Genomic DNA, 288,358 nt, shown 5'->3' with positions numbered 1-288,358 from the left:
CGTTGAATGGAACGTGGGATGCAATGGAATGGAAAGTGGAATGGCATGGAATGGAATGTGGAATGGAATGGTATGGAATGTGGAAAGGAATGGAATGGAATCATATTTGGAATGGAATTGAACGGAAAGTGGAATAGAATGGAATTGAATATGGAATGGAAAGGAATGGAATGTGGAATGGAATTAAATGGAATGGAATGTGGACTGGAAGCGAATGAAATGGAACGGAATGTGGATTGGAATGGAATGGAATGTGGAATAGAAACTGGAAAGGCATGGAATGGTATGTGGAATTTAATGGTAGGGAATGTGGAATAGAAAGTAATGCAATGTGGAATGGAACATGGAATGGAACATTGAATGGAATGGAAAAGAACGTGGAATGGAAAGTGGAATTATACGTGGAATGGTATGAGGAATGTGGAATGGAATGGAATGGAGTCTGGAATGGAATGAAATGGAACGTGGATTGGAATGGGATGGAATGTTTAATGGAACGGAACGGAAAGTGGAATAGAATTGAAAGGAATGTGGAATGGAAAGTAGAATGGAATGGAATGTGGAATGGAAAGTAGAATGGAATGGAATGTGGAATGGAACGGAATGGAATGTGGAATGCAATGGAATGGAACATGGAAAGGAACGTGTAATGGAATGGAAAGGAACGTGGAAAGGAACGTGGAATGGAATGGAACGGAACGTGGAATGGAACGTGGAAAGAAATGTGAAATCGAAAGTGGAATAGAATGTGGAATATGGAATGGAATGGAATGGAATGTGGAATGGAATGCAATGGAATGCCTTCTGGAATGGAATGGAATGTGGAATGGAAAGTGGAATGGATTGTGGAAAGGAATGGAATGCAATATGGAATGGAATGTGGAATGGAATGTTATTTGGAATGGAATGGAATGGAATATGGTATGGAATTAAATGGAATGGAATGGGCAATGGAATGTGGAATGGAGTGGAATGGAATGTGGAATGGAATGGAATGTGGAATTGAACGTGGAATGGAATGGAATTAAATGAGGAATGGAATGGAATGGAATTGAATGGATAGGAACGTGGAATACAATGGAATGGAAAGTGGAATGCAACGTGGAATGGAATGCAATGGAACGTGGAATGGAACGTGCAATGGAAAGTGCAATGGAACGTGGTATGGAATGTGGAATGGAACGTGGAATGTAACGGAGAATGTAATGGAATGGAACGTGGAATGCAAAGTGGATTGGATAGGGGAATGGAATGTGGAGTGGAATATGGAATGTGGACTGAAATGTAATGTGGAATGGAATGCAATGGAGTGTTAAATGGAACGTGGAATGGAATGGATTGCAATGTGGAATGGAATGGAATGGATTGGAATGTGGAATGGAATGTAATGGAATTTCCAGTGTTTTGGAATAGAAGTGAATGGAAAGTGGAATGGAATGGAAGGTAATGTGGAATGGTACAGAATGGAGTGGAATGGAATGGAATGTGGAATGGAATGGAATGGAATGGAATGCGTAAAGGAATGTGGAATGGAATGGAAAGTGGAATGGAATTGATTGGAATGTGGAATGGAATGTGGAATGGAATATGGAATGGAATGGAATGGAATGTGTAATGGAATGTGGAATGGAAAGTGGAATGTAATGTAATGTGGAATGGAAGGTAATGGAATGTTGAATGTGGAATTGAATGGAATGGAACGTGGAATGGAATATGGAATGGAATGTGGAATGGAATGGAATGGAATGTGGAATGGAATCTGTAATGTAATGTGGAATGTAATGTGCAATGGAATATAATGTGGAATGCAATGGAATGGAATGGAATGGAATATGGAATTGAATGTGGAATGGAATGCGGTATGGAATGAAATGGAGTGTGGAATCGAATGTGGAATGGAATGGAATGGAACCTGGAATAGAACCTGGAATGGAATGTGGAATGGAATGGAATGTGGAATGGAATGGAATGGAATGTGGAGTGGAATGGAATGGAATGTGGAGTGGAATGGAATGGAATGTGGAGTGGAATGGAATGGAATGTGGAGTGGAATGTAACGGAATGTGGAATGGAATGTTGAATGGGATGGAATGGAATGTGTAATAGAATGTGGAATGGAATGGAATGGAATGCGGAATGGAATGTGGAATGAAATGGAATGGAATATGAAACTGAATGTGGATTGGAATATAATGGAATGTGGAACAGTATGTGGAATGGAACGAGGAATGGAATGGAATAGAAAGTGGAATGGAATGGAATGGAATTTGGAATGGAATGCGGAACGGAATGGAGTGGAATATGGAATGGAATGGAGTGTGGAATGGAGTGGAATGGAGTGTGGAAAGGAACATGGAATGGAATGTAGAATGAAAAGTGGAATTGAACGCGGTATGGTATGTAATGGAAAGTAGAATGGAATGTGGAATGGAATGTGGAATGGAACGTAGAATGGAACGTTGAATGGAATGCAATGGAAAGTGGATTGGAACATTGAATGGAATGAGGAATGGGACGTGTAATGGAATGTGGAATCTAAAGTGGACTGGAAAGGAAAGTAATATGTAACGGAAAGGAATAAAATGAGGAATGGAATGCAATGGAATGTGGAATGGAATGTGTAATGGAATGGAGTGGAGTTTCGAATAGAATGTGGAATGGAAAGGAATGGAATGGAATGGAATGGTAAGGAATGTGGAATGGAATGTGGAATGGAAAGTGGAATGGAATGTGGAAAGCAATTGAAAAGAATCTGGAATGGAATGTGGAATGGAACGGAATGAAATGGAATGGAAAGTGTAATGGAATGTATAATTGAATTTGGTATGGAACGCGGAATGGAACGTGGATGGAATGGAATGTGGAATGGAATGTAAAATGGAATGGAATGGAATGGAATGAAGAATGGAATGTGGAATATAATGGAATGGAATTTTTAAAGGGAATGCAATAGAATCTGTAACAGAATGTTGACTGCATAGAATGCAATGTGGAAAGCAATGTGGAATGGAAAATAATGGAAAGTGGAATGGAAAGTTAATGGAATGTGGAATGAAATCTGTAGGGGAACGTGCAATGGAACGTAGAAAGGAATGGATTTGAACGTGGAATGGAACGTGGAATGGAAGACGGAATGGAATGCAATGGAACGTGAAATAGAAAGTGGAATGGCATGAAATGGAACGTGGAATGGAATGTGGAATGGAATGGAATGTTTTAGGCAATATGGAATGGAATGGAATGGAATGTGGAATGAAATGTGGCATGGAACGTGGAATTGAATAGAATGCAATGTTGAATGGAAGGTGGAATGGAATGGAATTGTACGTGGAACGGAATGTGGAATGGAATGCAATGGAACGTGGAATGGGAGGTGGAAAGGAATGGAATGGAATGTGGAATGGAAAGTGGAATGGAATGGAATGTGGAAAGAAATGGAATGGAAAGTGGAATGTAATGGAATGTGGAATGGAATGCAATGGAATGTGTAATGGAATGTGGAATAGAATGTGGAAAGCAATATGGAAAGTAATAGAAAGTGGAAGGGAAATTGGAATGGAATGGAAAGGAACGTAGAATGGAACATGCAAAGGAACATGGAATGGAATGGAATGGAAGGTGGAATGAAATGGAATGGAATGTGAAATGGAAAGTGGAATGCAATGGAATGGAACGGGGAATGGAATGTGGAATGGAATGGAACGGAAGTTGGAACGGAATGGAATGGAATGTGGAATGGAATGTGGAATGGAATGTGGAATGAAATTGAATGGAATGGAATGTGGAATGCAATGTGGAATGGAATGTGGAATGGAAGGTGGAATGGAATAGAACAAGGAAAGGAATGTGGAATACAATGTGGAATGGAATGGAATGGAATGTGCAATGGAATGTGGAATGGAATGGAACGGCACGTGGATTACAACGTGGAATGGAATGGAATGTCGAATGGAATGAAATGGAATGGAATGAAATGGAATGCAATGTGGAAAGGAATGGAATGGAATGCAATGTGGAATGGAATGGAATGTGGAATGCAATGGAATGCAATGGAATGGAATCTGGAATTGAATGTGGAATGGAATGTGGAATGGGACGGAATGGAATTGAAGGTGGAATGGAACAGAATTGAATGTGCAAAGGAATGTGGAATGGAATGGAATGGAATGGAATGTGGAATGAAATGTGGAATAGAGTGTAGCGTGGAATGGAAAGTGGAATGGAATGGAATGGAATTTGGAATGGAGTGTGGAATGGAATGGAATGGAATGTGGATTGGAATTTGATGAAATGTGGAATGGAATGTGGAATGGAATGTGGGATTGTATGGAATGGAAAGTGGAATGGAATGTGGAATCGAATGTAATGGAATGTGGAATGGAAAGGAATGTGGAATGGAATGGAATTTAATTGTATGGAATATAGAATGGAATGTAATGGAAAGTGGAATGGAATGGAATATGGAATGGAATTTAACGTGGAATGGATTGGAATGGAATATGGTTTTGAAGGGAATATAATGTGGAATGGAAAGGAATGGAATGGAATGGAATGCGAAACGGAATGTGGAATGTAACGTGAAATGGAATGTGGAATGCAATGTGGAATTGAATGTAATGGAACGTGGAATGGAATGGAGTGCAAAGGAGTGGAATGGAAAGTCAAATTGAACGTGGAAGGGAATGTGGAATGGAATGTGGAATGGAACATGGAATGGAAAATGAAATGAAATGGAATGGAATGTGGAATGGAATGGAATGGAGTGCAATGTGGAATGGAATGGAAAGGAATGGAATGAAATGGAATGGAAGGCAGAATAGAATGTAATGGAATGCGGAACGGAATGGAATGGAATGCAGAATGGAATGGAATGGAATGTTGAATGGAATGGAATGGAATATTGAATGGAAAAGAATGGAATGGAATGGAATGTGGAATGGAATGGAATGGGAAGTGGAATGGAATGGGAAGTGGAATGGAACGGAATATGGAATGGAATGGAATGGAATGTGGTTTGGAATGGAATATAATGTGGAATGGAAAGGAATGGAATCGAATGGAATGCGAAATGGAATGTGGAATGTAACGTGAAACGGAATGTGGAATGCAATGCAGAATGGAATGTAATGGAACGCGGAATGGAACAGAGTGGAAAGGAGTGGAATGGAACGTCAAATGGAACGTGGAAGGGACCGTGGAATGGAATGTGGAATGGAACATGGAAAGGAAAATGAAATGGAATGGAATGGAATGGTATGGAATGGAATGGAATGGAATGTGGAATGGAATGGAATGGAGTGCAATGTGGAATGGAATGGAAAGGAATGGAATGAAATTGAATGGAATGCGGAATAGAATGTAATGAAATGCGGAATGGAATGGAAGGGAATGCAGAATGGAATGTTTAATGGAATAGAATGGAATCTGGACTGGAAAGGAATGGAATGGAATGGAATGTGGAATTTAATGGAAATGAAAGAGGAATGGAAGGGAATGGAATGTATTGCGGAATGGATTGGAACGGAATTGAATGGAATGGAATGTGGAATGGAATGGAATGGCGTGCAATGTGGAAGGGATTCGAACGGAATGGAATGGTATCGAATGCGGAATGGAATGGAATGGAATGCGGAATGGAATGGAAAGGAATGCGGAATGGAATGGAATGCAATGTTGGATGGATTGGAATGGAATGTGGAATGGAATGGAATGGAATGGATTGTGGAATTGAATGGAATGGAATGGAAATAAATGGAATGTGGAATGGAATGGAATGGAATGATAAATGAAATGTGGAATGAAATGGAATGGAAAGTGGAATCGAATGTGGAATGGAATTGAATGGAATTTGGAATGGAAGGGAGTGGAATGAAACGTGAAATTGAAAGCGGAATGGAATGTGAAATGGAATGTAGATTGGAATGTGGAATTGAATGAAATAGAACGTGGGATGGAACGGAATGGGACATGGAAAGGAATGCAATGGGACGTGGAATGGAATGGGAATGGAACGTGGAATGGAATGTGCAATGGAATGCGAAATGGAACGTGGAATGGAATGGAATGGAACGTGTAATGGAATGTGGAATGGATCGTGGAATGGAAAGTGGAATAGAATGGAATGGAATGTGGAATAGAATGGAATGGAACGTGGAAAGGAATGGAATGAAATGTGGAATGGAAGAGAATGGAATGCGGAAAGTAATGTGGAATGAAATGTGGAAAGGAAAGAGGAATGGAATAGAATGTGCAATTGAATGAAATGGAACGTGGAAAGGAATGGAATGGAAAGTGGAATGGAAGGGAATGGAATGAGGAATGGAATGTGGAATGGAATATGGAATGGAATGTGGAATACAATGCAATGGAACGTGGAATTGAATGGAATGGTACATGGAATGCAATGGAATGGAATGTGGAATGGCATGGAATTGCATGTGGAATGGAATGGAATGGATTGTGGAAAGAAATGTGGAATGGAATGTGCAATGGAATGTGAAATCGAATGTGGAATGGAATGTGGAATTTAATGGAATGGAACGTGGAGAGGAATGGAATGTAATGGAAAGTGAAATAGAATGTGGAATGTAATGGAATGTGGTATTCAATGGAATGGAATGTGAATGGAATGGAATGGAATGTGGAATGGAATGCGAAATGGAATTTGATGTGAAATAGAATGTGGAATGGAAAGTTGATGGAATGAAATGGAACGTGTAATGGAACGGATTGGATCGTGGAATGGAACGGAAAGGTAAGTGGAATGGAATGTGAAAAGGAATGTGGAATGGAATGTGAAATGGAATGTGGAATGGAATGGAATGGAACGTGGAATGGAATGCAAAGTTACGTGGAATGGAACATGGAATGTAACGTGCAATGGAATTGAGTGGAAAATGGAATGGAATGGAATGGAATGGAATGTGGAATTGAATGGAATGGAATGTGGAATGGAATGGAACAGAATGTGGAATGGAAAGTAGAATGGAATGTGGAATTGAATATTGAATGGAATGCAATGGAATATAGAATGGAATATGCAATTGAATGGAAAGGAATCTGCAAAGGAATGTGGAATGCAATGTGGAATGCAACGTGGAATGGAATGGAATGGAAAGTGGAATGGAATGTGGATTGGAATGGAACGGAATGTGCAATGGAAAGGAATGGAATGTGGAATTGAAAGTGGTATTGAACGTCTAATGCAAAGGATAGAAATGTAGAATGGAACGTGGAACGGAATAGAATGGAATGGGGAATGTAACGTGGGATGTAATGGAATTTAACTTAGAATGGAATGTGGAATGGAACTTTGAATGGAACGTGGAATGGTTTGGAATGGAAAGTGGAATGGAATGTGGAATGCAAAGGGGAATGGAACGTGGAATATAATGCAATGGAACGTTGAATGGGATGTGGAAAGGAATCTGGAATGGAATGTGGAATGGAATGGAAAGGGGAATGGAATAGTATGGAACAGAATAGAATGGAATGGAATGTGGAATGGAATGGAACACAATGTGGAATAGAATGTGGAATGGAAAGGGAAGGAATGTGGAATGGAATCTGGAAGGGAATGAAATGGAATGGAATGTGGAATGGAATGGAATGGAGTGGAATGGAATTTTGAAAGAAATGGAATGTAATGTGGAATGTAATGCAATAGAATGTGGAATGGAATGGAATGTGGAATGGAATGGAATGTAGAATATAATGTTTAATAGAATTTGATGGAATGTGGAATGGAATGTGGAATGGAATAGAATGGAACGGAATGTGGAATGGAATGGAAAGTAATGGAATGTGGAACGCAGCAGAAAAGAATGTGGAACAGTATGGAATGGAATGTGGAACGGAATGTAAAAGTTAATGGAATGGAATGTGAAATGAAATGGAATGTGAAATGGAATGGAATGTGGAATGTGAAATGTAATGTGGAATGGAATGTAGAATGGAATGTGGAATGGATTGTGAAATGGAATGTGGAATTGAATGTGAAATGGAATGTGGAATGGAATGTGGAATGGAATGAAAAGGAAAGTGGAATGGAATGGAATGGAACGTGGAATTTAATGGAATGAAACGTGTAATGGAACGTGGAATGCAATGGAACGGAGTGTGGAATGGAAAGGAATGGAATGGTATGGAATATGGAATGGAATGGAATGGAATATGGGATGGAATGTGGAATGGAATGGAATGGAAAATGGACTGGAACGTGGAATGAAACGAGTAATTGAACGTGCAATTGAACGTGGAATGGATTGAATAATGGAATGGAATGGAGTGTGCAAAGGAAGGGAATGGAATGCAGAATGCAATGTGGAATAGAAAGTGTAAAGGAATGTGGAAAGGAATGTGGAATGGAATGGACTGGAAAGTGGTATGGAATCGAATGGAACATGGAATTGAATGGAATGGAATTGAATGTGGAATGGAATGGGAAGGAATGTGCAATTGAATGGAATAGAATGTTCAATGGAATGGAATGGAATTTGCAATTGAATGGATTTGAATGCGGAATGGAATGGAATGGAAAGTTGAATGGAATGGAATGGAATAGAATGTGGACAGGAATGGAATGCAATGGAATGGAATGTGGAATGGAATGGAGTGTGGAATGGAATGGGGAATGCAATGGAATGGATTGTGGAATGGAATGGAATGGAATGTGGAATGGAATGGAATGGAATAGAATGTGGATTGGAATGAAATGGAATGTAACAGAACGTGGATTGGAAAGTAATGGAATGTGGAATGGAATGTGGAATGGAATGGAATGGAATGTGAATGGAATGGAATGGAATGGGGAACGGAATGTGAAATGGAATTTATTCTGAAATGGAATTTGGAATGGAATGTTGAATGGAAAGAAATGGAAGGTGTAAAGGAATGGAATGGATCGTGGAATGGAACGGAAAGGTAAGTGGAAAGGAATGTGAACAGGAATGTGGAATGGACTGTGAAATGGAATGTGGAATGGAATGGAATGGAAATTTGAATGGAATGCAAAGGTACGTGGAATGGAACATGGAATGTAACGTGCAACAGAATTGAATGGAATGTGGAATGGAAAGGAATGGAATGTGAAACTGAATGGAATGGAAAGTGGAATGGAATGGAACGGAATGTGGAATGGAAAGTGGAATGGAATGTGGAATGGAATGTCGAATGGAATACAATGGAATGTAGAATGGAATATGCATTTGAATGGAATGGAATGTGCAAAGGAATGTGGAATGCAATGTGGAATGGAATGGAATGGAAAGTGGAATGGAATGTGGATTGGAATGGAATGGAATTTGGAATGGAAAGGAATGGAATGTGGAATTCAAAGTGGTATTGAACGTGGAATGCAAAGGATAGAAATGTAGAATGGAACGTGGAATGGAATAGAATGGAACAGGGAATGGAACGTGGAATGTAATGGAATTTAACGTTGAATGGAATGTGGAATGGAATGTGGAATGCATCTTTGAATGGAATGTGGAATGGTTTGGAATGGAAAGTCGAATAGAATGTGGAATGGAATGTGGAATGGAATGGAATGGACTGTGGAATGGAAGGGAAAGGAATGTGGAATGGAATGTGGAATGGAATTGAATGGAAAGGAATGTGGAATAAAATGTGGAATGGAAAGAGGAATGGAACGTGGAATGGAATAGAACGTGGAACGGAATGTGGAATAGAAAGTGGAATGGAATGGTATGGACTGTGCAATGGAATGTGGAATGGAATGGAACGGAACATGGAATGGAACGTGGAATGGAATGTAGAATGGAACCTGGAAAATAATGTGGAATGCAATGGAATGTAATGTGCAATGGAGTGTGGAATGGAATATATTGGAATGGAATGGAATGTGGAAAGGAACATTGAATGGATCGTGGAATGGAACGTAAAATGGAATGGAATGGAAAGTGGAATGGAATGGAACGGAATGTGGAATGGTATGGAATGGAATGGAATGAAATGGAATGCAATGTGGAAAGGAATGGAATGGAATGCAATGTGGAATGGAATGGAATGTGGAATGCAATAGTATTGAATGTAATGGAATCTGGAATTGAATGTGGAATGGAACGGAATGGAATTAAATGTGGACTGGAATACAAAAGAATGTGCAAAGGAATGTGGAATGGAATGGAATGGAATGTGGAATGAAATGTGGAATGGAGAGGATCGTGGAATGGAATGTGGAATGGAATGGAATGGAATTTGTAACGGAGTGTGGAATGGAATGGAATGGAATGTGGATTGGAATGGAATGAATTGTGGAATGCAATGTGGAATGGAATGTGGGATGGTAAGGAATGGAAAGTGGAATGGAATGTGGAATCGAATGTAATGGAAAGTGGAATGGAATGGAATGGGAAGTGGAATGGAATGGGAAGTGGAATGGAACGGAATATGGAATGGAATGGAATGGAATGTGGTTTGGAATGGAATATAATGTGGAATGGAAAGGAATGGAATCGAATGGAATGCGAAATGGAATGTGGAATGTAACGTGAAACGGAATGTGGAATGCAATGCAGAATGGAATGTAATGGAACGCGGAATGGAACGGAGTGGAAAGGAGTGGAATGGAACGTCAAATGGAACGTGGAAGGGAACGTGGAATGGAATGTGGAATGGAACATGGAATGGAATGGAATGGTATGGAATGGAATGGAATGGAATGTGGAATGGAATGGAATGGAGTGCAATGTGGAATGGAATGGAAAGGAATGGAATGAAATTGAATGGAATGAGAAATAGAATGTAATGGAATGCGGAATGAAATGGAAGGGAATGCAGAATGGAATGTTTAATGGAATAGAATGGAATATGGAATGGAAAGTAATGGAATTGAATGGAATGTGGAATTTAATGGAAATGAAAGTGGAATGGAAGGAAATGGAATGTATTGCGGAATGGATTGGAACGGAATTTAATGGAATGGAATGTGGAGTGGAATGGAATGGAATGGCGTGCAATGTGGAAGGGATTCGAACGGAATGGAATGGTATCGAATGCGGAATGGAATGGAATGCAATGTTGGATGGATTGGAATGGAATGTGGAATGGAATGGAATGGATTATGGAATGGAATGGAATATAATGGAAATAAATGGAATGTGGAATGGAACGGAATGCAATGATCAATGAAATGTGGAATGAAATGGAATGGAAAGTGGAATCGAATGTGGAATGGAATGGAATGGAATTTGGAATGGAATGGAATGGAATTAAATGTGAAATGGAAAGCGGAATGGAATGTGAAATGGAATGTAGATTGGAATGTGGAATTGAATGAAATGTATCGTGGGATGGAATGGAATGGAACATGGAAAGGAATGCAATGGGACGTGGAATGGAAGGAGGAATGGAAAGTGGAATGGAATGGAATGGAACGTGTAATGGAATGTGGAATGGATCGTGGAATGGAAAGTGGAATAGAATGGAATGGAATGTGGAACTGAATGTTGTATGGAATGGAATGGAATGTGGAAAGGAATGTGCAAAGGAATGGAATGGAATGTGGAATGGAATTTGAAATGCAACGTGGACTGGAATGGAGTGGAATTTGGAATGGAATATGGATTGGTATGGAATGGAAAGTGGAATGGAACGTGCAATGGAATGTGGAATTGAACGTGGAAGGGAAAGTGCAATGGATTGTGGAATGGGACGTGGATTGGAATGGAACGGAAGGTGGAATAGAAAGTGGAATGGTAGGAATGGAACGTGCAATGGAACATGGAATGGAATCTGGAATTGAATGTGGAATGGAACGTGGCATGTATCCTTGAATGGAATGGAATGGAAAGTGGAAAGCAATGTGGAATGGAATGTGCAATGGAATGCGGAATGGAACGTGGAATGGAATGGAATGGAACGTGGAATGGAATGTGGAATGGGTCGTGGAATGGAAAGTGGAATAGAATGGAATGGAATGTGGAATTGAATGTGGAAAGGAATGGAATAGAATATGGAAAGGAATGTGCAATGGAATGAAATGGAATTGGGAATGGAATTTGGAAGGCAATGTGGACTGGAATGGAGTGGAATTTGGAATGGAGTATGGATTGGTATGGAATGGAAAGTGGAATGGAACGTGCAATGGAATGTGGAATGGAACGTGGAAGAGAAACTGCAATGGATTGTGGAATGGGAAGTGGATTGGAATGGAATGGAAGGTGGAATGTAAAGTGGAATGGTAGGAATGGAACGTGCAATGGAACGTGGAATGGAATCTGGAATGGAATAGGTAATGGAACGTGGAAAAGATCCTTGAATGGAATGGAATGGAAAGTGGAATGGAATGTGGAATGGAACATAGAATGGAACGGGGAAAGGAATGGAATGGAATGTGGAATGGAATGTGCAATGAAATGGAATGTATTGTGGAATGGAATGTGGAATAGAATGAGGAATACAATGGATAGGAATGTGTAATGGAAAGTTGATTGGAATGCAAAAGAATGTGGAATGGAATGGGATGTAATGTGGAATGGAATGTGGAATGGAATGGAATATAATGTGGAATGGAATGGAAAGGAATGTGGAATGGAAGGAGGAATGGTATGTGGAATGGAATGGAATGTTGAATGGAATGTGGAATGGAATGTGGAATGGAATATAAAGAAATGTGGAATGGAAGATGGAATGGAATGTGGAATGGAAAGTGGAATGGAATGAAATGGAACGTGGAATTGAACGTGGAATGGAACGTTAAATTGAATTTAATGGAATGTGGAAGGGAAAGTAAAATGTAATGTGGAATGGAATGATGAATGGAATGGAAAGCAATGTGGAATGGAATGTGGAATGGAATGTGGAATGGAATGTGGAAGGGAACAGGGAATAGAACGGAAAGGAATGTGGAAGGGGATGTGGAATAGAATGTGGAATGTAATCTGGAATGGAATGAAATGGAATGTGGAATGGAATGTGGAACGGAATTGATTGGAATGTGGAAAGGAATGTGGAATGGAATGCAATGGAAAGTGGAATGGAACAGAATGGAATGTGTAATGGAAAATGGAAAGGAACAGTATGCAATTTGGATTGGAATGTGAAGTGGAGAGTGGAATCGAGTGTGGAATGGAATGGAATGGAAAGTGGAATGTACTTTGTAATGGAATTGTGGAATGGAAGGTGAAATGGAATGGAATGTAATTTGCAGCAGAACGTGCAATGGAATGGAATGGAACATGGAATGGAAAGTGGAATGAAACATGGAATGGAAACGAATGGAACGTGGAATGGAGAGTAGAATGGAATGTGGAAACGATTGAAATGTGGAATGGAATGGAACAGAACGTGGAGTGGAATGGAATGAAATATGTAATGGTATGGAATTGAACGTGGAATGGAATGGAAAGGAATGTGTAATGGAATGTCGAATGAAATGCGAAGTGGAAGGTGGAATGAAAAGTGGAATGGAACAGAATGAATGGAACATGGAATGGAATGGAATGGAACGTGGAATAGAACGTGGAATGGAACGTGGAATGGAATGTCGTATGGAATGGAATGGAATCTGGAATGGAATGGAATGGAATGTGGAATGAAACGAGGAATAGAAGGTGGAATGGAATGTGAAATGGATTGTACAATGGAGTGGAATGGAATGTGGAATGGAAAGTGGAATGGAATGCAGTGGAATGGGTAATGGAATGTGGAATAGAAAGTGGAATGGAATGTAATGGAATTGATTGTGGAATGGAATGGAATGGAATGTATAATGGAATGTGTAGTGGAATGTGGAACACAATGTTGAATGGAATGGAATGGAATGTGCAAAGGAATGTGTAATGGAATGTGGAAGGGAACATGAAATGGAATGGAATGGAATGGGGAATACAATGTGGAAGAGAATGTAGAATGGAATGTGGAATGGAAAGGAATGTGTAATGGAATGTGGAAGAGAATGTGGAATGAAATGTGGAATGGAATGTAATTGACTGTGGAATGGAATGGATATGAATGTGGAAAGGAATGTGGAAGGGAAGACAATGCAATGTGGAATGGAACGGAATGAAGTGTGGAATAGACTGTGGAATGGAATGTGGAGCGGAATGGAACTGAATGTGGAATGGAATGTGGAAAGCAGTGTGGAATTGAATGTGGAAAAGAACAGAATGGAATGTGGAATGGAACGTGGAATGGAATGTGGAGTGGAATGAGGAATGGAAAGTGGAATGGATAGGAATGGAACGTTAAATGGAAAGGAATGGAATGTGGGATGGAATGTGGAATGGAATGGAAGGGAACATGGAATGGAATGTGGAATGGAATAGAATGGAACGTGGAATGAAATGTGCAATGGAATGTCTAAAGGATTGGAAAGAGGAAAAGAATGGAATGGAATGTGGAATGGAAGGGAATGGAATGTGAAATGGAATGTGGATTGGAATGTGGAATGGAATGTAATTTAACGTTGAAAGGAATGGAATGGAACATGGAATGAAATGTGGAATGGAACGTGGAATGGAATTTCGGATGGAATGGAATGCAATGTTGAATGCAATGGAATGGAGTGTCTAATGGAATTTGGAATGGAAAGGAATGGAATGTGGAATGGAATGTGAAATGGAATGCGGAAAGGAATGTGGAATGGAATGGAATGGCATGCGGAATGGAATGTGGAATGGAATGGAATGGAATGTGGAATGGAATGTGAAATGGATTGTGGTATGGAATGCGGAATGGGATACGGAATGGTGAGGAATGGATTATGGAATTGATTGGAATGGAAGGTGGAATGGCATGTAGAATGGAAAGGAATTGAATGTCGAAAGGAATGGAATTGATTGTGGAATGGAATGGGAACTAATGTGGAATCGATTAGGGAATGAAATGTGGAATGGAACGTAGAACAGAAGGTAATGGAAGGTGGAATGGAATGGAATGGGGAATGGAATGGAGTGAAATGTGAAATGGAATGTGGAACGGAAGGTGAAATGAAATGTGGAACGGAAGGTGAAATGGAATGTGGAACGGAAGGTGAAATGGAATGTGGAATGGAATGTGGAATGGAATGTGGAATGGAACGGAATGGAATGTGGAATGGAATGGAATGCAATGGAATGTGGAACTGAATGTTGAACGGAATGTGGAATGGAATGTGGACTGGAATGTAGAAAGGAATCTGGAATTTAACGGAATGGAATGTGAAATGGAATGCAATGCAATGTTTAACGGTATGTGGTATGAAATGGAAAGGAATGCGGAATGGAATGTGGAAAGGTATGTGGAATGGAACGGAATGAAATGTGAAATGGGATGTGGAATGGATTGTGGAATGTAATGTGGAATGGAATGTAGAATGGAATGCGGAATGGAATGTGGAAAGAAATGCAGAATGGAATGGAATGGACTGTGGAATAGAACGGAAAGGGATTTGGAATGGACCGTGGAATGGATCGTGGATTGGAATGTGGAATGGAACGGAATGGAATGTGGAATGGAATGTGGAATGGAGTGTGGAATGGAATGTGGAATGGAACGGAATGGAACGTGGAATGCAATGTGGAATGGAATGTGGAATGGAGTGCGTAATGGAAAGTGGAATGCAACGGAAAGCAACGTGGAATGGATTCTGGAAAGGAATGTGGAATGGAGTGTGGAATGGAATGTGTAAAGGAATGGAATAGAATGTGAAATGGAGTTTGGAATGGAATTTGGAACGGAATGTGGAATGGAACGTGGTATGGAATGGAATGGAATATGGAATTGAATGTTGCAGGGAATGGAACAGAATGTGGAAAGGATTGTGGAATGGAAATTGGAATGGAATGTGGAATGGAACGTGGAGTGGAACGTCGAAGGAAACGTGGAATGGAATGGAATGGAACGTGGAATGGAATGGAATGGAATGTGGAATGGAATGTGGAATAGAATGTGGAATGAAATATAGAATGTAATGGAAGGAATGTGGAATGGAATGTGGAATGGAATGCAATGTAATGTGGAATTGATTGGAATGGAATGTGGAATGGAATGTGGAATGGAATGTGGAATGAAACGGAATGCAATGTGGAATGGAATGGGGAATGGAATGTTGAAAGGAAATAGAATGGAATGGAATGCAATGCGGAATGGAAAGTGAAATGATATTGAATGGAACATGCAAAAGAACATTGCATTGAAAGTGGAATGTAATGTGGAAAGGAATGGTATGGAATGTGGAATGGAATTTTGGGAATGTGGAAAGGAATGTGGAATCGAATGTGGAATGGAATGCGGAATGTAATGTGGAACGGAATATGGAATGGAACGCAATGGAATGTGGAAAGGAATGTGGAATAGAGTTTGGAATGGAATGTGTAATGGAACGGAATGGAATGTGAAATGGAATGTGGAATGGACTGTGGAATACTTTGTCAAAAGTAATAGAATAGAATGTGGAATTCAAAGCGGAATGGAAAGGAATGCAACGTGGAATGGAATGTGGGATGAAATGAAATGGAATGTGGAATGGATTGTGGAATGGAACGTGGAATGTAAAGTGGAATGGAATGTAGAGGAAAGTGGAAAGGAATGTGAAATATAATTTGGATTGGAATGTGGAATAGAACGTGGAATGGAACGTGGAATGGAACGTGGAATTGAATGGAATTGAACGTCTTATGTAATGTGGAGTGGAGTGGAATAGAATGTGGAATGGAATGGAATGGAATGTGGAACGGAATGTGGAAAGAAAAGTGGAATGGAAAGGAATGGAATGAGGAATGGAACGTGGAATTTAAATGAATAGACCTTGGAATGGAAGGTAGATTGGAACGTTGAATGGAATGTGGAATGAAATGGAATTGAATGTGGAATGGAATGGAATGGAATGTGGAATGGAACGGAATGGAATGTGGAATGGAATGGAATGGAATATGGAATGGTATGGAATGGAAAGTGGAAAGGAAATTTGAATGGAATGGAATGGAATGGGGAATTGAATGGAATCGAATGTGAAGTGGAATGTGGAATGGAATGCTAAATGGAATGTGGAGTGGAATGGAATGCATTGCGGAATGGAATGGAATGGAATGTGGAATGCAATTCGGAACAGAATGTGGAATTCAATGTGGAATGGAATGTGGAATAGAACCAAGAATAGAATGAATTGGAAACTGGAATGGAAAGTGGATTGGAATGGAAAAGAATGTGGAATGCAATGGGATGGAATGTGGAATGGAATGTGGAATGGAATAGAATATAAAGTGGAATGCAATGTGGAATGGAATGGAAAGGAATGTGGAATGCAAAGTGGATTGGAATGTGGAATGGTATGTGGAATGTAATGGAATGTGGAATGGAATGTGGAACGGAATATAATGTAATGCGGAATGGAAGATGGAATGGAATGTGGAATTGAAAGTGGAATGGAATGGAATGGAACAGTGAACGGAACGTGGAATGAAATGTGGAATGGAATGGAATGGAATGGAATGTGGAATGTAATGTGATATGTAGGGTGGAATGGTATGTTGAATGGAATGGAAAGGAATGTGGTATGGAATGTGGAATGCAATGTTGAATGGAATGTGGAAGGGAACATGGAATAGAATGGAATGGAATGTGGAATGGGTTGTGGAATAGAATGTGGAATGTAATGTGAAATGTAATGGAATGGAATGTGGAAAGGAATGTGGTATGGAAAGGAACGGAATGTGGAATAGAATGGCATGGATGTTTAAAGGAAAGTTTCATGGAATGCAATGGAATGTTGAGTGGAACGGAATGGAATGTGGAAAGAAATGTGGAATGGAATGTGGAATGGAAAGGAATGGAATTTGGAATGGAATGTGGAGTGGAGAGTGGAATCCAATCTGGAATGGAATGGAATGGAAAGTGGAATGGAATTTGTAATTGAATTGTGGAATAGAACGTGCAATGGAATGGAATGGAATTTGCAGCGGAACGCGGAATGGAATGGAATGGAACATGAAATGGAAAGTGGAATGTAACTTGGAAAGGAAAGGAATGGAAAGTGGAATGGAATGCGGAATGGAATGTGGAAAGGATTGTAATGTGGAATGGAATGGAATGGAAAGTGGAATGGAATGCAATGGAATGTGGAATTCAATGGAATTGAACGTGGAATGGAATGGAAAGTAATGTGTAATGCAATGTCGAATGGAATGCGAAATGAAAGACGGAATGAAATGTGGAATGGAACAGAATGAATGGAACATGGAATGCAATGGAATGGAACGTGGAATAGGTCGTGGAATGGAAAGTGGAATGGAATGGAATGGAATGTGGAAAAGAATGGAAAGGAATGAAATGGAATATGGAATGGAATGAAATGTGGAATGGAATGGAATGGAATGTTAAATGGAGTGTGGAATGGAAGGTGGAATGGAATGTGGAATGGAATGGAATCTAATGTGGAATGGAATGTAATGGAATGTGGATTGGAATGTGGAATGCAATGGAATGGAAAGGAATGGAATGTGGAATGGAATTGAATGGAATATGAAATGAAATGGAATGTGGAGTTGAATGGAATTGAATGTTTAATGGAATGGAATGGAATGTGGAATGGAATGGAATTGAATGTGGAATGGAATTTAGAGTTGAATGGAGAGGAATGGAATGGAATGTGGATTGGAATAGAATGCATAACGGAAAGGTAAGGAATGTGGAATGGAATGGAATGGAATGCGGAATGGAATGGAATGGAAAGCGGAATTGCATGTAATGAAATGTGCAATGGAATGTGCAATGGAATGGAAAGGAATGGAATGCAACGGGGAATGGAATGTGGAATGGAATGGAATGGAATGGAATGTGGAATGGAAAGAATGCTATGTGTAAAGGAATGGAATGGAATGTGGAATGGATTATGGAATGGAGTGGAAAGGAATGGAATGTGGAAAGGTTTGGAATGGAATGTGGAATGGAATGCGGAATGGAATGGAATGGAATGTGGAATGGAATGGATAGCAGATTGGAATGTGGAATGGAATGTGGAATGGAAAAGAATGGAATGGAATGGAATATGGAATGGAATGGAATGGAATGTGAAATAGAATGGAGTGGAATATGGAATGGAACATGGAATAGAATGGAATGTGGAGTGGAATGTGGAATGGAATGGATCGTGGAATGGAATGTGGAATACAATGGAATGGATTCTAGAATAGAATGTGGAATTTAATGTGGAATGGAATGTAATGGAACAACGAATGGAATGGCATGGAAGATGGAATAGACTGCAATGAAACAAGGAATGGAATGGAATGGAACGTGCAACGGAACATGCAATTGAACGTTGAACAAAACGTGGAGTAGAATTGGAATGGAATGGAATGGAATGCGGGATAGAAGAGAATGTGATGTGGAATGGAAAGTGGAATGGAATTTAATGGATTGTTCAATGGAATTCAATGGAATATGGAATGGAATGGAATCGAATGTGGAATGGAAGGTGGATTTGAATGGAAATTAATGTGGAATGGAATGGAATGTGGAATTGAATGTTTAACGGAATTGAATGGAAAGGAATGTGGAATGGAATGGAATGGAATGGAATGTTGAATGGAATTGAGTGGAATGAGGAATGGAATGCACTGGAATGTGGAATGGATTGGAATGCAATGTGGAAGGGAATGGAATGGAATGTGGAATGGAACGGAATTGACTGTGGATTTGAATGTGGAATGGAGTGAAATGCAATGGAATGAGAAATGAATTGGAATGGAATGTGGAAATGAATATGGAATGGAAAAGAAAGGTATGTGGAAAGGAATGGAACGCGGATTGGAATGTGGAATGGAATGTGGAATGGAATGGAATGGAATGGAATGTGGAATGGAATGGAATGTAATATGAAATGGAATTAAATTGAATGGAACGTAGAACAGAATGGAATAGAATATGGAATGGAAAGTGGAATGGAATATGGAATGGAATGGAATGGAATGTGGAATTGAATGGAATTGAATGCAAAGTGGAATGGAAAGAAATGGAATGGAAAGTGGAATGGAATGTGGAATGGAATGGAATGGAATGTGGAGTGGAATGTAGAATGGAATGTTGAAAGGAATGGAATGTGGAATGGAAGGTGGAATGAAATGGAATGCAATGCAATGTGGAATGGAAAGCAATGGAATATGGAAAGGAATGGAATGGAATGGACAGTGGAATGGAATGGAATGGAATGCAATGTGGAATGGAATTCAATGGAATGTGGAATGGAATGGAATGGAATGTGGATTGGAACTGAATGGAATGAAATGTGGAAAGGAAAGAAATGGAATGGAATGTGGAATGCAATGTGGAATGGAATTCAGTGGAATGTGGAATGGAATGTGTAATTGAATGCAGTGGAATGTGGAATGGAAAGTGGAATGGAATGCAATGGAATGTGGAATGGAAAGCGGAATGGAATGGAATGGAATGTGGAAAGTACAGGAATGGAATGTGGAATGCAATGCGTGATGGAATGGAATGGAATGTGTAATGACAAGTGGAATGCTTTGGAATGTGGATTGGAATGTGGAATGCAATGTGAAATAGAATGGATTGGAATGTGCAATGGAATGTGGAATGGAATGTAATGAAATGAGGAATGCAAAGGAATTTAACTGTGTGAAATGTGGAATGGAATGGAATTGAAAGAGGAATGGAATGTTGAATGGAATGGAATGGAACGTGAAATGGAACGTGGAATGGAACGTGGAATGGAACGCGGAATGGAACGGAAGGGAATGTGGATTGGAAAGGAATGAAGCTCGTAATGGAATTTGTAATGGAATGGAATGGAATTGAATGGAATGTGGAATGGAATGGAATGGAATGTGGAATGGAATGCTATGGAATGTGGAATGGAATGCTATGGAATGTGGAATGGAATGGAAATGAAGGGAATGTTGAATGGAATGGAGTGGCATGTGGAATGGAAATTAATGGAATGCAGAATGGAATTGAAAGGAGTGGAATATGGAATGGAATGGGATGGAATGGAATGGAATGAAGAATGGAATGCAATAGAAAGGAATGTGGAATGGAATGGAATGGAACTTGGAATGGAATGTGGAATGGAATGTGGAATGGAATGGAATGTGTATTGGAATGTAATGGAAGGTGGATAGGAATGGAACGGGGAATGGAAAGCAATTGATAGTGGATTGGAATGGAATGGAATGTGGAATGGAATCGAATGGAATGTGAAATGGAAAGCGGAATGGAAAGTGAAATGGAATGTAGAATGGAATCTGGAATTGAATGAAATGGGACGTGTGATGGAACGGAATTGAACATGGAATGGAATGCAGTGGGACGTGGAATGGAAGGAGGAATGGAACTTGGAATGGAATGTGCAATGGAATGCATAATGTAACGTGGAATGGAATGGAATGGAACGTGTAATGGAATGTGGAATGGATAGTGGAATGGAACGTGGAATAGAATGGAATGGAATGTGGAATTCAATGTGGAATGGAATGGAATGGAACGTGGAAAAGAATGTGCAATGGAATGGAATGGAATGTGGAATGGAATGTGGAATGGAATATGGAAGGGAACATGGAAAGGAATGGAGTGGAATGTGGAACGGAATATAGACTGTTATGCAATGGAAAGTGGAATGGAACGTGGAATGGTATGTGGAATGGAACGTGGAAAGGAAAGCACAATGGATTGTGGAATGGGACGTGGATTGGAATGGAATGGAAAGTGGAATGGAACGTGGAATGGTTGGAACGGATCGTGCAATGGAATGTAGAATGGAATCTGGAATGGAATGTGGAATGGAACGTGGAATGGATCCTTGAATGGAATGGAATGGATTGTGGAATGGAATGTGGAATGGAACATGGAATGGAACGTGGAATGGAATGGAATGGAATATGGAATGGAAGGTGCAATGGAATGGAACGGATTGTGGAATGGAATGTGGAATAGAATGAAGAATACAATGGATAGGAATGTGGAATGGAAAGTGGATTGGAATGGAAAAGAGTGTGGAATGAAATGGGATGGAATGTGGAATGGAATGTGGAATGGAATGGAATATAATGTTAAATGGAATGTGGAAAGGAACAGAAAGGAATGTGGAATGGAATGTGAAATGAAAAGTGGAATGGTACGTGGAATGGAATGGAATGCAGAATGGAATGTGGAATGGAATGTGGAATGGAATATAAAGAAATGTGAAATGGAAGATGGAATGGAATTTGGAATGCAAAGTGTATTGGAATGAAATGGAACGTGGAATTGAACATGGAGTGGAACATGGAATGGAATGGAATGGAATGTGGAAGGGAAAGTGAAATGTAACGTGGAATGAAATGACGAACGGAATGGAAAGGAATGTGGAATGGAATGTGGAATGAATTGTAGAAGGGAACACGGAATAGAAAGGAATGGAATGTGGAATGGGATGTGAAATAGAATGTGGAATGGAATGTGGAATGGAATGAAATGGAATGTGGAATGGAATGTGGAATGGAAGGGAATGGAATGTTGAACGGAATGGATTGGAATGTGGAATGGAATGTGGAATGTAATGTGGAACGGAATGGATCGGAATGTGGAAAGGAATGTGGAAGGGAATGCAAAGAAAAGTGGAATGGAACAGAACGGAATGTGTAATGGAATATGGAATGGAATGGAATTGAATTTGGAATGGAATGTGAAGTGGAGAGTGGAATTGAATGTGGAATGGAACGGAATGGAAAGCGGAATGTAATTTGTAATGGAATTGTGGAATGGAAGGTGAGATGGAATGGAATGTAATTTGGAGCAGAACGTGGAATGGAATGGAATGGAACATGGAATGTTAAGTGGAAAGGAACGTGGAATGGAATCGAATGGAACGTGTAATGGAATGTAGAATGGAATGTGGAAACGATTGAAATGTGGAATGGAATGGAACAGAATGTGGAATGGAATGGAATTAAATGTGTAATGGAATGGAATTGAATGTGGCATGGAATTGAACTTGGAATGGAATGGAAAGGAATGTGTAATGGAAAGTCTAATGAAATGTGAAATGGAAGGTGGAATGAAAAGTGGAATGGAACAGAATGAATGGAACATGGAATGGAATGGAATGGAACGTGGAATACAACATGGAATTGAACGCGGAATGGAATGTCGTATGGAATGGAATGGAATCTGGAATGGAATGGAATGGAATCTGTAATGAAACGTGGAATAGAAGGTGGAATGGAATTTGAAATGAATTGCACAATGGAGTGGAATGGAATGTGGAATGGAAACTGGAATGGAATGCACTGAAATGGGGAATGGAATGTGGAATGGAATGAGGAATGGAATGGAATGGAATGTGGAATGGAATGTGGCATGGAAAGTGGAATGCAATGGATTAGATTGTGGAACGGAATGTGAATGGAATGGAATGGGATGTGGAATGGAAACCTTAAGGCAACATGGAATGGAATGGAATGGAATTGATTGTGGAATGGAATGGAACGGAATGTGTAATGGACTGTGAAATGGAATGTGGAATGTAATGTTGAAAGGAATGGAAAGGGAGGTGCAATGGAATGTGGAAGGGAACATGGAATGGAATGGAATTAAATGTGGAATAGAATGTGGAATACAAGGTAGAATGGAATGTGGAATGGAAAGGAATATGTAATGGAATGTGGAAGGGAATGTGGAATGGAATGTGGAATGGAATGTAATTGATTGTGGAATGGAATGGATTTGAATGTGGAAAGGAATGTGGAAGGGAAAACAATGCAATGTGGAATGAAACGGAATGAAATGGGGAATGGACTGTGGAATGGAATGTGGAAAGGAAAGGAACAGAATGTGGAATGGAATGTGGAAAGCGGTGTGGAATTGAATGTGGAATAAAACGGAATGCAATGTGGAAAGCAATGTGGAATTGAATGTGGAATAGAACGGAATGGAATGTGGAATGGAACGTGGAATGGAATGTGGAGAGGAATGTGGAATGGAAACTGGAATGGATTGGAATCGAATGTTAAATGGAAAGGAATGGAATGACGGATTGAATGTGGAATGGAATGGAATGGAACATGGAATGGAACGTGGAATGGAACGTGGAATGGAATGGAATGGAACGTAGAATGGAATGTGGAATGGAATGGCGAAAGGATTGGAAAGTGGAATGGAAGAGAATGGAATGTGGAATGGAAGGGAATGGAATGTGGAATGGAATGTGGAATGCATTGGAATGGAATGGGAAATGGAATGGAGTGGAAAGTGAAATGGAATGTGGAACGGAAGGTGAAATAGAATGTGGAACTGAAGATGTAATGGAATGTGGAATGGAATGTGGAATGGAATGGAATATAATGTGGAATGCAATGTGGAATGGAATGGAAAGGAATGCGGAATGCAATGTGGAATGGAATGTGGAATGGTATGTGGAATGGAATGGAATGTGGAGTGGAATGTGGAATGGAATGTGGAATGGAATATAAAGTAATGTGGAATGGAAGATGGAATGGAATGTGGAATGGATAGTGGAATGGAAGGGAATGGAAAGTGGAATGGAACATGGAATGAAACATGGAATGAAACGTGGAATGGGATGGAATGGAATGTGGAATGTTATGTGAAATGTAGGGTGGAATGGAATGTTGAATGGAATGGAAAGGAATGTGGAATTGAATGTGGAATGCAATGTGGAATGGAATGTCAAAGGGAACATGGAATAGAATGGAATGGAATGTGGAATGGGATGTGGAATAGAATGTGGAATATAATGTGGAATGGAAGGGAATGGAATGTGGAATGGAATGTGGAATGGGATGTGGAATAGAATGTGTAATGTAATGTGGAATGGAATGGAATGGAATGTGGAATGGAATGTGGAATGGAAAGGAATGGAATGTGGATCGGAATGGATTGGAATTTTTAAAGGAATGTGGCATGGAATGCAATGGAATGTTGAATGGAACGGAATGGAATGTGGAATGAAATGTGGAATGGAATATGGAATGGAAAGGAATGGAAATTGGATTGGAATGTGGAGTGGAGAGTGGAATAGAATGTGGAATGGAACAGAATACAAAGTGGATTGGAATTTGAAATGGAATTGTGGAATGGAAACTGAAATGGAATGGAATGGAATTTGGAGCAGAACGTGGAATGGAATGGAATGGAACATGAAACGGAAAGTGGAATGGAAGGTGGAATGGAAAGGAATGGAACCTGGAAAGGAATCTGGAATGGAATTTGGAAAGGATTGTGATGTGGAATGGAATGGAATGGAATGTGGAATGGAAAGCAATGGAATGTGGAATGGAATGGAATTGAACGTGGAATAGAATGGAAATGAATGTGTAATGCAATGTCGAAAGGAATGCGAAATGAAAGGTGGAATGAAATGTGGAATGGAACAGAATGAATGGAATGTGGAATGGAATGGAATGGAACGTGGAATACATCGTGGAATGGAAAGGGGAATGGAATGTCGAATGGAATGGAATGGATTGTGGAATGGAATGTGGAATGGAAGGTGGAATGGAATGAGAAAATTAATGTGAAATGGAGTGGAATTTAAAGTGGAATTGAAAGAGGTATGGAATGCAGTGGAATGGGGAATGGAATGTGGAAAGGAAAGGAATGGAATGGATTGTGGAATGGAATGTGGCATGGAAAGTGGAATGCAATGGATTGGAATGTGGAACGGAATGTGGAATGGAATGGAATGCAATGTGGAATGGGAAGTTTAATGGAATCTGGAATGGAACGTGGAATGTAATGTGGAATGGAATGGAATGCGATTGAATGTGGAATGGAATGGAATGGAATGTGTAATGGAATGTGAAATGGAATGTGGAATGGAATGTTGAATGGAATGGAATGTGGAATGGAACGTGGAATGGAATGTGGAAGGGAACATGGGATGCAATGTAATGAATGTGGAATAGAATGTGGAATAGAATGTAGAATGGAATGTGGAATGGAATGGAATGTGGAATGTAATGTGCAATAGATTGTGGAATGGAATGTGAAATGGAACATAGAATGGAATGTGGAATGGAATAAAATGGAATATGGAATGGAACGTGGAATGGATTGTGGAATGGAATGTAATGGAATGTGGAATGGAATGGGGAATGGAATGGAATGGAATGGAATGTGGAATGGAATGTGCAAAGGAAGGTGGATTGGAATGGAATGGAATGTGGAAAGGGATGTGCAAAGGGAAGTGGAAAGGAATGTTGAAGGGAATGCAATGGTGTGTTAAATTGAATGTGGAATGGAATGTGAAATGGAAAGTGGAAACAAATGTCGAATGGAATGGAATGGAACGTGGAATAGAATGGAATGGAACGTGGAATGGAACGTGGAATGGAAAGTGGAAAGGAACGTGGAATGGAATGGAAAGGAATGCAGAATGGAATGTGGAATGGAATGGAATGGAATGGAATGGATTGTTGAATTGAATGTGGACTGGAAAGTGGAATGGAACGTGGAATGTAACGGAATGGAACGTGGAATGGAACGTGGAATTGTAGGTGGAATGGAATGAGGAATGGAATGAGGAATGGAATTGAAAGGAATGTGGAATGGAATGTGGAAAGGAATGTAAAACGCAATGTGGAAGGGAATGGAATGGAATGTGGAACGGAAGTTGGAATTGAATGTACTGGAAAGTGGAATGGAATGAAACGTGGTATGGAACATGGAATAGAACGTGGGATGGAATGTGGAATGGAATGGAATGGAATGTGGAATGGAATGTGGAAAGGAATGTGTAATGGAATGGAATGGAATGTGGAGTGGAATGTGGAAAGGAATGTGTAATGGAATGGAATGGAATGTGGAATGGACTGTAGTGGTTTGTGGAATGGAATGTGGAATGGAATGGAATGGAATGTTGAATGGATTGTAGAAAGGAATGTGGAATGGAACGGAATGGATTGTGCAATGGAATGTGGAATGGAAAGAAATGGAATCTGGAATGGAAAGTAGAATGGAGTTTGTAATGGAATGTGGAATGGACGGAAAGGAACATGGAATGGAATGTGGAATGGAATGTAGCATGGAAAGTGAAATGGAATGCAATTGACAGTGGAATTGTAAGTGGAATTAAATGGAATTGGAAGTGGAAGGGAACGTGGAATGGAACGTGGAATGGAAAGGAATGGAACGTTGAATGGAATGTGGAATGGAATGTGAAACGGAATGTGGAATGGAATGGCATGGAATGTGGAAAGGAATGAGGAATGGAATGTGGAATGGAATGGAATGGAATGTGAAATGGAATGGAAAGGGATGCGGAAAGGAATATGGAACGGAACGTGGAACAGAATGTGGAATGGAATTTGGAAAGGAATGTGGAATAGAATGGAATGGAATGTGAAATGGAATTGAATGGAATTTGGAATGAAATGTGGAATGGAAAGGAATGGAATGTGGAATGGAATGTGGATTGGGGTGTCGAATGAAATGTGGAATGGAATGTGGAAAGAAATGTGGAAAGCAATGTGGCATGTAATGGAATAGAATGTGGAATGGAATGTGGAATGGAGTGTGGAATGGAATGTGGAATGGAATGTGGAATGGATTGTGGAATGGAATGTGGAATGGAATTCAATGGAATGCGGAATGGAATGGTATGTTGAATGGAATGTGGAATGGAATGTGTAATGGAATGTGGAATGAATGTGGAATGGAACAGAAAGGAAAGTGAAATGAAATGTGGAATGGAATGTGGAATGGAATGTTGAAAGGAAACTGTACTGGAATGGAATGGAATGCGGAATGGAAAGTGGAATGATATTGAATGGAATTTAGAATAGAACATTGAATGGAACGTGGAATGGAATGTGGAATGGAATGGAAAGGAATGTGGAATGCAATGTGGAATGGAGTGTGGAATGTCATGTAATGTGGAATGGAAAGAAATGGAAAGTGGAATGGAATGTACAATGGAATGTAGAATGGAATGGAATGGAATGTGGAATGGAATCTCGAATGGAATGTGGAATGGAATGGAATGTGGAATGGAATGGAATGTGGAATACAAAGGAATGGAATGTGGAATGGAATGGAATGGAACGTGGAAAGGAGTGGAAAGGAACACGGAATGAAATGGAATGGAATGTGGAATGGAATGGATTTAAAACTAGAATGCAATGGAACGAAACGTGGAATGGAATGGAATGGCATGGAATGTGAATTGAATGTGAAATGCAATGGCATTGAATGTGGAATGGAATGGAATGGAATGTGGAGTGAAGTGGAATGTAGTGTGGAATGGAATGTGGAATGGAATGGAATGTGGAATGGAATGGAATGGAACCTGGAATGGAATTTGGAATGGAAAGGAATGGAATGTAGAATGGAATAGATTTGAATTTTTAGTGGAATTTGCAAAGGAATGGAATGGAATGGGGAACAGAAAGGAAAGGAATGAGGAATGGAATGGAATGGAACGGAATGGAACGTAGATTAGAACGTGGAATTGAACGTGGAATGGAACGTGAAATGGAACGTGCAATGGAATGTGGAATGGAATTGAATGGAATGTGGAATATAATGTAAAACCGAATGGAATTGAAAGGAATGGAATGAGGAACGGAATGTGGAATGGAATGGAATGGAATGTGGAATGGATTGTGGAATGGAATGCAATGGAATGTCGAATGGAAAATGAAATGGAATGGAATCAAACGTCGAATGGAACTTTGAATGGATTGTGGAATTGAACGTGGAATGGAAGCTGGAATGGAAAGTGGAAACGAAAGCAATGCAACGTGTAATGAAATGGAATTCAAAGTGGAAAAGAATGGAATGGAATGTGCAATGGAATTGAATGGAACGTGGAATGGAATGTGGAATTGAATGGAATGGAATTTGGAATGGAATGTGGCTTGGAATGGAATGGAATGTGGAATGGATTGGAATGCAATGTGGAATGGAATGGAATAGAAATTGGAATGGAATGTGGAATGGAATGGAATGGAATGTGCAATGTAACGTGGAAAAGAATGGAATGGAATGTGGAAGGGAATGGAATGGAATGAGGAATGAAATTGAATGGAATGGAATGAAAAGTGGAATGGAATGGAATGGAATGGAATGGAATTTGGAATGGAATGGAATGGAATGGAACGTGGAATAGAATGGAATGGAATGTGGAATGGAATGGAATGGAATGTGGATTGGAATGTGGAATGCCATGGAATGCAACGTGGAATGGAAAGCGGAATGGAGTGGAATGGAATGTGGAATGAAATGCAATGCAACATCGAAGGTAATGGAATGTAACGGAATGTGAAATGCAATGGAAAGGAATGGAATTCAAGGTGGAATACATTGGAATAGTATGTGGAATGGAATGGAATGTAATGTGGAGTGGAATTGAATGGAATGTAGAATGGAATGTGGAATGCAAACTGAAATGGAATGGAAAGGGATTGAATGGAATGTGGAATGGAATGGAATGGAATGTGGAAGGAAATGGAATTCAATGGAGGGTGAAATTGATTTGAAAGCAATTTGGAATGGAATGGAATAGAAAGTACAAAGGAGTGCAATGGAATGTGGAATGGAATGGAATGGAATACGGAATGCAAAGTGGAATGTTATGGAATGGAATGTGAAATGGAATGGATTTCCCAGTGCAATATGGAAAGGAATGGAATGGAAGGTGGAACGGAATGTGGAAGGGAATGGAATAGAATGTGCAATGTAATGGAAAGGAATGGAATGTGGAATGGAACTGAGTAGAATGGAAGGGAATGTGTAATGGAATGGAATGGAAGGGAATTTAGAATGGAATAAGGAATTGAATGGAATGGAATTTGGAATGGAATGAAATGGAATGTGGAAAACAATGGAATGGAATTTGGAAAGCAATGGATAGGAATTTGGGAAGCGATGTGGAATGGAATGGAATGGGATGTTAAATGGAATGTGGAATGGAATGGAATGTGGAACGGAATGGACTGGAATGGAATGGAATGCGGAATGGAATTGAATGGAAAGAAATGTGGAATGGAATGGAATGGAATGTGAAATGGAAGGAATGGAATGTGTAATGGAAAGTGGATTGGATTGGAATGGAATGTGAAATGGAATAGAAAGGAAAGTGAGATGGAATGTGGAAAGGAATGGAAAGCACTGGAGTGGAATGTGGAATGTAATGGAATATAATGGAACGTGAAATGCAAATAGAATTGAATGTTTTATAGAATGGAATGGAATGTGAAATGGAATGGAATGAAATGTGGAATGGAATGGAATGGAACGTGGAAAGGAATGTGGAATGGAATGGAAGAGAAAGTGGAATGGAAAGGAATGGAATGTGGAATGGAATGGAATGGAATGTGGAAAGGAATAGAATGAAATGGAATGTGGAATTCAATGGAATGGAATGGAATCTGGGATGGAATAGAATGGAATGTGGAATGGAATGGAATGGAATGTGGAATTGAATGGAATGGACTATGGAATGGAACTTGGAATGGAAAGGAATTGAATGGAATGTGGAATGGAATGCAATGGAGTGGAATGTGGAATAGAATGGAAGGTAATTGAATATGGAATGGACTGGAATGGAATGGAATGTGGAATGGCATGGAATGGAATGTGGAATGGGACGTGGAACGGAATGGAAAGGAACGTGGAATGGAAAGGAATGGAATGTGAAATGGAATGTGGAATGGAATGGAATGGAACGTGGAATGGAATGGAATTGAATGTGAGATGGAATGGAATTGAACGTGAAATGGAATGGAATGGAACTTGGAATGAAAAGGAATGGAATGTGGAATGGAATGGAATATGCAATGGAAGGGAATGGAATGTGGAATGGAATGGAATGGAATGTGGAATGGAATGAAATGGACTGTTGAATGGAATGGAATGGAATGTGGAAAGGAACGTGGAATTTAACCTAGATTGGAACGTGAAATGGAACATGCAATAGAATGTGGAATGTAAAGGAATGTAATGTGGAATGTAATTTGGAATGGAATGGAATGGAATGGAATGGAAAGGAATGGAGTTTGAAATGGAGTGGAATGGAAAGTCGAATGGAATGGAATGGAATGTGGAATGGAATGGAATGGAATGTGGAATGGATTGTGGACTGGAATTCAACGGTATGTAGAATGGAATATGAAATGGATTGGAATGGAATGTGGAATAGAACGTGTAATGGATCGTGAAATGGAACGTGGAATGAAAGGTGGAATGGAACGTGGAAAGGAATGCAATGCAACCTGGAATGAAATGGAATTCAAAGTGGAATGGAGTACAATGGAAAGTGCAATGGAATGGAATACAATGTGGAAAGGAATGTGGAATGGAATGGAATATACTTTGGAATGGAATGCGGAACGGAATTGAATGGAATGGAAATTGGAATGGAAAGTGGAATGCAACTGAATGGAATGTGCAATGCAATGTGGAAAGGAATGGCTTGGAATGCGGAATGGAATCTGGAAGGGAGTGGAATGAAATGTGGAATGCAATGGAATGGAATGTGAAAAGCAATAGATTGGAATGTGGGATGTAATGTAGAATGGAATAGAACGGAATGTGGAATGGATTGTCTAATGGAAAGGAATGGATCGGAATGTGGAAAGGAATGGAATGGAATCGAATATGAAATGGAAATAGAATGGAATGTTTAATTTAATGGAATGGAATGTGGAATGTAATGGAATGGAATGTCGAATGGAATGGAATGAAATGTGGAAGAGAATGAGGAATGCAATGGAATGTGAAATGGATTGGAAAGGAATGTGGATTAGAATCGAATGGAATGTGAAATGGAGTTGAAAGGAATGTGGAATGGAATGTGGAAATGAATGTAGAATTCAAAGGAATGGAATGTGGAATGGAATGGAATCTAATGGAATGTGGAATGGAATGGAATTGTATTTGAAATGGATTGGAATGGAAAGTGGAATGGAATGCAATCTAATGGAATGTGTAATGGAATGGAATACAATGGGGAATGGAATGGAATGTGGAATGGAAGGGAATAGAATATGTAATGGAATGGAATGGAGTGTGGAATGGAATGTGGAAAGGAAGGAAATGGAATATGGAATGAAATGGAATGAAATGTGGAATGGAATGTGGAATAAACGGAATGGAATGTGAAAAGGAAGGGAATGCAATGTGAAATGGAATGGAATCGAATGTGGAATGGAATGTCGAAGGGAAAGAGGAATGGAAAGTGGAAAGGAACGTGGAATGGAACGTGGAATGGAACGTGGAATGGAATGTGGAATGGAATGCAATGAAATGTGTAATGGAAGGGAATGCAATGGAATAGAATGGTATGAGAAATGGAAAGGAATGGAATGTGGAACGGTATGCAATTAAATGTGGAATGGAATGTGGAACAGAATGTGGAACGGAATGGAATGGAATGGAATGCGGAATGGAAAGGAATGGAAAGTGGAATTGAATGGAGTCGAATAGAATGTGGAATGGAATGAAATGGAATGGGGAATGGAATTGAATGTGGAATGGAATGTAATGTGGAATGGAATGGAATGGCATCTGCAAAGGAATGTAATGGAATGTGGAATTATATGGATTGGAATGTAATGTGTAATGGAATGGAATGGAATGTGAAAAGAAATGGAATGGAATGTGGAACTGAATGTGGAACGGAATGGAATGGAATGTGGAACGGAACATGGAATGGAAAGTGTATTTGAACGTGGAATGGAATGTGGAAGGGAAGGTGGAATGGAACGGAAGGGAAAGTGGAATGCAATGGAAGGTAATGTGGAATGGAATGGAATGGAATGGAACGGAATGTGGAATGGAATGGAATGGAATGAAATGCAATGGATTGGAATGTGGAATGTAATGTGGAAAGGAACGTGGAATGGAATGGAATGGAATGTAGAATGGAAAGGAATGGAATGGAATGGGATGGAATGTGAAATGGAATGTGGAATGGAACGTGGAAAGGAATGGAATGTGGAAAGGAATGGAAGGGAATGAGGAATGGAGTGTGCAATGGAATTTAGAATGGAATGGAACGTGGAATGGAATTCATTGGAATGTGGAATGGAATGTGGTATGGAATATGGAATGCAATGGAATTGATTGTGGAATGGAAATGAATAGATTGTGGAATGGAATGTGGAATGGAATTGAATGGAATCTGCAAAGGAATGTAATGGAATGTGGAATTTTATGGATTAGAATGTAATGTGTAATGGAATGGAATGGAATGTGAAATGAAATGGAATTTAATGTGGAACCGAATATGGAACGGAATGGAAAGGAATGTGGAATGGAACGTGGAATGGAAAGTGTATTTGAAAGTGGAATGGAATGTGGAACGGAATGTGGAATGGAAGGGAATGGAAAGTGGAATGGAATGGAAGGTAATGTGGAATGGAATGGAATGGAATGGAAAGGAATGTTGAATGGAATGGAATGGAATGCAATGGAATGGATTGGAATGTGGAATGTAATGTACAAAGGAACGTGGAATGGAATGGAATGGAATGTAGAATGGAATGGAATGGAATGGAAAGGGATAGAATGTGGAATGGAATGTAGACTGGAATGTGGAATGGAATGGAATGTGGAAAGGAATGGAAGGGAATGAGGAATGGGATGTGGAATGGAATGTGGAATGGAATGGAAAGTCGAATGGAATTCATTGGAATGAGGAATGGAATGTGGTATGGAATATGGAATGCAATGGAATGGAATGTTTAATGGAATTGATTGGATTGTGGAATGAAATGTGGAATTGAATGGAATGGAATTTGGAATGGAATGTGGAATAGAATGGAATGCAACGCATTGGAATTTTAAATCGAAATGGTATAGAATGTAATGGAATATGCAATGGAAATTGATGGAGGTGAATAAGGAACGTAATGGAATGGAATGTGGAATGGAAAGTGGAATGGAATCGAATAGAATGTGGAATGGAATGTGGAATGGAATAGAATGGGATGTGGAATGGAAAGGAATGGAAAGTGGAATGGAATGTGGAATGGAACATGGAACGGAATGGAATGGAACGTAGAATGGATTGGAAAGTAATGAGAAAGGGAATGCAACGGAATGTGGAATGGGATGGAATGGAAGGAAAGACAATTTGAAATGGAATGTAATGGAATGTGTAATTGAATGCAATGGAATGAGGAATGGAATGCACTGGAGTGTAATGTGGAATGCAATCTCTAATGGAATGTGGAATCGAATGTGGAATCGAATGTGGAATGGAATAAAGTGGAATGTGGAATGCAATATGGAATGTAATGGAGAGGAGTGTGGAATGGAATAGAGTGGAATGTGGAATGGAATATGGAATGCAATGGAGAGGAGTGTGGAATGAAATGGAATGGAATGGCATATGAAATGGAATGGAATGTGGAATGGAATGTGGAATGATGTGGTTGGAATGTGGAATGATATGGAATGGAATGTGGAATGGAATAGAATGGAATGTGGAATGGAATGGAATAGAATGGAATGGAATGAAAAGCGCAATGGAATTGAATGGAATGTGGAATATATTGTGGACTGGAATGGAATGGAATGTGGACTAGAATGGAATGAAATGGAATGTGAAATGGAATGTAATGGAATGTAGAATGGAATTGAATGGAATGTGGTATGGAATGGAATGGAATGTGGAATGTAATAGAATGGAATGTGGAATGTATTGGAATTGAATGTGGACTGGAATGGAGTGGAATGTGGAAATTAATGGAATGGAATGTTGAATGGAAAGTGGAATGGAATGGAATGGAATGTGGAATGGAATGTGGTATGGGATGGATTGGAATGTGGAACGGAATGGAATGAATTGTGGAATGGAATAGAATAAATGGATTGATAAGTGGAATAGAATGGTATCGAGTGGAATGTTGAATGCAATGGAATGGAATGGAATGGAATGGAAGGGAATGCGGATTGGAAATTGTAATGGAGTGGAATGGAATGTTGAATGTAATGGAATTCAACGAAATGTGGAATGGAATGGAATGGAATGTGGAAAGGAATGTGGAATGAAATTAAAAGGAATGTGAAAAGAATGCAATGGAACATGGAATGGAATGTAATGCAATGTGGAATGGAATGTGGAATGGAATGGAATGGAATATGAAAAAGAATGGAATGCAATGTGGAATGCAATGTGAAATGGAATGGAATGGAAAGGAATGTGGAATGGAATGGAAAGGAATGTGAAATGGAATGGAATGGAATGGACTGTGGAATGGAATGGAATGGGAATCGAAATGGAATGGAATGTGGATTGGAATGGAATTGGATGTGAAATGGAATGGAATGGAAGGTGGAATGGAATGGAATGGAGTGGAAAGTGGAATGCAGTGGATTGGAATTTGGAAAGGAATGAAGAATGGAATGTGGAAAGGAACGTGGAATGGAATGTGGAATGGAATGGAATGGAATGTGGAATGCAAAGGAATTGAATGTGGACTGGAATGGAATGGAACGTGAAATGAAATTGAATGGAATGTTGAATGGAATTCAATGGAATTAGAATGGAAAGGAATGGAAAGTGGAATGGAAAGTAATGAGGAATGGAATGGAAAGTAATGAGGAATTGAATGGAATGGATTGCAGAATGGGATTGAATCTATTGGAACGTGGAATCGAATGGAATGGAAACGAAAGGGAAGGAAAGTGGAATGGAATGCAATGGAAGGGTGAATGGAATAAAATGGAAAGTGAAATGGTATGGAATGGAATGGAATGTGGAATGGAATGGAATGTAAAGGAGTGGAATGTGCAATGGAATGGATGGGAATGTGGGATGGAATGTGGAATGGAATGGAATGGAAAGTGGAATGGATATGAATGGAATTTGGAATAAAATGGAATGGAATATGGAATGGAATGGAATGGAATGCTGAATGGAATGTAATGGAATGGAACGTGGAAAGGAATGTAATGGTATTGAATGGAATGGAATGGAATGTGGAATGAAATGGAACGCAATTTGGAATTGAATGTGGAATGGAGTGAAAGGGAAAGTGGAACGGAATGGAATGGAATGTGGAATGGAATATGGAATAAAATGGAATGGAATGGAATGTGGATTGCAACATGAAGTGCCATGGAACAGAATGGAATGGAATGTGGAATGGAATGGAATGGAATGTGGAATAGAAAGGAATGGAATATGCAATGAAAGGTAATGGAATGTGCAACGGAATGGAATGGAATTGAATATGGAATGAAATGGAATGGAATTGAATGAAATGGAATGGAAGGGAATGCGGAATGGAATGTGGAATGGAATGGAAATGAAAGTGTAATGGAATGGAATGTGGAATGGAATGTGCAATGGAATGGAATGAAAACGAATAGAATGGAATGCAGAATGGAATGCACTGCAATAAGGAATGGAATGGAATGGAAATTGTAATGGATGGGAATGGAATGGAATGTGAAACAGAATGCAATGGAAAGGAATGGAATGAGGAATGGAATGTGGAATGGAAAGGAATTGAATGTGGAATAGAAAGTGGAATGGAATGTGGAAAGGAATGGAATTTAATGTGGAATGCAAAGAATGGAACGTGGAAAGTAATGGAATGGAATGGAATCTGGAAAGGAATGTAATGTAATGTAATGGATTGGAATACAAAGTGGAATGGAAAGGAATGGAATGTGAAATGGAATTGAATGTAATGTGGAATGGAACATGGAATGGAAGATGTAATTGAAAGCAAAGGAACGTGGAGGGGAAAGAGGAATGTAATGTGGAATGGAACGTGGAATGTAATGGAATGCAATGTGGAATGGAATGGAATGGAGAGTGGAATGTAAAGGATTCGAATGTGGAATGGAATGGAATGGATAGTGAAATGGAATGTGGAATGGAACAGAATAGAATTTGGAATAGAGTGGAACGGAATGGAATGTGGAATGGAATGGAATGAAATTTGGAATGGTATGTGGAATGGAATGGAATGGAATGTGGAATGGAATGGAATGAAATTTGGAATGGTATGTGGAATTGAATGGAATGCAATGTGGAATGGAATGTTGAAGGGAATGTGGAATGGAATGTTGAATGGAATATGGAATGGAATGTCGAATGGAATGTGGAATGGAATGGAATGGAATGTGGAATGCAATGTGGAATGGAATGCAGAATGGAATTGAATGGAATGTGGAATGCAATGGAAAGTGGAATGGAGTGTGGAATGGAATGGAATGGAAGAGTGCAATGCGGAATGGCATAGAATGGAATGTGGAACGTAATGCTATGGATTGAGGAATGAAACGGAATGGAACCTGTAATGAAATGGAATGGAATGAAATGTGGAATGGAATGGAATGGAAAGGAATGGAATGTGGAATGGAATGTGGAATGCAAAGGAATGGAAATTGGAATGGAAGGTGGAATGGAATGTGGAAAGGAATGGAATCCAATGTGGAATGCACAGGAGTGGAACATGGAAAGGGACATGTAATGGAATGGAATGGAACGTGGAGGGGAAAGTGCAATCGAATGTGGAATGGAAGGTGGAATGGAAAGGAATTCAATGTGACATGGAATGGAATGCAAGGTTGAAAGTAATGGAATGGAATGGGAAATGGAAAGGAATTGAATGGAATGGAATGTGAAATGGAATGGAATGGAATGGAATGGAATGTGGAAAGTAATGAAATGGAATGTGGAATGGAATGGAATGGAATTTGGAATGGAATGTTGAATGAAATGGAATGGAAAGTGGAATGGAAAGTGGAATAGAATCTAATTGAATGTGGAATGGAATGGAATGTGCAATGGAATATGGTGTGGTATGGAATTTGGTATGGATTGGAATGGCATGTGGAATGGAGTGGAATGGAATGGAAAGGAATGGAAGGGAATTCAGAATGAAATGTGGAAAAGAATAGAAAGGAATGTGGAATGGAATGTAATGGAATGGAATGTGGAATGGAATGGAATGGAATGTGGAACACAATGCAATGCAATGTAATGTGGAATGTAAAGTGGAATGGAATGGAAGAGAATGTGAAAAGGAACGGAATGGAATGTGTAATTGAATGGAATGGAATGTGGAATAGAAAGAAATGGAATGTGACATGGAATGGAACTGAAAGAAGAATGGAACGAGGAATGAAACGGAGTGGAATGTGGAATGGAATTGAATTGAATGTGGAATGGAATGGAATGGAATGGAATGTGGAATGGAATGGAAAGGAATGTGGAATGGAATATGGAATGGAACAGAAAGGAATGTGAAATGGAATGGAATGGAATGGAATGTGGAATGGAATGGAATGGAATTTTAAAAGGAATGCAATCGTACATGGAATGGAATGGAATGTGGAATTGAACAGAATGGGATTTGGAATGGAATGGAATTGAATGTGGAATGGAATGGAATACAATAAGGAATGGAATGTGGAATGGAATGGAATGGAAAGTTCAATGGCATGTCGAATGGAATGGAATGGAACGTGGAATGGAACGTGGAATGGAAAGTGGAAAGTAACGTGGAATGGAATGTTTAATGTTCCACGGAATGGAATGTGGAATGGAATATAGAATGCAATGGAATAGAATGTGGAATGGAATGGAATGGAATGTGGAATGGAATTTAATGAAATGTGAAAAGGAATGGAATGGAATGTGGAATGGAATGGAAAGTAACATGGAATGGAATGGAATAGAATGAGGAATGGAAAGTGGAATGGAATGGAATGGAATGTGGAATGGCTTGTGGAATGGAATGGAATGCAACGTGGAATGGAAAGTGGAAAAGAAAGTGGAATGGAACGTGGATTTTACCATGGAATGGAATGTGAATTGGAATGGAATGGAATCGAATGGAATGTGGAATGGAATGGAATTGAATTTGGAATGGAATATGGAAAGGAATGGAATAGAAAGTGGACTGGAATAGAATGGAATGTGGAATTGAATGTGGAATGGAATGGAATGGAATGTGAAATGGAATGGAATGGAATCAGGAATGCAATTTCAAATGGAATGGAATGGAATGGAATGAAATTTGAAATGGAATGTAATCCAATGTGGAATGGAATGTGGAATGGAATGGAATGGGATGTGAAAAGGAATGGAATAGAAGGTGGAATGGAATGGAATGGAGGGGAAAGTAGAATGCAGTTGAATGGAATGTGGATTGGAATGTAGAATGGAATGTGGAATGGAATGTGGATTGGAATGTAGAATGGAATGTGGAATGGAATGTGGAATAAAATGTGGAATGGAATGGAATGGAATGTGGAATGGAAAGTGGAATGCAATGGAATTGAGACAGGAATGGAACGTGGAATGGAACGTGGAATGGAACGTGGAATGTAATGTGGAATGGAATGTTGAATGAAAGGGAATAGAATGTGGATTGGAATGTGGAATGGAATTGAATGGAATGTGGACTGGAATGGAATGAAGTGGAAGGTGGAGTGGATTGGAATGGAATGTGGAAGAGAATGTGGAATGGAATGGAATGAAATGTGAAATGGAATGGAATGGAATGTGGAATGGAAAGGAATGGAATGAAATGGAATGGAATGGAATGGAATGAAATGGAATGGAATGTTCAATGGAATGGAATAGATTGAGGAATGGAATGGAATGGAATGGAATGGAATGGAATGGAATGGAATGTGGAATGGAAAGGAATTGAATGTAATTTAACGGAATGGAATGGAATGTGGAATGGAATGGAATGTGGAATGGAATGCAATTGAATGTGGAAAGTAATAGAGTGGAATGTAGAATGGAATGGGATGCAATGTGAACTGGAATGGAATTGACTGGAGTGGAATTATGGGATTGAAAGGAATGGAATGGAATGGAATGTGGAAAGGAGTGGAATGGAATTTATAATGGAATGTAGAAAAGAATGTGGAATGGAATTGAATGCAATGTTTAATTGAATGGAAAGGAATTGAATGGAATGTGGAATGGGATGGAATGGAATGTGGAATGATATGTGGAATTGAATGTGCAATGGAATGAAATGGATAGGAGAATGCAATGCAATTCAATGTGGAATGGAATTGAATGGAATGGAATGGAAAGTGAAATGGAATCGAATGGAATTTGTAATGGAATGTGGAATGGAATGTGCAATGGAATGTGGAATATAACGGAATGGATTGTGGAATGTATTGTGGAATTGATTGAGCAATGAAATGCAATAGAATGTGGAATGGAATGGAAAGGAATGTGGAATGGAATGGAATGGAATATGGAATGGAATGGAATGCAATGTGGAATGATATGGGAGAGGATAAGGAATGGAACGTGGAATGAAATGGAATGGAATGTGGAATGGAATCTGGAATGGAATGGAATGGAACGTGGAATGGATCGTGGAATGGAACGTGAAATGGAAAGTGCACAGGAACGTGGAAAGGAACATAGAAAGGACCGTGGAATGGAATGTGCAATGGAATGGAATGTAATCGAACGGAATGTGGAATGGAATGGAACGTAATGTGGAATGGAATGGAACGGAATGTGGAATGGAATGTAGAACGGAATGGAATGGAATGTAGAATGAAATGTGGAATCGAATGGAATGTAATGTGGAATGCAATGTTAAATGGAATGGAATGGAATGCGGAATGGAATGGAATGGCATGTGGAATGGAATGCAATGGAATGTGGAATGTAACGAAGAATGGAATGGAATGGAATGTAAAATGGATTGGAATGGAAAGTTGACCTGAACGGAATGAATTGGAAGATCGAATGGTTTGGAATTGAATGTGGACTGGAATGTGGAATGGAATGTAGAATGGAATGCGGAATGGAACGTAGTGGAATGTGGAATGGAATGAAATGGGATTTGAAATGGAATGCTATGGAAGGTGAAATGGAATGGAATGGAGAGGAAAGTGGAATGGAATGGTACGGAAAGTGGAATGGAATTGTATGGAATGCAATTGAATTTGTAATGGGTAGGAAGCGAATTTGAAATGGAATGGAATGGAATGTGGAATGGAATGGAATGAACTGGAAGGTGGAATGGAATGGAATGTGGAATGGAATTAGAATTGGAATTTGGAATGCAATGTGGAATGGAAAGTGGAATGTAGTGCTGTGGAATGTGGAAAGGAATGGAATGGAATTGAATGTGGAATGGAATGTGGAATGGATTGGAATGGAATGTGGAATGGATTGTGGAATGGAGCGTGGAATGGAATGGAATGGAATGGAATGTGGAATGGAATGGAATGTGGAATTGAATAGAATGGCATGGAATATGGAATGGAATGGAATGCAATGTGGAATGGAATGTGGAATGGAATGTGGAATGGAATATGGAATGGAATGGAGTGGAATGTGGAAAGGACTGATATGGAATGTAGAATACAATGGAGTGGAATGTGGAATGCAAAGTGAGATGGAGTGGAGTGGAATGTGGAATGTAATGGAATGGAAAGTGGAATGGAATATGGAATGCAATGGACGGAATGTTGAATGGAATGCTTAATGGAATAGAATGGAAAGTGGAATGGAATGTGGTTAGGAATGGAATGGAATGTGAAATGTAACGTGGAATAGAATGTGGAATGGAATGTGGAATGGAGTGGAATGGTATGTGGAAGGGAATGTGGAATTAAATGGAATGGAACGTGGAAGGGAATGTGGAATGGAAAGTGGAATGGAACATGGACAACAACGTGGAATGGAACTCAATGGAAAGTGTAGTAGAAAGTGGAATGGAATGGAATGTGGAGTGGAATGTGGAAGAGAAAGTAATGTGGACTTGAATATGGAATGTAATGGAATGGAATGTGGAATGGAATGGAATGGAATGGAATGGAATGCAAACGAATGGAATGGAATGGAATGCGGAATGGAATGGAATGGAAAGAAATGGAATGTGGAATGGAAAGAAATGGAAAGTGGAAAGAAATGGAATGTAATGTGAAACGGAATGGAATTGAATGTTGAATGGAATGTGGAATATAAAGGAATGTGAAATGGAATGCGGAATGTAATGGAATGGATTGGAATGGAATGTGGAATGGAATGGAATGGAATAAGGAATGATATGGAATGGAAGGTGGAATGGAATGGAATGGAATGTGGAATTGAATGAAATTCAAAGTGGAATGGAATGAAATTCAATGTGAAATGTAATCTGAAATGGATTTGAATGGAATGTAGAATGGAATGTGGAATGGAATTCAATGCAATTTGGAATGGAAAGGAACAGAATGTGAAATGGAATGGAAAGGAAACTGAAATGGAAAGTGGAATGGAATGGAATGGAAAGTGGAATGGAGTGGAATGGATTGTGGAATGATATGGAATGGAAAGCAATGTGGAATGGAATGGAATGGAAATGAACAAAATGGAAAGTGGAATGGAATAGAATGGAATGTTGAGTGAAATGGAATGTTCTATGGAATTGAATGAAATGGAATGGAATGTGGAATGCAATGGAAAGGAAAGGAATGGAAGGTGGAGTGTAACGGAAGGGAATGTGTAATGGAATGTGGAATGGAATGGAATGGAATGGAATGTGGAATGGAATGGAATGTAACGTGGAATGAAAAGTGGAAAGGAACGTGGAATGCAATGTGGAATGGAATGGAATGGAATGTGGAATGGAATAGACTGGAATGGAATGTGGAATGGAATGGAATGGAATAAGGAATGGAATTGAATGGAATGGAATGAAATTTGAAATGGAATTGAATGGAATGTGTAATGGAATGGAATGAAGTGTAAGTTGGAATAGAATGGAATGGAATATGGAATGGAAGGTGGCATGGAATGTGGAACGGAATGTGGAATGGAATGGAGTGGAATGTGGAACGGAATGGAATGGAAGGGAATGTTATAGGTAATGTGGAATGGATTGGAATGGAATGTTTAATGGAAAGTGGAATGGAGCGTGGAATGGAATGCAATGGAATGTGGATTGGAACGTCGAATGGAACATGGAATGGAATGTGGAATGTAATATAATGGAATGGAATGTGGAATGGAATTGAATGGAATGCAAAATGCAATGCAATGTGGGATGGAATGAAATTTGAAATGGAATGGAATAGAATGAGGAATGGAATGGAATTGAATGCAGAATGGAACAGAATTGAGAGCAATGTGGAATGGAATGGAATGGAATGGAATGTGGAATGGAATATGGAATGGAATGTGGAAAGGAATGGAGTGAAATGTGTAATGGAATGTGGAATGAAATGGAGTGGAAAGTGTAATGGAATGGAATGGAATGTGGAATGGAGTGCGGATTGGAATATGAGATGGAACGAAGAGGAATGTGGAATGGAATGTGGAATGGAATGGATTGCAATGTGGAATGGAATGGAATGGAATGTGGAAAGAGTGTGGAATGCAAAGAATGGAATGTGGAATGCTATGGAATGGAACGTGAAATGGAATTGAATGGAATGTGGAATGGAATGGAATGGAATGTAGAATATAATTTGGAATGGAAAGAATGGAATGTGGTATGGAAAATGGTATGGAATGGAATGGAATGTGGAATGATTGGAATGGAATGGAATGTGGAATGGAATGGAATGGAATGTGGAATGGAATAGAATGTAATGGAATGGAATGTGGAATGTAACGGAAAGTGGAATGGAATGCAATGGAATAGAATGTCGAATGCAATAGAATGGAATGGAATGGAGTGGAATGGAATGAAAGGGAATGCAGAATGGAATGTGGAAAGGAATGGAAAGGAATGAGGAATGGATTGGAGTGGAATGGAATGTGCAAAGGAGGGGAATGGAAAGTTGAATGGAATGTGGAATGCAATTGAATGGAATGTGAAAAGGAATGGAATGGAATGTGGAATTTAATGGAAAGGAATGTGAAAAGGAATAGAATGCAATGTGGAATGGAGTGGAATGGATTGCGGAATAAAATGGATTGCAGTGGCATTGAATGGAATGTGCAATGGAGTGGAATATAGTGTGGAATGGAAAGTGGAATGGAATGGAATTGAATGTGAAATGGAATGGAATGAAATGTGGAATGGAAAAGAATGAAATGTGGAATGGAATGGAATGGAATGTGGAATGGAACGTGAAAAGGAATGGAATGTGGAATGGAATGTGGAATGGAATGGAATGGATCGCGGAACAGATCGTGGAATTGAACGTGGAATGGAAAGTTGAAAGGAACGTGGAATAGAACGTGGAAAGGACCGTAGAATGGAATGTGGAATGGAATGGAATGCAATGTGGAACAGAATGCGGAATGCAAAGGAATGGAATGCAGAATGGAATGGAAGGGAATGGGGAATGGAATGGAATGCAAAGTGGAATGGAACACAATTGAACGTGGAATGGAATGGAATGTGAAACGGAATGTGAAACGGATTTGAATGGAATGGAATGGAACATGGAATGGAAAGTGAAATGGAAAGTGGAATGGAATGTGGAATGGAGTGGAATGGAATGTGGAATGGAATGTGGAATGGAATGGAATTGAACATGGAACAGAATGTGGACTGCATCATGGAAAGGAACGTTGAATGGATCGTGGAATGGAATGTGGAATAGAATGTGGAATGGAATGTAAAGTGGAATAGAATGGAGTGGAATGGAATGCTGTGGAATGGACTGGAATGGAATGGAATGGAATGTGGGATGCAATGGAATTGAATGTGGAATGGAATGGAATGGAATGTGGAATGGAACATGGAATGAAATGGAATGGAATTTGGAATGGAGTGTTGAGTGCAATGGAAAGAAAAGTGCAATGTATCGTGGAATGGAACGTGGAATGGAAAGTGGAAAGGAAAGTGGAATGGAACATGGAATCGTCCATGGAATGGAAGGTGGAATGGAACATGGAATGGAAAGGAATGGAATGGAAGGGAATGTGGAATGGAATGGAAAGGAATGTGGCCTGGAAGGGAATGGAATGGAGTGGAATTTGACATGCAATTTGGAATGGAATCGAATGCAAATTTGAACGGAGTGGAATGCAATATGGAGTGGAATGTGGAATGGAATCTGGTATGGAATGGAATGCAAAGAAGAATGTATTGGAATGGAATGTGGATTGGAATGGAATATCATGGAAAGTGGATTGGAATGTGGAATGGAATGTGGCGTGGAATGGAATGGAATGTGGAATGGAATGGAATGCAATGGAATTGAATGGAATGAGTAATGGAGTAGAATAGATTGTGGAATGGAAAGAGGATTGGAATGCAATGGAATGTGAAATGGAATGGAAAGGAATGTGAAATGGAATGGAATGGAATGTGGAATGTAATCTGGAATCGAATGAGGAATGTAATGGAATGGAACGGAAGGGAATGAAGAGAATGTGGAATGGAATGAGGAATGGAATGGAAAGGAATGTTGAATGGAATGGAATTCAATGTATTGTGAAATGGAATGGAATGGAATGTGGAATGGAATGTGGAATGGAATGGAAGGGAATGTGAAAAGGAATGGAATGGAATGTGGTATGGAATGGAATGGAAGGTGAAAATGTACGGAATGGAATGTGAAATGGAATGCAAAGGAATGTGGAGTGGAATATGGAATGGAATGAGGAATGCAATGTGGAATGGCAAGGAATTGAATGGAATGGAATGGAAAGTGGAAAGGAATGGAATTGAATGTGGAATGGAATGGAATTGAATGAAAAGTGGAATGGATTGTAACGTAATTTGAATGGAATATGGAATGGAATGTGGAAAGGAATGGAATGGAATCGAAAGGAATGTGGAATAGAATGGAATGCAATGTAATGTGGAATGGAATGGAACCGAATGTGGAATGGAATGTGGAATGGAATGGAAAGGAATGTGGAATGGAATGGAACCGAATGTGGAATGGAATGTGGAATGCAATGGAATGGAATGTGGAATGGAATGCAATGTAATGTGCGATGGAATGGAAGGGAAAGTGGAAAGGAATGTGGAATGGAATGGAATGCAATGTGGAATGGAATGTGGAATGTAAGGTGGAATGGAATGGAATTTGGAATGGAATGTGGAATGGAATGGAATGGATCCTGGAATGGAACGAGGAATGGAAAGTGGGAAGGAACGTGGAATGGAACGTGGAATGGACCGTGGATTGGAATATGGAATGGAATTTTGAAATGGAATGGAATAGAAAGTGAAATGGAATGGAAAGGAATGAGGAATTGAATGCAATGGAATGTGGAATGGAATGGAATGGAAAGGATGTTGAAAGGAATGTAATGGAATGTGGAATGGAATGTGTAAAGGAATGGAATGGAATTTTGATTGGAATTGAATGGAATGTGGAATGGAATGTGGAATGGAATGTGGAATGGAATGGAGTGGAATGTGGAATGGAATGTGCAATGGAATGGATTGGGGTGCTCAATAGAATGGAATGGAATGTCGAATGGAAGAGAATGCAACGTGGAATGGAATTTGGAGTGATATGGAATGGAATGGGTAATGGAATGTGGAATGGAATGGGATGGAAATTGGAATGGAAGGTGGAATAGAACGTGGAATGGATGTGGGATGTGGAATGGGATGTGGAAGGGATGTGGAATGGGATGTGGAAGGAATGTGGAATGGAACGTGGAATGGAATGGTATGGAATGTTTAATGGAATGTGGAATGAAATGGAATGGAATGTGGAAAGGAGTGGAATGCCATTTGGAATGGAATGGAATGGAATGTGGAATGTAATGGAATGGAACTTGGAGTGGAACGGAGAATGGAAGATGGAATGGAAAGTGGAATGGAATGGAATGGACTGAAATGTTGAATGGAATGGGACAGAATGAACTCTGGAATGGAGTGTAATGGAATGTGGAATAGAAAGCAATGAGATAGAAGGTGAAATGGAATGGAATGGATTTGGAATGGAATTTGTAATGGAATATGGAATGCAATGTGGAATGGAATGTGGAATGGAAGGCAGTGGAATGTGGAAAGAAATGGAATGGAATGTGGAATGGAACGGAGGGAAATGTGGAATGGAAAGTGGAAAGGAATGGATTGGAATGTGGAATGGATTGTAAAGGAGTGGAATGGAACGTGGAAAGGAATGTGGAATGCAATGGAATGCAGTGTGGAATGCAATGTGGAATGGAATGGAATGGAACGTCGAATGCAAAGTGGAATGGAATGTGGAATGGAATGCGGAATGGAATGGAATGGAACATGGAATGAAACGTGTAATGGAAAGTAGAAAGGAACGTGTAATGGATCCTGGAATGGAACGTGTAATGGAATGTGGAATTGATTTTAAAGGAATGGAATGGAACCTGGAATGCAAAATGGAATGGAACTTGGAATGGAATGTGGAATGGAGTGGAATGGAATGTGGAATGGAATGTGGAATGCCATGGAATGAAACATGGAATAGAACATGCAATGCAACGTGGAAAGGAATGTGGAATGGATCGTGGAATGGCACGTGGAATGGAATGTGGAATGGAATGTAGAAAGGATTTGAATGGAATTTGGAATGGAATGTGGAATGGAATGAAAAGTGGAATAGAATGGAATCCAATGGAATGAAGTGGAATGAAATGGAATGTGGAATGGAATGCAATGGAATTTGGAATTGAAAGTGAAATGGAATGGAATGGAACGTGGAATGGATCGTGGAATGGAATGTGGAATGGACAACGCAAAGGAACGTGGAATGGAACGTGCACTCGACCATGGAATGTAATATGGAATGGAATGGAATGTGGAATGGAATGGAATGGAATGTAGAATGGACTGGAATGGAATGGAAGGGAATGTGGAATGGAATGGAATGTAAAGTGCCAATGAAGGGAATTCAATGGAATTTAATTTGGAATGGAATGTGAAATGGAATCAAATGCATGACGGAATTCATTGGAATGCAATATGGAATGGAATGTGGAATGTATTGTGGAATGGAATGGAATGGAAAGTGGAATGCAACGTGGTAAGGAAAGTGGAACGGAACGTGGAATGGAACGTGGAATGGAATGTGGAATGGAATGTGGAAAGTAATGCAATGTGGAATGGAAAGTAGAATGGAAATTGGAATGCAAAGTGGAATGGAAAGTGGAAAGGAGAGTGGAATGGAACGTGGAATGGAAGGCGGAAAGTAACGTGAAATGGAACGTGGAATGGAATGGAATGCAATGTGGAATGGAATGCAATGGAAGGTGGAGTGGAATGGATTGTGGAATGGAATGGAATGAATGGAAGGTAGAATGGAATGCAATGGAATGGAATGTGGAATTCAATGGAATCAAACGAAAGAGAAAGGAATGGAATGGAAGGGAAGGGAATGTGGAATGGAATGGAATGGAATGGAATGTGAAATGGAATTAAATAGAATGTGGAAGGAATGTGCAGTGTAATGAAATGGAAAGTGAAAACAAATGGAATGGAATGCAGAACGGAATGTGGAATGGAATGGAATGGAATGTGGAACAGAATGTGCTATGGAATGGAATGAAATGTGGTATGGAATGGAATGGAATGTGCTATGGAATGGAATTGAATTTGGAATGGAATGGAATTGAATGAAATGTGGAATGGAAAGTAAAATAATTTGAAATGGAATATGGAATGGAATGTAGAATGGAAGGGAATGGAATGTGAAATAGAATGTGGATTGGAATGTGGAACGGAATGTAATGGAAGGTGGAATGGAATGGAATGGAACGTGGAATGAAATGTGGAATGGAACGTGGAATGGAATTTTGGATGGAATGGAATGCAATGTTGAATGCAATGGAATGGAGTGTCTAATGGAATTTGGAATGGAAGGGAATGGAATGTGAAATGGAATGCGGAAAGGAATGTGGAATGGAATGGAATGGCATGCGGAATGGAATGTGGAATGGAATGGAATGGAATGAGGAATGGAATGCGAAATGGATTGTGGTATGGAATGCGGAATGGGATATGGAATGGTGAGGAATGGATTATGGAACTGATTGGAATGGAAGGTGGAATGGCATGTAGAATGGAATGGAATTGAATGTCGAATGGAATGGAATTGATTGTGGAATGGAATGGAAATTAATGTGGAATCGATTAGGGAATGAAATGTGGAATGGAATGTAGAACAGAAGGTAATGGAAGGTGGAATGGAATGGAATGGGGAATGGAATGGAGTGGAATGTGAAATGGAATGTGGAACGGAAGGTGAAATGGAATGTGGAACGGAAGGTGAATTGGAATGTGGAACGGAAGGTGAAATGGAATGTGGAATGGAATGTTGAATGGAATGTGGAATGGAATGTGGAATGGAACGCAATGCAATGGAATGTGGAACGGAATGTTGAACGGAATGTGGAATGGAATGTGGACTGGAATGTGGAAAGGAATCTGGAATTTAACGGAATGGAATGTGAAATGGAATGCAATGTAATGTTTAACGGTATGTGGAATGAAATGGAAAGGAATGTGGAATGGAATGTGGAAAGGAATGTGGAATGGACTGTGGAATGGATCGTGGATTGGAATGTAGAATGGAACGGAATGGAATGTGGAATGGAATGTGGAATGGAGTGTGGAATGGAATGTGGAATGGAACGGAATGGAACGTGGAATGCAATATGGAATGGAATTTGGAATGGAGTGCGGAATGGAAAGTGGAATTCAACGGAAAGCAACGTGGAATGGATTCTGGAAAGGAATTTGGAATGGAGTGTGGAATGGAATGTGTAAAGGAATGGAATAGAATGTGAAATGGAGTTTGAAATGGAATTTGGAACGGAATGTGGAATGGAACGTGTTATGGAATGGAATGGAATGTGGAATTGAATGTTGCAGGGAAAGGAACAGAATGTGGAAAGGATTATGGAATGGAATTTGGAATGGAATGTGGAATGGAACGTGGAGTGGAACGTCGAAGGAAACGTGGAATGGAATGGAATGGAACGTGGAATGGAATGGAATGGAATGTGGAATGAAATATGGAATGTAATGGAAAGGAATGTGGAATGGAATGTGGAATGGAAGGCAATGTAATGTGGAATTGATTGGAATGGAATGTGGAACGGAATGTGGAATGGAATGTGGAATGAAACGGAATGCAATGTGGAATGGAATGGGGAATGGAATGTTGAAAGGAAATAGAATGGAATGGAATGCGGAATGGAAAGTGAAATGATATTGAATGGAACATGCAATAGAACATTGCATTGAAAGTGGAATGTAATGTGGAAATGAATGGTATGGAATGTGGAATGGAATTTTGGGAATGTGGAAAGGAATGTGGAATCGAATGTGGAATGGAATGCGGAATGTAATGTGGAACGGAATATGGAATGGAACGGAATGAAATGTGGAAAGGAATGTGGAATAGAATGTGGAATGGAATGTGTAATGGAACGGAATGGAATGTGAAATGGAATGTGGAATGGATTGTGGAATACATTGTCAAAAGTAATAGAATAGAATGGGAAATTGAAAGCGGAATGGAATGGAATGCAACGTGGAATGGAATGTGGGATGAAATGAAATGGAATGTGGAATGGATTGTGGAATGGAACGTGGAATGTAAAGTGGAATGGAATGTAGTGGAATGTGGAAAGGAATGTGAAATGGAATTTGGATTGGAATGTGGAAAGGAACGTGGAATGGAACGTGGAATGGAATGTAGTGGAATGTGGAAAGGAATGTGAAATGGAATTTGGATTGGAATGTGGAATGGAACGTGGAATGGAACGTGGAATGGAAAGTGGAGTGTAATGGAATTGAATGTCTTATGGAATGTGGAGTGGAGTAGAATGGAATGTGGAATGGAATGAAATGGAATGTGGAATGGAATGTGGAAAGAAAGAGGTAAGGAATGGAATGTAATGAGAAATCGAACGTGGAATTTAATTGAATGGACCTTGGAATGGAAGGTAGATTGGAACGTTGAATGGATTGTGGAATGAAATGGAATTGAATGTGGAATGGAATGGAATGGAATGTGGAATGGAACGGAATGGAATGTGGAATGGAATGGAATGGAATATGGAATGGTATGGAATGGAAAGTGGAATGGAAATTGGAATGGAATGGAATGGAATGGGGAATTGAATGGAAGGGAATGTGAAATGGAATTTGGAATGGAATGCTAAATGAAATGTGGAGTGGAATGGACTGCATTGTGGAATGGAATGAAATGGAATGTGGAATGCAATGCGGAAAGGAATGTGGAATTGAATGTGGAATGCAATGTGGAATAGAACGAAGAATAGAATGGATTGTAAACTGGAATGGAAAGTGGAATGGAAAGGAAAAGAATGTGGAATGGAATGGGATGGAATGTGGAATGGAATGTGGAATGGAATGTAATATAATGTGGAATGGAATGTGGAATGGAATGGAAAGGAAGGTGGAATGGAATGTGGAATGGAAGGTGGAATGGAATGGAAAGGAATGTGGAATGCAATGTGGGTTGGAATGTGGAATGGTATGTGGAATATAACGAAATGTGGAATTGAATGTGGAATGGAAAATAAAGTAATGAGGAATGGAAGATGCAATGGAATGTGGAATGGAAAGTAGAATGGAATGCAATGGAACGTGGAACGGAACGTGGAATGAATCATGGAATGGAATGGAATGGAATGTGGAATGTAATGTGAAATGTAGGGTGGAATGGTATGTTGAATGGAAAGGAAAGGAATGTGGAAGGGAATGTGGAATGCAATGTGGCATGGAATGTGGAAGGGAACATGGAAAAGAATGGAATGGAATGTGGAATGGGATGTGGAATATAATGTGGAATGTAATGTGGAATGGAATGGAATGGAATGTGGAATGGAATGTGGTATGGAAAGGAATGGAATGTGGAACGGAATGGCTTGGAATGTTTAAAGGAATGTGGCATGGAATGCAATGGAATGTTGATTGGAATGGAATGGAATGTGGAATGAAATGTTGAATGGAATGTGGAATGGAAAGGAATGGAATTTGTAATGCAATGTGGAGTGGAGAGTGGAATAGAATGTGGAATGGAACAGAATGGAAAGTGGAATGGAATTTGTAATGGAATTGTGGAATGGAACGTGAAATGGAATGGAATGGAATTTGCAGCGGAACGCAGAATGGAATGGAATGGACTGGAAATGAAAATGGAATGTAACGTGAAATGGAAAGGAATGGAACGTGGAATGGAATGCGGAATGGAATGTGGAAAGGATTGTAATGTGGAATGGAATGGAATGGAATGTGGAATGGAATGCAATGGAATGTGGAATGGAATGGAATTGAACGTGGAATGGAATGGAAAGTAATGTGTAATGCAATGTCGAATGGAATGCGAAATGAAAGGTGGAATGAAATGTGGAATGGAACAGAATGAGTGGAACATGCAATGGAATGGAATGGAACGTGGACTAGGTCGCGCAATGGAAAGTGGAATGGAATGGAATGGAATGTGGAGTAGAATGGAATGGAAAGGAATGGAATATGGAATGGAATGAAATGTGGAATGGAATGAAATGGAATGTTAAATGGAATGTGGAATGGAATGTGGAATGGAATGTGGAATGGAATGGAATGGAATGTGGAATGGAATGGAATGGAATGTGGAATGGAATGTGGAATGAAATGGAATGTAAAGGAATGGAATGTGGAATAGAATTGAATGGAACATGAAATGAAATGGAATGTGGACTGGAATGGAATTGAATGTTTAATGGAATGGAATGGAATATGGAATGGAATGGAATTGAATATAGAATGGAATTTAGAGTTGAATGGAAAGGAATGGAATGGAATGGAATATGGAATGGAATAGAATTCATAACAGAAAGGTATGGAATGTGGAATGGAATGGAATGCATAACGTAAAGGTATGGAATGTGGAATGGAATGGAATTCAATGTGGAATGGATTGGAATCGAAAGTGGAATTGAATGTAATGTAATGTGCAATGGAATGTGCAATGCAATGGAAAGGAATGGAATGCAACGTGGAATGGAATGTGAAATGGAATGGAATGGAATGTGGAATGGAAAGAATGCTATGTGTAAAGGAATGGAATGGAATGTGGAAAGGAATATGGAATGGAGTGGAATGGAATGGAATGTAGAACGGTTTGGAATGGAATGTGGAATGGAATATGGAATGGAGTGGAATGGAATGGAATGTAGAACGGTTTGGAATGGAATGTGGAATGGAAAGTGAAATGGAATGGAATGGAATGTGGAATGGAATGTTTAATGGAATGGATCACAGATTGCAATGTGGAATGGAATGTGGAATGGAATGGAAAGAAATGGAATGTGAAATAGAATGGAGTGGAATATGGAGTGGATTATGGAATGGAACGTGGAGTGGAATGGAATGTGAAGTGGAATGTGGAATGGAATGGATCGTGGAATGGAATGTGGAATGCAATGGAATGGAATGTAGAATGGAATGTGGAATTTAATGTGGAATGGAATAGAATGGAATAACGAATGGAATGGCATGGAAGAAGGAATAGACTGCAATGAAACAAGGAATGGAACGGAATGGAATGTGCAACAGAACATGCAATTGAACGTTGAATGGAACGTGTTATAGAACGTGGAATGGAATGGAATGGAATGCGGGATAGAAGGGAATGTGATGTGGAATGGAAAGTGGAATGGAATTTAATGGAATGTTTAATGGAATACAATGGAATGTGGAATGGAATTGAATCGAATGTGGAATGGAAGGTGGATTTGAATGGAAAGGAATGTGGAATGGAATGTAGAATGGAATGTGGAAACGATTGAAATGTGGAATGGAATGGAACAGAATGTGGAATGGAAAGGAATGAAATGTGTAATGGAATGGAATTGAACGTGGAATGGGATGGAAAGGAATGTGTAATGGAATGTCTAATGAAATGTGAAATGGAAGGTGGAATGAAATGTGGAATGGAACAGAATGAATGGAACATGGAATGGAATGGAATTTAACGTGGAATAGAACGTGGAATGGAATTTGAAATGGATTGCACAATGGAGTGGAATGGAATGTGGAATGGAAAGTGGAATGGAATTCAGTGAAATGGGGAATGGAATGTGGAATGGAATGTGGAATGGAATGGAATGGAATGTGGAATGGAATGTGGCATGGAAAGTGGAATGCAATGGATTAGAATGTGGAATGGAATGTGAATGGAATGGAATGGGATGTGGAATGGAAAACTTAAGGCAACGTGCAATGGAACGTGGAATGGAATGTAATGGAACTGATTGTGGAACGAAATGGAATGGAATGCGTAATGGACTGCGAAATGGAATGTGGAATGTAATGTTGAATGGAATGGAATGGAATGTGCAATGGAATGTGGAATGGAATGTGGAAGGGAACATGGAATGGAATGGAATGGAATGTGGAATAGAGTGTGGAATAGAATGTACAATGGAATGTGGAAGGGAAAGCTATGTGTAATGGAATGTGGAAGAGAATGTGGAATGGAATGTGGAATGGAATGTAATTGATTGTTGAATGGAATTTATTTCAATGTGGAAAGGAATGTGGAAGGGAATACAATGCAATGTGGAATGAAACGGAATGAAATGTGGAATAGACTGTGGAAAGTAATGTGGAAAGGAATGGAGCAGAAAGTGGAATGGAATGTGGAAAGCAGTGTGGAATTGAATCTGGAATTGAACGGAATGGAATGTGGAAAACAATGTGGAATTGAATGTGGAATAGAATGGAATGGAATGTGGAATGGAATGTGGAGAGGAATGTGGAATGGAAAGTGGAATGGATTGGAATGGAATGTTAAATGGAAAGCAATGGAATGTCTGATGGAATGTGGAATGGAATGGAATGGAACATGGATTGGAATGTGGAATGGAACATGGAATGGAACGTGGAATGGTACGTGGAATGGAATGTGGAATGGAAAGTCGAAAGGATTGGAAAGTGGAAAGGAATAGAATGGAATGTGGAATGGAAGGGAATGGAATGTGGAATGGAATGTGGAATGGAATGGAATGGAACGGGGAATGGATTGGAGTGGAATGTGAAATGGAATGTGGAACGGAAGGTGAAATGGAATGTGGAATGGAAGATGAAATGGAATGTGGAATGGAATGTGGAATGGAATGTGGAATGGAATGGAATATAATGTGGAATGCATTGTGGAGTGGAATGGAAAGGAATGTGGAATGCAATGAGGAATGGAATGTGGAATGGTATGTGGAATGGAATGGAATGAGGAATGGAATGTGGAATGGAATTTGGAATGGAATATAAAGTAATGTGGAATGGAAGATGGAATGGAATGTGGAATGGACAGTGGAATGGAATGGAATGGAAACTGGAATGGAACATGGAATGAAACTTGGAAAGGAATGGAATGGAATGTGGAATGTTATGTGAAATGTAGGGTGGAATGGAATGTTGAATGGAATGGAAAGGAATGTGGAATGGAATGTGGAATGCAATGTGAAATGGAATGTCGAAGGGAACATGGAATATAATGGAATGGATTGTGGAATAGAATGTGTAACGTAATGTGGAGTTGAATGGAATGGAATGTGGAATGGAATGTGGAATGGAAAGGAATGGAATGTGGAACGGAATGGATTTGAATTTTTAAAGGAATGTGGCATGGAATGAAATGGAATGTTGAATGGAACGGAATGGAATGTGGAATGAATTGTGGAATGGAATGTGGAATGGAAACGAATGGAATTTGGAATGGAATGTGGAGTGGAGAGCGGAATCGAATGTGTAATGGAACGGAATGCAAAGTGGAATGGAATTTGTAATGGAATTGTGGAATGGAACGTGAAATGGAACGGAGTGGAATTTGGAGCGGAACGTGGAATGGAATGGAATGGAAAATGAAATGGAAATTGGAATGGAAGGTGGAATGGAAAGGAATGGAACGTGGAATGGAATGTGGAATGGAATTTGGAAAGGATTGTAATGTGGAATGGAATGGATTGGAATGTGGAATGGAGTGCAATGGAATGAGGAATTGAATGGAATTGAACGTGGAATAGAATTGAAATGAATGTGTAATGCAATGTCGAAAGGAATACGAAATGAAAGGTGGAAAGAAATGTGGAATGGAATGGAATGGAATGTGGAATGGAATGCAATGGAATGTGGAATGGAATGGAATTGAACGTGGAATAGAATGGAAATGAATGTGTAATGCAATGACGAAAGGAATGTGAAATGAAAGGTGAAAAGAAATGTGGAATGGAACAGAATGAATGGAATATGGAATGGAATGGAATGGAACGTGGAATAGACCATGGAATGGAAAGTGGAATAGAAGGTCGAATGGAATGGAATGGAATGTGGAATGGAATGTGGAATGGAAGGTGCAATGGAATGAGAAAAGGATTGTGAAATGGAGTGGAATGGAAAGGGGAATGGAAAGAGGTATGGAATGCAGTGGAAAGTGGAATGGAATGTGGAAAGGAAAGGAATGGAACGTGGAATGGAATGTGGCATGGAAAGTGCAATGCATTGGATTGGAATGTGGAACGGAATGTGGAATGGACTGGAACGTAACGTGGAATGGAAAGTTTAATGGAATCTGGAATGGAAAGTGGAATCTAACGTGGAATGGAATGGAATGGGATTGAATGTGGAATGGAATGGAATGGAATGTGTAATGGAATGTGAAATTGAACGTGGAAAGGAATGTAATGGAACGAGCAATGGCATGTGGAATGGAATGCAACGGAATGTGGAATGGAATGGAGTGGAATGTGGAATGGAATGTGGAATGGAATGTGCAATGCAATGTGGAGTGGAATGGAATGGAATGTGGAATGGAACGTAGAAAGGAAGGTGGAATAGAATGGAATGGCACGTAGAATGGAAACTACAATGGAACGTGGAATGTAATGGAATGTAACAGGGAACAGAAAGTGGAATGTAACGTGGAATTTAAAGGAATGGAACGTGGAATGGAACGCGGGATGGAATGGAATGGAACGTAGAATGGAACATGGAATGGAATGTGGAATGGAAAGTGGAATGGAATGGAATGGAATGTGGAATGGAACCTGCAACGGAATGTGAAATGGGACTTTGAATGGAATGCTAGAATGGAATGGAATGCCAAGCGAAATGGAATGGAAGTTGCAATGGAAAGGAATGGAATGCAGAATGGAATGGAATGGAATGTGGAATGGAACGGAATGGAGTGTGGAATGGAATTGAATGGAATGGAACGTGCAATGGAATAGAATTTGGAGTGGAATGGAATGGAATGAAATGTGCAGTGGAATGGAATGTGGAATGGACTGGATTGGAATATGGAATGGAATGGAATGCAGATTGGAATTAAATGGGATGGAATGTGGAAAGGAATATGGAATGGAATTGAATCGAAAGTAGAATGGAATGGAATGGAAGCGGAATGGAATGGATAGGAACGTGGAATGGAATGGTTTGTCATGAGGAATGGAATGGAATTGAATGTGGAATGGAACGAATTGGAATGGAATGTGCAATGGAATAAAATGTGGAATGGAATGGAATCTCGACTGGAATGGAATGTGGAATGGATTTGAGTGGAATGTGGATTGGATCGGAATGGAATGGTAAGTGAAACGGAAAGTGAAATCAAATGGAATGGAATGTGGTATGGAACATTGAATGGAATGGAATGGAATTTGGAATGGAACGAGGAATGGAACGCGAAATGGAAAGAGGGATGGAATGTGGAAATTGGAATGGAATGGAACGGAATTTGGAATGGAATGGAGTTGAATGTGGCTAGGAATGGAATGCAGTGTGGACTGGAATGGACTGGAATGTGGAATGGAATGGAATCGAATTAATTTTGAATGGAATGGAATGTAATATGAAACGGAATGTAATGGAATGTGGAATGGAATGGAATCGAACATCGAATGGAATGGAAAGGAATGTGGAATTGAACGGAATGGAATCTGGAATGGAACGTGGAATGGAATGGAATGGAATGGAATGGAAAGGAATGTGGAATGGAATGCGGAATGGAATGGAATGTGAAATGGAATGGAACGTGGAAGGGAACGTGGAATGGAATGCAATGGAGTGTGGAATTAAATGGATTGGAATGTGTAATGGAGTAGAAAATGGAGTGGAATAGAATGGAATGTTGAAGGCAACGTGGAATTGAATTGAATGGAATGTGGAATGGAATGTGGACTGGAGTTGAGTGGATTGTGGAATGGAATGGAATGGAATGTGGAATGGAAAGGAATGGAATGCAATGTGGAATGGAATGTGGAGTTGAAAATAGTGGAATGTGGAATGGAATGTGGATTGGAATGGATTGTGGAATGGAGTGGAATGCAATGGAATGGAATGTATAATGGAATGGAATGTGGAATGGAATGGAATGCAAAGTGGAATGGAATGGAACGTGGAAAGGAATGGAATGAAATGGAATATAGACTGGAATTGAATGGAATGGAATGTGGAATGCAATGTGGAATTGAACGGAAGAGAATGTAGAGAGGAATGTGGAATGGAAGGTGGAATGGAATGGAATGGAAGGGAATGTGGAATGGAATTGAATGTGGAATGGAATGGATTGGAATGTGGAATGGAATGGATTGGAATGCAGTGGAATGGAATGTGAAATAGAATGGAATGGAATGTTGTATCGAATGTGGAATGGAATGGAATGGAATGTGGAATGGAAAGTGGAATGCAGTGGAATGGAATGTGGAATTCAAAGTGGAATTGAATGGAATGCAATGAGGAATGGAAACTGAAAAGGAGTGGAATGGAATAGAATGGAATGTAGAATGAAATGAAATTGAATGTGGAATGGAAATTGCAATGGAACGTGGAATGGAATGTTGAATGGAATGTGCAATTGAACGTGGAATGGAATGGATTGTGGAATGGAAGGTAGAATGGATTGCAATGTGGAATGGACAGTCGAATGTAATCTGGAATGGAATGTGAAATGGAATGGAATGGAACGAGGAATGGAATGGAATGGAATACGGAATGTAATGGAATGGAATGTGGAATGGAATGGAATGGAATGTGGAATGGAAAGTGGAATGGAATGGAATGGAATGTGGAAAGGAACCTGCAACGGAATGTGAAATGGAACTTTCAATGGAATGCTAGAATGGAATGGAATGCCAAGCGAAATGGAATGGAAGTTGCAATGGAAAGGAATGGAATGCGGAATGGAAAGGAATGGAATGTAGGATGGAATTTGGAGAGGAATTGAATGCAACGTGGAATTGAATGTGGAATGGAATGGAATGTGGAATGAATGGAATGGAATGTGGAATAGAATGTAATGGAATGTAGAATGGAATGTGGAATGGAATGGAATATGAAATGGAATGGAATGGAACGTGGAATGGAACGTGGAATGGAATGCAATGGAATGTGGAATTGAATTGAATGGAATGAGTAATGAAATAGAAAATGGAGTGGAATGGAATGGAATGTTGAAGGCAACGTGGAATTGAATGGAATGGAATGTGGAAAGGATTGCAATGTGGAATGGACAGTGGAATGTAATCTGGAATGTAATGTGGAATGGAATGGAATGGAATGTGGAATGGAATGGAATGGAATGTGGAATGGAAAGTGGAATGCAATGGAATGGAATGTGGAATGGAACCTGGAAAGGAATGTGAAATGGGACTTTGAATGGAATGCTAGAATGGAATGGAATGCCAAGCGAAATGGAATGGAAATTGCAATGGAAAGGAATGGAATGCGGAATGGAATGGAATGGAATGTAGAATGGAATTTGGAGATGAACTGAATGCAACGTGGAATGGAATGTGGAATGGAATGGAATGTGGAATGAATGGAATGGAATGTGGAATAGAATGGAATGGAATGTAGAATGGAATGTGGCATGGAAAGGAATATGAAATGGAATGGAATGGAACGTGGAATGGAACGTGGAATGGAATGCAATGGAATGTTGAGTTGAATGGAATGGAATGTGTAATGGCGAAAAAAATGGAGGGGAATGGAATGGAATGTTGAAGGCAACGTGGAATTGAATGGAATGGAATGTGGAATGGAATGTGGACTGGAGTTGAATGGAATGTGGAATGGAATGGAATGGAATGTGGAATGGAATGTGGACTGGAGTTGAATGGAATGTGGAATGGAATGGAATGGAATGTGGAATGGAAAGGAAAGGAATGCAATGTAGAATGGAATGTGGAGTTGAAAGTAGTGGAATGTGGAATGGAATGTGGATTGGAATGGATTGTGGAATGGAGTGGAATGGAATGGAATGGAATGTATAATGGAATGGAATGTGGAATGGAATGGAATGCAAAGTGGAATGGAATGGAATCTGGAAAGGAATGGAATGAAATGGAATATGGACTGGAATTGAATGGAATGGAATGTGGAATGCAATGTGGAATGGAACGGAAGAGAATGTAGAGAGGAATGTGGAATGGAAGGTGGAATGGAATGGAATGGAATGGAATGTGGAATGGAATGGGTTGGAATGTGGAATGGAATGCAATGGAATGCAGTGGAATGGAATGTGAAATAGAATGGAATGGAATGTCGTATCGAATGTGGAATGGAATGGAATGGAATGTGGAATGGAAAGTGGAATGAAATGGAATGGAATGTGGAATTCAATGTGGAATTGAATGGAATGCAATGAGGAATGGGACCTGAAAAGGAGTGGAATGGAATAGAATGGAATGTGGAATGGAATGGAATGGAATGTGGAAAGGAACCTGCAACGGAATGTGAAATCAAAATTTGAATGGAATGCTAGAATGGAATGGAATGTAGAATGGAATTTGGAGTGGAATTGAATGTAACGTGGAATGGAATGTGGAATGGAATGGAATGTGGAATGAGTGGAATGGAATGTGGAATGGAATGGAATGGAATGTAGAATGGAATGTGGAATGGAATTGAATGTGGAATTGATTGTGGAATGGAATGGAATGGAACGTGCAGTGGAACGGAATGGAATTTTGAATGGAATGGGAGGAAATGCGGAATGGAATAGAATGGAATGGAATGGAATGGATTGTGGAATGGAATGGAATGGAATGTGGAATGGAATGGAATGGAATGTAGAATGGAATGGAATGGAATGGAATGTAGAATGGAATGGAATGGAATGTTCAATGGAATGGAATAGAATGCGAAAAGGAAGGCTGGAATGGAACGGAATGCTGAATGAAATGGAATGGAATGTGGAACAGAATGGAATGGAATGGAATGTAGAATGCAAAGGAATGGAATGCCTAATGGAATGGAATGGAATGTAGAATGGAATTTGGAAAGGAATGGAATGCAATGTGTAATGGAATGGAATGGAATGTGAAATGCAATGGAATGGAATGTAGAATGGAATGAGGAATGGATTGTAATGCAATGTGGAATGGAATGTGGAATTGAATGGAAATGGAATTGAATGGAATGGAACGTGGAATGGAATGGAATGGAATGGAATGTGGAATTTAATTTGGAAAGGAGTGGAATTGAATGCAGAATGAAATGGAATGGAATGTGGAGTGGAATGGAATGGAATGGAATGTGGATTGGAATGGAATGGAATGTGGAATGGAATGTGGAAAGGAATGCAATGGATTGTGGAATGGAGTGTGGAATGGGATGGAATGTGGAATGGAAAGGAAAGGAATGTGGAATACAATGTGGATTGGAATGGAATGGAATGTGAAATGGATTATGTAATGGAATGCAATGGAATGTGGAATGTAATGTGGAATGGAAGGGAATGGAATGTGGAATGGAATGCAATGGAATGTGGAATCGAAGGTGGAATGGAATGAAACACAATGTAGAAGGGAATGTGGAATTGAATGTAATGGAACGAGCAATGGAATGTGGAATGGAATGGAACATAATGTGGAATGGAATGGAGTGGAATGTGGAATGTAATGGATTGGAATGTGCAATGGAATGTGGAATAGAATGGAATGGAATGTGCAATGGAATGTGGAGTGGAATGGAATGGAATGGAATGTGGAACTTAATTTGGAAAGGAGTGGAATTGAATGCAGAATGAAATGGAATGGAATGTGGAGTGGAATGGAATGGAATGTGGATTGGAATGGAATGGAATGTGGAATGGAATGTGGAAAGGAATGCAATGGAATGTGGAATGGAATGTGGAATGGGATGGAATGTGGAATGGAAAGGAAAGGAATGTGGAATACAATGTGGAATGGAATGTAATGGAATGTGAAATGGATTATGTAATGGAATGCAATGGAATGTGGAATGTAATGTGGAATGGAAGGGAATGGAATGTGGAATGGAATGCTTGGAATGTGGAATCGAAGGTGGAATGGAATGAAACGCAATGTAGAAGGGAATCTGGAATGGAATGTAATGGAACGAGCAATGGAATGGAACATAATGTGGAATGGAATGGAGTGGAATGTGGAATGTAATGGATTGGAATGTACAATGGAATGTGGAATAGAATGGAATGGAATGTGCAATGGAATGTGGAGTGGAATGGAATGGAATGTGGAATGTAACGTGGAAAGGAAGGTGGAATAGAATGGAATGGAACATAGAATGGAAAGTACAATGGAACGTGGAATGCAATGGAATGTAACATGGAACAGAAAGTGGAATGTAACGTGGAATTTAATGGAATGGAAAGTGAAATGGAACGTGGAATGGAACGTGGAATGGAACGTGGAATGGAATGGAATGGATTGTGGAATGGAACGTGGAATTGAACATGGAACGGAAAGTGGAATGGAATGGAATGGAATGTGGAATGGAATGGAATGCAACGTGGAATGCAATTGAATGGAATGGAACGTGGAATAGAATAGAATATGGAGTGTAATGGAATGGAATGGAATGTGCAGTGGAATGGAATGTGGAATGGAATGGATTGGAATGTGGAATGGAATGGAATGCACCCTGGAATTAAATGGAATGGAATGTGGAATGAAGCGTGGAATGGAATTGAATGAAAGTAGAGTGGAATGGAATGGAAGGAGAAATGGAATGGAATGGAACGTGGAATGGAATGGAATGGAAGGTGGAATGGAATGGATAGGAACATGGAATGGAATGGTATGTCATGGGGAATGGAATGGAATGGAATGTGGAATGGAACGGATTGGAATGGAATGTGGAATGGAATAAAATGTGGAATGAAATGGAATGTCGACTGGAATGGAATGTGGGATGGATTTGAATGAAATGTGGATGGGATCGGAATGGAATGGTAAGTGAAACGGAACGTGAAATCAAATGTAATGGAATGTGGCATGGAACATGGAATGGAATGGAATGGAACTTGGAATGGAACGTGGAAAGGAACGTGAAATGGAAAGCGGGAAGGAATGTGAAAATTGGAATGGAATGGAATGGAGTGGAACGGAATGGAATGGAATGTATAATGGAATGGAATGTGGAATGGAATGGAATGCATAGTGGAATGGAATGGAATGTGGAATGGAATGGAATGCAATGGAATATGGACTGGAATTGAATGGAATGGAATGTGGAATGGAATGTGGAATGGAACGGAAAGGAATGTAGAGAGGAATGTGGAATGGAAGGTGGAATGGAATGGAATGGAATGTTGAATGGAATGGAATGTGGAATGGAAGGGATTGGAATGTGGAATGGAATGCAAAAGAATGCAGTGGAATGGAATGTGAAATAGAATGGAATGGAATGTCGTATCGAATGTGGAATGGAATGGAATGGAATGTTCAATGGAATGTGGAATGGAAAGTGGAATGCAATGGAATGGAATGTGGAATTCAAAGTGGAATTGAATGGAATGCAATGAGGAATGGAACCTGCAAAGGATTGGAAAGGAATGGATTCCAATATGGAATGGAATGAAATTGAATGTGGAGTGGAAATTGGAATGCAACGTGGAATGGAATGTTGAATGGAATGTTGAATGGAATGTGGAATGGAACGTGGAATGGAATGGAATGTGGAATGGAATGAGGAATGGAACGTGGAATGGAATGCAATGTGGAATGGACTGTGTAATTTAATCTGGAATGGTATGTGGAATGAATGAAATGGAATGTGGAATGGAATGGAATGGAAAGTAGAATGGAATCTGGAATGGAATGGAATGCAATGTGGAATGGAATGTGGAATCGAATGGAATGTGGAATCGAATGGATTGTGGAATGGAATGTGGAATCGAAAGTGTAATGAAACGGAATGTGGAACGGATTGTGAAATAGAATGGAATGGAATGGAATGTGCAGTGGAATGGAAAGGAATTTGGAATGGAATGGGATGAAATGACGAATGGAATGGAATGGAATGGAATGGAATGGAATGTGGAATGGAATGGAATGGAATTTGGAATGGAATGGAATGGAATGTTGAATGGAATGGAATGGAACGCGAAATGGAATGCTGGAATGGAATGGAATGCCGAATGAAATGGAATGAAAGGTGGAACGGAAAGGAATGGAATGGAATGTAGAATGGAATGGAATGGAATGCGGAATGGAATGAAATGGAATGTAGAATGGAATGTGGAAAGGAATGGAATGCAATGTGTAATGGAATGGAATGGAATGTGTAATAAAATGGAATGGAATGTAGAATGGAATGTGGAATGGAATGGAATGGAATGTAGAATGGAATGTTTAATGGATTGGAATGCAATGTGGAATGGAAAGTGGAATCGAATGGAAATGGAATGGAATGGAATGGAATGGAATGTGGAATGGTATGGAACGGAATGGAATGTGGAACGGAATGTGGAAAGGAGGGGAATTCAATGCAGAATGAAATGCAACGGTATGTGGAGTGGAATGGAAAGGAATGGAATGTGGAGTGGAATGGAATGGAATGTGGAAAGGAATGCAATGGAATGTGGAACAGAATGGAATGTGGAATGGAAGGAAAGGAATGTGGAATACAATGTTGAACGGAATGGAATGGAATGTGAAATGGATTATGTAAGAGATTGCAACGGAACGTGGAATGTAATGTGGAATGGAAGGGAATGGAATGTGGAATGAAATGGAATGTGGAATGAAAAGTGGAATAGAATGGAATAGAATGTAGAAGGGAATGTGGAATGGAATGTAATGGAACGAGCAATTGAATGTGGAATGCAATGGAACAGAAGGGGGAATGGAATGCAGTGGAATGTGGAATGGAATGGAGTGGAATGTGGAATGTAATGGATTGGAATGTGCAATGGAATGTGGAATGGAATGGATTGGAATGTGCAATGGAATGTGGAGTGGAATGGAATGGAATGTAGAATGGAACGTAGAAAGGAAGGTGGAGTTGAATGGAATGGAACGTAGAATGGAAAGTACAATGGAATGCGGAATGTAATGGAACGTAACATGGAACAGAAAGTGGGATGTAACGTGGAATTTAATGGAATGGAACGTGAAATGGAACGTGGAATGGAACGTAATGGATCGTGGAATGGAACGTGGAATTGAACGTGGAATGGAAAGTGGAATGGAATGGAAAGGAATGTGGAATGGAATGGAATGGAATGTGGATTGGAATTGAATGGAATGGAGCGTGGAAAGGAATAGAATATGGAGTGGAATGGAATGGAATGGTATGTGCAGTGGAATGGAAGGTAGAATGGAATGGATAGGAACTTGGAAAGGAATGGTATGTCATGGGGAATGGAATGGAATGGAATGTGGAATGGAACGGATTGGAATGGAATGTGGAATGGAATAAAATGTGGAATGGAATGTAATGTCGACTGGAATGGAATGTGAAATGGATTTGAATGGAATGTGGTTTCCATCGGAATGGAATGGTAAGTGAAACGGAACGTGAAATCAAATGGAATGGACTGTGGTATGGAAAATGGAATGGAATAGAATGGAACTTGGAATGGAACGTGGAATGTACTGGAATGGAACGCGAAATGGAAAGTGGGATGGAATGTGGAAATTGGAATGGAATGGAATGGAATGTGGAATGGAATGGAGTTGAATGTGGCAAGGAATGGAATGGAACGTGGACTGGAATGGTATGGAATGTGGAATGGAATGGAATCGAATTGATTTTAAATGGAATGGAATGTTACGTGGAATGGAATTTAATGAAATGTGGAATGGAATGGAATCGAACATGGAATGGAATTTAAAGGAATGTGGAAATGAATGGAATGGAATCTGGAATGGAACGTGGAATGGAATGGAATGGAATGGAATGTTATGTGGAACGGAATGGAAGGAATGTGGAATGGAATGTGGAATAGAATGGAATGTGAAATGGAATGGAATGGAAATGGAATGGAACGTGGAATGGAAGGCAATGGAATGTTGAATTGAATGGAATGTAATGTGTAATGGAATAGAACGAGGAGTGGAATGCAATGGAATGTTGAAGGCAACGTGGAATTGAATGGAATGGAAGGCGGAATGGAATGTGGAATGGAGTTGAATGGAATGTGGAATGGAATGGAATGGAATGTGGAATGGAAACGAATGGAATGGAATGTGGAATGGAATGCGGATTGGAAAGTAGTGGAATGGGGAATGGAATGTGGATTGGAATGGATTGTGGAATGGAGTGGAATGGAATGGAATGGAATGTATAATGGATTGGAATGTGGAAAGGAATGGAATGCAGAGTGGAATGGAATGGAATGTGGAATGGAATGGAATGAAATGGAATATGGACTGGAATTGAATGGAATGAAATGTGGAATGTAATCTGGAATGGAATGTGGGATAGAATGGAATGGAATATGGAATGGAACGTGGAATGGAATGGAATGGAATGTGCAATGGAACGGAATGGAATTTGGAATGGAACGTGGAATGGAATCGAATGGAATGTGGAATGGAACCTGGAAAGGAATGTGAAATGGAACTTTGAATAGAATGCTAGAATGGAATGGAATGCCGAGTGAAATGGAATGGAAGGTGTAATGGAAAGGAATGGAATGCGGAATGGAATGGAAGGGAATGTAGAATGGAATTTGGAGTGGAATTGAATGCAAAGTGGAATGGAATGTGGAATGGAATGGAATGTGAAATGAATGGAATGGAATGTGGAATGGAATGGAATGGAATGTAGAATGGAATGTGGAATGGAATGGAATGAAATCTGGAATTGAATGTGGAATCGAATGGAATGTGGAATTGAATGGATTGTGGAATGGAATGTGGAATCGAAAGTGGAATGGAATGGAATGGAATGTTCAGTGGAATGGAATGAAATTTGGAATGGAATGGGATCAAATGCCGAATGCAATGGAATGGGATGGAATGGAATGGAATGGGATGGAATGGAATGTGGAATGGAATGGAATGGAATGTGGAATGGAATGGAATGGAAAGCGAAATGGAATGCTGGAATGGAATGGAATGCTGAATGAAATGGAATGGAAGGAGGGATGGAAGGGAATGAATGGAATGTAGATTGGAATGGAATGGAATGCGGAATGGAACGGAATGGAATGTAGAATGGAATGTGGAAAGGAATGGAATGCAATATGTAATGGAATGGAATGGAATGTGGAATTGAATGGAATGGAATGTGGAATGGAATGGAATGAAATGGAATGTGGAATTGAATGGAATGGAATGTGGAATGGAATGGAATGGAATGTGGAATGGATTTTGGAACGAATTGGAATAGAATGGAATGGAATGTTGAATGGATTGTGGAATGGATTGGAATGAAACTTTTAATGGAATGTGAAATGGAATGGAATGGAATGTGTAATGGAATGGAATTGAATGTGGAATGGAATGGAATGGAATGCAATGTGGAATGGACTGGAATGGAATGGCGTTGAATGGAATGCGGAATCGAGTGGAATGGAATGCAAGGTGGAGTGGGTTTTAACAGAATGGAATGTAATGGAATGTGGAAAGGAATGGAAATTAATGTGTAATGGTATGAGTAATGGAATGTAATGGAAAGTGAAATGGAATGTGGAATGGAATGTCGAATGGAACGGAAGGGAATGTGGAATGGAATGTGGAATGGTATACGGAATGGAATGTGGAATAGAACTGAATGGAATGTGCAATGGAAAGTGGCATGGAATGTGGAATGGTAAGTGGAATGAAAGTGGAATGGAATGGAATGAAAAGTGGAATGCAATGTAGAATGGAATGGAATGGAATGTGGAATGGAATGTGGAATGAAAGGGAGTGGAACGAGGAATAGAAAATGGAATGGAAAGTGGAATAGAAAGTGGAATTAAACTTGGAATGGGATGTGGAATGGAATGTAGAATGGAATAGAATGGAATGTGAAGTGGAATGGAATGGAAAGTGGAATGGAAAGTCGAATGGAATGGAATGGAATGTGGAATCTAATGTGGAATGCAATGGAATGGAATGTAAAAAGGAATGCGGAATGGAATAGAAAAGAATTTGGAATGGAATGGAATTGAATGGAATATGGAATTGAATGGGGAATGGAATGGAATGGAATGGAACGTGAAATTGAATGGAATGAAATGTGGAATGGAATGGAATGTGGAAAGGAATGGAATGGAATGTGGAATGGAATGTGGAATGGAATGGAATGGAATTTCGAATACAATGGAATAGAACGGAATGGAATGTGGAATGAAATGTAATATGCAATGGAATGTTGAATGGAATGTGGAATGGTATGTGGAATTCAATGTAAAGAAATGTGGAATGGATTGAGACGTGGAATGTGGAATGGAATGTGGAATTTAAGGGACTGGAATGGGGAATGGAATGCGGAATGAAATGTTGAATGGAATGTGGAATGGAACGGAATATGGAATGGAATGGAATGGAATGGAATGAGGAATTGAAGTTAGAATTGACTGGAATGGAATGTGGAATAGAACGGAATGGAATGTGGAATGGATTGTGGAATGGAATTGAATGGAATGTGGAATGGAATAGAATGGAATGTGGAATGGAAGGGGAATGGAATGGAATGGAATGTGGAAAGGAATGTGGAATGGAAGGGACTGGAATTTGGAATGTAAGATGGAATGGAATGGAATGGAATGTGGAATGAAATGGAATGAAACATCAAATGGAACGTGGACTGAATCGTGGAATGGATCGTGGAATGGAACGTGGCCTAGGATGTGGAATGGAATGTGGAATGGAATGGAATGGAATGTGGAATGGAATGGAATGGAATGTGGAATGGAAAGAACTGGAATGTGTAATGGAAAGAATGCAATGTTCAATGCAGTGGAATTGTATGGAATGTGGAGTGGACAGGAATGGAATGGAATGGAATGGAATGTGCAATGGAATGGAATGGAATGTGCAATGGAATGGAATGGAAAGTGGAATGTAATAGAATGGAATGCAGAATGGAATGGAATGGAAAGTGGAATTGAATGGAATGGAATGGAAAGTGGAATGGAACATGAAATTAAAAGGAATGGAACGTGGAATGGAAAGTGGATTTGAATGGAATGGAACATGATACGGATTGTGGAATGTAATGCGGAATGGAATGTGAAATGGAATGTGGAGTGGAACGTGGAATGGAATGGAATGGAATGTGGAATTGAATGTGGAATGGAACGTGGAATGGAACCCAGAATGGAATGGAATGGAATGTGGAATGGAATGTGGAATGGAAAGCGGAATGGAACCTGTAGTGGAATGTAATGTAATGTGCAAAGGAATGTGCAATGGTAAGGAATGGATTGTGGAATGGAATGAGGAATTGAATGTGGAATAGAATGGTATGGAATGTGGAATGGAAAGTGGATTGGATTGGAATGGAATCCTGAATGGAATGCTACGGGTTGTGGAATGGAATGTGGACTGGACTGGAATGCAACCAGAAATGGAACGTGGAATGGAATGTGGAATGGAATGGAATGGATTGTAGAATGGAATGGAATGGAATGTGAAATGGAATGTGGAATGGAATGAGGAAAGGAAAGTGGAATGGAATGGAATGGAATGTGGAATGGAACATGGAATGGAATGGAAAGGAAAGTGGAATGGAACGTAGAATGGAATGTGGAATGGAATGGAAAGGAATGTGAAATGGAATGTGGAAAGAATAGAATGGAATGGAATGTGGAATAGAAAGTGGACTGGTATGTGGAATGGAGCTTGGAATGGAATGGAATGAAATGTGGAATGGAATGGATTTCACATTCCATTCCATTCCATTCCACATTCCATTCCATATTCCATTCCATTCGATTCCACATTCCATTCCATGTTCCATTCCACGTTCCATCTCATTCCATTCCACATTCCATTCCACGTTCCGTTACACATTCCATTTCACATTCCATTTCACATTCTATTCCATTCCATCCCATTTCACACTCCATTCTACATTCCACTCCACATTCCTTTCCATTCCATTCCACATTCCATTCCACATTCCATTCCATTCCATTCCACATTCCATTCCACATTACATTCCACGTTCCATTCCACGTTCCATTCCATTCCATTCCACGTTCCATTCCATTCCATTCCACGTTCAATTTCATGCCGTTCCTCGTTCCATTCCACATTCCTTTCCACATTCCATTGCGTTCCATTCCATATTCCATTCCACATTCCATTCCACAATGCATTCCACATTGCATCCCACATATCATTCCACTTTCCATTCCATTCCATTCCACGTTCAATTCCACATTCCGTTGCATTTCATTTGACATTCCATTACACATTCCGTTCCACACTCCATTTCACATTTCATTCCGTTCCATTACACATTCCATTCCACACTCCATTCCACATTCCAGTCCACATTCCATTCAGTTCCATTCCACATTCCATTTACCACTCCATTCCACATTCCATTCCGTTCCATTCCACATTCCATTCCACACCCCATTCCACATTCCATTCCACATTCAATTCATTTCCATTCCACATTCCTTTCCACCTTCCTTACTGCACTGCATTCCACATTCCATTCCACATTCTAATCCACACTCCATTACACCTTCCATTCCACATTCCATTCCTTACATTTCCACATTCCTTTCCACTTTCCATTTCACATTCCATTCCATTCCATTCCACATTCCAAAACACATTCCATTCCATTGAATTTCACATTCCATTCCGTTCCATTGCACATTCCTTTCCACATTCCATTCCACATTCCTTTTCACATTCCGTTCCACATTCCATTCCACATTCCATTCCACACTCTGTTCCACATTCCATTCCACATTCCATTCCATTCCTTTCAACATTCCGTTCCATTCCATTCCACATTCCATTTCACATTCCATTCCTTTCCATTCCACATTCCATTCCACATTCTAATCCACATTCCATTCCATTCCTTTCCACATTCCATTAGACATTCCATTTAACGTTCCATTCCTTTCCATTCCACTTTCCAATCCACGTTCCATTCCACGTCCCATTCCATTTCATTCCACGTTCAATTCCACAGTCAATTCCATTCCATTTCGCTTTCTGTGCTACATTCCATTCCACATTCAATTCCACGTTCCATTCCGTCCATTCCACATTCCATTCTACACTCCATTCCTCATTCCATTCCAAATTCCATTCCGTTCCATTCCACATTCCATTCCACATTCCTTTCCAAGTTCCATTCCACATTCCATTCCATTCCATTCCACATTCCTTTCCACATTCCTTTCCACATTCTGTTCAATGCCATTTCACATTCCATTCCTCATTCCATTCCCCATTCCGTTGCACATTCCATTCCATTCCATTCCACATTCCATTCTACGTTCCTTTCCATTCCATTCCACCTTCCATTCCACTTTCCATTCCACAAAATTCCACGTTCCGTTTCGCATTCCATTCCTTTGCATTCCACGTTGCATTTCACATTCAATTCCACATTCCATTCCACATCCCTATCCATTCCATTCCTCATTCCATTCCACGTTCCATTCCACGTACCATTCCATGTTTCATTCCACGTTCTATTCCATTCCATTCCACGATCCATTCCACGTTCCACTCCACATTCCATTCCAGATTCAATTCCATTCCGTTCCATTCCATTGCACATTCCTTCCACATTCCATGCCATATTCCATTCCATTCCATTACACGTTCCATTCCACGTTCCACTCCACGATCCATTCCACGTTCCATTCCATTCCATTCGACATTTCTTTCCACCTTCCATTTCGCAATACAATCCACATTCCTTTTGACATACCATTGCATTCCCTTCCACAATCCATTCCACATTCCTTTGCACATTCCATTCCATTCTATTACACATTCCATTCCACATTCCATTCCCTTCCATTCAACATTCCATTCCACATTCCATTCCACTACATTCCACATTCCAGTCCAGGTTCCGTTTCATGTTCCATTTCATTCCAGTCCACATTCCATTCCACGTTCCATTTCACATTCCATTCCACATTCCATTTCATATTCCTTTCCATTTCATTCCACATTTCATTCTACATACCATTCCACATTCTTTTAAATTCCATTACACATTCTATTCCACGTTCCATTCCATTCCATTCCACTTTCCATTCCACTTTCCATTCCACCTTCCATTCCACTATCAATTCCATTCGATTCCACTTTCCATTCCAAATTCCATTCCACATTCCATTCCACATTCCATTGCGTTCCATTCCACATTTCATTCCATATTCTTTGCACATTCCTTTCCATTCTTTCCACATTTCATTCCACATTCCATTCCACATTCCATTTCACATTCTATACCACTTGCCTTTCCACGTTCGATTCCATGTTCCATTCAATTCCGTTCCACGTTGCACTCCATTCCGTTCCACATTCCGCTTCATGCCATTCCACGTTCCATTCCACGTTCCATTTCACATTCCATTCCGTTCCATTCCATTCCATTCTGTTCAATTACATTCCATTCCACACTCTTCCATTCCATTCCATTCCATTCCATTTACAATTCCATTCAATTCCATTCCACATTACATTCCACATTCCGTTCCACATTCCATTCCGTTCCTTTCCACAATCCATTCCACACTCCATTCCAGATTTCATTCCACATTCCATTCCGTACCATTCCGCATTCCTTTCCATATTCCATTCCACATTCCTTCCCATTCCATTCCACATTCCATTCCGTTCCATTCCACATTCCATTCCGTTCCATTCCACATTCTATTCTGCATTCCATTAAATTCCATTCCACATTCCATTCCATTACATTCCAAATTCCATAACTTTCTGTTCCACATTCCATTCCACGTTCAATTCCACGTTGCATTCCACATTCCATTCCACGTTCCATTCCATGTTCCATTCCTTTCCGTTTCACGTTCCATTCCACGTTCCATTCCACATTGCATTCCACATTCCATTCCACGTTCCATTCCACATTCCACTTCACATTCCATTCCACGTCTTATTCCATTCCATTACACATTCCATTCCACATTCAATTCCATTCCTTTTCAACAATCCATTACACATTCCATTTCACATTTCATTCCACTTTCCATTCCACATTCCATTCCATTCCATTCCATTCCATTCCATTCAATCCCACATTCCATTCTATTCCATTCCACATTGTATTGCACTTTCCATTCCACTTTCCATTCCACTTTTCTCTCCACGTTCCATTCCACATTGCATTCCTTTCCACATTCCACTCCACATTATATTCCATTCCATTCCATATTCCATTCCACTTTCCATTCCACATTCTCTTCCACATTACATTCCATTTCAGTCCATATTCCTTGCCACATCCCATTGCTATTCCAGTCCACATTCGATTCCACATTCCACTCCATTCCTTTCCACATTCCATTCCATTCGAATCCACTTTCCATTCCACATTCCATTCCATTCTATTCCACATCCTATTCTCCATTCCATTCCACATACCATTCCTTTCCATTGCACATTCCATTCCACAATCCATTCCATTTCCTTCCTCGCTCTATTCCACATTCCATTCCACATTCCATTCCATTCCATTCCAATGTTCCATTCCACATTCCATTCCACGTTCCATTCCATTGCATTCCACGTTCCATTCCATTCCATTCCACGTTCCATTCCATTCCATTCCACCTTCAATTCCACATTCCACTCCACTCCTTTCCACATTCCTTTCCACATTCCTTTCCCTTCCACTTCAGCTTCAATTCCACATTATATTACATTCCATTCCATTCGACATTCCATAGCATTCCATTCAATTCCATCATTCCTTTCCACATTCCATTCCATTCCATTCCATTCCATTCCATTCCATTCCATTCCACATTCCATTCAATTCCATTCCAGTCCATTCCATATTCCAATCAATTACATTCCATATTCCATTCCATTCAATTCCAAATTTCATTCCATTCCATTCCACGTTCCATTCCATTCAATTCCACATTCCATTCCATTCCATTTCACATTCTATTCCACATTCCATTCCATTCAATTCCACCTTCCATTCCACGTTCAATTCCATTCCATTCCATTCCACATTCTATTCCATTCCATTCCACAATCCATTCCACATTGCATTCCTCATTCCATCCCACATTCCATTCCATTCCATTGCATCTTCAATTCCACGTGAAATTCCATTCCATTCCTTTCAACTTTCCATTCCACATTCCATTCCTTTCCATTCCACATTCTTTCAATTCCATTCTGCATTCCATTCCATTGCATTCCATTCCATTGTACATTCCATTTTATTCCATTCCACGTTCCATTTCACGTTCCATTTCACGTGTCATTCAAAGTTCCATTCGACATTACGTTTCATTCCACTTTAAATTCCATTCCATTCCACGTTCCATTCCATTCCACATTCAATTCCATTCCATTCCACATTCCATTCCATTCCATTCTAAAATCCATTCCATTTCATTCCACATTCCATTCCGTTCCATTTAATTCTATTCTACATTCCATCCCATTCCATTCCATTCCACATTCCATTCCTTTCCATTCCACATTCCATTCCTTTCCATTCCATTCCTCATTCCATTCCAATCCATTCCACATTGCATTCCACATTCCTTTAAACATTCCATTGCACTTTCCATTCCACGTTCCATTTCACGTTCCATTCCATTCCATTCCACATCCCGTACCATCCCAATCCGTTCCATTCCACTTTCCATTCCTTTCCATTCCATTCCAAATTCCACTCAATTACATTACACATTCCTTTCCTTTCCATTCCACTTTCCATTCCACATTTCATTTAACGTTCCGTTCCAAATTCCATACCGCATTCCATTCCACGTTCCATTCCATTCCATTCCACGCTCCATTCCATTTATTTCCACGTTCCATTCCAAATTCCATTCCGCATTGTATTCCCGTTTCCATTCCACGTTGCATTCCATTCCATTCCACGTTCCTTTCCATCTTCCATTCCATTCCATATTCCATTCCACATTCCATTCCATGTCCCATTCCACATTCCATTCCACGTTCCTTTCCACGTTCCATTCCAAGTTCCATTCCACGTTCCATTCCAAATTCCATTCCATTCCATTCCATATTTCATTCCACATTCTATTCCACATTCCATTCCATTTCATTCCACATTCCATTCCACATTCCATTCCATTTCATTCCACATTCCATTCCACATTCCATTCCGCATTCCATTCCATTCCACATTCCATTCCACATTCCATTCCATTTCATTCCACATTCCATTCCACATTCCATTCCATTCCACATTCCACTCCACATTCCATTATATTGCATTCCATTTTCCATTCCACGTTGCACTCCACATTCCATACCATTCCATTCTCTTGCAATTTCCATTCCACTTTCCATTCCACAATCCATTCCACATACCGTTCCATTCCATTCCACATTACATTCCACGTTCCACTCCATTCCATTCCACCTTTGATTTCACATTCCATTCCACATTCCATTCCATTCCACATTCCTTTCCAAGTTCCCTTGCATTCCTGTCCACATTCCATTCCACTTTCCATTCCATTCCATTCCACATTCCACTCTATTCCAATCCACAATCCATTCCACATTCCATTCTATCCCATTTCACTATCCATTGCACATTCCATTGCATTCCATTCCACATTAAATTCCGCATTCCATTCCATTCCATTCCACATTCCATTCCACAACTAATTCCACATTCCATTACATGTTCTATTCCATTCCATTCCGCATTCCATTCCACTTTCCTTTGCACATTCCATTCCACGTTCCATTCCAGGTTCCATTCCACGTCCAATTTCACCTTCTATTCCACGTTCCATTTCATTCCATTCCACGTTCCATTCCTTTCCATTCCACGTTCCATTTCATTTAATTCCGCATTCCATTCTACATTCCATTCCACATTCCATTACACATTCCATTCCATTCCATTCCATTTCACATTCCATCGCCTACCAATCCACACTCCGTTCCTTTCCATCCCAAATTCCATTGCGTTCCACATTCCTTTCCATTCCATTCCACATTCTATTCCTTTCCGTTCTGTGTTCCATTCCATTCCAGATTCTATTCCACTACCTTCCACATTCCTTTCCACTTTCCATTCCATGTTCCATTCTATTCCATTCCACATTCCACTCCATTCCATTCCACACTCCATTCCAGTCAATTTCACTTTCCCTTCCATTCCATTCCTTTCCGAATTCCATTCCTCATTCCATGTCACGTTCCATTCCATTTCATTCCACATTCCATTTCCTTCCATTCCACATTCCATTCCATTCAATTCCACATTCCATTCCATTCCTTTCCATTTCATTCCACATTCCATTCCTTTCCATTTCATTCCACATTCCATTCCGCATTCAATTCCATTCCACATTCCATTCCACATTCCATTGCATTGCATTCCAAATTCCATTCCACGTTACACTCCACATTCCATTCCATTCCATTCCCTTACAAATTCCATTCCACTTTCCATTCCACAATCCATTCCACATACCGTTCTATTCCATTCCACATTACATTCCACGTTCCATTCCATTCCATTACACTTTTGATTCCACATTTCTTTCCACATTTCATTCCATTCCACATTCCATTCCAAATTCCACTGCATTCCTATCCACATTCCATTCCACTTTCCATTCCATTCCATCCCACATTCCACTGCATTCCAATCCACATTCCATTCCAGATTCCATTCTATCCCATTTCACTTACCATTCCACATTCCATTCCATTCCTTTCCACATTCAATTCCGCATTCCATTCCATTCCATTCCACGTTGCATTCCACGATTAATTCCACATTCCATTACACGTTCCATTCCATTCCATTCCACGATCCATTCCACGTTGCATTCCATGACTAATTCCACATTCCTTTAAACGTTCCATTCCATTTCTTTCCACGATCCATTACACGTTCAATTCCATTCCATACCACGTTCCATTCCGCCTTACTTTGTACATTCCATTCCACCTTCCATTCCACGTCCCATTTCATTCCATTCCCCGTTCCATTCCAATCCATTCCAGGGTCCATTTCATTCAATTCCACATTCCATTCTACATTCCATTTCACATTCCAGTCCACCTTCCATTACACATTCCATTCCATTCCATTCCATTTCACATTCCATCGCATTCCAATCCACATTCCATTCCTTTCCATTCCACTTTCCATTCCGTTCCACATTCCATTCCATTCAATTCCACATTCTATTGCTTTCCGTTCTATGTTCCATTCCATTCCACGTTCCATTCCATTTCACTCCACATTCCTTTCCAATCCATTCCACTTTCCATTCCATTCAATTCCACATTCCATTCCATTCCATTGCATTCCATTCCACATTCCATTCCATTCCATTCCTCATTGCATTCCATTCCATTAATTCCGAATTCCATTCCATTCCATTCCAAATTCCATTCTATTCCATTCAATTCCATTCCATTCCAAATTCCATTCCATTACTCATTGCATTCCATTCCATTCCTTTGCATTCCATTCCATTCCATTCCATTCCTTTCAAAATTCTATTCTATTCCATTCAATTCCATTCCATTCCACATTCCATTCCATTCCATTCCACATTCCATTGCTTTCCATGCCACATTCCATTCCATTGGATTACCCATTCCATTCCCTTCCATTCCATTCCATTCCGCATTCCATTCCATTCCATTCCCCATTCCATTGCATTCCATTCCCATCCTTTCCAAATTCCATTCCATGCCATTCCATTCCACATTCTATTCCATTGCATTTCACAATCCATTCCATGTCATTCCACATTCCATTCCATTCCATTTCATTCTATTCTATATTCCTTACCATTCCATTCCTTTCCACCTTCCATTCCTTTCCATTCCATATTCCATTCCATTCCATTACACATTCCATTCAGTTCCATGGCACATTCAATTCCACAATCCATTCCGTTCCACTTTCCTTTCCACGACCTATTCCAAATTCCATTACACTTTCAATTCCATTCCATTCCACGTTCCATTTCGCATTCCATTGCACATTCCATTCCACATACCATCCCACCATCCATTACACATCCCATTTCATTCCATTCCACGTTTCATTCCATTACATTCCACGTTCCATTTCATTCAATTCCACATTCCATTCTAGATTCATTTCGCATTCTATTAAACATTCCATTTCACATTCCATTCCATTCCATTCCAAATTGCATTCCATTCCAGTCCACATTCCAATCCTTTCCGTTCCACTTTCCATTCTGTTCCACGTTCCATTCCATTCCATTTTGTATTCCATTCCATTCCACTTTACATTACGTTCCACATTCCATTCCATTCCTTTATATTCATATCAAATTCCATTCCACATTCCAATATATTCCACACCACATTCCATTAAATTCCATTCCACTTTCAATTCCATTCAATTCCACATTCCGCTCCATTCCGTTACTTACCATATTCCATTCCATTCCACTCCTCATTCCATTTCTCTCCATTCCACATTATATTCCATTCTATTCCACATTCTTTTCCATTCCATTGCATTCCATTCCAAATTCCATTCCATTTTCCATTCCATTCGATTCCACTTTCCATTCCGTTCCATTCCACGTTCCAATGCATTGCATTCCACATTCCATTCTATTCCATTCCACATTGCATTCCATTCCATTCCATTCCATTCCACATTTCATTCTATTCCATTCCATTCCACATTCCATTCCATTCCATGCAACTTTGTATTCTATTCCATTGCAGATTAAATTCCATTCGATTCCATTCCATTCCACATTCCATTCCAATCAATTCCAGACTGAAAACCATGCCATTCCACATTCCATTTAAATTCCATTCCATTCCATTCCATTCCACATTCTATTCCATTGTATTCCATTGCATACCACATTCCATTCCACATATCTTTCCATTCCATTCCACATTCCATTGCTTTCCATTCCACATTGCATTCCATTCCGTTCCACATGGCATAGCATTCCATTACATTCCACATTGCATTCCATTCCACTTCATTCCACATCCCATTCGATTCCATTCCACATTCCATTACATTCCGTTCCATATTCCATTCCATTCCATTCCATTACACATTCCATTCCACTCCATTCCACATTCCGTTCCACATTCATTTCCATTCCATTCTACATTCCATTCCACATTTCATTCCATTCCATTCCACATTCCAATCCACATTCCCTGACATTCCATTTCACATTCCATTGCACATTCCAATGTCTTCTATTACACATTTCATTCCATTCAATTCGATTCCATTCCACATTCAATTCCATTCCATTCCAAATTCCCTTCCATTCCGTTCCACATTCCATTCCATTCCATTCAATTCAATTCCACATTCTTTTCCACATTCCAGTCCATTCCACTCCACATTAAATTCCATTCCATTCCACATTCCAATCCATTGAATTCAACTTTGCATTACATTCCATTCCACATTGCAATCCATTCCATTCCACATTGAATTCCATTCCATCCACATTCCATTCCGCTCCATTCCACATTCCATTCCATTCCATTCCATTTCAAATTGCATTCCATCCCATTCGACATTACATTCGATTCCATAATCAGTTCCATTCCATTCCATTCCATTCCAAATTCCATTCCATTCCATTCCACTTTGCATTCCTTTTCATTCCACATTTCATTCCACATTCCATTCAATTCCACTTTCCATTTCATTCCATTCCATTTCATTTCACATTCCATTCCATTCCATTCCACATTCTATTCCATTGCATTCCGCATTCCATTCCATTCCATTGTCTTCCAATCCATTCAACCTTGCATTCCATTCCATTCCATTCTGCAATCCATTCCATTCCATTCCATTCCGTTCCAGTCTATTCCACATTGCATTCTATTCCATTCCATTCCACTTTCAATTCCATTCCATTCCACATTCCATTCCATTTCTCACTCCATTCACCTTTCCATTCCAAACCATTGCACAGTCCATTCCACATTACATTCCATTCCATTTCAATCCATTGCAACTCCATTCCACATTCCATTTTATTCCATTCCACATTGCCTTCCACATTCAATTCCAATCCATTCCACATTCTTTTCAACCTTCCATTGCATTCCTTTCCACTTTCCTTTCCATTCCATTCCGCATTCTATTCCATTCCATTGTACATTCCATTCCATTCCAATCCACATTCCATTCCATTCCACATTCCATTCACTTTCCATTCTTTCCATTCCGCATTCCATTCCAATCCATTCCAAATTCCTTTCCATTCCATTCCACATTGCATTCCATTCCATTCTCCATTCAATTTCAGTCCACATTCCTTTCCATTCCATTCCTTTCCATTCAATTCCAAATTCCATTCCACATTCCATTCCATTCCACTCAGCATTCCATTCCATTCCGCTCCACATTCCATTCAATTCCATTCCATTACTTTCCATTCCATTCCATTCCATTCTACTTTCCATTCTATGTTCCATTCCATGTTCCATTCCATAACATTCTAAGTTCCGTTCCATGTTCCATTCCATGTTGCATTCCACGGTCCGTTCCATTGAATTCCAGATTCCCTTTCATTCCGTCCCACATTCCATTCCTTTCCATTCCACTTTCGATTGCATTCCATTCCACCTTCTATTGCATTCCATTCGATTCCATTGCATATTCCATTCCACATTCCATTGAATTCCACACACATTCCATTCCATTCCACATTCCATTCAACATTCCATTCAATTCCATTCCACATTCCATTCCATTCCAATCCACTTTCCATTCCATTCCATTCCACATTGCATTGCATTCCATTCCGCGTTCCATTCCATTCCACATTTCTTTCCATTCCATTCCAGATTCCATTCCATTCTTTTCCATTAAATTCAATTACACATTCCATTCCTTTCCATTCCATATTCCATTCCACTTTCCGTACCAATCTATTCCACATTTCACTCCACTTTCCATTCCATTACATTCCACCTTCCATTCCATTCCATTCCGCATTCCATTACATTCCATTTCCCGTTCCATTCCATTGCAGATTGCATTCATTTCCCTTCCATTCCACATTCCATTCCTTTCCATTCCACAATCAATTCCGTTCCATTCCATTCTTTTCCATTTCAAATTCCATTCCATATTCCATTCCGAACCATTCCACAATCCATTCCACATTCCATTCAATTCCATTCCACATTCCATTCCATTAAACATTCCATTCCATTCCATTCAATTCCACTCCATTGCATTCCACATTCCATTCCATTCCATTCCACATTCCATTCCATTCCACATTCCATTCCCTTCCATTCCACATTCCATCCCATTGCATTCCATATTGCATTCCATTCCATTTCACATTCCATTCTATTCCATTACACATTCCATTCCATTTCACATTCCATTCCATTCCATTCCATTTAATTCCAATCCTCATTCCATTCCATTTCACTCCACATTCCATTCCATTCCATATTCCGTTCCAATCCATTCCTTTCAATTCCTTTCCACATTCCATTCTGCGTTAATTCCACGTTCCATTCAATTCCATTCCACGTTTCATTCCACGTTGCATTCCACGTTGCATTCCAGAATCCTTTCCATTGAATTCCAAATTCCATTAGATTCCATTCCACATTGAATTCCATTCCATTCCAAATTCCATTCTGTTCCATTGCATTCAATATTCCATTCCATTCCATTCCACTTTACATTCTATTCCATTGCACATTCCATTCCATTCCATTCCTATCCATATTCCATTCCATTCCTTTCCACATTCAATTCCATTCAATTCCATACTGCATTCCATTCCATTCCACATTCCATTACATATTCCATTCCATTCAATTCCATATTCCATTCCATTGCATTCCATTCCATTCCACATTGCATTTCATTCCATTCCATATTCCATTCCATTCCATTCCACATTGATTTCCATTCTATTCCATTCCACATTGCATTCCATTCCACATTCCATTCCGTTTCTTTCCACATAAGATTCCAATCCATTCCATTCCACATTGCACTCCATTCCATTCCATTCCCCATACCATTCCATTCTATTCCAAAATCCAATCCTTTCCATTCCACATTGTATTACATTCCATTCCATTCCACATCCCATTCCATACCATGCCATTCCATTCCATTCCACATTCCATTACACACTCCATTACATTCCATTCCTCATTCCTTTCCATTCCATTCCACATTCCATTTCATTAAACATTCCATTACATTCCACTTCCCATTGCATTCCTTTAAATTCCATTCCATTCCATTCCACATTGCATTCCATTGCGTTCCATTCCACATTGCATTCCATTCCATTCCACATTCCATTGCATTCCATTCCACATTGCATTCCATTCCATTCCACTCCAAATTCCATTCCATTCCATTCCTTTCCTTTTTCCATTCCATTCCATTCCACATTGCATTCCATTACATTCCTTCAATATTCCATTGCATTCCATTCCATTCCACTGCACAATCCATTCCACATTCCATTACATTCTATTCCACATTGCATTCCTTTCCATTCCACATTCCATTCCATTGCACATTGCATTTCGTTCCATATTGCATTCCTTTCCTTTCCATTCAAATCCCAATTCCATTCCACATTCCTTTCCATTCCATTCAACATTCCATTCCATTCCATTCCCCATTCCATTCCACTTTCCATTCCATTTCATACCAAATTGCATTCAATTCCATTGCATTCCACATTCCATTCCTTTGCATATTGCATTGCATTCCATTCCACATTGCATTTCATTCATTACCATTACACATTCCACTGCATTCTTTTCCTTTACATATTCCAGTGAATTCCATTCCACATTGCATTCCATTCCATTTCATTACAATTTCCATTCCATTCTATTCCATTCCATTGCACTTTCCATTACATTCAATTCCACATTCCTTTCCATTCCATTTCACATTCCATTCCATTCCATTCCACTTTCCATTGCTTTCCATTACAGATTCCATTCCATTCCACTTTGGGTTCCATTCCTTTCCTTTCAAATCCAAATTCCATTTCACATTCCATTCCATTCCTTTCGACATTCCATTCCATTCCATTCCACATTCCATTCCATTCCTTTCTTTTCAATTCTAAATTCCATTCTACATTCAGTTACATTCCATTCCACATTCCATTCCATTCTGTTAAACATTCAATTCCATTCCAGTCCACATTCCATTCCATTCCATATTCCATTCCATTCCATATTCCATTCCATTCCATTCCACATTCCATTCCATTCCATTCCATTCCATTCCATTGCACGTTCCATTCCACATTCCCTTCCATTTCTTTGCACATTCCATTGCATTCAATTCTACATTCCATTCCACTTTATTCCACATTGCATTCCGTTCCATTCCATTTAACACTTCGTTCCAATCCATTCCATTCCACATCGAATTCCTTTTCATTCCACATTGCAATCCATTCCGTATTCCCTTCCATTACATTCCTTTCCATTCCAAATTCCATGTCATTCAATTCCGTTCCAAATTCCATTTCATATTCCCTTCCTTTCCATTGCATTCCATTCCAAATTCCATTCCATTCCATTCCGTTCCACATTCCATTCCACTTTCCATTCCATTCCCTTCCACATTTCATGCCACAATCCATTCCATTCCACGTTCCATTCCATTCCATTCCATTCCATTCCACATTTTATTCCATTCCATTCTGCATTCCATTCCATTCCATTCTGTTCCAATACATTCCAAATGGCATTCCATTCCATTCCCATTCCATTCCATTCCACTCAGCATTCCATTACATTCCGTTCCACATTCCATTCCATTCCATTCCATTCCATTCTACGTTCCATTCCACTTTCCATTCCATGTTCCATTCCATTCCATTCCACGTTCTGTTCTATGTTCCATTCCGCGTTCCATTCCACGATCCTTTCCATTGAATTCCACATTCCATTCCATTCCGTTCCACATTCTATTCCATTACATTTCACGTTGCATTCCATTCCATTCCCACTTCTATTCCATTCCATTCCTTTCCATTCCACATTCCATTCCGCTTTCCATTCTATTCTATCCCACATTTCATTCCACATTCCATTACATTCCATTCCACTTTCCATTTCATTCCACTCCACATTCCTTTCCACATTCCATTCGATTCCATTCCACACTCCATTCCACATTCCATTCCATTCCATTCAACATACCTTTCCACTTTCCTTTCCATTACATTCCATTTCATATTCCATTCAATTACATTCCATTACAATCCACATTTCATTACATTCCAATGCACATTCCATTCCTTTCCATTTCCCGTTACTTTCCATTCTACATCCCATTCCTTTCCATTCCACATTCCATTCCATTACCTTCCACATCCCTTTCCACTTTCCATTACGAATTCCATTCCACTTTCCATTCCATTCCATTCCACATTCCTTTCCCTGCCATTCCACATTCCATTCTATTCAATTAAATATTGCATTCCGTTCCGTTCCACCTGCCATTCCATTCCATTCCATTCCTTTCCATTCTGCATTCCATTCCATGTTCCATTCCATGTTCCTTTCTATTCCATTCCACGTTCCATTGCACTTTCCATTCCACGATCCTTTACACTGAATTCCACATTCCATTCCATTCCATTCCACATTCAATTATATTTCGTTCTACATTCCATTGCATTCCATTCCATATTCCATTCCATTCCATCCCACATTACATTTCATTCTGTTGCACTTTAAATTCCACATTCCATTCCATTCCATTCCACATTCCATTCCACTTTACATTCCATTATGTTCCACATTCCATTCCACGTTCCATTCCATTCCATTGCACTTTCCATTCTATTCTGTTAAACATTCAATTCCATTCCAATCCGTATTGCATTCCCTTTCATTCTGCATTCCTTTGCATGCCATTCCCCATTGCATTGCCTTCCATTCCATCCCACATTTCATTCCCATTTCCATTCCATTCCATTCCATATTACATTCCACTCCATTACATTCCATTCCACATTGAATTCCACATTCATTTCCAGTTCATCCCACATTGCATTCCACATTCCATTCCATTCCATTTCACATTCCCATCAAATCCATTACACATTCCATTCCATTCCATTCCATATTCCATTCCATTCCACTCCACATTCCATTCTGTTCCATTCCACATTCCATTCCATTCCATTCCACATTGCATTCCATTCCATTCCACATTCCATTCCATTCCCTATTGCCTTCCATTCCATTCCATTCCATTCGAAATTCCATTCCAATCTATTACGTTCCACATTCCATTCCACTTTCCATTCCACTCAATTCCATATTTCATACCACATTCCATTCCATTCCACGTTCTATTCCATTCCATTCCATTCCAGTCCATTTCACATTCCATTCCATTCCATTCAACATTCTATTCCATTACATTCCGCATTCCATTCCATTTCATTCTTTTCCAATCCATTCCACATTGCCTTCCATTCCTTTCAATTCCGCATTCCATTGCATTCCTTTCCGTTCCAATCCATTACACATTGCATTCCATTCCATTCCATTCTGCTTTCAATTCCATTCCATTCCACATTCCTTTCCATTGAATTTCATTCCATTTCACCCTCCATTCCTCATTCCATTCCAATCCTTTTCACAATGCATTCCACATTAATTTCCAGTCCATTCCAATGCATTCCAACTGCATTCCACATTCCATTCCATTCCATTCCACGTTCCATTCCACATTCCATTCCAATCCATTCCACATTCCATTCCACTTTCCATTGCATTCCATTCCGCATTCCATTCCATTCCATTCCACATTCCATTCCATTCCATTCCACATTCTATTCCATTCCATTCCACATTCCATTCCATTCCAATTCACATTCCACTCAATTCCTCATACCATTAAAATTTCCATTCCTCTCCATTCCACATTCCATTCCATTCCATTCCATATTCCATTTCATTCCATTCCATGATGCATTCCATTCCATTCCACCTTCCATTCCATTCCACATTCCATTTCATTCCATTCCATTAAATTCCAAATTCCATTCCACTCAACATTCCATTCCACTCAACATTCCATTCCACTCGGTTCCACATTCCATTCCATTCCATTCCCTTCCATCCCAATCCATTGTAAGTTCCATTCCACTTTCCAATCCATGTTCCATTCCATTGCATTCCACGTTCCATTCCATGTTCCATTTCACGTTCCATTCCACGATCCTTTCCATTGCATTCCACTTTCTTTTCCATGTTCCATTTCACGTTCCATTCCACTATCCTTTCCATTGAATTCCACATTCAATTCCCTTGCGTTCCACATTCTATTCCATTCCATTCAACTTTCCATTCCATTCCACATTCCATTCCATTCCATTTCATTAAATTCCAAATTCCATTCCACATTACATTCCTTTCCAGTCAACATTCCATTCCATTCCATTCCACATTCCATTCCATTCCACTCCATTCCATTCTACGTTCGATTCCACGTTCCATTGAATGCTCCATTCCATTCCATTCCACATTCCTTTCCATGTTCCATTTGACGTTCCATTCCACGATCCTTTCCATTGAATTGCACATTCCATTCCATTCCATTCCATTCCATATTCCATTCCACATTCCATTGAATTCCACTAAACATTACATTCCATTCCACATTCGATTCCATTCCATTCCACATTCCATTCCATTCCTTTTCATTCAATTCTAAATTCCATTCCACTTTCAATTACATTCCATTCCATATTCCATTCCATTCCAATCTGTTAACATTCAGTTCCATTCCAGTCCACTTTGCAATTCATTCCATATTCCAATCCATTCTATTCCACATTCAATCCATTGCATTCTATTCCATTCCACATTCCATTGCACATTCCATACCATTCCTTTGTGCATTCCATTGCTTTCAATTTCACATTCCATCACACTCCATTCCACATTGCATTCCATTCCATTCCATTCCACACTTCATTCCATTCCATTCAATTCCACATTCCCTTCCATTCTGTTCCATGCTGCATTCCATTCCATTCCACATTGCATTTCGTTTAATATTCCCTTCCATTCCATTCCATTCCAAATTCCATTCCATTGCATTCCGTTCCACATTATTCCACTTTCCATTCCATTCCATTCCACATTTCATTCCGCATACCATTCCATACCACATTCCATTCCAATCCATTCCATTCCATTCCATTCCATTACACATTCTATTCCTTTCCATTCCGCATTCCATTCCATTCCATTCTACTCCAATCCATTACACATGGCATTCCGTTCCATTCCATTCCGCATTCCATTCCATTCCATTTCTTTCCAATCCATTCCGCATTGCATTCCATTCCATTCCATTCCACATTCCATTCCATTCATTTCCAATCCATTTCACACTCCATTTCCCATTCCATTCCAATCCATTGCACAATCCATTCCACATTACTTTCCATTCCATTCCATTCCACATTCCATTCCATTCCACATTCCATTCCATTCCATTCCACATTCCATTCCACTCGTTTCCACATTCCATTCAATTCCATTCGATTCGACATTCCATTCCTTTCCATTCCGTTCCATTCCACCTTCTACTCCATCCCATACCATTCCACATTCCACTCCATTCCATTCCACATTCCATTCACATTCCCCTTCTTTCCTTTCCAATTTCCATTCCACCTTCTACTCTATTCCATATCATTCCACATTCCACTCCATTCCATTCCACATTCCATTCATATTCCAATTCTTTCCTTTCCACATTCCATTCCACATTCCATTCCATATTCCATTCCATTCCATTCCATATTAGACTCCATTCCATTCCATTGCACATTCCATTCCATTCCATTCCATATTCCTTTGCATTCCATACCACAATCCGTTGCATTCTATTCCACATTCAACTCCTTTCCATTCCATTTCACATTGTATTCAATTCCATTATACTTTCCTTTCCATTCCATTCCACATTCCATTCCAAATTCCATTCCACAATCCATTCCACCTTCCATTCCTTTCCATTCCACATTCCATTCCACATTCCATTCCATTCCATTCCAGTCCACATTCCATTCCATTCAATTCCACATTCCATTCCTTTCCATTCCACATTCCATTCCACATTCCATTCAATTCCATTGCACACTCCCTTCCATTGCATTCCACATTGCATTCCTTTCCATTGCACATTACTTTCTACATTCTATTCTACATTGCATGCCTTTCCATTCCACTTTCGATTCCACATTCCTTTCCAAATTCCATTCCATTACATTTCAATTTCCATTCCGCATTTCATTGAATTGCAATTCACGTTCACTTCCACATTCCCTTCCATTCCATTCCGTATTCAATTGCATTCCATTCCACATTCCATTCCATTCCATTCCACATTCCATTCCATTCCATTCCGCATTCCATTCCATTCTATTCTGCATTCCATTCCATTCTCTTCCATTCCATTCCATTCCATTCTGCATTCCATTCCTTTGCATTCCATTCCATTCCATTCCATTCCATTCCACATTCCATTCCTTTCCATTACATTCCACTTTCATTTTCATTCCTTTCCATTCCATTCCACGTTCCATTCCACATTCAACTATATTCCATTCCACATTCCATTGAACATTCCATTCCTCATTTAATTCTACATTTCATTCCATTCCATTCCACATTCCACTTTCCATTCCATTCCATTCCACTTTCCATTCATTCTATTTCAACTTACATTACATTCCTTTCAATTACACCTTCCATTTCTTTCCATTCCACATTCCATTATATTCCATCCAACATTCCATTGCATTCCATTCCACTACATTCCACATTTCATTCCACATTCCATTCCATTGCATTCCACATTCCATTCCTCTACATTCAACTCTAATTCACATTGCCTTCCACTTTGCATTCCATTCCATTCCACATTCTGTTGCCCATTCCATTCCATATCATTCCGCTTTCCCTTCCATACCATTCCACATCCGATTGCACATTGCGTTGCATTCCATTCCACATTCCATTAAATTCCATTCTATTCCATTAAATTCCTTTCCACTTTCCGTTCCATTGCATTCCATTCCACATTCCACACCATTCCATTCCATTTCATTTTTCTTTCCATTACATTCCACATTCCATTCCTTTCCATTAAACATTCCATTCCATTCCATTCCACATTCCATTCCACATTCCCTTCCATTCCATTCCACATTCCATTCCTTTCCATTCCACTCCAATCGGCATTCCATTCCATTCCATTCCATTGCACATTCCATTCCTTTCTAATCCGCATTATATTGAATTCCACTCCACATTCCATTGCATTCTTTTCCATTCCATTCCATTCCTCATTTCATTCCATTCAATTCCATTCCACCTTCCATTCCATTCCATTCCAAATTCCTTTCAATTACATTCCACATTCCATTCCATTCAATTTCAAGTTCCCTTCCATTCCATTCCTTTCCAGTCCACATTCAATTCCATTCCATACGACATTCCATTCCATTCCGTTCCACATTCAATTCCAACTTCCATTCCACATTCCATTACACTTTTCATTCCTTTCCATTCCACATTCCATTGCACATTCCTTTTCATTCCATTCCACATTCCATTGCATTCCAATCCACTTTCCATTGCGTTCGTTTCCATTCGATTCCATTCCACATTCCATTCCAGTCAATTTCACTCCACAATCCATTCCATTCCAGTCCTTTCCATTCCAATTTCCATTCTATATTCCTTTCCATTCCATTCCACATTCCATTCCATTCCATTCCAAGTTCTATTGAATTCCATTCCACATTCCATTCCATTCCATTCCATTGCATGTTCCACTCCATTACACTGAATTCCAGTCCACATTCTATTCCATTTCTTTCCACAATCCATTCCATTCCATTGCACTTTCCATTCCACATTCCATTCCACGTTACATTCCACGTTACATTCCGCGATGTTTTATACATCACATTCCACGTTAAATTCCACATTCGATTCCACATTCTATTCCACATTCCATTCCATATTCCAATCCATTCCTTTCCACATTGTATTCCATTCAGTGGCATTCCACATTCCATTCCATTCTCCGTTCTATTCCTTTCCATTCCACATTCCATTCCACATTCCACTCCATTCCATACCACGTTCCATTCCACATTCCATTCAACATTCCACTCCATTCCATTCCATTCCACATTCCATTCTATTCCATTACGTATTCCATTCCATTCCACATTCCATTCCATTCCTTTCCACATTCCGTTCCACATGCCATTCCATTCCATTTCATTCCATTCCAAATTCCATTCCGTTCCATTACACTCTACAGTCCATTCCATTCCACATTCCATTCCACATTCCACCCCATTCCATTCCAAATTCCATTCCACATTCCATCCCTCATTCCATTCCAATCCTTTGCACATTCCACTCCATTCAATTCCATTCCACATTCCATTCCATTCCACTCCACATTCCATTCGACATTCCATTGCTTTCAATTCCATTCCATTCCACGTTCAATGCCGCATACATTCCATTCCATTCCATATTCCATTCCATTCTATTCCTCATTCCATTCCATATTCCATTCCAAGTTCCATTCCACGTTCCATTCCACCTTCCATTCCATTCCATTCCACATTCTCTTCCACAATGCATTCTATATAATTCCACCTTCCATTCCACATTCCATTCTTTTCCATTACACATTCCATTACACATTTCATTCCATTCCTTTCCACATCGATTCCATTCCATTCCTTTCCACATTCCATTCCATTCCATTTCATATTTCATTAAATTCCATTCCACATTCCATTCCATTCCATTCCATTCCCTTCCATTCCACATTCCATTCCATTCCATTCCATTCCACTTTCCATTCCATTCCATTCCAAACTCCATTGCATTCCATTCCACATTCCCTTCCATTCCATTCCATATTCCATTCTTTCCATTCCATTCCATTCCACATTTATTTCCATTCCATTCCATTCCACATTCCATTCTGTTCCTTTCCACATTCCATTGCATTCCATTCCACATTCCATTCCATTCGTTTCCATTACCTTCCTTTCCACATTCCTTTCCATTCCGTTCAATTCCGCAATTCATTCCATTCCATTACACATTACATTCCAATCCGTAAAATTCCACATTCCATTACATTCCTTTGCAGAATACATTCCATTCCATTCCACATTACATTCCCTTCCACATTCGATTCCATTCCCCATTCCATTTCATTCCATTCCACATTCCATTCGATTCCATACAATTCCACTTTCCATTCCATTCCATGCCTCATTCCATTCCATTCCATTCCTCATTCTGTTCCACATTCCATTTCACATTTCATTGCATTCCTTTCCACATTCCATTCCTTTCTAATCCACATTCCATTCCTTTCCATTTCTCATACCATTCTATTCCATTGCATTCCCTTCCATTCCACATTTCATTTCATTCCATTCCACATTCCATTCCACTTTCCATTCCACGTTCCATTCGACGTTCCTTTCCACTTTCCTTTCCACTTTCCATTCCTAATTCCATTCGACATTCCATTCTGCGTTCGATTCCATTCCATTTCACATTGCATTCGCTTCCATTTCACATTCCACTCCCTTCATTCCACATTCCATTCCACATTTCATTCCATTTCATTCCATATTCCATTCCCCTCCTTTCCAAATTCCATTCCACAGTCAATTCCATTGCATTCCATATTCTATTCCCTTCCATTCCACATTCCACTCCATTCCCCATTGCATTCATTTCCATTACACATTCCATTAGATTGCATTCCATTCCACTTTCCATTCCAATCCATTCCAAATACTATTCCACTCCATTCCACATTCCTTTAGATTCCATTCCATTCCACATTCCATTCCATTTCATTCCACATTCATTTCCACATTCCATTCCACATTCCATTCAATTCCATTCCTCATTCCATTCGATTATAATCCACATTCCTTGCCATTCCATTTCACATTCCATTCCATTCGACATTCCCTTCCACATTTCATTCCATTCCATTCCACTCCATTCCAAATTCCATTCTGTTCCATTAAACATTCCATTCTATTTCCATTTCAGGTTCCATTCCATTCCATTACTTTCCACATTCCGATCCATTCCTTTACATTCGACATTCCATTCCACATTAAGTTCTATTCAATTCTACATTGCGTCCCACATTACAATCTATTGGTTTCCACATTCCATTCCATTCCATTCCACATTCCATTCCATTCCACTGCATTCCACATTCCATTCCATTCCCTTACACATTCCATTCCATTCCCTTACACATTCCATTCCGCATTCCAAGCCATTCCTTTCCACTTTTCCTTGCACATTCCATTCCTTTCCATTCCACTTTCCATTCCAAATTCCATTCCATTCCATTCTGCATTCCATTCCAAATTCTATTCCATTCCATTCCACATTCCTTTCCACATTCTATTCCATTCCATTGCAGATTCCATTATATTCCATTCCAGTTTGAATTCCATTTCATTCAGGTTGCATTGCATTCCTTTCCACATTCCATTCCACAATCCATTACACGTTCCATTCCACGTTCCATTCCATTCAATTTCATATTCCTTTCTACATACCACTGCATTCCAGTCCACAATATATTCCACATTCCATTCCATTCCATTCCACATTCGTTTTCATTCCATTCCAATTTCCATTCCACTCAATTTCCAACTCCATTCCCTTCCATTCCATTCCATTCCGTTCCATTCCACATTACATTCCACATTCCATTCCATTCCATTCCGTGTTCCATTGCACGTTCCATTTCACGTTCCATTCCACGTTAAATTCCACGTTCCTTTCCACGTTCCATTCCATTCCTTTCAACAGTCCATTTCATTCCATTGCACATTGCATTCCATTCCATTCCACATTCCATTCCCTTCCATTGCGTATTCCATTCCATTCCACATTCCATTCCATATCATTCCAAGTTCCATTAAATTATATTTCACGTTCCATTTCATTCCATCTCACATTCCATTCCATTCCATTCCACCTTCCATTCAATTCCATTCCACATTGCATTTCACATTCCACTCCTTTCCATTCCACGTTACTTTCCATTCCATTCCACGTCCCATTCCACATTCCATTCCATGCCATTCCACATTCCCTTCCATTCCAGTCCATTCCATATTCTATTACCTTCCATTCTATTCCACATTCCATTCCATTGCATTCCATTCCACATTCCATTCAATTCCTTTCCATTCCACGCTTCATTCCATAGTCCATTCCATTCCATTCCACATTCCTTTCCATTCCATTCCACATTCCATTCTATTCCATCCCACATTCAATTCCATTCCATTGAATTCCACATTCCATTCCATTCTATTCCTTTCCACAATCTGTACCATTCCATTCCTCTTTCCATTCCATTCCATTCCACATTCCATTCCATTCCAGTTTCCTTTCCACGTTCAGTTCCATTGCATTCCTCATTTGATTCCATTCCATTCCACATTCCATTCCGTTTTATTAAACATTCCATTCTCTTTCCATTTCACATTCCATTATATTCCATTACATTCCGCATTCCACTACAGTGATTTCCATTCCATTCCACATTCCATGCCACTTTCCTTTCTATTCCATTTCACATTCCATTCCAATGCAATCCACTTTTCATTCCACATTCCATTCCTTTCCATTCCACATTCCGTTCCATTCCATTCCACATTGCATTCCATTTCATTCCATTCCCCATTGTGTTCCATTCCAATCCATTCCGTTCAAAATTCCATTCCATTCCACTATCCATTACACATCCCATTCCATTCCATTCCACATTGCTTCCCACATTCCAATTCATTGCCTTCCAAATTCCGTTCCATTGATTTCCACATTCCATTTGATTCCATTCCACATTCCATTCCATTCAATTCCAAATTCCATTCCAAATTCCCTTCCATTCCATTCCATTACACATTCCGTTCTTTCCACGCCATTACATTCCAGATTCCATTCCATTCCATTCCATTGCACATTCCATTCCATTCCCTTCCCCATTCCGTTCCACATTCCATTCCATTCCTTTCCGTATTGCACTGCACAATCCATTGCTTTCCACATTCCTTTCTATAACATTCCACTTTGAATTTCGTATTCCATTCCATTCCATTCCATATTCCATTGCACTCCATTCTACTTTCTATTCCATTCCATTCCAAATTGCTTTCCAATCAATTTCAAACTCCATTGAATTCCATTTCCTTCCACATTCCATTCCATTCCATTTCACATTCCATTCAATTCCTTTGCATTCCATTCCACTTTCCATTCCACATTCCATTCTACATTCCATTCCATTCCACCCCACCTTCCATTCCATTGCATTCCACATTCCATTCCACATACTATTCCATTGTATTCCACCTTCCATTCCATTCCATTCCATTGCATTTCACATTCCATTCTATTCCACTCCACATTCCATTCCATTGCATTCCACATTCCATTCCACATACTATTCCATTATATTCCACCTTCCATTCCATTGCATTTCACATTCCATTCCATTCCATTCCACATTCCATTCCATTGCATTCCACATTCCATTCCACATACTATTCCATTGTATTCCAACATCCATTCCATTCCATTCCATTGCATTTCACATTCCATTACATTCCATGGTGCATTGCATTTCATTCGACTTTGCATTCCACTGCATTCCTCTTTCCATTCCACATTGCATTCCATTGCATTCCACATTTCAATCCACATTCCATTCCATTCCATTCCACATTCCTTTCTATTCTATTCCACGTTCCATTCCATTCCATTCCATTCCACATTCCGTTCCATTCCATTCCATTCCATTCCACATTTCATTCCATTCCATTCCACTGCATTCCTCATTCCATTCCATTCTTTTCCACATTGCTTTGCACATTCCATTCCATTCCATTCCAAATTCCATTCCAATTTATATTTCATTCCATTCTACTTTTCATTCCAATCCATTCCACATTCCATTCCATTCCATTCCACATTACATTACAAATTCCATTCCATTCCATTCCACATTCCATTCCACATTCCATTCAATTCCATTGTACATTCCATTCCAATCCTTTCCACTTTAAATTCCATTTCATTCCACTTTGCATTGCTTTCATTTCCACTTTCCATTCCACCTTACATTCCATGTTCCATTCCATGATCCATTCCACGTTCCATTCCACATTCCACTCCATTCCATTTCATATTCCATTCGACATTCCATTGCATTCCATTCCACAATCCATTCCACATTCCATTCCATTCCATTCCACATTCCATTCCTCATTCAATTCCATTCAATTCCAATCCGTTCCACATTACATTCCACATTCCATTCCATTCCATTACATTCCACATTCCATTTCACGTTCAATTCCACGTTCCATTCCACGTTCCAGTCTACGTTCCATTCCGTTCCATTCCACTTTCGAATCCACATTCCATTCCATTCCATTTCTCATTCCTTTCCTTTCCATTCCCCATTCCATTCCATTCCATTCCATTCCATTCCAAATTCCACTCAAATTTCCATTCTATTCCATTCCACATTCCATTGCATTCCATTCCAAATTCCATTCCGTATTCCATTCCATTCCTTTCCAAATTCCATTCCATTCCACATTCCATACCATTCCATTCCACATTCCATTCCACACTCCATTCCACTCCACTCCACATTTCATTCCATTCCATTCCACATTCAATGCCATTCCATTCAACATTCCATGCCATTCCATTCCATTACACATTTCATTCCATTACATTCCAGTTTCAATTCCATCCCATTCCACATTCCATCCCATTTCATTCCACGTTCCATTCCACTAGATTCCAAGTTCCATTCCATTCCATTCCACGTTCCATTCCATTCCATTCCACATTCAATTCCTTTGCATTCCACATTCCATTCCATTGCACATTCCATTCGGGATTCCCTTCCACATTCCATTCCATTCCTTTCCACATTCCATTCTACATTCCGTTCCACTTTCCATTCATTTCCATTCCACATTACATGACATTTCTCACTCCATTCCACATTCCATTTCATTCCATTCCACATTCCATTCCACGTTCCATTCAACTTTCTATTCCAAATTCCATTCAATATCATTCCACTTTCCATTCCACATTCCATTCCATTCCAGTCCAGTTTCCTTTCAACATTCCATTCCACATTCCTTTCCACATTACATTTCACATTCCATTCCGTTCCATTCCACATTCATTCCACATTCCATTCCACATTCCATTCCACATTCGTTTCCACATACCATTCCATTCCATTCCGCAGTCCATTCAATTCCATTCCACATTCCATCCCACAATCCATTCCACATTGCATTCCACATTCCATTCCACATTCTATTCCATTACATTCCACATTCCTTTCCACATTACTTTCCGCATTCCATTCCACATTCCATTCCACATTCCATTCAACACTCCAATCCACATTCCATTCCACATTCCATTCCGTAACATTCCACGTTCGTTTCCACATTCCATTCCAGATTCCATTCCTTTCCATTCTACATTTCATTCCAAATTCCATTCCATTCCATTTCACATTCCATTCCGTTCCATTCCACATTCCTTTCCAAATTCCATTCCACATTGTTTTCCACGTTCCGTTCCATATTCCTTTCCACATCCCTTTCCACTCCATTCCACATTCCATTCCATTCCAGTCCACATTCCATTTCACATTCCATTCCGTTCGATTCTACGTTCATTCCAGATTCAATTCCACATTCCTTTCCACCTTTCATGCCATTCCATTCCTCATTCCATTTCACGTTACATTCCACTTTCCATTCCATTTATTTCCGCATTCCATTCCACATTACATTTAGCGTTAGATTCCTTTCCATTCCACGTTACATCCCACGTACCCTTCCACTTCCCATTCCATTTGTTTCCACGTTCAATTCTACAGTCAATTGCATTCCATTTCACGTTCCATGCTACATTCCATTCCACATTCCATTCATTGCTCCATTCCGTCCATTCCACATTCAATTACAAACTCCATTCTACTTTCCTTTCCAGAATCCATTTCGTTCCATTCCACATTCTAGTCCACATTCCATTGCACATTCCATTCCCTTCCATTCCACACTCCTTTCCACATTCCATTCAACATTCCACTCCATTCCATTCCACATTCTGTTCCACAAACCACTACATTGCATTCCACATTACATTCCATTCCATTACACATTCCTTTCCACATTCCCCTCCACATTCCATTCTGTTACATTTCAGATTTCATTCCACATTCCATTCCACATTCCATTCCACGTTCTATTCCATGTTGCATTCCACTGTTCATTGCATTCCTCGTTCCGCTACATTGAATTCCAAGTTCCGTTCCACATTCCATTCCATTCCCTTCCACATTGTGTTTCACATTCGTTTCCACATTCCATTCCACATTCCTTTCCATTCCATTCCTCATTCCATTCCACGTTCCATTCCACCTACAATTCCAAGTTCCATTCCTCGTTCCATTCCATTACATTCCACGTTCCATTCCACGTTGCATTCCATATTCCATTCCACATTCCATTCCATTCCACATTCCATTCCATTCCACATTCCATTCCACATTCCATTCCACATTCCATTCCACATTCCATCCCATTCCATTCCACGTTCCTTTCCACTTTCCATTCCACATTCCATTCCACGTTCTTTTCCATTCTTTTCCATGTTCCATTCCATTCCATTCGATATTTGTTTCCACTTTCCTTTTCACATTCCATTCCACATTCAATTTGACATACCATTGCATTCCCATCGATATTCCATTCCACAATCCTTTGCACATTCCATTCCACATTCCATTCCATTCTATTCCACATTCCATTCCATTGCATTCCACGTTCCTTTCCACTTTCCATTCCACATTCCATTCCATTTCATTCCACATTCCATTCCACATTCCATTCCATTCCAATCCACGTTCCATTCCACGTTCCATTTCACGTTCCATTTTAATCCATTCCACATTCCATTCCATGTTCCATTTCACTTTCCTTTCCACATTCCATTTCGCATTCCTTTACATTCCATTCCATTCCACATTCCATTCTACATTCCATTCTACATTCCTTTCCATTCCATTCCACATTCCATTTCACGTTCCATTCCATTCCATTCAGCATTCCATTCCATTCCACATTCCATTCCACATTCCATTCCATTCCATTCCACATTCCATTCCACTTTCCATTCCACGTTCCATTTTATTCCATTCCACATTCCATTCTATTTTCCATTTCACAATCCATTCCACTTTCCATTTCGCATTCCTTTCCGTTCCATTCCATTCCACATTCCATTCTACATTCCATTCCACATTCCTTTCCATTCCATTCCACCTTCCATTTCACGTTCCATTCCATTCCATTCAACATTCCCTTCCACATTCCATTCTATTCCATTCCACATATCATTCCTTTCAATTCCACATTCCATTCCATTCCACTACACACTCCATTCCACATTCCATTCCATTCAATTCCACCTTCCATTCGATATTCCATTCCATTGCATTCCATTCCATTCCATTCCACATTCCATTCTACTCCATTACCCAATCCATTCCACATTCCTTTCCACAGTCCTCTCCAGATTCCATTCCATTCCACTCCAACTTCAATTCCACATTACATTCGATGACTTTCCATTCCAATTTACATTACATTACTTTCCATTCCACTTTTCTTTCCATTCCATTCCAATCCACATTCCATTCCACATTCCATTCCATTCCATTCCATATTCCATGCCTGTCTATTCCACATTCCTTTCTATTCCATTGCACATTCCTTTCCACGTTCCATTCTACGTTACTTTCCTCTTTCCATTCCTCATTCCTTTCCACATTACATTCCACATTGCATTCCACATTCCATTCTACATTCCATTCCAATCCACATTCCATTCCATTCCATTACACATTCCATTCCATTACACATTCCATTCAATTCGATTAAACATTCCATTTCACGTTGCATTCCACATACCATTCCACGTACCATTGAATTCCGTTCCACATTCCTTTCCACTTTCCATTATACATACATTTCCACATTACTTCCGTACCATTCCACATTCCATTCCATATTCCATTCCATCTTCCATTCAAAATTCCTTCCCAGATTGCATTCAATTCCATTCCACCTTCCATTCAAAATTCCATTCCATTCCATTCCACATTCCATTCCATTACATTGTACATTCCACGCCACATTCCATTCCATTCCATTCCACATTCCATTCCACATTGCATTCCATTCCTTTTCACATTGCATTCCACATTCCATTCCACATTCCATTCCATTCCGTTCCATTCTCCATTCCACGTTCCATTCCACTTCCCATTCCATTCCATTCCACGTTGAATTCCCCTTTCAATTCCTTCCCTTTTCACGTTGCATTGCACATTCCATTCAATTCCATTCCACATTCCTTTCCGTTTCATCGCACATGCCACTCCACATTCCATTCAATTCCATTCCAATCCACATTCACTTCCATTCCTTTCCATTCCAGTCCACATCCTATTCCATTCTGTTCCATTCCACTTTCCATTCCAATCCATAACACATTCCATTCCATTCCATTCCATATACAATTGCACAATCAATTCCATATTTCATTCCACATTCCATTCCATTCTATTCCACAAACCATTCCATTCCGTTCCACATTCCATTCCATTCCATTCCATTCCACATTCCATTCCATTCCTTTCCAAATTCCATTCCACATTCCATTTAACGTTCCATTCCTTTCCATTCCACGTTCCATTCCACGTTCCATTCCACTTTCCAATCCAAATCCCATTCCATTTCATTCCACGTTCAATAACACAGTCAATTCCATTGCATTTCACGTTCCATGTTTCATTCCATTCCACATTACATTCCACGTTCCATTCCGTCCATTCCACATTCCATTCCACACTCCATTCCACATTGCATTCCATATTCCATTCCGTTCCATTCCACATTCCTTTCCACATTCCATTCCACATTCCATTCCACATTCCATTCCATTCCATTCCATTCCACATTCCATTCCGCAACCCACAACATTACATTCCAAATTCCATTCCATTCCATTCCACTTTCCTTTCCACATTACATTCCACATTCCATCCCATTCCATTCCGCATTACTTTCCACATTCCATTCCATTCCATTCCATTTCACATTCCGTTCCACATTCCAATGCATTCCTGTCCACATTCCATTCCACATTCCATTGTACCCCATTCCACATTCCATTCCACTTTCCATTGTATTCCTGTCCACTTTACATTCCACATTCCATTCCACATTTCATTCCATTCCATTCAATTCCACAATACATTCCACATTACAATGCATTCCAGTCCACATTCCATTCCACATTCCATTCCATTCCACATTCCTTTCAATTCCAGTCCACATTCCATTCCACATTTCATTCCATTGCATTCCACATTCCGTTACATATTCCATTCAATTCCATTCCACATTCCATTCCACAATCCATTATGTTCCATTCCACATTCCATTCCATGTTCTATTCCACATTCGATTTCACTTTCCATTCCACGTTGTATTCCATTCCGCTATATGTTGCATTCCACGTTCCATTGCACATTACATTTTGTCTTTCATTCAACATTATATTCCACGTTCCATTACACGTTTCATTCAATGTTTCATTCCACGTTCCATTCCATACCATTCCTCGTTCCATTCCATCTTCCATTCCATTCCTTTCCATGTTCCATTCCACATTCCTTTCCCCATTCGATTACACATTCCTTTCCATTCCATTACACAATACATTCCATTACATTTGACATTCAATTCCATTCTATTCCACATTCCATTCCACCTTCCATTCCATCCACTTCCATATTCCATTGCACACCATTCCATATTCCATTCCACATTCCATTCCACAATCCATTTCACATTCCATTACACATTCCATTCCATTCCACATTCCATGTCACATTCCATTCCATTCCATTCCACATTCCTTTCTGCATTCCATTTCACATTCCATTCCACATTCTGTTCCATTCCATTCCACATTCCATTCCACATTCCATTCCATTGCATTCAACATTGAATAACATTCCATCCGACATTCATTTCCAAGTTCCATTCCACATTTCATTCCACGTTCCCTTCCATTCCATTCCACTTTCCATTCCGTTCCGTTATACATTCCAATCCACATTCCATTTCACCTTTCATTCCCTTCCCTTCCACTTTCCACTCCGTTGTTTCCACGTTCCAGTCCTTTTGAAATTCCATTCCACATTCCATTCCACGTTCAATTCCATTCCATTCCACGTTCCATTTCACGTTCCATTCCATGTTCCATTCCATTCCATTCCACGTTCCATTCCATATTCCATTCCATTCCATTTAACGTTCCATTCAAATCCATTCCACTTTCCATTCCACATTCCATTCCACATTCCATTCCACATTCCATTCCACATTCCATTCCACTTTCCATTCCGTTGCATTCCACATTCCATTCCACACTGCATTCCACATTGCATTCCACAATCCGTTCCATTCCTTTTCACATTCCATTCGACATTCTATTCCACATTCCATTCCGTTCTATTGCACATTGCATTGTATTCCCTTCCACATCCCTTTCCACATTCAAACCCATTCCATTCCACATTCCCTTCCCTTCAATTCCACATTTCATTCCATTCCACATTCCATTCCACATTCTATTCCACATTCCATTCCATATTCCATTCCATTCCACATTCTTTTCTACATTCTATTCCACATTCTATTCCACTTACATTCCATTCCATCCCACGTTCCCTTCCACATTCCATTCCACATTCCATTCCACATTCCATTCCATTCCATTCAACATTGCATTCCACATTCCATTTCACATTCCATTACACATTCCATTCCATTCCATTCCACATTCAATCCCATTCCATTCCATTCCATATTGCATTCCACGTTCCTTTCCAGTTTCCATTTAATTTTCCATTCCAAGTTCCATTCCATTCCATTCCACATTCTGTTCTACATTCCAGTCCCTTGCATTCCACTTTCCATGCCACATTCCATTCCACATTCCATTCCATTCCTTTCCACATTCCATTCCCCATTCCACTGCATTCCATTCCTCTTTCCATTCCACTTTCTATTCCAATCCATTTCACAATCCATTTCTCATTCTTTTCCTCCTTCCATTCCACATTCGATTCCACATTCCATTCCATTCCATTCAACATTCCATTCCACTTTCCATTCCATGATCTATTCCACGTTCCATTCCATTCCATTCCATTTTCCATTCATTCTGTTCCATTCCACATTTCATTCCACCTTTTATTTCGCATTCCATTCGACATTGCATTCCACATTACTTTCCATTCCATTCCATTTTCAATTCCATTCCATTCCACATTCCATTGCATTCCATTCCATATTCCCTTCCATTCCGTTCCACATTATAATTGTTTCCACATTCCATTCCACGTTCCATTCCTTTCCATTCCACGTTACTTTCCACTTTCCATTTCATGTTCCATTCCATTGCATTCCACGTTCCACTCCAAATTCCATTCCATTCCATTTCAAGTTCCATTCCACAATTCCATTCCAGATTCCATTCCACTATCCATTCCGTTCCATTCCACACTCGATTCCACTCTCTACTCCACATTCCTTTCCAAATTCCATTCATTTCCATTCCACATTTCATTCCACATTTTATTCCACATTCCATTCCTTTGCATTCAACATTCCATTGCATTCCATGACACATTCCTTTAAACATACCAATCTATTCCATTCCACATTCCATTCCTTTCCTTTCCACATTCCATTCCACATTCCATTCCATTCCATTCCACATTACATTCCACATTCTATTCTACATCCCATTCCACATTCCACTCGATTCTATTCCTTGTTCCCTTCCACATTCCATTCCACATTGCATTCCACATTCCATTCCACATTCCTTTCCATTCCATTCAACATTCCATTCCACCCTGCATTTCACATTACATTCCACATTCCATTCCATTCCATGTTTCATTACATGTTCCATTCCACTTTCCTTTCCATTCCATTCCACTTTCCATTCCACATTCCGTTACATCTTCCATTCCACGTTACTTTATATTCAGTTCCACATTCCATTCCACATTCCATTCCACATTCCATTCCATTCCACTTACCAATCCACATTCCATTCCACATTCCATTCCATTCCACATAGCATTCCACATTCCATTCCACGTTTCATTCCACATTCCTTTAAATTCCATTCCACATTGCATTCCACATTGTATTCCAATCCATTCCATATTCCATTCCACATTCCTTTTCACATTCCGTTCAACATTCCATTCCACATTCCATTTCACCTTCTGTTCCACATTCCATTTCATATTCCACTGCATTCCTTTCCACATTCCGTTCCATTCCATTCCCCATTATATTCCATTCAATTCCACGTTCCATTCTACGTTACATTCCACATTCCATTCCACATTCAATTCTTCTTTCCATTCCGTTCCATTCCGCTTTCAATTCCACTTTTCACTCCACATTCCATTCCATGTTCCTTTCCACATTCCATTCCACTCCATCCCACATTCCATTCCATTCCATATTTCATTCCATTTCGTTCCACATTCGATTCCAAATTCCATTCCTTTCCATTCCACTTTCCATTCCATTCCATTCTTCGTTCCATTCAATATACCTGTCCACATTCCATTATATTCCAATCCACATTCAATTTCACGTTCCATTCCATTTCATTCCACATTCCATTCCGCTCTCCATTCCGTTGCATTCCACATTCTATTACACATCCAGTCCATCCCATTCATCATTCAATTCCACTTTCCATTACATTCCATTCCACATTCCATTCCACATTCCATTCCATTCCATTCCATTCCACATTCCATTCCATTCCACCTTCCATTCCAGGTTGCATTCCACGTTCCATTCCATTCCATTCCACATTCCATTCCCTTCCATTCCACATTCGATTCCACACTCCATTTCATTCCATACCACATTCCATTCCACATTCAATTCCATATTCCTTTACATTCCATTCCATTGCATTCCACATTCCATTCCTTTACACGTTCCATTCCTTTCCACGTTCCATTCCACATTCTATTACAGATTCCATTCCTCATTCCATTCCATTCCATTCCATATTCCATTCCAGATTCCATTCCACATTCCATTCCATTCAATTCCACATTCCACATTCCATTCCCTTCCATTCTACATTACATTATGTTCCACTTTCCATTCCACATTCCATTCAACTGCATTCCATATTCCATTCCACATTCCAATCAATTCCATTACACGTTCCATTCCATTCCTCATTCCATTCCACATTCCATTCCGCATTCCATTCCATTCCATTCCATTCCATTCCATTACACTTTCCATTCCATTCCATTCTGTTCCATTCCACATTACCTTCCATTCCATTCTACTTTCCTTTCACTTCCAATCCAAAACACTGTAAATTCCCTTCCATTCCATTCCATATTCCAATCCATTTCATTCCATTCCTCATTGCATTCCATTCCATTCCACGTTCCATTGCTCATTCCATTCCACGTTCCATTCCATTCCATTCCAAATTCCATTCCACATTCCATTCCATTACATTCCACATTCCACTCCATTCCATTCCACTTTACATTCCACATTCCATTCCTTTCCATTCCACATTCCAATCCTTTCCATTCCACATTCCATTACACATTCCATTCCACTCCATTCCACGTTCCATTCCTTATTCCATTACACATTCCATTCCATTCCATTCCACATTCCATTCCACATTCCGTTCCTCATTCCATTCCATTCCATTCCACATTCCATTCCATTCTGTTCCGCTTTCCTTTCCACATTCCTTTCCATTCCATTCCACATACCAGGCCATTCCTTTCCACATTCAATTCCATATTCCTTTCCATTCCATTCCACTTTCCATTCCATTCCATTCCATTGCATTCCACATTTCATTCCAGTCCATTCCACTTGACATTCCACTGAATTCCATTCCATATTACATTCCATTGCATTCCACATTCCTTTCCACAATCCATTCCATTCCATTCCACATTCTATTTCACATTCCATTCCATTCCATTCCACATTCCATTTCATTCAATTCCACGTTCCATTCTATTTCCATTTCACATTCCATTCCATTCCACATTCCTTTCCACATTCCATTCCATTACATTCCACATTCCATTACACATTCAATTCCATTCCTTTCCAGGTACCATTCCATTCCACTTTGCATTCCAATCCGTTCCATTCCAATCCACATTCCATTCCACGTTCCATCGTACTCCATTCCATTTTCTATACTCTTCCAATCCACTTTATAGTCCATTCCATTCCACGTTCCATTCCATTCCACATTCCATTCCATTGCACGTTCCATTCCATTCAATTCCACGATCCATTCCACGTTCCATTCCACGTTGCATTCCACGTTCTATTCCATGTTGCATTACATTCCATTAAACGTTCCATTACTCATTCCATTCCACAATACATTCCATTCCATTCCACATTCAATTCCAATTTCCATTGATCACCATTCCACATTCCATTACATTCCACTTTTCGTTCCATTCCATTCCACGTTCCGTTCCATTCCATACCATTCCACTTTCCATTTCTTATTCCATTCCAGATTCCATTCCATTCCATTCCACATTCCATTCCACATTCCATTCCACATTCCCTTCCGCACTCCATTACATTCCGTTCCACATTCCATTCTATTCCACATTGCATTCCATTGAATTCCACATTCCATTCCATTCGATTCCATTCCATTCTATTCCACATTCTATTCCACATTCCATTCCATTGCATTCCACGTTCCATTCCACAATCCACTCCACATTCCATTCCATTCCTATCCATTCCATTACACGTTCCATTGCACATTCCATTCCATTCTATACCGTTCCATTCCTCATTCAATTACATGTTGCATTGCATTCTATTCCACTTTCCATTCCATTCCACTCCACGTTCCATTCCACATACCACTCCATTGCTTTCCACGTTAGATTCCATATTCCTTTCCATTCCATTCCACATTTCATTCCATTCCATTCCCTCCCATTCTACATTCCTTTCCATTCTCTTCCACATTTCATTACATTCCATTCCATCCCACATTCCTTTCCATTACAATTCAACTTCCATTCGCTTCTAATTCATTCCATATTCCATTCCACATTCCATTCCATTCCATTCCATTCCATTCCATTCCACGTTCCATTCCATTCCATTCCACATTAAATTCCATTCAATTGCACATTCCATTGCATTCCATTCCACATTCCATTCCATTCCACTTTACGTTCCACTCCTTACATTCCATTCCACATTCCATTCAACGTTCCATCCCACTCCATTCCACTTTCCATACTATTCCACTGCATGTTCCATTCCATTCCATTCCACATTACATTCCATTATTTTCCACGTTCCATTCCATTCCACATTCCATTGCATTCCATTCCATGAAACTTTCCACATTCCATTCCACGATCTATTCCATATTCCTTTCCATTCCATTAAATGTTCCATTCCTCATTCCATTCTTCATTCCATTCCATTCCATTCCATATTCCATTCCACGTTCAAATCCACTCCATTCCACGTTCCATTACATTCCACTTTCCATTCCCTTCCATTCCAATTTCCATTCGATTTTATATTCCATTCCATTCCATTCCTTTCCACATTCCATTCTACTACATTCCATTCCATTCCACATTCCATTCCATTCCATTCCACATTCCAATCCATTCCATTCCATATTCCATTCCATTCCATTCCATATTCCGTTCAACATTCCATTCCAATCCATTCCATTGCATTCCACCTTCCATTCCATTACATTCCACATTCCACTGCATTCCATTCCACATTCCATTCCATTCGCTTTCCATTCCATTCCATTCCACATTCCATTCCATTGCACTCCACATTCCATTCAATTCCATTCCACATTCAATACCATTCCACTTTCAAATTCCATTCCATTCATTTCCATTCCACATTCCTTTCCATACAATTCCTTTCCACAATCGTTTCCATTCCATTTCATATTCCATTCCTTTCCAATCCATTCCTTAGTCCATTCCATTCCATTTCACATTCCATTCCTTTCCATTGCATTCCACTGTCCATTCCACTCCATTCCACTTTCCATTCCCTTCCACTTTCCATTCCATTCCATTCATTTTCATCCCACATTCCATTCCATACCATTCCTTTCCACATTACATTCCATTCGATTTCACATTCCAATCCATTCCATTCCATTCCACGTTCCATTCCAAATTCCACTCCACATTGCATTCCATTCCATTCCATTCCACATTCCATTGCATTCCGCATTCCATTCCATTCCATTCCTTTCCATTCCATTCCACGTTCCATTCCACATTCCATTCTACATTCCATTCCATTCGATTCCACATTCCATTCCACGTTCCATTCCACATTCCATTCCACATGCCATTCCATTCCACGTTCTATTCCACTCCTTTCCATTGTATTCCACATTGCGTTGCATTCCATTCCATTCCACATTCCATTCCATTCCACATTCAATTTCACATTCCAATACATTCCATTCCACGTTCCATTCCACATTCAATTCCATTCCATTCCACATTAAAATCTATTTCCATTTCACTTTCCGTTGAATTCCATTCCACATTCCATTGCCTTCCATTCCACTCCATTGCATTGCATTCAATATTCCATTCCTTTTGATTCCACATTCCATTCCCATCAATTCCACATTGCATTCCATATTCGATTCCATTCAATTGCACTTTCCATTACACATTCCATGGCCTGTTCTGTTGCATTCCTCTTTGCATTCCACATTCCATTCCCCATTCCATTCCATTGCATTCTTCATTCCATTCCATTCCATTCCATTCCATTCCATTCCATTGCATTTCACATTCCATTCCATTCCATTCCATTCCACCTTCCGTTTCATTCCATTCCACTTTCCATTCCATTCCATTCCACATTCCATTCCACATTCCATTCCATTCAAAGTTCCATTCCACATGCCTTTCCATTCCATTCCATTGCATTCCACATTCCATTCCATTCCACTCCATTCGATTCCACATTCCATTCCATTTCATGCCACATTCCATTCCATTCCATTCCACATTCCATTCCTCCTTCCATTCCATTGCATTCCACATTCAATTTCACTTTCCATTCTATTCCATTCCAAATTCCATTCCAATCCATTAAACTTTCCGTTCCACGTTCAATTCCTTTCCATTCCACGTTCAATTCAACATTGCGTTCAACATTCCATTCCATTCCACTTTGCATTCCACATTCCATTTCACATTCCATTCCGTTCCTACCAATTCCATTCCACTTACCATTCCAAATCCCATTCCACATTCCATTCCATTCCATTCCATTCCATTCCAAGTTCCAATCCACATTTCATTCCACTTTCCATTCCATTCCATTCCCTTCCATTCCACATTACATTGCATTCTATTCCACATTTCATTGCATTGCATTACATTCCACATTCCTTTCCATTCCAATCTACCTTCCATTCCATTCCAATCCATTCAATATTCCATTCCACATTCCATTCAATTGCATTCCAATTTCCATTCCATTCCATTCCACGTTAAATTCCATTCCATTCCACATTTCATTCCATTGCATTCAACTTTCCTTTCCATTCCACGCCAAATTCCATTCCATTCAATTCCACATTCCATTGCATTCCACTCTACATTCCATTCCATTCCATTCCATTCCAAATTCCATTCCCCATTCCGTTCCCCATTCCATTCCCCATTCCATTCCCTTCCATTCCACATTCCATTCCATTCCATTCCACGTTCCATTACACTCCATTCCCTTCCATTCCACAATCCATTCCATTCTGTTGCACATTTCATTCCATTCCATGCCATTCCAATTCCTTTCCATTCCATTCCACCTTCCATTCCTTTCCAATCCATTACATATTCCATTCCACATTCCATTCCATTCCACATTCCATTCCGTTTAATTTCACATTCCATTCCATTCCATTCCTGAATCCATTCCCTTCCATTCCACATTCCATTCCATTCCTTTCCATTCCACATTCCTTTCCATTCCATTCCACGTTCCATTCCTTTCCATTCTACTTTCCATTCCACATTCCATCCCGTTCCATTCCATTCAACGTTACATTCCAGATTCCATTCCACTTTCCATTCTGTTCCATTCCATTCCATTCCACATTCCATTCCACATTCCTTTCCATTACATTCCACGTTTCTTTCCTCATTCTATTCCATCTTCCACTCCATTGCATTCCACATTCCATTCCTCATTCAATTCCACGTTCCATTCCATGCCATTCCACGTTCCATTCCGCATTCCATTCCACGTTCCATTCCACGTTCCAGTCCATGTTCCTTTGCATTCCATTCCACGTTGCTTTCCTCATTCCATTCCATGTTCCACTCCATTCCATTCCACATTCCATAACTCATTTCACTCCACGTTCCATTCCTTTTTCCATTCCACATTCCATTCAATGTTTCTTTCCACGTTCCGTTGCATTCCATTCCACGTTCCATTCCTCCATCCATTCTACGTTCCATTCCATTCCATTCCACATTCCATTCCAAATTCCATTCCACCTTCCATTCCATTCCATTCCACATTTCATTCCATTCTATTCCACTTTCTTTCCCATATTCCATTCCACATTTAATTACACGTTCCATTCCACTCCATTCCACGTTCCAATCCTTATTCCATTACACATTCCATTCCATTCCATTTCACTTTCCATTCCACATTCCGTTCCATGTTCCATTCCATTCCATTCCACATTCCATTCCATTCTGCTCCACATTTCTTTCCACATTCCATTCCATTCCATTTCACTTCCCGTTCCACATTCCACTCCATAACATTCCAAATTCCTTTGCATTCTATTCCATTCATTTCCTTATTCCACAACACATTCCATTCCATTCCATTCCACGTTCCGTTCCACTCCATTCCACGTTCCATTTGACATAGCATTCCATTCCTTTCCACATTCCATTGCATATTCTGTTCCATTCCATTCCACTCGATTCCACATTCCATTCCATTCCATTCCATTCCACTTTCCATTCCATTCCATTTCACATTCCATTCCACATTGCATTCCACAATCCATACCACATTGCCTTCCATTCCATTCCACGGTCCATTCCACATTCCATAACATTCCATTCCACATGCCATTCCATTCTATACCTCATTCCATTCCATTCCACTTTCCATTCTATTTGCATTTCACAATCCATTCTATTTCCATTTCAAATTCCATTCCATTCCACTTTCCATTCCACTTTCCATTCAATTATATTCCACATTCCATTGCACATTCAATTCCATTCCCATCCACATTGCATTCCATTCCATTTTACATTCCATTCTTTCCATTCCATTCCACATTCCATTCCAGGTTCCTTCCCACTCCATTTCACTATCCATACCATTCCACTCCACGTTACATTCCATTCCATTCCACTCCACATTCCATTCCATTCCATGCCACATTCCATTCCATTCCATGCCTCATTTCATTCCATTCCATTCCACATTCAATTCCATTGCACTCCACATTCCACTCCATTCCATTCCATTCCACATTGCAATCCCCATTCCATTCCCTTCCATTAAACATTCCATTGCCTTAAATTCCACAACCCATTCCATTGCAAACCTCGTTCCACTCTATTCAAATCCACAATCCATTGCATTCCAGGCCACTTTCCATTCCTTTCCTTTCCACATTCCATTCTATTCCTTGCACATTCCATTGCGTTCCACTTTCCATTACATTCCATTCCACATTTCCATCCATTCCATTCCACATTCCATTCCACATTCCATTCCATTCCACATTCCATTTCATTCCACATTCCATTTCACTCCATTCCATTGGGCATTCCATTCCGTTTCACATTCCATTCCATTCGATACCACATTCCATTCCATTCCATTTCACATTGCATTCCATTCCATTTCTTTCCACATTCCATTCAATCCTATTCCACATTCCATTCCATTCCATTCCACATTTAATTCCATATTCCATTCAATTCCATTCCATTCCATTCCACTTTCCTTTCCATTACATTGCATTCCACATTCCATTTCATACCACTCAACTTTCCTTTCCACATTTCATTCCACTTTCCATTCCATTCCTTTCCACATTCCATTCCATTCCATTCCATTCCACATTCCATTCCATTCCATTTCACCATCAATTCCATTCCATTCCACATTCGATTCCAAATTCCCTGACACATTCCATTCCTTTCCATTCCACATTCCATTGCACATTCCATTCCATTCCATTCCATTCCACATTCCGTTCCATTCCATTCCACTTTCCATTCCATTCCATTCCACATTCTATTCCACATTTCAATCCACATTCCATGCCACATTCCATTCCATTCCATTCCACATTATATTCCACATTCATTTCCACATTCCATGCCACAATCCATTGCATTCCATTCCACAATCTATTCCACATTCTATTCCACATTCCATTCCACATTCCATTACATTCCATTACACTTTCCATTCCATAAGCCATTCAGGTCCATTCCATTCCTCTTTCCATTCCATAATCCATTCAATTTCATTCCCCTTTCCATTCCACATTCCGTTACATTCCATTCCACTTTCCATTCCGCTTTCCAATCCACTTTCCTTTCCACATTTCATTCCATGTTGCATTCCATTCCATTCAATTTCATTCCACAATTCTTTCCTTTCCATTCTATGTTACATTCCATTCCATTGCAAATTCCATTCCTTTGCATTCCATATTCCATTCCATTCCAATCTACATTCCATTCCTTTCCATTCCACAATCCATTCCACATTCCAGCCCATTCCATTCCACATTCCATTCCACACTTCTTTCCATTCCATGCCACATTCCATTCCACATTCCATCCCATTTCATTCCACATTCCATTACACATTCCATTCCACTCCATTCCACATTCCATTCCATTAAACATTCCACTCCACATTCCAATAAAATCCATTCCACATTCCATTCCACATTCCATTCTATTCCAGTCCACATTTCATTCCACATTCCATTTCATTGCATTCAAAATTTCATTCCACATTCCATTCATTGCATTCTCCATTCCATATCATTCCATTCCATTGCACATTCTATTCCATTCCATTCCGTTCCACATTCCTTCCCATTCCATTCCACATTACATTCCACATTACATTCTATTCCATTCCACATTCCATTCCATTCCATTCCATTCCATTCCCCATTCCATTCCATACCATTCTATTCGATTCCAGATTCGCTTCTATTCCATTCCATTCCAGATTCCAATCCATTCCATTCCATGTTCCATTCCATTTCACATTCCATTCCACATTCCATTCCATTATATTCGACAATCCATTCCACATTGCATCCCATTCCATTCAATATTCTATTCCACATTCCATTGCATTGCATTTCTTTTTGCATTCCATTCTATAGAATACCACATTACATTCCATTCCATTCCAAATTCCATTCCATTCCATTCCATTCCACATTACATTCCATTACTTTCCATTCCACATTCCATTCCATTGCATTCCACATTCCCCTCCGTTCTTTGAATTCCAAATTCAATGCCATTCCATTCCACATTCCATTGGATTCCATTCCATTCCACATTCCATTTCATTCTATTCCACATTCCATTCCATTCCATTCCATTCCACATTCCATTCCACATTCCATTCCATTCCTTTCCACATTCCTTGCCATTCCATTCCACATTCCATTCCACATTCCATTTCATTCCATTCCACATTTCGTGCCATTCCATTCCACTTTCTATTCCACATTGCATTAAGATCAATTCCACTTTCCATTCCACATTCCATTCCACATTCCATTGTATCCCATTTCATTCCAAATTCTACACCACATTCCATTCCATTCCATTTCACATCCCATTTCACATTCCATTCCATTCCATTCCACATTCCTCTCCACATTCCATTCCACAATCTATTCCACTTTCCATTCCATTGCATTCAACTTCCCATTCCACATTCCATTCTATTTCATTCCACATTCCGTGCCATTCCATTCCACATTCCATTCCACAGTCCATTCCACATTCCAATCCTTTCCATTGCATTGCATTCTAATTTCCATTCCATTCCATTCCACATTCCATTCCATTCCATTCCATTCCAGATTCCATTCCACTTTCCATTACTTTCCAATCCACATTCTGTTACATTCCATTTCATTCCAATCCACATTCAATTCCATTCCATTCCATTCCACATTCCATTCCATTCCATTCCATTCCTGTCCACATTCTATTCCATTCCATTCCATTCCCCTTTCCATTCCATTCCATTCCATTCCTGTCCACATTCTATTCCATTCCATTCCATTTCACTTTCCATTCCATTCCATTCCACATTCAAATCCATTCAATTCCAAATTCCATTCCCTTCCATTAAAAATTCCATTCCATTCAGTTCCACATTCCTTCCTATTCCATTACACTTTCAATTCCATTCCATTCCATTCTATGTTCCATTCGATTCCATTCCACATTCCAATCCATTCCATTCCACATTCCATTCCACGTTCCTTTACACTTTCTATTCCACCTTGCCTTCCGCATTCCTTTCCCTACCGTTACACATACCATTCGATTCCATTACTTATTCCATTCCACTTTCCATTCCACGTTCAATTGCACGTTCAATTACTCTTTTCATTCCATGTTCCATTCCATTTTCCATTCCATTCCATTAGACATTCCATTCCATATTCCATTCCATTCCATTCCATATTCCATACCATTCCATTCCATTCCATTCCACATTCCATTCTATTGCATTCCACGTTCCATTCCACATTTCATTCCATTAAATTACACATTCCTTTCCAAACCACTTTCCATTTCATTCCATTCCACATTCCATTCCACATTCCATTTCACATTCCATTCCACATTCCATTTCACATTCCATTCCGCATTCCATCCCACATTCCATTTCATATTCCATTCCACATTACATTTCACATTCCACATTCCATTCCATTCCATTTCACATTCCATTCCATTTCACATTCCATTCCTATACCTTCTACATTCCATTCCACATTCCATTCCATTCTGTTCCACATTCTATTCCATTCCGTTCCATATTCCATTACTTTCCATTCCATTCCACATTCCATTCCATTCTATTCCATTCCACATTCCATTCCACATTCCATCCCATTCCATTAAACACTATTTTCCACATTCCATTCCATTCCACATTCCATTCCATTCCACATTCTATTGCATTACGTTCCACATTCCATTCCATTCCTTTCAACATTCCATTCCACTCCATTCCATTCCATTCCACATTCCGTTCCATTTCATTGCATTCCAGATTCCATTCCACATTCCATCCCTTTCCTTTCCAAATTCCATTCCCATTTTGTACCATTCCATTCCACATTCCATTCCATTCCATTCCACTTTGCATTCCACATTCCATTCCACATTCCACTCCGTTCATACCAATTCCATTCCACTTACCATTCCACATCCCATTGCACATTCCATTCCACATTCCATTCCAATCCACATTCCATTCCAATCCACATTCCATTCCACTTTCCATTCCATTCCATTCCCTTCCATTCCACATCCCTGTCCATTCTATTTGACATTTCATTCCATTGCATTTCATTCCACATTCCTTTCCATTCCAATCCACCTTCCATTCCACATTCCATACTACATTCCCTTCCTTTGCATTCCACGTTCCATTACAGATTCAATTACACAATCCATTCCGTTCCATTCGACATTGCATTCCATTCCATTCCAGATTCCATTCCACATTCCATTCCACATTCTGTTCCTCTTTTCATTCCAAACAATTCCATTTTCCATTCACAGTTCCATTCCGCATTCCATTCCACATTCCATTCAACTTTAAATTCCATTACCTTCCACGTTCCATTCCCCATTGCATTCTATTCCATTCCACGTTCCATTCTACATTTCTATCCTTTGCATTCCAGGTTCAATCCCACTTTCAATTCCAAATTCCATTCCTTTCCATTCCACATTTCGTTCCATTCCAATCCACATTCCATTCCACTTTCCATTCCATTCCATTCCACTTTGCTTTCCACATTGCATTCCACATTCATTTGCACATTCCATTCCATTCAATTGCATATTCCATTCTACATTCCATTGCATTCCATTCAACATTCCATTCCACATTCCATTCCACTTTCCATTCCACTTTCCATTCTTTTCAATTCCACATTGCATTACATTCAATTCCACATTCCATTCCATTCCATTCCACATTCCATTTCACATTCCATTCCACATTCCATTTCGCATTCCCTTCCACTTAACTTTCCATTCCATTCCACAATCCTTTCTTTTCCATTACACGTTCCATTTCATTCCATTCAACATTCCATTCCACCTTCCATTTCACATAAATTTCCATTTAACATTCCATTCCACATTCCATTCCATTCCATTCACATTCCATTCCATTGCATACCACATTCCATTACATTCCACATTCTATTCCACTTTCCATTACATTCCATTTCTCTGCACATTCCATTCCATTGCATTCCACATTCGATTTCACATTCCATTGCACATTCCGTTCCACATTTCTTTCCTCAATCCATTCCAATCCATTCCACATTCAATTCCATGCCATTCCACATTCCATTCCATTCCATTCCACTTTCCTTTCCATTCAATTCCACGTTCCACTGCATTCTGTTCAACATTCCATTCCATATTCCATTCCACATTCCATTTCTCATTCCATTCCCTTCCATTCCATTCCTCTTTCCATTCCATTGCATTCCACTTTCCATTCTATTCAATTGCACATTCCGTTCCATTCCATTCCTCTTTCCATTCCACATTCCATTCCACTTTCCTTTCTGCATTCCTTTCCCTTCCATTCCACATTCCATTCCATTCCATTCCACGATCCATTCCATTCTATTCCACATTCCATTCCATTGCATTCCACATTCCATTCCATTGCAATCCATATTCCATTCCACGTTCCATTCCATTCCAAGTTCCATTCCATTCCAATCCACGTTCCATTTCATTCCATTCCACAATCCATTCCACATTCCATTATACATACCATTCCACCTTCCATTCCACATTCTCTTCTGCGGTCCATTCCATTCCTTTCCACATTCCTTTCCATTCCATTCCATTCCACATTCCATTCCATTATATTCAACCTTCCATTCCATTGCATTCCACCTTCATTTCCATTCCATTCCACAATCCATTCCGTATTCCTTTCCACATTCCTTTACGCATTCCCCTCCCTTGCATTCCACAGTCCTTTCCATTACCTTCCACGTTCTGTTCATTTCCATTCCACTTTCCTTTAATTTCCATTCTACTTTCCATTCCATATTCTATTCCATTCCATTCCACATTCCTTTCCATTCCATTCCACGTTCCATTCCTTTCCATTCCACATTCCATTCCATTCCATTCCACAATCCATTCCATTTCATTCCAATTTCCATTCCACGTTCCGTTCCATTCCATTCCATGTCCTATTACATTCCATTCCACTTTCCATTTCATTCCATTCCACAATCCATTCCACATTCCATTTCATATTACATCCCACATTCCATTCCACATTCTATTCCATGATGCATTCTATACCATTCCAAATTCCATGACACTCCATTCCATTCCACTTTACATTCCATTCCATTCCACATTCCATTCAATAGCATTCCATGTTCCTTTACATTCCATTCCACATTCCATTCCGTATTCCATTGCACATTCCATTCTGCATTCCAGTCCCTTGCATTCCACACTCCATTCCCTTCCCTTCCACCTTCTATTCAGTTCCATTTTACGTTCCATTAAATTCCATTCCACGTTTCATTCCATATTCCTTTCCATTCCATTCCACCTTCCATTCCACATTCCTTTCCATTCCACTCCACATTCCATTTCACATTCCTTTCCATTCCATTCCACATTAAATTCCACATTCCAGTCCATTGCATTCCACATTTTATTCCACATTCCATTCCATTCCATTCCATGCCACATTCCATTACACGTTCCTTTCCATTCCATTACACATTCCATTCCACTTCCCATTCCACGTTGCATTCCACATTCCAATCCACATTCCATTTCACATTCCATTCCACCTTGCTTTCTACGTTCCATTCCAAGTTCCTTTCAACTAATTTCCACGTTCCATTCCCCATTACATTGCATTCCATTCCACTTTCCTTTCCACATTCCTTTCCACATTCCATTCCATTCCATTCCACATTGCATTCTATTCCATGCCACATTCCATTCCACGTTCCATTCCATTCCATTCCATGTTCCATTCCACGTTCAATTCCATTACATTTCACATTCCTTTCCACATTCAATTGCACATTCCATTTCATATTTCATTCCATTCCATTTCGCATTCCATTCCACATTGCACTCCTTTCCCTTCGACACTCTATTCCACATTCCATTCAATATTCCATTCCTTTCCATTCCACATTCCTTTCCACATTCCATTCAGCATTCTATTCCACATTCCATTCCACATTCCATTCCACACTCCATTAAAGATACCATTCCACATTCCATTCCGTTCCATTCCACATTCCTTTCCACATTCCATTCCACTTTCCATTCCTTTCCATTCCACATTCCATCCACATTCCATTCAATTCAATTTCACATTCCATTCCTTTCCATTCCAGATTCCTTTCCACATTCCATTACACATTCCTTTCCACATTGCATTCCACATGCCATTCCACATTGCATTCCATTCCATTCCTCATTCCATTTCACATTCCATTCCACCTTGCTTTCTACGTTCCATTCCAAGTTCCTTTCAACTAATTTCCACGTTCCATTCCCCATTACATTGCATTCCATTCCACTTTCCTTTCCACATTCCTTTCCACATTCCATTCCATTCCACATTGCATTCCATTCCATTCCACATCCCATTACACGTTCCTTTCCATTCCATTCCACGTTCCATACTACGTTCAATTCCACGTTCCATTCCACTTTACAATCCAAATTCCATTTCACATTCCATTACATTCCATTTCACATTGCATTCCACTTTCCACTCCATTCCATTTCACTTTCCATTCCGCATTACATTCCACAATCCATTCCACATTCCATTCCATTCCATCCCACATTCCATTCTATGCTCCATTCCATTACATTCCACATTCAATTCCACATTCCGTTCCATTTTATTTGACATATTATTCTACCTTCCATTGCACATTCCATTTCACATTCCATTCCGTTCCAACACACATTCAATTCCACACTCCATTCCACATTCTATTCCACTTTCCATTCCGTTCCATTCCATATTCCCTTCCACGATACATTCCCTATTACATTCCACATTCCATTCCACTTTGCATTAAATTCCATTGCACATTCCATTCCATTCCATTCAACATTCCATTCCACGTTCCATTCAACGTTCTATTCCAAATTCCATTCAATATCATTCTACGTTGCATTCCGCATTCCATTCCATTCCACTTTCCTTTCAACATTCAATTCCCCATTCCATTCCACATTACTTTTCACATTCCATTCCTTTCCATTCCACCTTCATTCAACATTCCATTCCCCATTTCTTTCCACGTTCCATTCCACATATGATTCCATTCCATTCCATATTCCCTTAAATTCCATTCCACATTCCAATCCACACTCCAATCCACATTTCACTGCACATTCCATTCCGTTCCATTCCACAATCCTTTCCACATTCCATTCCACTTTCCATTCCACATTCCCTTCCATTCCATTCCACATTCTATTACACATTCCATTCCATTCAATTTCTCATTCCATTCCACATTCCATTCCACAATGCATCCCATTCCATTACAGATTCCATTCCACAATCTTTCCATTCCATTCCACATTTCATTCCATTCCATTCCATTCCACATTCCATTCCATTCCATTGAATTTCACATCCCATTCCATTCTATTCCACATTCCATGCCTTTCCATTACATTCCTCATTCCATTCCACATTCCATTCCACATTCCATTCCATGTTGCATTCAACGTTTCTTTCCTTTCCATTCCACTTTCCATTCAATGATCCTATCCAATCAATTCCACGTTCCCTTCCACGATACATTACATTATATTCCACTTTGCAATTCAAATTCCATTCCACATTGCATTTCACTTTCCTTTCCACATTCCATTCCACATTCTTTTCCATTCCATTCCACGTTCCATTCCACGTTCCATCCCACCTAACATTCCATATTCCATTCCATGTTCCAATTCATTCCATTACACATTGCATTCCACGATCCTTTCCACATTACATTCCACATTCCATTCCATTCCATTCCACATTCCATTCCACCTTCCATTCCACATTCCATAACTTTCAATTCCATGTTCCTTTCCATGTTACATTCCACGTTCCATTCCACTATCCATTCCATTCCATTCAACGTTCCATTCCATTCCATTCCTCATTCCTTTTGACATTCCATTTCACATTGCATTCCACATTCCATTTCACATACCATTGCATTCGCTTCCACATTCCATTCCACATTCCTTTGCACATTCCACTCCATTCCATTGCACATTCCATCCCACATTCCATTCCGTTCCATTCCACAATCCACTCAACTTTCCATTCCACGATCCATTTTTTTCCATTCTGCATTCCATTTCACATTCCACTCCACATTCCATTTCACATTCCATTCCATTCCATTATATTCCGCATTCCATTCTACATTCCCTTCCACATTCCTTTCCATTCAATTCCGCATTCCATTCCACGTTACATTCCATTCCATTCCACTTTCCATTCTACAACCATTCCACATTCCCTTCCAATTTCCATTCCATTGCATTCCACTTTCCATTCCACGTTCTATTCCGCATTCCATTCCACATTCCATTTCGTTCCATTCCACATTCCTTTCCACATTCCATTCCATATTCCTTTGCACATTCCTTTCCATTCCATTCCATATTCCATTCCACATTCCATTCCATTCCATTCCACATTCCATTCCACATTCCATTCCACGTTCCATTCCATGTTCCATACCACATTCCATTCCATTCCATTCCATGTTTCATTCCACTCCATTCCACGTTCCATATCATGACATTGCATGTTCCATTCCACATTCCATTTAGCATTCCTTTCCATTCCACACTCCATTCCATTCCATTACACAATCCATTCCATTCCATTCCACATTCCATTCCACAATCCATTCCAATCCATTCTACTCCACTTTCCATTCCATTCCATTCCATATTCCATTCCTTTATATTCCAGATTCCATTGCACATTCCTTTCCACTTTCCATTGCATTCCTTTCCAGATTCCAATCAACACTCCATTCCACATTCCACTCCACATTCCATTCCGTTCCATTCCACATTCTTTTTCACATTCCATTCCTCATTCCATTCCATTGCATTCCACATTCCGTTCCACATTCCATTCCATTCCATTTCACATTCCATTACGTTCCATTCCACATTCCTTTACACATTCCATTCAACATTCTGTTACATTGCATTGCACGTTTCATTCCATATTCCATTCCTTTCCATTCCACATTCAATTGCATTCCATTCCATAATCCATTCCGCTCAATTCCATATTCTCTTCCACATTCCATTAAATTCCATTCCACTTTCCATTCCACATTCCATTCCACGTTCCATTCAACGTTCTATTCCAAGTTCCATTCAATATCATGCCACGTTTCATTATGCATTCCATTCCATTCCATTCCACTTCCTTTCAACATTCGACTATCCATTCCGTTCAACTTCCTTTCAACATTCCACTCCTTTCAACATTCCATTATCCATTCCATTCCACTTCCTTTCAACATTCCATTATCCATTCCATTCCACATTTCATTCCGTTCCATTCCACATTCCATTCTGCATTCCGTTCGACATTTCTTTCCATTCCATTCCACATTCCGTTTCGTTCCATTCCACATCCCGTTTCATTCCATTCCACATTCCTTTCCACATTCCATTCCATTCCATTCCACATTTCATTCCACCTTCCATTCCACATTTCATTCCACGTTCCATTCCGCGTTGCATTCCACATTCCAATCCTCATTCCATTCCACATTCCATTCCAAATTCTACTCCACAATCCATTCCACATTCCGTTCCATTCCATGCCACATTCCATTCCACTTTCCATTCCATTCCATAACACGTTCAATTCCGCATTCCATTCCATTACATTTGACCTTCCAATTCACATTTCATTCCATTCCATTACACATTCCATTTCACACTCCATTCCAGTATCTTTTCCACTTTCCATTCCTTTCCATACCACATTCAATTACACATTACATTCCATTGCACTAGTCATTCCATTCCACATTCCATTCCAAATTCCATTTCACTTTCCGTTCCATTGCATTACACATTCCATTCAACACTCCATTCTATATTCCATTCCATATTCCATTCCATGTTCCATTCCGTTCCATTCCACAATACATTCCACAATCCATTCCACATTCCATTCCACATTCCATTAGCTTTCATTCCACATTCCATGCCAGACTACATTCCACAGTATATTCCACATTCCTTGCCGTTCCATTCCACATTCCTTTACACATTCCATTCCGTATCCCATTCCACATTCCATTCCACATTCCGTTCCACACTCCATTCCACACCCCATTCCACATTCCATTCCGTTCCATTCCACATTCCATTCCATATTCCATTCCATTCCGTTCCACATTCCATTCCTCATTGCATTCCATTCCTTTCCACATTGCATTTCACATTCCATTCCACATTCCATTCCATTCCGTTCCAAGTTCCATTCCACTTCCCATTCCGTTCCATTCCACGTTGAATTCCACGTTCAATTCCTTTCCATTTCACGTTGCTTTGCACATTCCATTCAATTCCATTCCACATTCCTTTCCATTTCATCACACATTCCATTCCACATTCAATTACATTCCAATACACATTCTCTTCTATTCCATTCAATTCTAGTCCACATTCTATTCCATTCTATTCCATTCCACATTCCGTTCCAATCCATTCCACATTCCATTCCATTCCATTCCACATACAATTCCACATTCAATTCCGTATTCCATTCCACATTCCATTCCATTCTATTCCACAAACCATTCCATTCCTTTCAATTCCATTGCACATTCCATTCCATTCCTTTCCACATTCCATTCCACATTCCATTTAACGTTCCATTCCTTTCCACATTCCATTCCACATTCCATTTAACGTTCCATTCCTTTCCATTCCACGTTGCGTTCCACAATCCATTCCAAATCCCATTCTGTTTCATTCCACGTTCAATAACACAGTCTATTCCATTCCATTCCACATTCCATTCCAAATTTTACTCCACAATCCATTCCACATTCCGTTCCATTCCATTCCACATTCCATTCCACACTCCATTCCACATTCCATTGTGCATTCCATTCCGTTCCATTCCATATTCCTTTCCACATTGCATTCCACATTCCATTCCACATTCCATTCCATTCCATTCCACAATCCATTCCGCAACCCACTACATTACATTCCAAATTCCGTTTTATTCCATTTCACATTCCTTTCCACATTCCATTCCACATTCCATTCCATTACATTTCACATTGCATTCCCCAATCCATTCGACATTCCATTACCCTTTCCATTCCATTAAATTCCACATTCCATTCCACTTTCCATTCCACGTTCCATTCCACATTCCATTTCATATTCCATTCCACGTTTCATTCCATTCTATTCCAAATTATATTGCATTCCATTCCAACTACCTTTCCATTCCGTGCAATTCCATTCCACGTTACATATCATTCCATTCCATTCCACATTGCATTCCTTTCCATTACACATTCCATTCCATTCCATTCCATATTCCATTCCATTTCATTCCATTCCATTCTGTATTCCATACCATTCCATTCCATTCCACATTCCATTCTTTCCATTCCACATTCCATTCCATTCCTTTCCACATTCCATTCCATTACATTCCACTTTCCATTCCACATTCCATTCCCTTTCATTCCACATTCCATTCCATTCTATTCCACATTCCATTCAACTTTCCATTAAACGATCCATTCCATGTTCCATTCCATTGCATTCCAGTTTCTATTCCACTGCATTCCAGTTTCTATTCCACACTCCATTCAATTCCATTCCACGTACCTGTCCACATTCCATTCCATTCCATTGCTGATTCCTTTCCTCATTTCATTCCACATTCGATTCCACGTTCCAATCCACGTTCCATCCATTCAATTCCATGTTCCATTCCATGTTGTATTCTGTTACATTCCAGGTTCCATTCCACATTCCATTGCACATTCCATTCCACTTTCCATTCCACATTCCATTCCACTCCATTACACAATCCATTCCACGGCATTCAAATTCCATTCCACTTTCCATTCCATTCCATTCCACTTTCGATTCCACATTCCATTCCATTCCATTCCACATTCCGTTCCACATTCCATTCTACTCCATTCGGCATCTTATTCCACATTCCATTGCATTGCTGTCCACATACCATTCCATATTCAATTCCACATTCCATTCCATTGGACAATCCATTGCACATTCCAATGCATTCCAGTCCACATTCCATTCCATTCCATTCCATTACATTCCACATTCCATTCAATAACAGTCCACATTCCATTCCACATTTCATTCCATTCCATTCCACATTCCATTCCATATTCCATTCAATTCCATTCCACATTCCATTCAATTTCATTCGACATTCCATTACACATTCCATTACATTCCATTCCAAATTCCATTCCAGGTTCTATTCCACATTGCATTCCACATTCCATTCCATGTTGCATTCCGTTCCGCTCCATGTTGCATTCCAGATTCCATTTCTTTTCGTTCCACGTCCCAATCCATATTCCATTGCACATTCCATTTTATCTTCCATTCCACATTAAATTCCACATGCCTTTCCACGTTCCATTCAACGTTCCATTCCACGTTCCATTCCATACCATTCAACGTTCCATTCCACCTCACATTCCATTCCGTTCCACGTTCCATTCCACCATATATTCCATTCCATTCCATGTTCCATTCCACATTCCATTCCCCATTCGATTCCACATTCCTTTCCATTCCATTCCACAATCCATTCCATTCCATTCGACATTCAATTCCATTCAATTCCACATTCCATTCCACCTTCAATTCCATCCATTTCCATATTGCATTCCACACCATTCCATGTTCCATTCCACATTCCATTGCACAATTTATTTCACATTGCATTCCACATTCCGTTATATTCCATTCCACATTCCATTCCACATCCCATTCCATTCCATTCCACATTCCTTTCCGCATTCCATTTCACATTCCATTCCACATTCCAATCCATTCCATTCCACTTTCCATTCCACATTCTATTCCATTGCATTCAACATTGCATTCCATTCCATCCGACATTCCATTCCACGTGCCATTCCACATTTCATTCCACGTTCCATTCCATTCCATTACACTTTCCATTCCATTCCGTTCCACATTCCAATCAACATTCCATTTCACCTTCCATTCCCTTCCATTCCACCTTCCATTCCATAACTTTCCACATTCCAATCTGTTTGACATTCCATTCCACATTCCATTCCACGTTCCATTCAATTCCATTCCACGTTCCATTCCAATTTCCATTCCATGTTCCATTCCATTCCGTTCCACGATCCATTCCACATTCCATTCCGTTACATTTAACGTTGCATTCCAATCGATTCCACTTTCCATTCCACATTCCGTTCCACATTCCATTAAATTCCACATTCCATTCTACATTCTGTTCCACATTCTATTCCACATTCCATTCCATTCCAATCCATGTTCCCTTGCACATTCCATTCCACATTCCATTCCACATTCCATTCCATTCCATTCAACAGTCGATTCTACATTCCATTTCACATTCCATTACACATTACATTTCATTCCATTCCACATTCCATTCCACGTTCCATTAAACTTTCCATTCCACGTTCCATTCCATTCCATTCCACATACCGTTCCACATTCCAATCCATTGCATTCCACTTTCCATGCCACATTACATTACACATTGCATTCCATTCCTTTCCACATTCCATTCCACATTCCATTCCCCATTCCACTGCTTTCCATTCCTCTTTCCATTCCACGTTCCATTCCACTCCATTTCAGAATCCATTTCACATTCCATTATACTTTCCATTCCACATTCCATTCCATTCCATTCGACATTACATTCCACTTTCCATTCCACGTTCCATTGCACGTTCCATTCCTTTCCATTCCATGATCCATTCATTCTGTTCCACTCCACATTTCATTGCACCTTCCATTTCACATTCCATTCGACATTCCATTACACACTCCTTTCCATTCCATTCTACTTTCAATTCCATTCCATTCCACATTCCATTTCATTCCATTCCATTCCACATTCCATTCCATTCCATTCTACATTACAATCCTTTGCATATTCCATTCCACTTTCCATTCCACGTTGCATTCCATTCCATTCCGCATTCCATTCCACGTACCATTCCATGTTCCATTCCACGTTCCATTCCACCTCACATTCCATTCCGTTCCACGTTCCATTCCACCTTACATTCCATTCCGTTCCATGTTCCATTCCACATTCCATTCCCCATTCGATTCCACATTCCTTTCCATTCCATTCCACAATCCATTCCATTCCATTCGACTTTCAATTCCATTCAATTCCACATTCCATTCCACCTTCAATTCCATCCAATTCCATATTGCATTCCACGCCATTCCAGGTTCCATTCCACATTCCATTCCACAACTTATTTCACATTGCATTCCACATTCCTTTATATTCCATTCCACATTCCATTCCATATTCCATTCCATTCCATTCCACATTCCTTTCCGCATTCCATTCCACTTTCCATTCCACATTCCATTTCATTGCATTCAACATTGCATTCCATTCCATCCGACATTCCATTCCACGTTCCATTCCACATTTCATTCCACGTTCCATTCCACTCCATTACACTTTCCATTCCATTCCGTTCCACATTCCAATCAACATTCCATTTCACCTTCCATTCCCTTACATTCCACATTCCATTCCATAACTTTCCACATTCCAATCTTTTCGGCATTCCATTCCACATTCCATTCCACGTTCCATTCAATTCCGTTCCACGTTCCATTCCAATTTCCATTCCATGTTCCATTCCATTTCGTTCCACGATCCATTCCACATTCCATTCCGTTCCATTTAACGTTGCATTCCAATCCATTCCACTTTCCATTCCACATTACGTTCCACATTGCATTAAATTCCACATTCCATTCTACGTTCTGTTCCACATTGTATTCCACATTCCATTCCATTCCAATCCATGTTCTCTTGCACATTCCATTCCCCATTCCATTCCACATTCCATTCCATTCCATTCAACATTTGATTCTACATTCCATTTCACATTCCATTACACATTACATTTCATTCCATTCCACATTCAATTACATTGCATTCCATTCCACATTCCATTCCACGTTCCATTAAACTTTCCATTCCACGTTCCATTCAATTCCATTCCACATACCGTTCCACATTCCAATCCATTGCATTCCACTTTCCATGCCACATTACATTACACATTCCATTCCATTCCTTTCCACATTCCATTCCACATTCCATTCCCCATTCCACTGCTTTCCATTCCTCTTTCCATTTCACGTTCCATTCCACTCCATTTCAGAATCCATTTCACATTCCATTCTACTTTCCATTCCACATTCAATTCCACATTCCATTCCATTCCATTTGACATTACATTCCACTTTCCATTCCACGTTCCATTCCAAGTTCCATTCCTTTCCATTCCATGATCCATTCATTCTGTTCCATTCCACATTTCATTGCACCTTCCATTTCACATTCCATTCCATTCCATTCTATACCTTTGCATTCCATTCCACATTCCTTTCCATTCTATTCCATTCCATTCCACATTCCATATCATTCCATTGCATTCCACATGCCATACCTTTCCAATACACATTCCATTCCTTTCCTTTCCACGTTCCATTCCATTCCATTCCACCTTCCATTCCACTTTTCATTTCAACTTCCATTCCTCGTTCCATTCCACGTTCCATTCCACGTTTCATTCCATTCCATTCCACATTCCGTTCCATTCCAATCCACAATCCTTTCCACATTCCTATCTATTCCATTCCAAATTCCATTCCATTCCAAATTCAATTCCACATTCCATTCCATTCCATTCCATTTCAAGTTCCATTCCACATTCCATTCTATTCCATTCCACATACCATTCCATTCAATTCCACATTCCATTCCTTTCCACTCCAATTCCATTGCACTTTCCATTCCATTCAATTCCTCCTTCCCTTCGACTTTCCTTTCCATTCCATGCCACAATCCATTCTACATTCCATTCTTCATTTCTCTCCACATTCCATTCCATTCCATTCCAACTTCATTTCCACATTACATTCCATGACATTCCATTCCACTTTCCATTCCTTTACTTTGCATTCCACATTCCTTTCCATTCCATTCCATTCTACTTTCCATTCTATTCCATTCGCCAATCCTTTCCATTCCTTTCCACATTCCATTCTGTTCCTTTCCACATTCCATTCCACGAAACATTCTATGTTACATTCCACTTCCAATTCCACATTGCATTCCACATTCCATTCTACATTCCATTCCATTCCACATTCCAATCCATTCCATTCCACAGTTCATTCCATGCTTTTCCATTCCACATTCCTTTCCATTCCATTCCATTCCTCATTCCATTCGATTGCATTATACATTCTATTCCACGTTGCATTCCACTTTCCATTCCATGTTCCATTCCATTCCATTCCACGTTCCATTCCATGTTGCATTAAATTCCGTTGCACATTCGTTCCCACATTCCATTACACATACCTTTCCACATTACTTCCATTCCATTACACATTTCATTACACATTCCATTTAATTCCATTCCATTCCAAATTCCAATCCATTCTACTAGTCATTCCATTCCACGTTCCAATCCGCTTTCCATTGCACATTCCATTTTAGGTTCCATTCCACGTTCCATTCCATTCCATTCCACATCCCATTCCACATCCCATTCCATTCCATTCCACATTCCATACCATTCCTTTCCATTCCATTCCTCATTCCATTGCATTCCATTCCACATTCTATTCCACATTCCATTCCATTCCACTTTCCATTCCATTCCAATCCAGATTCCTTACCATTCCATTCCACATTCCATTGTATTCCATTATACATTCCATTCCACATTCCATTCTGTTCCTTTGCACATTCCATTCCCCATTCCATTGCATTCCATTCCACATTCCATTCCACATTCCATTCCATTCAATTTCACATTCCATTCCATTTCATTCCAGATTCATTTCCACATTCCTTTCCACATTCCATTCCACATTGCGTTCCACCTTCCATTCCACATTCCATTCCATTCCATTTCACATTTCGTTTCACATTCCATTCTGTTCCATTCCACATTACATTCGACATTCCATTCCACATTCCGTTCCGCATTGCATTCCACATTCCATTCCATTCCATTCCACACTGCATTCCATTCCACTCCACATTCCATTTCGTATTCCATTCCACATTCCATTTCACATTCCATTCCCTTCAATTCCCCATTCCATTCCATTCCTTTCCACTTTCGATTTCACATTCCATTCCATACCATTCCATTCACATTCCATTCACATTCCATTCCCTTCAATTCCCCATTCCATTCCATTCCATTTCACAATCCTTTCCATTCCATTCCACATTCCTTTTCACATTCCATTCCGTTCCATTCCACATTCATTCCACGTTCAATTCCACATTCCATTCCACATTCCATTCCACATTCCATTCCAGATTTCATTCCATTCCATTCCATATTCCATTCCATTACACTGCACATTGCATTCCATTCCGTGTCATTCCACGTTGCATTCCACATTCCATTCCATTCCTTTCCACATTCCATTCTGCCTTCCATTTAATGTTCCATTCCTTTCCATTCCACGTTCCATTCCACGTCCCAGTCCTTTTCATTCCACGTTCAATTCCACAGTCAATTCCACTCCATTTCACTTTCCTTGCTACATTCCATTCCATGTTCCATTTCACCTTCCATTCCGTCCATTCCACATTCCATTCCACACTCCATTCCACATTCCATTCCACATTGCACTCCGTTCAATGCCACATTCCTTTCCACACTATATTCCACATTCTGTTGCACATTCCATTCCGTTCCATTCCATATTCCTTTCCACATTCCATTCCACAATAAATTCCACTAGCCATTCCATTCCATTCCACATTGCATTCCACAACCCACTAAATTCCATTCCACATTCCATTCCATTGCTTTCCCCATTCCTTTCCACATTCCATTCCACTTACCTTTCCATTACATTTCACATTCCTGTCCTCATTCCATTCCACATTCCATTCAACATTCCATTCCATTCCTTTCCGCTTTCCATTCCACGTTCGATTCCACGTTTCATTCCATTCCATTCCATGTTCCATTCCACGTTCCGTTCCACTTACATTCCATTCCATTCCACATTGCATTTCACGTTCCACTCCACATTCCATTCCACATTCCTTTCGATTCCATTCCTCATTTCATTCCACGTTCCATTCCACGTTCCATTCCACGGTTCATTCCATTCTATTGCACGTTCCATTCCGGGTTCCATATCACAATCCATTCCACATTTCATTCCATTTCATTCCATTCCAAATTCTATTCAACATTCCATTCCACATTCCATTCCATTCCATTCCACACTCCTTTCCATGTTCCATTCCACGTTCCATTCCTCGTTACTTTCAATTACTTTCCACGTTCCATTCCATTCCATTCAGCATACCTTTCCATATTTCATTTCACATTCCATTCCACATTCCATTTGACATACCATGGCATTCGCTTTCCCATTCCATTCCATATTCCTTTGCACATTCTTTTCCATTCCCTTGCATATTCCATTCCACATTCCATTCCTTTCCATTCCACATTACATTCCACGTTCCTTTCACATTGCATTCCACGTTTCATTCCATTCTCTTCCACAATCCATTCCATTCCGTTCCACATTCCATTCCATTCCATTCAATTCCATTTCACATTCCTTATCATTCCATTCCTTTCCACATTCCATTCCTTTCCATTACACATTCCATTCCATTCCATTCCACATTCCATTCTATTTCATCCCATTCCATTCCACATTCCATTACACATTACCTTCCCTCCATTCCACATTCCATTACATTCCATTCCACATTTCGTTTGACGTTCCATTCCCTGTTCTGTTCCGCGTTCCCTTCCACTTTCAATTCCACCTTCCATTCCGCGTTCCCTTCCATTCCATTTCAGATTCCACTGCACATTTCATTCCCTTCCATTCCATATTCCATACTATTAAATTCCATTCCATTCCACATTCCGTTCCATTCCCCATTCCATTCCACATTCCATTCCATTCCATTCCACAATTCGTTCAGCATTCCATAAAATTCCATTCCACATTCCATTCCATTCCATTCCACTTTCCATAACTGTCCATTCCACATTCCATTCCACATTAAATTCCCCAGTGCATTCCTCCTTCCATTCCACCTTCCATTGCATATTCAATTCTGTTCCATTCCACATTCCTTTCCACATTCCATTCCACATTCCAATCTACTTTCCATTCCATTCCATTCCACATTGCATTCCACTACTCACTACATTCCATTCCATATTCTATTCCGATCCATTCCACATTGCTTTCCACATTCTCTTCCACATTCCTTTCCATTACATTTCACATTCCTTTCCACATCCATTCCACATTCCATTCCATTCCATTCCACTTTCCATTCCACGTTCCATTCCACAATCCATTCCACGTTTCATTCCATTCCATTCCACGTCCAATTCCAAGTTCCGTTCCATTCAATTGACGTTCCGTTCCTCATTCCATTCCATTCCACTCCACATTGCATTTCATATTCCATTCCACATTCCTTTCGATTATACTCCTCATTCCATACCACGTTCCATTCCACATATCATTCCACGTTCCATTCCACATTCCATTCCATTCCATTGCATTCCACATTCCATTCAACATTCCATTCCACATTCCATTCCATTCCATTCCACATTCCATTCCACATTCCAATCCTTTTGATTCCGCAGTCCATTAAACTTTCCATTCCACATTCCATCTCATTCCATTCCACATTCCATCTCATTCCATTCCACATTCCATTCCACGTTCCATTTCACATTCCATTGCACACTCAATTCTACATTCCGTTCCACATTCCTTTCCATTCCATTCCACATTCCATTTGACGTTCCATTCCATTCCATTCGGCTTTCCATTCAACGTTCCATTCCACAGTCCATTCGACTTTCCATTCCATACCATTCCACTTTTCATTCCACGTTCTATTCCACATTCCATTCCACATTCCATTCCCTTCCTTCCCATTCCATTCCACATTCCACTACATTCAATTCCATTCCACATTCCATTCCATTCCATACTACATTCCATTCAATTCCATTCCAGATTCCATTCCATTCCATTCCATATCCATTCCATTCCATTACACATTCCATTCCGCGTTCCATTCCTTTCCAAACCACATTCCCTTCCATTACATTCCACTTTCCATTCCACGTTCCATTTCACGTTCCATTTCACGTTCCATTCCATTCCATTCCACATTAAATTCCATTCCATTCCACATTCCATACAAATCAATTCCATTGCCTTCCACATTCCATTACATTCCATTCCAAATTCAATTCCACATTCCAATCCATTCCATTCCACATTGCATTCCACACTCCACTCCACATTCCAATCTACACTCCATTCCACATTCCATTCCACATTCCAAGCCATTCCATGCCACATTGCATTCCACTTTCCATTCCACATTCCATTGCATTCCACTTTCCATTCCACGTTCCTTTCCATTCCATCACACGTTGCACTCCACATTCCATTCCATTCCTTTCCACATTCCTTTCCATTATATTCAACTTTCCATTCCACATTCCTTTGCATTCCATTCCACTTTCCATTCCAGATTACATTCCATTCCATTCCACATTTTATTCCCTTCGTTTCCACATTCCATTCTACTTTCTATTCCACATTCCTTTCCATTCACTTCCACGTTCCATTCCATACCATTCCACTTTCTACTTCATTCCATTTCACATTCCACTACACATTCCAATTCACATTCCATTCCACATTACATTTCACATGCCATTTTATTCCATTCTATTCCATTCCACTTTCCATTCAATTCTATTCCACATTTCCTTCCACATTCCATTCATTTCCATTCCACATTCCATTCCATTACATTCTACATTCCATTCCATTCCCTTCCAAACACCATTCCTTTCCATTACATTACATTTCACTTTCCATTCTATTCCATTGCATTCCGCATTCCTTTCCAGATTCAATTCCATTCCATAGCACATTCCATTCTTTTCCATTGTACACTCCATTCCAAAATTCTTATTCCATTGCATTCCATATTCCATTCTCGTTCCATTCCATTCCATTCCACATTCCATTCCACCTTCTATTCCGCATTTCATTTCACATTCCATTCAATTCCATTCCACATTCTACTCCATTCCATTCCACATTCCATTCCACATTCTATTCCATTCCATTCCACATTACATTCAACATCCCATTCTATTCCATTCCACATTGCGTTCAACATTCCATACTATTCCATTCCTTTCCATTCCACATTCCATTCCATTCCATTCCATTCCATTCCATTCCATTCCATTCCATTCCATTCCGCATTGCATTCAACATTTCTTTCCTTTCCATTCCACATTCTATTCCAAATCCCATTCCACATTCCATTCCATTCTATTCCATATTCCCCTCCACATTCCATTCCACATTGCATTCCACATTCCATTCCACATTCCTTTCCATTCCATTAAACATTCCATTCCACCCTACATTTCACATTCCATTCCACATTCCATTCAATTCCATTCAACGTTTCATTCCACGTTCCATTCCACGTTCCACTCCATTCCATTCCACTTTCCATTCCACATTGCATTCCACATTCCTGTCCATTCCATTCCATATTGCATTCCACATTATATTCCATGCCATTCCACATTCCACTCCACATTCCATTCCACATTCCATCCCATTCCATTCTACATTCTTTTCCATTCCAATCCACTTTCCATTCCAGTTTCCAATCCATTCTATTCTTCGTTCTATTCCACATTCAATTCCACATTTCGTTCCGCGTTGCATTCCACATTCCATTCCATTCCATTCCACAATGCTTCCCATTCCACTCCACATTCCTTTTCGCATTCCATTCCACCTTCCATTTCATATTCCATTCCATTCATATTCCCATTCCATTCCATTCCATTCCAATTTCCATTCCACTTTCAATTCCATACCATTCCACATTCCATTCCATTCCATTAAACATTCCATTCCATTCCATTCCATTCCACATTCCATTCCATTCCATTCCATTCCATTCCACATTCCATTCCATTCCATTCCATATTCAATTCCATTTCATTCCACATTCCATTCAACGTTCCAAACTACCATCCGTTTGAAGGTCCATTCAATTAAATTCCACGTTCCATTCCTCTTTACATTCCATTCCTTTCCACTTTCCTTTCCATATTCTATTCCACACTCCATTTCATTCCATTCCACATTCCATTCTAGTCCAGTCCACATTTCATAAGACGTTCAATTCCATTCAATTCCACGTTCCATTCCACATTCCAATCCAAATTCTATTTCACATTCCTTTCCACATTCCACTACATTTCATTCCACTTTACATTCCACGTTCCATTCCACAATCCATTCCACATTCCATTACATTTCATCTCACATTCCATTCCACGTTGCATTCCATTCCATTCCACTTTCAATTCCAAATTCTATTCTATTACTTTTGACATTGTATTCCACAATCCATTCCACATTCCCTTTCACCTTCCATTGCGTTCCATTACACATTCCATTCCACACTAAATTCCACATTCCTTTCCACATTCCATTCTGTTCCATTCCATATTCCATTCCTCATTCCATTCCTCATTCCATACCACATTCGATTCCACATTCCATTCCACATTCCATTAAATTCCATTCCACATTCCATTCCTTTCCATTCCACATTACATTCCACGTTCCATTTAATGTTCTATTCCGTGTTCCATTCAATATCATTTCACTTTCCATTCTGCATTCCATTCCATTCCATTCCATTTCCTTTCAATATTCCATTCCCCATTCCATTGCACATTACGTTCCGTTTCATTCCACATTCCACTCCACATTCCATTCCACATTCCATTCCAATCCATTCCACATTACATTGCATTCCACTCCACATTCTATTCCACATTACATTCCGTATTTCATTCCACATTCCATTCCACATTCCATTCCATTCCATTCCACGGTCCATTCCATTCCATTCCACGTTTCATTCCACATTCCATTTCACCTTCCATTCCATATTCCATTCCAAATTCCATTCCACAATCCTTTCCACATTCTGTTCCATTTCATGCAACATTCCATTTCACAATCCATTCCATTCTATACCACTTTCAATTCAACTTTCCATTGCATTACATTTGACATTTCATTCCACATTCCATTCCAAATTCCATTTCACATTCCATTCCGTTCCTTTACACATTCCATTCCACATTCCATTCCACATTCCTTTCTACAATCCATTCCACGTTGCTTTCCGTTGCATTCCACAATACATCCCACACTCCATTACACATTCCATTCCTCATTCCATTCCACATTCCTTTCCGTTCCATTCCACACTCCATTCCACATTCCATTTGACATTCCGTTCCGTTCCATTCCACATTCCATTCCATGCTCCATTCCAGAGTCCATTGCAAACTCCTTTCCATTCTATTCCACATTCCATTCCCTTCCATTCCGCATTCCTTTCCACGTTCCATTCCGCATTCCATTCCACATTACATTCCACAGTCCATTCCACATCCCATTTCACATTTCATTCCGATCCATTCCACATTCCTTTCCACATTCCATTCCGCATTCCTTTCCATTTCATTCCGCATACCGTTAAATATTCCATTCCATTCCATTTCACATTCCATTCCGTTAAATTCCAGATTCCTTTCCACATTCCATTTCACATTCAATTAAAATTTCCGTTCAACTTTCCGTTCCACATTCCATTCCATTCCATTCCACATTCCATTAGACATTCCATCCCGTTCCATTCCACATTCCTTTCCACATTCCATTCCACATTCCATTCCACATTCCGTTCAACATTCCATACCACATTCCATTTCACCTTCCTTTCCACATTCCATTTCACCTTCCGTTCCACATTCCATTTCACCTTCCGTTCCGCATTCCATTTCACATTCCACTCCATTCCATTCCCCATTCCATTCCATTCCATTCCACATTCTATTCCACGTTCCTTTCCACATTCCATTCCATTCCATTCCATTCCCCATTAAATTCCATTCAATTCCACGTTCCATTCTACTTTCCATTTGAAGGTCCAATCAATTCCATTCCACGTTGAATTCCACATTACATTCCATTCAATTCCACTTTCCCTTCCACATTCCATTCCACATTCCATTCCATTCCATTCCACATTCCATTCCATTCCATTCCACTTTCCATTCCTTTCCATTCCACGTTCCTTTCCACATTTCTTTCCACATTCCATTCCACGTTCCACTCCAAGTTCCATCCATTCAATTCCGCTTTCCTTTCCACGTTCTATTCCACATTCCATTGCACCTTCCACTGTATCTTCCATTCCACATTACATTCCACTTTCCTTTCCACGTTCCTTTCAACGTTCCTTTCTGTGTTCCATTCCATAGCATTCCACGTTCCATTCCACCTTCCATTCCATTGTGTTCCACTTTCCATTCCACATTTCATTCCCCAATCGATTCCACATTACTTACCATTCAATTCCACAATCCATTCCATTCCATTCGACATTCCATTCCATTCCATTCCACATTCCATTCCACCTTGCATTCCAATCAGTTCCATAATCCATTCCACACCATTCCATATCCCCTTCTGCATTCCATTCCACAATCCGTTTCGCATTCCATTCCACATTCCTTTCCATTCCATTCCACATTCCATTCCACATTGCATTCCATTCCATTCCACATTACTTTCCGCATTCCATTTTACATTCCATTCCACATTCCATTCCATTCCATTCCATTCCATTCCAAATTCCGTTAGACATTCCATTCCATTGCATTCAACATTGCATTCCTTTCCATCCGACATTCCATTCCACGTTCCATTCTACATTTCATTCCACTTTCCATTCCATTCCATTCCACGTTCCATTCCATTCCGTTTGACATTCCAATCCAAATTCCATTTCACCTTCCATTCCCTTCCATTCCACATTCCATTCCATTCCTTTCCACTTTCCAATCCTTTCGACATTCCATTCCACATTCCATTCTACGTTCCATTCCATTCCATTCCACGTTCCATTCCACGTTCCATTCCATGTTACATTCCATTCCATTCCACATTCCATCCGACATTCCTTTCCTTTCCATTTAACTTTCCATTCCAATCCATTCCATTTTCCATTCCACATTGCACTCCACATTCCATTCCACGTTCCATTCCACATTCCATTCCGTTCCATTCCACATTCAATTCCACACTGCTTTCCACATTCCATTCCACGTTCTGTTCCATTCCTTTTCACATTCCATTCCACAGTTTATTCCACATTTCATTCCGTTCCATTCCACATCAGATTGTATTCCCTTCCGCATTCAAATCCATTCCATTCCACAGTCAATTACATCCATACCTCATTCCATTCCACATTCTCTTCCACATTATATTACACATTCCATTCCATTCCATTCAACATTCCATTCCATGCCATTCCACATTCAATTCCATTTCATTCCACATTCCATTCAACGTTCCAATCTACCTTCCATTTCATGGTCCATTCAATTAAATTCCACGTTCCATTTCTCATTACATTCCATTCCATTCCACTTTCTTTCCACATTCCATTCCACATTCCGTTTCATTCCATTCCACATTACATTCTACATTCTATTCCACATTCTATTCCACATTCCATTCCATTCCATTCCATGTTCCCTTTCACATTCTATTCCACAATCCATTGCCCATTCCTTTCCATTCCATTCAACATTATATTCCACATTCCATTTCACATTCCATTACACATTCCATTCCTTTCCATTCCACAATCAATTCCTTTACATTCCATTCCACGTTCTATTCCATGTTCCATTAAAATTTCCATTCCACTTCAAATTCCATTCCATTCACATTCCGTTCCTCATTCTAATCCATTGCATTCCACTTTCGACGCCACATTCCATTCCACATTCCATTCCCCATTCCACTGCATTCCATTCCACTTTCCATTCCACATTCCATTCCACTCCATTGTACAATCCATTTCACATTCCATTCCACCTTCTATTCCACGTTTCATTCCACATTCCATTCCATTCCATTCCAGATTCCATTCCATTCCATACGACATTCCATTCCATGTTCCACTCCACGTTCTATTCCACGTTCCATTCCATTCCTTTCCATGTTCCATTCATTCTGTTCCATTCCACATTTCATTCCACCTTCCATTTCGCATTTCAGTCTACATTCCACTACACATTGCTTTCCATTCCATTCTACGTTCAATTCCATTCCATTACACATTTGATTTCATTCCATTCCATATTCTGTTACATTCCGGTCCACATTTCAATCGTTTCCACATTCCATTCTACATTCCATTCCACGTTCCATTCGATTCCATTCCACGTTACTTTCCACGTTCTATTCCATTCCATTCCACTTTCCATTCCATGTTCCATTCCACATTGCATTACTTTCCATTCCACATTTCATACCATTCCATTCCACATTCCATTCCATGCCATTCCAGTTTCCATTCCGCATTCCATTCCATTCCAATCCACATTCTGTTACATTTCATTCCCTTACAGTCCACATTCCATTCCATTCAATTCCATTCAACATTCCATTCCTTTCCATTCCATATTCCATTCCATTTGATTCCACATTCCTTTCAATTCCGTTCCAAATACCATTCTATTCCATTCCATTCCACATTCCATACCATTCCATTCCATATTCAATTCCATTCCATTCCATTCTACTTTCCATTCCATTCCATTCCACATTTCGTTCAACATTCCATTCCGTTCCAACCTATTCCATTCCATGTACCATTGCACATTCCATTCCACATTCCATTCCGTTGCATTCCATTCCATTACAAGTTCTATTCCACATTCCGTTTCACTTTCCATTCCATTCCATTCCACATTGCATTCCTTTCCGTTCCCTTCCATTCCACATTCCAATCCATTCTTTTCCACATTTCATTCCATTGCATTCCATTCCACATTCCTTTCCATTCCACTCCATCTTCCATTCCATTAAAATCCATTCAATATTCCATTCCACATTCCATTCCATTCCATTCCAAATTGCATTCCATTCCATTCCAGATTCCATTCCATTCCATTGCATTCCAAATTCCATTCCACATTCCATTCCACATGACATTCCATTCCATTCCACGTACCATTCCACATTCCATAGCATTCCATTCCACATTCCATTCCATTCCATTCCACATTCCATTCTATTTCCATTTCACATTCTGTTGTACTTCCATTTTAAATTCCATTCCATTCCACATTCCCTTCCACATTCCATTCCATTACATTCCGCCTTCCATTCCACATTCAATTTCTTTCCTTTCCACTTTCCATTCCCTTCCACTTTACGTTCCATTCCTTCCATTCCATTCCACTTTCCATTCCATGTTCCATCCACCTCCATTCCACTTTCCATACTGTTCCACTCCATGTTCCATTCCATTCCACTCCATATTACATTCCATTATATTCCATGCTCCATTCCATTCCACGTTCCATTCCATTTCATTCCACTATACATTCCACGTTCCATTCCACGTTCTATTTCATCTTCCTTTCCATTCCATTAAATGTTCCATTAATAATTCCATTCTGCATTCCATTCCATTCCATTCCATATTCCATTCCACGTTCAATTCCACTTCATTCCACGTTCCATTACATTCCACTTTCCATTCCCTTCCACTCCACTTTCCATTCCATTATATATTCCATTCCATTCCATTCCATTCCATTGCATTCGACATTCCACTCTACTACATTCCATTCCATTCCACCTTCCATTCCATTCCTTTCCACATTCCATTACATTCCATTCCACATTCCATTCCATTCCATATTCCAATCCACATTCCATTCCATTCCGTTCCATTGCATTCCACATTCCATTCCATTACATTCCACATGCCAATCCATTTCATTCCACATTCCAATCCATTCTATTCCACATTTCATTCCATTGCATTCCATTCCACATTCCTTTCCATTCCGCTCCACCTTCCAATCCATTAAAATCCGTTCAATATTCCATTCCACATTCCATTCCATTCCATTCCAAATTGCTTTCCATTCCATTCCAGATTCCATTCCATTCCATTGCATTCCAAATTCCATTCCACATTCCATTCCACATGACATTCCATTCCATTCCACATACCATTTCACAATCCATAGCATTCCATTCCACGTTCCATTCCATTCCATTCCACATTCCATTCTATTTCCATTTCACATTCTGTTCTATTTCCATTTTAAATTCCATTCCATTCCACATTCTCTTCCACATTCTATTCCATTCCATTCCACATTCCATTCCATTCCATTCCACATTCCATTCCACATTCAATTTCTTTCCTTTCCACTTTCCATTCCCTTCCACTTTACGTTCATTCCTTCCATTCCATTCCACATTCCATTCCATGTTCCATCCACCTCCATTCCAGTTTCCATACTATTCCACTTCATGTTCCATTCCATTCCACTCCATATTACATTCCATTATATTCCATGCTCCATTCCATTCCACGTTGCATTCCATTCCATTCCACTATACATTCCACGTTCCATTCCACATTCTATTCCATCTTCCTTTCCATTCCATTAAATGTTCCATTAATCATTCCATTCTGCATTCCATTCCATTCCATTCCATATTCCATTCCACGTTTAATTCCACTCCATTCCAGGTTCCATTACATTCCACTTTCCATTCCCTTCCACTCCACATTCAATTCCATTCTATATTCCATTCGATTCCATTCCATTCCATCGCATTCCACATTCCACTCTGCTACATTCCATTCCATTCCACCTTCCATTCCATTCCTTTCCACATTCCATTCCATTCCATTCCACATTCCATTCCATTCCATATTCCATTCCACATTCCATTCCATTCCGTTCCATTGCATTCCACATTCCATTCCATTGCATTCCACATTCCAATCCATTTCATTCCACATTCCACTCCATTTCATTCCACATTACATTCCATGTGCTTTCCATTCCATTCCATTCCACATTCCATTCCATTCAATTCCACATTTTATTCCATTCTATTCCACTTTCCATTCCATTCCATTCTGCATTCAATTCCATTCCACTTTCAAATTCCATTCCATTTGTTTCCATTCCACATTCCATTCCATAAAATGCCTTTCCATATTCCTTTCCATTCCATTTCATATTCCGTTCCTTTCCATTCCATTCCTTAGTCCATTCCATTCCATTTCACATTCCATTTCTATCCATTGCATTCCACTTTCCATTCCATTCCATTCCAGTTTCCATTCCCTTCCACTTTCCATTCCATTCCATTTCACATTCCTTTCTTTCCATTGCAATCCACATTCCATTCCATTCCATTCCACTTTCCATTCCCTTCCACGTTCCTTTCCATTCCATTCATTTCCATCCCACATTCCATTCCATACCAAACCTTTCTACATTCCATTCCATTACATTCCACATTCCAATCCATTCCATTCCACGTTCCATTCCAAATTCCACTCCACATTGCATTCCATTCAATTGCATTCCACATTCCATTCCAATCCATTCCTTTCCATTCCATTCCACTTTCCATTCCACATTCCATTCCACATTCCATCCCATTTCATTCCACATTCCATTCCATGTTCCATTCCACATTCCATTCCACATTCCATTCCTTTCCACATTCCGTTCCACTGCATTACATTGTATTCCACATTGCGTTCCATTCCATTCCATTCCACATTCCATTCCATTAGATTCCACATTCCATTCTATTCCACATTCTCTTTCACATTCCAATACATTTCATTCCACTTTCCATTCCACATTGAATTCCATTCCATTCCACATTAAATTCCATACATTCCACATTAAATTCTATTTCCATTTCACTTTCCGTTGAATTCCATTCCACATTCCATTTCATTCCTTTCCACATTCCATTCCATTCCATTGCATTGAATTTAATATTCCATTCCATCTCATTCCACATGCCGTTCCCATCCATTCCACATTGTATTCCACATTCGATTCCATTCAATTCCACTTTCCATTCCACATTTCATGGCACGTTCCGATGCATTCCACTTTGCATTCCCCATTCCATTCCCCATTCCATTCCATTCCATTCTACATTCCATTCCATTCCATTCCATTCCATTCTACATTCCATTCCATTCCATTCCATTCCACATTCCATTCTATTCCACATTCTATTTCACATTCCAATACATTTCATTCCACTTTCCATTCCACATTCAATTCCATTCCATTCCACGTTAAATTCCACACATTCCACATTAAATTCTATTTCCATTTCACTTTCCGTTGAATTCTATTCCACATTCCATTGCATTCCATTCCACATTCCATTCCATTCCATTGCATTGGATTCAATATTCCATTCCATTTGATTCCACATGCCATTCCCATCCATTCCACATTGCATTCCACATTCGATTCCATTCAATTCCACTTTCCATTCCACATTCCATGGCACTTTCCGTTGCATTCCACTTTGCATTCCCCATTCCATTCCCCATTCCATTCCATTACATTCTACATTCCATTCCATTCCATTCCATTCCATTGCATTTCACATTCCATTCCATTACATTCCATTCCACATTCCGTTCCATTCCATTTCACTTTCCATTCCATTCCATTCCGCATTCCATTCCACATTCCATTCCATTCAAAGTTCCATTCCACATTCCATTCCATTCCGTTCCATTGCATTCCACATTCCATTCCATTCCATTCCATTCCATTCCACATTCCATTCGATTTCATGTCACATTCCATTCCATTCCACATTCCATTCCTCATTCCATTCCGTTGCATTCCACATTCCGTTTCACTTTCCATTCTATTCCATTCCAAATAATTCCATTCCAATACATTAAACTTTCCATTCCACGTTCAATTCCATTCCATTCCACTTTCAATTCCACATTGCATTGTACATTCCGTTCCATTCCATTCCATTCCACTTTCCATTCCACATTCCATTCCGTTCCTACCCATTCCATTCCACTTACCATTACACATTGCATTCCATTCTATTCCTTTCCAATCCAAGTTCCAATCCACATTCCATTCCAGTTTCCATTCCATTCCATTCCACATTGCATTCCATTCCATTCCCTTCCATTCCACATTCCTTTCCATTCTATTCCAAATTTCATTCGGTTGCATTCCATTCCACATTCCTTTCCATTCCATTCCACTTTCAATGGCATTCCAATCCATTCAATATTCCATTCCACATTCCATTCCATTGCATTCCAATTTCCATTCCATTCCATTCCACGTTAAATTCCATTCCGTTCCACATTTCACTCCATTCCGTTCCATATTCCATTCCATTCCATGCCACATTCCATTCCATTCCATGCCACATTCCATTCCATTCCACTCCACATTCCATTCCATTCCGTTCCATTCCATTCCACATTCCATTCCCCATTCCATTCCCTTCCATTCCACATTCCATTCCATTCCATTCCACATTTCACTCCATTCCATTCCCTTCCATTCCACAATCCATTCCATTGTATTGCACATTTCGTTCCATTCCATGCGGTTCCACTTTCTTTCCATTCCATTCCACCATCCATTCCATTCCAATCCATTCCATATTCCATTCCACCTTCCATTCCATTCCATTTCACATTCCATTCTGTTCCATTCCATTCCGCATTCCATTCCATTCCATTTCACATTCCATTCCATTCCATTCCACATTCCATTCCATTCCATTCCACATTCCATTCCATTCCTCTCCATTCCACATTCCTTCCCATTCCATAACACATTCCATTCCTTTCCATTCCACTTTCCATTCCACATTTAATTCCATTTTATTCCATTCAACATTATATTCCAGATTCCATTCCACTTTCCATTCTGTTCCATTCCATTCCATTAGACATTCCATTACACTTTCCTTTCCATTACATTCCATGTTTCTTTCCTCATTCCATTCCACCTTCCACTCCATTGCATTCCACATTCCATTCTTCATTTCATTCCACTTTCCATTCCATTCCATTCCACGTTCCATTCCACGTTCCATTCCACATTGCATTCCACGTTCCATTCCATGTTCCATTCCATTCCATTCCACGTTCCTTTCCTCATTCCATTCCACGTTCCACTCCATGCCATTCCAGATTCCATAACTCATTCCACTCCACATTCCATTCCATGTTCCATTCCACATTCCATGCAATGTTTCTTTCCACGTTCCATTGCATTCCATTCCACGTTCCATTCCTCAATCCATTCTACGTTCCATTCCGTTCCATTCGAGTTTCCATTCCACATTCCATTCCACATTCCATTCCATACCATTCCACATTCCTTTCCATTCTATTCCACTTTCCATTCCGTATTCCATTCCATTCCATTCCACATTTCATTACACCTTCCATTCCTCTCCATTCCACGTTCCAATCCTTATTCCATTACACATTCCATTTCATTCCATTCCACATTTCATTCCACATTCCGTTCAATGTTCCATTCCATTCCATTGCACATTCCATTCCACATTCCATTCCTTTCCATTTCACTTCCCGTTCCACATTCCACTCCATTACATTCCAAATTCCTTTCCGTTCTATTCCATTCCATTCCTCATTCCATAACACATTACATCACATTCCATTCCACGTTCCATTCCATTCCATTCCACGTTCCATTTCACATAGCATTCCATTCCTTTCCACATTCCATTGCATATTCTGTTGCATTCCATTACACTCGATTCCACATTCCATTCCATTGCATTCCACATTCCATTCCAGTCCATTCCATTCAACTTTCCATTCCACTCCGCATTCCATTCCATTCCATTCCATATTCCATTCCACATTCCATTCCACATTCCATTCCATTCCATTCCACGTTCCATTCCACATTCCATACCATTCCATTCCACATTCCATTCCATTCCATTCCACATTAAATACCATTCCATTCCACATTCCATTCCATTTCCATTTCACAATCGCTACTATTTCCATTTCAAATTCCATTCCATTCCACATTCCTTTCCTGTTTCCATTCCATTATATTCCACATTCCATTCCCCATTCATTTCCATTCCACTCCAAAATTACATTACATTCCACTTTACATTCAATTCCTTCCATTCCTTTCCACATTGCATTCCAGGTTCCATCCCACTCCATTTCACTTTCCATACTATTCCACTCCACGTTCCTTTCCATTCCATTCCACATTCCGTTCCATTCCATGCCACATTCCATTCCATTCCATTCCACATTCTGTGACATTCCACACCCAATTCCATTCCATTTCGTCGCATTCCACATTCCATTCCTCATTCCATTCCCTTCCATTCCTCATTCCATTGCATTCAATTCCACACTCCATTCCATTCCAAGCCTCGTTCCACTCTGTTAAAATCCAAATACAATTGCATTCCAGGCCACTTTCCATTCCTTTGCTTTCCACATTCCATTCCATTCCATTCCACATTCCATTCCATTCCACTTTCCATTACATTCCATTCCACATTTCCATCCATTCCGTTCCACATTCCATTCCATTCTATTCCACAGTCCATTCCATTCCACATACCGTTACATTGCATCCATTACACATTCCATTCCACATTCCATTCCATTCCACATTCCATTCCATTCCACATTCCATTCCATTCCATTCCACATTCCATTCCATTCCATTCCATTGGGCATTCCATTCCGCTTCATATTCCATTCCATTCCATACCACATTCCATTCCATTCCATTCCACATTCCATTCCATTCCATTCCACATTCCATTCCATTCCATTCCACATTCCATTCCATTCCATTCCGTTATACATTCCATTCCTCATTCCATTCAATTTCACATTCAATTCCTTTCCATTCCATTCCACATTCCATTCCATTACATTCAATTCCACCCAACATCCCTTTCCATTCCATTCCATATTCCATTCCATTCCATTCCATGTTCCATTCCATTCCATTTCACATTCCTTTGCATTCCACTATATTCTGTTCCATATTGCATTCCATTCCATTTCATTCCACATTCCATTCAATTCTATTCCACATTCTATTCCATTCCATTCCATTCCATTCCTCATTGAATTCCTATTCCATCCAATTCCATTCCACATTCCATTCCATTCCATTCCACTTTCCATTCCATTACACTGCATTCCACATTCCATTCCATTCCACTCAACTTTGCATTCCACATTCCATTCCACTTTCCATTCCATTCCTTTCCACATTCCATTCCATTCCATTCCATTCCACATTCAATTCCATTCCATTTCACCATCCATCCCATTCCTCATTCGATTCCAAAGTCCATGCCACATTCCATTCCTTTCCATTCCACATTCCATTGCACATTCCATTCCCATTCCATTCCATTCCACATTACATTCCTTTCCATTCCACATTCCATTCCATTCCTTTCCAGATTCTATTCCACATTTCAATCCACTTTCCATGCCACATTCCATTCCATTCCATTCCACATCCTTTTCCACATTCAATTCCATATTCCATGCCACATTCCATTCCATTCCATTCTACAATCTATTCCACATTCTCTTCCACATTCCATTGCACATTCCATTCCATTCCATTCCACTTTCCATTCCATAAGCCATTCAATTTAACTCCATGCCACTTTCTATGCCATGATCCATTCAATTTCATTCCCCATTCCATTCCAGATTCCGTTACATTCCATGCCACTTTCCATTCCTCTTTCCAATCCACTTTCCGTTCCACATTTCATTCTATGTTCCATTTCATTCCATTCAATTTCATTCCACATTCCTTTCCTTTCCATTCCAAGTTACATTCCATTCCATTCCGCATTATATTCCTTTGCATTCCACATTCCGTTCCATTCCATTCCACTTTCCGTTCCTTTCCATTCCACATTCCATTCCATATTCCAGCCCATTCCATTCCACATTCCATTCCACACTTCTTTCCTTTCCATACCACATTCCATTCTACATTGCATTCCATTTCATTCCACATTCAATTACACATTGAATTCCACATTCCATTCCATTCCATTCCACATTCCATTCCATACCATTCCACATTCTATTCCATTGCATTCCATTCCAAATTCCATTCCATTGCATTCCACATTCCACTCCGTTCATTGAATTCCAAATTCCATTCCATTCCATTCCACATTCTATTAGATTCCATTCCATTCCACGTTCCATTTCATTCCATTCCACATTCCATTCCATCCCATTCCATTCCATATTCCACACCACATTCCATTCAATTCCAATCCGCATTCCATTCCACATTCCATTCCATTCCTTTCCAAATTCCGTGCCATTCCAATCCACATTCCATTCCACATTCCATTTCATTCCATTCCACATTCTGTGCCATTCCATTCCACTTTCCATTCCACATTCCATTCAACATTCCATTCCACATTCCATTCAATTTTATTCCACATTTCATTCCACATTCCATTGCGCATACCATTTCACTTTCCATTCCATTCCATTCCACGTTCCATTCCACATTCCATTCCATTCCATTCCTCTACAGTCCGCATTCCATTCCACATTCCTTTGCACGTCTCATTCCACGTTCCATTCCATTCCATGCCACATTGCATACCATTCCATGCCAAATTCCATACCATTCCTTTGCATTAAATTTTGCATTCCATTCCATTCCATTCCCTATTCTATTCCATGTTCCATTCCAATCCCTTCCACATTCCATAACTTCCCATACAATTCCAGTCCACATTCCATTCCATTCCATTCCACATTCCATTCCATTCCTTTCCACATTCCATTCCTTTCCATTGAACCTTCCATCCCACATTCCATTCCATTTCCTATTCTACATTCCATTCCACATTCAAATCCATGTTCCATTCCATTCCATTCCACTAACCATTCCATGATCCATTCCACATTCCATTCCACATTCCATTCCGTTGTAATCAACATTCCATTCCACATTCCATTCCACGTTAATTCCACCTTCCATTCTGTTCCATAGTACGTTCCTCTCCACATTCCATTCCACCTTCCATTCCGTTCACTTCCACATGCCACTCCACATTCCATTCCACATTCCATTCCACATTCCAGTCCACATTCCATTCCTTTCCATTCCACATTCCATTCCACATTCTATTATATTCCATTCGACATTCTCTTCCACATTCCGTTCCACTTTCCATTCCATTCCGTTCCAGAATCCTTTCCACATTCCCTTCCATTCCATTCCACTTTCCATTCCAAATTCCATTTCATTCCACTCCACATTCAATCCCACATTCCATTCCACATTCCCTTCCACATTCCATTCCATTAAATTCCACATTCCATTCGACATTCCATTCCATTCCATTCCACGTTCCATTCCATATTCCATTCCATTCCATTCCACGTTCCATTCCACATTCCATTCCACGTTCCATTCCACGTTCCTTTCCTTTCCATTCCACGTTCCGTTACACATTCCATTCCACATTCCATTCCACGTTCCTTTCGTTGCATTCCATGTTCCACCGCACTTTCCATTCCATTCCATTCCACTTTCCATTCCACATTCCATTGCACATTCCATTGCACATTCCATTCCACTTTCCATTTCACATTCCATTCCACGTTCCATTGCACGTTCCATTCTATTCAATTCCATGGTCTCTTACAGATTCCATTCCATTCCACGATCCATTCCACATTCCATTCCACGTTCCCTTCCACATTCTATTCCATTGCATTCTACATTCCGTTCCACATTCCATTTCATTCGATTCCGCGATCCATTCCACATTCCATACCACGTTCCATTCCACATTCCATTCCACTCCATTCCAACATCAATTCCACATTCAATTTCACATTCCATTCCACATTTCATTCCGTTCCATAGTACGTTCCATTGCACATTCCATTCCACATTCAATTCCACCTTCCATTATGTTCAATTCCACATGCCACTCCACATTCCATTCCACATTCCAGTCAACATTCCATTCCATTCCATTCCACATTCCATTCCACATTCCATTCCATTCCATTCCACATTCAATTCCACATTCCTTTCCATATTCCATTCTATTCATTTCCAGATTCCTTTCCACATTCTTTTCCATTCCTTTCCACATTTCATTGCACATTCCATTGCATTCCATTCCAGATTCCATTCCACATTCCTTTCCACATTCCATTCCGTCCCATTCCACATCCCTTTCCACATTCCATTGTATTCCAATCCACATTCCATTCCACATTCCATTCCCCTTTCCATTCCAAATTCCCTTCCACATTCCCTTCCATATTCCCTTCTACTTTCCATTCCATTCCATTACATATTCCATTACACATTCCATTCCATTCCATTCCACCTTACATTCCACATTCCATTCCTCATTCCCTTCCACATTCTATTCCATTCCATTACACATTCCAATCCAATCCATTCCACATTCCATTCCACATTCGATTACATTCCTTTCCACATTCCATTCCATTCCATTCCACATTCCATTCCACATTCCATTCCACATTCCATTCCACATTCCATTCCATTCGATTTCTCCTTCCATTCCACATTCCGTTCCATTCCATTACCTTCCATTCCACTTTCCGTTCCATACCATTCCACGTTCCAATCCATTCCATTCCATTCCATTCCACTTTCCTTTCCTTTCCATTCCACGTTCCATTCCATTCCATTCCATTGCATATTTCATAAAATTCCATTCCATTCCGCATTCCATTTGTTTCCATTCCACATTCCAATCCATTCCGGATTCCATTCCATTCCATTTCACATTCTATTCCACGTTCCATTCCTTTCCATTCCACATTACTTTCCACATTACATTCCACTTTCCATTCCACATTCCATTCCACTTTCCATTCCACGTTCCATTCTACTTTTCTTTAAACAATCCGTTGCACATTCCTTTCTACCTTCCATTCCATTCCATTCCACGTTCCATTCCACCTTCCATTCCATTCCATTCCACGTTCAATTCCACATTCAATTCCACATTCTATTCCACACTCCATTCCTCTTTCCATTCCACTTTCCATTCCACGTTCCATTCTACTTTTCATTCCACAATCCGTTGCACATTCCTTTACACCTTCCATTCCATTCCATTCAACATTCCATTCCACCTTCCATTCCTTTCCATTCCACGTTCCATTCGACATTCCATTGCATTCCTTTCCAAATTCTATTCCACACTCCATTCCACATTACATTCCACATTCCATTTCATTCCATTCCACATTGCACTCCACATTCCATTCCATATTCCATTCCACTTTCCCTTCCACATTCCATTAAAGTCCATTCCACATTCCATTGCACATTCTATTCCATTCCATTCCACACTCCATTCCACATTCAATTCCACATTCCATTGCATTCCATTCCACATTCCATTCAACATTCCATTCCATATTCCATTCCACTTTCCATTCTGCGTTCCATTCTATTTCATTCCGTGTTGCATTTCACATTCCATTCCATTCCATTCCACTTTCTATTCCATATTCCACTCAACATACCATTCCACCTTCCATTCTGTTCCATTAAACATTCCATTAAACATTCCATTCAACATTCCTATCAATTCCATTCCACATTCCATTCCACATTCCATTCCATTCCATTCCACATTTCATTCCACTTTCCATTCCACATTCCATTCCGCAGTCCATTCCGCATTCCATTCAATTGCTTTCCAAATTTCATTCCACATTCCATTCCACAGTCCATTCCACAGTCCATTCCACATTCCATTCCATATTCCATTCCATTCCATTCCATTCCTCATTGCATTCCTTTCCATTCCATTCCACATTCCATTCCATTCCATTCCAAATTCCATTCCACATTCCTTTCCACTTTCCATTCCATTTCATTCCTCTCCATTCCACATTAAATTCCACATTCCCCATTCCATTCGACGTTCCATTCCACGTTCCATTCCATTACATTCCACATTGCATTCAATTCCATTCCACACTCCATACCTTTGCATTCCATTCCATTTCGCCTTCCATTCCCTTCCATTCCACATTCTATTTCATTCCATTCCGTTCTATTCCATGTTCCCTTCCACATTCAATTTCTCATTCCATTCAAGTTTCCTTTGCATTCCATTCCACATTCCATTTCACCTTCCCTGTCACATTCCATTCCGCATTCCATTCCATTCCATTCCATTCCACATTCCACTCCATTCCATTGCATTCCACATTCCATTCCATTCCAATCCACATCCCTTTCCATTCCATTCCACATTCCATTCCATTCCATTCCACATTCCATTCCACTTTCCATTCCACATCACATTCCATGTTTCATTCCACCTCCCATTCCACGTTCCACTCCTTTCCATTCCACATTCCATTCCAGTTCATTCCACAATCCATTTCATTCCATTCCACATTCCATTCCACACTCCATTCCTTTCCATTCAACGTTGCATTCCATTCCATTCAACATTCCATTTCAAGTTCCTTTCCACATTCCATTCCACATTGCATTCCGAGTTCCATTCCATTCCAAATTCCAATCCACGTTCCATTCCATTCCACATTCCAATCCACGTTCCAATCCATGCCGTTCCATGTACCATTCCACATCCCATTCCACGTTGCATTCCTTTTCCTTCAACATTCCATTCCATTCCGTTCCACATTCCATACATTTGCATTCCTCATTCCATTCCACATTCCACTACACGTTGCATACCATGTTCCATTTCACGTCCCTTTCCATGTTCCATTCCTTTCCATTCCACATTCCATTCCATTCCATTCCAATTTCCATTTCGTTCCATTCCATGTTCCATTGCACAATCCATTCCCTTTCATTCCACTTTCAATTCCACCTTCCATTCCACATTCCATTCCACATTGCATTCCAAGTTCCATTCCATTCCCTTCCACATTCCATTCCACCCCATTCGACCTTCCATTCCACGTTCCATTCCACATTCCATTCCACATTAAAATCCAAGTTCCATTCCATCCTTTCCAAGATCCATTCCACTTTCCATTCCATAAAATTCCACGTTCCATTCCACATTCCATTCCACATTCCAATCCAAGTTCCATTCCATTCTTTCCAAGATCCATTCCACTTTCCATGCCATACAATTCCACGTTCCATTCCACATTCCATTCCACTCCACTTCACGTTCAATTCCACATTCCTTTCCACATTGTATTCCACGATCCATTCCGTTCAATTCCACATGCCACTCTCCATTCCATTCAACATTCCGTTCCACATTGCAGTTCAAGTTCCATTCCACATTCCATTCCATATTCCATCACATTGCATTCCACATTCCATCCCATTCCATTCCGCATTCTATTCCACATTCCTTTAAACATTCCATTCCATTCCATTCCAGATTCCTTTCCACATTCCATCCATGCCATTCCACATTCCATTCCATTCCATTCCACATTCCATTCCAAATTTCAGTCCATTGCATTCCACTTTCCATTCCATATTCGATTACATTCCTTTCCTCATTCCATTCCATTCCATTCCACATTCTATTCCATTCCATTCCACATTCCATTCCACATTCCATTCCACGTTCCATTCCTTTCCATTCCACTTTCCATTCCAGCTTCCTTTCCACGTTCCATTCCACGTTCTATTTCACATTCCATTCCATTCCATTCTATATTCCTAACCATTGCATTCGATTTCTTTACGCATTACATTCCATTACATTCCACATTCTACTCCACATTCCATTCCACGTTCCATTCCACATTCAATTCCATTCCATTCCACGCTCAATTCCACATTCCATTATACACTCCATTCCACATTCCATTGCTTTCCATTCCACACTCCATTCCATATTCTATTCTACATCCCAATCCATTACACTCCACATTCCTTTCCAAATTCCATTTCATTCCATTCCACATTTCATTCCACATTCCATTCCACATTTCATTCCACATGCCATTCCATTTCATTCCACATTCCATTCAGCATTCCATACCATTGCATTCCATTCCACATTCCATTCCACACTGCATTCCACATTCCAATCCATTCCATTCCTCATTCCAATACACATTCCATTCCATTCCATTCCACATTTCATTCCACATTCCATTCCATTCCATTCCATTCCATTCCTGTCCATTCCACATTCCATTCCACATTCCATTCCACCTTCGTTTCCTTTCCATTCCACATACCATTCCACGTTCCATTCCACGTTCCATTCCATTCCACTCCACATTGCATTCCATTCCATTCCACATTCCAGTCCATTCCATTCCGCATTCCATTCCATTCCATTACATATTCCATTCCAGATTCAATTCCATTCCATTGCACTTTCAAATCCACATTCCATTCCATTCCATTCCACATTCCTTTCCATTCCGTTCCACATTCCTTTCCATTCCATTCCATTCTGCCTTCCATTCCATTGCATTCCACATTCTATTCCTCATTCCATTCCATTCCATTTCACATTCAATTCCACATTGCATTCCATTCCATTCCACATTCCATTCCATTCCTTCCACATTCCATTCCATTCCGTTGCATATTCCATTCATTTCCATTCCACAGTCCATTCCATATTCGATTCCACGTTCCATTCCATATTCCATTCCACGTTCAACTCCACTTTCCATTCCATTCCATTCCACCTTCCATTCCACATTGCATTCCGCATTCCATTCCACGTTCCATTCCGTGTTCCATTCCATTCCATTCCATATTCCGTACCACTGCATTCCATTCCATTCCGCATTCTATTCCATTCCATTCCACATTTCATTCCATTCCATTCCACATTCCATGCCATTCCAGTGCACATTCCATTCATTTCCATTCCACATTCCATTCCACATTCCATTCTGTTCCATAACACGTTCCATTCCACATTCCATTCCACATTCCATTCCCCATTCCATTCCGTTTTATTCCACATGCCACTCTACTTTCCATTGCACATTCAATTCCACATTCTATTCCACATTCCAGTCTACATTCCATTCTATTCAATTCCACATTCCATTCCACATTCCATTCTATTCCATTCCACATTGAATTCCTCATTCCTTTCCACATTCCATTCCACATTCTATTCCACATTCTCTTCCACATTCCATTCCATTCCATTCCACATTCCATTCAAAATTCCATTCCTTTGAATTCCCCATTCTATTCCACTTTGCATTCCACAATCCATTCCATTCCATTCCACATTCCGTTAGACATTGCATTCCTTTCCATTCCAAATTCCATTCCACGTTCCATTCCAATCCATTCCACTTTGCCTTCCACATTCCATTCCACATTCCCTCCCACATTCCTTTCCATTCCATTCCTTTCCACATTCCATTCCACATCCCAATCCATTCCATTCCACTTTCCATTGCACATTTGATTACATTCCTTTCCAGATTCCATTCCATTCCATTCGACTTTCCTTTCCACATGCCATTTCACCTTCTGTTCCATTCCATTCCACGTTTCATTCCACCTTCCATTCCAGGTTCCATTCCACTTTCCATTCGACTTTCCTTTCCATACCATTCCAACTTCCATTCCACATTCCATTGCATTCAATACCATTCCAGTCCACATTCCATTCCATTCCATTCCACATTCCACTCTTTCCATTCAACATTCCTTTCCACTTTCCATTCCACTTTCTATTCCACATTCCATTCCACATTCAAACCCATGTACCATTCCATTCCATTCCACTTTGCATTCCACCATCCGTTAGACAATCCATTCCACGTTCCATTCCATTCCATTCCATGTTCTATTCCTCGTTCCTTTCCATTCCTTTCCACGTTCCATTACACATTCCATTCCATTCCATTACATTTTCCATTCCACATTCCACTTCACATTCCCTTCTACAGTGCATTACGTTCCATTACACATTCTATTCCACATTCCATTTCACATTCCATTCCACATTCCATTCCATTCTATTCTATTTTCCATTCCACATTCCATTCCACATTCCATTCCTTTCTATTCCATCTTCCATTCCACATTCCATTCCACATTCCATTCCATTCCATTCCACGTTCCATTCCACATTCCATTCCACATTTAATTCCATGTTCCTTTCCTTTCCATTCCATGTTCCGTTAAACATTCCATTCCACATTTCATTCCACATTCCTTTCCTTTCCATTCCACGTTCCATTCCACTTTCCATTCCATTCCATTCAACTGTCCATACCACATTCCATTCCACATTCCATTATGCATTTCATTCCGTTCCATTCCACTTCCCATTCCTCATTACATTCTATTCCGTTCCACATTCCATTCCATTCCACTCAACATTCTATTCCCCATTCCCTTCCATTACATTCCACATTCTATTAAAATTTCTATTCAATTCAATTCCACGATGCATTCCACGTTTCATTCCACATTCCATTCCGCATTCCATTCCACATTTCATCGCGTTCCTTTCCACTTTCCATTTCACATTCCATTCCACTTTCCAATCCATTACATTCCACGTTCCTTTCCACATTCCATTCCATTTCATTCCACATTCCATTCCGCATTCCATTCCAAGGCATTCCATATTCCATTCAACACTGCTTTCCACATTCCAATCCACACTGCTTTCCACATTCCAATCCATTCCATTCCACATTCCATTTCACATTGCATTGCATACCATTCCGCATTTCATTCCACATTCCATTTTGCATTCCATTCTGCTTTCCATTCCATTCCATCACACATTCCATTACATTCCTTTCCATTCCATTCCTGTCCATTCCGCATTCCATTCCACATGCCATTCCTTTCCTTTACACATTCCATTCCATGTTCCATTCCACTTTCCATTCCATTACATTCCACATTCCATTCCATTCCATTCCACATTGAATTCCATTCCATTCCACATTCAATACCATTCCATTCCATTACATTCTGCATTCCATTCCATTCCATTCCGTATTCTATTCCAGATTCCATTCCATTCCATTCCACTTTCAATTCCACATTCCATTCCATTCCGTTTCACATTCCATTTCATTCCATTGCAGATTCCATTCATTTCAATTCCACTTTCCATTCCACTTTCCCTTCCATTCCATTCCACATTCCTTTCCACATTTTATTACACATTCCTTTCCACTCCATTCAGTTCCACATTCCATTCCACATTCCATTCCATTCCGTTTCACATTCCATTTCATTCCATTGCACATTCCATTCATTTCAATTCCACTTTCCATTCCACTTTCCCTTCCATTCCATTCCACATTCCTTTAAACATTTTATTACACATTCCTTTCCACTCCATTCAGTTCCACATTCCATTCCACATTCCATTCCAAATTCCATTCCACATTCCATTCCATAATCCATTCCATTCCATTCTTCGTTTCATTCCACATTCCATTCCAAGTTCCTTTCCATTCCATTCCACGTTCCTTTCCACATTCCATTCCACATTCTATTCCACGTTCCTTTACATCCCATTCCATGTTCCATTCCACTTTCCGTTCCGTTCCATTCAACGATCCATTCCACATCCCATTGCACATTCCATTCCACGTTGCATTCCACATTTCATTCCACGTTCCATTGCATGTTCCTTTCCAGTTTCCATTCCTTTCCATTCCACGTTCCATTCCACATTCCATTCCATCCTATTCCATGAACCATTCCCCATTCCATTAAACGTTTCATTCCGTTCTATTCCACATGGCACTCCACATTCCATTACACAGTCTGTTCCACATTCCAGTCCGCATTACATTCCATTACATTCAACATTCCATTCCACTTTCCATTCCATTCCATTCCACATTGAATTCCACTTTCCATTTCACATTCCATTCCATTCCATTCCACATTCCATTCAAAATTCCATTCCATTCAATTCCACATTGAATTCCACTTTCCATTTCACATTCCATTCCATTCCATTCCACATTCCATTCAAAATTCCATTCCATTCAATTCCACATTCTATTCCACATTGCATTTCACAATCCATTTCATTCCATTTCACATTCCATTAGACATTCAATTCCATTCAATTCCACAGTCCTTTCCACATTCCATTCCACATTCAATTACGTTCCATTCCACATTCCTTTCCATATTCCATGTCACATTTCATTCCACATTCCATGACATTCCATTCTATTTTCCATTCCACATTCCATTCCACTTTCCATTCCGTTGTATTGCACATTCCATTCCACATTCCTTTCCACATTCCATTACAGATTCCATTCCATTCCTTTCCGTTCCACATTCCATTCCTTATTCCATTCCATATTCCATTCCACATTCCATTCCAGTCCATTCCACGTTCCATTCCACGTTCCAGCCACGTTCCTTTCCATTCCATTCCAAGTTTCATTCCACATTTCTTTCCAGATTCCATTCCACGTTGCTTTCCGTTCCATTCCATGATCCACCCTGCTTTCCATTCCAATCCATTCCACGTTCCATTTCATATTCCATTGCACATTCCATTCCACTTTCCATTCCAGGTTCGATTCCACGTTCCATTCTACGTTCCCTTCCATTCCATTCCACTTTCCATTACACATTATATTCCATTCCATTCCATGAGCCATTCCACATTCCATTCCACTTTCCATTCCACAATCCATTCCATTCCATTCTACGTTCCTTTCCACATTCCATTCCACTCCATTTCACGATCCATTCCACATTCCATTCCACGTTGCATTCCACATTCCATTCCACTCCATCCCATGATCCATTCCACATTCCATTCCACGTTCCATTACACCTTCCATTCCGTTCCATAGCAAGTTCCATTCCACATTCCATTCCACAATGCATTCCACATTGCATTCCACATTGCATTCCACATTGCATTCTGTTCAATTCCTCATGCCACTCCACATTCCATTGCACATTCCATTCCACATTCCAGTACACTTTCCTTTCCAATCCATTCTAGATTCCATTCCACATTGCATCCCATTCCATTCCACATTATATTCCACATTCCCTTCCACATTCCATTCCATTCCATTCCGGATTCCTTTCCACATTCCAATCCATTCCATTCCACATTCCATTCCACATTCCATTCCATTCCTTTCCACATTGATTCCACATTCCATTCCATTCCATTCCACGTTCCATTCCACATTCCATTCCTTTCCATTCCACTTTCCATTCCACATTCGATTACACTCCTTTCCAAATTCCATTGCGTTCCATTCCACATTCCTTCCACATTGCATTCCACGTTCTGTTCCATTCCATTCCACGTTGCATTCAATGTTCCATTCCACGTTCCATTCCACGTTCCATTCCACATTCCATTCCATTCCATTCCACGTTCCATTCCACCTTCCATTCCACGTTCCATTCCACCTTCCATTCCACATTCCATTCCACGTTCTATTCCATTCCATTCCACGTTCCATTCCACCTTCCATTAAAAATTGCATTGCATTCCATTCGATTCCATTCCGGTCCACATTGCATTCCATGCCATTCCACATTCCATTCTATTCCATTCCACGTTACTTTCCACTTCACAGTACATTCCTATCAATGTTCCATTCTATTCTATTCCACGTTCCATTTCATTCCATCCCACGTTCAATATCATTCCATTTCATATTCCATTCCGCATTCCATTTCACATTCCATTCCATTGCTTCCACGTTCTATTCCATTCCAATCCACATTCCATTCCATTTTCCATTCCATTCCACATTCCATTCCACATTCCACTCCACATTCCATTCCGTTACATTCCACATTCCATTCCATATTCCATTCCACATTCCCGTCCCCATTCCTTTCATTACATTCCACATTCCATTCCACATTCCATTCCATTCCATTTCACTTTCCATTCTGTTCCATTACACATCCTGTTCCATTAAATTCCACATTCCATTCCATTCAATTACATTCCATTCCAAATTCCATTCCATACCATTCCGCATTTCATTCTATTCAATTCCATTCCACTTTCCATTCCATTCCATTCCAGATTCCATTCTATTCCATTCCACATTGCCTTGCATTCCATTCCTTTTCATTCCATATTCCATAACATTCCATTCCATTCCATATTGCATACCGTTCCATGAAACATTCAATTGCATTTCATTCAACATTGCATTCACTTCCATTTCACGTTCCATTCCATTCCATTGCGTATTCCATTCCATTCCACATTCCATTCCACATTGTATTCCCTTGCATTCCGCAATCCATTCCATTCCATTCCACATTCCATTCCACTTTCCATTCCACATTCCATTCCACATTCCATTCCTCATTCCCGTCCCTAATCTATTACATTACATTCCACATTCCATTCCACATTCCATTCCATTCCATTCCACATTTCATTCTATTCCATTCCTTTCCACGTTCCTTTTCATTCTGTTTCACATTCCTTTCCACATTCCATTTCACCTTTCATTCCACATTCCATTTCACTTTCCGTTCCTTTCCATTCCATTCCATTCCATTCCATTCCACATTCCATTCCATTCCATTCCATTCCATTCCCCATTCCACACCAATCCATTCCATTCTGCATTCCATTCTTTCCATTCCACTTTCCACTCCATTCCATTTCACATTCCTTTGCATTCCATTCCACATTCCATTCCACATTCCTTTCCCTTCCTTTGTACATTCCATTCCATTCCGTTCCTTTCCATTCCACTTTCCGTTCCAATTTCCACTCCAGCTTCCATTCCACGTTCCTTTCCATTCCATTACACATTCCATTCCACATTCTATTCCATTCCATTACACTTTCCATTCCGCATTCCATTCCACTTTACATTCCGGTCCATTCCAGATTGTATTCCACATTCCACTCCACATTCCATTCCATTCCATTCCACATTCTATTACACATTCCTTTCCACATTCCATTCCATTGCATTCCACATTACATTTCACATTCCATTCCTTTGCATTCCACATTCAAATCCACATTTCATTCCATTCCACATTCCATTACACATTCCATTCCGCTCCATTCCATTGCATTCCACTTTCCATTCCATATTCCATTCCTTTGCATTACCCATTCCAATCCACATTCCATTCCATTCTATTCCACATTCCATTCCATTCCATTCCACGTTCCATTCCATTCCAGTGCATTCCACATTTCATTCCATTCAATTCCACTTTCCATTCCATTCCATTCCATTTCATTCCACATTCCATTCCATTCCATTCTAGTCCATATTGAATTTCATTCCATTCCACATTTCATTCCGTTCCATTCCAAATTCCATTCCATTCCATTCCACATTCCATTTCATTCCATTCCATTAAATTCAGCATTTCATAGCATTCCATTCCTTTCCACATTCCATTACTTTCCTTTCCACATTCCATTCCACTGCATTCCACATTCCATTCCTCATCGCTTTCCATTCCATTCCACTTTCCCCTCCACGTTCCATTCCATGTTCCTTTCCACGTTCCATTCTACTTTCCATTCCATATTCCATTACAGATTCCATTCCATTCCTTTCCACATTCCATAACATTCCTTTGCATTCCATTCCACATTCCAGTCCATTCAATTCCCCATTCCATTCCACATTCTTTTCCATTCCTTTCCAAATTCCTCTCTATTCCTTTCCACATTCCATTCCGTTCCATTCCACATTCCATTCCATTCCATTCCATTCCACATTCCATTCCATTCCATTCCACATTCAATTCCATTCCATTCCTTTCCATTCCGTTCCATTCCATTCCTTTCTACATTGCATTGCATATTCAATTCTTTTAGATTTCATTGCACATTCCATTCCACTGATTTCCTGATTCATTTTCATTCCATTCTACATTCCATTCCACATTCCATTCCACATTCCATTCCACATTCCAGTCCATTCCATTCCACATTCCATTCCACATCCAATTACACTCCTTCCAACATTCCATTTCATTCCATTCTACATTCCTTCCACATTACATTCCATGTTCTATTCCATTGCATTCCACTTTCCATTCCACCTTCCATTCCACGTTCCATTCCACGTTCCATTCCATTCCGTTCCACAGACAGCACGCAAATAAATATATCAAATTATTAATTTATAACTCATTGGGTGGGATTTATAAAATTGCAGTAATTATAGTCTTTAATCAACTATAGAGTTTTAAAAAAAACCAGTTTATATTTGGATTCAGATCTTGTTTATCTTCCTTAGTTGCATATTTCTATATTTGCATATTAGCAGATTTAAGCTACGTTTAAAAATAGTATACATATATGTCTTTTTCTTTTGTAGAGATGAAGTCTCTTTATGTTTCCCAGGCTGGTCTCAAATTCCTAGTCTCAAGTGGTCCTCCTGCCTTGGCCTCCCAAAATGCTGGGATTATAGGCATGTGCCACCATACCAGGCTAGTATACATATTTTGTTAAAATAATATAAATAATATAATATAGTATATTATAATATAATATGTAGGAGATATCACTCAGAAAACAGGTTTATTGAAAATGTAGGTAAAGATAGTGAGTAAATTAATAAATTAACTGTGGCTAAATCCACTAAGTAGGACTCAGCTTGTATATCCATTTCTGAGGATGTATAAATTTTATTGAACTTGAAGTTGACAGAGTGCAAATTATTTTGCATGCATTTTACAGCAAGAACACAGCCTCATCTTTTTTTTTTGGCATTATGAGAATTGAAATAAAGACATTTATATAGGAGTTAAGAAGAAATCACTTAGGCAGATGGTAAGGATATGGAAGTCCTTAGTAAGGCTTTTCTCTTTAATGAAAAGCAGCCCCAAATCATTTTCTAACAAAGAGCAGTCTGTAAAATTGAGCTGCATTCGAGCTGCTGACATAGACAAGCCAGCTTGGAGCTTGTACGGGTGAATGCCGGCAAAACCTAGGGACTAGACACGTTCAAGATGGCGGCCCCATCTTCCCGGCAGGAACTACGGACTAGACACCTTCAAGACGGCGGCTCCATCTTCCCGGCAGGAACTAGGGACTACACACCTTCAAGATGGCGGCTCCATCTTCCCAGCAGGAACAAGGGGCTAGACACCTTCAAGATGGTGGCTTCATCTTCCCAGCAGGAACTAGTGTCTAGACACGTTCAAGATGGCGGCTCCATCTTCCCTCCTCTTTGTCAACCACATGTACAGTAAGAAAAGCCGACAAGATGGCACTGATCAACTGGAAATGCCATTTGATTAAGATGAGGGTGGGGCGACCGGCTTTCCCCACGCACTCTGTGGATGTCATACCTGATGGAACCAATCTTTGAGCTCTACATAAATTAAACACGGCCTTCACCAGCCTGCCTATAAAGTCTGCAAAGGTCAGGTGCCTCCCCCCTTTTTGGCTCTCTTTCTCTCTCTGTCTCTCTCTCTCTTTCCCTCCCCTTCCCTCCTTCCTTCCCTCCCTCTCCCTCCCTTCCTCCTTCCCTCCCTTCCTCTCCCTCCCTTCCTCTCCCTCCCTTCCTCCTACCCTCCCTTCCTCTCCCTCCCTTCCTCTCCCTCCCTTCCTCTCCCCCTCCCCCTTTCTCTCTCTGTCTCTGTCTCTCTCTGTCTGTCTCTCTGTCTCTCTCTCTTGCAAGGAGCTGCTCTCCTCCTTTCTTCTGTTGGGACTTGTGTGTCTGTCTTTCTGTCTCTCTCTGTCCCTCTGTCTCTCTCTCTGTCTCTCTGTCTCTCTCTCTGTGTCTCTCTGTGTCTCTCGGTCTGTCTCTCTCTCCCTCTCTGTCTGTCTCTCTCTCTGTCTGTTTCTCTCTCTCTGTCTCTCTCTGTCACAAAGAGCTGGTCTCCTCTCTCCTTTCTTCTGTTTGGACGTGTGTGTGTGTGTCTGTCTGTCTGTCTGTCTCTCTGTGTCTCTCTGTCCCTCTGTCTCTCTGTATATCTCTCGGTCTGTCTCCCTTTCTGTCTCTCTCTCTCTCTCTCTCTCTCTGTCTCTGTCTCTCTCTCTCTCTCTCGCAAGGAGCTGCTCTCCTCTCTCCTTTTTTCTGTTCAGACCTGTGTGTGTGTTTCTGTCTGTCTCTCTGTCTCTCTCTGTCCATCTGTCTCTCTCTCTGTCTCTCTCTTTTTCTATCACAAGGAGCTTCTCTCCTCTCTTCTTTTGTTTGGACCTCTCTGCTTGTGTGTGTCTATGTGTATGTGTGTCTTCCTCTCTCTCTCTCTCTCAAGGAGCTGCTGTTCTCTCTCCTTTCATCTGTTCGGACCTCTGTGTGTGTGTCTGTGTGTGTGTGTGTGTCTCTCTCTCTGTCCCTGTGTGTGTCTGTCTCTCTGTTTCTCTCTCTGTGTCTCTCTCTGTATTTCTGTGTGTGTGTGTGTGTCTGTCTCTCTGTCTCTGTCTGTCTCTGTCTCCCTCTCTCTCTCTTTCCCTCACAAGGAGCTGCTGTCCTCTCTTTTCTCCTGTTCGGACTTCTGTGTGTGTGTTGTCTGTCTCTCTATCTCTGTCTGTCTGACGGTCTCTCTCTGTCTCTGTCTCTCTCTATCTGTCTGTCTCTGTCTCTCTCACAAGGAGCTGCTCTCCTCTCTCCTTTCTTCTGTCCATTAAACTTTTCACTCTTTAACCCATCCACATCTGTCATCTGTCCCTGTCCTCAATTCTTTCTCAGTATAAGACAATGAACTCCAGGTTTTATACCACAGACAACGTAGCTGTTTCCAACACCAGGAGTCTTAGCTAGAAAAAGTGTATGTAATCGTCAGCATTTGCTACTGATGACAGAATAAAACAAATTATGCCAAGATATTTAAAGAGGCTTATTCTGAACCTATATGAGCACCTGTTCTCCAGGGTTACATGGTCTCAAGAGATCCTGAGAAGGTATGTTGAGGAGGTCTTGTTACAGTTCCATTTTTATTTATTTATTTACTTATTTTTTAATTGAGATGGAGTCTCACTCTGTCATCCAGGCTGGAGTGCAATGGCATGATCTCGGCTCACTGCAACGTCTGCCTCCAGGGTTCAAGCGATTCCCCTGCCACAGCCTACTGAGTAGCTGGGATTACAGGCCCCCGCCACCACATCTGGGCATTTTTATATTTACTAGAAACGGTCAGGCTGGTCTTGAACTGAACTCAGTTGATTTGCCAGCCTCGGCCTCCCAAAGTGCTGGGATTACAGGTGTGAGCCACTGCACCCGACCTACAGTTCTATTGTGTATATTTCAGGGAGACAGGAATTGTAGGTAAAATCATAAATCAATACATAGAAGGTATACCTTGTTTTGGCCCTAAAAATGAAACATCTCAAAGCGGGTTCCTATGAGTCATAGGTGGGCTTTAGGGATTCTTTAGTTGGCAATTATGTTTTATGTATAAAACATAAAAATGTAAGGCTGGGCATGGTGGCTCAAGCCTGTAATCCCAGCACTTTGGGAGGGTGAGGCGGGTGCATTATCTGAGGTCAAGAGTTTGAAACCAGCCTGGCCAATATGGTAAAACCCCGTCTCTACTAAAAATACAGAAATTAGCTGGGCCTGTAATCTCAGCTACTTGGGAAGCTGGGGCAGGAGAATTACTTGAATCCAGGAGCCGGAGGTTGCAGTGAGCTGAGATTGTGCCACTGCACTCCAGCCTGGGTGAAAGAGTGAGGAAAGAAAAGAAAGAAAGGAAGGAAGGAAGAAAAAAAGACAAAAAGGAAAGAAAGAAAGAATGAAAGAAAGAAAGAAAAAGAAAAGGAGGGAAGGAGAGGAAGGAAAAAGAGAGAAAGAAAGAGAAACAAAGGAAAGAAAGAAAAAACAAAGAGGGAAGGAAAGGAAGGGTAGGGAAGAGAAGGGAGAAGGGAAAGAAAGGAAGAAAGAAAAGAAAGAGAGAAAGACAAAAAAAGAAAGAAAAAGAAAGAAAGAAAGGAGAGGAAGGAAAAATAAAGAGAAAGGAAAGAAAGAGAGGGAAGGAAGGGAAGGGTAAGGAAGAGAAGGGAGAGGGGAAAGAAAGGAATGAAGGAAAGAGAAAGAGGGAAGGAAAGAAAGAGAGAGAGAAGGAAGGAAGGAAAGAGGAAGGAAAAGGAAGGAAAGAAGGAAATATTTTGTAGATGCCACGATATGGTTTGGCTGTATCCCCACCTAAATCTCAAATTGCAGCTCCCAAATTTCCCACGTGTCATCGCACTTACCCAGTGGGCGGTAACTGAATCACAGGGGCAGGTCTTTCCCTTGCTGTTCACATGATAGTGAAGATGTCTCACGAAATCGGATGGTTTTATAGAGGGCAGTTCCCCTGCATGCACTGCCATGATTGTGAAGCCGTTCTCAGTCATATGGAACTGTGAGTCCATTAAACCTCTTTCCTTTATCTTTTACCCAGTATCAGGCCGGGCGCGGTGACTCATGCCTGTCATCCCAGCACATTGAGAGGCCGAGGCATGAGGATCACCTGAGGTCGGTAGCTCAAGACCACCCTGCCCAACATGGAGAAACCCTGTCTGTACTAAAAATACAAAATTAGCTGGGCGTGGGGGCACGTGCCTGTAATCCCAGCTGCTCAGGAAGCTGAGGCAGGAGAATCACTTGAACCCGGGAGGCGGAGGTTGCAGTGAGCAGCGATGGCAGCATTGCACTCCAGCTTGGGTGACAAGAGCAAAACTCCGTCTCAATCAATCAATCAATCAATAACCTAGTTTCAGGTATGTCTTTGTTAGCAGCCTGAGAACAGAGTTATATATACAGAGTCTTGCTATGTTGTCCGGGCTGGTCTCGAACTTCTGGGCTAAGTGATGCTATCACCTCAACCTCTGAAAGTGGTGGGATTACAGGCGTGAACCACTACGCCCAGCCTCCATGAGTCTGATTTTAACCCATCTCTTTTGTATTTCTCAGTCCTTGTCCACACATCTCATCACACATGTGCGCAGCAAACAGACACGCCGTGTGAACCTAAGCACAGCTCTCCAAGAGAACTCTAGTCAACTTGTCGTACGTGGGACATTGGCTGTATTTCTGTTCCTTTCCTTCTTTTCTGTCTCTTTCTCCTATTTCCCAAAACTCCGTTGTGTTTCTGATTTGTTTACTTCGATTTCGGCAAAAGGAAAACACACTGGTAAGTGGGGTTTATAAATCTATCTTCGTTATCAAGGGAAGATTGAAACGGCATGGAGGCAAATGAAATTAACCGTGCATGGGACACGCCATCGATAAAACGCTGATAAGTGCAGAAAGACTGTTTAGAAGGAAACATATGTCCAAAAAAAAAAAAGAAAAAAAAAGGATCTTAATCATGGTTTAAGCTTATCTGATGGATTTCAACAGAAACACATCAAGTCTAATTGATTGTTTACATGCACTTTTGATGGTTTCTGCATTCTGTGTGATGAGATAACGTTTAAAAAAACGTTGAAACGCAAAGAACTCAAGGATTCTTCTAAAGGGAGAGTGGAGTTTACTACATTCGACATGGACGGCTTCTCTTCTGTATTTCAACAGGGTTATCATCTGCGAATTTGGAGATTCTCTGAGAGCTTCACGGCATCCTGGGTGTCAAACTCTTTCAAAATTCATACTTTAAACTATCTGACAACATGGGATTGGGTTTTGGCATTCTCTAGGTCTACTGAGAGAGGTTCTGGAATGCAATTTAACTTTAAATGCCTGCCTATCATCTATCTATCTATCTAACATCTATCTGTCTTTCAATCATCTATCCATTCCTCTCATCTATCTACCTACCTATCTATCTATTCATCCATCTCATCTATCTATCCATCCATCCATCCATTCATCCTTCCATGTATCCATCTATGTATCTATCTGTGTATCTATCTATCTATCTATCTATCTATGTATCTATCTATCATCTATATCTATCTATCTATCTACCTATCTATGTATCTATCTATCTAGTCATTCGTCTCATCTATCTTCCTATCTATCTATGTATCATCTATCTACTTACCTATTTTCTATCATCTGTCAATCAATCTATCTATAGATCCAGCATCTATCTACCTTATCTGTTATCTATCTATCGTGTGTCCATCTATCTACTATCACCTATCAATCTGTCATCTACCATCTCTTTATCTACCCATCTCATCATCTGTCTATCAACTACCCATCCATCTTGATCTATCTATCTATCTATCTATCTATCTATCTATCTATCTATCTATCATTTTTTGTTTTTTTTTTTAGACAGAGTCTCGCTCTGTCGCCCAGGCTGGAGTGCAATGGCACAATCTTGGCTCACTACAAGCTCCACCTCCCGGGTTCACGCCATTCTCCAGCCTCAGCCTCCCGAGTAGCTGGGACTACAGGTGCCCACCACCGTGCCCAGCTAATTTTTTGTATTTTTAGTAGAGACGGGGTTTCACTGTGGTCTCAATCTCCTGACATCGTGATCCGCCCGCTTTGGCCTCCCAAAGTGCTAGGATTACAGGCGTGAGCCACCGCGCCCGGCCCTATCTATCTATCTGTCTATCTATCATCTATCTGTCCATCACATCTCTTTTTCTACCCATTCATCTTATCTATTTGTCTATTTATCTATAATCAGTCTATCCATTTCATCTATCTATCTATCTATCTATCTATCTATCTATCTATCTATCTATCTACCAACCTATCATCTATCTATCCATTCATCTATGTATATCTATCTATCTATCCAACTATGTGTCTATCTATGTATCTATTATCTATCTATCCACTATCACTAATCTATCATCTATATATCCACCTATATCATCTATCATCTCTCCAGTCATGTCATCTATCATCCATCTATCTATGTATCTATGTATGTATGTGTCTATCTATCTATCTATCTATCTATCTATCTATCTATCATGTATCTATCTAACATGAACCCAAAATATCTGAGGCAGGTGTCAATGAATTTAGCAAGTTTATTTTGCCAAGGTTAAAGACACACCCATGAGACGGCCTCAGGAGGTCCTGACCAGAGTTGTTCAAGGTGGTTGGGGCACGGCTTGGTTTTATACATTTTAGAGAGACATGAGACATCAACCAATATGTGATATTGTAAGCTGTGCATTGGTTTGGTCCGGAAAGGTGAGACAGCTCAAAGTGAGGAGGGGGCTTATAGGTGATAGGTAGGAATTCCCTCGTGGACAGATTGTGAGGGACATATGTGATCTTTGTATCTCTGTAGCGATCTTATTTATGAATAAAATAGGAGGCAGGTTTGCCTGATGCAGTTTCCATATTGACTTTTTCCTTTGGCTTAGTGATTTCGGGGTCCTAAGATTTATTTTTCTTCCTATCAATCAATCTATCTATCCATCCATCCATCTATTCATCCTTCCATCTATCCGATTATGTATGTATGTATGTATGTATGTATATATGTATGTATCTATCTATGTATCTGTCTGTCCATCCATCCATCTATTCATGGATGTATGTATGTATGTATCTATCTATCATCAATCTATCTATCTATCTGTCTGTCTGTCTGTCTGTCTGTCTCTCTATCCATCCATCCTTCTATTCATGTATGTGTGCATGTATCCATCCATCCATCTATTCATCTATGCATGTATGTATGTATGTATCTATCCATCCATCCATCCATCCATCCATGTATGTATGTATGTATGTATCTATCTATCCATCCAGCTATCCATCTATGTATCTATGTATGTGTCAGTCCATCCATCCATCCATCCATCTATTCTTGTATGTATATATCTATCCATCCATCCATCCATCCATCCATCCATCCATCCATCTATCCATCTATGTATGTATGTGTGCATCTATCTATCTATCTATCCATCCATCTATCCATCTATGTATGTATGTATGTATGTATGTGTCTGTCCATCCATCCATCCATCTATTCATGTTTGTATGTATCTATCCATCCATCCATTTATTCATCTATGTATGTATGTATGTATCCATCCAGCCATCCATCTATCCATGTATGTATATATGTATCCATCCATCTATCCATCTGTGTATGTATGTATGTATCCATCCATCCACCCATCCATCTATCCATGTATGTATATGCGTATGTATGTATGTATGTATCCATCCATCCATCCATCCATCTATCCATGTATGTATATGCGTATGTATGTATGTATCTATCCATCTATGTATGTATGTATGTGTCTCTTTATCCATCCATCCGTCCATCCATCTATCCATGTATGTATAAGCGTATGTATGTATGTATCTATCCATCTATGTATGTATGTATGTGTCAGTCTATCCATCCATCCATCCATCCATCTATCCATGTATTCATGTATCTATCCTTCCATCCATCTATGTATGTATGTATCTATCCATCTATTTATGTATGTATGTGTCTGTCTATCCATCCATCCATCCATCCATCTATCCATGTATGTATATGCGTATGTATGTATCTACCCATCTATGTATGTATGTATGTGTCTGTCTATCCATCCATCCATCCATCCATCTATCCAAGTATTTATGTATCTATACTTCCATCCATCTATGTATGTATGTATATATTTATCTATCCATCATCTACCATCTATTTATCTGTCTCATCTATCTTTCTATTTATTGTGTATCTATCAATCATCTATCCACCCATCTCTTGCCCCTTCCCCTGTGTATGTACTTGTGTACTTACCTATCTACGGCAACCAGAGATATTTTACCACCAGGAGATATATTGCAAATATCTGGTGACAATTTTGGTTGTCACAACTGGGGAGGGGGTGGTCCTGGCACCTGGTGGGTGAAGCCCAGGGTCTCTGCTCAAAACCATACAGTGCCCAGGACAGCCCCACCACAGAGAATCCTCCATCCCCAAATGTCAGCAGAGCCTGGGCTGAGAGACCCTGAAATAGACAAGCATTAACTTCTCTCAGCTCTAGATTTGATAACTCTACAAAATGTCTGTTTCCTGACACCTTCTCTGATTTTTCACTATTACAGTTCCCCCAAATAGAACGCTGTAACTAACCACAATCACAAATACACTCAGAGCTAAAGCCACTTGGCCCCTATTGGAGGAAAAACAGGACCCAAGAAACAATTCCTGGCATCCAGCTGACCCTTACAGGTTTTGCTAGGACATTCAGAAGTCACTGTGGCTGTCCCCAGGGGCCCAGAGTCATTGTGAGAAGCTCAGAGAAGCTGGAGAACCCGCGGATGGCAGCTGGGCATGGGGTCCTGCCTTTGTGCAAAAGTCTTTTAAATTCAAATCTCCCTCCATCCCCTGGGCTGTAAAATCCCTCCTCCTGCCAGTAACACAGCTCTCCCTGGATTTACAGCTGCAATGTTTACCACCAGCCTGCTGAGCTCAGAACTTAGAGCCAGGCTTACCTTTTCAGAGCGAGTTTTCTTTTTTATTTTATTTTATTGTATTATTTTATTTTATTATTATTACGCTTTAAATTCTAGGGTACATGTGCACAATGTGCAGGTTAGTTACATATGTATACATGTGCCATGCTGGTGTGCTGCACCCATTAACTCATCATTTAGCATTAGGTATATCTCCTAAAGCTATCCCTCCCCCCTCCTCCCACCCCTCAACCGTCCCTGGTGTGATATTCCCCTTCCTGTGTCCATGTGTTCTCATTGTTCAATTCCCACCTATGAGTGAGAACATGCGGTGTTTGGTTTTTTGTTCTTGCGATAGTTTACTGAGAATGATGATTTCCAATTTCATCCATGTCCCTACAAAGGACATGAACTCATCATTTTTTATGGCTGCATAGTATTCTATGGTGTGTATGTGCCACCGAGTTTTCACGAGGCCAGTCTACTTTCCAAGCAGAGACTCTAAGAATGTCTTCTAAGCTGTGCCGTAACTGTCCAAGTGGTTCTTCCTGCCTGCTGAATAAAGACTCACAGCATTGCTGTAGACAAGGAATTTAAGAGACACAAGCTGGCCATGCCATGCAGGAGGTGGAGTACCTACTCAAAGCTCAGAGATAGGGGTTTTTCAAACGCAGTGTTGTTACCAGAAAGGGGTCTTGATCCAGACCTCAAGAGAGGTTCCTGGTTCTTGCACAAGAAACATTCAGGGTGAGGTCATAGAGTAAAGTGAGAGCAAGTTTATGAAGAAAGTAGAGGGGCCAGGCGCGGTGGTTTGAGCCTGTAATCCCAGCACTTTGGCAGGCTGAGGCAGGTGGATCACCTTAGGTCAGGAGTTCGAGACCAGCCTGGCCAACATGGTGAAACCCTGTCTCTACTAAAAATACAAAAATTAGCTGGTCGTGGTGGGCGCCTGTCATCCCAGCTACTTGGGAGGCTGAGGCAGGAGAATCGCTTGGATCAGAAAGGTGGAGGTTGCAGTGAGTGGAGACATTGTCACTGTACTCCAGCCCGGGTGACAGAGCAAGACTGTGCCCCAAAAAAAAGAAAAAAGGAAGAGAAATAATGAAAATTTTAAAAAATAGCCAAAAATGGAAATGTGAAATTTAAAACATATAAATATGAATACATATAAATACAAATAATATAACACAAATACATATAACAATACATATAATATAAATATAATTTAATTATACTTTAATTTTATTTATATTTTATTTTAACTGTGTGTTAAACTTATAAAACATAATGTAATAAATACATAGAAATATAGATACGTATATACATATAATGTACATATAATAAATACAATTTTAAGTTTATATTTTAATTATAAAATATAGTAAATACATATAAATACATAGAAATACAAATACATGTATACATATAATATAATGTAAATACATATAACAAATATAATTTTAATTTTATTTATATTTTATTTTAATTATATTTTAATTATCTCATCAAATATAATATCATAAATACCTATAATATATACATATAAATATGAATACATATATACATATCATATAATGTAAATACATGTAATAAATATAATTTTAATTTTATTTATTTTTTATTTTAATTATATTTTAATTATCTCATCAAATATAATATAATAAATACCTATAATATGTACATAGAAGTATAAATACATATATACATATAGTATAATGTAAATACATATAATGAATGTAATTTTAATTTTATTTATATTTTATTTTAATTATATTTTAATTATCTTATAAAACAATAAACACATATAATATAAATACAGAAATATAAATACATGTATACACAAAATATAATGTGAATACATATAATTTTAATTTTATTTATATTTTATTTTAATTATATTTTAATTATCTTATAATATATAATAAATAAATATAGACATAAATATATATACATATATAATAATGTAAATACATATAAGCATATAATTTACTTTTAATTTTATTTGTATTTTATTTTAGTTATGTTTTAATTATCTTATAAAAAATAAATACATGTAATATAAATACATATATATAAATACATATATACATATAATATAATGTAAATACATAATAAATACAATTTAATTTTAATGTTATTTATATTTTACTTTGTATTTCAATTATTTTATAAAATATAATACATACGCATATAAATATAAGTACATATCAGTATAAAAATGGCTGTGATCATCGCAAGGAAATATCAAATGCCCAGGAGTAAAGTCAATAATAAACACCCTGAGTGACTAGAGAGGCAACTGCCGATCTTGCAGGCACGTGAAAGAATCCTTTGAGTAGAGAAGGCGGGAAATGCAGAAGAGAAACATCTTGAGGTCCCCAAAATCACAAAACTAAAGGGAAAATGGAAGCTGGAAACCGAGGAGGGTAAAGCTGCCTCCCGTTCTATTCAAAGTCACCTCTGACCTGGAGGCCCCCTCCCTGCTTTCAGTTGTCTCTACCTCTCTTGACAGAACTAATATACCTCTTCTATATATATTGATGGAGACCTTATGTCTCCCTAAAGTTTATGAAGCCAAGCTGTGCCCCGTCCACTTTGGCCCCATGTCACTAGGACCTCCTGAGTCTGTGTTATGGGTGCACGTCCTCAACTTTGGCAAAATAAACTTTCTAAATGAGCTGAGACCTGTCTCGGATATGGTGAAACCCCGTCTGTACTAAAAATTCAAAAATTAGCTTGTTGTGGTGGGTGCCTGTCATCCCAGCTACTCGGGAGGCTGAGGCAGCAGAATCGCCTGGATCAGATAGGCGGAGGTTGCAGTAAGCCGAGACCTTGTCATTATACTCCAGTCTCGGTGACAGAGCTGTCACCTGTGGTGTAACTGTACAAGTGGTTCTCTCTGCCTGCTCAGGAAGCTCAGGAAGGGTACTCAGGAAGCAAATGAAAGAAGGCTTTGGCCAGGTGCGGTGGCTCATGCCTGTAATCCCATCACTTTGGGAGGCTGAAGCAGGCGGATCACCAGAGGTCAGGAGTTCGAGACCAGCCTGGCCAACATGGCGAAACCCAGTCTCTACTAAAAATACAAAAATTAGCCAGGCATGGTGGCGGGCGCCTATAATCCCAGCACTTTGGGAGGCCAAGGCAGACGGATCACCTGAGGTCAGGAGTTCGAGACCAGCCTGGCCAACATGGCAAAATCCCATCTCTAATAAGAATACAAAAATTAGCCAGGCATGGTGGCTCACACCTGTAATCCCAGCACTTTGGGAGGCTGAGGAGGGCAGATCACCTGAAGTCAAGAGTTTGAGACAAGCCTGGCCAACGTGGTGAAACCCCATCTCTACTAAAAATACAAATATTAGCTGAGAGCAGTGGTGGACATATGTAGTCACAGCTACTCGGGAGACTGAGAGAGGAGAATCGCTTGAATCCTGGAGGCAGAGGTTGCAGTGAGCTGAGATGACGCCATTCATTGCACTCCAGTCTGGGCCACAGAGCGAGACTCTGTCAAAACAAAATGGAACAAAAAGAATGCTTTAAGAAGTGTGTGGATCACAAGGTCCAGAGATTGAGACCATCCTGGCTAACACAGTGAAACTCCATCTCTACTAAAAATACAAAAAATTAGCCGGGTGTGATGGCAGGAACCTGTAGTCCCAGCTACTTGGGAGGCTGACGCAGGAGAATGGTGTGAACCCAGGAGGTGGGCAGTGAGCTGAGATCATGCCACTGCAGTCCAGCCTGCGCAACACAGCAAGACCCCATCTCAAAAAAAAAAAAAAAAAGAAAAAATAGTAGAGAAGCCTGTGGTCCCTTGGGATGTATAGATTTCATTTTGTAAATATATCAGTATTTCCCAAATTAAAATACAGCCTTAATCCCTGCAGAAAGTTTCTTTTTCAGGTCTGCAAATCAGTACACTGATTTCCAAATGTTTCTGTAGAAACATTAGCCTGGCTAACATGGTGAAACCCCATCTCTACCAACAATACAAAATATTGGTTGGGCGTGGTGGCAGGTGCTTGTAATCACAGCTACTCGGGAGGCTGAGGCAGGGGAATCACTGGAACCCGGGAGGCGGAGGTTGCAGTGAGCTGAGATCACGCCACTGCACTCCAGCCTGGGCGACAGACCTAGACTCTGTCTCAAAAAAATAAACAAATAAATAAATAAATAAATAAATAAATAAATAAAATAAAATAAGAATCCCCTGTCCCTTCCTTTTGTGGTTCAAGACACCGGGTGTGACGTTTGCAATGCAACAGAACAAGGTATAACCGGTGATTCTTTCCACATCCTGGTCATGGAGGTCTTCATACCTCAGAAGGAAAAGTTATCTTTATTTATTTATTTCCTAAAGTTCTCTTTATTTATTTATTTAATTTCCAAAGTTCTCTTGATTTATTTCTTTATTTGCTAAAAACCAGCGAAAATTAGGTCTCAGCAAGAACAGACAAGAAACTCCTTTATAAAGATAATAATCAATGAAAACTGTAAGGCAGCATCCCGTAAACAGACAGACAGATCAGTAACGAGAAGTAACACAAAGGGCCGGGCATGGTAGCTCCCGCCTGTAATCCCAGCACTTTGGGAGGCTGAGGCGGGAGGATCACGAGGTCAAGAGATCGAGACCATCCTGGCTAATGTGGTGAAACACCGTGTCTACTAAAAATACAAAAAATTAGCTGGGCGTGCTGGCGTGCACCTGTCATCCCAGCTACTCAGGAGGCTGAGGCAGGAGATTTCCTTGTACCCGGGAGGTGGAGGTTGCAGTGAACTGAGATTGCACCACTGCACTCCAGCCTGGGCCACAGAGCGAGACTCCGTCTCAGAAAAAAAATAAAATAATAATAATAAGTAACACACTGAGAGTTTATGACGTGACAGAGGTGGTTTTTCAAATTTATTCCATTAAAAAAAACAAGATTTCTGTGTGTCACAAAATATATACAAAATTAAAGGGAAGTTCAGAGACCACATGGAAATTACATTCTAAACCAAAGCATCATTAGTACACATGGGGCTGTTTCAAATCATACATGAAGTTTCCCCCAGTGAAAAAGTCAAACAGTACAAGACAAATGGCCGGAATCAAAAGAACACGTTCGATTTCAATAAAGATTACAGAAATACTTCCTTTAAAACAAGGAGACCTCACTTGAATTTTCTACATTGCATAATGCTTTTGTGCCCTGAAGGTCCTCCAGAGGCCACACACAACAAGAACATTTTTTGCTGGCAGAGGATTTTGTTGAAAACTCAGAAGCTTTGAAAATGCCCATTCTCTTGCCTGGGCGTGGTGGCTCACACCTGTCATCCCAGCACTTTGGGAGGCCGAGGTGGGCGGATCTCCTGAGGTCAGGAGTTCGAGACAAGCCTGGCCAACATGGTGAAACCCCGTCTCTACTAACAATACAAAAATTAGCTGGGTGTGGTGTCAGGCGCCTGTAGTCCCAGCTACTCAGGAGGCTGAGGCAGGAGAATCTTTTAGAACCCGGGAGGTGGAGGTTGCACTGAGCCAAGATCGGGCCATTGCACTCCAGCCAGGGTGAGAAGAGGGAGACTGTCTCAAAAATATATATATAATAAAAATAAATAAATAATAAAAATAAAATAGGCTGGGTGCAGTAGCTCACGCCTGTAATCCCAGCACTTTGGGAGGCCGAGGCAGGTGCATCACCTGAGGTCAGAAGTTTGAGACAAGCCTGGCCAACATGGTGAAACCTCGTCTCTACTAACAATACAAAAATTAGCTGGGTGTGGTGTCAGACGCTTGTAATCCCAGCTACTCAGACGGCTGAGGCAGGAGAATCTATTTGATTCTCCAACCGGGAGGTGGAGGTTGCGGTGAGCAGAGATCAAGCCACTGCACTCCAGCCTGGGTGTGAAGAAGGAGACTGTCTCAAGAAAAAATAATATAATAAAATAAACAAATAAAAAATAAAATAGGCCAGGCGCAGTAGCTCACACCTGTAATCCCAGCACTTTGGGAGGCCGAGGTGGGCAGATCACCTGAGGTCAGGAGTTTGAGAGCAGCCTGGCCAAAACAGTGAAACCTTGTCTCTACTAAAAATACAAAAATTAGCTGGGCGTGGTGGTGCACACTGTAATCTCAACTACTGGGGAGGCTGAAGCAGAAGAATCGCTTGAAGCCGGAAAGCGGAGGTTGCAGCGGGCCGACATTGCACCACTGCACTCCAGCCTGGGCGACAAGAGTGAAAAAACAGAAAGAAAAGAAAAGAAAAGAAAATGCCCATCCCATTGGATCCAGGCATTGCATTTTTTTACTAAGTGTTACAAAGTCAAAACGAGCAAGGAGAAATCACAGCAAAAAGAAAATTACACAGTGCAAACATGCCGAAAATGAGAAGCTTGTCTGTGTGGAAGGAGAGAAGAAGAGAAGATTTGTGGGGAAGAATTTTGTCTTTTTTATTGTGTACTTTAGAGATTTTCTACATGTATGGGTGAAAAATAGATATATGTAAAAATAGAATATGTGAAAAATGGAATAAAATCACATATATGAAAAATAGAATTAAAAATGACGGGCTGAGTGTGGTGGTTCGCGCTGGTAATCCCAGCACTTTGGGAGACTGAGGCGGGGAGATAGCTTGAGCCTAGGAGTTTGAGGCCAGCCTTGGCAACAAATAATACAAAATAATAATATCTACCAATAATACAAAAAAATCCATCCTCCTGCCTCAGCCTCCAAAGTAGCTGGGACTACAGGAGTGTGGAGTCCCAGCTACTTGGGTGTGGTGGCCCACACCAATGGTCCCGGCTAATTGGGAGGCTGAGGCAGGAGGATTGTTTGAGCCCAGGAGGTGGAGGCTGCAGTGAGCTGTGGTCATGTCACTGCACTCCAGCCTGGGTGACAGAGCGAGACTCTGTCTTTAAAATAAAACAGCAGGCCAGGCGCGGTGGCTCATGCCTGTAATCCCAGCAATTTGGGAGGCCAAGGCAGGTGGATCATTCGAGGTCAGGAGTTCGAGACCAGCCTGGCCAACATGGCGAAACCCCATCTCTACTAAAAATACAAAATTAGCCATGCGTGGTGTCACACACCTGTAATCCCAGCTACTCAGGAGGCTGAGGCAGGAGAATTGGTTGAACCTGGGAGGCGGAGGTTGCAGTGAGGCAAGATCATGCCACTGCACTCCTGCCTGGTCTCCAGAGCGAGACTCCCTCTCAAAAAAAGTTGCAGCGAGAGAGAAGGGAGAGACAGAGGAGCCAGGAGAACACATGAGGAATAGAGAATGGAAGAAAGAGGCTCAAGCTCACACCCTGGAGAAGGAGAGGAGCAGGCTTGGCCACCCAGTACCGTATCCACAGTGCAGAGAATGCTGTAGTTACAAGATACGAATAGGAATGTCTTGATCTCCTTACCTCAGTGAACATGGCAATGCATAGTTATCCTATTTATTTATTAATTATTATCATTATTATTTTGAGACAGTGTCTTACCCTATCACCCAGGCTCGAGTGCAGTGGTGCCATCTCTGCTCACTGCAACCTCCGCCTCCCAGGTTTAAGCGATTCTCCTGCCTCAGCCTCCGGAGCAGCTGGGACTACAGGTGCGTGCTACTGCGTCCGGCTAATTTTTATATTTTTAGTAGAGGTAGGTTTCAATATGTTGGCCAGGCTGGTCTCAAACTCCTGACCTCAGGGGATCCGCCCGCCTCGGCCTCCCAAAGTGCTGGGATGACAGGTGTGGGCCACCACACCCGGCCAGTTATCCCATTTAGATAAACAATTAAGTGTGCAGCAGTGGATGACTTCAGCAATGAGTTAGAAGAGGACCGAGAGACCAAGAGGAGGTGAAGGAGGTTTCATTCCAATTCTTCGTCCACGCTGGCTGTCCAGCCTCCCCGCGTCCCTCAGAAGACGATGCTGAAATCCCGTTGTGTCTATGGTGATGGCAGATGGGGAACAGCCAGATTCTCAAGGCGTCGCCGGCCACATCTGTTCCCGTTTTCTCCTCATCCAGGCCATACCAGCGAGAGCGGAAATGCAGTTTTAATAAGACGGTCCCCCCAAACTATTTCTGAAGGCATTTTGCAGGGTGACCTCAGTGTGGATTGTAAATATAGAATTCATATGTGCTGGGCTTCCTGACTGTAATTACCTATCAAAAGTTTCAGGGTTTCAATGAAATTCTTTATGAAGCATCAAATGGTCTCAAAGCGGAATCTCACCCCCACCTCTCCATCTCTATACATTCCTGGGACAGAGAATTGATTCTCACGTTTCATACACAGGACAGACAAGCATATTTGGTATTTTAATCCCATCCCAAGATGTTTGTGTGGAATTAATTTTCCTCATGGAATATTTCTTTTCTCCTCATGTGCTGGAGAACAGCTACCCACTACTCTCCAGGCAGTGTGGCAGGAGGAGAGAGAAGGGCTGGCTCTGCAGAATCCTTCATCTTGGCTGGGTGCGGGGGCTCACACCTGTCATCCCAGCACTTTGGGAGGGTGAGGTGGGCGGATCACCCGAGGTCAGGAGTTCGAGAGCAGCCTGGCCAACATGGTGAAACCCCATGTTGAGTGAAACCCCAATTTGTTAAAAATAGAAAAAATTAGTCGGGCGTGGTGGCAGGTGCCTGTAATCACAGCTACTCGGGAGGCTGAGGCAGGAAAATCACTGGAACCCGAGAGGAGGAGGTTGCAGTGAGATGAGATCATGCCACTGCACTCCAGCCTGGGAGACAGGGCGAGACTCTGTCTCAAAAAATGAAATAAAGTAAAATAAAATAAAATAAAGTAAAATAAAGTAAAATAAAATAAAATAAAATAAAATAAAATAAAATAAAATAAAATAAAATAAAATAAAATAAAAAGAATCTACTGTCCCTTCCTTTTGTGGTTCAAGACACTGGGTGTGACGTTTGCAATGCAACAGAAGCAGGTAGAACTGGTGATTCTTTGTACGTTGTAGTCATGCAGGTCTTCATACCTCAGAAGGAAAAGTTCTCCTTATTTATTTATTTTGAGAAGGAGTCTCGCTCTGTCAACCAGGCTGGAGTGCAGTGGCGCGATCTTGGCTCACTGCAAGCTCTTCCTCCCGGGTTGATGCCATTCTCCTGCCTCAGCCTCCGGAGAAGCTGAGACCACAGGTGCCCGCCACCACGCCCAGCTAATTTTTGCATTTTTAGTAGACACACGGTTTCACCATGTTGATCAGGCTGGTCTCGAAGTCCTGACCTCAGGCGATCTGCCTGCCTCAGCCTCCCAAAGTGCTGGGATGACAGGCGTGAGCCACCTTGCCTGGCCGGACGTCAACTCTTAAATACAGGTGGACTTTCCAGGTTGACCCTTCTGGCTGGTGGACTTACAGGTGCAGCAAATCCCATTATTTCATTCCTTTCCTTGCTTAACTCTCCTACTGACTTATCAGAGTCCATTATATCATTCTCATGCCTTTGCGTCCTCATAGCGTAGCTCCTACTTATAAGTGAGAACATAGTGATGATTGATTTTCCATTCCTGAGTTACTGCACTTAGAATCATGGCCTCCAGCTCCATCCAGGTTGCTGCAAATGCCGTCATTTCATTTCTCCTTATGGCTGAGTAGTATTTGGGGTAGATACCAAACTTCCAAGTATCTTAGTCACTTTCAGGGCTGGGACTAGAGTGAGGCATTCATCTAGGGCAATAGATTTATTTCATTATTATTATTATTATTATTATCTGAGACGGAGTCTCGCTCTTGTTCCCCAGGCTGGAGTGCAGTGGTGTGATCTCAGCTCACTGCTACCTTCGCCTCCTGGTTCAAGAAATTTTCCTGCCTCAGCCTCCTGAGTAGCTGGGACTATAGGCACCTGCCACCAACCCCAGCTAATTTTTGTATTTTTAATACAGATGGGGTTTCACCTTGTCGGCCAGGATGGTCTCGAACTCCTGACCTCTGGTGATCCACCGTCCTTGGCCTCCCAATGTGTTGAGATTACAGGCGTGAGCCCGTGACTGGCTGGGCACCAGATTCAAAACCTGAGTCACTAGACAAGTAATAATTTATGGCAATGATTTTGAAAAATCCAGAAGAATGCCACGAGTCTGCAAAGAACACAGTAGCCACATCTTAAAGAAACAGGTGCAGGTAAAGACAGGTAGAAGTGGCTGGCTGCAGTGGCTCACACCTGTTATCCCAGCACTTTGGGAGGCCAAGGCAAGGCACGAGGATCGCTTGAGCCCAGGAGTTTGAGACCAGCCTGGCCAACATAGCAAGACCCCATCTCTACAAAAACTGTGACACATTAAGTGGGCATGAAGGCATGACCCTGTAATCGGAGCTACTTGGGAGGTTGAGGTGGGAGGAGGGCTTGAGTCACAGTGAACTGTGACTGAGCCTCTGCACTCCAGCCTGGGTAACAGGGACCCTGTTGTCTAAAAACAAAAATCAAGAGAAATCCAACAACGGTGTGATGAACACAATGGCAACATTTTATAAGTAGATGGATGGGTGTACATAAAGATAGGGTAACTTACTGAGACCTACGTGAGCTTAAAGAGCGAAAAATAGGCCGGGTGCGGAGGCTTACACCTGTCATCCCAGCACTTTGGGAGGCTGAGGCGGGCGGATCAGGAGGTCAGGAGTTCGAGACCATCCTGGGTAACACGGTGAAACCCCGTCTCTACTAAAAATACAAAAAAATTAGCCGGGCGTGGTGTCGGGTGCCTGTAGTCCCAGCTACTCGGGGGGCTGAGGCAGGAGAATGGCGTGAACCTGGGAGGTAGAGCTTGCAGTGAGCCGAGATTGCACCACTGCACTCCAGCCTGGACGACAGAGCGAGACTCTGTCCAAAAAAAGACAGAAAGAAAGAAAGAAAAGAGAGAAAGAGAGAAAGAAAGAAAGAAAGAAAGAAAGAAAGAAAGAAAGAAAGAAAGAAGAAAGGAAGGAAGGAAGGAAGGAAGGAAGGAAGGAAGGAAGGAAAGAAAGAGAAAAAAAGAAAGAAAGAGAGAGGGAAAAATACCGTGATCCTCCTTTTTTTTTGTCTTTTGAGATGGAGTCTTGCTCTGTCCCCCAGGCTGGAATACAGTGGCGTGATCTCGACTCACTGCAGCCTCCACCTCCCAGGTTCAAGCAATTCTCCTGCGTCAGCCTCCTGAGTAGCTGGGATTACAGGCACCTGCCACCACACCCGGCTAATTTTTGTATTTGTAGTAGAGGCGAGGTTTCACCATGTTGGCCAGGCTGGTCTCGAACTCCTGACCTCAAGTGATCCGCCCACCTTGGATTCCCATAGTGCCAGGATTACAGGCATGAGTCACTGCGCCTGGCCAGTGCTGCTTTTTATAATGACAAAACAGGTGCCTGTCCCACCTCACAACTCAGCCCTTGGGTAGGGGTTGAGCCCCAAGTAGCTTCATTCACACCTGTCAGAGTCATAACGAAATGTTTCTTATTTTAGAAGCACATTCTCTGGTTTTCTTTTCTGTTTTACTTTTTTAACACACAAACATATTTTTAATATAGTTCTAAGAGAAGAAAAAGCAGGTCGTAAAACTGTAATATGTTTTCCTAATATTTTATTTATTTTTCATTATTACTATTTTTTAGATATGCCAGCATGTCGAAAAGAACCTTTATTACTTTCTATAATTGCCTCTTATGCTTTGTTACCAGATGCCTTTGGAGCAGGAGCCTCTGTGGCAGGTGTTTCTTCTATTTTAGGACTGGAGCCTTTTTTGTTGTTGTTTTGTTTTGTTGAGAGGGAGTCTTGCTCTGTCCCCCAGGCTGGAGTGTAATGGCACGATCTTGGCTCACCGCAACCTCCGCCTCCAAGGTTCGAGCGATTCTCCTGCCTCAACCTCCCGAGTAGCTGGGATTACAGGCACCTGCCACCACGCCTGGCTGATTTTTGTATTTTTAGTAGACACGGTATTTCACCGTGTTAGCCAGGCTGGTCTTGAACTCCTGACCTCGTGATCCACCCACCTCAGCCTCCCAAAGTGCTGGGATTACAGGCATGAGCCAGTGCGCCTGGCTGGAGCTGAAGCTTTTTGACCCTTCTGAGCTTTCGGAGCAGGTGCCTCTGTGGATGTAACCATCTTCTCACTCTATTGGCAGGTGTTTCTTCTATTTTAGGAGCTGGGGTTTTTGAGTCCTCTGAACTTTTGGAGCAGGTGCTGCCTTCTGGCCTGTGGTTTTCTGGGAAAGAATCTTCTGGGCTGAATCTTCTGGGCTTTCTTACCCACAGTGGTCATCTTTTTTGCTGGAACTTTAGCAGCAGCACCTGCAGCAGCAGCAGGTGCTTTTTTGGAATAAGCTTTCAGGATAGCTGCCTTTTGAAGCTTCTTAACTTTATTCTTGATGATTCTGTTCCTCATTTTCTTTGCCTTCATAACTTTAAAATGATCCAAATCTGTCATCTTGGCTTTTTGGAGAAGATTTCAGGATAGCTGCCTTTCGAAGCTTTTTTTTTTTTTTTTGAAATGGAGTCTTGCTCTGTTGCCCAGGCTGGAGTGCAATGGCACAATCTCAGCTCACTGCAACCTCCACCTCCCAGGTTCAAGCGATTCTCCTGCCTCAGCCTCCTGAGTAGCTGGGATTACAGGCATGCACCACTACACCCAGCTAATTTTTGTATTTTTAGTAGAGACAGGGTTTCACTGTGTTAGCCAAGCTGGTCTCAAACTCCTGACCTCGTGGTCTGCCCACCTTGGCCTCCCAAAGTGTTGGGATTACAGGTGTGAGCCACCACACTCAGCCGGATAACTTCTTGAGTGGTGATTTCAGAGGTGTTGGCGCACATCCGAGTCGTGTGCACCATACCCAATGCATGGTCTTTTATTTCCGGTCACCCCCGGGCCTTTCCCCCAGATTCCCCAAAATCCATGTTTCATTCTTATGCCTTTGCATCCTGCTAGCTTAGCTCTCACTTATGAGTGAGAACATAGGATGTTGGTTTTCCATTCCTGAGTTACTCCACTTAGAATTATGGTCCCCTGAGGCCATTGGAACATCACAGAGCCCTCCCTCCCTGCTTCATGAATCTTGCCTCTTTCTGTTTTTTTTTTATTTTTTGTAGAGTTAGCGGAGGGGGGAATCTCACCATATTGCCCAGGCTGGTCTCGAACTTCTGGCCTCAAGCCATCCTCCTGTCTCAGCCTCACAAAGTACACACTGGCATAAGTCGCTGCCACGTGGATGAATCGTGTGTCTTTTTACCTGCAACCATGTCCATCAACCCTCGTCGGTGTTCGTCAATATTATCAAACATTATTATTGTTATCATTAAATATGAAATAATAATTATTAAATATGAATTAAATATTTAATTTATATGTAATAATATTGTATATAATATATATTATATATTATATATAATATTAAATATTTAATATATATTATATATAATATATAATATATATAATATTATACATTATATATTATATATAATATTAAATATATAATATATATAATATTATATATTATATATTATATACAATATTACATATAATATATAATATTATATACAATATATAATATATAATATTATATATTATATGTAATATTATATATAATATATAATATATATTATATATTATATATAATATATAATATTATATATAATATATAATATATAATATCATATATACTATATTATATAACTATTAAGTGATGTTAAATAAATTAAATATTGGTTAAATATTTAATTTATATTTAATCAATATTTAATCAATATTTCTATTGATTTATATTTCTATTTTATATTGCATATATTGCAATATGCATATAGATGCTTATCTATTGCATAGATATATATGCATAGCTATATATGCATATACAAATATATGGATATATGCAAATATATGGATATATAGATATATGCATGTTTATATTTTAATTAAATATTTAATTAATATCTAATAATAATCACAAATATTTAATATTAATAATTAAATATTAATTATTAAATATTTAATTAAAATATAGGTATATGCATATATATTAAATGTTGCTCAACATTTTCCACATCTCACAACTTTCACAGCCGATCCAGCCATATGTTGTGATGTCAGGGGACCCCCCCCCAGTATCCCTCTCTCTCATTGCCAGGTGCCCACACCGAGGTGACCCGGGGACCCCTGCTTTCACAGGCCTGGATTGTGAGGGAGTCTGAAGCATTCACCATTGGTGGGGCACGCTCAGGTGATCAGTGGGACGTGAGTGTGGAAGGTGGGACAGCCAGGAGACAGACGATGTCTCCTGTAACACAGCAGGAGCACAGGAGAAAAGAAAGAAAGAAAAGAAAGGAAAGAAAGAAAAGAAAGAAAGAAAGAAAAGAAAGGAAAGAAAGAAAAGAAAGAAAGAAAGATGACACCACAGCCTGGCACGGTGGCGCACGCCTGTAATCCCAGCACTTTGGGAGGCGAGGCAGGTGGCTTACCTGAGGTCAGGAGTTCAAGACCAGCCTGACCAACATGGTGAAACCCCGTCTCAACTAAAAATACAAAAATTAGCCAGGCATGGTGGAGGGTGCCTGTAATCCCAGCTACTTGGGAGGCTGAAGCAGGAGAATCGCTTGAACCCGGGAGTCGGACGTTGCAGTGAGCTAGGCATGGTGGCTGGTGCCTGTAATCCCAGCTACTCGGGAGGCTGAGGCAGGAGAATCGCTCGGACCCGGGAGGTGGAGGTTGCAGTGAGCTGAGCTCGTGCTACTGCCCTCCAGCCTGGGCGACCAGAGCAAAACTCCATCTCTAAAATATATGATCAAAAAATAATAATAATAAAATAAAATATATGATCAACACAATGTAAATTAGACAATTTATAGTCATACAGCGTCCATCGTGACCTCACCCACAGTGGGAGAGAAAAATTAAAAAAAAAAAACAGTTTTAGGACGATCCCCATGAAATTGTCAAAACCAGCCATCTTCTAAATATCTGACTGGGGCTGTCAGAAAATAGACTTCAGAGAAGAATACAAATCATTGTTTCCAGCCGTAATAACAGAGTTCAAAGCTGAGAGGATATGAAAAATTCATCGTGTGTCTACTTGAAACGAGGGATGTAAATTATGACACTTTGTCTATATTTGTACAATATGTTCTCATTGGCAAATACGGGATCCGTTCATTGTTTCGTTAAATACCTGACAACTCTGTAACAGTTGAAAAGATGGGTGCTTAAATCAGTGTTTCCCACTCTAGGACGGCAAGAAAACAAAAATAAAGAAATAAAACAGGGTCAGAGAGAATGAGAGCCGGGGGAAACTTTATCTAAATCAGTTGCTTGGACCGGGTGTGCGGTGGCTCAGGACTGTCATCCCAGCACTTTGTGAGGCTGAGACGGACGGATCACCTGAGTTTGGGAGTTCAAGACCAGCCTGGCCAACATGGTGAAACCTCGTCTCTACTAAAAATACAAAAATTAGCCAGGCGTGGTGGCAGGTGCCTGCAATCCCAGTTGCTTGGGAGACTGAGGCATGAGGATAGCTTGAACGCGGGAGGTGGAGCTTGCAGTGAGCTGAGATCGGGCCAGTGCACTCCAGCCTGGGCGAACAGAATGAGATTCTGTCTCAAAAAAAAAAAAAGAATTTCTTGAATTCATTCTCTAGGTCTGGGTATGTGATGCGAAGCTCTCCTAAATGCTGAGAAGATGCAAACAGCGTTTTGGTGCATGTCTGTTATCCCAGCTACACAGGAGGACGAGATGGGAGAATTGCTTGAGCCCAGGAGGTTGAGGCTGCAGTGAGCTGAGATTGCACCAGTGCACTCCAGCCTGGGTAACAGAGGGAGACCCTGTCTCAAAAAAAGAAAAAAGACATGGAAACAACATTTGATGAAGAAGATGAGGAAAGCCCACACTTTAGCTTTCAAACTGCTCCAATTTTTTTTTTTTTTGAGACAAAGTCTTGCTCTGTTGCCCAGGCTGGAGTGCAGTGGCGTGATCTCAGCTCACTGCAACCTCTGCCTCCCGGGTTCAAGCAGTTCTTCTGCCTCAGCCTCCCGAGTAGATGGGATTACAGGCGCCTGACACCACGCCCAGCAAATTTTTGTTTTTTTGGTCGAGACCAGGTTTAGCCATGTTGGCCAGGCTGGTCTTGAACTCCTGACCTCAGGTGATCCAGCCGCCTTGGCCTCCCAAAGTGCTGGGATTACAGGCATGAGCCACCGCGCCCAGTGCAATTTTTCCAAATTCTTAAGTCACATGTACCCCAGATGCAAGTACTCATACCTCAGACAAGGCAAGAAATTATGATTTTTCCTGCTGACTAAGAAATTCTCATAGCAAAGTATCCCTTGAATAATATAGCCTGGTTATTCCAGTTTGCATATCTTTTGTTTTTTTGAGATGGTGTCTCACTCTGTCACCCAGGCTGGAGTGCCGTGGCTTGATCTCGGCTTGCTGCAAACTCCACCTCATAAATACGGTTCTCTGGCTTCAGCCTCCTGAGTAGCTGGCATTACAGGTGCCCACCACCACACCCGCCTAATTTTTTTTTTTTTTTTTTTTTAAGTACAGACCAGGTTTTACCATGCTGGCCACGTTGGTCTCAAACTCCTGACCTCAAGTAATCTGCCTGCTTCGGCCTCCCAAAGTGCTGGGATTACAGGTGTGAGCCACCATGCCCAGCCTCCAGTTTGCATATCTTGCTGATAGGTTTAATTAGCTGAATGAGCCCAATTTGATAATGCAGGTGGGCAATATTGCTTTCCTGCTGCACACAGGGTCATAGATGAAATGACATCTATCCTCGGTATTCAAAGCAGTTGAATACATTCTGGTTTGCAATTTTGACTGATTTGGTAAGAGGTGGCGGCTGAAGAATCTCAATCCAGTTTTTTAGGTTAGCGTTTTGTTTCGTTTCTTTTTGAGACTCAGTCTTGCTCTGTTGCCCAGGCTGGAGTGCAGTGGTACAATCTCAGCTCACTGCAACCTCCGCCTCCCGGGTTCAAGCGATACTCCTGCCTCAGCCTCCCAAGTAGCTGGGATTACAGGCACCTGCAACCATGCCGGGCTAATTTTTGTATTTTTAGTAGAGACGTGCTTTCACCATGATGGTCGGGTTGGTCTCGAACTTCTGACCTCTGGTGATCCGCCTGCCTCGGCTTCCCAAAGTGCTGGGATTACAGGCATGTGCCACCACGCCTGGCTAATTTTTGTATTTTAGTAGACATGGGGTTTCGCCATGATGGTCAGGCTGGTCTGGAACTCCTGACCTCTGGTGATCCGCCCACCTCGGCCTCCCAAATTGCTGGGATTACAGGTACGTGCCACCACGCCCAGCTAATTTTTGTATTTTAGTAGAGACGGGCTTTCACCATGATGGTCAGGCTGGTCTCGAACTTCTGACCTCAGGTGATCCGCCCGCCTTGGCCTCCCAAAATGCTGGGATTACAGGCGTGAGCCACTGTGCCAGGCCTCTGGTTTGCAATTGTGACTGAGCTGGTAAGAGGTGGGGGCCAAGGATTCTCAATCTGTTTTTTTAGTGTTTGTGTTTTTTTTGTTTGTTTTTGAGACAATATCTTGCTCTGTTGCCCAGGCTGGAGTGCAGTGGTGCAATCTCAGCTCACTGCAGCCTCCAACTTCTGGGTTCAAGCCATCCTCCTTCCTCAACCTCCCAAGTAGCTGGGACTATAGGCATACATACCACATCCAGATAATTTTTTTTTTCTTGGTACAGACAGGGTTTCACCATGTTGCCCAGGCTGGTCTCAAATTTCTGACCTCAAGTGATCCACCCGCCTGGCCTCCCAACGTGCGGAGATTACAGGCGTGAGTCACTGCACCCGGCCACTTTTTTTCTTTTCCTTTTTTTAAATAATAGCACAATTGCACAGCTCATGAGTGTCACAGAAAACACACGTTAAATGTTTTCCACCAAATTTTGATTTTATTGCGGTTAAAAATAAACAAGTACCAGAAAATCAGATCTTTTTGTAAAATGTTAAGCACGCATTATGGTTAATGTACACAGGGTAATTGAATTTGATTCGAGTTCATTTACTCTTGCCAAATCAAGCCCCACCGAACAGGTTTTAGTTGCTGTTAGAGACTCAGCTTTGAAATGTCCATTTATCTCTTCCTTTCAACTTCTGGATGTGTTGAAGTGGGGAAAATCCTGTGAGTATAATTTACATGTTACTGCTGCTTTCCACGCTAAGGAGTGCCTGATGAATTCTTTATATGGCGCATCTGAAAGCAAACTCTGAAATGAGGCCAGGCGCCGTGGCTCAAACTCTGAAATGAGGCCAGGCGCCATGGCTCACGCCTGTCATCCCAGCACTTTGGGAGGCCGAGGAGGGCAGATCGCCTGAGGTCAGGAGTTGGAGACCAGCCTGGCCAACATGGTGAAACTTCGTCTCTTCTAATAATACAAACACTAGCCTGGTGTGGTGGCGGGCGACTGTCATCCCTGCTACTTGGGAAGATGAGGCAGGAGAGTCGCTTGAACCCGGGAGGCCGAGGTTGCAGTGAGCTGAGATCGCGCCATTGCACTCCAGCCTGGGCAACAGCGAGACTCTGTCTCAAAAAATAAAAATAGTCACTCATGAGCATCGCCTTATTTTCCATTGTTACTGGTTATTGATAAATTCAGGGAAATACTGGTTTTATAATTTTACAGTTGCTAGAAGTTGCGTCTCACTTTATTTGATGATTTGGTGGTCTTGCATTCTTTTAATTTATTCTGGGTTAATTCTCTATGTCTATTCTTTCTTCAACTTCAAATTTTGATCTCTGCACAATTTTCTGCAATTTGTTTTTTATTTTTTGGTTTTTTTCTTCTTTCACACCCCCTATCGTCTTCTTGGGCTCTTTGCCATATTAGTCGTGTTTTATTTTGTCTTTTCTATATCATTCTTTGTTTCATTTCTATTTTTCTATCCTCTATTTCTCTCTCTCTCTTTTCTCTTTTGAAACAGCATCTCACTCTGTCACCCAGGCTGGAGTGCAGTGGCGTGATCTCGGCTCACTACAACCTCCGCCTCCTGGGTTCAAGTGATTCTCCTGCCTCAGCTTCCTGAGTAGCTGGAATTACAGGTGCCTGCCACCACGCCTGGCTAATTTTTGTAGTTTTAGTAAAGACGCAGTCTCACCATGTTGGCCAGGATGGTCTCGAACTTCTAACCTCAGGTGATCCTCCTGCCTCGGCCTCCCAAACTACGGGTATTTTGTTGCTGTTGTTTTTGAGATGGAGTCTCGCTCTGTCGCCCAGCCTGGAGTGCAGTGGCGCGATCTCGGCTCACTGCAACTTCCATCTCCCAGGTTCAACTGATTTTTCTGCCTCGGCATGCCGAGTAGCTGGGATTACAGGCATGCGCCAGCATGCCTGGCTGATTCTTCTATTTTTTAGTAGAGAGGGGTTTCACCATGTTGGCCAGGCTGACCTCGAACTCCTGATCTCTGGTGATCTGCCCACCTCAGCCTCCCAAAGTGCTGGGATTACAGCCGTAAGCCACCGCACCCAGCCAAAAAGATATCTTAAGAGATCTCAGCATCTCACCTCACTGTAACCTCCACCTCCTGGGTTCAAGTAATCCTCCTGCCTCAGCCTCCCAAGTAGCTGGGATTACAGGCGTGCGCCACCACGACCAGCTAATTTTTGTATTTTTGTAGAGACGGGGTTTCACCATGTTGGCCAGTCTGGTCTCGAACTCCTGATCTCATGTAATCCACCTTCCTCGGCTTCCCAAAATGCTGAAATTACAGGTGTGAGCCACCACGCCCAGCAAAGCTTTTTCTAACTCGATAGCTTGAGAGCTTGCTTTCCTCTTGTTTTTGTGAAGTGCTTAACCCCAGGATTACTTTCTAAAAGATTCTGCTCTTCCCTACACCATTCTTTTTCATTATGGCAAAATACGTATAATGTCATATGCACAATTTTAACTGTTTTTCTTCTTCTTGAGACCACTCTTTTGTGTCTTGCTGTGGTTGTTGTTTTCTTGTGTTTTTTAGAGACAGGGTCTTCTCTTTTTTTTTTTTTTTTTTGAGATGGAGTCTTCCTCTGTCGCCCAGGCTGGAGTGCAGTGGCGCAATCTGCACTCACTGCAAGCTCCGCCACCCAGGTTCACGCCATTCTCCTGCCTCAGCCTCCCAAGTAGCTGGGACTACAGGCACCCAACACAGCACCCGGCTAATTTTTTGTATTTTTAGTAGGGACGGAGTTTCACCGTATTAGCCAGGATGGTCTCGATCTCCTGACCTCGTGATCCGCCCGCCTCTGCCTCCCAAAATCCTGGGATGACAGGCGTGAGTCAACGCGCCTGGCCAAGACAAGATCTTGTCTTTTTGCCCAAGCTGGAGTGCAGTGGCGTGATCACACCTCACTGCAGCCTCCACTTCCTGGGCTAAACTGATCCCCCTACCTCAGCCTCTCAAGTAGCTGTGAATCCAGGTGTGAGCCACTGTACCCTGCTGAGAACAACTTTTTGCATTTTTAAAATTTAAATCTGTGCAATGTTCATTGTTGCCAACCAAATGTACCCTTTTCCACAAAAGAAAGCATTCTTTTTCCTGTGTTTAGCAATAAAATGTTTTAAGATCATGGTAGAGCACACATAATATAATCTCTGCCATTTTTGTCATTGTAAATAAGAGTACAATTTGGCTGGGCATGGTGGTTCACATCTGTAATCCCAGCACTTTGGGAGGCTGAGGCAGGCTGATCAGGAGGTCAGGAGATTGAGACCATCCTGTCCCACATTGTGAAACCCTGTCTTTACAAAAATACAAAAAATTAGCCGGGCACGGTGGTGCACACCTGTAGTCTCAGCTACTCGGAAGGCTGAGGTAGGGACATTGTTTGAACCCAGGAAGTGGAGGTTGCGGTGTGCCAAGATTGCGCCACTGCACTCCAGCCTGGGGAACAAGAGCGAGACTCCATCTCAAAAAAAAAAAAAAGAAAAAAAATTAAATATTCTGCAATGTTCATTGTTGCCAACCGAATGTATCCCTTTCCTCGAAAGAAAGCTTCTTTTCCTGTCTATAGCAATATATACTTTTTAAAAATTGTGGTAGAGCACACATAATATAATCTCTGCAATTTTTGCCATTTTAAAGAGTATAATTTGGCCAGGTGCGGTGGCTTATGCCTGTAATCTCAGCACATTGGGAGGGCAAGGCTGGTGGATCACCTGAGGTTGGGAGTTCAAGACCAGCCTGGTCAGCATGGCAAAACCCTGCCTCTACTAATAATACAAAAATTAGCCGGGTGTGGTTGTGTGTGCCTGTAATCCCAGCACTCTTGGAGGCCAAGGTGGGTGGATCACATGAGGTCAGGAGTTCAGGACCAGCCTGGCCAAAATGGCAAAACCCCGTCTCTACTAATAATACAAAATTTAGCCAGGCGTAGTGGCACATGCCTGTAATCCCAGGTACTCGGAAGGCTGAGGCAGAAGAATCACTTGAACCCGGGAGGCAGAGTTTGCAGTAAACTGAGATTGCGCCACTGCACTCCAGCCTGGGCAAAAAGAGTGAGACTCTATCTCAAAAAAAAGAAAAAAAATTAAATATTGTGCAATGTTCATTGTTGCCAACTGAATGTACCCTTTTCCTCAAAAGAAAGCTTCTTTTCCTGTCCATAGCAATATATATTTTTTTAATTGTGGGGGAGCACACATAATATAATGTCTAACATTTTAGCCATTTTAAAGAGTACAATTCAGCGAGGCATGGTGGCTCACGCCTGTAATCCCAGCACTTTGGGAGGGCTAGGCAAGTGGATCACCTGAGGTTGGGAATTCAAGACCAGCCTGGTCAACATGGCAAAACCCCGTCTCTACTAATAATACAAAAATGAGCTGGGTGTTGTGCTGCGTGCCTGTAATCCCAGCACTTTGGGAGGCCGAGGTGTGTGGATCACCAGAGATCAGAAGTTCGAGATCAGCCTGGCCAACATGGTGAAATCCTGTCTCTACTAAAAATACAAAAAATTAGCTGGGCCTGGTGGCAGGTGCCTGTACTCCCAGCTACTCAGGAGGCTGAGGAAGGAGAATCACTTGAACACGGGAGGCGGAGGTTGCAGAGAGCTGAGATCGCGCCATTGCACTCCAGCCTGGGGAAAAAGATCAAAACTCTATACCCCTCAAAAAAAAAAACAGTACATTCAAATAATTGTGCAACAATTGTCACTAACCACCTCCAGAATGTTTTCATCATCCCAAACAGAAACTCTCTCCCCATGAAACACCAATTCCCCATTTCACCCCCCAGCCTCTGCCACCCATAGTTCTAGTTTCTGTCTCTATGAAATCTTTGCCTGTTCCAGACATTTTAGATAAGTGGAGTCATACACTATGGGGTCTCTCCAGTCTGGCTTCTCTCACTGGGCCTGATGTCCTCAAGGTTCACCCATGCCACAGCCTGCGTCTGACCCTCATTCCTTTTCCTGGCTGTATAGTATTCCACTGTGTGTCTCTTCTCCCACAGGGCCTGATTTCTTCAAGTTTCACCCATGCCGCAGCCTGCGTCTGACCCTCATCCCTTTTCCTGGCTGTTTAGTATTCCATTGTGTGTCTCTCCTCTCACTGGGCCTGAGGTCTTCAAGGTTCACCCATGCCGCAGCCTGCGTCTGACCCTCATTCCTTTTCCTGGCTGTATAGTATTCCATTGTGTGTCTCTTCTCTCACTGGGCCTGATGTCTTCAAGGTTCACCCATGCCGCAGCCTGCTTCTGACCCTCATTCCTTTTCCTGGCTGTATGGTATTCCATCGTGTGTCTCTTCCTTCACTGGGCCTGAGATCATCCAGGTTCATTCACACTGCAGCCTGAATCTGACCCTCATACGTTTTTGCTGGCCATATACTATTCCATTGTGTGTCTCTTCTCCCACCGGGCCTGATGTCTTCAAGATTCACCCATGCCGCAGTCTGCGTCTGACCCTCATTCCTTTTCCTGGCTGTGTAGTATTCAATTTGTGTCTCTTCTCTCACTGGGCCTGATGTATTCAAGGTTCACTCACTCTGCAGCCTGCATCTGACCCTCATTACTATTCCTGGCTATATACTATTCCATTTTGTGTCTCTTCTCTCACTGGGCCTGATGTCTTCAAGGTTCATTCACACTGCAGCCTGCGTCTGACCCTCATTCTTTTTCCTGGCTGTATAGTATTCCATTGTGTGTCTCTTCTCTTACTGGGCCTGATGTCTTCCAGGTTCACTCACATTGCAGCCTGTGTCTGACCCTCATTCCTTTTCCTGGCTGTGTAGTATTCCATTTTGTGTCTCTTCTCTCACTAGGCCTGAGGTCTTGAAAGTTCATCCATGCTGCAGCCTGCATCTGACCCTCATTCCTTTTCCTGGCTGTGTAGTATTCAATTGTGTGTCTCTTCTCACACTGGGTCTGATGTCTTCAAGGTTCAGTCACACTGCAGCCTGCATCTGACTCTCATTCCTTTTCCTGGCCATATAGTATTCCACTGTGTGTCTCTTCTCTTACTGGGCCTGATGTCTTCCAGGTTCATTCACACTGCAGCCTGCATCTGACCCTCATTCCTTTTCCTGGCTGTATAGTATTCCACTGTGTGTCTCTTCTCTCACTGGACCTGAGATCTTCCAGGTTCATTCACACTGCAGCCTGCATCTGACCCTCATTCCTTTTCCTGGCTGTATAGTATTCCACTGTGTGTCTCTTCTCTCACTGGGCCTGAGATCTTCCAGGTTCATTCACGCTGCAGCCTGCATCTGACCCTCATTCCTTTTCCTGGCTGTATGGTATTCCATTGTGTGTCTCTTCTCCCACTGGGCCTGATGCCTTCAAGGTTCACCCATGCCGCAGCCTGCGTCTGACCCTCATTCCTTTTCCTGGCTGTATGGTATTCCATTGTGTGTCTCTTCTACCACTGGGCCTGATGTCTTCAAGGTTCACCCATGCCGCAGCCTGCGTCTGACCCTCATTCCTTTCCCTGGCTATATGGTATTCCGTTGTGTGTCTCTTCTCCGACTGGGCCTGATGTCTTCACAGTTCACCCATGCCGCAGCCTGCGTCTGACCCTCATTCCTTTTCCTGGCTGTATAGTATTCCATTGAGTGTCTATTCTCTTACTGGGCCTGATGTCTTCAAGGTTCATTCACACTGCAGCCTGCATCTGACCCTCATGCCTTTTCCTGGCTGTATGGTATTCCATTGTGTGTCTCTTCTCCCACTGGGCCTGATGTCTTCAAGTTTCACCCATGCCGCAGCCTGCATCTGACCCTCATTCCTTTTCCTTGCTGTATGGTATTCCATTGTGTGTCTCTTCTCCCACTGGGCCTGATGTCTTCAATGTTCACCCATGCCGCAGCTTGCGTCTGACACTCATTCCTTTTCCTAGCTATGTGGTATTCCATTGTGTGTCTCTTCTCCCACTGGGCCTGATGTCTTCACGGTTCACCCATGCCGCAGCCTGCGTCTAACCCTCATTCCTTTTCCTGGCTGTGTGGTATTCCATTGCGTGTCTCTTCCTTCACTGGGCCTGGGATCTTCCAGGTTCATTCACACTGCAGCCTGCATCTGACCCTCATTCGTTTTTGCTGGCCATATAGTATTCCATTGTGTGTCTCTCCTCCCACCGGGCCTGATGTCTTAAAGGTTCATCCATGCCGCAGCCTGCATCTGACCGTCATTCCTTTTCCTGGCTGTATAGTATTCCATTGTGTGTCTCTTCTGTCACTGGGCCTGGTGTCTTCAAGGTTCATCCACACTGCAACCTGTGTCTGACCCTCATTGCTTTTCCTGGCTGTATAGTATTCCATTTTGTGTCTCTTCTCTCACTGGGCGTGATGCCTTCAAGTTTCACCCATGCCGCAGACTGTGTCTGACCCTCATTCCTTTTCCTGGCTGTATAGTATTCCATTGTGTGTCTCTTCTCTCAATGGGCCTGAGGTCTTCAAGGTTCACCCATGCCGCAGCCTGCGTCTGACCCGTATTCCTTTTCCTGGCTGTGTAGTATTCCATTTTGTGTCTCTTCTCTCACTGGGCCTGATGTATTCAAGGTTCATTCATGCTGCAGCCTGCATCTGACCCTCATTTCTTTTCCTGGCTATATAGTATTCCATTTTGTGTCTCTTCTCTCACTGGGCCTGATGTCTTCAAGGTTCATTCACACTGCAGCTTGCGTCTGACCCTCATTCTTTTTCCTGGCTGTATAGTGTTCCATTGTGTGTCTCTTCTCTTACTGGGCCTGATGTCTTCCAGGTTCACTCACACTGCAGCCTGTGTCTGACCCTCATTCCTTTTCCTGGCTGTGTAGTATTCCATTGTGTGTCTCTTCTCTCACTGGGCCTGATGTCTTCAACTTTCATTCACACTGCAGCCTGCATCTGACTCTCATTCCTTTTCCTGGCCATATAGTATTCCATTGTGTGTCTCTTCTCTTACTGGGCCTGATGTCTCCCAGGTTCATTCACACTGCAGCCTGCATCTGACCCTCATTCCTTTTCCTGGCTGTATAGTATTCCCCTGTGTTTCTCTTCTCTCACTGGGCCTGAGATCTTCCAGGTTCATTCACACTGCAGCCTGCATCTGACCCTCATTCCTTTTCCTGGCTGTATGGTATTCCGTTGTGTGTCTCTTCTGCCACTGGGCCTGATGTCTTCACAGTTCACCCATGCCGCAGCTTGCGTCTGACCCTCATTCCTTTTCCTGGCTGTATGGTATTCCGTTGTGTGTCTCTTCTGCCACTGGGCCTGATGTCTTCAAGGTTCACCCATGCCGCAGCCTGCGTCTGACCCTCATTCCTTTTCCTGGCTGTATGGTATTCCGTTTTGTGTCTCTTCTCCCACTGGGCCTGATGCCTTCAAGTTTCACCCATGCCGCAGCCTGCGTCTAACCCTCATTCCTTTTCCTGGCTGTATAGTATTCCATTGTGTGTCTCTTCTCTTACTGGGTCTGATGTCTTCAATGTTCATCCATGCCGCAGGCTGCGTCTGACCCTCATTCCTTTTCCTGGCCGTATGGTATTCCATTGTGTGTCTCTTCTCTCACTGGGCCTTAGTTCTTCCAGCTTCATTCACACTGCAGCCTGCATCTGACCCTCATTCCTTTTCCTGGCTGTATAGTATTCCATTGTGTGTCTCTTCTCCCATTGGGCCTGATATCTTCAAAGTTCACCCATGCTGCAGCCTACGTCTGACCCTCTTTCCTTTTCCTGGCTGTATTCCATTGTGTCTCTCTTCTCTCACTGGGCCTGAGAACTTCCATGTTCATTCACCCTGCAGCCTGCATCTGACCCTCATTCATTTTTGCTGGCCGTATACTATTCCACTGTGTGTCTCTTCTCGCACTGGGCCTGATGTCTTCAAGGTTCACCCATGCCGCAGCCTGTATCTGACACTCATTCCTTTTCCTGGCTGTATGGTATTCCATTGTGTGTCTCTTCTCTCACTGGGCCTGAGGTCTTCGAGGTTCATTCACACTGCAGCCTGCATCTGACCCTCATTCCTTTTCCTGGCCATATGGTATTCCACTGTGTGTCCCTTCTCTCACTGTGCCTGGTGTCTTCAAGTTTCAGCCATGCTGCAGTCTGCTTCTGACCCTGATTCTTTTTCCTGGTTGTATAGTATTCCATTGTGTGTCTCTTCTGTCACTGGGACTGAGGTCTTCAAGGTTCATCCATGCTGCAGCCTGCGTCTGACCCTCATTCCTTTTCCTGGCTGTATAGTATTGCATTGTGTTCCCAGAGCAAATTCTGTTTACCTGTTCATCCACTGATGGGCGCCTCGGTTGCTTCCACGTTTGAACTGTTGTGAGTCATGCCGCTATGAAGTTGGGTATAGCAGTATGCTCTGTTTTTCTCGGAAAATTGGGAGATGAAAAAAATATATTCACCCATGAGATCATGTCCTTTGCAGGGACGTCGATGGAGCTGGAAGCCATTATCCTCAGCAAACAAACACAGGATCAGAAAACCAAGTACTGCATGTTCTCTCGCATAAGTGGGAGCTGAACAATCAGAGCACATGGACACAGATAGGGGAACATCACACACTGGGGCCTTCCAGGGGTGGAGGGGTGGGAGGGAGAGCAACAGGAAAAATAACTAATGCATCGTGAGCTTAATACATAGGCGACAGTTTGACAGGTGCAGCAGACTACCATGACATGTGTTTACCTATGTAGCAAACTTGCCCACCCTTCCCCCATACCCGAGAGCTTAATTTTTTTTTCTTTTTTTTTAAGATGGAGTCTCACTCTGTTTTCCAGCCTGGAGCGCAGTGGCGCGATCTCAGCTCACTGCAAGCTCCACCTCCCAGGTTCACGCCGTTTTCCTTCCTCAGCCTCCTGAGTAGCTGGGACTACAGGTGCCTGCCACCGCACCTGGCTAATTTTTGTGTTTTTAGGAGAGATAGGGTTTCACCGTGTCAGCCAGGATGGTCTCGATCTCCTGACCTCATGATCCGCCTGCCTCGGCCTCCCAAAGTGCTGGGTTAACAGGCGTGAGCTACTGTGCCTGGTACCCCAGAGCTTAAAATAACATTTTTTAAAAAGTTTATATAGTACAAAGAAAAAAAGCGTAATTGTTTTCATAGTCATTAACTAGAGAATAAGACAGAGACTAATAGAGACAAAAAAGTGTTGTGTGATTGTCACAGCTAAGTGGAAACAGGGCTGGTATAATTTGCATCTTCACCTTTTCAGGGCTGGGAGTGCGGTGGTCCACGTCTGCGATTTCAGCACTTTGGGAGGCCAAGGCAGGTGGATCACGTGGGGTCAGGAGTTCGAGACCAGCATGACCAACTTTGCAAAACCCCATCTCTACTAAAGATACAAAAATTAGCCAGTCGCAATGGCTGCTGCCTAGAAACCCAGCTCCTCGGGAGGCTGACGCAGGAGAATGGTGTGAACCCAGGAGGCGGAGCTTGCAGTGAGCTGAGAAGGCGCCATTGCACTCCAGGCTGGGAGACAGAGTGAGACTCCGTCTCAAAAATAACATAATATCCGACTCTCAATTCAACAGTCAATTAAAAACACAGTCCGTAATTTCCCTTCTATCAGAATCTGCAGCCTACGCTTTCATTTCTTTCTTGTCGGCTAGTCCTTCCATCAAGGTAGGACATTTCTCCCTTACGAACCGTGCCCTGTGTTTTGGGCACCCGTAAAATACGTCTTTAAAATCGCTTGAACTCTTTTTATTTATTTATTTATTTGTTTATTTATTTATTTATTTATTTATTCTGAGACAGAGTCTTTCTCTTGTCACCCTGGCTGGAGTTCAGTGTCACGATGTTGGCTCACTGCAACCTCTGCCTCCCGGGTTCAAGCAGTTCTCCTGCCTCAGCCTTCCGAGTAGCTGGGATTACAGGTGCCACACCGCCACACCTGGCTAATTTTTGTATTTTGTAGTAGAGACGGGGGTTTCACCACGTTGGCCAGGCTGGTCTCGAACTCCTAACCTCGTGATCCACCCGCCTCGTCCTCCCGAAGTGCTGAGATGACAGGCGTGAGCCACCGCACCCGGCCAGAAAAAATCATCCGAACTCTTTTTAACGTTTGGAAAGAAGTCCCTGGTTGTGTTCCGTCTGTTGGAGGCACCACGATGGAAAGGGAACCATCTGTGCTAAAGGCACCCGTCCTCATTTTTCACAACAAATCCATCTGGCCTCTTGCTGTGCTCGTGAGCTCTCTGCAGAGAAAGCTTGTTCATCCCGGCTCTTTTCTACTCAGCTCGCATTCAGGTTCCTGCAGACCTGGGATAATCTCTTCTGGAGGAGGGTCTTTTCCAAACCTTTGATCTGCCCTGTTTTATTTATTTCTAGTAATTCCTGTGTCTGCAGAACAGGTGGGGAGGATCAAGCCAGCTCTGTCCTGATCCAACACGTGTGGTCCCCCGTTAGTGCACAAGCCTGTGGTCTGCTTTTTCAGGAGGCGCCTCCCACCGAGTCTGAAGCGGGCATCTAATCCTCAGGCGAAAGAACTTCCTGCTTTTATACACAGGAAAAATTGGACTCCGGGTTCTAATACAGAAATCTGTGTCTTTTCCGAGGCTGTCTTTGCGAGGGTATTACTCAGCCTATTAACCGTGTCAATATTAGGTCAATAATATCCCACACCTGTGATAACTTCAGCCTGCCAGGCAGAAATTTGCCGTGCTGATCAAAAGACATTCTCCCAAGGCAAACATTGGAAATTAATGTTTTAAAAACCGGTTCTGATTCCAGAAGGAAAGGCTGTTTTAGAAAGACAACCGGCATTCTAGGGGAAAAAGATGGTCCTCGTTGAAATGCACGGATTGTGCATGACAAATACGGAATTGGATGTTGCCAGGAAATGAAGAGAGCTGTTTGGAAAAGGCTGGTAAAGAGGAAGGTTTTCTGTACCAAGAGAAGCGACTCACACGTTTAAGAGTTTATGCAGCCAGCAGACACATGAAAGAATGCCCATCATCACTGGCCATCAGAGAAATGCAAATCAAAACCACAATTAGATACCATCTCACACCAGTTAGAATGGCAATCATTAAAAAGTCAGGAAACGACAGGTGCTGGAGAGGATGTGGAGAAATAGGAACACTTTTACACTGTTCATGGGACTGTAAACTAGTTCAACCATTGTGGAATTCAGTGTGGCGATTCCTCAGGGATCTAGAACTAGAAATACCAGTTGACCCAGCCATCCTGTTACTGGGTATATACCCAAAGTACTATAAATCATGCTGCTATAAAGACACATGCACACATACTTTTATTGTGGCACTATTCACAATAGCAAAGACTTGGAACCAACCCAAATATCCAACAACGATAGACTAGATTAAGAAAATGTGGCACATATACACCATGGAATACTATGCAGCCATAAAAAATGATGAGTTCATGTCCTTTGTAGGGACATGGATGAAATTGGAAACCATCAGTCTCAGTAAACTATCACAAGGACAGAAAACCAAACACCGCATGTTCTCACTCATAGATGGGAATTGAACAATGAGAACACATGGACACAGGAAGGGGAACATCACACTCTGGGGACTGTTGTGGGGTGGGGGGAGGTGGGAGGGATACCATTAGGAGATATACTTAATGCTAAATGGCAACAACTCCAGCTCGGGAACGAAGATTTTCTATGTGTGTTTTTAAAAACTTTTTATTTTACATAAAATTGGCAACTAATAATTGCATATTTTTAAGGTGCACAAGATGACGTTTTGATATATGTATCACTGTGGAATAATTACATCAGGTTAATTCACGTATCTGTCACTTCAACTGCTTAATCTTTTTTTAGTAAAAACATGTAAAATCTGTTCTTTTATCAGTTTTGAATTATACATCATCTATTAACTGTTGCCACCATGCTGGGCTAGAATGTTTTCTTCTGTCACTAGAATGCAACCTTTCTGTCAGACTGAAACTTTGTATCATTTCACCAGTGTTTCCCCCTTTTTTTCTTCTTCTTCCTCCTCCTCCACTTCCCCCTCCTCCTCCTCCCTCCCCTCCCCTCCCCTTTCCTCCCATCCCCTCTCCTCCCCTCCCCTCCCCTCTCCTCCCTCCCCTCCCTTCTCCTCCATCCCGTCCCCTCCCCTCCCTTCTTCTCCCTCTCCTCCCTTCTCCTCCCTCTCCCCTCCGATCTCCTCCCTCCCCTCCCCTACCCTCTCCTCCCTCCCCTGCCCTCTCCTCCCTCCCATCCCCTCCCCTCTCCTCCCCTCCCCTCCCCTCTCCTCCCTCCCCTCACCTCCCCTCTACTCCCTCCCCTCCCCTCCCCTCCCTTCTGCCCCCTCTCCTCCCTTCTCCTCCCTCTCCCCTCCCCTATCCACCCTCCCCTCCCCTCCCCTCCCTCCCCTCCGCTCTCCTCCCTCCCCTCCCCTCTGCTCCCTCCCATCCCCTACCCTCTCCTCCCTCCCCTCCCCTCCACTATCCTCCCTCCCCTCCCCTCCACTCTCCTCCCTCCCCTCCCCTCTCCTCCCTCCCCTCCCCTCCACTCTCCTCCTCTCCCCTCCATTCCCCTCCCCTCCCTCTCCTCCCCTCCACTCCCCTCCATTCCCCTCCCCTCTCTCCCCTGTCCTCCTCTCCCCTCCCCTCCCCTCTCCTCCCCTCCCCTCCCCTCTCCTCCCCTCCCCTCCCCTCTCCTCCCTCCCCTCTGCCTTCCCCTCCCCTCCCCTCCCCTCCCCTCACCTCCCGTCTCCTCTCCTCTCCTCCCCTCTCCTCCCCTCTCCTCTCCTCCCCTCCCCTCCCCTCTCCTCCCCTCCCCTCACCTCTGACTTCCCCTCCCCTCCCCTCCCATCTCCTCTCCTCTCCTCTTCCTTTTCTTTTCTTTTTTCCTTTCTTTTTAGACAGAGTCTTACTCTGTCACCCAGGCTGGAGTGCAGTGGCCTGATCTCAGCTCACTGCAACCTCCACCTCCCGGGTACAACCAATTCTCTTGCCTCAGCCTCCAGAGTAGCTGGGATGACAGGCACCTGCCACCACACCTGGCTAATTTTTCTATTTTTAGTAGAGACAGTGTTTCGCTGTGTTGGCCAGGCTGGTCTCGAACGCCTGACCTCGTGATCCACCTGCCTCGGGTTACACTTTTTTACATTCCACGTAGAGGTGAGAGCACGCGGTATTTGTCTGTCTGAGCCTGGCTTATTTCCCTCAACATCACGTCCTCCAGGTTCATCTTGTTTTTTCAGGCTGAAGACTATTCTGTTGTGTGTGTCACACATCTTGTGGCCTGTGTCATAGGAAACGTTTTCCCTCCAAACCCATACCCCGACCGGGACGCTCCAAGCCCTCTCATTGTGCTTATAGGCCCCACGGGAAGGCTGTTATTGTCTCCCTTACTTTTAGTCTTAAGCAAATACAACTGTTGTTTTGCTAAATTTGCCTGTTCTTTCTTTCTCTCCTTTCTTTCTCTTTCTTTCTTCCTTTTCTCCTTCTTTCTCCCTCTTTCTCCCTCTCTTCTTTGTTCTTTTCTCTTTCTCTCTCTCTTCTTTGTTCTTTTTTCTTTCTCCCTCTCTTCTTTCTTTCTTCTTTCTCTTTTCTTTCTTTCTCTCTTTCTCTCATTTCTTTCTTTTTTCTTTCTTTCTTTCTCTCTTTTCTATTTCTCTCTCTGTCTCTTTTCTTTCTTTTCTTCTTTCTCTTTTCTTTCTTTCTGTTTCTGTTTCTTTCTCTTTCTCTCTTCTTTCTTTTTTCTTTCTTTCTCTTTTTTCTCTCTCTCCTTTCTTTGTCTTTCTCTCTTTCCTTCTCCTTTCTTTCTCTTTCTCTTACTTTCTTTATCTCTCTCCTTTCTTTCTCTCTGTTTTCTTTCTTCCTCTTTCTTTCTCTCTCTTTCTTTTTTCTTTCTTTCTCTTTCTTCTTCCTTTCTTTCTCTCTCTTTTCTTTCTTTCTCCCTTCCTTCCTTTCTTTCTCTTTGTTTCTTCTTTCTTTCTTCCTCTCTCCTTCTTTCCATCTTTCCTTCCTTCTTTCCTTCCTTTCAAGACAGAGTCTGACTGTCACCCAAGCTACAGTGCACTGGCACAATCTCAGCTCACTGCAACCTCTGCCTCCTGGGTTCAAGTGATTCTCCTGCCTCAGCCTCTTGCGTAGCTGTGATTACAGGCACTCGACACCACACCCAACTAATTTTTTTATATTTTCAGTAGAGTCGGGGTTTCACCATGTTGGCCAGGGTGGTCTCAAACTCCTGGCCTCAAGAGATCCACCCGCTTCGGACTCATAAAATGCTTGCATTACATGAACCACCCTGCCCAGTTCTAAATTTGCTTTTTATGGGGGATGCCTTTGCAAAGGTAGCCTGAAGCTACGTTAAGGCTGTTGTACATGAGCTGGTCACATGACAGTATGTGTAAAAGTAGAAGAAGGAAAGGAAAATTGCAATCCTCCAAAGGCTGTGATAACCAAGGGTAGAGTCATATTCCAACACGTGTGAGTGGCTGGATTCTCTATCCGTCCCAGAGAGAGGATCAGGGGTCACTGGGAACAAGGTTTATTATGAGACAACTTGAGATGTCTTCCAGCAGGAAAAGGACAAAAACACTCTGGAATAGGATTGCTTGGGGCAGAAAGGTCTTCACCAGACCACATGCTTTGTAAGCACCTGGCTGTAGGCAGAACCCTATCCGGGAAACCCTGGGTGAACAGAACACGCTGTCCAGCGGGCTTGGGAGGGCCTCATCTTGTGCCAGCTTCAGCCAATTGGAAAAAAATAAAAGATGAGCCGATTATGTAAGGCCTGACATGGTACTGAGGGCTCTCCGAGTATAAATTAACTTCCCCACACAGCCTGGCTGTGAGGTAGGTAGGAAGGTGGATGGTAAACGTTTGTGCCAGTTTTCATCTGGACCTCAGAGACCCGTGTCATCAAAGGTCACACAGTGAGCCTGATGGAGGAAGCGTAGAAACTCTCAGTCATCCGCCAGGCCCAGTCTCATACTTTGGCAGGGAAGTTTTTAGTAAAATGATTAAGGACCGACTTGGTGATCCTGGGAAAAGTTGTTGAATAATGAAAGTTTGGGCCTCTGAGTTAATGGTTTAATTATGCGTCTCAGGATTTGCAAAGAGCACCGTAACCTTATGGGTGGGGCGGTTTCTGACTTCTCTTCCAGCCTTTCATTTCTAGAGACAATCGGCCAATTTATACTTAGGGGAAAATGAAGGATGAGCTGAAAGAATGGCAGAAAGTCCATCCTCCAAGCTCTTCCTGGAAATACAGAAAAGAAAAAGGTGTCCTCAAAAAACACCAGCCCACACGTTGACGTCGGCACCTCCTGCGAGATGAGCCGGGCACATTTATTAAGCAGCCGTTTGGCTGGAAAAATGGCCAGTGCAACTCGGTCTGAATTTCTCTCCTGTGTGTCCAAGGATCAAGGCAGGCAGTGAGGTTGGCAGAATTATGAATCTCAATCAAATTTGTTCTATGACCTGATAGAAACACCAGCACACTGTATGAGTCTGTTGTCGAAGTCTAACTTCCAAAATGCAATGCACACTCCCGATCATAAACACAGAGATACAAGTATTCACGAATCGTCCCCCGGCTCCAGCCCAGGATTTCTCTAGAGGCGCTAATGGAGGCCGCTCACATTTGTGGGATAAAAAGGTTTGGGATGAACAGTCTTGCCTGTGGTGTAGAAGGTGAGGAGCTATGTGTGGCTTTTGCATTTTCTTTCATGATGGAATGTGAGTCTTTCATGCTGGCTGGATCCACGTTTTACGAGGCGGAATTTTTAATATTGAAAGTCAGAAAGGGCTAGATGGTCTTTGGAGTCCCAGTGGGTGAAGTCAAAGTAAAGGAATGTGGTCAAAAAAAAAAAAATCACCTTGATTTTTCTTACCCAGAGGTTGCTAAACGGTGAGTCTAATTTTTTCAAATGAAATCTGAAATCAGACCAATTTGGAGTGTGGTTACCTGGGTTCTGCCTCAAACGGGCCCACATCACCAGCCCTCATGTTCGGCGCTGAATTTCCATCACTATTCTGCAAGACGAGCTCACGCCAGGAATACTTCCACCAACCCAATGTCTGACTCAAAACTTTGCAGACTAGGAAAGACCCAAAAGAAAGTATGAAATCGGGGCCAGGTGTGGTGGCTCATGCCTGTCATCCCAGCACTTTGGGAGGCTGAGGTGTGTGGATGACCTGAGGTCAGGAGTTCAAGAGCAGCCTGACCAACATGGTGAAACCCCGTCTTTACTAACATACAATTAGCCAGGCACAGCTGTGGGCACCTGTAGTCCCAGCTACTCGGGAGGCTGAGGCTGGAGGATTGCCTGAACCTGGGAGGCAGAGGTTGCAGGGAGCAAATATCACGCCTCTGAACTCCAGCCTGGGCAACAGAGTGACATTTCATCTCAAAAAAAGAGAAAGAAATGGCCAGGCGTGGTGGCTCACACCTGTAACCCCAGCACTTTGGGAGGCCGAGGCGGTGGATCCCCTAAGGTCAGGACATCCAGACCAGCCTGACCAACATGGAGAAACCCCGTCTCTAATAAAAATGCAAACAAAATTGATCGGGCATGGTAGTGGGTGCCTGTAATCCCAGCTTCTCATGAGGCTGAGGCAGGAGAATTGCTTGAACCCTGGAGGCGGAGGTTGCAGTGAGCTGAGATCGCACCATTGCACTCCAGCTTGGGAACAGAGTGAGACTCCATCTCCAAAAGAAAAAAAAAAAGTTAACATTCTTTCCCCCAGATTTCCTAGTCTTTATTTTAGCTGTAAATTCCCCTGTAGGAAAAACACCAGTTTCTATCTTTCTAAAGACATATTCCTGAAACCACACTTGGAGAGTTTTACAGAGCTGGAGCTGCAGAGAGAGGAATAAAAAATCCTGGCTGCGCACAATGGCTCATGCCTGTCATCCCAGCACTTTGGGAGGCCGAGGTGGGTGGATCACCTAGGGTCAGGGGTTCAAGACCAGCCTGACCAACATGGAGAAACCCTGTCTCTACTAAAAATACAAAAATTAGTCAGGCGTGGTGGTGCATGCTTGTAATCCCAGCTACTCCAGAGGTTAAGGCAGGAGCATCGCTCGAACCCGGGAGGAAGAGGTTGCCATCAGCGAACATCGTGCCAATGCACTCCAGCCTGGGCAGCAAAAGCAAAACTCCGTCTCAAAAAAAAAAAAAGAAAGAAAGAAAGAAAAAAGAAAATCAGAGACTACCTGGCAGATCTCAGGATATGACTCCCCCAGGGTCGCCAGAGCTGACTGCATTAGCACGGCCTTGTGATCACCGGATGAATTGTCTTGGTGGGACAGGTGGCTGGCGTGAGCAAACGGTGTGTCCGCCGGTGCTGACAGGTGAGGTGCCGAGTTACCCACACGGCCCGCCTGGGCCTGGTCCAACAGCAGCAGGGAAGGAGGAGCAGAGCCCAGCTCGGTGCATTTGGAGGCGGTTACCAGGGAAACCAGGGGACAAGCTCAGACGCTCGGGGACGGCCTCTCCACCCAGGCACGTGGAGCCTCATATTAATCAGCAGCCGGGCAGGAGCTGGCAGCCCCTTACCCAGTTGGAAACACGCAGAACTGGGGCTCTCGGCAGTGGCTCGTCACGGCTGATATCTGCCCCAGTGGTCGTGTTGAACCGGGACATCATGTCTGTAGGAAAGGGGGGACGGATGTCTGTCTGGACACGGTGCAAGGTACATCGCTGTCTGAACTTTCCAAAAAGTCAGCGTTTGTGGCTTTAGCTGGAGGCTTTGAAAGGCGAGGGCGTCGGAAGCTTCATCTCAGGGAGCTGTCGTGTGGTATTACCTTGTAGCAGCACCAACCGGCCCTGTCCAGACTGACTTCTCCGGGGCGGGTATTCTAGGAGGAAGAGCACAGTGACTCTGTTTCCCCAGCGGCTTCCAAGCACTCCTGGGGACCTCTGTTTGTGAGAAGGCCAACATCTGTGTCTGTTTGATGGGCTTGGTGGGATACTCTGATCCATGCACCTGCCACTGGAGCTCTCTCTGCAAACGTTCTATGATGATTTAGGGGAGGCAAAGACACAGAGTTGGAGACCAAGGCTGGTTTGTTCTTCAGCCTTTTGACTCTTCATCTGTGGCATCATTGCATCTGTTTGAATATTTTTCAAAAAGTTTATCAAAAACACAGCTGCACTCTGATGAAGATCCCCACACTATTCACAAGGGGAAACATACAGAATCGACCGATGTGTGTTTCATTTGATTTTCCTTGATGATTATTGATTGTCTTAGTCTGTTTTCATGCTGCTGGTAAAGATACAACCGAGGCTTGGGATGGTGGCTCACGCCTGTCATCCCAGCACTTTGGGCGGCCGAGGCGGGTGGATCACCTGAGGTCACGAGTTCGAGACCATCCTGGCTAACATGGGGAAACCCGTCTCTACTAAAAATACAAAAATTAGCTGGACATGGTGGTGAGCGCCCGTAGTCCCAGCTACTCGGGAGGCTGAGTCAGGAGAATGGCGTGAACCTGGGTGGCGGAAGTTGTAGTGAGCTGAGATCGCACCACTGCCCTCCAGCCTGGGCAACAGAGTGAGACTCCATCTTAAAAAAAAAAAAAAAGAGACATACCCGATAGTGGGTAATTTATAAAAAAGAAAGAAAAAGAGGTTGAATGGACTCACCGTTCCTTCCCAAAATCTCACTGCAAAAACACAACGTGGGGACCACTGCAGCAGTACAAATTTTTTGTTTGTTTGTTTTGAGACAAGTTCTTACTCCATCACCCAGGCTGGAGTGCAGCGGCACCATCTTGGCTCACTGCACCCTCCGCCGCCCAGCTTCAAGCGATTCTCCTGCCTCAGACTCCCGAGTAGCCGGGACGACAGGTGCCTGCCACCACGCCTGGCTAATTTCTTGTGTTTTTAACAGAGATGGGGTTTCACTATGTTGACCAGGCTCGTCTCGATCTCCTGACCTCATGATCTGCCAGCCTCGGCCTCCCAAAGTGCTGGGATTATACGCGTGAGCCACTGCGCCCTGCCTAAATGTTTTTTGGTCGGATGGATGGTTGGTAAATCTAGGCTCTTAGTGCACCTGTGCACTGGGTAGTGTACATTGAACCCCAGAGGTAATTTTTCATGCCTCAGTCCGCTCCTGTCTTCCCATCTTCTGAGTCTCCCATGTCCACTAGTCTATACTATATGTCCCTGGGTACCCAGAGCGTAGCATCTTATAAATGAAAACGTGGTATTTTTTTTTCTGTTCCTGAGCTACTCTAGTTGGGAAAGTCATCTCCAGCTCCATCCAAGTTGCTGCAAATGACATTATTTTGTTCTTTTTCATGACTGAGTAGTATTCCATGGTGTATATACACATTTTTTTTTTTTTTTCAGATGGAGTCTCACTCTGTTGCCCAGGCTGGAGTGCAGTGGTGCAATCTCGGCTCAGTGCAACCTCCGCCTCTCAGGTTCAAACGTTTCTCCTGCCTCAGCCTCCCGAGTAGCTGGGATGACAGGTGCCCGCCACCATGCCCAGCTCAATTTTTTCTATTTTTTTTTGTATTTTTAGTAGAGACGGGGTTTCACCATGTTGGCCAGGCTGGTCTTTAACTCCTGACCTCAGGTAATCCACCCGCCTCGGCCTCTCACAGTGCTGAGATGACAAGTGTGAGCCATCTCACACCCGTTTCTTTTCCTTCTTAATGGGCATGTTAAATTGTTCTGCAACAATCCTGACTCTTCTATAGAAGTGTGATGTCCACAAGAAGGAATTTAGGGAGAGCAAGCTTGCTTCTGCACTCTCCGGGAAAGGCAGGTCTGCACAGCTAGGGGGGTCAAGCTCTTGTAGGAAGGAATGAATGCTCCAAGAAGTGTTCTGAACCCAGGAAGAATGCAAGCTTCGGCTCCGAAGCATTCCGAGGAGGCCAAGCTGCCACTAATCACCCCGAATTATCCGTAAGGGGAAGCGTTGGGGAGCTGGTAATCCGTGGGGATGGAAGGTAATTACTTAATCACTCGCATTTGTAAATCGCATTATTGGAAAAGAAATTACTCTGGTGATCGAATTACAGATATTTATCTGCTAATAGCCCTGATTAACTGGCGATGCTAATCTGTCATTTTGAAAGCTAATATTAACAGCATCCATCTCGCCGAGAAAATAAACAGTTTATGAGAAATAAAACCGGGTGTAATGGAAACTACTGCGTGTTGGAAGTGCCAGATCTAGGGTGCTGCTGAGTGGAGTGGCCGGGGTCCCCATTAGCCCTTTATGAGCTGCAAAATAACCTCTGGCTGGGAATGGTTCAGACAGGGCTGACTCTAACAGGCTCAGAGAAGCTGAGGAAAAACACCCAGGGAAAATGCATTTTGAGAAAAATCCCTAAGATTCTAGACAGGGGTCCCCCAGGGAACACCCTGCACGTGTAGTTACGCACTTCACGCTCCATAAAAAGGATCCCCTGGAATTCCAAGCAAGGAAGGATTGAGTTATCCAGCAGACACCCGGTGGGTGTGTTTTACGTCCACTTTAGCCAAATCGATAATCTCAGAGTGAGACTCCGTCTCAAAGAAAAAAAAAATTACCAAATAGTGTCAAAAGATTAGCTATGTGTTTTTCAGACAACGATTTGATGCTTCTTTTTGGAAAAGTAGCAAGATTTGAGGATGGGGTTTGGATTTGCTCAAGAAAAGTATTATGGCAGGATCTGGAGCTTTAGCAACTCCCTCTCTACTAAAAAAAAAAATTAGCCAGGAGTGGTGGCGGGTGCCTGGAATTCCAGCTACTAGGGAGGCTGAGGCAGGAGAATCACTTGAAAGGGGGTCAATAGGCTGTAAATGTAAAGGAATCCTCCACAATCTGAAAACCGTGGGCTGAACGGTGTCTCCCCTGGAAAGCGTGTTGAAATCCAGACTCTGGTGAACGTAACCTGATTTGCAACATGGTCTTTTATTTGGAAAGTTAACATGATATCCGCAGGGTGGGCCCTGATGCAATAGGACTGGTGTCTTTCTAAGAAGAGGAGATGAGCTGGGCACGGTGGCTCATGCCTGTAATCCCAGCAGTTTGGGATGCTGAGACTGGGGGATCACTTGTGGTAGGGAGTTCAAGACCAGCCTGACCAACATACAGAAACCTCGTCTCTACTAAAAATGTAAAGTTAGCCGGGCGTGGTGGGGCGTGCCTGTAATCCCAGCTACTCAGGAGGCTGAGGTAGGAGAATTGCTTGAACCCAGAAGGCAGAGGTTGTGGTGAGCCAAGATCACGTGATTGCGCTCCAGCCTGAGCGACAACAGTGAAACTCCATCTTAAAAAACAAAAACAAACAAAACAAAGAAACAAACAAACAAAAAAAAAACAGAAGGGAGTTGAGGACACAGACACACACACAGAGGGACGACCCTGTGAGCACACAGGGAGAAGACGGTGTCTCCAAGCCCAGGAGAGAGGCCTCAGGAGGAACCAGCAGTGCCCATACCCTGATCTCAGATGTCCAGCCTCCAGGACTGTGGGAGAATGAATGTCTGTTGTTTCTAAGCCACCCAGCCTATGATATTCTGTGATAGCAGCCTGAAATGGACTAAGACTTCTCATAAGAAGAGGAGAGGAGGACACAGACACGCACAGAGGGATGACGCTGTGAGGACACAGGGAGAAGACGGCATCTCCAAGCCCAGGAGAGAGGCCTCAGGAGGAACAAGCCCTCCCCACACCTGGATCTCAGACTTCCAGACTCCAGGACTATGGAAGAATCAATGTCTGTTGTTTACAATCCACCCAGTCTATGGTATTGTGTGACAGCAGCCTCAAACGGAGTAAGACATCTCATCAGAAGAGGAGATGAGGACACAGACACACACAGAGGGATGACCCTGTGAGGACACAGGGAGAAGATGAAGTCTCCAAGCCCAGGAGAGAGGCCTCAGGAGGAACCAGCCCTGCCCATACCTGGATCTCGGACCTCCAGCCTCCAGGACTGTGGGAGAATCAATGTCTGTTGTTTACAATCCACCCAGTCTATGGTATTCTGTGATAGCATCCTGAGACGGACTAAGATATCCCATAAGAAGAGGAGATGAGGACACAGACACACACAGAGGGGCGAACCTGTGAGGACACAGGAAGAAGACGGCATCTCCAAGCCCAGGAGAGGGGCCTCAGCAGGATCCAGCCCTGCCAGCATCTTCGCTGGAGGCTTCTGTTCTCTGAAAGTGTGAGAGGAAAGTATTATATCTTTCAAAGCCCCCCAGTGTGTGATAGTTGGTGATGGCCACCCCGGGGAACCAGTGCAACAATCTCCCTGCATTTTGCTTTTTGAATTTTCTCAGCCGACTCTCAGAAACGGAATCAAGGAGATGCACAAGGAGACACACACCAGCCCTTTTTTTTTTTTTTTTTTGAGAAGGAGTCTCGCTCTGTCGCTCAGGCTGCAGTGCAGTGGTGCAATCTGGGCTCACTGCAGGCTCCGCCCTCCGGATTCAAGCCATTCTCCTGCCTCAGCCTCCCAAGTAGCTGGGACTACAGGCACCCACCACCACGCCCAGCCCATTTTTTTGTATTTTTAGTAGAGACGGGGTTTCACTGTGTTAGCCAGGAGGGTCTCGATCTCCTGACACCGTGATCCGCCCGCCTTGACCTCCCAAAGAGCTGCGATGACAGACGTGAGCCGCCGCACCCGGCCCCACCAGCCCATCTTAAACTGCATCCTTTGTCTGCCCTGGCTGGCCGGGAGTTGTGTTTGGAGAGGTCCCTGGCAAAGGCCGTCGTTGCCATGATCTGCCTACCCGCACTCCCACACCCAAGAGAGGAATGAATGGATAATGTCACCCTGTGCACAGAGCACCCGACATTATCTGTTGGGGAGAAGAGATGGTGTTTCCTTCCTTCCTCTTTAATTTTTTAATTTTTTAAATGTCACCGTGTGCACAGAGCACCCAGCATTATCTGTTGGGGAGAAGAGACATTGCTTCCTTCTTCCCCTTTTAAAATTAAAGATACTGGCAGGGCGTGAGGACGGAGTGACGTCTATCTGAGTTAGCGTTACAAAAATGTGCATCTTCCAAAACTCTGTTCATCCTTCTCACAGCCTGTTTCTCCTGTGCTGGATGCTTCCTGCCTTCAAACATCAGATTACAAGTTCTTCAGTTTTGAAACTAGGACTGGCTGTCCTTCCTTCTCAGCCAGCAGACGGCCTATGGTGGGACCTTGAGATCATGTCAGTTCATACTTAGTAAACTCCCCTTTATTTATATATGTATATATGTAAGTATTCCATTAAGAATACCATATATAGGCTGGGCACGGTGGCCCACGCCTGTCATCCCAGTGCTTTGGGAGGCCCAGGTGGGCGGATCATTTGTGGTCAGTAGTTTGACGCCAGTCTGGCCAACATGCTGAAGCCCCTTCTCTACTAAAAATACAAAAATTAGCAAAGTGTGATGGTGGGTGCCTGTAAACCCAGCTACTGGGGAGGCTGAGGCAGGAGAATTGCTTGAACCCAGGAGGCGGAGATTGCAGTGAGACTCCGTCTCAAAAAATAAATACATTAAAAACAATGCAGCACCAGGAGACGCCTGCCAATGAGAAAGAAATAGATAATCAGGCACGCTGCATGGAGAACACATTAAAACAGTGAGTCACATTCTCTCTGACTCATGCAGCTATGACAACCTGTTCTGGATTGAATCGTGTCCCATACTCGTGGGTATAACTTTATTTGGAAATAGGAGCTTCAGAGGTATAATCAAGTAAAGACGAATTCATGAGCATGAACCCCCATGCAATAGCTCTGAGCTTCTTATGAAAAGAGGAGTTGTTTATTGCAGCACTATTTACAACAGCAAAGACTTGGAACCAACCCAAATGCCCATCAATGCTAGACTGGATAAAGAAAATGTGGCACATAGACGCCATGGAATACTATGCAGCCATGAAAAAGGATGAGTTCATGTCCTTTGTAGGGATGTGGATGAAGCTGGAAACCATCATCCTCAGTAAACTCACACAGGAACAGAAAAGCAAACACCGCATGTTCTCACTCGTAAGTGGGAGTTGAACAGTGAGAACACATGGACACAGGGAGGGGAACATTTCACACCGGGGCCTGTCAGGGCCTGGGGGGCAAGGGGAGGAAGAGAATTAGGACAAATACCTAATGCATGCAGGGCTTAAAACCTACATGACAGGGTGACAGGTGCAGCAAACCACCCTGGCACATGTATACCTGTGTAACAAACCTGCACGTTCTGCACATGTATCCCAGAACTTAAAGTAAAATAAAAATAAATAAATAAAAAGGAGGTGAAACTTTGAGGAGACATTCTCCAGAGTCTCGTTCTGTCGCCCAGGCTGGAATGCAGTGGCACGAACTCAGCTCACTGCAACCTCCACCTCCCAGGTTCAAGTGATTCTCCTGCCTCAGCCTCCTCAGTAGCTGGAATTACTGGTGCCCACCACCACGCCTGGCTAATTTTTATATTTTTTAGTAGAGAAGGGTTTGCACCATGTTGACTAGGCTGGTTTTCAAACTCCTGACCTCAGGTGATCCACCCACCTTGGCCTCCCAAAGTGCTGGGATGACAGGCGTGAGCCACTGCACCTGGCCCTGGTTTTCCTTTTTTAAATTAATTTTTATTCATTTATTTATTTTTCTTTAGAGATGGGGTCTCACTGTTTTGCCCAGGCAGGTCTCGAATTCCTGGGTTCAGGTTATCTTCCTGCCTGAGCCTCCCAAAATACTATATTTCTTGTTTGCACATTCCCTTCCACAAATTTTCCTTTCTTCCTTCTATTCACATCAATATTCTTGGTAGGTCCATGGGAACCTCTTTCAATTGAAATGTCCAGAACCTTCCATAATATTATTCTTGAGCAAATCTAAACCCCATATTCAAATCTTGCTAATTTTCCGAAAAGAAGCATTATCAAATAATTGTCTGAAAAAGGCACAGTTATTCTTTTGACAGTATTTGGTAATTTTTTTTTTTTTTTTGAGATGGAGTCTCACTCTGTCGCCCAGGCTGCAGTGCAATGGTGCCGTCTCAGCTCACTGCAACCTGTGTCTGCCAGGTTGAAGCAGTTATCTGCCTCAGCCTCCCAAGTAGCTGGGACTACAGGCGCCCGCCACCACGCATGGCTAATTTTTGTGTTTTTAGTAGAGACGGGGTTTCACCATGTTGGCCAGACTGGTCTGGAACTCCTGACCTCAGGTGGTCCACCCACTTCAGACTCCCAAAGTGTTGGGATGACAGGCGTGAGCCACCGTGCCCGGCCAGGATGGTTTTTTGTTTGTTTGTTTGTTTGTGTGTTTGTTTTCTGGTTTTGTAAACTGGAATGAGAGCAATGTGGATATTCATTGACTTCATCTGTCCAATAATTGGCTAATTGTTCCTTTTAGTCCAAAACATCCATTCAGACTCAGATGAATTGCACCCACAAGGCATATTAAATATACAATGTTTTCACCTTAAATAATTTCATTTCAACTCCCTTTACCTTGTGGGGTTTTGTTTTTTTCTTTTCCTGGAGGTTTCAGAAACGGTGAGGTGCTAGCTAGCCTGTTCCACATTATGTGCTTAAGAGAATCTTTGTTCCCATCACCCAAAAATGTTTTGACATCTCAGGTCTAGACAGATGAATCTTTGCCGTTCTCCCCTGGTGTTTCGTAGATTTGTTAACTCGTTTTCACTAATAACCTTGACTTTCTATTCTATCTTGTGAGTTTCTAAGTGGGTCCCATAGCATCCCTGGTGTCTCCTCAGAAAAACTAATTTCACTTGGATTAAGTTGTACCTTTTCATCTATCTTCTCTTTCTAAGTGCCTGACACCCTGAAGCACGTTTTTCATCTGTTTCTGTAACCTGCCCAAAGTGGTCACCAACATTTTTTGATCAATGAATTCTAACATTCCACCCTGTGTAAAAAAAAAAAGTGTTATATGTAATAAATATATTCACTTTTATATATAAATATTCCATTAGAAATATTTATATTCTATATTATATAATATTATATATGGAATAGCTATAAATATTCCATTACAAATATTTTGTATTATATATATTATATATTGTATATATATATGTATTTCCATTAAGAATGTTTTATATTTTATATATATATTATTGTATTATATATTGAATATATATGTATTTCCATTAGGAATATTTTATATTTTATATATATATATCACATATTGTATTATATATTGTGCATATATATGTATTTCCATTAGGAATATTTTATATCTTTTATATATATCATATATTGTATTATATATTGTATATATATGTATTTCCATTAGGAATATTTTATATTTTATATATATATATCATATATTGTATCATATATTGTTTATATGTGTATTTCCATTAGGAATATTTTATATTATATATATATCATATATTGTATTATATATTGTTTATATATGTATTTCCATTAGGAATATTTTATATTTTATGTATATCTTATATTGTATTATATATTATATATATATATGTATTTCCATTAGGAATATTTTATAGTTTATATATATATATCATATATTGTATTATATATTGTATATGTATGTATTTCCATTAGGAATATTTTATATTTTATATATATATCATATATATATATAAATAAACATTTTACATATAACAGGGAGTGAGTCATTTGTCGCCTACCAGATTTTGGTGTGGAATCTTACAGGGTGGTGGTTTTTCTCCTACTGCAGAATTATTGCTGGCAGAGAGGTTGGAGTCCTGGTCATTTATAATGATCCCCTGGGTCCAGTCTCTGATCACATGAAGACGTGGGCCCTGGTGAGCCACAGGCCCTGGCAGGAAAGGCAGTTCTTAAAGGCACAAAAACAGGGGTTTGTCTGCACCAAAGAAGAGCCATCATTGAGGGCCTGGGCCGAGGAGGAGGCTTGGAGGACACACCCATGAAGAGGAATTCAAGGTGTTTATTCCAAGCGTGGATGGAAGCAAGCCTGTGTCCACAACACCTCAAGTTACCCCAAAGGGAACAAAGACATGTCATTACCTGTGTTCTGGGCACTGTTGCCTGGGACCTCCCTGAGACTATCTGAAATCTTCGCTAAGAAAATGTCATCAAGGAGATGGGGGAAGCCAGCCTTCTTTCCTGTAAGCCAGAGAAGGTTGTTATCACAGAAGCATGACCTGCAGTTACTCAAAGGAACACAAAACAGGAATTTCCCCCTGCCTATGATGTACGAGAACTTCCCACATCTACAAAACACGAGGATGCTCTCTGTCCTACCTTTTGGGCTAGAAAAAATGTTGCAGAATGTGGCCGGGTGTGGTGGCTCACACCTGTAATCCTAGCACTTTGGGAGGCCAAGGCAAGCTGATCATAAGGTCAGGTGACCGAGACCGTCCTGGCTAACACGGTCTCTAATAAAAATACAAAAAAAAAAAATTAGCTGGGAGTGGTGGCACACACCTGTAGTCCCAGCTACTTCGGAGGCTAAGGCAGGAGAATCACTAGAACCCAGTAGGCAGAGGTTGCAGTGAGCCAAGATTGTGCCACTGCACTCCAAGCTGGGTGACAGAGTGAGACCCCGTCTCAAACAAACAAACAAAATTTTGCAGAATGTTAAATATAAAGAAATTATGAAATCAATCTCCATAGAGCACTCCTTTGAATATCTCATTGGACAGATCCAGAAATTGCAAGAAGTAGCAATAAAATAGAGTCTTTTACAGAAAAAAAAAAAAAATCCAGCCGCAAGGACAATGTCACAAATGTAATTCAAAATATATAGACACATTATGTCCTAGAGTGATTGATATGGTTTGGCTGCGTCCGCACCCAAATCTCATCTTGAATTGTAGCTGCCATAATTTCCACGTGTTGTGGGAGGGACCTAGTGAGAGATAATCAAATAATGGGGGCAGTTTCCCCCATACTGTTCCCATGATAGTGAATTACTCTTGGCCAGGTGCAGTGGCTCACGCCTGTAATCCCAGCACTTTGGGAGGCCGAGGCAAGTGGATCACCTGAGGTCAGGAGTTCGAGACCAGCCTGACCAACATGGCCAAACCCCGTCTCTACTAAAAACACAAAAATTAGCTGGGTACGGTGGCGGGCGCCTGTAATCCCAGCTACTCGGGAGGCTGAGGCATGAGAATCACTTGAACTGGGAGGTGGAGGTTGCATTGAGCCGAGATCACGCACTGCACTCCAGCGTGGGTGACAGAGTGAGACTCCGTCTCAAAACAAAGAAACGAAACCTCTTCCCTTTATTAACTACCCAGTCTGCAGCATGACTTTATCAGCAGCATGAAAACAGACTAGTACAGTAATGAATATCCTTAAATAGTGATGGAGACAAGTCAGTGAGAACTATCAAGAAAACCGGTCCTGTGATTTCTCTCTAGACTGTCCAAAGCAAACCCAGCCATCTCTCCTTACAACCCAAAGTTAGTTTTAGTTGACATCAGAGGCTTCTTTTGTTCGCTACCACAAAACAGCACTTTTCAAGTCCAATTTGCCATTCACAAAAATCGAGTAATAGAGCCATAATGCTTTCCTGACCTGCATTCACATATAGAGTCATCCCCAAAACAGGTGTCCTTTCTTAACAGATCTCCCCAGAAAGACTCAGATTTCTCCACAGGTTTTCGTTTTTGCTCTAAAACTGCATTTTGTACAGACTCTATTAGATGCATGGCACTGAAAAAATATTTTGCTTTACGTGCCGAGCACTCTTTCTGGTGTTGTACACATTTCAGCCAAATTGCTCTAACATGTGTTACTGGTGACTTTCGATTCTTTCTCACAGCTTCTTTGGTGAACAATTGGGGGTTTGGGGTTGTGCCTGTCTGTGGAGGAAAAGTTAAACATTAAATTTGAACTCGGCCGGGCACAGTGGCTCACACACCTGTCATCTCAGCACTTTGGGAGGCCGACGCGGATGGATCACCTGAGGTCGGGAGTTCGAGACCAGCCTGACGAACATGAAGAAAACCCGTCTCTCCTAAAAATACAAAATTAGCCAAGCGTGGTGGTGGCAGGTGCCTGTCATCCCACCTACTCGTGAGGCTGAGACAGGAGAATCACTTGAACCCGAGAGGTGGAGATTGAGCCATTGCACTCCAGCCTGGGCGACAAGAGCAAAACTCCACCTCAATAAATAAATAAATAAATAGATTCAAACTCAGTTGAACGTGGACACAAACAATGGTCACCAAGTCCCGGAACAGGTTGTGTGAGCCCCCTTGAGGCGTTCATCCAGCGCTATTTGGGAGAAATCTCTATTTCACTCTATTCCTATACATCAGTTATTGAAAAACAACAGACAATCACAAAAACAATTTGACCTTCTTCTGTTCCTTGAGCCCAGTCGAGAGGGGCCCTCATGACTGGGCCTCATGCCAAACAACTAGTTACAAAAAGAGCTAGGGTCCCACACCATGCCAAAGCTTCATGAGACCTCTCCTCATCTGTGCATGGATGACTGGCCGAATCTGGAGCTGTTGCTTCCCAGTCTGGTGGTGAATCCTCCATAGTCTGGTGAGTGTAGCTATCTTTTCCCTTCTCCCTTCTCATTACAATTTGCTTATTATATCAATCTGCTTATTGTGTCCATCTATTTATTATATCATTTGCTTATTATTCTATCATTTGCTTAATTATTTTCTTATTGTTGTTATTACTATTATTATTATTTTCTTGAGACAGAGTCTTGCTCTCTTGCCCAGGCTTGAGTGCAGTGGTGCAATCTCAGCTCACTGCAAGCTCCATCTCCTGGATTCACGCCATTTTCCTGCCTCAGCCTCCCGAGTAGCTGGGACTACAGGCACCTGCCACCATGCCCCGATAATTTTTTGTATTTTTAGCAGAGACGGCGTTTCACCGTGTTAGCCAGGATTGTCTCGATCTCCTGACCTCATGATCCACCCGCCTCGGCCCTGCAAAGTGCTGGGATTACAGGTGTGAGCCACTGCGCCCGGCCTATTATTTGCTTATTATATCTGCCTTGCTATTGACATGGGATAAATGTTGTTTACCCCTTCAAGGTATTGCGTGTGTCTTTTCTTCTCCCCTCACACGTTTCTTGCAGAGAACACAGTCTTGTGTGGTGGTTAATGTCATCCACAACCTTAACACTTGCAGTTAGCCTGTGAGTTCTTTGGGGATTAAAATTCTCTCTTGTTCTTGTCTTTGGTTCTTAAAGTTATTTTCTCATCTCTTTGCATTACAGCAAGTAAAACAAAAAATAAAAATGGGTGGCCGGGCACGGTGGCTTACGCCTGTCATCCCAGCACCTTAGGAGGCCGAGGCGGATGGATCACGAGGTCAGGAGATTGAGACCATCCTGGCTAATGTGGTGAAAACCCGTCTCAACTAAAAATACAAAAAATTAGCCGGGCGTAGTGGCGGGCGCCTGTAGTCCCAGCTACTTGGGAGGCTGAGGTAGGAGAATGGTGTGAACCCGGGAGGAGGAGCTTGCAGTGAGCTGAGATTACACCACTGCACTCAAGCCTGGGTGACAAAGCGAGACTCCATCTCAAAAAAAAAAATGGGTATAAGTTTGATAATTAGGAAACAGATAAATCAATTTATTCAGAAAGTGTTGAAGAGTTTCATAACTAGGAACTCTGTGCACATTGCATAAAACTAAGAGATACATTCCTTGCCTTCATGGAGCCCATGGTCTTTACAGGGTGTTGGACAATACACAGGTAACCACACAGAAGGGCATGTGACTCTAGCTTGTGCTAAAGTGGACACAGGGGTGGATGTCAGTTGCCACCACAAAGATCCATCTTTGGATCTGATATGGTTTGGCTGTGTCCCCCCCCCAAATCTCACCTTGAATTGTAGCTCCCATAATTCCCACATGTTGTGGGAGGGACATAGTGGGAGATCATTGAATCACGGGCTTGAGTCTTCTCCGTGTTGTTCTTGTGATAGTGAATAAGTCTCACAAGGTTTGATGCTTTGATAAGGGGAACCTCTTTCTCTTGGCTCTCCTTCTCTTCTCTTGTTTGCAACCATGGAAGACATGTTTTTCCCCTTCTGCCATGATGGTGAGGCTTCCCCAGCCACTTGGAACTGTGAGTCCACTACAAGCTTTTCTTTTTTTTTTTTTTCTTTTGAGACAGAGTCTCACTCTGTCGCCTGGGATGGAGTACAGTGGCGTGATCTCAGCTCACTGCAACCTCCACTTCCCGGGTTCAAGCGATTCTTCTGCCTCAACCTCCCGAGTAGCTGGGATTAGAGGTGCCCGCCACTACGCCCAGCTAATTTTTTGTATTTTTAGTAGAGATGGGGTTTCACCGTGTTGGCCAGGCTGGTCTCAAACTCCTGACCTTATGATTCGCCCGCCTCAGCCTCCCAAAGTGCTGGGATTACAAGCATGAGCCACCATGCCCGGCCATTACATGCCTTTCTTTTGTAAATTTCCCAGTGTTGAGCTTGTCTTTATCAACAGCATGAAAACGAATTAATACACGGTCACACCCACATGGGGTTGCAAGATAATCTGAAAAACATCTTTTCCCATTCTTCCCATTGAGTAGATCTCTTCCCAGGCTTTCTTCCTCTCGTCCTCTTTGCTCCTGTCCTTCCCCTACCTATACCCAATGGCTGTGAGATCAGGAGGTCTTCAACTTGGAGAACATTTGATTTATTCCAGCCACAGAAAATGGCACCACAGAGTCTTCTGCCACTGGGAGGATGGCTTTCATGTTTGCTGATTTCTTAGACGTCCACATCACCAAAGCGAACACACCTTTTTTTTTTTTTTTGTAATATTAGCTCTGTCCGTGCAGTTCAGTAGGTCTTCAAGGTCACCTACAGGCCTAAAAATGTGCTAGAGAGACTCGCAGAGCTCAGAACAGCTGTTAGACTCATGGTTGTGGTTTATTACAACAAACGAATACAGGCTAAAGTCAGCAAAGACTAAAGGCTTACAAGGTGGAGTCCAGGAGACTCCAGGTATGAGATTCCCAGTGTCCCCTCTTGGTGAAAGCATGCAGATGGTGATTAGTTCTTCTAAGACTCTCCTAGGTTCTTCTAATACACTCCTGGAGTATTTCCAATCAGGGAGGCTCCCATGAGTTTGATATCCAGTTTTCATTGAAGGTCAGTCACAGGTATGGCTGATCACCAGTGTGACTAATTTGTCTCCAGCCTCTCCAGAGGTCAACCTGATATAGGAGGGTGCAGGTCCCCCACCATCAATTACATTCTGTTTTTATTTTGTTTTTCTTTGAGATGGAGTTTTGCTCTTGTTGCCCAGGCTGGAGTGCAACAGCACAATCTCGGCTCACTGCAACCTCCGCCTCCCGGGTTCAAGTGATTCTCCTGCCTCAGCTTCCCAAGTAGCTTGGATTACAGGCACACACCACCATGCAAGGCTAATTTTTGTATTTTTAGTAGAGACAGGGTTTCACCATGTTGGCCAGGCTGGTCTCGAACTGCTGACCTCAGGTGATCCACCCACCTTAGCCTCCCAAAGTGCTGGGATTACAGGCATGAGCCACTGCGCCCAACCAATTTCATTGTTAACATGGACTCTCTGGCATGGCCCTAAGGGATTAGGTAAGAAAAGATACTCTTATCCAACAAGGGTTTTAAAGTTACCTCTCAGAAGCCAATCAAGTGCCATATATTTCACTGGGCAAGACAAATCCTTTGCCACATGACCCTAGAAATTAATACATGTGGTAGTTTCCTTCCACAGCAATGATGCATGACCTTAACTTACTTAACTAACCTTGTAGTATAGCATTTGTGCATGAAAACACTGAAGATTGGGCTGGGCGCAGGTGCTCACGCCTGTATTCCCAGCATTTTGGGAGGCTAAGGCAGGCGGATCACGAGGTCGGGAGATTGAGGCCATGATGAAACCCCATCTCTACTAAAAATACAAAAAATCAGCTGGGCGTGGTGGCGGGCACCTGTAGTCCCAGCTACTCGGGAGGCTGAGGCAGGAGAATGGTGTGAACCCGGGAGGCGGAGCTCGCAGTGAGCCGAGATCACACCACTGCATTCCAGCCCGGGTGACAGAGCGAGACTCCATCTCAAAAAAAAAAAAAAATTAAAGATCGGATCACAAAGTCAAGAGATCGAGACCATACTGGTCAACACAGTGAAACCCCATCTCTATCTAAAATAAAAAAATTAGCTGGGCATGGTGGCCCATACATGTAGTCCCAGCTCCTCAAGAGACTGAGGCAGGAGAATGGCATGAACCTGGGAGGCAGAGCTTGCAGTGAGCCGAGATCACACCACTGCACCCCAGCCTGGGTGACAGAGAGAGACTCCATCTCAAAAAAAAAAAAGAAAGAAATTAAAGATCGTATCACAAGGTCAAGAGATCAAGACCGTCTTGGTCAACATAGTGAAACCCCATCTCTACTAAAAATACAAAAATTAGCTGGGCGTGGTGGCGCATACTTGTAGTCCGAGCTCTTCAGGATGCTGAGGCAGGAGAATCGCTTCAACCCGGGAAGCGGAGATTGCAGTGAGCTAAGATCGCACCACTGCACTCCAGCCTGGGTGACAGAGCGAGACTCCATCTCAGAAAAAAAAAAAAAAAATTAAAGATCTGTCTTGATAACCCCCTGGATGCCCCATGAGTGAGGGAGGGAGGGATCTCCTACCCTAAATAGTATCCGATAGCCAGATGCACCACACCCAACACTGCATAGGTGAGATTGAGATCTATCCACAGTTTACTAGTCATAGATGGTTACTGCTGGAGTAAGAGGACACCGTCTGCCATGCAGGACCCTGGGAAGGTTGCATTTGAGAGCAGAGTGAACCAGCAGAAGTTGTAGGAAGTAGACTTTGTAGTCACAAGAGGGTGTGGTGCCCCCTGGTTCCCGTGAGAAGACGTGATTGGCTCCTTGCAGCTATGAGTAGAAGAGTGTTTGTGCAGCTATAACAAAATATCCAAGACTGGGCAATTCAGAAAGAACACGCATTTATTTCTTACAGTTCTGGAGGCTGAGAAGTGGCAGATCGAGGTCCCGACAGATTCAGTTTGAGTAATTTTATGGGCTAGGTGGGAGGGAAAATCCATGAGTTTGAAAAGTTCTCATAGGGTATGCCTCCTGCTCAACAGGAATGGCTCCCCACCTGTTGAGTTCTATTTTATCTATTCTATCTATCTGTCTGTCTGTCTGTCTATCTATTCTCTATCTATCTATCCTCTATCCATGTATCTATCAATCTTTCTTCCCATCATCAATTATCCATCTATCTATCCACCTATCCATTATCCATATATTCATCTATCATCTATTTATCATCTATCTAACTATCCTATATCCATGTATCTATCCATCTATCTTTCCATTATCTATCTATTATCCATCTATCTATCCATCATCTATATATTCATTTGTCTATCATCTATCTATCTATCCTCTATCCATGTATCTATACATCCATCTTTCCATTATCAATCTATTATCCATCTATCTATCTATCCATCATCTATATATTAATCTATCATCTGTCTACATATATCTATCATCTATCATCAATCTGTCTATCATCTATCTATCATCTATCTATCTATCTATATACCTATGTATCATCTATCTATGTGTCATCTATCTATCTATCTATCTATCTATCTATCTATCTATCTATCATCTAGCTAGCTAGCTAGCTATCATCTATGTATCTATCTATCATCTATCTAGTGATCTATCATCTATCTATCTGTTATCTATCTAGCTATTATCTGTCTATTTATCTATGTATCTATCATCTATCTATCTATGTATCTATCATGTATCTATCAATTACCTGTCATCTCTCTCTCTCTCTCTCTCTCTCCCTCTATCTTATCTATTCTAGCTATTCTAGTTGATGGGAGAACTCGCCACATGGGGAGCCATTTCTGTTGAGTAGGGGGCATATCTTATGAGAACAGAGAAACTCATGGTTAGGATTTGGGGTCTCCTGAGGCTCTAAGACGTAAAAGCATCAGCACTTGAATCTTTCAGTCTTACAATGTAACAGCCCCTATCCTTGCAGTAATGAGTAGAACAGTGTCATTATCTGTTTGGGCTGCTGTAACAAAACAACAAAGACTGGGTAATTTTAAAAGAACAAAAATGTGTTTCTTACAGTTCTGGAGGCTGGGAAGTCCAAAAACCAAGTAGCCAAGAATCAATTGATTCTGTTGTCCAGTGAGGGCTCCTGTCTGCTTCCAAGATGAAAACTAGTCACTGTTTCCCCTGCAGGGGAGGAATGCTATGTCCTCACATAGCAGAAGGCAGATGAGCAAGAGAAAGCTAAATGCTGTATGAAGCCCCTTTATAAGGCCTTAATCCCTCCTATGAGGGAGGAGCCATCATGGTCTAATCACCTCTTTAAGGCCTGTTAATACCATCACTTTGGCCATCAAATTTCAACACTTGCATTTTGAAGGAAATACGTTCAAACCATATCAGACAGAAATTATATGGCCAGCTCTATGGTTCCTCTACTTGTGCTAACCATTATTTAAATAAGTAAAAGGCATGCTGGCTGGGTGCAGTGGCTCACATCTGTAATCCCAGCACTTTGGGAGGCTGAGGCAGGAGGATTGCTTGAGCCCAGAAGTTTGAGGCCAGCCTGGGCAACATAGCAAGACTCTGTCTCTACAAAATAAAAATTTTTAAACTAATTAGCCATGTCTGTTGGCATATGTCTGTAGAAATAGCTACTTGGAAGGCTGAAGCAGGAGGATTGTTTGAGTCTAGGAGTTTGAGGCAGCAGTGAGCTATGACCACACCACTGCACTCCAGCCTGGGAGAAAAAGCGAGACCCCCAACTCTAAAAAAAAAAAAAAAGAGGATGGTGACCTTATATAGGAGATAGATGGTGGAGATGGTGGAAGGCATTCCAGAGAAGGCAAGCAGTGAGTAGATGTTGCAGGTCCATTCTCAGCACTGAGACAGGAGGCCCATTAAGCACTTTAGCTGGAATGCATTGTATAGAAGAGAAAAAGAAGCTGAGAGCTGCTGTGCTGTCCTTGTGGGCCTGAGCTGTAGTTTTGTCTTTCTTTCAACAGCAACAGGGAAGGTGTTGCATGGTCTTCAGCAGCTGGGCAATGTTAGCAGGAGCGCCCCCCAATTTCAAGTAGGCCTTCACCACCAAATGGCCTCCACCTCCAAGTTAGTCTCCAGCTTCTAAATTGGCCTCCACCTCCAAGTTAGCCTCCAGTTTCCCAGTTGGACTCTACCTCCTAGTTGGCCTCCACAACCAACTTGGACTCAACTTCCTAACTGGCCTCCACCTCCAAGTTAGCCTCCCACCTCCAAATTGACCTCACCTCCATGTTAGCCTCCAAGTTGAAATTAGCCTCCAATCTCCTAACTGGACTCTACCTCCTAGCTGGCCTCCAACCTACATGTTGGCCTCCACATCCAACTTGGACTCCAACCTCCAAATTGGCCTCCATCTCCAAGTTAGCCTCCCACCTCCAAATTGACCTCACCTCCATGTTAGCCTCCACCTTGAAATTAGCTTCCCATCTCCTAACTGGACTCTACCTCCTAGCTGGCCTCCAACCTACATGTTGGCCTCCACATCCAACTTGGACTGCAACCTCCAAATTGGCCTACACCTCCAAGTTAGCCTCCCACCTCCAAATTGACCTCACCTCCAAGTTAGCCTCCACCTTGAAATTAGTCTCCAATCTCCTAACTGGACTCTAGCCTCCTAGCTGGCCTCCAACCTACATGTTGGCCTCCACATCCAACTTGGACTGCATCCTCCAAATTGCCCTCCACCTCCAAGTTAGCCTCCACCTTCAAGTTAGCCTCCAGTCTCCCACCAACTGGACTGTACCTCCTAGTTGGCCTCCAACCTACATGTTGGCCTCCACTTCCAACTTGGACTCCAACCTCCAAACTGGCCTCCACCTTCAAGTTAGCCTCCAACCTCCAAACTGGCCTCCACCTCCAAGTTAGCCACCACCTGCAAGTTAGCTAATTTACCAACTGCGGGATTATCAATCTGCTTATTATATCAATCTGCCTATTATGTCTTATTATGCCTCCAAGTTGGCCTCCACCATCAAGTTCACCTTCACTTCCACATTGGCCTCCACCGCCAAGTTAAGTGGCCTCCACCGCCAAGTTGAGTGGCCTCCACCTCCAAGCTGGCCTCTACCTCCAAGCTGGCTCTAACCTCCAAGTTGGCCTTCACCTCCAAGATGACCTCTAACCATCCAAATTGACCTCCAACCTCCAAGTTGACCTCCACCTTCAAGTTGCTCTGAACATGGTTTGGAGAATATATCAATGGATGTATATGAAAGTAGTGTGACCAGTGGAAAAGTTTGTGTGGCCACTTGGACGTGATTGATGGACAGGGCTCCAGTGATTCATCAACCCGAGGCTCCTTTCCTTAGAAACCACACTGACTCAACAGACCAGAGACCACATCTAAAGTCTACAGAAGAGCTGATAGCAGGCTCTTTCTGAGATAAACCACTGTCTCAATTTCTCCCCATGTCCACCCAGTTCTGATCATGGTGCCTGGGTAAAGGTAGCCTGCCCTGTGTTTGTCTATTGTCTGAACAATTTCCAAATCACTGCCTCATCTGTAGCTCATTCTCCACGGTCACTAACCTGTGTCCTGACTGTCCACAAGGAAGGAGTGAGATTTCTGTTTCGGTCCTTGCTCCGTCCTCAAAGCTTGGGCACCTCGTCGTATGAACTTTCCCTTTGATGGTCTTTTTGTTTCTTGCACTTCAAATCTGGCAGCCCAGGAAGTGTGGGCTTTGTCCTAGGCACCGAATGTCACATGCCTTCTCCACGCTTAGTAAGGGGTTTTTGTACAATTAACCAGGTTTCTCTGATTCCTTCATTCTTTGCACCTTGGAAAAACTGCATGAACACAATATTATCTGTTCCCAATCTTAACTGTTCTTTGATTCTCTCAAGCTCCTGCATCATTACCTATCTGACCTGTGGATTTAGCTCCTTGTCTGATTGCTTTGTGTTATTTTTCTTACAGTTTGCCTTTTCCATCTGCCCCAAAGACTCAACTCATGAAAGCAAGACGATGAAGAAGGAGACGGATTAGAGCAGAGGCCGGGCAGGGAGGCCGGAGACGTGGGCTTCTTCTAAACAAGGTGTGAGATCTGCTGTAGAAGCCAACTTACCAAGGGGTTTAGGCAATACAGCCAAGCCATCCAAGATCTCGGGGGCTGTCCTGGGAGTGCTCCCAAACCCGAGGTTGGACTTGGGAGGTCTAGAGAGGAACACCATAGGCTCATGCTTCACTAGCCTGTTGGGACCACGGCTAATTCCACAGCCTTTTGGCTCCTTGGGAGGATATCACACCTCTCCTGGAACCCGAACCTTTGCGGCCCTCCCGTGATCCAGCACCACCTCCCTAAGAACCTTTATAAGAAGAAGACATGAGGATCTTAGATCAGCTTCCTTCTTTTGCAGCTGAAAATATATTGAATGTCAGTAAAAGGTCTCATCTATTTTTATATATCTATCTCTGTCTGTCTATGTGTCTAGCTATCATCTGTCTATCTATCTATCTATCTATCTATCTCTCTATCTACATGTCAATCTATGTACTTATCTGTTTGTCTGTCTGTCTATCTATGTATCTATCTATGTGTGTATCTATGTATCTATCTATCTATGTGTCTATTTATCTATCTGTGTATCGATCTACCTATCTGTCTGTCTGTCTATCTATGTGTCTATTTATCTATCTATCTATCTATTGGTCTATCTATCTATCTGTGTATCTATCTATATATATATATATCATCTATCTATTTATCTACCTATTAGTCTATCTATATATCTGTCAATCTATGTATCTATTTGTCTATCTATCTATCTATGTATCTATCTATCTATTGGTCTATCTATCTATGTATCTATCAATCTATCCTTCTATCTATCCATCCATCTATCCATCTCCATCCATCTATCATATCAATTGATCTATCTATCCATCTATCCTATTGATGTATCAATCTATCCTCCATCTATCTGTCCATTTCTACGCATCTATCCTATCAACTTAATAGTCTATCCTTCTATTTATCTATCTCTCTATGTATCTCCATTCATCTATCCAATTGATCTATCAATGTATTCTTCTATCTATCCATCTATCTATCTACCTACCTACCTGCCTATCTATTTTATCTAATCTATCTATCTGTCCATCTATCTACCCATCTATTATCTTTATCTATCTCTATCTATCATCCATCTTTCTATGTCTTTATCTAGCTCTCTATCGAACTCTATCTATCTATCTCTTTCTCTATCTGTATCTATCCATCCATTCTTCTGTCCATTCATCTGTCCATCCATCTGTCTGTCAATCTATCTATCTCTATCTGTCTCTATTTTTCTATCTATCTATCTATCTATCTACCTATCTATCTATCCATTCTTCTGCCCATTCGTGTGTCTGTCAATCTGTCTATCTATCCTTCTATCTATCTATCATCTATCTGTCCATCCATCCATCCATCTATCCATCCATCCACCCATTCATCCATTCACCTATCCATCTATCAATCCATCCATCCATCCATCCATCTACCTTATGCATAACAGCCGGACCATGCAGAAGACAGAGGGCTGAGGAATGGGAGCTTCTGGTGAGGTCTGTGGGTGCAGCCATGAACCCCTCCAGTTAATGTGACTGTATTGGGGAGAACTGGCACCATTGAGAGGGAAGTTGTAGCTGTGAAGAGAACAGGACCCAGTGATTGTTGTTGAAGACCATCTGTGCACGATCTGAGGCAGAGCTGGAACACTCAGGTGACGAGTTCCTCACTGAAGGTCAATTTGGACCATCCCAAGAGTCCCCTTGGTAGCACAGAGAGATACTGATCTCCCAAAGCAGGTACAAAGAAAGTAAAAGATCAGGAACAAAGTGTGCTGGGACTGTCTGATGTCAAACCCCAGCTAACGGGCAGTATCAGGACATGATGGACACCACCTCAAGACATGGGATGGGGTGTCCTGGTATCTGTACCTTTGAGAGCTTTATTTTATTTTATTATTTTATTTTATTTTATTTTATTTTATATTTTATTTTATTTTATTATTTTATTTTATTTATTTATTTATTTATTTATTTTATTTATTTTATTTTATTTATTTTATTTTATTTTTTGAGACAGAGTCTCACTCTGTCACCCAGGCTGGAGTGCAGTGGTGCAAACTCAGCTCACTGCAACCTCCACCTCCTGGGTGACAGGCCCCACCGTGTAGCTGGGATGACAGGCATGAGCCACCATGCCCAGTCCCAGCTTGGGTTCTGAACCCTTCAATAGAGACTCTTTCTGAGAAAAAACAGGCCAGGCACAGTGGCTCACGCCTGTCATCCCAGCACTTTGGGAGGCTGAGGCTGGTGGATTATCTCAGGTCAGGAATTTGAGACCAGCCTGGCCAACATGGAGAAACCCCATCTCTACTAAAAATACAAAAATTAGTCAGGCATGGTGACGGGCGCTTGTAATCCCAACTACTCGGGAGGCTGAGACAGGAGAATCACTTGAACCCAGGAGGAAGAGGTTGCAGTGAGCCAAGATCACACCACTGCACTCCAGCCTGGATGACAGAGCAAGACTCTGCCTAAAAAAATTAAAAAATTAAAAGTAAATAAATAAATATGAAGTTGGCAACAAAAAAAATCAAACTTGGCCAGGCGCGGTGGCTCACGCCTGTAATCCCAGCACTTTGGGAGGCCGAGGTGGGCAGATCACAAGGTCAGGAGATCGAGACCATGGTGAAACCCCATCCCTACTAAAAATACAAAAAATTAGCCAGGCTTGGTGGCAGGCACCTGTAGTCTCAGCTACTCAGGAGGCTGAGGGAGGAGAATGGCCTGAACCCGGGAGGCGGAGCTTGCATTGAGCTGAGACCCCACACTGCACTCCAGCCTGGGCGACAGAGCGAGACTCTATCTCAAAAAAAAAAAAAAAGAAAAAAATCAAACTTTACTAGATAGGAGAACTGCACAAAAAACAGAAAAAAACCTACAAATCACATTTTCTAATTATAAAAATATGATCATTTACATGAAAATGCTCTGTCTTACCAATAAGAAAGCTTATTAGTTAAAAGAAAAGAAACTGCATGTCTGTATATGCACATATGTATGCGGGCACGTGTGTCTGTACGCGTGTACATATGCAGTTGCCTTCCTCCACCAAAAGGTAAACTTTTGTTTTTTTTTTTTTGAGAGGGAGTCTTGCTCTGTCGCCCAGGCTGGCGTGCAGTGGCGCGATCTTGGCTCACTGCAACCTCCCCCTTCCAGGTTCATGCCATTCTCCTGCCTCAGCCTCCGGAGTAGCTGGGATTACAGGCACCCACTACCTCTGGCTAATTTTTTGCATTTTCAGTAGAGATGGGGTTTCCCCATGTTGGCCAGGCTGGTCTCAAACTACCGACCTCAGGTGATCCGCCCACTTCAGCCCCCCTAAGTGCTAAGATTACAGGTGTGAGCCACCGCACCTGGCCTAAACATTTTTTTTATTGGGATAAAATTCGCATACCATGAAATTCCCCTTAACTGTCTTGCAGAGAACAGCTCAATGGTATTTAACACTTTCACCATGCTGTGAAACCATCAGTCTATTTCCTTCTAGAACACTCTCTTCAACCCAAGGAGATCCTGCACCCATTATCACTCATGCCCATTTCCTCTCCCCACAAAAAGTCTCTTGAAATTTGTGACTTTGTGTATCTTTCCTCCACAACGACCATTCTCCTTAACTTTTAAAAAGCCATTTGCCCTCTCTTCTTTCTTTTTTTTTTTTCCGAGAAAGAGTCTCGCTCTGTTGCCCACGCTGGAGTACAGTGGTGTGATCTCAGCTCGCTGCAACCTCTGTCTCCCAGGTTCAAGCAATTCTCCTGCCTCAGCCTCCTGAGTAGCTGGGACTACAGGTGCACACAACAACGCCCAGCTAATGTTTGTATTTTTAGTAGAGACGGGGTTTCACCATGTTGGCCAGGATGGTCTTGATACCTTGACCTCATGATCCACCCTCCTCAGCCTCCCAAAGTGCTGGGATTACAGGCGTCAGCCACCATGCCCCGCCCCCTCGCTTCTTTAATAAGACCCTAATTTCCTTTACAGGATCCTGCCCCAACCCAGGGGATGAACCAGGCAGGTCAATCTGTTCCCCATTTCTGCTGGCCAAGCTTCAGACTTGATAAAGTGTGTGGGACAAGCAAGGCAAAAGAGGAAGAGGGGAAAAACTATCTTTGCCTACGCCCTCCCTTTCTGCTAAGAATGTTTTCTTGAGGATGTGATGTCTGGAGCTTCAGCAGCCACTTTGTGACTATGAGAAAACTCTGCTGTGCCCATGCCTTTCCTTCCTACCAGGAATGCTCTCTTGAGAGTGTGATGTCCAGAGCTTCAGCAGCCACTTTGTGACTATGAGAAAACTCTGCCATGCCCATGCCCTCACTTCCTGCTAGGGATGCTTTCTTCAGGGTGTAATGTCTGGAGCTTCAGCACCCACTTTGTGAGTATGAGAAAACTCTGTTGTGCCCATGGCCTCCCTTCCTTCTAGGAATGCTCTCTTGAGCATGTGATGTCCGGAGCTTCAACAGCCACTTTGTGAGTATGAGAAAACTCTGTTGTGTGCATGCCCTTCCTTCCTGCTAGCAATGCTGTCTTGAAGGCATGATGTACGGAGCTTCAGTAGCCACTTTGTGATTGTGAGAAAAGTCTCTTGTGCCCATGGCCTCCCTTACTGCTAGGAATGCTCTCTTAATGGCGTGATGTCCAGAGCTTCAGCAGTCACTTTGTAAGAATGTGAAAACCGTGTTGTGCCCATGCCTTTGCTTACTGCTAGGAATGCTCTTTTGAGGGCAGGACATTCAGAGCTCCAGCAGCTGCTTTGTGACTATGAGGCACACTATCAGACTGTGAGGCATTACCATGCAGGAGGATGTCATTACCCGTTCTTTATTTGCATTACTGTTCTTTTGTTTGCATTACCTGTTCTTTATTTGCATTACTGTTCTTTTATTTGCATTACCTGTTTTTATTTGCATTACTGTTCTTTTATTTGCATTACCTGTTCTTTATTTGCATTACTGTTCTTTTTTTGCATTACCTGTTCTTTATTTGCATTACTGTTCTTTTATTTGCATTACCTGTTCTTTATTTGCATTACTGTTCTTTTATTTGCATTGCCTGTTCTTTATTTGCACTACTCTCTGTTCTTTACTTGCACAAACGGCCTAGATTTCTCTGCCTGCAGCACTGCAGCAAACACTCTATGAGACTTTGGCAAGAGCAAGAAATATTCTCACTTCACATCTCCTCAATGCCTCCCAGCCATTTGTGCTGCTGTGATGATAGGTCTGTGGTAACGAGTATTCCTTCTCCCCAGGCTCCAGCAGGTACCTGGAACAGGCATTCCTCGTAGTACTTCTGTTTGGTACTTTTCATCTCCAGAAAAGGAGTGGGAAAATCGCCTGCCTAAGTGGAGCCATACAGAGTAGCTAATGAAGTTCATGCATGAGGGCGTATGGGTCATCAAGCCCCTTTTAAGATTTACATTCCTCCAACTTCTTCTAAAGAACAGCATACTGGCCAGGTGCAGGAGCTCACGCCTGTAATCCCAGCACTTTGGGAGGACAAGGCAGGCAGATCACCTGAGGTCAGGAGATTGAGACCAGCCTGGCCAACATGGTAAAACCCTGTCTGTACTAAAAATAGAAAAATTAGCCAGGTGTGGTGGCACGTACCTGTAGACCCAGCTACTTGGGAGGCTGAGGCAGGAGAATCGCTTGAACCTGGGAGGCAGAGGTTGCAGTGAGCCAACATCTTGCCTCTGCACCCCAGCCTGGGTGACAGAGAAAGGCTCCATCTCAAAAAAAAAAAAAAAAAAAAACATATAAGAAAGAAAGAATGAAAGAAAAGAAAAAAAGAAAGACAAAAGAAAGAAAGAAAGAAGAAAGAAAGAAAGAAAGAAAGAAAAAAAAGAAAGAAAGAAAGGAAGAAAGAAAGAAAGAAAGAAAGAAAGAAAGAAAGAAAGAAGGAAAGAAAGAAAAGAAAAGAAAGAAAGAGAGGGAAAAAAACACACAAAATACCTCCTGCATTCATTTGTTCCAGCGCCAGGCACAATGAGTTGCTGTTAAAATCCTAAGTTATTTCTCTTCTGGCAAAGAAGAGATGCCGACTTATGTTTTATTAGGTAGCTCATAAATTACCTTTTCTTAGGCGAACACAATGCTGACATCTCGTGTGCATTCTTGTCTAGACCAGCGCCTCTTTTCCTTCCAATTTCTTTAAGGGGGTCTTTTTTTTTTTCCAATGTGCATCGGCCAGCTACTCACTTTAGCAGCTTCTCAGAAACCCTTTCAAGTTCTGAAGCGTCTGCTAATAACACAGCCTTCAATCAAGGCTGTGTCTCCAATCATTCTTTCCAACAAAACCATCTTCCTTCTGCTCCCATAACATATGTTTGTAATCATGTAACACTCTCAGCCTGTTGCAGCAGCCCATCGTCTCTGCAACCCAGAGCTGCTGTTCTGAATGCTGTCCAATGTCATTTACGCTGGATTTTAAATGCATTTTTCCTCTAGCAGTCTTGGCTCTTTTAGGATCTCTCTCTCTCTCTCTCTCTCTCTCTCTCTCTCTCTCTCTCTGTTTTTTTCACCTTGTACATGATTTCCTTTGTTTTATGCATGTTGGAAACTCAGACCTTTTTGCAAGAATTCCATTTACCAAGATGCAGACAGCAATCATAAAAGATGATGCTGGCTTTCAGAATGGAAAAAAAAAATTACAAAAGAATTCTTTGACATTTAGCCATGTCATGACTGATTTTTTTAAATGCAATCATTTTCCATTTGTCTTTAACGCTAGCATTTTTACAAGTGGGTTTAAATATTTGATAGATTTATATTTTAAACATTTTAGCCCAGGTGCAGTGGCTCACGTCTGTCATCCCATCACTTTGGGAGGCCGAGGTGGGTGGATCACCTGAGGTCATGAGTTCGAGACCATCTTAGCCAACATGGTGAAACCCTGTCTCTACTAAAAATACAAAAATTAGCCAGGTGTGGTGACGGGTACCTGTAATCCCAGCTACTCAGGAGGCTGAGGCTGGAGGATCACTTGAGCCTGGGAGGCAGAGGTTGCAGTGAGCCAACATCTTGCCACTGCACTCCAACCTGGGTGACAGAGAAAGACTTCATCTCAAAAAAAAAAGAAAGAGAAAGAAAGAAAGAAAAAGAAAGAAAGAAAAGAAAGGAAGGAAGGAAGGAAAAGGAAGAAAGAAAGAGAAAGAAAGAAGAAAGAAAGAAAGAAAAAGAAAGGAAGGAAAGGAAAGAAAAAAAAACCAGCATACCTCCTGCATTCATTTGTTTAAGTGCAAGGCACAATGAGGTGGTGTTCAAATCCTAAGAGCTGAGATCATGCCACCGCACCCCAGCCTGGGCAACAGAGAAAGACTCCATCTCAAAAGAAAGAAAGGAAAGAAAGGAAAGAAAGAAAGAAAGAAAGAAAGAAAGAAAAGAAAAGAAAAGAAAGAAAGAAAGAAAGGAGAAAGAGAAAGAAAGAAAGAGACAGAAAGAAAGAGAAAGAAAGAAAGAAGAAATAAAGAAAAAAACCCAGCATTTCTCATGCATTCATTTGTTCCAGCACCAGGCACTACGAGGTGCTGTTCAAATCCTAAAAGCTGAGATCATGCCACTGCACCCCAGCCTGGGCGACAGAGAAAGACTCCATCTCAAAAAAAAAAAAGAAAGAGAAAGAAAGAAAGAAAGGAAAGAAGGAGAAAGAAAGAAAGAGAGAGAGAAAGAAGAAAGAAAGAGAGAGGAAGAAAGAAAGAAAGAAAGAAAGAAAGAAAGAAAGAAAGAAAGAAAGAAAGAAAGAAAGAAAGAAAGAAAGAAAAGAAACAAGAAAGGAAGAAAAAAAAAAAACCAGCATACCTCCTGCATTCATTTGTTCCAGCGCCAGGCACAGTGAGGTGCTGTTCAACTCCTAAGAGCCGAGATCATGCCACTGCATTCCGCCTGGGTAACATAGAAAGACTCCATCTCAAATAAATAAATACATAAATGAATAAAATGACCTACTCTCCTATTGACTTTGACTAGTCTACGTCTTTCTGCGTAGTGCCTTCACTCCTGTCTCACCCTTAGTGAATACCTCTAGGAATCTGTAATCAATATATTTGTAATGAATCACCATCAGCTGTCCATGGTCCCAATGATTCCCAATGAATTTACCTCCAAGGGTGAAGATGCCCCTGTTTTCTGAGGGATCTCTTCCTCCTTGTGCCTTCTGCACCAAATCAAAATGTCCAATCTCAATGCTGGGGTTGGGATCATTGATGATTATCACGTGGGTTTCTCACATAGACTGTGGGTTGCATTTTTCTAAAATACATGGTCCAACAGCGTTTAAGGTCACTGTCATTGCCCCTAAACACACAGAGCGAGGCGTAGAACACAGAATCGAATGCACATACGTGCACACACACACACACATGCACTTCTTTTCCTAACTACATGAGAAAAATCATTCGGTGCTTATCAAAAATGACTCTCTGGCCGGACATGGTGGCTCATGCCTGCAATCCCAGCACTTTGGGAGGCTGAGGCAGGCGGATCACCTGAGGTCAGGAGTTCAAGACCAGCCTGGTCAACAGGGTGAAACCCCCATCTCTACTAATAATACAAAAATTAGCTGGGCGTGGTGGTGGGCGCCTGTAATCTCAGCTACTTGTGAGGCTGAGGCAGGAGGATCACTTGAACCCAGAACGCGGAGGTTGCATTGAGCTGAGATGCTCAGATCTTTTAAGATATCTTTTTGGCTGGGTGCGGTGGCTCACGGCTGTAATCCCAGCACTTTGGGAGGCTGAGGCGTGTGGATCACCTGAGATCAGGAGTTTGAGACCAGCCAGGTCAACATGGTGAAACCACTTCTCTACTAAAAATACAAAAATTAGCCAGGCGTGGTGGCTTGTGCCTATAATCCCAGCTACTTGGGAGGCTGAGGCAGGAGAATCACTTGAACCCGGGAGGCCGAGGCTGCAGTGAGCTGAGATCATGCCACTGCAATCCAGCCTGGGAGACACAGCGAGACTCTATCTCAAAAAAAAAAAAAAAAAAAAGGAAAAGAAAAACAAAGGAAGGTGTGATTATGGGAGAGCAGCCTAAACATTGAGGGGAACATCATAAATCCCAGCAGCAAGGGAAGAAAGGCCAGGTGACAGGGCTTTTTTCTTCACAGAAGTAACTGATGTCTGACTCCATTTCTATGAAACGTGCTCAACAGGCAAATCCACAGAGAGGAAGTGAATTTGTGACTCTCAGAGGTTGGGGAGGGGGATGTGGAGTGACTGCTTGATGGGAATGGGGTTTTCCTTTTAAAGGGAATGAAGATTTTCTCAAACTACATAGAACTGGTGGTTGTACAGCACGGTGAAAGTACTAAATGCCCCGTTCGTATAATATAAAATAACTAAATTGATGTAATTTTTTTTTTTTGAGACAGAATCTTGCTCTGTCACCCAGGCTGGAGTGCAATGGTGCGATCTTGGCTCACTACAAGCTCCGCCTGCCGGATTCAAGCGCTTCTCCTGCCTCAGCTTCCCGAGTAGCTGGGATTACAGGCACCTGCCCCCACACCAGTATTTTTAGCAGAGATGGGGTTTCTCCATGTTGGCCAGGCTGGTCTCGAACTCCTGACCTCAATTGATCCACCCACCTCGGCCTCCCAAAGTGCTGGGATGACAGGTGTGAGCCACTGTGCCCGGCTATGTGATGTGTGCAAGTTTTTATTTGATAATTGTGAGTATTTCACACAAACGTGGGAGTACGGGGTATGCAACAAGCTTTTTAAAAAACAGAGGTATGTGATGTGAATCTTACCTCTATTTTTAAAAAAGCTTGTCACATGTCTCACACTCACAAGTTTGTGTAAAATAGTCACAATTATCAAATAAAAACTTGTACAGGGATATTCGTAGCAGTGGTATTCACAGTAGCCAAAAAGTAGAAACAGCCCTACTGCCCATTTATGAATAAATGGGTAAACACAATGTGGCTCATCCATGCAATGCAATATGATAATGGAATATTATGCAGCCAAGAAAACGAAGAAGGCTCTAACAAAAGGCTGCAACATGAATGAATTTTCGCAACAGCCCTACTGACCTTCTATGAAGGAATGATAAACACGATGTGGTTCATCCATGCAATGGAATGTTATGCAGCCTTGATAAGGAACAAGGCTCTGACAAAAGCTGCAACAGGAATGAATCTTTGGAACAGCCCTACTGCCCATCTATGAAAGAATGGATAAACACAGCATGGTTCATCCATGTGATGCAATATTATAATGGGATATTATGCGGCCTGGAAAAGGAGCAAGGCTCTGACAAAAGGCTGCAACATAAATGCATTTTTAGAAACAGCACTACTGCTCATCTATGAAGGAATGATAAACACAATATGGTTCATCCATGCAATGCAATCTTATAGTGGAATATTATGCAGGCTGGAAAAGGAACAAGGCTCTGACAAAAGCAGCAACATGAATGAATTTTGGAAACAGCCCTACTGCTAATCTATGAAGGAACGGATAAACACAACATGGTTCATCAACGCAATGGAATATTATGCCACCTGGAAAAGGAATGAGGCTGTGACAAAGGCTGCAACATGAATGAATTTTGGAAACAGCCCAATGCCCATCTGTGGATGAATGGATAAACACCACGTGGTTCATCCATGCAGTGCAATATTATAATGGAATATTATGCAGTCTGGAAAAGGAACAAGGCTCTGACAAAGGCTGCAATGTGAATGAATTTTTGGAAACAGCCCTGCTGCCCATCTATGAAGGAATGACAAACACACCGTCATTTATCCATGCAATGGAATATTATGCAGTCTGGAAAAGGAACAATGTTGTGACAAAAGCAGTAACATGAATGAATTTTGGAAACAGCCCTACTGCCCATCTATGAAAGAATGATAAACACGATGTGGTTCATCCATGCAATATTATAGTGGAATATTATGCAGCCTGGAACAGGAACAAGGCTCTGACAAGACTGTATCAGGAATGAATTTTTGGAAACAGTCCTACTGCTCATCTATGAATGAATGATAAACACAATGTGGTTCATCCATGCAATGCAATATTATAATGGAATATTACGCAGCTGGAACAGGAACAAGGCTCTGACAAAGGCTGCAATGTGAATGAATTTTTGGAAATAGCCCTAATGCTCATCTATGAAGGAGTGATAAACACAGCATCCTTTATCCATGCAATGGAATATTATGCAGTCTAGAAAAGGAATAAGGCTCTGACAAAAGACTGCAATATATATGAATTTTGGAAACAGCCCTACTGCCCATCTATAAAGGAATGGATAAACACAGCATAGTTCATCTATGCAATGCAATATTATAGTGGAATATTACACAGCCTGGAACAGGAACAAGGCTCTGACAAAGGCTGCAATGTGAATGAATTTTTGGAAACAGCCCTACTGCCCATCTATGAAGGAATGATAAACACAGTGTGATTCCTCCATGCAATGGAATATTATGCAGCCTGGAAAAGGAACAAGGCTCTGACAAAAGCTGCAACATGAAAGAATTTTTGGAACAACCCGAACAACCCGACTGCCCATCTATGAATGAATGGATAGACATAGCATGGTTCATCCATGCAATGGAATATTATAATGGAATGTTATGCAGCCTTGAAAAGGAACGAGGCTCTGACAGAAGACTACAACATGAATGAATTTTGGAAGCAGCCCTACTGCCCATCTATGAAGCAATGGATAAATAAAGCATAGTTCATCCATGCAGTGGAATATTATGCAGCCAAAAAAAAGAACAAGGCTCTGACAAAGGCTGCAATGTGAATGAATTTTTGGAAACAGCCCTACTGTCCATCTTTGAATGAATGATAAACACAGTATGGTTTATCCATGCAATGGAATATTATGCAGCCTTGAAAAGGAGCAAGGCTCTGACAAAGGCAGAGACAGGTTGCAATGTGAATGAATTTTTGGAAACAGCCCTACTGCACATCTATGAATGAATGATACACACAATGTGGTTCATCCATGCAATGCCATATTATAATGGAATATTATGCAGCCTTGAAAAGGAAGGAGGCTCTGACAAAGACTGCAACCAGCATGAATTTTTGGAAACAGCCCTACTGCCCATCTATGAAGGAATGATAAACACAGTGTGATTCCTCCATGCAATGGAATATTATGCAGCCTGGAAAAGGAACAAGGCTCTGACAAAAACTGCCATGTGAATGAATTTTTGGAAACAGCCTTACTGCCCATCTATGAAATTATGATAAACACAATGCAGTTCATCCAGGCAATGCAATATTATAATGGAATATTATGCAGCCTAGAACAGGAACAAGGCTATGACAAAAGACTGTATCATGAATGAATTTTTGGAAACAGCCCTACTGCCCATCTATGAATGAATGATAAACACAATGGGGTTCATCCATGCAATGCAATATTATAATGGGATATTATGCAGCCTGGAACAGGAACAAGGCTCTGACAAAGGCTGCAACATGAATGAATTTTTGGAAATAGCCCTACTGCTCATCTATGAAGGAATGATAAATACGGCATGGTTCATCCATGCAATGGAGTATTATGCAGCCTTGAAAAGGAACAAGGCTCTGACAAAATCTGCAACATGAATGAATTTTTGGAACAGCCCTACTTTCCGTCTATGAAAGAATGATAAACACAGTATGGTTCATTCATGCAATGCAATATTATAATGGAATATTATGCAGCCTGGAAAAGGAACAAGGCTCTGACAAAAACTGCAATGTGAATGAATTTTTGGAAAGAGCCCTACTGCCCATCTATGAAAGAATGATAAACACAATATGGTTCATCCAGGCAATGCAATATTATGATGGAATATTATGCAGCCTGTAAAAGGAACAAGGCTCTGACAAAGGCGGTAACATGAATGAATTTTTGGAAATAGCCCTACTGCCCATCTATGAAGGAATGACAAACACACCATCGTTTATCCATGCAGTGGAATATTATGCAGTCTAGAAAAGGAACAATATTTTGACAAAGGCTGTAACATGAATGAATTTTGGAAACAGCCCTACTGCCCATCTATGAAAGAATGATAAACACCATGTGATTCATCCATGCAATGCAATATTATAATGGAATATTACGCAGCCTGGAAAATGAAGAAGGCTCTGACAAAAGGCTGCAATGTGAATGAATTTTTGGAAACAGCCCTACTCCCCACCTATGAATGAATGATAAACACAGTGTTTTTCATCTGTGCAATGCAATCCTATAATGGAATATTATGCAGCCTGGAAAAGGAATGAGACTATGACAAAGACTGCAATGTCAATGAATTTTGGAAACAGCCCTACTGCCCATTTGTGAATGAATGGATAAACATCACGTGATTCATTCGTGCAATGCAATATTATAATGGAATATTATGCAGCCTTGAAAAGGAACAAGGCTCTGACAAAAGGCTGCAATGTTGATGAATTTTGGAAACAGCTCTACTGTCCATCCATGAAGGAATGGAGAAACACAGCATAGTTCATCCATGCAATGGAATATTATAATGGAATATTACACAGCCTGGAAAAGGAACAAGGCTCTGACAAAGACTGCAACGTGAATGAACCTTGAGGACATCATGCTCAGGGAGAAAAGCCAGGCACAAACACAAAAGCACACGTAGTGTATGATTCCCTTTCAATGAAACGTGCTGAACAGGTAAACTCCTAGAGAAAGATAGTGGATTTGTGGGTGCCAGGGCCTGAGAAGGAGAAATGGAAGTGACTGTTTAATGCGTACAGGGTGCGCTTTTGGGGGTGATGAGAAATTTCTGGACCTAGAGATTGGTGATGGTTGTACAACATTGTGAATGCACTAAATATCACTGACTCATTGAGTTTAAAACAGTTATAATGCTGAATTTTATATATTTGTATTTTGTCATCATAAAAAGAGTGTACATTCTGAATTTTCTTTTTTAACAGGTGAGAGGTTGGGTAAAGAATCTTCCAGAATGGACGGACATGGTGACTCACCCCTGAAATCCCAGTACTTTGGGAAGTCAAGGTGGGCAGATCACCTGATGTCAGAAGTTCGAAACTAGCCTGGCCAACATGGCGAAACCGCGTCTCTGGTAAATATACCAAAAAATTAGCCGGGTGTGGTGGTGCACGGCTTAATCCCAGCTACTTGGGAAGCTAAGGCAGCAGAATCGCTTGAACCTGGGAGGCAGAGGTTGCAGTGAGCTGAGATTGCGCCACTGCACTCCAACCTGGAGGACGGAGCAAAAACTCTGTCTAAAAAAAAAAAAAAAAAAAAAAAAAACTTCCAAATGCTTGCCTTCTCCACACGCTATGTCACTTTTGCTGGTTGACCTAGAATCCATCCTTTTTTTTTCTTTTTTTTTTTTTTCTCGAATGCAATCCACACATACAAGCTGAAGCTGGCCACAGTCGCCACTTATAAAGTGTGATTGGTGTAATAGAGTTGAACTTCCATTTTTACTTACTTATTTTCATCATACCCAGAACGATTTATGTGGTTTCACACTTAGATGTCCAAAGGGTGCCGGCATTAAAGTGGTTTGTGCTGAATGCCGTTGTAATTCGGAAGGGTTGGGGGCGTCCACTGGCGTAATTGATACTCTAACCCGTAATTGGCACTCTAACTTGAAACACATTTTATTTATAATTTTTATTTATTTATTTATTTATAAAATAATATTTTATTTACACAATGTGTTTCATTCACGTGGCTGTCTTTGTCGGAAAACTGTTCCTTTTCCAGGCTGCATAATATTCCATTATGAGTCCACGGTTTCTGTGAAGGTATTGCCCAAAAAGCCATAACAAAACAAAATGAAGTTCAGAGCCATCATCACAGCCCGGAATGCTGGTGTTCACTTTGGCCCCATCAAGAGTCTAAGATGTTTTGGTGGGGAGCCCTGATATTCATTTCTGTGCTGCTGGAGACCTTGTAGAGAAATCTCAGCTTACCAAAGGCCAGAAGAGAAATGGCGGAAACGTTTTGACATTCTCTTGCTGGGATGCCTGGAGAATTACACAATGATCCAGAATCATGTGGGTAAAGAAGGAGTTTGGGAAACTTTTGCTGTTTTTTTTGCTGTTTGTTTGTTTTTGAGATGGACTTTCACCCTGTCACCCAGGCTGGAGTGCAATGGTGTGATCTCGGCTCACTGCAAACTCCACCTCTGGGGATCAAGAAATTCTCCTGCCTTAGCCTCCCTAGTAGCTGGGATTACAGGCGCACGCCACCAAGCCCGACTAATTTTTTTTTTTTTTTTGAGGTGGAGTCTTGCTCTGTCTCCCAGGCTGGAGTGCAATGGCATGATCTCGGCTCACTACAACCTCCGCCTCGTGTGTTCAAGCCATTCCCCTGCCTCAGCCTCTGGAGTAGCTGGGACTTCAGGCATGCGCTACTGCGCCCAGCTAATTTTTATATTTTGAGTAGAGATGGGGTTTCTCCATGTTGGCCAGGCTAATCTCGAACTCCTGACCTCAGGTGATCTGCCCGTCTCGGCCTCCTGAAGTGCTGTGATTACAGGCGTGAGCCCCTGCAACTGGCCCAGCTAATTTTTTTTTTTTTTTGAGATAGAGTCTTTCTCTGTCGCCCAGGCTGGAGTGCAGTGGCACAATCTCGGCACACTACAACCTCCACCTCCAGGGTTCAAGCAATTCTCCTGCCTCAGCCTCCCAAGTAGCTGGGATTACAGGCACCCGCCACCACGCCTGGCTAATGTTTGTATTTTTAGTAGAAACGGGGATTCACCATGTTGGCCAGGCTGGTCTCGAACTCCCGATCTCAGGTGATCCACCCACCTCAGCCTCCCAAAGTGCTGGAATGACAGGTGTGAGCCACCACGCCTGGCCGAGTCTGGGAAGGCTTTGACAAAAATATCGCTTTTCCTGGGAGTTGGTGGCACCCAATGAGTGTTGACAAATTCTGTCAGGGTGAAATTGAGCCAGTTGTCACCTTCGGTCACCAGCAAATAAGCCAGTGTGACAGTTGTCACATCTTCTGTAGGCCTTAGCTCAAAGCAAATGTGGCTTGGTGTTTTCCTGGCCTGGTACAAATCTGACCATCTCCCTGTAAACTCTGCCCTCCTCTTTGGGCCTGAAGCAGACCCTGTCCCTTGTCAAACCTCATAGCAGGCTGGGCGTGGCTGCTCACGCCTACGATCAAAGCACTTTGAGAGGCTGAGGCAGGAGGATTGCTTGAGACTTGAAGTTCAAGACCAGCCTAGGCAACACAGTGAGGTCCCGTCTCTACAAAAAATTAAAAAATAGCTGGGCATGGTGGTAACTGCCTGTGGTTCCAGCTACTCGGGAGGCTGAGGGAGGAGAATCACTGGAGCCCAGGAGGTTGAGGCTGCAGTGAGCTATGATAATGCTGCTGTACTCCAGCCTGGACAACAGAGCAAGACCCTGTTTTTCTTCCTCAAAACACACACACACACACACACACACACACACACAAACTCCTTAGGAATTATGGCTCACATATGATTTTTTTTTTTTTTTGAGACAGAGTCTTGCTCTCTTCCCCAGGCTGGAGTGCAGTGGGGTGATCTCAGCTCACTGCAACCTCTGCTTCCCCAATTCAAGTGATTCGTCTGCCTCAGCCTCCCAAGTAGCTGGGATTACAGGCACCTCAGCTCACTGCAACCTCTGCTTCCCCAATTCAAGTGATTCTCCTGCCTCAGCCTCCCAAGTAGCTAGGACTAGAGGCACCTGATACCACGCCCGGCTAATTTTATATTTTTAGTAGAGACGGTGTTTTGCCATGTTGGCCGGGCTGGTCTCAGACTCCCGACCTCAAATGATCCACCCACCTCAGCCTCCCAAAGTGCTGGGATTATAGGTGTGAGCCACCCCACCCGGCATTTCTTTTGTAAGTATTTTAAAGCTGGTTGGACTCAAGGGCGACTAGTCCATGGAGTCAAGGACGATCAGTACTTTCCTTTGGATTTTTTTACATTTTAATTTTAATTTGTGTAGATTTACGGATTCCAGTTCCAGTTTTGCTCCACGGATATTGTGCGTGGTGAAGTCTCCGCCTTCAGCATCACCAAAGGTTTTGTTCAGTCCTCAAATCATTGATTCCAGGTACTGTTTAAAACCATTTTTGCAGGATAAATGTTAACTTGTTAAGTAAAGTAAGGCTAAGCAGGGAAAAAAAAGAAAAACACCTTTGGACTCAAAAGAGGCATGATATATTTTATATCATGTTCTGCCTGATGGAGGGAAATAAATATTTCTGTGCTTGTGCCTTGGAGGACCAGGTGAAGCCCCAGAGTGGACGCCCATCACTGTGTTAGAGGCTGTTTACTGAGGTCCTACTATGTGCAAAGCTCTGAGCGGCACGTTGTGAGGAAGAATGAATGATTTGACCTCTGAAAATTCATGTCCCTACTAGGCTAATCCAACACGGGGCAGATACAGAAAGGAGATAACGGCCGGGCACGGTAGCTCACACCTGTAATCCTAGCACTTTGGGAGGCCGAGACAGGAGGATCATGAGGTCAGGAGTTCGACAGCAGCCTGGCCAACATTGAGAAACCCCATCTCTACTAAAAATGCAAAATTAGCTTGGCATGGTGGTGGGTGCCTGTAATACGAGCTACTGTGGAGGCTGAGGCAGGAAAATCACTTGAACCCAGGAGGTGAAGGTTGCAGTGAGCTGAGATCATGCCACTGCACTCCAGCCTGGGCAACAGAGCAAAACACCATCCCCCAAACGAAAACAGAAACAAAACAAACAAACAGAAACACAGGAGGGAGAGCTCAGCCTTATTTCTGCAAGGGTGACCAATGTGAGTCACGAGGGATCAGGTAAATGGGGTTTTGCAGACTGCATAGGAGATTGCCAGGGAGATTTAGGAGAGTTTGTGGAGAGGGATCAATACTTGCAAATGCTTAGAGGTGTGGTTGTGGGCCCCTTTAACGGGAATAGCAGAAGGGGGGTTGTATGAAGACAGAATCAAAGAGAATGTTATTATTTCTCCCAACAAAGCAGGTACCGCCCAAATCAGGGCATTTTTCTTTATCGTTGTTCTCATTTTAATTTGTCCTCCCAGGTTCTGCCGTTAGGACTCTCGGCTCTTGACCATTAATTTTTGCCTTCACTTTTATCTTAATAGTTACATATATATTTAAGATGTTAGTTAGGTATTCTTAATACCCCAACACAATTTTATAGTTGATTTTTTTCATGGGGGTTAGGTAGAGGTCCCCTTTAACACTCTAATGCAATCTGTCCAACCGTCACCAATATATAAACAGAGACATTAAGAATAACGGACACCCATCGCTTCTCCCACCCCATCCAGCCCTCTGCGACGCTACCCACAACCCAAGGTGACCCTGTGTGGAGTTTGGTATCCTTCATTTTCTGAATTTCCTTTGATACTTCACTTTATTGCATTTCTCTATTTTAATTGTCTCTAACTTTATGAAAAGTGTATATCATGCTCTATGTAATTTTTTGAGACCAGCATTTCCCACTGAAAACGTCATTTCAAAGATTCATCCATACTGGATTTCTGCTCTGTCTTCATTTTGGTGGCTCCATAATATCCCCGTGGGTGAATATTCCACAACTTATGGATGCGTCCTTCTGCCTATGGGCATTAGGTTATTTCCTCGTAGAAACAGGAAATGGAAATAGGAATATTTCTATGGGGTATTTTGGGGCAGGGCTACTGTAAACATTTTTAGACTTGTTACCTGATGGGCAAATCAAGACTGCCGTGAGACACCCTTTTCACACCAATATTGAAAGACAGGACTAGCTGGATTTCCTAGGCCAACTCGGAATTCCTAAGTCTAGGTGGGGAAGGTGATCGCACCCACCTTGTAACTCAGCTCACACCCAACCAATCGGGTAGCAAAGAGGGAGCTCACTAAAATACAAATTAGGCTAAAAGCAGGAGATAAAGAAATAGTCAAATCATCTATCACCTGAGAGCACAGGGGGAGGGACAATTATTGGGATATAAACCCAGGTATTTGAGCTGGGAGTGGGCAACCCCCTTTGGGTCCCCTCCCATTGTATGACAGCTCTGTTTTCAAGCTGTTAAATCTTGCAACTGCACACTCTTTTGGTGAATGTTTGTTCCGGCTCGAGCTGAGCTTTCGCTCGCCGTCCACCACTGCTGAACGCCGCCGTTGCAGACCCACCATTGACTTCCACCCCTCTGGATAGGGCAGGGTATCTGCTGTGCTTCTGATCCAGCAAGGCACCCCCTGCCACTCACAATCATTTTTCCTGCGTGGCTAAGTGCCCTGGTTTGTCCTAATGGAGCTGAACACCAGTCGCTGGGTTCCAGGGTTCTCTTCCGTGACCCATGGCTTCTAATAGAACTACAACACTCACTGCATGGCCCAAGGTTCCATTCCTTGGAATCCATGAGGCCAAGAACCCCAGCTCAGAGAACAAAAGACTTGCTGCCATCTTGGGAGTGGCCGGCTGCCATCTTGGGAGTGGCCCACCCCCATCTTGGGAGTGGCCTGCCCCCATCTTGGGAGCTCTAAGACCAAAGACCTGCCCGTAACGATATGATTGGCAAAAATGTTAAAAATGAAGCATTCTGAAGGTTGCAGATGTTGCCGTAGGTGCCAGAGATTGGCTTTCCTCAACATTGTAGGGCGAAATGTCTGTCTCGATCACCATTTTGGAAAGGGGTTTGGCCTCATCTTAAAGTTGAGAAACACGGGTTCCCCAGCCCAGAAATTGTACTCTGGATGTGTCCCCAAGATGAACTCCAGCCTTTGGGTATTGTCAGAGGCACTGGAACCGGAACAACTTTGGCTTGAATAGGGGCTGGGTAAAATGAGGCTGAGACGTACTGGGCTTCATCCCCAGATGGATAAGTCATCCTAAGCTACAGGATGAGTTAGGAGGTTTGCACAAGAACACAGGTCACAAAAACCTTGCTGATGAAACAGGTTGCAGTAAAGAAGCTGAATGAAACCCACCGAAACCAAGATGGCAAAGAGAGTGACCTCTGGTGGTCCTCACTGCTACACTCCCACCAGCGCTAAGACAGTTTACAAATGCAATGGCAACGTCAGGAAGTTACCCTATATGGTCTAAAAAGGGGAGCCATGAATTATCCACCCCTTGTTTAGCATAAATTCTTTCCTGGGGGCTCCAGGACTCCTCCCTCTCTGGGGGGTCTGGAATGGCATCCTTGGGCTTGTGGCCTCATCAGTCCAGTCTCTACCTCCTCTCAAAGGTTTTTGGGTTAGAATATGAAACATATCTTTTTTGGGATACACAGTTCAATCCACTTCAAATGTATCAAGTTCTCTCTGGAGGCTCTAGGAAGGATCCTTCCTGCCTCTCCCAGCTCCTAGAGGATCCAGAGTCCCTGAGCTTGTGGCTGCATCACTCCAGTCTCTGCCTCCGTCTCCAGGTGGCCTTCTCCTGTGTGTCTGTGTCTCCTCTTCTGTCTCTTGAAAAGACACTTGTCATTGCATTTAGGGCTTACCCTACTCTACTCCAGGATGATCTCATCTCAAGGCCCTTCACTTTATCACATCTACAGAGACCCTATTTCGAAATAAGTTCTCACTCCAGGTTCTGGGCTTTCAGATGTGGACAGATCTTTCTGGGGGCCACTGTTCAATCCAGTACAATTGTATCCAGTTCCCTCTGGAGGCTCTAGGGGAGGATCCTTCCTGCCTCTCCCAGCTCCTGGGGGATCCAGCATCCCTGGCCTTGTGGTCCCATCACTCCAGTCTCGGCCTCCATCTCCATGTGACCTTCTCCTCTGTGTCTGTGTCTTCTCTTCTGTCTCTTATGGGGACAGCTGTCATTGGATTCAGAGTCCACCATAATCCAATATGACCTCATCATAACTTGACTAAAACTGTGAAGAGCGTATTTCCAAAGAAGGTGATGATGAGAGATTCTGAGTGGATGCGAATTTTGGAGAGAACGCAGTTCCATCCTCTGCAGAGTGTCTTGTGCTGTCTCCAACGTCCTTATCTGCTGGAGACCCTGTGGGCGTTGAGCAAGGTGGTCCTCCTGCGTCACCACCTCTGGGGTCTTACCTTTCGCCAGGTGTGCCCACCTGGTGGCCGAATGGTGCAATGTGAAATGATCTTTGCTCTCTGCTCCCTCATCTCTCTCTCTCTCTGTGTCCCTCTCTCTCTCTCTCTCTCTCTCTCTCTCTGTTTCTCCAGCATGCTGGTCCTGTCCACACCACCTCATCCAGCCAGGTGGACCCCATTCTCATCCACTCAGCAAGGGAGGAAAGTGCTCACGTGAAAACAGGTAAGGATGTGCAGAGGGGCTTCGGAACATGGAGTCAGGGCAAGAGGGTGGGTAACACTGGGATGGAGCCCACAGCATTCTGTGCTCATCCCTGCAGCTGCCTGGGGGCTTTGTCTGCATTCGCTCCTCTCCACCATCCACAGCTTCTCACTCTTCCTCCATGTGGTACACATTTTCCTGCCCAGGAGCTGCTCCGTGAGCTCGGGATGCTCTCCCTCTAGATCCCTGCATGGCTGTCACCTTCCTGTCCACACTTAGCAAGACCCACAGTTGTTTCGTTCAGTCTTTGGGGGCAGCTGTCTCCTGAGCAAGACCACCTCTCTCAAGCCTAGAATGTGAGTCAAGGAAGCAGCCAGGAGCTGAACCAGCAGCACTAAAGCTACATCCGCCTCTTCCCAGGAAACAATGGTTTAGAATCATCCTTGTGCACCTGCCAGGATTGTTAGACTCAAAACATAAGGAAAGAAAAATAATAAGTGGGCTGGACACAGTGGCTCACGCCTGTAATCCCAGCACTTTGGGAGGACAAGGCGGGCGGATCACCTGAGGTCAGGAGTTCGAGACCAGCCTGACCAACATGGAGAAACCCCGTCTCTAGTAGAAATACAAAACTAGCCAGGCGTGGTGGTGCACACCTGTAATCCCAGCTACTTGGGAGCCTGAGGCTGGAGAATCGCTGGAACCTGGGAGGAGGAGATTGAGGTGAGCCGAGATCGGGCCACTGCACTCCAGCCTGGGCGACAGAGCGAGACTCCATTTCAAAAAAAAAAGAGGAACCGTATTTGCAAACTATGCCTCTCTGAAATGCATTAATTTTAATATATAAGACAGTTAGGTCCGGACACACTGGCTCACGCCTGTAATCCCAGCACTTTGTGGGGCTGAGGTGGGCAGATCACGAGGTTAGGAGATTGAGACCATCCTGGCTAACACGGTGAAACCCCGTCTCTACTAAAAATATTTAAAAAATCAGCCAGACGTGGTGGCGGGCACCTGTAGTCCCAGCTGCTGGGAAGCCCGAGGCAGGAGAATGTCATGAACCCGAGAGGCGGAGGTTGCAGTGAGCTGAGATCGCACCATTGCACTGCAGCCTGGCTGACAGAATGAGACTCCAGCTCAAAACAAAACAAACAAACAAACAAAAATTCACAAATGAGTGAGATGGCTTGGCCCCTGTGCGCAGACAGTCCCTTGCAGAGGAAGCTTTCATGGGATTTTCAGAACCGGTCAGCTGCTCAGGAAGCTCCTCCTGCAGCAGGAAGATAGGGAGGATATTGAAGTAAGACGTGTCCACTGGGAATAGGCCATCAATGCATGCACTTCCATTCCAAGTTCCTTTCCACGTTCCATTCCACGTTCCATTCCGCGTTCCATTCCACATTCCACGCCATTCCATTCCACATTCCATTCCATTCCATTCCCCATTCCATTCCACATTCCATTCCATTCCATTCCAAACTCCATTCCATTCCATTCCACATTCCATTCCATTCCATTCCGATCCACATTCCATTCCATTCCATTCCCTTCCACATTCCGTTCCAGATTCCATTCCATTCCATTTCACATTCCATTCCATGTCATTCCACATTCCATTCCACATTCCTCTCCAATATATTCCATATTTCGTTCCATTCCATTCCTCATTCAATTCCATTCCATTCCATTCCACATTCCATTCCATTCCATTCCACATTAAACATTCAATTCCACGTTCCATTCCATGTTCCATTCCACATTCCATTTAATTCCATTCTACATTGTATCCCACGTTCTATTCCATTCCATTCCACATTCCATTCCGCATTTCATTGCATTCCATTCCACTTTCCTTTGTATTCCATTATACATTCCATTCCACATTCCATTCCGTTCCTTTCCACATTCCATTCCACATTCCATTCCATTCCATTCCATGTTCCATCCCACATTAGATTCCATTCTATTCCACATTCCATTCCAGATTACATTCCACAGTGCACTCCACATTGCATTCCATTCCACGTTCCATTCCACATTCCATTCAATTCCATTCTACGTTGTATCCCACGTTCCATTCCATTCCATTCCTCATTTCAATGCATTCCATTCCACTTTCCTTTGTATTCCATTATACATTCCATTCCACATTCCATTCCGTTCCTTTCCACATTCCATTCCACATTCCATTCCATTCCATTCCACGTTCCATTCCACATTCCATTCCATTCTATTCCACATTCCATTCCAGATTACATTCCACAGTGCATTCCACATTGCATTCCATTCCACGTTCCATTCCACATTCCATTCCACATTCCATTCCATGTTCCATTCCACATTCCATTCAACATTCCATTCAACATTCCATTCCACGTTCATTTCCAATTTCCATTCCACATTCAATTTCATTCCATTCCACATTCCACTCAATTCCATTCCACTCCTTTGCAGGTTCCATTCCTCATTGCATTCCATTCAATTCCACTTTGAATACCACATTCCATTCCATTGCATTCCACTTTCCATTACACATTCCATTCCATTGCATTCCACATTCCATTTTACATTCCATTCCATTCCATTCCACATTCAATAAGACATTCCATTCCATTCTATTTCACATTCCATTCCACTGCATTCCATTCTATTCCATTCCACATTCCAATCCTTTACATTCCACATTCCATTCCTTTCCACATTCCATTCCATTCCATTCCATTCCGCCTTCCATTCCAGCTTCCACTCTACATTCTCTTCTGTTCCATTAAACATTCCATTCCACATTCCATTCCATTCAATTCCAGTCCATATTCCATTTCATTCCATTCCATACCACATTCCATTCCATTCCACTTTGCATTCCATTCCATTCCACATCCCATTCCATTATACATTCCATTCCATTCCATTCCACTCCATTCCACAATCCATTCCAATCCACATTCCATTCCACATTCCACTATTTTCCACTCCACATTCCCTTCCACATTCCATTCCATTCCTTTCCATTCCACATTCCATTCCATTCCATTCCACATTCCAATCAACTCCATTCCACATTCCATTCCACATTATATTCCATTCAATTCCATGTTGCCTTCAACATTCCATTCCATTCCACTCCACTTTCTATTCCATTACACATTCCATTTCATTCAATTCCACATTCCATTGCATTCCATTCCACGTTCCATTCCATTCCATTTCACATTCCATTCCATTCAGCATTCCATTCCACATTCCATTGCATTCCATTCCATTCTATGTTCCATTCCAGATTCCATTCCATTCAATTCCACATTCCTTTCCATTCCATTCCATGTTCGATTCCATTCCATTCCATATTCCATTCTATTCCATTCCACATAACATTCCATTCCTTTCAAAATTAATTCGATTCCATTCCATTCCACATTCCTTTCCATTCTAGTCCACATTCCATTCCATTCTTTGCCACATTCAACTCCATTCCATTCCACATTCCATTCCATTCCATTCCAATCCAATTTCCGCATTCCATTCCACTTTCCATTTTGCGTTCCATTCCACGTTCCATTGCAATCCATTCCACGTTCCATTCCATGTTCCATTCCTTTCCATTCCATGTTCCATACCACATTCCATTCCATTCGATTTCACGTTCCGTTTCACTTACCAATCCATTCCAATCCAATCCACATTCCATTCAAATCCATTCCACATTCCATTCCAGTCGACATTCCATTCCACTCTTTATTCCATTCGACATTCCATTCCAATCCGTTCCATTCCACATTCCATTCCATTCCATTCCCCATGACATACCATTCCATTCCACGTTACTATCCATTCCATTCCACCTTCCATTCCATTTCATTCCACGTTCCATTCCATTCCATTTCACCTTCCATTCCATTCCATTCTACTTTCCATTCAATTCCATTCCACGTTCCATTCCACATTCCATTCCATTTAAATCCAAGTTGCATTCCATTCCATTCCACTTTCCAATCCATTCCATTCCACATTCCATTCCACTGCACATTCCATTCCATTCCATTCCACTCCATATTCTATTCCATTCCACGTTCCATTCCATTCAATTCCATTCCACTTTCCATTCCATTCCATTCCACATTCCATTCCATTCCATTCCATTCCACTTTCAATTCCATGTTCCATTCCACGTTGCATTCCACAATCCATTCCACTCCATTCCACGTTCCATTCCACGTTCTATTTCACGTTGCATTCCATTAAATTCCACGTTACATTCCACTTTCTGTTCCATGTTACATTCCATTACATTCCACGTTCCATTGTACTTTCCATTCTACGTTCCATTCCATTCTATTCCACCATCCTTTCTACGTTCCATTCCACATTCCATTCCATTCCACTCCACATTCCATTGCACATTCCATTCCATTCCATTCCACATTCCATTCCACATTCCAATCCATTACATTCCACATTCCACTCCATTCCATTCCACATTCTGTTCCATTCCATTCCACATTCCATTGCTCTTTCCATTATATTCCCTTCTACATTCCATTCCATTCCATTAAACATTCGATAACACATTCCATTCCACAATCCATACCACATTCCATTCCATTCCAAGATCCATTCCACATTCCATTCCTTTCTATGTTCCGTTCCACATTCCATTACACGTTCAATTCCACATTCCATTCCATTCCATTCCAAGTTCCATTCCACAACCCATCTCATTCCATTCCATACACCATTTCATCTCATTCCACATTCCGTTCTACATTCCATTCCAATAGATTCCACATTCCATTTCACATTACCTTCCACAATCCATTCTACATTCAATTCCATTCCAAGTTTGATTCCACTTTCCATTCCACTTTCCATTCCACGTTCCATTCCATTCCATTCCATTCCACATTCTTTTCCAGTCCATTCCACATTCCATTCCACATTCCTTTCCATTCCATAACACATTCCATTCCACATTCCATTCCACATTCCAATTCACATTCTATTCAATTAGATTCAATTCCATTCCACATACCATTCCATTCCATTCCATATTCCATTCCACTGCATTCCATTCCATTACACATTCCATTAGACATTCCATTCCATTCCATTTCATTCCATTGCATTCCATTACATTTCATTCCGTTGCATTCCATTCCATTTCATTCCATTTCATTCCATTCCACATTCCACTCATTTCCATTCCGCTCCACATTCCATTCCATTCCATTCCACATACCAATCCTTTTCACATTTCATTCTATTTCATTCCATTCCTTTCCTCATTCCATTTCAGATTCCATTCCACTATCCTTGCCACATTCCATTCCATTCCATTCCATTCCATTTCAGTCCATTCCATTCCTTTACACATTAAATTACAGAGTTCATTCCATTCCATTCCATTCCATTCCATTCCACATTCCATTCTTTCCACTCCACTTTCAATTGCATTCCATTCCACATTCCATTTCATTAAATTCCACATTCCATTGCAGATTCCATACCGCATTCCATTCCACATTCCATTCCATTCCATTCCATTGCACATTCCTTTCCACATCCCACTCCATTCCATTCCATTCCATTCCACATTCCATTCCATTCCACATTCCATTCAATATTTCATTCCACATTCAATAACATTTCATTCTACATTCCTTTTCATTCCATTCCGTTCCATTCCACATCCCTTTCCATTCAATGTCATTCCATTCCATTCCACATTCCTTCCCATTCCATTCCACACTACATTCCGCATTCCATTCCACTACATTCAACATTCCATTCATTAACACATTCCATTCCAATCCATTCCATTCCACATTCCGTTCAACATTCAATTCCACATTCAATTCCATTCCTTTCCACATTCCATTCCATTACTTTGCATTCCACATTTCATTCCATTCAATTCCATTCCACATTCCATTGCATTCTACATTCCGTTACATTACTATCCAATCCATTCCACATTCCATTCCACATTCCATTCCATCCCATTCTATCTTCCATTCCATTCCATTTAACATTGAATTCCATTCCATTTCACATTCCATTTCATTCCACATTCCATTCCATTCAAATCCATTCCATTCTACATTCCATTCCACTTTCCATTCCATTCCATTCCGCATTCCAATTCACCCTTGATTCCATTCCGTTCCACATTACTATCCACATTCCATTCCACATTCAATTTGTTTCCATTCCATTCCACATTCAATTCCATTCCATTCCACATTCCAATCCATTCCGTTCCACATTCCATTCCCTTCCACATTCCATTCCACATTCCATTCCATTCCTTTCCACTTTCCACTCCACTGCATTCCACATTCCATTCCACATTCCATTCCATTCCATTGCACCTCCCATTCCTTTCCATTCCACATTCCTTTCCATTCCATTCCACATTCCATTCCATTCATTACACATTCCATTCCATTCCATACCTCATTCCATTTCATTACATATTCTATTCCATTCCACTTTCCATTCCATTCCATTCAACTTTCCATTCAACGTTCCATTCCATTCCATTCCTGGTTCCATTCCACATTCCATTCCTTTCCATTCCACGTTCCATTCCATTCCATTCCACATTCCATTGCACATTCCATTCAATTTGATTCCTTTCAACATTCTTCATTCCATTCCATTCCTTTCAACATTCCGTTCCACTTTCCATTGCATTTCACATTCCATTTTGTGTTTCATTCCGTTCCATTCCACATTCCATTCCACGTTCCATTCCATTCCATTTCACATTCCATTTAAGATTCCATTCCACATTCCGTTCCATTCCATTCCCTTCCACATTCCATTTCATTCTCTTCCACATTCCATTAAATTCCATTAAACATTCCATTCCATTCCATTCCTTTACATATTCGATTCAACTTTCCATTCCTTTCCATTCCACATTCCATTCCATTCGCTTTCCATTCCATTCCATTCCACATTCCATTCCATTCCATTCCACATTCCATTCCATTCCATTCCACATTCCATTCCATACCATTATCCATTCTTTCCACTTTCCATTCAATTCCATCCCTCATTCCACTCCTTTCCAATACATTGCATTCCATTCCACATTCCGCTCCTCTCCATTCCATTCCACATTCCTTTTCATTCCATTCCGCATTCCATTCCACATTCCATTCCATTCCATTCCACATTGCATTCGCATCCACTCCATTCCAATCCACATTCCATTCCATTCAATTTCACATTCGATTCCACATTCCATTGCATTCCATTCCACGCTGCATTCCATATTCCTTTCCACATTCCATTCCACATTCCATTCCACATTCCAAGGCATTACGTTCCACATGCATTCCATTCCAGATTCCATTCCTTTCCATTCCACGATTCACTTCATTGCATTGCACGTTCCATTCCGCATTCCATTCCATTCCATTCCACATTCCATTCTATTCCATTCCACCTTCCATTCCACCTTTCATTCCATTGTATTCCACATTCTATTCAATTCCATTCCATTCCACATTCCATTCCATTCCGTTCAACGTTCTATTCCCTTCCAATTCACGTTCCATTCCGTTCCATTCCACGTTCCATTCCACATTCCATTCCATTCCATTCCATATCATTCCATCCCTTTCCAGATTCCATTCCATATTCCATTGCATTCAGATTCCATTCCACATTCCATTCCATTCCATTCCATACTCCATTCCACATTCCATTCCCCATTCCATTGTACATTCCATTCCATCCCATTCCACGTTCCAATCCATTCCAGTCCATTTTCTATTCCATTCATTCCACATTCCATTCCACATTCCATTCCACTTTCAATCCCACGATCCATTCTACGTTCCATTCCACTTTTCATTTCATTCCATTTCACGTTCTATTAAACGTTCCATTCCATGTTCCATTCCATATTTCATTCCATTCCATTTCATACTCCATTCCACATTTCATTCCAATCCATTTCATACTCCATTCCACATTCCATTCCATTCCATTCCATTCCTTTCCACATTCCATTCTATTCCATTCCATGTTCCATTCCATTCCATTACATATTCCTTTCCTTCCCATTCCACGTTCCATTCCACATTGCATTCCATTCAATTCCATTCCACTATGCATTCCATTCCATTCTACATTCCATTCCACATTCCTTTCCACTTTCCATTCCATTCCATATTCCATTCTACATTCCATTCCATTCCATTCCATTCCACATTTCAATCCATTGTATTCCACATTCCATTCCATTTAGTTCCACATTCCATTCTACATTTCATCCCATTTCATTGCACATTGCATTCAATTGCGTACCACTTTCCATTCCATTCCGTTTCACATTTAATTACATTCCATTCCATTCTTGTCCAGATTCCATTCCATTCCATACAACATTCCATTCCATTCCATTCCACATTCCATTCCATTCCATTCCACCTTCCATTCCACTTTCCACTCCACATTCCATTCTACCCCATTCCACATTCCATTCCCTATTTCATTCCACATTCCATTCCATTCCATTCCACTTTCCATTTTATTCCATTCCACTTTCCATTCCATTCCATTCCACGTTCTATTCCATTCCATTCCACGTTCCATTCAACATTCCATTCCATTACATATTCCATTCCATTACATTACACTTTCCATTCCACATTCCTTTCCATTGCATTCCAAATTGTATTCCATTTCACATTCCATTCTGTTCCATTCCACATTCCATTGCATTCCACATTCCATTCCATTCAATTCCATTTTCCATTCCATTCCACTTTCCATTCCATTCCATACACCTTCCAATCCATTCCATTCCATTCCACTTTCCATTCCATTCCACTTTCCATTCCATTCCATACACCTTCCAATCCATTCCATTCCATTCCACTCCATTCCACATTCCATTCCATTCCATTCCGTATTCTAATCCAGTTTCCATTCCTTTTCATTCCACGTTCTATTCCATTTAATTCCACGTTTGATTCCATTCAATTCTCCATTTCATTGCACTCCATTCCATTCAAGTCCTCATTCCATTCAATTCCATTCCATTCCAAACTATGTTCCATTCCATTCCAGTCCACATTCCTCTCCATTCCATCCCATTCCATTCCACATTCCATTTCAGTACATTCCACATTCCATTCCATCCCTTTCCACACTCCATTCCATATTAAATTCCATTCCATATTCCATTCCATTCCATTCCATTCCACATTCCATTCCATTCCATTCTACCTTCCATTCCGTTCCATTTAATATTGCATTCCATTCCATTTCTCATTCCATTCCATTCCACATTCCATTCCTTTCAAATCCATTCCATTCTACCTTCCATTGCATTCCAGTTTCCATTCCATTCCATTCCACATTCCAATTCACCCTCGATTCCATTCTGTTCCATATTCCTATCCACATTCCACTCCACATTCAATTTGTTTCCATTCCATTCCACATTCCATTCCATTCCATTCCACATTCCAATCCATTCCATTCCCCATTCCTTTCCATTCTACATTCCATTCCAAATTCCATTCCATTCCTTTCCACATTCCACTCCATTGCATTCCACATTCCATTCCACATTCCGTTCCATTCCATTGCATCTTCCATTCCATTCCATTTCACGTTCCATTCCATTCCATTCCATATTCCATTCCATTCATTACACATTTCATTCCATTCCATGCCTCATTCCATTTCATTACATATTCTATTCCATTCCAATTTCATTCCATTCCATTCAACGTTCCATTCAACATTCCATTCCATTCCATTCCTTGTTCCATTCCACATTCCTTTCCTTTCCATTCCACGTTACGTTCCATTCCATTCCACATTCCGTTGCACATTCCATTCCATTCGATTCCTTTCAACATTCCACATTCCATTCCACTTTCCATTTCATTTCACATTCCATTCCATGTTCCATTCCATTCCATTCAACATTCCTTTCCACGTTCCATTCCATTCCATTCCACATTCCATTTAAGACTGCATTCCACATTCCATTCCATTTGATTCCATTCCACATTCTATTGCATTCTCTTCCACTTTCCATTAAATTCCATTTAACATTCCATTACATTGTCTTCCATTACACTTTCGATTCAACTTTACATTCCATTCCATTCCACATTCCATTCCACATTCCACTCTATTCCATTACATATTCCATTCCATTCCATTCCACATTCCATTCAATTCCATTCCACATTGCATTCCATTCCATTGCATTCCACATTCAATTGCACATTCCATTTCACATTCCATTCCTTTCCATTCCACTTTCCATTCCAATCCATTCCACTTTCCTTTCCACTTTCCATTCCATTCCATTCCACATTCTACTCCAATCCAGTGCATTGCAGTCCACACTCCATTCCAATCCATTCCATTCCACATTACATTCCATTTCAATCCATGCCATTCCACATTCCTTTCCATTTCACATTCCATCCCACATTCCATTCAATTCCATTCCACATTACGTTCCATTCCATACCACATTCAATTCCATTCCCATCCACATTCCATTCCTTTCCATTCCACATTATTTTCCTTTCCATTCCACATTCCACATTCCATTCCACGTTCCATTCCATGTTCCATTCCACGTTCCATCACGAGTTCCATTGCACGTTCCATTCTTTCCATTCAACATTCCATTCCATGTTCCATTCTATTCCATTCCATGTTCCATCCACATTCGTTCCATTCCATTCCACATTCCATTCCAGTTTCCATTCCATTTCAATTTCCATTTCACATTCCGGTCCATTCCATTCCACATTCCATTCCGTGTCATTCCACATTCCATTCCACTTTCCATTATATTCCAATCCACATTTCATTCCATTCCATTCTATTCCAGTCCATATTCTATTCCATTACACATTCCATTCCATTCCATACCAAATTAAATTCGATTCCATTGCACATTCCATTCCGTTTCTTTCCACGTTCAATTCCATTACATTCAACGTTCCATTCCATTCCATTCCATTCCATGTTTCATTCCACGTTCCATTCCACTTTCCATTCCACATTCCATTCCACGTTCCATTTCATTACACTCCATGTTCCATTCCACGTTCCATTCCACATACAATTCCATTCAATTCCACGATACATTCCATTTTCCATTCCACGTTTCATTCCCGTTTCCATTCCATTCCATTCCACATTACATTGCAAGGTCCATTCCACATTCTGTTCCATTCCATATTCCATTCTACATTCGATTCCATTCCATTCCACATTCCAATCCATTGTATTCCACATTTCATTCCATTTAGTTACACATTCTATTCTACATTTCATCCCATTTCATTGCACATTCCATTCAATTGCGTACCACTTTCCATTCCATTCCATTTCACATTTCATTGCATTCCATTCCATTTCTGTCCACATTCCATTCAATTCCATTCCACATTCCATTCCGTTTCATTCCACATTCCATTCAATTCCATTTCATTCCAAATTCCATTCCATTCCACTTCATTACACATTTTATTCCAATCCATTGCATTCCATTACACATTCCATTCCATATTCTGTTCCATTTCATTTCACATTTGATTCCACATTCCATTCCATTCAATTCCTCCTTCTATTCCACTTTCCCCTCCATATTCCTTTCTACCCCATTCCACATTCCATTCCCTATTTCATTCCACATTCCATTCCATTACATTCCACATTCCATTTTATTCCATTCCACGTTCCCTTCCATTCCATTCCACGCTCTATTCCATTCCATTCTACGTTCCATTCAACATTCCATTCCATTACATATTCCATTCCATTACATTACTCTTTCCATTCCACATTCCATTCTGTTCCATTCCACATTCCATCCATTCCACATTCCATTCCATTCCATTCCACTTTCCATTCCATACCATACACCTTTCAATCCATTCCATTCAATTCCACTACATTCCACATTCCATTACATTCCATTCCATTCCGTGTTCTAATCCAGTTTCCGTTCCATTTCATTCCACGTTCCATTCCACTTAATTCCACATTCGATTCCATTCAATTCTACATTTCATTCCACTCCATTACATTCAAGTCCTCATTCCATTCAATTCCATTCCTTTCCAAACTATATTCCATTCCATTCCAGTCCACATTCCACCCCATTCCATCCCATTCCATTCAACATTCCATTTCAGTACATTCCACATTCCATTCCATTCCTTTCCACATTCCGTTCCACATTAAATTCCATTCCATATTCCATTCCATTCCATTCCATTCCACATTTCATTCCTTTCCATTCTACCTTCCATTCCATTCCATTTAACATTGCAATCCATTCCATTTCACATTCCATTCTATTCCACGTTCGATTCCATTCAAATCCATTCCATTCTACATTCCATTCCTTTCCACTGTCCATTCCATTCCATTCCGCATTCCAATTCACCGTCGATTCCATTCTGTTCCACATTCCTGTCCAAATTCCATTCCACATTCAATTTGTTTCCATTCCATTCCGCATTCCATTCCATTCCATTCCACATTCCATTCCATTCCACATTCCAATCTATTCCATTCCACATTCATTTCCATTCTACATTCCATTCCACATTCCATTCCATTCCTTTCCACATTCCACTCCATTGCATTCCACATTCCATTCCACGTTCCATTCCTTTCCATTCCGCATTCCTTTCCACATTGCATTCCATTCCATTCTACACTACATTCCCCATTCCATTCAATTGCATTCCACATTCCAATCCATTCCATTTCACATTCCATTCCACATTCCATTCCACGTTCCATTCCACTCCATTCCAGGTTCCATTCCACATTACAATCCATTCCATTCCATGTTCCATTACACTTTCCATTCCACAATCCATTCCACATTCCATTCCACGTACCATTGCATTCCATTCCACGTTCCATTCCACTTTCCATTCCTTTCCATTCCACAATCCATTCTACATTCTATTGCCCATTCCATTCCACGTTCCATTCCACATTCCATTCCTCGTTCCGTTCCACATTCTTTTCGACCATTCATTCCATTCCATTCCCCGTTCCATTGCACGTTCCATTCCACTTCCTATTCCACGTTCCATTCCGTTCCACTCCCCATTCCATTCCACATTCTATTCCGTTTCATTCCGCTTTCCATTCCACATTCCATTCCACATTCCATTCCATTCCATTCCACATTCCTTACCATTCCATTCTATTCCCTTCCACAATCCATTCCATTCCTTTCCACATTCCATTCCACATTGCATTCCATTCCATTCCACATTCCATTCCATTCCATTCCACATTCCATTCCATTCCATTCCACATTCCATTCCATTCCATTCCATTCCACTTGCCCTTCAACGATACATTCCACATAGCATTCCTCGTTCCACTCCATGTTCTATTCCACGATCCATTCCACGTTCCATTCCATTCAATTCCACGTTCCATTCCACAAGCCATTCCATTATATTCCACATTCCATTCCACATTCCATTCAACATTCCTTTCCACATTCCATTCCATTCATTTCCACATTCCATTCCACATTCCATTCCGCTTTGCATTTCACATTCTATTCCATTCCTTTCCAAATTGTATTGAACATTCCTTTCTATTCCATTTCAGCCTCCATTCCACATTCTATTCCAATCCATTCCACGTTAATTTCCACGTTCCATTCCATATTCCATTGCACACTCCATACCACATTGCATTCCATTCAATTTCACGTTCCATTCCATACTAAATTCCACATTCCATTCCACATACCATTTCACGTTCCATTCTACGATCCATTCCACGTTCCATTTCACGTTTCATTCCATTCCATTTCACGTTCCTTTCCACATTCCATTTCACCTTCCAGTTCATATTCCGTTACACATTCCATTCCATTCCACATTCCATTCCACATTCCATTCCACATTCCATTCCATTCCATTTCTCATTCCATTCCACATTCCATTCCACATTTTATTCCACATTTCATTCCGAATTCCATTCCAAACTCCATTCTATTCCATTCCACATTCCATACCACATTCCATTCCATTGCATTCTGTTCCATTCAATTCCACATTGCTCTCCATTCTGTTCCATTCCGCATTCCATTCCTTTCCATTCCACATTCCATTCCATTCATTTCCACATTTCATTGCATTCCATTGCATTCCATTATAAATACTATTCCATTCCACATTCCACTCCACATTCTATTCCACGTTCCATTCCACGTTCCGTTCCATTCCATTTAGCGTTCCATTCCCTTCCATTTCACATTCCATTCCATTTAGTTCCACATTCCTATCCACATTTGATTCCATTCCATTCCACATTCCAGTCCACATTCCATTACATTCCATTTCATTCCACGTTCCATTCCACATTCCATTCCTCATTCCATTCCACATTCCATTCCACATTCCATTCTCGTTCCATTGCATTTCATTCCACATTCCTTTCCACATTCCATTGCATTCCAGTTCACATGCCATTCCACGTTCCCTTCCATTACATTCCATTCCATTCCACACTCCAATCCGCAGTGCATTCCTTTCCATTCCACATTCCATTCCATTCCAATTCACATTCCATTCCACGTTCCATTCCACTTTCCATTCCTTTCCATTCCACAATCCATTCTACATTCTATTGCCCATTCCATTCCACGTTCCATTCCACAATCCATTCCTCGTTCCATTCCACATTCTTTTCGACCATTCATTCCATTCCATTCCCCGTTCCATTGCACGTTCCATTCCACTTCCTATTCCACGTTCCATTCCGTTCCACTCCCCATTCCATTCCACGTTCTATTCCGTTTCATTCCGCTTTCCATTCCACATTCCATTCCACATTCCATTCCATTCCATTCCACATTCCATTCCACATTCCATTCCATTCCATTCCACATTCCTTACCAGTCCATTCTATTCCCTTCCACAATCCATTCCATTCCTTTCCACATTCCATTCCACATTGCGTTCCATTCCATTCCACATTCCATTCCATTCCATTCCACATTCCATTCCATTCCATTCCACTTGCCCTTCAACGATACATTCCACATAGCATTCCTCGTTCCACTCCATGTTCTATTCCACGTTCCATTCCACGTTCCATTCCATTCAATTCCACGTTCCATTCCACAAGCCATTCCATTATATTCCACATTCCATTCCACATTCCATTCAACATTCCTTTCCACATTCCATTCCATTCATTTCCACATTCCATTCCACATTCCATTCCGCTTTGCATTTCACATTCTATTCCATTACTTTCCAAATTGTATTGAACATTCCTTTCTATTCCATTTCAGCCTCCATTCCACATTCTATTCCAATCCATTCCACGTTAAATTCCACGTTCCATTCCATATTCCATTGCACACTCCATACCACATTGCATTCCATTGAATTTCACGTTCCATTCCATACTAAATTCCACATTCCATTCCACACAACATTCCACATTCCATTCCACATACCATTCCACGTTCCATTCTACGATCCATTCCACGTTCCATTTCACGTTTCATTCCATTCCATTTCACGTTCCTTTCCACATTCCATTTCACCTTCCAGTTCACATTCCGTTACACATTCCATTCCATTCCAAATTCCATTCCACATTACATTCCACATTCCATTCCATTCCATTTCTCATTCCATTCCACATTCCATTCCACATTTTATTCCACATTTCATTCCGAATTCCATTCCAAACTCCATTCTATTCCATTCCACATTCCATACCACATTCCATTCCATTGCATTCTATTCCATTCAAATCCACATTGCCCTCCATTCTGTTCCATTCCGCATTCCATTCCTTTCCATTCCACATTACATTCCATTCATTTCCACATTTCATTACATTCCATTGCATTCCATTATAAATACTATTCCATTCCACATTCCACTCCACATTCTATTCCACGTTCCATTCCACGTTCCGTTCCATTCCATGCCACTTTCTATTCCATTCCATTTAGCGTTCCATTCCCTTCCATTTCACATTCCATTCCATTTAATTCCACATTCCTATCCACATTTGATTCCATTCCATTCCACATTCCAGTCCACATTCCATTACATTCCATTTCATTCCACGTTCCATTCCACATTCCATTCCTCATTCCATTCCACATTCCATTACACATTTCATTCCACTGCTTTCCACTTTCCATTCCACATTCCATTACATTCCATTCCACATTCCATTCCATTCCACTTTCCATTCCAATTGCCATAGAATTCCATTCCACATTCCATTCCATTCCATTCCACATTCCATTCCATTCCAATCCACATTTCATTCCACCTTTCCTTCCATTCCATTCCACATTCTGTTCCACATTCCTTTCCACAATCTATTCCACATTCATTTCCTTTCCATTCCATTCTATTCCATTCCACATTCCATTCCAATTTCCATTACATTCCTTTCCTCTTTCCATTCCACATTCCATTCGATTACATTCCACGTTCCTTTCCACACTCAATTCCGCATTCCATTCCTCATTCCATTCCGTTCCATTCCACATTCCGTTCCACATTCCATCCCACCTTCAATTCCACATTATATTACACGTTTCATTCCACGTTACATTCCACGTTCCATTCCATTCCATTTAACGTTCCATTCCCGTTACATTCCATTCCATTCCAAGTTCCATTCCAGATTCCATTCCATGTTCCATTCCATTATATTCCACTGTCCATTCCATGTTCCATTGCCCGTTCCTTTCCATTCGATTCCACATTCCATTCCACATTCCATTAATTTCCATTCCGAGTTCCATTCCATAGTCCGTACAATTCCTTTCCACACGCCATTCCTCATTCCATTCCACATTCCATTGCATTCCGTACCACATTCCATTCTGCCTTCCATTCCGCTTTCCATTCCACGTTCCATTCGATTTCATTCCATGTTCCATTCCACATTGCATTCCTTCACATTGCACTTTTCATTCCACATTACATTGCGTTACATTCCACATTCCATTCCATTCCATTCCACATTCCGTCCCATTCCATTCCACATTCAATTCCATTCCATTACACATTCCATTGCATTCATTTCCAAATTTCATTCCATTCCATTCCATTCCATTCCACATACCATTCCATTCAACATTCCATTCCACATTCCATTCCTCTTTCCATACCGTGTTCCATTCCATTCCATTCCACATTCCATTCCTTTCCATTCCACATTCCGCTACACATTCTATTCCATTCCATCCCATTCCACATTTCATTCCACTCATTTATTGCATTCCATTCTATTCCACCCCACATACCATTACATTCCACATTCCACTCCACATTCCATTCCACGTTCCATTCCATGTTCCATTCCTTTCCATTCCACTTTCCATTCCATTCCATTCCACATCCCATTCCAAATCCCATTCCACATTCCACTCCATTCCTTTCCACATTCCTTTCCACATTACATTCCTATACATTACATTCCACATTTTGTTCTCCATTCCATTCCTTTCCATTTAACATTCCGTTCCATGAATTCCACATTACATTCCACATTCCATTCAATTCCATTCCATTCCACATTCCATTCCATTCGATTCCATTCCAGATTCCAATGCATTCCTTTCAACATTCCATTCCAATTTCCATTCCATTCCATTCCATTCCACTTTCCAGTCAATTACGTTCCACATTCCATTGAATTTCATTCCACATTCCTTTCCATTCCGTTGCACGTTCCTTTCCATTCCATTTGACATTCCATTCCACATTCCATTCTACATTCCATTCCATTCCATTTAACATTCCAATCCACATTCCATTCTATTTCATTCCTTTCCGCATTCCATTCCATTCCATTCCACATTCAATTCCAGATTCCATTCCATTCCTTTTAATACCACATTCCATTACACATTCCCTTCCATTGCATTCAACATTCCATTCCACATTCCATTCCATTCCTCTCCACATGCCATTCCATATACCATTACATTCCTTTCCATTTCACTTTGCATTGCATATTCCATTCCACATTCCATTCCATTCAATTCCACATTACATTCCACGTTCCATTCCACATTCCATTCCAAAATGCATTCTGTTCCATTCCACATTCCATTCCACATTCCTTTCCACATTCCATTCCATTCCATTTCACATTCCATTCTCATTCCATTGCATTCCATTCCACATTCCATTACATAATCCATTCCATTCCATTCCACATTTCATTCCACATTCCATTCCATTTCATTCCACATTCCATTCCATTTCATTCCATATTCCATTCCATTCCTTTCCACATTCCATTCCCTTCCATACCACATTCCATTCCACATTCCATTTCACTTTCTATTGCAGATTCCATTCCACAATCCAATCCACGTTCCATTCCATTCCATTCCACTTTCCATTCCGTGATCCATTCCACGTTCCATTCCACGTTCCATTCGATTCAATTCCATGTTCCATTAAACTTTCCATTCCATTAAATTCCACGTTCCATTCCACATTCCATTCTAGATTCCATTCCTCCTTCCATTCCACGTGACATTCCACTTTCCAATCCACGTTTCATTCAAAGTTGCATTCCACGTTCCATTCCATTCCATTAAACTTTCCATTCTACATTCCATTCCTCATTCCATTCTACAGTGAATTACGTTCCACTCCACATTCCATTCCGCATTCGGTTTCACTTTCCATTCCACAATACATTACATTCCATTCTATTTTCCATTCCACATTCCATTCCACATTCCATTCCGTTCTATTCCGCATTCCATTCCACATTCATTTCCACCTTCCATTCCACATTCCTTTCCATTACATTCCATTTAACATTCCTTTCCACATTCAATTCCATTACATTCCACGTTCCATTCCACATTCCATTCCACATTCCATTCCACGTTCCTTTCCGTTCCATTCCACGTTCCGTTCCACATTCCATTGCACATTCCATTCCACGATCCTTTCCGTTCCATTCCACGTTCCATTCCACTTTCCATTCCATTCCATTTCACATTCCATTGCACATTCCATTCCATATTCCATTCAACGTTCCATTCCATGTTCCATTCCATGTTCCGTTCCATTCCACTCTATGTACCATTACACATTCCTTTCCATTCCATGTTCCATTACACATTCCTTTCCATTCCAGTCCACCATCCATTCCACATTCCATTACCAGGTTCCAATGCACATTCCATTCCCTCCATTCCACTTACCATTCCACATTCCATTCCATTCTATTTTACGTTGCATTCCAAATTCTATTCCATTCCATTCCACAATCCATTCCACATTCCATTCCACGTTCCTTTCCACATTCCATTTCATTCCATTCCATGATACATTCCACATTCCATTCCGTTCCATAACACGTTCCATTCCACATTCCATTCCATATTCCTTTCCACATTCCATTCCGTTCAATTCCACATGCCACTCCATATACCATTCCATTCCACATTCCATTCCACATTCTATTCCTCATTCTATTCCGCTTTGCAGTCCACATTCCATTCCATTCCATTACACATTCCATTCCACATTCCATTCCATTCCATTCCACATTCTATTCCACTTTCCCTTCTACATTCTATTCCATTCCAATCCGGATTCCTTTCCACGTTCCATTCCATTCCATTTCACATTCCATTCCACTTTCCATTCCACATTCCCTTCTACATTCCATTCCATTCAATTCCACATTCCAGTCAAAATTCCGTTCCCTTTCATTATACATTCTATTACACATTCAATACCAAATTCCATTCCATTGCATTCAACATTCCATTCCATTCCATTCCACATTCCATTCCATTCCATTCCACATTCCATATCATTCCATTCCACACTGCATTACACATTCCCTTGCATTCCGTTCAATAGTCCATTCCACATTAAAATCCATTCCATTCCACATTCCATTCCACATTCCATTCCACATTCCATTCCATATTCCATTCCATTCCATCCAGATTCCATTCCATTCCATTTCATTCCAATCCATTACACATTCGATTCCACATTCCATTGCATTCCACGTTCCATTCCACATTCTATTTAACGTTCCATTCCACCTTCCATTCCACGATTCCATGCTACGTTCCATTCCATTCCATTCCAAGTTCCATTCCACCTTCCATTTCACATTCCATTCCAACTTCCATTCCTTTCCATTCCGCATTCTATTCCCCATTCCATACCTTTCCAGTCAATTTCTCATTCCATTCAATTCCACATTCGTTTCCATTCCAACACATTCCATTCCACATTCAATTCCGTCCATTCCACATGGAATTCCATTCCATTCCACATTCCATTCCATTCCACTTTCTATTAAGTTCCATTCCTCACTACATTCCATTCCATTATACATTCCACTCACCACCATTCCATTCCACGTTCCATACCATTCCATTCCATTCCACATTCTATTCCATTCCATTCCACATTCCATTCCAATCCAATTCATTCCATTCCATTCCCCATTCCATTCCACCTTCCATTCTCTTCCTCTACACATTCCATTCCATTCCATTCAACACTCCATTCCATGTTCCATTCCATGTTCCATTCCAAGTTCCATTCCATTCCATTCCACATTCCATATTATTCCATTCCATTTCATTCCGGATTCCTTTCCATTCTATTCCACATTCTATTCAATATACCATTCCATTCCATTCCACATTCCTTTCCACATTCCATTCCATTCCATTCCACATTCCATTCCATTCAATTCCACATTCCGTTCCTTTCCAATCCACATTACATTCCACATTACATTCCGTGTTCCATTCCACATTCCATTCCGCGTTCCATTCCATGATCCATGCGATTACATTCCACGTTCCATTCCACATTACATTCCACTTTTCATTCCACATTCCATTACATGTTCCATTCCATTCCATTCTACTTACCATTCCACATTCCATTCCATTCCATTCTATTCCATTCCATTCCACTTTCACTTGCATTCCATTGCATTCCATTACACATTCCATTCCTGATTCCTTTCCACATTCCCTTCCAAGTTCCATTCCAAATTCTAATCCATTCCATTCCATTCCACATTCCATTATACATTCCATTCTATTCCATTCCATTCCACATTCCATTCCCTATTCCATTCCATTTTCAATTCCACATCCCTTTCCACATTCCATTCCATTCCATTCTACATTCCATTCCACATTCCATTCCAGTTTTCTTTCCACATTCCTTTCCACATGCCATTCCATTGCCTTCCACATTCCATTCCATTCAATTCCATTCCATTTCATTTCAATCCTTTCCACATTAAATTCCACTTTCAATTCCATTCAGTTTCCCATTCCATTCCATTCCATTCCACATTCTATTCCTTTCCATTCCATTCCGCATTCCATTTCGTTCCATTCCATTTGATTCCATTCCAATTCCCATTCCACATTCCTTTCCACATTCCATTCCATAGCATTCCACATTGCATTCCCTTCCACTCCACATTCCATTCCATTAAATTCCACATTCCGATCCTTTCTAATCCACATTACATTTCACATTTCATTCCGTGTTCCATTCCACATTCCATTCCACATTCCGTTCCACGTTCCATGTCATTCCATTCCACGTTCCATTCCACGTTCCATTCCAATTTCCATTCCACTTTCCATTACACGTTCCATTCCATTCAATTCCACATTCCACTCCACATTCCATTCCATTTCATTTTATTCCATTCCATTCCATTCCACAGTCCATGCCATTCCATTCCACAGTCACTTCCATTCCATTGCATTCCATTACACATTCCTTTCCTCGTTCCATTCCGCGTTCCCTTCCACGTTCCATTCCACATTCCATTCCACGTTCCATTCCTTTCCATTCCACTTTCCACTCCACATTCCATTCATTTCCTTTCCACCTTCCTTTCTATTCCATACCACATTCCATTCCATTCCATTCTATTCCATTCCACATTCCAGTCCACATTCCATTCCACATTCCATTCTATTTTCAATTCCACATTCCTTTCCACATTCCAATCCATTCCATTCCATTCCATTCCACATTCCATTCCACATTCTATTCCATTCAATTTCACATTCCATTCAACATTCCATTCCACATTCCGTTAATTTCCATTCCACATTCCATTCCACATTCCATTCCACATTCCATTCCATATTCCATTCCATTCTCTTCCACATTCCATTTCTCATTCCATTTCATTCCATTCCACATTCCATTAAATTCCACTTCATATACCATTCCACATTGCATTCCATTCCGTTCCATATTAAGTTCCAAATTCCATTGAACATTCCATTCCATTCCACATTTCTTTCCACGTTCCATTCCATTCCACTCCACGTTCCATTCCACATTCCATTCCATTCTATTCCACTTTCCATTCCACATTCCATTACACATGCTATTCCACATTCCATTCCCTTCCATTCCTAATCCCATTCCATTCCATTCCACATTCCCTCCACATTCCATTCCACGTTCCTTTTCATGATCCATTACACGTTCCATTGCACAATCCATTACATTGCAATCTACATTCCATTACACAATCCATTCCATTAAATTCCACATTCCCCCCACATTCCATTCCACGTTCCATTCCAAGTTCCATTCCAATTTCCATTCCATTGCATTCCATGTTCCATTACATTGCATTCCACTTTCCTTCTCATTGCGTTTCACGTTCCATTCCACATTGCATTTCATAGTACATTTCACATTCCATTTCACATTCCATTCCATTCCATTCCATTCCACTTTCCATTGCATTCTATTCCACATTCCATTCCACATTCCATTCCGCGTTCTATTCCACTTTTCATTGCACTTTCCATTCGATTCCATTCCAAATTCCATTCCACATTCCATTACACATTCCATTCCACATTCCATTCCATTCCACTCATATTCCATTCCACATTCCATTCCATTCCATTACACATTCTATTCCCAATTCCATTCCACATTCCATTCCATTCCATTCCACATTCCATACCGTTCCATTCTACTCTGGTTTCCATTCTTTCCATTCCACATTCCATTCCATTCCATTCCACATTCCATTGCATTCCATTCCATTCCAAATTGCATTCCACATTGCATTCACTTCCATTGCACATTCCATTCCATTCCATTACTTTCCATTCCACGTTCTTTTGCTCTTTCCATTCCAATCCATTAAACATTCCATTCCACATTCCATTCCATTCCATTACACTTTCCAGTCCACATTCCATTCCACATTGCATTCAGTTCCATTCCACATTGCATTCCACATTTCATTCCACGTTGCATTCCATTCCATTCCACATTACATTCCACATTATATTCCATTGCATTCCGCATTCCATTCCATATTCCAATCCATTGCATTCCGCATTCCATTCCATTCTAATCCACATTCCATTCCATTCCACTTTCCATTCCATTCCACTGCATTCCACAATGCATTCCATTCCAATCCGCTTTCCTTTCCATTCCATTCCATTTCATTCCACATTCCTTTCCATTCCATTCTATTCCACACTGCATTTCTTTCCATTCCATTCCATTCCATTCCATTCCAAATTGCATTCCATTCCATTCCACATTCCATTTCATTCCATTCCATTCCATTCCACATTCCATAGCATTCCATTCCTTTCCACATTCGATTAATTTCCATTCTGTATTCCGTTCCATTGTATTCCACATTCCATTCCATATCCCTTTCCATTCCATTCCATTCCACATTACATTCCACATTATATTCCATTGCATTCCGCATTCCATTCCACATTCCAATCCATTGCATTCCGCATTCCATTCCATTCTAATCCACATTCCATTCCATTCCATTCCATTCCATTCCATTCCATTCCACTGCATTCCACAATGCATTCCATTCCAATCCGCTTTCCTTTCCATTCCATTCCATTTCATTCCACATTCCTTTCCATTCCATTCTATTCAACACTGCATTTCTTTCCATTCCATTCCGTTCCATTCCATTCCAAATTCCATTCCATTCCATTCCACATTCCATTTCATTCCATTCCATTCCATTCCACATTCCATAGGATTCCATTCCTTTCCACATTCGATTACTTTCCATTCTGTATTCCGTTCCATTGTATTCCACATTCCATTCCATATCCCTTTCCATTCCATTCCACATTCCATTCCACGTTCCGTTACACATTCCTTTCCACGTTCCATTCTACGTTCCATTCCACATGGCATTAATTTTTACATTACATTCCTTTCCATATTCCATACCATTCCATTGCATTCCTTTCCACATTCCATTACATTACATTCCACATTCCATTCCATATTCCATTCCCTTCCATTACACATTCCATTCCAATTTCCATTCCATTCCATTCCACATTCCATTCAACATTCCTTTCCATTATATTCCACATTCCATTCCACATTCCATTGCTTTCCAATCCACATTCCATTCCATCCAAGCTTCCATTCTTTTCCGCATTCCATTCCATTCCATTCCACATTCGATTCCATTAAATTCCACATTCCATTACATTCCATTCCACATTCCATTCCACATTCCATTCCATTCCATTCCACATTCCATTCCATTCCATTCCATTCCTTTCCATTCAGGATTCCATTCCACCTTCCATTCCACATTCCATTCCACGTTGCATTCCATTCCACTCCACAATGCATACCATTCCAATCCACATTACATTCCATTGAATTGCACATTTAATTAAATGCCATTGCATTCCACATTCAATTCCATACCATTCCGCCTTCAGTTCCATTCCATTCCCTTCTATTCCATATTCCATTCCATTCCATTCCACATGGCATTCCATTCCATTCCACATTCGATTCAATTAGATTCCACATTCCATTACATTCCATTCCACATTGCATTCCACATTCCATTCCACATTCCATTCCATTCCATTCCACATTCCATTCCATCCCATTTCATTCAATTCTAGATTCCATACCACATTCCTTTCCACATTCCATTCCACGTTCCACTCCATTCCACTCCACGTTGCATTCCATTCCAATCCACATTCCATTCCATTGAATTCTACATTTAATTCTATTCCATTTCATTCCACATTCAATTACATACCATTCCGCGTTAAAATCCATACCATTCCTTCTATTCCACATTCCCTTCCATTCCATTCCACTTTTCATTCCATTCCATTCCACTTTCCATTCCCCATTGCATTCGAAATTCTATTCCAATTTCCATTCCATTTCATTCCACATTCCATTGAATTCCATTCCACATTCCATTCCACATTCTATTCCATTCGATTCCACATTCCATTGCATTCCTTTCCACATTCTATTCCGTTCAATTGCTTATTTCTTTCCATCTCATTGCATTCCACTTTCCATTCCATTCCTTTCCAATTCCATTCCATTCCATTCTATTCCAATCCACATTCCATTCCATTCCATTCCACATTCCATTCCACATTCCAATCCATATTCTATTCCACGTTCCATTCCATTTCATTACACATTCCATTACATTCCATTCCACATGCCAATCTATTCGATTCCACATTCCTTTCCACATTCCATTCCACATTCCCTTCCACATTCCATTCAATTGCATTCCACATTCCATTCCACATTCCATTCCATTGCATTCCACATTCCATTCCACATTCAATTCCATTCTATTCCACTTTCCATTCCATTCCATTCCATTCCATTCTACTTTGCTTTCCATTCCATTCCACATTCCATTCCCCATTGCATTCCACATTCTTTTCCGTTTTCCATTCCATTTCATTCGACATTCCATTCCATTCCTTTCCACATTCGTTTCCATTCAATTGCTTATTTCTTTCCATTCCATTGCATTCCAGTTTCCATTCCATTCCATTCCAATTCCATTCCACTCCATTCTATTCCAATCCACATTCCATTCCACATTCCATTCCACATTCTTTTCCACGTTCCATTTCATTTCATTCCATATTCCGTTACATTCCATTCCACATGCCTTTCCATTTGATTCCACATTCCTTTACACATTCCATTCCACATTCCATTCTCTTCCATTCTATATTTCATTCCATTCCATTCCACATTGCATTCCATTCCATTCCAATTTCCATTCTATTCCAAATACCAATCTGTTCCATTCCATTAAATTCCACTTTCCATTCCATTCCACATTCGATTCCACATTCCAATGAATTGCATTCCACATTCCATTCCACATTCCATTAAGTTGAATTCCACAACCCCTTCCATTCCATTCCATTCCATTCCTCTCCACAATGCATTCCACTGAATTCCACATTCCATTCCACATTCCATTCAATGTTCCAATCCACGTTCAATTCCACACTCCATTCCATTCAATTGCATTTAATTCCGCGTTCCTTACCACATTCCATTCCAATTCTTTCCACGTTCCATTCAACATTAAATTCCACTTTCCATTCCACATTCCATTCCATTCCATTCCACATTGCATTCAATTACCTTCCTGTTCCCATTCCATTACACTCCACATTCCATTCCATTCCACTCCAACTTACATTCCATTCCATTCCATATTCCATTCTCTTCCATTCCACAATCCATTCCACATTCCAGTGAAATGGAATGGAATGGAACGTGGAATAGAACGGAATGGAATGTGGAATCGAATGGAAGTGGAATGGAATGGAATGGATCGGAATCTGGAATGGAATGGAACAGAATGGATTGTGGAATGGAATGGAATGGAATGGAATGGAATGGAATGGAATGGAAAGTACAATGCTTTCAAATGGTATGTAGGATTGAATGGAATGGAATTGAATGGAAAGTGGAACCGAATGGAATGGAATGGAATGTGGAACGGAATGGAATGTGGAAGGAATGGAATGGAAAGAGGAATGGAACGTGGAATGAAATGAAGAATGGAATGTGGAATGTGGTGGAATGTAATGGAATCTGGAATGGAATGTTGAATGGAATGAGGAATGGAATGTGGAATGAAATGTGGAAAGGACTGTGGAGTGGAGTGGAATGGAATGGAATGTTCAATGGAATGTGGAATGCAACGTAGAATGGAATGGAATGGAATGTGTAATGGAATAAGGAAAGGAATGTGGAATGGAATGGAATCGAATGGAATGTGGAATGGAATGTGGAATGGAATGCAATGGAATGTGGAAGGAAATGTGGAATGTTATGGAATGGAATGTGGAAATGAATGGAATGGAATGGGGAAAGGAATGTGGAATGGAATGGAATAGAATGTGGAATGGAATGTGGAATAGTATGTAGATTGGAATATGGAATGGAATGGAAAAGAAAGGAATGTGGAATGGAATGTGGAAAGGATTGGAATAGAATGAGTAATGGAATGTGGAATGAAATCTGGAATGGAATGGAATGCGGAATGGAATGTGGAATGTAATGGGGAATGGAATGTGGAATGGAATGTGTAATTGAATGTGGAATGGAAAGTGAAATGGAATGTGGAACAGAAAGGAATGGAATATGTAATGATGCATTGTGGAACCGAAAGTGGAAGTCATTGGAAAGGAATGTGGAATGGAACGTGGAATGGAATGGAATGGAACATGGAATGGAATGTGGAATGTAACGTGGAATTGAATGTGGAAAGGAACTTGGAATAGAATGGGTAATGTAATGTGGAATGGAACGTGGAATGGAATGGAATGTAAAGTGGAATGGAAAGTGAAATGGAATGGAATGGAAAGTGGAATGGAATGTGGAATGAAACGTGGAATGGAATATGCAATTTAATAGAATGGAATGTGAAAGGGAATTGAAAGTAATGTGGTATGGAATTTGTACTGGAATGGAATGCAATATGGAATGGAAATTGGAAAGTATTGGAATGGAATGTGGACTGGAATGGAATGGGATCGGAAATGGAATGGAATGGAATGTGGAATGGAAAGTAATGGAATGTGGAATGGAATGGAATTTTATGTAATGTGCAATGGAATGAAATGGAATGGAATGGAATGTGGAACAGAATGGAATGGAATGTGGAATGGAAAGGAATGAAGGAATGGTATGTGGAATGGAATGGAAGGGTATGCAATGTGGAATGGAAAGGTATGGAATTTGGAATGGAAAGGAATGGCATGTGGAACGGAATGGAATGGCATGGAATGTGGAATGGAATGGAATGGAATGGAATGTGGAAAGGAATCGAATGGAATGTGGAATGGATTGGAATGGGGCGGAATGGAATGGAATGGAATGTGGAATGGAATGGAATGGAACATGTAATGGAATGGAATGGAAAGTGGAATGGAACGTCGAATGGAACATGTAATGGAAAGTGGAATGGAAGGTGGAATGCAGTGGAATGTCGAATTGAATTCAATGGAATGTGGAATGGAATGTGCAATTAAATTGAATGGAATGTGGAATGGAAAGTTTAATGGAATGGAAAGGAAAGTGCAATGGAATGGAATGCAATGTGGAATGGAATGAAATGGAACGTGGAACAGAAAGTGGAATGGAATGAAATGGAATACGGAATGGAATGTTTAATGGAATGGAATGGAATGTGGTATGGAATATGGAATGGAATGGAATGGAATGTGGAATGGGATGTGGAATGGGATGTGGAATGGAATGGAATGGAATGTGAAATGGAGTGGAATGGAATGTGGAGTGGAATGGAATGGAATTGAATGGAATGTGGAATGGAAACAGGAATGGAACGTGGAATGGAATGAGATTGAATGGAATGTGAAATGGAAACAGGAATGGAACCTAGAATGGAATGGAATGTGGAGTGGAATGCAATGAAATGGAATGGAATGTGGAATGGAAACAGGAATGGAAAGTGGAATGCAATGGAATGGATCATGGAATGGAACGTGGAATGGAACGTGGAATGGATTGTGGAATGGAATGTGGAATGGAACGTGGAATGGAAGGTGGAATGGAGCGTGGAATGGCATGGAATGGAACGTTAAATGGAATGTAAAACTGAATGTTTAATGGAATGTAATGGAATGTGGAGTGCAATGAGGAATTAAATGGAATAGAATGTACACTGGAATGTGGAATGGAATGGAATGGAATGTGGAATGGAGTGGAATGGAATATGGAATGGAATGGAATGGAACGAGGAATTGAACTCAATGGAGTGGAATCTGGATTGGAAGGGAAAGTGGACTGGAATGTGGAAAGGAATGAGATGGAATGTGGAATGGAATGAAATGGAAGGTGGAATGGAATGTGGAAAGGAATGTTGAATGCAATCTGGAATGGAATGCAATGTAATTTGTAATGGAATGTGGAATGGAATATGGAATAGAATGTAATGGAATGTAATGAAATGTGGAATGGAAAGTGGAATGGAACGTCGAATTGAATAGGGAAAGAAATGTGGAATGGAATGTGGAATGGAAAGGAATGGATTGGGGAATGGAATAGAATCGAATGGGGACAGGAAGGGAATGGAATGTGGAATGGAATGCCATGGAATAAGGAACGGAAAAGAAAGCAATGTGGAATGGAATGCAATGGAAAGTGGAATGGAATAGAATGGAATGTTGAATGGAATGAGGAATCGAATGTGGAATGGAATGGAATGGAATGTGGAATGGAATGTGGAATGGAATGGAATGGAACATGGAATGCAACGTGGAAAGGAATGGAATGGAACGCAGAGTGGAATGTGGAATGGAACATGGAATGGAATGTGGAACGTGGAATGGAATGCAATGGAATGAGGAATGGAATGGGATGGAATATGGATTGGAATGGAAAGGAATGCGGAATGGAATGGAATAGTATGTGGAATTCAATTGAATGGAATTTGGAATGGTATGGAAAGGAACGTGGAAAGGAATGGAATATACTGGAACGTGGAATTGAATGGAATTCAATGGGGAATGGAATGGAATGGAACGTGGAAGGAACGGAATGGAATGTTGAATGGAGTGGAATGGAATGTGGAATGGAACGGAATTAAATGGAATGGAACATGGAATGGAATGAAATGTAAGGTGGAATTTAATAGAAAGGAATGTGGAATGGAATGGTATGGAACAGAATGGAAAGTGGAATGGTATAGAACGGAACGTGGTATGGAATGGAATGGAAGGTTTAATGGAATGGAATGGAACCTGGAATAGTATGGAAAGAACGTGGAATGGAATGTAATGGAATGTCGAATGAAATGGAATACAACGTGGAATGGAATGGAATGGAACGTAGAATGGAATAGAATGGAATGCGGAATGGAATGGGATGGGAGATGGAATGAATTGCAATGGAATGTGGAATGGAATATGGAATGGAAAGCTGAATGGAATGTGGAATGGAATGGAATTGAATGCAGAAAGTTATGTGGAATGGAATGGATAGGAATGTCGAATTGAATGCAATAGAAATTGGAATGGAATGAAATGGAAGATGGAATGGAATACAATGCAACATGGAAAGGAATGGAATGGAATGGTATGGAATGGAATTGAAAGCGGAAGGGAATGGAATGTGGAATGGAACGGAAAGTTGAATGGAATGGAATGGAATGTGGAATGGAATCGAATGTAATGTGGACTGGAATCGAATGGAATTGAATGTGGAAAGGAATGTGGAATGGAATGGAATGGAAAGTGAAATGGAATGTAGAATGGAATGGAATGGTAGGTGCAATGGATTGTGGAATGGAACGTGGAATGGAATTTGGAATGGAATTGAATGGAATGTGGAATGGAATGGAATATGGAATGGAATGGAAAGGAATTTGGAATGGAATGGAATGGAATGTGGAACGGAAAGGAATGGAATTTGGAATGAAATGGAATGGGATATGAAATGGAATGGCATTGAAGGTGAAATGGAATGCACGGGAATGTGCAATGGAATGGAATGGAATGTGCAATGGAATGGAATGTAATGTGGAATGGAATGGAATCTAATGGAATGGAATGTGGAATGGAATGGAATCTAATCAAATGGAATGTGGAATGGAATTGAATGTGAAATTGAACGGAATGCAATGTGGAATGGAATGGAATGGAAAGTAGAATGAAATGGAATGGAATGTGGAATGGAATATGGAATGGAATGGAATGTGGAATGGAACGCAGAAGGGAACAGGGAATAGAACATGGAATGGAACGTTCAATGGAACGTAGAATGTAATTGAATGGAAAGTGGAATGGAATGTGGAATGGAATCGAATGGAATGTGAAATGCAATGGAATGGAATGTGGATTGCAATGGAATGGAAGGTGGAATGAAATGGAATGGAATGTTGAATGGAATGGATTGTAATAGGGAATGCAATGGAATTGAATGTGGAATGGAATGTGGAATGGAATGGAATGGAAAGGAATGTGGAATGGAATAGAATGGAATGGAATGTGGAATGGAATGTCGAATGGAATGGAATGGAATGTCGAATGGAATGTGGAATGGAATGTGGAATTGATGGAATGGAATGTGAAATGGAATGTGGAATGGAATGTGGAATGGAATAGAATGGAAAGTAATGTGGAATGGAATGTCGAATGGAATGGAGCGGAATGTGGAATGGAAGGTGGAATGGAACGGAATGGAATGTGGACTGGAAGGATGAATGGAATATGGAATGGAATGGAATGCAATGTGGAATGGAATGGAATGGAATGTGGAATGGAATGCAGAAGGGAATGGAATCAAATGTGGAATGGAATGTGGAATGGAATGGAATTGAACAGAATGTGTAATGTAATGGAATGGAACGGATAGTGGAATGGAATGGAATCGAACAGAATGTGTAATGTAATGGAATGGAATGGAAAGTGGAATGGAATAGAATGGATTGTGGAATGTAATGGAATTTAATGTGGAATGGGATGTGGAAAGGATTGGAATGGAACGTGGAATGGAATGGAAAAGAATGTGCAATGGAATGTGGAATCGAACTTGGAAAGAAACGTTGAGTGGAACGTGGAACGGAACGTTGAATGGAACGTGGAATGAAATGGAATGTAAAGGAAAGTGGAATGGAATGAAATGGAAAGGAATGTGGAATGGAATGGAAAGGAATGTGGAATGGTTTGGAGTGGAATGTAGAATGGAACTTAGAATGGAACGTGTAATGGAAAGTGGAGCGGAATGTGGAATGCAATGTGTAATGGAACGGAAAGGAACGGAATGGAACGGAATGTGGAATGGATAGGAACGTGGAATGGAATGGAATGGAAAGTGGAATGGAATGGAGTTGAGTGGAATGTGGAATGGAATGTAATGGAATGTGGAATGGAAACGAATGTGGAATGGAATAGAATGGAAAGGGAAAGGAATGGAATAGAATGGAATGTGGAATGGAATGGAATGTTGAATGGAGTGGAATGGATTGGAATGGAAATTGTATGGATGGAATGGAATGGAATGTGGAATGGAATGGAATGGAATGTGGAATGGAATGCAATGGAATGTGGAATGGAATGTGCAATTGAAAGGAATGGAATGGTATGGAATGTGGAATGGAAAGTGCAATTGAAAGGAGTGGAATGGTAGGAATATGGAATGGAATGGAATGTGGAATGGAATGGAATGGAATGTGGAATGGAATGGAAAGCAATATGGAATGGAATGGAATGGAATGTGGACTAGAACGTGGAATGGAATGGAATGGAACATGGAATGGAATGTGGAAAGGAACGTCTAAAGGAAGGTTGAATGGAACTTGGAATGGAATGGAATGGAATGTGGAATGCCATGTGGAATGGAATGTGGAATGTAATGGAATGGAAAGTGGGAGAGAATGGAATCGAATGTGGTATGGATTGTGGAATGTACTGGAATGGAATGTGTAATGGAAAGAGGAATGTAATGTAATGGAATGTGGAAGGGAATGTGGAATGGAATGTAGAATGAAATGGAATGGAATGTTGAATGGAATGTGGAATGGAATGGAATGGAATGCGGTATGGAATGAAGAATAGAATGGAAAGGAATGTCAAATAGAAAGATATGGATTGTGGAATGGAATATGGAAGGGAATGGAATGGAATGGAATGTGGAATAGAATGGAATGGAATGGAATGAGGAATAGAATGTGGAATGCACTGTGTAATGGAATGCAGTGGAAAGTGGTATGGAATGGAATGGAATGTGGAATGGAATGGAATGGAATGGAAGGTGAAATGGAATGTGGAATGGAATGTGAAATGGAATGTGGAATGGAATGTGGAACGAAATGAAATGGAACGTGGAATGGAATGGAATGGAAGGTGGAATCGAATGTAATGGAACGTGCAATTAATCCTGGAATGGAACATGGAATGGAAGTTGGAATGGAATGTGGAATGGAATGTGGAAATCAATGGAATGGAATGTGGTAAGAAATGTGTAATGGAATGGAATAGAATGCTGAACAGAATGCAAACGATTGTGGAATGGAATGTGGAATGGAATGGAATGGAAGGTGGAATGAAATGGCAAGTGGAATGTAACGGAATGGATCATGCAATGGAGCATGGAATAGAACGTCTAATGGAACCTGGAATGGAACGTGGAATGGAATGTGGAATGGAGTGGAATCGAATGTGTAACGGAAGGTTAAATGGAATGGAATGAAATGTGGAATGCAATGTGGAATGGAATGGAATGTTTAATACAATGTGGAATGGAATGGAATGGAATGTGGAATGGAATGTTGAGTGGCATGTGGAATGGAAAGTGGAATGGAATGGAATGTTTAATACAATGTGGAATGGAATGGAATGGAATGTGGAATGGACTGTTGAGTGGCTTGTGGAATGGAAAGTGGAATGGAGTGGAATGGAAAGTGGAATGGAATGGAATGGAATGTGGAATGGATTTTGGAATGGAATGTGGAAAGGAACAGATTGTAATGTGGAATGGAAAGTGGAATGGGATGTGGAAAAGACAGTGGAACGGAATGGAGTTGAATGGAATGTGGAATGGAACGTGGAATTGCATGGAAAGGAACGTGGAATGGAATGTGGAATGGAATGTGGAATGGAACGAGGAATGGAATGCGGAAAGTAACGTGGAATGGAAAGTGAAATGGAACGTGGAATGCAATGGAAAGGAATGTGGAATGGAATGGAATGCAATCTGGACTGGAATGGAATGGAATGGAATGTGGAATGGATTGTGGAATGGAAAGGAATGGAATGGATTTTGGAATGGAATGGAATGGAATGGAATGGTATGGTATGTGGAAATGAATGGAATGGAATGTGGAATGGAGTGTGGAATGTAATGGAATTGAACATGGAATGGAACGTGGAATTGAATAGAATGGAATGTGGAATGGAATGGAATGGAATGTGGAATGGAATATGGAATGGAATGTGGAATGGAATGTGGAGTGGAATGGAATGGAATGTGGAATGGAATGTGGAGTGGAATGGAATGGAATGTGGAATGGAATGGAATAGAATGTGGAATGGAACGTGGAATGGAATGTGGAATGAAATGTGGAATGCAATGCTATGTGGAATGGAATGGAATGGAATGCAATGAAATGTGGAAATAAATGGAGTGGAATGTGGAATGGAATGGAAAGGGAAGTGGAATGGAAAGGAAAGGAATGGAATCTGGAATGGAATAGAATTGAATGCAATGGAATGGAATGGAATGAAGTGGAATGGAATATGGAATGGAATGGAATGGAATGTGGAATGGAATGGAATGGAATGGAATGAAGTTTGGAATGGAATGGAATGGAATGTGAAATGGAATAGAATGTGGAGTTGAAAGGAATGGAATGGAATGGGGAATGGAATGGAATGGAATTGAATGGAATGTGGAATGGAATGGAATGGAATGGAATGGAATGTGGAATGAAATGGAATGGAATTGAAAGGAAATTGGAATGGAATGGAATGGAATGTGGAATGGAATGGAATGGAATTGAATGGAATGTGGGATGGAATGGAATGGAATGTGGAGTGGAATGGAATGTGGAATGGTATGTGCAATGGAATGGAATGAAATGGAATAGAGTGTAATGGAATGGAATGTGGAATGGAATGGAATGGATTAGAATGTTGAATGCAACGTGGAATGCAAAGCAATGGAATATGAAATGGAATGTGGAATGGAATGGATTGGAATGCAATGAAATGTGGAAGTGAATGGAATGGAATGGAATGGAATGTGGAATAGTTTGGAATGTAATGTGGAATGGAATTTAATGTAATGGAATGTGGAATGGAATGGAATGGAATGGAATGGAAGGTGGAATTGAATGGAATGGATAGTGGAATGGAATAGGGTGCGGAATGGAATGAAATGGAATGAAATGTAGAACAGAATTTAATGGAATGTGGAGTGGAATGGAATGGAATGAAATGGAATGTGGAATGGAATGGAATGGAATGAGGAATGGAATAGATTGATGAATGCCATGGAATGGAATGGAAAGTGGAATGGAATGTAAAGGAATGGATTGGAATGGAATGTGGAATGGAATGGAATGGAATGGAAAGTAATGTGGAATGGAATGAGGAATGGAATGGAATGGAATGGAATTAAATGTGGAATGGAATGGAAGGGAATGTGGACTGGAATGTGGAATGGAATGTGCACTGCAGAGTGGAATGGAAATGAATGGAATGGGGAATGGAATGGAATGGAATGTGTAATGGAACTTGGAATGGAATGGAATGGCATGTGGAATAGAACGTGGAATGGATTAGAATGGAACGTGGAATGCAATGGAATGGAATGTGGAATGGAATGTGGAATGGAATGTGGAATGGAATGTGGAATGGAAGGGAATGGAATGCGGAATGGAATGTGGAATGGAATGGAAAGGAATGTCAAATGGAAAGAAATAGATTGTGGAATGGAATGTGGAAAGGAATGGAATGGAATGGAATGTTAAATGGAATGGAAGGGAATGTGGAATGGAATGTGCAAAGGAATGGAATGGAATGGTATGTGGAATGGCATGTGCAATTGAATGGAGTGGAATGTGGAATGGAATAGAATGAAAGGAATGGAATGTGAAATGGAATGGAATGGAATGCGGAATGGAATGTGAAATGGAATGGAATGGAATTGAATGTGGAATGGAATGTGGAATGGAATGTGGAATGGAATGGAATGGAATATGGAATGGAATGGAATGGAATGTGGAATGGAACGCGGAAAGGAGTGTGGAATGGAATGTAGTGGAATGGAATGGAATGCAATGGAATGTGGAATGGAATGGAATGGAATGGAATGTGGAATGCAATCTGGAATTCAATTCAATGGAATATGTTATGGAATGTGAAGAGAATGGATGGAATGCTATGAAATGTGGAATAAAGGGAATGGAATGTGGAATGGAATGGAATTAAATGTGGAATAGAATTGAATGTAATATAGAATTTAATGGAATGGAATGGAATGGAATTTGGAATGGAATCAAATGGAATGGAATGGAATGTGGAATCGAATGGAATGTTATGTGGAATGCAATAGAATATGGAATGGAATGAAATGGAATGCAATGAAGAATGGAATGGAATGGAATGTGGAATGGAATGGAATGGAAGGTGTAATGGATTAGAATGTCAAATGCAATGGAATGGAATTGTTTGTAATGGAATGTGGAATGGAATGGAATGGAATGTGGAATGGAATAGAATGTGGAATGGAATGAAGTTGAACGGAATGTGAAATGGAACGGAATGGAATGTGGAATGGAATGTGGAATGGCATGGAACGGAATGTGGAATGGAATAGAATATGGAATGAAAGGAATGGAATGAAATGCGGAAAGGAATGGAATGGAATGGAATGGATTGGAATGGAATGTGTAATGGAATGGAATGGAATGTGCAATGGAATTGAATGTGGAATGGAATGAAATTGAATGGAATGTGACATGGAATGGAGTGGAATGTGGAATGTAATGGAATGGAATTTGGAATTGAATGGAATGAAATGGAATGTGGAGGGAATGTGGAATGGAATGTGGACTGCAATGTGGAATGGAATGGAATGGAATATGGAATGGAATGGAATGGAATGTGGAATATAATAGAATGTGGAATGGAATGAAATGGAATGGAATGTAGAATGGAATGGAATGGAATGTCATGTGGAATGGAATTGAATGGAATGGAATGTGGAATGGAATGGAATGGAATGTGGAATGGAATGGAATGGAATGTGGAATGCACTCATCCCAAAGAAGTTTTTATGTGAAGATATTTTTAGACAGAAGCAGTCTCAGAATCTTGTTTGTCATTTGGGGATTGAACTCAGAGAGTTGAAACTTCCTATTCATAGAGCAGTTCTGCAACACTGTTGTTGTGGGAACTGCAAGTGGAGATTTAGTGTGATTGCTGCATCTAGTGGAAAAGCAAATACATTCAGATGAAAACTAGATAGAACCGTTCTCTAGAAACTTCTTTCTGATGTGTGCATTCTACTCACAGAGTTGAACCTTCCTTTTGATAAAAGAGTTTTGAAACACTCTTTTAGAGGAGTCTGCAAGTGGAAGTTTGGAGCGTTTTGAAGCCTATGGTGGAAAAGGAAACATCTTCATATAAAAACTAGATAGAAGCATTCTCAGAAACTACTTTGTAATGTGCGCATTCAACTCACAGAGTTGAAACTTCCTTTTGATATAGCTGTTTTGAAACACTGTTTCAGTAGGATCTGCAAGTGGATATTTGGAATGCTAAGAGGCCAACACTGCAAAAGGAAATACCTTCACATAAAAACTAGACGGAAGCATTCTCAGAAACTTCCCTGTGCTTTATGCATTCAAGTCTCAGAGAGTAACCTTCTTTTTGAAAGCGCAGTTTTGAAACCCTCTTTTTGGAGAATTTGCTAATGGATGTTTGGAGCGATTTGAGGCCTATGCTGGAATACGAAATATCTTCCCATAAAAACTAGACAGAAGAATTCTCAGAAACTACTTTGTGATGAGCGCATTCAACTCACACACTTGAACCTATATTTTGAAAGAGCAGTTTTGAAACACTCATTTTGTAGAATCTGCAAGTGGATATTTTGAGCGTTTTGAGGCCTTTGCTGGGAAATGAAATATCTTCACCTGAAAACTACACAGAGGCATTCTCAGAAATTTCTTTGTGATGTGTGCATTCAACTCACAGAGTTGAACCTGCCTTTTGATAGAGCAGTTTGGAAACAGCCTTTTTGTGAAATCTGCAAGTGGATATTTTGAGGGTTTTGAGGCCTATGCTGCAAAAGGAAATATCTTCACAGAAACCCTAGAGAGAAGCATTCTCAGAAACTTCTGGGTGAATAGTGCATACAATTCATGGACTTGAACCTTCCTTTTGATAGAACAGTTTTGAAACACTCCTTTTGTAGAATCTGCAAGTGTTTATTTGGAGCGCTTTGAGGCCAATGATGGAAAAGGAAATATCTTCAAATAAAAACGAGACAGAAGCATTCTCAGATACTTCTGTGTGATGTGTGCATTCAACTCACACACTTGAACTTTCCTTTTGATAGAGCAGTTTTGGAACACTCTTTTAGTAGCATCTGTAAGTGCATATTTGAAGGGACTTTATGCCAATGCTGCAAAACGAAATATCATCACATATAAAGTAGGCAGAAGCATTCTCAGAAACTACTTCGTGATAAGTGCATTCAACTCACAGAGTTGAAAGTTCCTTTTGATAGAACAGTTTTGAAACACTCCTTTTGTAGGATCTGCAACTGTTTAATTGGAGGGCTTTGAGGCCTATGTTGGAAAAGGAAATATCTTCACATAAAAACTAGACAGAAGCATTCTCAGAGACTTCCCTGTGCTTTCTGCATTCAACTCACATAGTTGAACCTTCCTTTTGATAGAACAGTTTTGAAAAACTCTTTTCGTAGAATCTGCAAGTTGACATTTGGAACGCTTTGAGGCCTATGCTGGAAAAGGAAATATCTTCACATAAAAACTAGATAGAAGCATTCCCAGAAACTTGCTTGTGATGCGCGCATTCAACTCATAGAGTTTAAGCTTCCTTTGGATGTAGCTGTTTTGAAACACTCTTTTAGTAGAATCTTCAAGTGGATATTTGGAGTGTTAAGAGGTCAACACTGGAAAATAAAATATCTTCACATAAAAACTACAGGGAAGCATTCTCAGAAACTTCCCTGTGCTTTATGCATTCAAGTCCCAGAGAGGAACCTTCCTTTTGAAAGCGCATTTTTGAAACACTCTTTTGGTAGAATTTACTAGTGGATGTTTGGAGCGATTTGAGGTCTATGCTGGAAAACGAAATATATTCCCATAAAAACTAGACAGAAGCATTCTCAGAAACTAATTTGTGATGAGTGCATTCAACTCACAGACTTGGACCTCATTTTGAAAGAGCAGTTTTGAAACACTCTTTTTGTAGAATCTGCAAGTGGATATTTGGAACGTTTTGAGGCCTTTGCTGGGAAATGAAATATCTTCACCTACAAATTACACAGAGGCATTCTCAGAAACTACTTTGCAATGTGTGCATTCAACTCACAGAGTTGAACCTGCTTTTTGATAGAGCAGTTTGGAAACAGCCTTTTTGTAAAATCTGCAAGTGGATATTTGGAGCGGTTTGAGGCCTATGCTGCAAAAGGAAATATCTTCACAGAAACCCTTGACAGCAGCATTCTCAAGAATTTCTGTGTGATGAGTGCATTCAACTCACGGACTTGAACCTTGCTTTTGATAGAACAGTTTTGAAACCCTTCTTTTGTAGAATGTGTAGGTGTTTATTGGGAGCGTTTTGAGGCTTATGATGGAAAACGAAATATCTTCACATAAAAACGAGACAGAAGCATTCTCAGAACCTTCTGTGTGATGAGTGCATTCAACTCACACACTTGAACTTTCCTTTTGATAGAGCAGTTTTGAAACACCCTTTTAGTTGCATCTGTAAGTGGATATTTGAAGCGTTTTTATGGCAATGCTGGAAAAGGAATTATCATCACATAAAAACTAGGCAGAAGCATTCTCAGAAACTTCTTCATGAAGAGTGCATTCAACTCACAGAGTTGAACGTTCCTTTTTATAGAACAGTTTTGAAACACTCTTTCAGTAGAATCTGCAAGCGGATATTTGGAGTGCTAAGAGGCCAACGCTGGAAAAGGAAATATCTTCACATAAAAAGTAGATGGAAGCATTCTCAGAAACTTCCCTGTGCTTTATGCATTCAAGTCACAGAGAGGAACCTTCCTTTTGAA

Source organism: Pongo pygmaeus, chromosome 16, assembly GCF_028885625.2.
Source record: "Pongo pygmaeus isolate AG05252 chromosome 16, NHGRI_mPonPyg2-v2.0_pri, whole genome shotgun sequence".
Lineage (NCBI taxonomy): Eukaryota > Metazoa > Chordata > Mammalia > Primates > Hominidae > Pongo > Pongo pygmaeus.
The sequence above is the reverse complement of the archived record's forward strand: the minus strand, read 5'-3'. Positions refer to the sequence as shown.